The 288,358-nt window shown below is 36.8% G+C and overlaps 16 protein-coding genes and 1 pseudogene across 35 annotated transcripts; 10 read left to right on the top strand and 7 right to left on the bottom strand.

Moving 5' to 3' along the window:
* The first annotated feature begins 11,446 nt into the window (after positions 1-11,446).
* On the top strand, positions 11,447-18,557 carry gpn1 (GPN-loop GTPase 1). Of its 2 annotated transcripts, none has more exons than XM_059519980.1 (14): positions 11,447-11,651; positions 11,869-11,962; positions 12,436-12,475; positions 12,882-12,948; positions 13,048-13,085; positions 13,172-13,250; positions 13,347-13,441; positions 13,646-13,691; positions 13,901-14,047; positions 14,207-14,289; positions 17,057-17,096; positions 17,300-17,390; positions 17,860-17,964; positions 18,053-18,557. In XM_059519980.1, the coding sequence occupies exons 1-14, from the start codon at positions 11,469-11,471 to the stop codon at positions 18,142-18,144; spliced, it is 1,200 nt and encodes a 399-aa protein (XP_059375963.1). In that variant the 5' UTR covers positions 11,447-11,468; the 3' UTR covers positions 18,145-18,557. The 2 variants fall into 2 exon arrangements, with proteins under 2 accessions (XP_059375963.1, XP_059375964.1); XM_059519981.1 differs by having other exon boundaries at positions 17,869-17,964.
* Positions 18,558-27,932: 9,375 nt separating this feature from the next.
* On the top strand, positions 27,933-31,185 carry stmn4l (stathmin-like 4, like). Of its 3 annotated transcripts, XM_059519984.1 has the most exons (7): positions 27,933-28,014; positions 28,914-28,972; positions 29,103-29,198; positions 29,387-29,592; positions 29,791-29,982; positions 30,270-30,287; positions 30,961-31,185. In XM_059519984.1, exons 2-7 carry the CDS (start codon positions 28,960-28,962, stop codon positions 30,967-30,969), a joined length of 534 nt encoding a protein of 177 aa, XP_059375967.1. In that variant the 5' UTR covers positions 27,933-28,014; positions 28,914-28,959; the 3' UTR covers positions 30,970-31,185. The 3 variants fall into 3 exon arrangements, with proteins under 3 accessions (XP_059375967.1, XP_059375966.1, XP_059375965.1); XM_059519983.1 differs by lacking the exon at positions 30,961-31,185 and having other exon boundaries at positions 27,935-28,024; positions 28,925-28,972; positions 30,270-30,893; XM_059519982.1 differs by lacking the exon at positions 30,961-31,185 and having other exon boundaries at positions 27,942-28,024; positions 30,270-30,893.
* A 597-nt stretch (positions 31,186-31,782) lies between these two features.
* il17a/f1 (interleukin 17a/f1) lies at positions 31,783-32,672 on the bottom strand. Its single transcript, XM_059520993.1, has 2 exons — positions 32,477-32,672; positions 31,783-32,177 (listed from the first exon to the last, which is right to left on the bottom strand). Exons 1-2 carry the CDS (start codon positions 32,668-32,670, stop codon positions 31,949-31,951), a joined length of 423 nt encoding a protein of 140 aa, XP_059376976.1. The 5' UTR covers positions 32,671-32,672; the 3' UTR covers positions 31,783-31,948.
* A 6,130-nt stretch (positions 32,673-38,802) lies between these two features.
* On the top strand, positions 38,803-39,867 carry il17a/f2 (interleukin 17a/f2). Its single transcript, XM_059519989.1, has 3 exons — positions 38,803-38,854; positions 39,037-39,203; positions 39,548-39,867. The coding sequence occupies exons 1-3, from the start codon at positions 38,822-38,824 to the stop codon at positions 39,768-39,770; spliced, it is 423 nt and encodes a 140-aa protein (XP_059375972.1). The 5' UTR covers positions 38,803-38,821; the 3' UTR covers positions 39,771-39,867.
* A 2,263-nt stretch (positions 39,868-42,130) lies between these two features.
* LOC132112492 (leucine-rich repeat-containing protein 57-like) lies at positions 42,131-46,042 on the top strand. Of its 3 annotated transcripts, XM_059519986.1 has the most exons (7): positions 42,131-42,395; positions 42,858-42,944; positions 43,115-43,258; positions 43,346-43,481; positions 44,420-44,688; positions 44,776-44,961; positions 45,627-46,042. In XM_059519986.1, exons 3-7 carry the CDS (start codon positions 43,175-43,177, stop codon positions 45,666-45,668), a joined length of 717 nt encoding a protein of 238 aa, XP_059375969.1. In that variant the 5' UTR covers positions 42,131-42,395; positions 42,858-42,944; positions 43,115-43,174; the 3' UTR covers positions 45,669-46,042. The 3 variants fall into 3 exon arrangements, with proteins under 3 accessions (XP_059375969.1, XP_059375968.1, XP_059375970.1); XM_059519985.1 differs by lacking the exon at positions 42,858-42,944; XM_059519987.1 differs by lacking the exon at positions 42,858-42,944 and having other exon boundaries at positions 43,159-43,258.
* A 1,707-nt stretch (positions 46,043-47,749) lies between these two features.
* On the bottom strand, positions 47,750-51,309 carry LOC132113173 (breast cancer metastasis-suppressor 1-like protein-A). The gene is made up of 10 exons (XM_059520994.1): positions 50,853-51,309; positions 50,306-50,396; positions 50,072-50,199; positions 49,900-49,979; positions 49,568-49,664; positions 49,396-49,485; positions 49,244-49,308; positions 49,134-49,173; positions 48,795-48,921; positions 47,750-48,709 (listed from the first exon to the last, which is right to left on the bottom strand). Exons 1-10 carry the CDS (start codon positions 50,986-50,988, stop codon positions 48,583-48,585), a joined length of 981 nt encoding a protein of 326 aa, XP_059376977.1. The 5' UTR covers positions 50,989-51,309; the 3' UTR covers positions 47,750-48,582.
* Positions 51,310-52,467: 1,158 nt separating this feature from the next.
* ralgapa1 (Ral GTPase activating protein catalytic subunit alpha 1) lies at positions 52,468-118,622 on the top strand. Of its 9 annotated transcripts, XR_009424965.1 has the most exons (43): positions 52,468-52,801; positions 57,391-57,501; positions 58,662-58,711; positions 59,245-59,302; positions 60,705-60,748; positions 61,014-61,197; positions 61,655-61,770; positions 62,089-62,227; positions 62,367-62,575; positions 63,499-63,744; positions 64,071-64,241; positions 64,542-64,670; positions 64,820-64,968; positions 65,060-65,183; positions 65,308-65,545; positions 65,694-65,858; positions 68,783-68,923; positions 70,169-71,407; positions 75,543-75,667; positions 75,867-76,080; positions 76,168-76,344; positions 77,493-77,645; positions 77,749-77,942; positions 78,065-78,163; positions 78,333-78,488; positions 78,570-78,698; positions 78,832-78,957; positions 82,828-82,886; positions 83,773-83,881; positions 84,557-84,667; positions 84,750-84,818; positions 86,725-86,856; positions 87,036-87,219; positions 89,000-89,981; positions 92,556-92,627; positions 94,674-94,797; positions 94,930-95,085; positions 101,043-101,201; positions 103,122-103,249; positions 113,774-113,898; positions 114,851-114,881; positions 116,175-116,289; positions 116,794-116,930. XR_009424965.1 is itself a non-coding variant. In XM_059519993.1 (42 exons), the coding sequence occupies exons 1-41, from the start codon at positions 52,663-52,665 to the stop codon at positions 114,877-114,879; spliced, it is 7,464 nt and encodes a 2,487-aa protein (XP_059375976.1). In that variant the 5' UTR covers positions 52,468-52,662; the 3' UTR covers positions 114,880-114,881; positions 116,175-116,937. The 9 variants fall into 9 exon arrangements, 8 of the variants coding, with proteins under 8 accessions (XP_059375976.1, XP_059375975.1, XP_059375973.1 ...); XM_059519993.1 differs by having other exon boundaries at positions 116,175-116,937; XM_059519992.1 differs by lacking the exon at positions 116,175-116,289 and having other exon boundaries at positions 52,469-52,801; positions 116,794-116,931.
* Positions 118,623-119,688: 1,066 nt separating this feature from the next.
* On the bottom strand, positions 119,689-121,570 carry LOC132113174 (insulinoma-associated protein 2). Its single transcript, XM_059520996.1, has one exon. The coding sequence runs from the start codon at positions 121,484-121,486 to the stop codon at positions 119,954-119,956; it is 1,533 nt and encodes a 510-aa protein (XP_059376979.1). The 5' UTR covers positions 121,487-121,570; the 3' UTR covers positions 119,689-119,953.
* Positions 121,571-128,818: 7,248 nt separating this feature from the next.
* Positions 128,819-131,294, top strand: nfkbiab (nuclear factor of kappa light polypeptide gene enhancer in B-cells inhibitor, alpha b). Of its 2 annotated transcripts, XM_059519999.1 has the most exons (6): positions 128,819-129,086; positions 129,807-129,912; positions 130,018-130,225; positions 130,317-130,405; positions 130,497-130,764; positions 130,869-131,294. In XM_059519999.1, the coding sequence occupies exons 1-6, from the start codon at positions 128,866-128,868 to the stop codon at positions 130,901-130,903; spliced, it is 927 nt and encodes a 308-aa protein (XP_059375982.1). In that variant the 5' UTR covers positions 128,819-128,865; the 3' UTR covers positions 130,904-131,294. The 2 variants fall into 2 exon arrangements, with proteins under 2 accessions (XP_059375982.1, XP_059375981.1); XM_059519998.1 differs by lacking the exon at positions 130,869-131,294 and having other exon boundaries at positions 130,497-130,819.
* Positions 131,295-132,775: 1,481 nt separating this feature from the next.
* Positions 132,776-139,055, bottom strand: psma6a (proteasome 20S subunit alpha 6a). The gene is made up of 7 exons (XM_059520000.1): positions 138,896-139,055; positions 137,692-137,786; positions 137,449-137,530; positions 137,163-137,318; positions 133,824-134,002; positions 133,634-133,728; positions 132,776-132,974 (listed from the first exon to the last, which is right to left on the bottom strand). Exons 1-7 carry the CDS (start codon positions 138,969-138,971, stop codon positions 132,917-132,919), a joined length of 741 nt encoding a protein of 246 aa, XP_059375983.1. The 5' UTR covers positions 138,972-139,055; the 3' UTR covers positions 132,776-132,916.
* A 741-nt stretch (positions 139,056-139,796) lies between these two features.
* prorp (protein only RNase P catalytic subunit) lies at positions 139,797-154,505 on the bottom strand. Of its 2 annotated transcripts, XM_059520009.1 has the most exons (7): positions 153,337-154,505; positions 153,216-153,263; positions 152,984-153,116; positions 145,256-145,363; positions 141,503-141,651; positions 140,041-140,236; positions 139,797-139,966 (listed from the first exon to the last, which is right to left on the bottom strand). In XM_059520009.1, exons 1-7 carry the CDS (start codon positions 154,332-154,334, stop codon positions 139,835-139,837), a joined length of 1,764 nt encoding a protein of 587 aa, XP_059375992.1. In that variant the 5' UTR covers positions 154,335-154,505; the 3' UTR covers positions 139,797-139,834. The 2 variants fall into 2 exon arrangements, with proteins under 2 accessions (XP_059375992.1, XP_059375993.1); XM_059520010.1 differs by lacking the exon at positions 145,256-145,363.
* Positions 154,506-158,231: 3,726 nt separating this feature from the next.
* LOC132113367 (serine/threonine-protein phosphatase 2A regulatory subunit B'' subunit gamma-like) lies at positions 158,232-159,250 on the top strand (annotated as a pseudogene).
* Positions 159,251-163,214: 3,964 nt separating this feature from the next.
* Positions 163,215-165,853, bottom strand: fam177a1 (family with sequence similarity 177 member A1). Its single transcript, XM_059520012.1, has 5 exons — positions 165,730-165,853; positions 165,211-165,390; positions 165,050-165,116; positions 164,883-164,980; positions 163,215-164,581 (listed from the first exon to the last, which is right to left on the bottom strand). The coding sequence occupies exons 1-5, from the start codon at positions 165,796-165,798 to the stop codon at positions 164,390-164,392; spliced, it is 606 nt and encodes a 201-aa protein (XP_059375995.1). The 5' UTR covers positions 165,799-165,853; the 3' UTR covers positions 163,215-164,389.
* Positions 165,854-168,643: 2,790 nt separating this feature from the next.
* LOC132112504 (F-box only protein 33) lies at positions 168,644-174,572 on the top strand. Its single transcript, XM_059520011.1, has 4 exons — positions 168,644-169,188; positions 170,789-170,899; positions 171,978-172,645; positions 173,520-174,572. The coding sequence occupies exons 1-4, from the start codon at positions 168,779-168,781 to the stop codon at positions 173,783-173,785; spliced, it is 1,455 nt and encodes a 484-aa protein (XP_059375994.1). The 5' UTR covers positions 168,644-168,778; the 3' UTR covers positions 173,786-174,572.
* Positions 174,573-179,858: 5,286 nt separating this feature from the next.
* On the bottom strand, positions 179,859-204,308 carry mia2 (MIA SH3 domain ER export factor 2). 5 transcript variants are annotated; one of them, XM_059520001.1, is made up of 29 exons: positions 204,038-204,306; positions 203,740-203,873; positions 203,494-203,586; positions 198,957-203,142; positions 198,493-198,798; positions 198,275-198,348; positions 188,968-189,099; positions 188,845-188,866; positions 188,647-188,735; positions 188,469-188,540; positions 188,239-188,349; positions 188,050-188,121; positions 187,860-187,964; positions 187,600-187,722; positions 186,673-186,778; positions 186,534-186,580; positions 186,251-186,341; positions 185,759-185,897; positions 185,545-185,646; positions 185,316-185,376; positions 184,716-184,751; positions 184,560-184,627; positions 184,398-184,468; positions 184,181-184,309; positions 183,308-183,433; positions 182,049-182,168; positions 181,656-181,708; positions 181,390-181,582; positions 179,859-180,599 (listed from the first exon to the last, which is right to left on the bottom strand). In XM_059520001.1, exons 1-29 carry the CDS (start codon positions 204,144-204,146, stop codon positions 180,418-180,420), a joined length of 7,152 nt encoding a protein of 2,383 aa, XP_059375984.1. In that variant the 5' UTR covers positions 204,147-204,306; the 3' UTR covers positions 179,859-180,417. The 5 variants fall into 5 exon arrangements, with proteins under 5 accessions (XP_059375984.1, XP_059375986.1, XP_059375987.1 ...); XM_059520003.1 differs by having other exon boundaries at positions 201,816-203,142; positions 204,038-204,292; XM_059520004.1 differs by having other exon boundaries at positions 202,944-203,142; positions 204,038-204,288.
* Positions 204,309-205,405: 1,097 nt separating this feature from the next.
* Positions 205,406-208,271, top strand: gemin2 (gem (nuclear organelle) associated protein 2). Its single transcript, XM_059520997.1, has 10 exons — positions 205,406-205,672; positions 206,170-206,254; positions 206,342-206,431; positions 206,552-206,611; positions 206,961-207,074; positions 207,231-207,275; positions 207,369-207,437; positions 207,623-207,733; positions 207,865-207,923; positions 208,019-208,271. Exons 1-10 carry the CDS (start codon positions 205,554-205,556, stop codon positions 208,053-208,055), a joined length of 789 nt encoding a protein of 262 aa, XP_059376980.1. The 5' UTR covers positions 205,406-205,553; the 3' UTR covers positions 208,056-208,271.
* A 1,214-nt stretch (positions 208,272-209,485) lies between these two features.
* pnn (pinin, desmosome associated protein) lies at positions 209,486-215,085 on the top strand. Its single transcript, XM_059520006.1, has 9 exons — positions 209,486-209,645; positions 210,667-210,738; positions 210,821-210,889; positions 210,998-211,073; positions 211,152-211,246; positions 211,369-211,444; positions 211,706-211,861; positions 211,980-212,118; positions 213,395-215,085. The coding sequence occupies exons 1-9, from the start codon at positions 209,533-209,535 to the stop codon at positions 214,594-214,596; spliced, it is 1,998 nt and encodes a 665-aa protein (XP_059375989.1). The 5' UTR covers positions 209,486-209,532; the 3' UTR covers positions 214,597-215,085.
* Positions 215,086-288,358: the final 73,273 nt, after the last annotated feature.

Below are 288,358 nucleotides of genomic sequence, written 5' to 3' on the forward strand. Positions count from 1 at the left end.
ACACACACACACACACACTAAATGGAAATTATAAGCAATGATATTTTCTTGAAAATTCTGGTTTGTCCACTGCAACGAATATTTGTATGCACTCCAAGTTTTGCATGGAGATGGATTTGTTGAACACTACTAAGGCCAGCTATCAAACGTTTGAATTGCAACATCACCTTTTCCACATATGGCTGCCGGGAGACAAGGCATCACTCTTTAATATCCCAGCGGGCACCGCCGTATTTTTGTGAGTGACTTCCATGCTTCTTGAGAAGATGTGGAGTGGCTGACTGGAAGGAAAATAAACAGAGCCTGTCCTTTATTTGACCTTCATCAATGGGCAGCATAGGATTTCCACCACTCATAAACAATGAGGCAATCAGGGAGGTCTGCTGACATCATCAATCCAGAAAGGAAGTCTAGGGGAAATCGATAGTGTGCAGAAATAATAAAAAAAAAGGACTTTGTAAGGGTGTTTCCATTCATAGTTTGATTACTGCTATTGTGCTTACTTATGTTTTCAGTCCATACAGTACATTTTCTGCTACTGTATTGATCTGGAGCGACCCGAAATTAAATACCTTGCTCAAGGGCATAACAGTGGCAGCTAATGAATCACCTCTTTGGAGTTTGAACCTACAACCTTTGGGTCGCCGACCCACATTTTTTAACCACCAAACTATCTATCCTTCATCCACTTTGTGTAAGGTTTGGAATTATTGACTAAAAAGTGAAAGATCAGGAACAAGTTCAGCTAAAAATTAAATTCTGTCATCATTTACAACCCTTGTGAACTTTCAAACCCCTTCTTTCTGCCATAAAAAAGAGAGCTGTTAGGAATAATATAAAATGTAATCATATTTAGTTATTTCAACACTGTAAAGATTCAGAAATGACAAAAAAGCAACATAAAAACAGTTGATGCAACTTGTTAGTTCTTTCATATATTTGTAAATATATATTATTAAACATATTTCAAGATATATATACACACACGCACAAACAGATTTTTTTAAATTGTATTACTGCTAATATTTATTTAAAAATATATTTATATTAATATAATTAATACGTTTATACATTTTAGTTAGTTGTATTTAGTCAATCATTTTTTAAATGTCAATCTAAATATATTTATACTGTCCAAATATATATTTAAAAAGAACATTTAGCATTTATTATTGCATTTGTTCTTGCCCATTTAAGTACGTTTTGTAATTTTAATGTTTAAAATGAATATACTGTGAATAATAATAAAAAAAACTGTATGTTTCATTACCTGCAATCGCTATATTTCACTTGACAACTTATTTTAAACATATATCTGAAATATGTTTTCACCAGATTTTTACTTTTTATATTTGGGGGGGACCTGAAATGAAATGCTATAGCTATCAAATTTTCTGCATTACAGTTGCTCGCAACATTAAAGTTTTAACAACATTAAACATTTTGGTTTCTTTAGCTATTGTTTTGCTTTAGAAGACAATGGCAATATGATGTATTAGGCATGAGAATTTTTGTGGAGATTTTATGATGCTTTTATATTTTTACAGTCTTTTATGGAACTTTGAAAAGAAGCTACTGAAAAGAGCAACATGGTATATTCTATCTCCTTATTTATTTATTTATTGAAGGCAGAAAGTCATTTGATGCGTAAATGATAACATCTTTTTTTTAATTCTTTTTTTTTTTTTTTTACTTTTCCTTCAATAATATAACTCTAATAAAAAGAGACTTCAAAATTTCATAAACAACCATGACTGTCTCAAACTCAGATGATGCTATTGAATAAGGCAGGGGAATATATGAAATTATGCCCATAGCATTTTGCAATGAATGGGAATCACAAAATTGTCAATGAATAGAGTCATATGAGATCAATTTGGGTTCATGTGTCAAGAACGATTCCAGAACAACAGGAAGTGCTACACAATAAAAAAATAAAAAACACCAGATGGAGGTTAATTGCTTCATATTTTGTTATCAAAGCCTGTTGCACAAAATGGAAGAAACTCCCAAGATCTCTGGTTTGCATGAGGACATCCGTTGACGTGTTCCACAACCTTTGTGACTTAAGTATTTTTATCCAAGGACGTGTTAGATCCTGACTGGTTTGACTGGTGAATGTGTGTGAGCACTGCTTACATGCATCTTTCCCAGCAGAGGTGTGGTGCTGCTGCTTTTTTTTTTTTTTTTTTTTTTTTTTTGCAGTGGAGGATGTCTTACATTTCATCAACTATTGTTCTCGGACTCCTCCTTTAGTCATCCCTCTCTCGCTTCCACACATACACACATATCACTTCCTACAACTTGTCGACTTGATATGTGAATCTGAATCACTGGTTCTCAGTTCACAGAGAGTTCTGTCTAGTCTTCTTCTTTCTTTTTTAATCCAGGGGGAAAAAAACAGACTTTAACCTTTTAAAACGGTACTGACATAAATGAGATAAAAAAGCATAGATTCATTAATTAAATCATAAATTATGATTTAAATTATTATTTTTTTATTTTCCTTATTAAAAATACATATTTATATATAAATATTTTTTACAGGTTTTAAACACATTAGATAGAGTATTTTGGCAATTATTGATGCAGTCTATAGTTCGCAGTGTCCTCCAGAGATTTTTGTTTACTTTTATCCTTTAAAATTAAGTAAAAAAAAATAAAGGAATTTTATTTTATTTTTATTTTATTATGGTAAACGCAAAAAAAAAAGAAAAAGAAAAGAAAAAAAAACTTCAGAATTGTATAAATCACAAAATTATGATTGGAATTGCATATCTTGAAAATGGATATTTAAATATTAAATATAAAGTTTATTTTTAGTTATTTAATGGAATATTAAATGGTTTGGAAATGCATTAGGTAAAGTTTTGTTTTTCTGTGAAATATTTTGATAAAACTTCAGTCATTAGTTCACTATAAAACCAGTTAAAATGACTTTGTGCTATAATCAAAGTCTTCTCTGAGGGACCATCTAAAATGATTTTTTAATTTAGTGCATTAAACCCACTAAGAACTGTTGAATTTTCATATTTTAGATGGACTATGCCTTTAATTGCCATTAGAAAGTCTTAAATAACCAAGCACAAACTCCTACCACCATCTGATGGTAAAGTAAAAAACACGATTGAATCTGAAGTTTCCTTGATGTCAGATATGTTCGGACTAAAATAATTACATTTTATGGAACATGGTCTGGTGTAAAAGTGAGGAAACCTTTGGAAATAACATCCATACGCAGGTTAGGATACAGTCAAATTTTCCAGCCCTCTCAAGCTCAGAAAATGAGATCCGAAAAACCCTTGAGACAAAAAAACGAGGGAAATCTCAGTCAAAACATTTCTATTTAACATTAAACACAAAAAAAACCTTGCAGACCAAAGTGAGGTGAGTGTCGTGTTTTTCTTTTGCTAAAGTTCAGAGAAAGTCCCTCTCTAGGTCTGCATCATCACTCCATCTGTTTGGATAGCTTGAGAGCTTCCTGTCTGTCATTGTAGAGGTTGTGAAGGTGCAGTAACAGGGGAAGAGAGAGAGGCCATGTTGAAAAGCATGCAGCTTCTCTACAACATGCCTTTTCCCATCCGATCATCAAGTGAGGGCAATAGTTTCATTGAATATCCTGTTTGATCAAAGTTTAAGTGTGTGAAGAGAAGGAATTATGGTTTCCTATGCTTTACAGGAATTTAAAAATCATGCTACATGCTGAAACTGATATCGAGGATACTAAAGCAGATGGCAACAAATGTGTCATCATTACAGGAGGGGTTTTTTTTAGCCGTTTCCGACAAAAATGCTTACTTCAAAACAAAGGAACTGAGTCAGCCTGAAAGCGATCTGGCACATGCAGCCTGGCTGCGGTTTCTATCTCTCATTGTACAATGAGATGTTGTCAACACACATACAAGCCTGTGACATTTCATGGTGACCAAGACAGTTCACAGACCACCACTGTCAAGATCCAGACAGCACACCATAAGAGCACCATAAATGTTCTAGTTGTGCAGATTTCCAAGACTTTGTGTGAAAAACATAAAGTCAAAATTTAATTCAACGCACACCTATTATCCTCACTTTTGGCTGTTAAATATCATTCTCTATTCCACATATACAAATGCTGAGCTATGACACATTTCAGAACCAATGCCTTTTGCTGTCAGTGATTATTGTTATATGTAAATGTGGAAGTGAATGAGATTCTAGGGCTTCAGTGAAGGAAAATGCACAGTATGCACACATACTGTTAAGTGTAGTTGTGATATTTCACAATATTGTCCTATATCTGTCTATTTGTTCAAAAAAATAAAATAAAAAAAAAACGCAAAAAGCAAAAGGTTAATAAAAGTTTTTTTTTTGTATGATGACCTGTAGGATTTGGGCAATTTCTTGGTAGATAAATTGTTTTCAACCTAACTTAATTAAGAAATAGATAATGCAGTTTTGTGTATAACAATGGTATACTGTTTAATTAAAAACATTTTTTTTAAGATTTATCCTGATTTATGTGATTTGTATTTTTGTGTGTGTGTGTGTGTGTGTTCATGGTGCATACCAATAGCAAATACTGTGGAATTTATAATTGGGATTCATCTTGATTTATGTCATTTATCTACAATATATATCTGTATATATTTTTTATAAATGAATAAATATTTATTTAGTTAGTTAGTATTTAAAGAAATAAAAATAATTTTGTAGAGAGAGTATTGCACTTTTTTTCTATATTTGAAGTGTAAGATGTTTAGCAGAAATATATACGTCTATTATAAATATAATATATAATGTCAGATAATTAAAAATTATTAAAAATTATTACTTTTTTTCTGATAATATATAATTTATGTTTGAAATATTAATTACATTATCAGCTCTTACTAGTGCCCCTTCAAAAAAATAAAATAAAGATGCATAACACACACACACACACACACACACACACACACACACACACACACACACACACACACATATATATATATATATATATATATATATATATATAATTTTTTTTTTTAAGAAGTATACAGTTATTCAAATAATTCTTGAGCTTTGCCAAATGTATAGTGTAATATTTACAGTATAACCTAAATTGTTCATTTTTTTCCGTGGAGCAACTTGTGGTCATCATCCGCTGAATTAAGACAAAGACTTGTAATGCTTTCAGATCCATTAGCATAAAGAGAAAAAAAAATGTAACAGCTGCTCTGAAATGTGAAAACAACATTTTAGAAAAACAAATGGAGCAGGTTTCTCATGAATCTGACACCTACTGTTCCATGGACGAGTGCCTCTCGCCATTAAGAGGAAATTACGTGTTTACACGTAAGGATATGTAACTAGGGGAGTCCAGTATCAAATAGCACCTCTTAAGGAAGCAATTAGACATATTTTATGCTGTGATTTCTCAAAATGCTCAGGGTCAAACAAAATGAGTGCACACTATACACCAAATAAGGGTTGCTATGAAGAGAAATGCATTATATACAGTGCATGAACCTCCCTATGCAATGATGGCATATTTCTTTTCATTGCAGTCCTATTACAGTTGCATTTGGATGTTTGCCGACTATGACTTCAGTGCTTCCATCATAGCTGGGAAAGTTTGGAAACCCCTGCCTCAGACATAAATATGAACTTGTTTCAATATGGCATATTTGAGGTTATAATGATGGGTGTTTTTTGTACCTTCTTTTGGTGTCGCTCCTCTGACATCATTATCGAATGATACCCAGTGGTGTAACAATTTAAAAATCACACACGGATTTGAATATATCAATGTTTCTGAATGCACTCGTGTGGCGAACCAATAGCTTTAGGTGTTTTCCAGGTGGTTTTAGGTTTATTTATACTTACTAGAGCCAAACGAATCCACCCTCGAGTATATTAAGATATTTCCTTCAATATAATGAAATAATGTTATGTAATATTTTTACAAAAAAAAAGAGAATTGAGCATCTAAATACTTTTTTTTAAGTACTGCAGGGTTATTAAAAATATATATAAAAATATCCATTGTTTTAATTGAGTTTTAACTAAAAACGAATTAAAAACTATATGAAAAATACATAAAATTACAATAAATTAAATAAAAATACAATGAAAAAATAAAAACGGCTTCAAATTATAAAAAAAATATGTATTTTGTAATGCAATAGTATAACATAGTACCTCAAGGATTATACAATTGCACTGCTGTACTGTGTTTGTGGAAAGTGTAAAATATTCTCTGAAAGCATGTTTTAAGGACATGGCCTGTATTAGATATTTTCATTGCACTGGATAACTCGGTGTAGGATTTACTTGAAACAATTTTCCCTTAAACAATTGCTAGTAAATTGCACAAATAATTACAAATATACTTTTGAAGTAGAAAGACTTCAAAATAGTATTTTCTTGTAAAATGTACTCCAGCAATCTTTGTTTTATTTACAACTATGAAAACAAATTGAAAATCATATTACAATATGCTTGAGTCTATGACATTTTGCGGACTCATGTTGATATACGTCTGTTGTCTTTGAAGGTCTTTTTGAGGTCTCTCTTTGATCGCGGATTAAAGGTCACCGGCAGAAGCCTTTTATTTTCCCTTAGATTCTTCACTAGACAACATGTTTGCTTTCACTGTCTCCAAAATCTGATTAAACCGACAAGACCTTTGAGCACTGAGAAGAGTCCCGTAGAGGCCATAAGTCTGAGATCAAACGGAAACTGACATCACCTAAACGGGGTTTAAGTTCATGACCTGTAACCACAAAGTCAACCCTGCACGAGTGCTATGCCAGCCACAAACCAATACTGACATCCAACACTAGATTTATCACCGAGGCAAGCATCACTATTGTGCACACTTAGGTTTATGGGTTTCTAAAGCACATTGTGTTGGTGCTATAATATTTGCAATGACAATTATCACTATTAATATTTCTCATATTTGTATTGAACATAAATAAAACAACTCTCAGTATCCTCCATGCTTTATAAGGAATATTAGATCTACATGCAGCAGACTCAACTGAAAAAAATGATAAGCAACAAAGGAATACAACATTCAGTCTCGGATTTCCTCAAGAAGTATCTTCTTCTCCACTCTGGATTGCTCATAATGAATTTAAACCACATGCACATTTCATTTTCCATTACTCAGAGCATTACTGAAGAGGCTGGAGACCAGAGGGGGTCTCTGAAAGAAGCCATCAGTACAGTATCTGTCTCGCTGTAATCATATGCATCTGCAAAGCACATTTAGAGTGCAAATGATCTTTTAAACAAAGCTACAGATGCATTACATCCAAAAGAAATCATTTATTTAATGTATTCATGATTTTCAGTGTTTAGAGAGGAGAAACTGCCAATATTGGATGGAACGTGGATCAGGTTTGTGTCTAAGGGAAAGGAAATTTATCTCAGTGTGTTAAACAAATTAAATATGCTCTCCATGAGAAAACAAACCAAATTTGCTATCGAAAAAACTAAAATATTGTAATGTTTAATGTTTAAAACAAGAAGAAAACAATTCGCCAGTGGGCTAAATAAAATAAACAACATTCAAGATGTAGCACAAAATTGGCCTAAAACTATTAAAAAATTATTTATACAATTTTAAAAAATTGCATAGTTTTTTTCCCCCAGAAATTGCTAGTAAACCCACAACAGAAAATGTTGATTATCAACCTCAGGATGTCAAATTAATATTATATAAATATTAATAAATACTAGAGCCCGACCGATATATCGGCCGGCCGATATAAGCTAATTGCATTTAAATCGGTATCGGCATTTATAACTGCCGATGAAACATGAGAAACAGAGTCTCATGCTTCACTCATGTTATGAGTGTTGCATAGTGTGCCCACCAGAGGGAGCTCTGCAGCTCCAGAGTTAACAACAGCGCCAGAAGTCCACTACAGAAGAAAGCGATCAGCCAAGCCACGGAGATGTAACTTACTGTTTTGACGGTGAGTCTGTCGTTCGTCATGTGAAATGATTGTAGATTTAGTTCATACCCTGTGTATAAAAACTGTGTGGTAGTTCTAGCTAGCGGTCCTATCATTATCACTTCTAAATATTCTGTAACATCACTTACAGCCGCTAATGCATTGCTATATTAGATTAGCCACAAAGCTAATACCATGTTTATCAGTGGAAGACAGCGAACGTTAATAGGAGGTCAAACTATAACGTTAGCGTTTCACTTATTCTTATTCTATTGCGGTGTGTTTCCCACATAATGACCGCATAATTGGGCCTTTCACACAGGACGCGGTATGCACGGCGCTTGCCGCTGGGTTCAGCGTTGCCCTTCAGATACAACGCGATTTGCGCTGCGCTATGGCGTAGGCGGGGTTCTAAAAACGTTTAGCGGGAGCTCTTTCATAGTCTGTTCCTCCTCCTTTCGGTCAGCAGCAAACATGTATCTGTCCCGTTGTAAGAAGCGAGCAATAGCGCTAGTCCTGCTGATGAGAATTAAGAGAGAAGCAAGGAAGAAGAGGCTACCCTCAGGTCCAGAGAACAATTTGGTGAATTCAGGCTGGTTACGTTACTCTAACGCTAATAGCTTCCTTTTTAGCAGGCCCCTTAAATGCTTGCTATTAACTTGTTTGAAGGTGGTTCTTCTCAAAATTGACAGCGGTGTGTTCATGACACTAACGTTAACCATTCAACTTCGAATTGATTCCGTAATCTTCCGGTAATAGTAGGCAAGACGATGTTCTGTGAGAGCAAATATAGTGTAGTTACAGTAACTACAGTAGGTGCGTCAGAAATGATTAAACCAGAGGGGACATGTAAATAAATGTGAGCTGAACAAGCGCTTTTTTTTTTTTACATATTGTTTCAAAGCAGCTTTACAGACATAACAGGAAAATGTTGAAATAATATTGTTAAATATAAGTAGGTAATACCTATTGCTTGACAAATAAAAAAATATATATATTTCTCATTTTTGCCTATGTAGGAGATCCCAGTTTATTATTATTATAATTCTAATGATGACATGAGTAATGATACATGGTGATATTATTAATACACATGCTTATTCTTTCTCTGTCTCTCTTTCTGCCTACAGATGGCTGAAAAAGGTGAATGCTGTAGCAGCAAAGTGTGGGACTACTTCTGCAAATACTTTAACTTTAGTATTATAATTTATTTACAGTACACACACAGACTGTTAAAACCAGCTTCAACTGGAAGAAAGTAAAAGTGTTAAATGTTTAAAACCAGACTGTTTTTTGATCATTAAAAAATATATACTTTTGATGTGCAATTGTTTAGTCATTGAGACTGTAATCTAAGGCTTTTTTTTTTTAACATAGTCCATTCTGGAAAATGGTTTATACAGCCCACATACATAGAACAGGCAGATATTTTGCTATTGAATGTTGTGTAAGTGCAGTTTATAGGAAATGGGTCTAATATCCAGATTATTTTTAAAATCAAAATATCGGCTTATAAATCGGCTCTTTTCGAGTTAATATCGGCATCGGCCCCCAAAAATCCATATCGGTCGGGCTCTAATAAATACTAACTATAAAACCATAAAGATAAAAACATTTAATTTTAAGAAGAAAGAAAGAAAGAAAAAAGAATTGGGTTGCCAATTTAGCCTGAATAAATTTGCTGTTTATATTTAGATATTTTAACTGGAAAACAAGACAAAAGTTCAAGGTAACTGTATCTTGTTTGAACAATGTCCTTTATCTGAAATGTCCTATATGAACAATGCATTTTATTTTGAAAAATGATATCTAAAGATATTGTGCAAAAAACATGGTTATTTATGGAAGAAAGTAGATAATGGCAGGTCATGTTCTTGACATTTCAAATGAATACCGGCCAAAAGAGACAGAGTTCTCAATACAGACAGAATGCATCCAGTAACAATGGTTACAAAAGCTGTCACTGGGACAAACCCTTTCAAAAGATATATCTTTGTACCTTCTTTACCTTAAAGGATACATTTTAGTTCCAATGCTACATACCTAAAGTGTATATATTAGTATCTAAATGGTACATATTAGTACCTTTTGAAAAGGTACCGCCCCAGCCTTTGTACCGTTTTTTTTTCTGAGAGTATATGAACAACTCTTGCCATCACTCTTTAAGAGATCAGTAAACAATAATAAATCTGTCATCAGACTCACCATGAAAAGACTAGTAAGGAATTTTGTTGGTCAGTTGTTGATGGAGAAAGTGTGAACAATTCTAAACACTGGAATATTTTTCACTCCGTTTCACTGACAGTACTTCTGACTGGTTGGCAGTTAGTTGCTCTAAAAGTGTAGCATATAAAATGTCTGCAAGCATACCATGTCTGATCTCATGTAGTCCATCTACTCTAAGAATATGAGGCAAGCTTACATAGTGTCTTGTAGCTTATCTAGAGCCACCAGCCCTGACACCTTCATGTAAAGAGCCTGTCGTACAGACACGGCTGAATAAATCTGTTAAATAATACACACAGAGCACACTAACCTAGCTCTCTACAGTGATGTTCTACTAGGAATGCCCAGAGTAAACCATCTGAAGGCCCTGTGCACACTAGCTGTTTGCCCTCACAAGACTCAGTCTGTGTTAATGCAGCACTGACATGAGGAAGAGCAGAGCCGTATGGAAAAAACACCAAGGGTTCATGTTTGTGTTGATACAGACAAGATATATAGAGGCTATTTTTAGCATATACAAACGGTGCCAGCAAATGCTTTGATAATGGGAAAAACAGTAACAGGGAAAATGCATATGTCACGTTTACATATGGAAATAATACTTAGGTGAATCTCAGTCGAGTCATATTCCAACCCCAAATCAAGATAATAAACAAAACATTAAATGTAGATATTTTCTTGACTTAAGACATGCAGACTCCCATTAGTGTAATGTGAATGGAAAAAAAATCTCACAGTAATGGAAATCATCCTGTCGAGAATCTTTTTTCAAAGAAATTGATACTAAAATCAGTACAACAAATACTCCTAATTTAATTCCACTTATATTTATCCACATAACGGTAGACTGCAGACACTTGGGAGGGAGGTTAATTGTTATAAAAAAAAATTTAAAATATATATATATATACATATATTTTTTTTTATATAACAATTAACCTCTGAATAACAGTAATTAATAATTTTATTTTTATTATTATTATTATTATTATCATCCTCATCATCATCCTCATCATCATTATTATTGTTATTATTATTATTATTATTATTATGTAATTCAAATACTAATAATTTAATTTTTATTTATTTTGGGAAATAAAATTATCCAAATAATAATAATAATAAAAAAATAAATTAAAAAAAACTATTTGAATGTCTCTCATCCTATTCATAGTCAGTCACGTTTTATAAAATCAAAGAAAATCCTATTGAATCTGCTTCCATCTAGTGGTCGTGTGTAATAATGACAGGAAGGTTTTCGTCATTTTACGCCAGTATACTTTACGGTTAGTTTCCAGTAGTAGAAACAGCATGGCGACTGCAGCAGCAGATATTAGCGACGGAGCTTCAAATGAAAGTGATAACTATAAAGAAGATGGAGATAATAACCCAACACCGAGCCAGAGTTCATCTAACGAACAGAGCACAGAACCGAAACCGGTGTGTCTCATAGTTTTAGGCATGGCAGGGTCAGGAAAAACAACGTTTGTGCAGGTAAGGCTTTTTATTATTATTATTATTATTATGTAACGTTAACATTTACTCGATTATAATAAGATTCTGTCAGTTAAATACGATAAGTAATTCTGATAATAATATCTAATTATAACTGATCATGGAGAAATCCAAAACACATTAACTTGAATTTCTGATGGGCTATAATTATTTACAAATCAACGTAGCTTATATATAGTGTTTCTTGTTTTGTCAGAGGCTCACAGCTTACCTGCACTCCAAGAAAAGTCCTCCATATGTGATCAATCTAGATCCTGCAGTTCACGAGGTCCCTTTTCCAGCCAACATCGGTATGTTATTGTCAACAACTTAACGTTACTCGTTTTCTGTGATGCTTCTCGTACCTGAGCGAAAAAAGTACAAATCCAAACGACTCCAAATCATTATTTTAGTGATTTTACAAGTCGCTTATGACACTTAACTCATGTTTTTGTGGTTGTTAGCATATCATATTTTTTTAATTCAAAATAGAAGGAAAAAGGAAATTTTAAAAGCCAAATGAGTTGCCAAATAGATTTAGAAAATAATCTTGACGTTTTGAGAACATATTAAAAAAACAGAAATATTTGAGAGCAGTGCTTTAATATAACAGAATGGCACTGGAACCAGCACCATATCACAGCAGTGGAGTTACGCTCAGGGTTCATTTATTGATTAAACGCTGAAAAATAAGACGCTTTTGGTTTTTATTGTGGATAAATGTTCATGATTGGTTGATTAGATTAATGTCAAAGATTATGTCTGATTGTGTTTTTCCTTACAGACATCAGAGATACTGTCAATTACAAAGAAGTCATGAAACAGTATCCTTTCGGTTTGAAATGAAGTGCCTTGTGCTGTGAATCATAATTTTCATGCATCATTTCACTGAAATTTGGATAGTTTTACTAAACATTTAAACCTTCACTTTACATCTTTACACAGCCCACAGTCATGGAAAACTTGAAATATCAGGGAATTGTAAGATTACGATTTCCAGACCTGGACAAATTGCATATATTAAAATAAAATAAAAATTAACATGGAAATATCTATAGTCGTTTTCTAAATATTTTTTTTTAATAATGTAATTATGCTCAGCTTTTAGTGAGTGCATTCTCTATGAAATCATTAAAAAAAATCCTTATCCAGTGAATCACAAATGACTGGAAAAGTTATGGAAATTCAGCTTCATGTCATCCGAGTAGATTGTCTTTGACTCTAGTACAGATATGGTTTAGGGCCGAATGGAGGAATCGTCACATCTTTAAATCTGTTTGCAACACGATTTGATCAGGTAGAATTGCATTTGAAGAATCCAGTAGATGGCACTTTGTACACATTTATATCCACATACTTCTGTTTTAGCTTACCATTTCTGTCTCTCCTCTGTTAGGTCATGAAGTTTATTGAAAAAAAGCAAAGTAACCACCAGTAAGTTTGTGTTTAGTAGATTTAGGTGATATCCTTGTATATTTCTTATTGCTACAGTCTCATGCATGGAATATTCTTCTTTGCAGATATGTTTTGATTGACACTCCTGGACAGATAGAAGTGTTCACATGGTCTGCATCTGGAACCATCATAACCGAAGCACTGGTCTGTGACTCTCCGTCTTAGTCGGGTTTATTGTTACTTAGATATTTTTGCATTGCTTAATTTGGAGTATTAAACAGTATAAAGTTTCCTTTCTAGGCCTCTTCTTTTCCCTGTGTGGTTATTTATGTGATGGACACGTCTCGAAGTGTAAATCCGGTCACCTTTATGTCCAACATGCTCTACGCCTGCAGGTCAGTGTCTCAGATTAGTTTTTTTATTTCTTGTTTATGCACTATTTTTGCAATATAAACTTCACTAAACATTTTCATGTTGTTTTCGAGTTCAGTGCACTTCTTAGTGTTACATTCGACTGTATAATTCAGTGGTGACGGCAGGATGAAAGTTGTCATGATTTCTGTAGATCTTACCAAAATATCTTGTTTTTTTTTCTCTAGCATTCTCTACAAGACCAAGCTACCTTTCATAGTTGCCATGAACAAGGTAATGTTATAATAAAATGGTTATGTTTAATGGTTTTTTCTCAATGGCTTTTGCTGATAACTGATATCTAGAAAGCAAGATGACCAATTTATATATATTGGATGCATACAAACAGTTTCTGTTCAAAGATTAAACAGCAGGTTTTATCCATTGACAAGGCTGTTGGTGGATAACACAGGTATACATGTATTCCTCTGCATCTTTTTCAGACTGACATCATTGATCACAGTTTTGCGGTGGAGTGGATGCAGGACTTTGAGGTGTTCCAGGATGCTTTGAATCAGGAAACGTCCTACGTCAGTAATCTGACCCGCTCTATGAGTCTTGTCCTGGATGAGTTCTACACCAACCTGAGGGTGACTTAAGTATTCATGATATTCTCCACTCTAGATTTGTAAATCTAATTGCTTAGAAAAACATTCAGTAATTTAGTTATTATAAGCTAGCACCATCAGAGTTGCAAGAGTCTTTTGTGCCTTTGCAAGAGCGTAACAGACTCTCTTTGTGTCCTGCAGGTTGTTGGTGTGTCTGCAGTCACGGGATCTGGGCTTGATGAACTGTTCGTACATGTTGCTGATGCTGCTAAAGAGTATGAAACGTATGTATCCCAACACAAAATTCAAACTTAGACTATAGACTAAAATGTTTGTAAACACTATAATGGAATATAAATGCTACTAAAATAGCACTGTTTTCTACACTGAAAACACCTAGCAGGGCCCAAGAAGCTGCACTTCAGAAAGAATAAAAATAAAAATAGTCTTGGTCTTTTTAATTGGTGTCAAATTGAATTTGAACGGATATTGAATTAATTTTACCACTATAAATATTTTTTTTTATCTAGCTAGATTTGATCAAAAGACATCTATTTTAATAGCACTTTCAGTTTGGTATAATATAATGGAAATAGGAGCCGATTCATTGAAATGTGTATTATAATGATGTATGGGTTGTTAACCTGCACCTGTTTTCTTACTGCACTGGTCACAGGACTTTACATACATGTATTTGCACTACTCATATTTTGCACGGACTACACATTGTTCAAGCTATCACACTGTAAACCATTGAACGTTGTTACTATACTATATATATATATATATATATATATATATATATATATATATATATATATACACAGAGGTGGAAAGTAACGAATTACATTTACTCGCGTTACTGTAATTGAGTAGCTTTTTTGTGTACTAATACTTTTTAAAGTAATTTTTTAAATCTGTAATTTTACTTTTACTTAAGTATATTTTGTTTGAAGTATTGTACTTCGCTACATTTTAAAACACATTAATTACTGAGTAAAAAAAATAAATAAAAATAAATAAATAAATCGCTCCCTGGAAACTACGGCATAATGGGCAGGAGGGCAAACTGGCGCTAAAATCACAAGAAAGATGCAGACGGACAAAACAGGCGTTAGTGGTGCAGACACCGCTGAAAACGAAACCCCGTCATATTCTGAAGTTGAACTCGAAGGAAATGAAGTGAACCCCTGGCCATATGTATGCTCTATTATGCAGTGTAAGCTGTACTTGCCTAGGAAGACCAAACTAGCAGCTTATAAAATCTCGACAAGACATCAACCCTTCGCAAGAATGTAGAGGTAAGCTAAGTAATTGCATCGTTGCATTGGTGGTTAAAATGAAGCTTTGACATTTTAGCAAGAGGCTTTGCACAAATTAGCCAAAAAGACCGTGGTGAGGAGTGTGCTATTTTTGTTTTAATGATGTGCGCGCGCATTTATAGTGCGTTCTTTCACTGTGTGATTCAGTCTCCTAATATGCATTTAGAATGATCACAAAATTGAAGATATAGGGGCAGAAAATTCACATATTTATATAATTTCATATATTAAATCAAAATCACACAAAGAATGCCATCGTTTCCTCCAAAAATCATCATGAATATATACATACATACATATATATATAACAGTTCAGTAAACAAGTTAATTAAGAGACTTGCGTTTTAGACGCCATATTGCCTTTTTAGCTCTATTTCTACAACAGAAAATAATTCCAAACACAGCCACCAAAGCACAGTTTTGCGTCTCTGAGCAACGTGACAGTGTTTCGTTCCTGAATGAATCAATCGTTTAAATGATTCGGTTCAATCGCAATGACTCACTTATTAACAGTGACTTGCTGACACATACTGGCCATTTTAATTTCACATTTAAAGTATCTTTTGATTTTTTTAAATAATTAATTTCTTATCATTTCAAATGAGTATTCAACATTTTATGTCTTGTATATCAAAACATTATTCATGCATTTGTAACTGCAGGTTAAATGCATTCTTGTCCTGCACTAAACAGTGTAATACATCTAAATGCCACTTCCAATGAATCTTCTGCATTTCCTCTGCATTAAAAGATGAGTTTGTTGATACTGATTTGCCTGGTAACAGCCCAAATGTTTTATTATTCTAAATAACCGATTCCTTTAATTAAAAACAACTAGTTTGAGAGTAATAGACCTATCCCAGGGGTGTCAAACTCAGTTCCTGGAGGGCCATAGCCCTGCAGAGTTTAGTTCTAACCCTGCTCCAGCACACATATCATGTAGTTTTCAAATAAACATAAATGATTAGATTAGCTGGATCAGGTGTGTTTAATTAGGGTTAAATCTAAACTGTGCAGGACTGTGGCCTGGAACTGAGTTTGACACTCTTGGCCTGTCCCATTTTGACTCCCTCCCACTGTTAAAATGTAACTAAGTAATTTTTACTCTGAGTAAAGTTTAAATGAGCTACTTTTTACTTTTACTTGAGTAGATTTTTAGACTGGTACTTTTACTTGTACTTAAGTAAAATTTCATTAATGTAATGGTACTTTTACTTGAGTAGAATATTTTTGTACTCTTTCCACCTCTGTATATATATATATATATACATACATACATATGTATAAATATATTATTGCACTGCTGATTACTTACATAGAATACATTGTTCAACACTACTATTGTACACTCAACCAACTATAATTATTACCACTGTTCTTACATTGCTGCTGTTCATAATGTACATAAAACCCTACATGCTTCTGTTCATATAATTCCTACATTGCATTCTTATTTATATTTTGTACATACTCTGCTCAATTCTGTGTATAGCAACTCCACTGTACATTCTGTAAACCATAGCTTCACTTACTCTGCACTTATATGTATATAAAACACTATATTCTTTCACTTCTGGTTAGATGCTAACTGCTTTTCATTAGCTCTGTACTTGTACTCTGCATAATAACAATAAAGTTGATTCTAATCTAAGGACAATATAGATTTATGTTTAAAGATGAATGATTGCTTTTTTTTTGCAAACAGTTGATGTGTTTTAATGTCTTGCAGCGAGTATCGTCCTGAATATGAACGTCTGCACAGAGAGTTGGTGAGTAATCACTGATGTAGGCTGATGTACTAGTCATAAATCAACCGCCCATTCCACAAATATCCTTCCAGCACTTATTAAACTATATATATTTTTGAAACTATATAGATGTTATTTCAAAGGCAAGTAAAAATTTCTTTTTTTTTTGTTCGATGTGAAAAGGTCAAGTCCGACTGTTATTAATGCTTTCATCTCACATTCAGGCTGAAGCTCAGAATCAGAAACAACAGGAGCAGTTGGAACGCCTTCGGAAGGACATGGGAGCAGTTTCCATGGAAACTGCAGTTCCTACCGGTACATTCATTCAGAACAGTCACGTCTCTGTTCATTCAGAAAAAGACATTTGAAAGTCATTAATCAACTTTGATCTCTTCACATATAACGTAAGATCTGATATTTAGATGAGAACACAAAGGTGTTTTAAATTTGTTTAGAAAAGAGAGTGGGCTGAAGTTTAGGGTTGGCAAGATTTTTTTCAAAAATACAGTAAAAACAGTAATATTGTAAAATATCACTGTTTACTGTCACTCGTGATCAGTTAAATGCATCCTTGCAGAATAGAATAAATATCTTAAAAACAAATCTTACCACTTCCAAATTTTGAACGGTAAATCACATTTTACATTAACTGCTTTTTAGAACCGATCCATATCCTGTGTCAGCATTCATCTGGTCTTTGAGAGTGATTTTTCATTAGCATTGTCTTCAAAATTGATACATGTATCCTTTATACACTGGCACATCTGGTTATTTTATTCTTCAGAAGCCACAGATCTTGGTGGACCCAGTGACCTCATCTTTAATCGCGGGAACCCTGATGAAGATGAGGAAGACGTTGACAGTGATACCGATGATATCGATCACACAGGTGAGGATGCTTCAGATGGTTCTTGAAGAACCATAATTGCTGTCACACCATGGAACACACGTTTATGATGTCACTTTTCCCCCAACAGTCACAGAAGAAAGTAAAGAGGCCGGTGCTTTCAGCACTTTTCTGAAGGAGAGAAAGGATATAGTGCAGGTGCGCAACAGGAAGTCAAATTAAAGGCAGGAAATGGTCACTATGTATGTATACTGTTCCCCATCGTTGACCTTTCCACATTGAAAGACTCTAAAATAAGTTGTTATTGCTCACTTTTGGTTACTTGCACATCCTTGTCTGCGCTGAGATTTCAGAACTGCAAATAAAGACATTTGTATTAGAATATAAAAACAGGTTAAGGATGTATAAGCATGTTTTCAAACAAATACCCAATGAAAAATGTCAGAACATAACTTATCTTTTGCGTAATATATTTATGTACACTCTACAGTCTTAATTGGCTGTTAATAAAATGTAGTATTGCCTAACAACCTGGAACAGAACAAAATCTGCAGTTTCTCTTTTGACTTCCTGTACCTTTAAAGTTCACGTTTCTATGATGGGAAATAAAATATTTTTTATATATATACATACAAGATCTGCTTTGCTGTGAACTTTCTGCTGTGTCTTTTCATAATGCTCTTTGAGTAAGAAGTGTTGTTCAGCATGTTCTTATTGAATAGCCGAGCCTGTGCTGAGAAGACGGGTGGGCAGTAGTGGATTTGAAGCCATATGGCAGAAGAATCCTGTGGGTGTAGTGAGACCGTGGGATACAGCTTCATGCCTTCATGAATTAAGATCTTGTAGAACTTCACATGTGTGAAATACCACTCGGCCAGACCTTCAGCTTTCAATAGGGGAAGTCGTGGCCTAATGGTTAGAGAGTCGGACTCCCAATCGAAAGGTTGTGAGTTCGAGTCCCGGGCCGGCAGGAATTGTGGGTGGGGGGAGTGCATGTACAGTTCTCTCTCCACCTTCAATACCACGACTTGGGTGCCCTTGAGCAAGGCATCGAACCCCCAACTGCTCCCCGGGCGCCGCAGCATAAATGGCTGCCCACTGCTCCGGGTGTGTGCTCACAGTGTGTGTGTGTGTTCACTGCTCTGTGTGTGTGCACTTTGGATGGGTTAAACGCAGAGCACAAATTCCGAGTATGGGTCACCATACTTGGCTGAATGTCACTTCACTCAATATCTTTGAATGAGAGTACTGGAGAGGTAATGGAAAGTCAACTTTTAGAGGAAACAACTTAAACATTTATTTACTGTTCTTTTGTTCACAGTATAGATGCTAGAATGACCTTGATTTAATAATTTGCTAAGTGCTGCTTTAAGATTGGCTTATAGATATATACAGTCATGGCCAAAAGTTTTGAGAATTACATAAATATTAGTTTTCAAAAAGTTTGCTGCTAAACTGCTTTTAGATCTTTGTTTCAGTTGTTTCTGTGATGTACTGAAATATAATTACAAGCACTTCATACGTTTCAAAGGCTTTTCTCGACAATTACATGACATTTATGCAAAGAGTCAGTATTTGCAGTGTTGGCCCTTCTTTTTCAGGACCTCTGCAATTCGACTGGGCATGCTCTCAATCAACTTCTGGGCCAAATCCTGACTGATAGCAACCCATTCTTACATAATCACTTCTTGGAGTTTGTCAGAATTAGTGGGTTTTTGTTTGTCCACCCGCCTCTTGAGGATTGACCACAAGTTCTCAATGGGATTAAGATCTGGGGAGTTTCCAGGCCATGGACCCAAAATTTCAACATTCTGGTCCCCGAGCCACTTAGTTATCACTTTTGCCTTATGGCACGGTTCTCCATCGTGCTGGAAAATGCATTGTTCTTCACCAAACTGTTGTTGGATTGTTGGAAGAAGTTGCTGTTGGAGGGTGTTTTGGTACCATTCTTTATTCATGGCTGTGTTTTTGGGCAGAATTGTGAGTGAGCCCACTCCCTTGGATGAGAAGCAACCCCACACATGAATGGTGTCAGGATGCTTTACTGTTGGCATGACACAGGACTGATGGTAGCGCTCACCTTTTCTTCTCCGGACAAGCCTTTTTCCAGATGCCCCAAACAATCTGAAAGGGGCTTCATCGGAGAATATGACATTGCCCCAGTCCTCAGCAGTCCATTCACTATACTTTCTGCAGAAGATCAATCTGTCCCTGATGTTTTTTTTGGAGAGAAGTGGCTTCTTTGCTGCCCTTCTTGTCACCAGGCCATCTTCCAAAAGTCTTCACCTCACTGTGCGTGTAGATGCGCTCACACCTGCCTGCTGCCATTCCTGAGCAAGCTCTGCACTGGTGACACATCCCGCAGTTGAATCCTCTTTAGGAGACGATCCTGGCACTTGCTGGACTTTCTTGGACGCCCTGAAGCCTTCTTTACAAGAATTGAACCTCTTTCCTTGAAGTTCTTGATGATCCTATAAATTGTTGATTTAGGTGCAATCTTAGTAGCCACAATATCCTTGCCTGTGAAGCCATTTTTATGCAATGCAATGATGGCTGCACGCGTTTCTTTGCAGGTCACCTTGGTTAACAATGGAAGAACAATGATTTCAAGCATCACCCTCCTTTTAACATGTCAAGTCTGCCATTCTAACCCAATCAGCCTGACATAATGATCTCCAGCCTTGTGCTCGTCAACATTCTCACCTGAGTTAACAAGACGATTACTGAAATGATCTCAGCAGGTCCTTTAATGACAGCAATGAAATGCAGTGGAAAGGTTTTTTTGGGATTAAGTTAATTTTCATGGCAAAGAAGGACTATTCATCTGATCACTCTTCATAACATTCTGGAGTATATGCAAATTGCTATTATGAAAACTTAAGCAGCAACTTTTCCAATTTCCAATATTTATGTAATTCTCAAAACTTTTGGCCATGACTGTAGATGGATAGATCTTTTTGGGCCAGTTGTTTCAGAAAAATATCACTGCTTAATTCACCTTTCCACAAATCAAGGCCTTAAAACAGGTGCAGAAATTGTAAATTCATAAAGGCATAATGACACTAATGTTGAATGCACTGCAAAAATGAATATCTTGCATAGTGTTTTGGTGCATTTACTGGAGATGCAAAATTAAGATATGAAGTCTAAAACGGAACAAAATTAGGTTTTCTGAGCTATTTGGTAAAAATGTATTCTTGTTTTAATCAGTAAATTGATCTTTATTTATGAATCTTTTACACATTTACATTTGCAAACAAGACAAAATAACTGAGGATGGACTACCTTGTGTGATCAAAATGTAATTTCCATATTCTAGTGGTTAGGAGCAAAAGTATTCAAACCTTAACCTGTTTATTTTAATAAGATTATATGAAAAGATCTGTTGGCAGCTGTATTTTCAAACTTTGTACATTTAGAGGACATTGTTGTATTATGTGCCCTTCAATTTATTAATTAAATTATTAATGTATTTTAATAAAACCTCCAAAAACCCTGCACACATATAAGGATCTTTTTTAGATTGTGGTGATTGATTGTCACTATAGGCTACTTCAAGACTCTGCATCATTGATTTGTATTTTCTCAGAGGATTGCATTAATAGTAGTCGTCTGTACTTTTGAAGACATTGAAAGGTCATGTTCTCACTGTCAAAAGCTACATTCGGTGCAACTGCAGACTCTTAACTTCAATCTGTAAGTTTCTAGAATAGAGTAGTCGTGAACAGATGTGAGCACGCTTTGGCTGTGGGGTGACTCATCACAATCTGAGGCATGTAGGTTGTGTGGCAAACCTAACAATGGCAGATGCCTTTGGATTTTCACAGAACGTGAGTCACTATGTGGTTGAGTTTACCAGCGCTCAATCTTAACACCCTTGCATGCTGCCACCACACACATACACATACAAATTCTCGTTAGCCAAACATAAAAGGAGAAAGGATGAGTTGAATGGAAGCGGGAAGTGTCAAGACGCCTACTATAATTGCATGCCTGGGAGGAAGAACATTGCCTGGTGAAATGCAAAAGTCAGTCATAACTGGTTTCTACCGGTCCAATGTTAACGGTCAAAGAGGTACAGTATTTCATAATTGTTCATTCATAGACACCACTGCACTGCTTGGATGGCAGTAATACTGTATACTGTGCATGCACTTGATAGCCAACAAATGCTTTCCAAGAGAGGAAAGAATAGAATCTGTTACTATTGCATATTGGACCATCGGAATGACATACTATTATTATTTATGTGTATACTGCATTCATGTGCATATTCATGTGTATAGTGTGGTATTCAAGGAATACTGAATAATATTATGCACCCATTCACTAGGATCCATTGGTGAGCAAGTGATGTAATGCTACATTTTTCCAAAACTGTTCTGATGAAGAAACAAATGCATCTATATCTTGGATGTCCTAAATAAAACTTCAGCAAATTTTTATATTAGGGTGAACTAGTCCTTTATTAATGCATGCCATTGTGGACCATTTTAAGACCAAACTACAAAATCAATGCCAAGAAAAAATATAAGCATTTATTCAAGTGCTACACTTAATATTAAGTGTAATACTTCACTGTATTGAAATATCAGGTGCTACACTTAATAGTAAGTATGGTAGTATGCTATTCCAAACTTACGGATTATGTGATGAAAACATATTAATTTACAAGTAAATAAATGGATGCCATTCACTGAATTAAACACACTGAGGTCAAGTGGCAACAATAATAGCATGTTGCTGTTAAAAACACTCATCATGATATTGCATTGCTGCTTCACATTCTATTTTTAAGAAATAGCAGGTGCTGTTCAGAACACCATATTCCATTTTCAACATACCTGAAGTCTTTATCTTTTTATGACTGTATGTGATGTCATCATCTTTTGTTCTCTGTTTATTTCTAGTAAACAGCATGTTCATGCAGATTTTGTTGACCGTAAGTCTAGGCCTGAGAGATACTGACATCTAGAGTTAAAAGCCATGAGTCATGCAGCACGCGACCATTAGAGTGATGTCATGTCCTGAGTTTAGAGCCTGCAGATATGACCTACTCTCCCATCGCACCTAGAATAAAGAATCAATCATGTAGAGCTTTGACTTATACGTTTAAATTCTAAATGCTTTACAGCTGATGATTCTGATTACTGATGATACATAATGGATTGTAACATTTGGACATGTGGATTGAATGTCAAGGCTGCAGAAGAAAAGTAGTGGTATTTAGAAAAAAAACACTTGTCCTAAGAATGTAATTTAGCGAAAAATCGACATTATTTAGTTGACCTTGATATATACCACTGTAGACAGTTTTGAAACCAAAATACAACATCACTGCCAGGAAAAAGACAAGCATTTGTGCATTTTTGACTCAAAACAAAGCAGGACTGTGAATTATTCATTGTTTTGGTCTGTATTATTCAAGAGGGGTGTGTCAGCATGAGCTCATCACAATATGTTCTAATATAATTTAGCTGGAACACCGTAATATTCCTCTTAAGCAAAGTGTGCCCATCAGTCATTCCGCCACAAGCCATTAGACTGATGTGTTACTGATGTCAGTGATGATGTACTGCAGCTGTGCTTTACTGTGTATGTACAAAATGATTTAAAAAAATAAAAAGGTTTAATACAGCAGAAAAGTATTCTGTATAAATCTCTTATGCTCCATTATCACCAAATCTTGAACTCAGCCTATTTGTTTTGTTCTTCTACTTGTTTTTGAACAGTAAAAAAGCATTATTTGTGGATAATTTACACAGTTTTCAGATAAAAACTATGATCCGTTCCAAAAAGAAATGCAAAACCTGTGATAATTGAACAAAAATAAGTTGACAAAAAGACTGCATCCAATATTTGGCAATAATATACAATATTGAGAATTAAAAAGACATCTTTTTTGTAGGCCAGGAAAAAAGAAATCCCAAAACGTACAAAAAAAACAAAAAAACAATTGAGTTGCATTAAAGGTGCCATCTGTAATATCTGGCAAAAAAAAATCAAGTCATACTCCACATTCCATACCAGATGGGGGCAGTATGCCTCAAAGTGAATTGGTCTACTCTAGAGTAACAAACGAGAAACAGCATAGTCTCTATGCTCCGCCCCTACCTTCACAACAACACAAGAGCATAGCCGAAGCCTATAAGACAGCGGTTCTCAATTGCAGACCTCGCGCCCCACTGCTCTGCACATTTTGAACGTTTCTCTTAGAGCTTCAGACATTTGTTCTATTCGAACATAAGTGCCCTGCGAAGTGGTCATCACAGGATATTCAGCCATGATTCCAGTTCGAAGTGAACGTAGCTATATGTTCCAATCAAAGTGCATTGAAGTGTGCAAGACGTGAATTTAAATTGTATTGATTTACAGAGGTATATGATGTCACAGTTGTCCATGTTTAAAGACGCTGCACAGCACAAATCAGTGAATGAATGTTTCGATGTGAGGTAAACTTCAACAGATTTCCCCTGCTCAGAGAGTAGGGAGAAATGAACATTTGAAAAACAGTTCATGCACGGAGTTCATTTCTAACGAGCTGATTATCTGAATCAGGTGTGTTAACAAAGACAAACATGCAAAATATGCAGAGCAGTGGGGCGCGAGGACTGGAATTGAGAACCGCTGCCATAAGAGGATGTTTGGTTATGTCAAGTGATTTTGAAACATGACATCTTCAAGCTACTCCCCTTCACCTTTACCAGTGAATATGTTCATATTCGTTTTGTTCATATTACATTGAGTTGTATATACACATTATTGGAATTAAATTAATTTGACAGACAGCATTCTGTCAACATCATTGGTCAACATCAGACAGCTGATGTTGACCAAGCTAGCGCAAACCAACGTAACCAGAGCTGCCAACTCTCAAGCATTCACCGTGAGACACACGCAATTGACTCTTTTCACACGCTTTCACACCACAAATCAATTTTCTCATGTACAGAAAAACCACGAAGCAAAGAGGACACGGAGACCAACAGACTAGACAGAGCAGGTTACTTATGGTATAAAAATATGGGTAAGTTATAGCTAGCTAATTATCAAACGCAGCTACGGTTAGCCATCGCTAACATTAGCACGTTTATAGAACAGCCTTCGATACATTTCTATGTCATAACTTCCCGAAAAAAAATACACAAACATATAAAACAAACTTCTAGCGAAATACTAACAGCATCTAACTTACCAATCCAAAAGAAATGTTGCAAGTTCGGTGTCGAACCTCATTTCTTTCAGGTCCATCAGTTGTCTCCAGCGAATGAAAGCAGTGCCGATGTTTACTCTGGTTCGGCTCCTTTTCTTATCGGATTTGATTTGTGTTTCCGAGTGCGGTTGTTTCCCTGTAGCGGGTGGTGGTCTCTTGCCAAGGGCTTCAACCATCCTTCCGCTTGATTGACATCAGGTTAGATTACGCCCACAAGCCGTGCGAGTTATTCGTGTATTGCAGGTTGGCTGGTGGTTATGTTGCCCGCATACCGCCTCCCATGGCCGAAACTGGTATTACGACACCTGTCGGGCCGGGGCTAGTAATGCTACTGCTAATTAAGTTTGATATCTCTGCAGCACTATAACTTTACATTTTTTTAATGACATCATCGCCCTTATTTCTTCTCATACTTTTGATGCGTGTTGGTAATTTTTTGAATATTTTTAGCTCAATTTTTGTACATGGCACCTTTAAGTCCAAACAAGTTTTTATTTTTATTTTTTATGTAGTTATGTGAAGCAAAATTACAATTAAAACACCTGTATGGCTTGTGCCTGTATGCATGATTTGCTTCATCATCGTCATCATCCTCACTGCTGTCAGGTCAGATGTGAACTGGAAACTGCATCATTCTGACTTGAGAATCCAGCGCACCGCTCCTGATTGGCTGGAAATGACATCATAGCAGGGTTACCAGTGATGATCAGGCTTTCCTTGCGGACACATTGTTTTCTTTCACTACATCCCCCACCCTTATTTTTCAGTCCCTCGTTGTCACTCAGCAAAAGGATTTTGATGCACCTTTTGCATACAATTCCCAGTATGCGTTCTTTTTTGTCCTTCATGTCTGTGTGAATCAGTGCAGGACCTCGTTTGCTGCATTCTTTTCTCTGTTGCCATGTGAAAAGGAAAAATCCTGTATCCTTGCACACGACTCTCAACCTAGCAGACAGCTGGATGACATCATCGCTAGAGCACTGCCGTCTCCCCTCCCCCTGCGGCCCCCTTCAGTGATCACAGCCAGCATATACGAAACCCAACACTCCCCTCCAGTTTATATGGGTGGCACATACATGTGCTTATATATCATTTTAATGTATTATTAACTGCAACAAAATAAAATGAAAAAAATAATTATGCAATCTTTTATTTTGCATTTATCCATGTGCATTGAGTTCCATTGTTCTATTCACTTACATCTTGGTTGGAGATGTATGGCAGGTAATTTAGTTTCGTTTGATAGGGTAAGTGCCTGATGTAAGTGTTCTTGAAGCCACTGGGAAGTAAAGTAGGTACAGTATGTTCTGTTCCGCCATATTCAACATCCATATCAGACTGCTGGGAATATTTCCACCTCACCTGAGAGACCTCGAAACTGCAAACAGGTTCAGATAAGGGCCTTATATGAATGCTGAAATCATCAAAGAGTACCCTGCATATTACTGGCCACATTCACACAGCAACAGAATTACAGTTGCCAGTCTTGTATTTGAGTCATTAAAGGGAAAGTTAAGCCCAAAATGTAAATTTTTGTCATCATTTACTTAGCCTCATGTTGTTCAAAACCTGTATGAGTTTCTTCCTTCTCTTGAATGCAAAAGAAGATATTTTGAAGACTGTAGATAACCAGTTGCTTGTATGGCTACCACATTCTCAGAACAACACGCTTCTGTGCATTTAAGTTCTCCATTCTTTACCGAGGTATAAAAGCTTCCGACAGTTAATTAAGATTTTATAGATGAAGCTGCGCCTCAACTGAACTTTTGTATTTTCAGATGTGATACAGTTCATACAGATTGTATTCAAGCCTATAGAATACAGCAAAGTGCAAAACTGCGAAGTCTTATCACATTTGAAAATACAAAAGTTCAGTTGAGGCGCAACTTCATCTATCAAATCTTAACACACATAAAGGTATGTCTGTGAACAGGAAATTTTGAGACTCAAAATTGGAATGGCGGTTGTCAATCTCAAAAAAATTGGCATTGTGAATGGAGCCTTTTACAAATCCCATACTAAAATGTCATAAAATTCATGAGGAAACTATGAACTCTTGAAATTAGAGATGCAACAGGCATATATTAAATATAATTTTGGTTGTAAAATAAGTTTTTTCTTCATAAAAGGAATGCAATGTTCTACGAGCTGTTTTTGAAATTGTTAAAACACCAGTAATTGATTTGGCACAGGACCAGAGCAACAGATGGGCCATTGACAGACTGTTCAAACAGGCCCGTTGTGCCCGTATCCAGACGAGCATGTTGGCAAGGTTACTGTGTCATAGTCATCAACAAGACTCCAGCCATGAGTGAGTGAGAAGATGACACATAAATCCCTGTCCTCCTCCGTTTTTAGACATGACATTTCGAAGAGCTCCCCAAACCAGACAGAACTGGATTAGCACATGATGCTGCACGTAATTAAATTCAAAACTGAAATGAACTAAAAAATTAATGAATGTATTCCAAGTCTTTATTTGCTAAGGAATGACATGTAGGAAAGCAAATGAAATAATCTTTGTGCTATTTTTGATAGCTCCAAATAGCCAGTTTTCCATAAAAAAAAGATGTTTTACCACATTTAATAATTTAAGAAGAAATAATGTTTTCTCTGCATAAAGCTGCAGATTCTATGCTCTTTCTTTCTCTGAAACCAGCTTTCAACAAAGAGTTAACCACCCCCTATCTGCACTCCCAGGCATTCTGGCCCATCAGGAGCCTGCATCCCTCTCGACCAATCAGAGTGCTAGGAGGTGATGTCATGCTTTATCTAGCAGAGGTGGTGCTGATGCTGCTAGGTTGAGCATCCAAACAGCAGCAGACTGTCAGACTGAACGTCAGGGAAAGACTCTGACAGCAGATCACAGCACACAGTCAGTGAGTTAAGGTAATATTGTATATCATAATCTGTTTTTTACTGTACTATTCTTTTGCAGGACAAAAGGAGACTGGCGATCTGTTGGACTAAAGTTTTATTCACTATAGAAAGATACAATAATTCTATTTTTGCTCTGTTTTTAATAGCGCAGTAATCTAGCTTGGCATTTCCTTAGATTATGTTGCATTGGAGATTTGCATGCTTGCAAGATTTAGAGCATGCAGTCGAGTTTATTAGACTTATATATGTGCATAAATGAGCATGATTTTTTGGGGGATTTGCGACTGTTAAGTGTCTTAATAGCATATCAGAATCAATTTAGAAATTGGTCTCATGATATTGTGCATGAAATTACATTAGTCTAAAGAAAAGATGTGCATTGCATAGTGTAAAGTGCATATTTGTGCAAGGTGAAAAATAGCTTTGTGGAAAAAGTGCATTGCTAAATTTAAAAAGGCGATGTAGGGCAAAGTGTGTATTTTAACACACAATGGTCTTGCAGGTCCTGTAGTGAGCGTGCTAGTCTGCGCTGTGGGTGGTACTGAGAGGTGAGATTATATAGTATGTTGGTGTGCAAAGGCCACGGCCCCTTCATAGAGCAGCACTTCCTTTGCTTTCAAAACAGCAAGCGTTTATTCCGATCAGAAAGCAGTGGGAGGTTAAAAAATGACTTGCTTTGTGAGCTACAAACAAATGCATGTGAATTTTTAATTTGTCTAATGTAAATGACAATGCTAACAGGGTTGTCTACCAAAGCGTGTATTATTTATTATATCCGCTGTGTTGATGGCATCAATAAAATAGAAGGGTTTTCACTTTGTGTGCATACAGTGTGTTAGAGAAAATGATGCATTCTGGCCTACAGAATCAACAGTTTTGCATTTTCTCTCTCCTGTAGGATCAGCTGAGTTTGAAACGCCTCAGAGGACTCAGAAGAAGGGAAAATGACTCTTGCAGGTGCGTGTACATCCAGCTGCTTGTTCGTATGTGAACTTGGGAGTGTTTAATGGAGCTGAAGGAATGATGTGTGAGCACATGGCATCAGTGATGATGTTACCTCAAAATAACTCTGTCTCTCTTTTTGCAGCATACAGAGAGAAGATGAAGGAGCTCCCTCTAGTGTCTCTCTTCTGCTCCTGCTTCCTACCAGAGCCTCGGGAAAAGGCCACCAAGAAAACACAAGGTACCTTAAGTCACCTTTAAAGGTCTTAATCTTGCATAGTTTCAGATAGATTTCCTTGTTTTTACATATTCCAGTGAGCTAAATGGAGCATTTTACTGTATTTACAATCAGTTCTCAATTAAGTAGTTTAAAATTAGTTGCATTAACATATATCCTTCAAATCAGTCATTGTTGATTTTATTTTGTAGATGTTGTGGACCTCAACCTGTGCATTATTAAAGACATGGAGGTGATCGAGCTAAACAAGAGGTCATCGGGCCAGGCTTTTGAGGTCATCCTCAGACCTCCATCTTTTGACGGTCAGAGGGAATTCCATCCCACTTTCCCACCTCGCAGAGACCCCTCACTGGAGGAGATCCAGAAGAAACTGGATGCAGCCGAAGAGAGAAGAAAGGTAAGGAACAGAGATGTTTTTGTGGAGGATACTCTCAGTATCAATTAGTTAGCTGATGTCAGTAATTAGTAATTATTCAGTTTTAATAACTTTAGATTAAAAGATCTAATATTTATATTTTATTTTAATATAATGCAACAGTAACGATAATGGATATGCTTCTATTTGAGTCTTTTATAAAATGCATTGTCTCTGCAGTGTCAGGAAGCTGAACTTCTGAAGCACTTGGCTGAGAAGAGAGAGCATGAACGAGAGGTGGCCCAGAAAGCCATAGAGGAACACAACAACTTCATCAAGATGGCCAAAGAAAAGCTGGAGCAAAGAATGGAGATTAACAAAGAGAACCGGGAGGCCCACATCGCTGCCATGCTGGAACGTCTTCAGGAGAAGGTACAGTGGATTTTGACATCCAAATCCAGTTCCATTTTTAAAGGTGCAGTGTGTTATTTCTGCACAACTAGTGGGACAAAATGGAATTGTTATATGTTTGTTTGAGCAGCCCAACATAGTAATAAAAAGCTCAGTTGATGGCATGAGTTTAGGGCGAGATCATCTGAATCAGTTTTGCAATTTCATTTGGTGCCACTAGGTAGATCTTTTCAAATCTTAAACACTTTAGAGTTAATTGAGCTATTATTTAATAGTTGTTCTTCTACTTTTTTCTTGTGTTTTTCCAGGACAAGCATGCTGAGGAGGTGAGAAAAACAAGGAACAGATGGAGCTGGAATGGCAGTAGAATGATATGAATCAAGAGCATTTCTTGTCCAGAATTTTCAAGAAAATCAACAAAACAAGGCCTAGCTAAGAAAGGCTGTTTTTTGGAATTGGAAATGATTCGAAGGCCTATCATATGACATTTGAAGAGAAAGATTCTTCTTGTCTGCTGCCAGGCGAAGTAATGGATGATGAATTGGGAATCAATTAGAAAATGCGAAAAATTCGTTTGATTTGTTTGCCGCCAAACTGTGTTCATGAGTAAATATCTATCCCTATAGTCTTTAATAATGGCTTTGCATGTAATGATGGGATATATCAATAACGAACAACAAAACAGATGTGTATTTGTGTTGTACTGCTGTGAATTAGCTGTTTGTAACAATGTCATTCAGTGTGGTCGTTTGTACTTAGTACTGTAGCTTGGCTTTGTATTTATGTGTCTTAGTGTTGGTTTCTTGAAAGGATCATTAGCAAAATATTTGTTAGCTACCTGACAACAAATAGTGTATTCAATAAAAGTGGCCGATATCAACGTTTTAATGCTTGCATGCCGTGATACACTTGATAAAACTTGTGAAAAGCCATTTGGTGTGTGACCGTGTGGTTTTTGTCCTGTTATTAATTGCTATATCTCTGAACTTTATGTTCCAGGTGCCTTGAGATCTTCTCACAACACATGCTGTTCATATCGGAGACCATTCACCAAAGGACTGACTATCACGCTGAGCTTATTAGCTTGGATCATAAGAGATTAGGACTCTGAAACCCGATTATGATATCGCTATATCATTGTAAGGTACGATGGCCATGTTGTCAGATGAACAGAACTGGCCGGCCAGCAAAGATTGTGATGGAATCTTTACTACCTTAATCTGAGAAATGAGCTTGTATGCCATTAGTGCCAAAAAAGAGTGAATGTGAGTGGTAACTTTGTGTGTTTCTGACTATTTGGATGACGTTTGGACGGTTTCATGTACTTTGCCCCTGTGGATGCAGTCAGTTTGTCTTCTGTCCTGTCTTTAAGGCTCTATTTTTGGTCAACTGCTCAAGCTTTTGCCGCTGTACATATGTTCACTTGCCTCATGATCAGCTGGAGTCTGATTTGGCTATATAATTCTGTACAGAAATTGTGATATATTTTAGAGGCCGAGGGAATTAAAGGACTGCTGGTATAGTTTTATCCTGGTGACTTTCTCATTATTGATTTTTAGCTTTTTCCGAAATATAAAAAAATAGACCATCAGAGTAATATATATTTGTTCTTATTTATTGCATCAATCCTAACATTAAAAATCAATAAATAAATAGTACAAAATAATCAAAAAATAAAAATCCAGTGAAAATAAATATCCTACATTTGAAAGCACATGACATAAATACATTAGATTATTAGATGGATCAAGTCGGGTGAAGGGTTTAACTTGAATTCTACTATTGGCAAAATACAGTATAATATCAAATATACAGTATAATCCATAAAATATCATGAACAAATATACATCCTACATTTTGCAAACATGTATACAAGATAATAAATAAATTATAAAGTCACAAGTCTTCAGCCTTACGTTCTGGATTCGTATTACACTAATGATAAAAAAAAAATCTATAGTATTCTAACTCCATCAGGTCCCACATTTTAAACTTGTTGTACATATGGACGCACGCAGGTGCATCCCACTGCAATGGTTTTGTACTCAAGTTTTAAGGAGTAGTTCTGCTTTTCTCCTCGAATTTTCCTCAAGACCATGATTTGGGTGTAAATGGGTTTGGAATGGAAATCCTCAGCGCCTCCTACCAAACATCCAGTCAGTGAACATTTCGCCTCTGCGATGCTAGGAGGGTACAGGCTGTCATCATGTGTAAACCTATGAAACAATATGAATCATGTGAAATTTTAGGAAAGCGGGTTGCAAAAGTCATATTCTACACATAAAAACAAAAACAAGTGTATGTGGATGTGATACTGAAATGACCATTTCGGGTTCCTCAAAAAAACTTTTTTTAATGAATGGTTCTTAGTGTGAAGAATATTTTAATAATCAAAAGAACCTTTTTCCACAATAAAGAATATTTTTGTGGAATGGAAAGGTTCCATGGATCATGAAGTTTCTTCAATGAAAATAAAGAATCTTTATTTTTAAGGGTTTATAAGTCAAGGTCTTACGTGTAGGTCCATGGAGAGATGGAGTCGTTGTTGATTGGATGGATCGGGTTGGCCGAGGATTTGAACTCAGGATCCAAGATCAACCGGTATGATGAGGATGGAAGGGATTCTTCTGATGACTTGTGGTTTGCTTTCTTCTGAAGATGTTTTGAAGGTGCCCCCTCAGCTCCAAGTGATATTAGAACGAGCCCCATCATACAAGCCACCTGTGAAACACAGACACTGTCATTTCAGACTCAATCATAGTAGCATTGCGACTTGAGCAGCAAAAATCCTTAGGAGATAGTTAGCAGGTCGTCTTCGAACATTTCAGCAATACTCACCATGAAGAACTGGATGTTTAGCGCTGATGACATAGTTGCATTCATTTGACCTCTGATGTCTTCTGTCAGTCTTAAGTCTCGCTGCTCTACATTTGAAGTGGTATGTGCAGTTTATATAGAGAGGCCTGTTCGCGGCGGTGTAGGTGTACTTCCTGTGATGAATTCTACCCTTTGATGGTATTTTTATGTTGTCAATTTCAACGTGTCAGCAAAAACCACTTTGAGTGCATTGTCACTACAATCACAGTGCTATTTTCTTTTCCCAATATGTGGCTGACAAATGGGTTTTATACACAATATTTAAACTCATTGTATAATAAATAAATAAATGCATATTGGTAGAGATTTTCTCAGAACTAACGTCATTTTACCGCCCCATGGAGCTTGATTCAACCACAGGATAAACAATTAAAAAGATAATCTCCATTTTTTAACCCACAATTCTGACTTTTTTTACTCACAATTCCGGTTTTTATATTTGCATGCATTTCTTAGAAAAAAAAGTCAGAATTGTGAGATTTAATCTCAGAAATCTACAAAAAAAATCTGAATTGCAAGATTTACAGTAAACTCAGAATTCTGACTTTTTTCTTGCAATTTTGAGTTCATATCTCACAATGATATAGAAGCTTGATTCTGCAATGGAATAAAAAAAGTGATTTAAACTTTTCGCCTGAAATCTTCTTGCAATATTTAGTTTAAATCTCACAATTCTCACAATACTTTACTTCTCAGAATTGAGGCTTCTTCAGATTTTTTCTTCCCAGAAGAGATATCAATATATGTATATCTCACAGTTCCAACCTTTATCTGACAATTCAATTCATTTCTGACAGTTGTGAGGGAAAAAAGTCTGAATTGTCAGACAAGAAATTCACAATTACAGTTCTTATTTATTGTTTCATGGGTGAAACGTCCTTCCACACTTTTCTAAGCCTGCTATTAAATATAACCAACGGGACATATTTAGTGGATGTATGAAGTCATTGATGTCATACACATTCCATTAACATTTTACAAACAGAAAATACTTTTTGAATAGATTTTGGTCAAATATTTAGTAACTCTTTTTATTTCGCAGAAATGCCATTTGGTTTGATAGTTTGTTAATGCAAATAAATTCATACATTTTGTGTTTTTGAAGTGTCTAAATACATTTTGTATCCACATATGATTGTGTTTATTGCATCTTAGCATAGCAACCATTATATACCAACATAACCTACTTTCATTGACCGCCTTCTCATAATCACTCAGATCAGAAGGCATATATTAGTATGATGAAATAAATTCTTGCTGGGTATGATTCTGTCCACTATACGTCAGCTCCCACATTGCCTTCTGTTAATGCCAGCAACCTCAATTGACATAGTTTGCAAAAAATATATCGACTTGAAGACTTCCGCCCCAGTGTCTGTAATGGCTTGCATCTCTCCGATGCAGAGTTTCCCACCGGTGCTGGTTTACGATTGCGTCAGTTGCTCAGCAATTGCGGTTTTACCCTTTACTACTCTGAAATTTCTAAGGATTGTGGGGAAAAACAATGCCGCATGTTCATGACTCAGAACTGAGGGCGATGGACATGCAAGTGACAGTAATATAATAAAAGTAATCCCCTAAAACAGCATGACAGCATTAAATACATGCCTTTCAATAGTGTTTTTGTTGTGAAGATCAAAAATGAGTGTTGTTTGTACTTTATTCAACATGTACTGTGTATTATGATTTAACTTAAAGGGACAGTGCCACCAAAATGAAAATTCTGTCATGTCATTTCAAACCAGTGTGATTTTATTTAATATGGAACAGGAAAAAAAGAAATAAAAATTTGATGAATGCTCGGGTCTAAAAAACATTGGACCCCACTGACATTCATTTTATTGACAAAAAAAATATGTTCCACTAAAATTTGTAAAAAAAAAAAAAAAAATTATAAATAAATAAAAAGCCGGTGACAGATCTTTCATTTTTAAATGAAATAGTATGCCTTTAAAAGAAAAAAAACATGATTCATCATCTTAGATCATTAAACTCCCAATGTTACCTAAAAACCATTGGAAATGTGACTCAGGCCTCTGACCTACTTCTTGGCGTTTCAAAGGGTCCAGGAATCTTAGATCTCCTACTTTATTACTCATGAATATGGTTTCCGTTACTTAACGTCCAGGAATAGGGGCTTTTATAGTGACCCACATAAGACCACAAATTTGGAGAATCTTTAAAAGAGCTGAAATCAATGACCTAAATTTCCACGCTACATATTAGTTGCATCATTTGCATCATTTTCATCACTTGTGAGATTATTTCCACATGCTACTCTAGATTTTTACTAATGAAGGCATATTGTAATTATTTGATTCCGCATTGCCAGCTGATTAATCACAAACTTGGGAGAACCTTAAAGTTTCATATTTCTTTGAATAAGACAGCGATGAAGTTCAACTAAAAAGCATAAGCAGCTCAAAGCATAAGAAGCCTTTATTATTATTATTATTATTATTATTAAAGCAATTAATACTATTATATTGTCAATGGTTTTCTTTTGGCTAATGTATTTTATTGGGGTGAAATTACACAATACAAGGCCGACTGATATGTTTTAAAAGATCTTTGCTATATTTTCCTTTAACCAAAAGCAGAATGGTAAAATGAGGTCAGCGATTTGCTGAGTAGCTTCCGCTCATGTAAATTGTTCGTCATCAGTCAATTTGAAAGCAAGTTGGAAAAAAAAAAAACCTACACAGAGAGGATTCCCGCATTGGGAGCTGCCACATCAAAGAAAGGCATGACGGTGGCATAACTCTTGGTTAAGCCACAGGGTGCCCATGATAAAACTGCCCATTAATGGACGTCACACACTCAAACCCATTAACAGTCAACTTTGCAAAATGTGGTTTTATACCTTTTTGAATGGCTGCTTAATTATTCCTAAATGAAGCATTTATAAATCTTAGTTTTAAGACACACTTTTCCAAACAAACTCACATTATACTTAATCAAAATATTTCAAAACAAATACACCAAATTCAGAATACTGACCAAAAAAAGGAGCTGTCTTTGCAAATGTGAATGGTTATGTGGGTGGTGAAAATAGGCCGGTTCACACTGTAGTGCTCAGATGCTATAGATCTCACCGCATAGAAAGACTGTATCAGTGAAAACAATCTATCAAGAGCACTTCTCACTTTGATGCTGGGATAAGCTCCCATGCATATGCACATACCAGCCACAGCGTCTATATAAGAATAAGCATGATTTACATTTTGCATTTATGCTTTTGCATGACGGAATTTCCAGAAAGACTGATGAGATGGCAAATAGCTTAATGATCACTTTGGATATTTGGTTTTGATATTTGGCATGTATTTGATAAAAGAGAGCATTGCATTGTTTTTTCATTGTTTTTGCTCATTCATATAGTTACAAATATTTGTTGATACACTGGCATAGCCTGTTCATTCATCCATTGTATTGGTTCAGTACTGATCTGAATCAAATGAGAACAATGCAAAGACAGTGAGTAAAAGTAATGTTGTAACATCATTTTACAGATTTATACAATTACATTCTGTTCTTCTCCATATAAAACGTTTAATTTGTGGAAAGAACAAACATAGCTTCAACAATGTGCATTTAATTTGACCAATATGCAATGGTTAAATATTCTAACCAGCATAAATCCCCTCCTCAAGGTTTCCAGCTAACAAAAATATGCTCTATGAATGTTTTGTTAAGATAACAATTAAAGGGTTACTCCACCCCAAAATTACAATTTTGTCATTAATCACTTACCCCCATGTCTTTCCAAACCTGTAAAAGCTTCGTTCATCTTCAGAACACAATTTAAGATATTTTGGATGAAAACCAGGAGGCTTGTGAAATAACACTGTCAAGGTCCAGAAAAGTATGAAAAGCATCGTCAGAATAGTCCATCTGCCATCAGTGGTTCAACCGTAATGTTATGAAACAACGACAATATTTTTTTGTATGAGAAATAAAACAAAAATAATGATTTTATTCAACAATTTGTCTCTTCTGTGTCACTTCACATCAGCGTAGCAGCATTTAAGCGAATCTGAACTGTACGCAAGCAGCGTACGCTCTCCTGTGTCAGCCGCGACACAGGATGCGCTGTTTTCTTTCAAATCAAAGCATAAATATGTGTAGAAAATTTATGCTTGTGTCGCGGCTGACACAGAAGAGAGTACGCTGCCTTCATACAGCTCAGATTCACTAAAATGGCATTACGCTGATGCTTTCCTGGACCTTGACAGTGTATTTTACTAGGTAGTCTATTGGACAGTCACAAGCATCCCGGTTTTCATCCAAAATATCATAAATTATGTTCAGAAGACAAGCTTAGCTTTTATGGGTTCGGAACGACATGGGGGTAAGTGATTAATGACCAAATTTTCACTTTGGGATGGAATATCCCTTTAAGCAATAAAATAGTTATTTCTGAATATTCTCTGAATGTCCACAACCTCCAGTTTTATATGTGTAAAGAAAAATTTTTCTTGGTTACGTGAACGTTACAGACAACATTAAAGGAGACGTTTCATTTCATTATTAATTATTATTAATAAGGTTTCTTTTTAATGTTCTCTAAACCATCTTAGATGAACATCCAACTAAAATGATTCAGAAAAAAATATTCCATAAATGATGTATAATAATGTTTTGTTTTGTTGTAACATTTTGAGAAATTAAAGACCAGATAACTTAGAATGAACATTCTATTATTGTTATTAGAAGAATGTTTGTCCATAACTTTGAGAGAACCTTGCCATCATGTAAAGTATATTTCCCTGTTAGCTGAGTTAGTGGCTGTCTAGTTGGTGAAAGAATAGACAAGCTATCCAGTTAAATTAAAGGGGTAGCTCACTTAAAAATGAAACTTCTGTCATCATTTACTCACTCTCGTCTTGTTTCAAATCTGTATGACTTTCTTTCTTCTATGGAACATAAAAGAATATCATTTGAGAAGTATCTTTTTAATGGACATCACTGGTAACCAAAACAGTTTGGTTACCAACTTTCTTCAAAATAGCTTCTTTTTTGTTTTTGTTGTTGTTGTTCCACGAAAGAAAGTTATACAACATTAGGGTGTGTAAATTATGAAAGATTTTCTTCTTTGGTTGAACTATCCCTTTAAATAACATCCAACAGTCTTTAAGGTGGTCTTAATTGTCTCATGGGTGCAAACCAACCAACTGTGATAGAATACAAGCATTCAGTGCTTGTCATTTGTGCTTTCTCAATAAGTCAGAAAGCAGGAAATGTATGTTTATTTTTAATAGGAAAATATATTCATCTATTTGGTTGATCCATTAGGCTGACTGTAGAAACCCATCATCACAAAGACCAGATAAAAACCTTAATTCATCATTTAAGAACTTTTAATAATTGCAAAAGTGTCACTATAAAAAAGGGGGAAAAATGTTTTTCATAGTTGTAAATAAGACAAACACAATTGTATGTTTTTAAAGAAATTTTTATATCACTGTGACTATATTCATTGTGTTAATTTCTTTGTAATTATTAGTGACATTCAAATCCATTTTTTCAGTGTATTAAACTGGCATGAAATTAACGCAAGTTGCGTTTAATAAAAATTTCTAAATGATTCTCCATGTGTAAAACCTAATCAGACAAGACACAACCAAATAAAGTTCTGAAGCGTGACTAAAAGATTGATCAGAATCCCAAATCTTGATAACTCACCCCAAAAGCCTGATTATTATGATTCAGCATTTTTTGTTTCCCACTGAAATTCGGTAAAATGGATCCGCAACAATGCCAACATAGACTGATCTTTAATCCGTAGGTCAGATTACTGGCAGTGAGAGGAAAAATGTAGGTCTAAACGTAGCATCAATCACCTATCAATTGATCTGATGAGGGAATCCAGGTCAGAGGTAGGCCATATTATCTATGCAATCACGATCAAGCATTGCATAAATAGATGAGGTGAAAGAGAATCATTTTCACATCACAAGAGAATAAGAAGAGGGCATTAAAGATGTTTCTGAGCTTCTTCAACGCTAAATACATGGTGAGATGATAACTTAACTCTGTTAGCGATGCTAATATGCTAGCACTATATGCTTGCTTTACTAGAGATTAATCTTTTTAGAATGAAGTTTAAATGTAATATGTGGTGAAGAAAAGAGTCCTCCGCTCAGAAATGGTTTGATTTAAATGAAATATAAGAACAGATAATGATTTTTCTTTTAGGTCCTGCTGAGCTGTGTGTTGGCGAACCTCACATTGGCCAAACAAGGGCAGAAAAAAATATGTGACACTAGTTTGACGATTTCCAATGAGATTCATGCCTCTCTGGATGCAGACTCAAAGGGAAATGGCAACATCCACAACCGCTCACTATCTGCATGGACCTGGATGTGAGTTAAAAAGTCACAGAAATAAATGATACATTCGCCAAACTCAAAAGTGAATCAAAAAGTACTAGGATTTATAATTACAGAGGTAGAACGATGTTTAAATCTGTTTTTTGTCTACGCAAATCATATACATTTCATGGCATACGGAAAGTTTGATGATGTAGCAGGAATCAGATGTATTATTTGGGAGGTTAACATCAAGCTAGCTCTCATGGCTACTATGTAAGCATTTTTAAGATACAACGGGCCATGTGACATCAGTGCGAAATCAAAAGACAGGTCTTGGTTAGTTCTGTGGGTTTTATCTCAGAGCAATTATAGCTTCTTGTTTTCTCTGCTTTCAGACCGAAGTATTCACCACGCAGAATACCACAGGTCATCTTTGAAGCCCAGTGCAGTTCAGAACATTGCACCCTTCCCAATGGCGTGGATATGAGACTGAACTCATTGCCCATTTATCAGGAGATTCTGGTGCTAAACCAGGATACGGAGGACAGGAAGTGCTTCAGGGCCACTTTTGAGAGAGTAATAGTGGGCTGTACGTGTGTGTGGGCCAAAACCTCCTAAAATTACTCGATTGTTTCCATATTAGAACTCATTTATTTGTTCCAAAGAAACTGCGACATTTAATATAGTTCCTGAATTAAAATTGTATTAAATTTTGCATTTATTGATTTGGCAGGCACTTGGCAGATATTTATTTATTTAGTATTATTATAAAATATCTAAACATATTTTTCATAGTTTTATAGTAATCATAACATTTATCTATTACTGTCATAATCTTTATTGTAAACTCTCTGAAGTCTTGAGGTAGTTAAACATTGTAACACTTTATTTACATTTTTGGATGTAAATGGTTTTGCTGAAAAAACATAAAATAAAAGAAATGCAAAAAAAAAAAAAAACCATGCTGTCCAGCTAATAAAATTATGTGTGAATATTTTCTAATTTTTCCTTCTAAACGTTCTCTGATAGTTTAAAAATACTTTTCTTGGTTATGTGCATGTGAAGGGAGCATTCCATTTTATGATTTTGCAAACATACAGGGACGTTACTTTTGAATTTTCTCTGAACATTTTGCAACAAATTTAAAAACCACAACAAAACAAAGAAAAGTTTGCATTTTGTAACATTTAAAAAAATGTTAGACGAGCATCCAACTAAACATTTTTTGGGGGGAAAAAGTTCTATGAATGATGCATAAATCATTTTCATGTTATGTTTTGTTAAAATTTTTAAAGACCAGATAGCTTACAGTACTGGAAGAATGTTTGTTCAAAACTTTGATGCTGATGATACATGGGGTATCATTTTGAGCAATTTTGCTGGGCAACTTTTTCGAGCAATGTTTCTTGGACACTTTAGACATCCTGAAAGAACCTCGCCAGAGCATTAGCCAATCTTCTGAGAACATTCTGCATTAACTGGGTAGACTCTGCTCTATACTATACTTCTATCAAATATAGAAGTTGCATTAAACACAGATTATAATACACCAGTATTGTCTCTTAAGTGTTTATCAGAATACCCGGTTGCTGAAACAGGATATGGAAGACAAAAAATGCTTAAGTGCAGCTTTTGCGAGAGTAATAGTGTGTGCAGACCGAAACCTCCTAAAATTTCTTGTTTGTTTCAATGTTACAATATACTTTATTACTTGTTTCAGACTTGTGCTTTTACTTGTGTATTAATGTGCACTATAATTGTAATATTTTAAGTTATTACTCACATTTCACTGCTGGTTATATATGCTCTATATCTAATCGTGTATGTGATGAATAAAAATCTTGAATCTTGAATCTTTTGTAAACAAAATAGTTCCTGAATTACAGTTTTATTATATATTTGCGTTTATTAATTTAGCATAAACTTATGTTACAAAAAAAGAAAGGAAAAAAAGAGTAATAAAACATAAAAAAAACTTTTTGATATTTGTATATGACCAATTAATAATAGACAATTAACATTTTATGAATTTATGAATATGTGTACAATAGCTTGTCACTGGAGAAAAACTGGGGAACAGTTTTACCTTATGTATGCCTAAAAGCTGCATTAATATCTTAAAATAGTAACTTAAAAATGTACCTATAAAGTACTACTATAAACCGTTTTTTAACCTTAGATTAAAAAAGTTGTACATCTATGGGTACTGCCCCAATGAAGCTGTGGTACCCTTAAAATTTTATTTTATTAACTGATGCTTTAGTTAGAAGAGAGAAACTAGTTGTTATATAATAAAGTAACTAAATAGCAACAATTACATCTTTTACCACATGTCAGGACGTGGATGTGGTCTCTGACACTCAACACTGTACAGCCCTGACAAACATTCACTATGGTTACCATAGTATCTGTTATAGACAATATTAGTTGTTGTTACTACAACAATCATTGCCACCAATGTCATCCAAAAAGAACATAACTGAATCAAAGCTATTCTGAATGTTTCATACAGTTGAAGTGTTTTCTATAGCTTATTGTTGTAGACTTTGTTTCAATATATGATGTGCAAATTCCATGTTTTTTTTTATTGTGAGTATATAATTTTGATGAAATATCATCTAACATAAGTAGCTGATAAATAATTGTCTGACAACTTAATTTAGTCTAAATTGCAATCCTGTTATCTTATTTATGAATAACAGAGCAGTGAATGAGATGATTTATTATTATTTTAACGTATTAATAATAGCTGGAGTACACTTAAATATGGTAACCCCAAATCTGTGTACGTTTTATAAGGGAGACCAGTTATTTATAATGCATTGCATGAATGCATGGCAAATTTAGATGTAACGTTAATGTAACAGTGACTGTACAAATCATTGAGGCCGTGTCACAGCCGAGCCACTAAGTGGCGATATACACGAAATGGAGGATACATTGTCTTTTACCGCCGCTTAGCGGACGGGAGGTGCAATTACACACAAGAGCCTCAATCATCTGTCTGTTTCTACATAAGCAAACATCATCCTGGGGATGGACAAAGTTCCTTAGATCACCATTTGATCACCGCCTTGGATCACCATCCGATAATATTTTATTACTGTTTTAAACATTTATTAAGCGCTCAATGAAGGTTCTTTAGCTCTAGCCAACGGGATTCTGTAAACTTTTCCTGCTGTAACGTTACACATATTGTCATACTGTGGATTCACAGATAGCCAGTCAAGCTAGCTGGCTAAGGTAAATATTAAGTTACTCTGAAATAACACACAAATGGTTTTCAGTCGCGCATGTTCAGATTTAGACTTCGCGCTAAAGTGCTGAAAGATTATATTTGCCTCTCCAAAGCTGTTCAATCTTCCATGTGTTTGTTTGTTTTTAGCTCAGAAATGATTAACGTTACGTCAGCTGGATTAGATGATCTACTACTATGTTTTTACTATGGGCACTATATATAACTATACGATTTTATCTTAAATGTTCAAGTAGTGTTGTACGAAATAATTTGTGAATGAATGAGTCGGTGATGAATCTAATACATGTGTATTACTACTGGAACCTTGCTAAAGTTGCTAATTTTTTTATAACTCATTCTATTATATTTTCTAAACGGTAAGAGTTGAAGAATTAGTTCACCCAAAAGTTAATATTTTGTTATCATTTACTCGTCCTAAATTTGTTTCAACCTTACAATTCTTGAAGTCAGTGGCTACCAGCAACTGTTCGGTTACCAACATTCTGTCAGTTATTTCTATTATGTTCAACAAAAGAAAGAAACTCACAACTTGGGTGAGTAAATTACCAAATTTTTATTTTTGGGTGAACTATTCCTTTAAATAATGATCACTACACAATAACCTTGGTAACTAACTAACTTTATATATATATATATATATATATATATATATATATATATATATATATATATATATATATATATTATTTTTTTATCTAACTAGTCTTCCAGTGGATTTACTGATATCAAATTTAGCAGCATCTGCAGCATCCAGATCCTGTAAATGGGGAACAGTGCGCTCAAAGCTCATTTGGAAACATCTGAGAAGACTGGAGTCTTTCAGCTGACTGGAAAGGGTTTGATAGAGGTGCTAATAGGCTTATCATAATCATATTCACCACTCTGATGCACTTAGCAGCGATGTCCTCATGGACTGATGTCTTTGTTCATGTAGTTCCCAGAGGAGCTGCAGAAACTCACCGGAAACCTGCGGACTGTCGATCTGTCCAACAACAAAATCGAGGTGCTTCCAGCATTCATAGGAGTCTTCCAGCAGCTCAAGAGTCTCACCATAAGCAGCAATAAACTGAGTAAGTGTACACAAATAGCTAAATATGGCCAACATAAAGATCAACTTATCATTCTACACTTTCATTTATTCTTTTTTTTTTTGCAATCGAAACATAGTTTTATATAATTATTTGCTCATTTTTTGTCATTTTTTAGAATTAAATATTCTCATTTTGCTTCTGTACTTTTAAGGCTTTTTTATGTAGATTACCTCTGTTGTGATTGGCTAACATCTTTGCATGTGAAAGTAGTGATCCCCTGTCAAACTGATGAATAGTGAACTATTTTTGGGTAGTTAACGACAGACATTTTCATAATAGCTAATAAGAATTTATAATAATTTTTGATGAGTATTGGGGGAAGATTTATACTGGCCAATATTTCTTTGAAGTTTTCCCCATTTTTAAAATTAGTTTTTGGCCTTCACTAATTCATTTGTGTACATCGTTCTTATTTAATTGTAATTTTAATATAAACATTAAATATTATTATTTGAAAAAAAATAGAAAAAATGTAATTATAAATTTATAATTTTAATTAAAAAACACAAACACTTAAAATTGATCACAGATTTATATATATATATATATATATATATATATATATGCTGTGTTTATTTTATCAAAGATACAGTAAAAACAGTAATATTGTGAAATATTATTACAATTTAAAATAATTTTTCTAATTGAATATATATTAAAAATATTTATAAATAATATTTAAAAATAAAAAAATTTATTCCTGTGATGCAAAGCTGAATTTCATTCTAACATTCTGATTCACTGCTCATTAAACATGTCTTACTGTAGTGTCTACATAGTAAATCGTACTATGTAGTGTCATTTACTATGTAGTGTCTACATAGTAAAGTAAGTCATATTATTGCACAGGATCCTGTATTCTATGATATGAACCCTTAAACACTCCATTAGAATATGATTTTTTTTTATGTGTGCAGCCAGTCTACCAAATGACATCGGGAAACTCAAGAAGCTGGAGACTCTTATTTTAAATGGGAACCAGTTGAATCAGCTTCCTTCATCGGTGGGTCAGCTGAAGTCCTTGCGCACCCTAAGCCTGTCTGGGAATTACTTCAAGGAGGTTCCTAGTGGACTCGGCACCCTTCGCCAGCTCGATGTGCTGGACCTGTCCAAGAATAAGATCCAGGTGGTTCCTGCAGAAGTGGCCGAACTGCAAGCCATTGAAATCAACCTCAATCAGAACCAGGTGAGTTTTTTTTGTTTTTATGTTCAGGAAATGTGGTGGTATAGATGTGTCAGGGTGAATTTTTGCACTGTGTTTGTTCTGTTTCAGATTTCGAACCTTTCTCCAGAGGTGTCTCGTGCTCCCAGACTGAAGGTCTTACGGCTGGAGGAGAACTGTCTGGAGCTCTCCTCTATCCCATCCTCCATCCTCTCAGACTCCCAGGTGTCCCTGCTGTCCGTGGAGGGCAACTTATTTGAAGTTAAAATGTTGCGTGACCTAGAAGGATATGATAAAGTAAGTTTGTGTCTACTCCTATAGCTCTTAAACCTTCTATAAGAATGCATAAAAGTTGATTTTTTTTCTTTTTAGTTTAGATTCCAGGTCCAGTGTTAATAGTCAGTTTTGTGTGTCTCATCCTCTTATATAAATATCACGTTTTTCCAAGTTGGAAAATACCACAGTTTAAGTTTGAATGTAAAACAAAACTGGTCCAATTATTTGTTTTTGAAACAAATTCAAATTTAATGACTAACCAGTCATTTCAGTAAGGTGTAATAGGATTTTAGAAGCGGCAAAAATCCAGGAAGACATAATACTATAATTTCCCCCAAATATAATCACTTATTAATCTAAGAGCAATTTTAATGTTTCAAGCAGTGCTGTTTACACTGTAGATGTTATTTTGTGTGTGTGGTGTTGATTCTGAATGAAGTTTGATTTGACATCTAGTTAGTCCACTTGTTATTATTTCGCCCAAAACAGATCTTACTTCCAGATGTCAACAGGGCATCAATTGAAAGCTTTATGAGTTTGATTTTCACTATGAGATTTTTATTACAATCAAGTTATAAGCAAACGTTTAATTTTCCAAAATGAGCAGATTTGTTTATAATTACACTAAATGGTAGTGTAAGTCAGTAGAAAATAAATAATGACTTGCTTTAATCTTTGTTTTTCAGTACATGGAACGTTTCACTGCAACCAAAAAGAAATTTGCGTGAACAGTCAGAGGCTTGCTGCAGCTGTCCTCGGCTCTGGGCTTATCGTAGAAAGGTTTCAGCTGAGACTGCTTGTGAAAACAGCAAGATGAGAATGGAAAAATGGTTAAGAGTGCTTCACAACTCGGTAGAATGATGGCTCAAAAACCCCAGCCCTGCTGCTCATCACATTACAATACAGACAGCAGTGTATGGACCTTGCATCATTCTTTCTTTAGCAAAGATTTTATTAACCGAAATATAATGCAGACTCGGCTTCATGAGGACATTTATACTGGAGAACAGTTTTTTCTCTATATTCAGGTGCACTAATGCCACGTCTGTTTATAGAACATCTTTCTTTCAGAGAACTAACTAAAATATTATACGTCATGTAACCTTGTTTCTATTGCTGAGCATTTATTGATTCATTTATTTTGATTGAACTGTGGTCTCAAAACTTCCATCAAGTGATATTTATGAAGCAGCCATTTTTTTATGACAACAAAGGCTGCATATGAGTTTCAGCGTTGATTACTGTCCATGAAATGCCAGTCGATATTTATATTTATAACACAACATTCAGTTTTAATTCAGTGCACTTTGCTTTTATACATTTATACATTCTGCAAGTTTTCTTACCATAAAAGTGTGTAACTCATTCTGCAAGTTTTCTTACCATAAAAGTGTGTAACTCAAAAAGCATTTTAGTGAAGGATTATGTATTTTCATGCAGTTTTTTGAGATCTAAATCTATTGTTCTTTATGGTCATGTCTATGTATGCATCTATCATTTGCACACTTGAATGGCATCTCGTCTGTTTAAAGGGATAGTTTATTCAAAAATGAAAATTCTGTGAACATTTACTCAGCCTAAAGTTGTTCCAAACCTGTATGACTTTCTTTTACTGAACACAAAGATATTTTGAAGAACAGGTTCTGGTCCCTATTGACTTCCATAGAATTTGGAATGTTGACAGTTTTCATTTTTGGGTGAACTATCTCTTTAACAGAGTGTTTCTTTCAGTGAATGAATGCATGCACACTAATGGGAATTTTATAATCAGAAATGTAACATATTCCCCAAAAGCAGCAATGAGTGACTCTAATGCAGCATTTGTAAAATACATGTTCCTTCTTCTCAATATACTATGCCACTACATTGTTTTTATGCTGCAATGCTGCAACATTCAGCCACAGAATAAAGCTTGCACTGTATTAAAATTACAACATCTTCAAGCTAATTGTACCTTAATGTTCCTCTCAGGATGAATAAAGTACATCTATCTGTCTACCTTCTGTACAGTATTATTACACTCATGACTTTTGATGCAAGCAAATAGTGTGCTCCATAAGAAGACAACTCAGGACATATCAGTGATTCAAATGATTGCTTTTAAAGAAGTTATTTCAGTTATTATGAATTGTTTTTATCAGCTTTTTGATTTTTCAGACGAGGAAACAAACTCATATACATCTTGGACGACCTGAGGGTGAGTAAATTTTCATTTCCAGATGAACTAACTATTCCTTTAATGCTATGGCAAACATGAGTCAGTTTTAATATAATCACTCCACTAACTAAATTAGTTGTGCAAAGATAATAACATTACACACCTTTCCATTACAGAACTACTGTATTTTTCGGACTATAAGTCGCACCTGAGTATAAGTCGCATCAGTCCAAAAATAGGTCATGATGAGGAAAAAAACATATACCGGTAAGTCGCATTGGACTTTATGTCGCATTTATTTAGAGCCAAGAACCAATAGAAAACATTACCGTCTACAGCCGCGAGAGGGCGCTCTATGTCTTCAGTGTAGGCTACAGGAGCACTGAGCAGCATAGAGCGCCCTCTCGCGGCTGGAGACGGTAATGTTTTCTCTTGGTTCATGTCTCTTAGTTCATTTCTCTTAGTTCATGTCAAATTAATTTTGATAAATAAGTCGCACCTGACTATAAGTCGCAGGACCAGCCAAACTATGAAAAAAAGTGTGACTTATAATACGGAAAATACGGTACTTCCCTGTCTCATCTAAAACCCATTCTATTCTAAGAGGATATACAATATCTATATCAATATAAATAAAAGACAACAAAGGTCTGATACTGAATTCTGTATTTGTAATTTTGTTCAATGTGAATTCATAATAACTCAAAAATACATTCAGAACAGACCTTTCAGAAATATGTATGAATCAGGAAAATCAAGAAATAAAAAACAACAGGCACAGTACAACAAAAACCAAAGGGTGGTGCTATAACCCAACATAGAAAAGAACACTGAACTAATGACCAGAGCTGAAATGCACATTACAATCCAATTCTCCATATATAAATGACTCTTTAGACTGTAAATAGAGCAGCAAGATCACATCTTCCTAGAACACAATGAACAGTAAACAGCTGTTCAAAGAGCTGAGACTCGGAAAAAGTGTGATAACGTCTTGTTTATTCACTCCTAAAATACTTCAAATATCTGTATTTTATATAAGATGTTGCACAAGCAAGACCCTTTCAATATAAGCCACCAAAAATGGCAAACACAAACTGTTCCATATCATTAGTTTCTGAACACAGTGATGAGGCAGAAATGTAAAAAAACATGTAGGAAACCATTTGCTAGCCAGATATGGCATTACAAATAACTACACATCAGAACTGAAATGGAAAATTTCAGTATTTTCAACAAAATACAAAAGTCCCACATTTCATGGTAATAACTACACCAGTAATCATATTACTTTTTTTTTACCTGTTTGGTGTAATAATCTTTCAGATGGCGTTGCATTGAATATATACAATAAAACAACATCAACTTTCCTCACATTACACATATTCACAAACATGTCTGTTTTTAAACATCAAAAAAGGTATTTAAATCATGATATACTGTACAGAAAATGACACTATTAAACATATCCGACTGGTCAGACCTCAGGTAGATGAGGCATGTTTTATGGTGTATTTGCCTTTCTGAAGCTGTGAGATGTAGAGTTTTGACTTGCTCCCATCGACTCGTTTGAACCAGACTTCATCGTGATTGATTGTAGTTATTACAGCGCTGTTTGAAACAGAAGACGGGAAAAATAACTGACAAATGTGCTGCAAAATAATCAATATGAGCTTGGTAATTCAGGATCCCTCACCTCGTAGGATACTCGTCTTTCTTGTCAATACATATGGCTTGTCCACGACTGTACCATTCTCCGTCGTAAAACAAGCGTCCATCCTCCGAACGGGCATTGTGCTGGTGTTTTTCACTCTTTGAAGAGACTAGAGCAAATTTTGCAAGTTCTATTGTTACTAAAGACACAAAAAACAACTTAAACATTACATAATAAAGAACCTATAGGATAAGCTGAAGAGAGCTTAAAAGACCAACTGTAGTAATTAGTATTTAACTAATAAATAATGTAATATTATATTAGAAAAATAATATACTTCAATATAGTTATGAAAATAGTAGCACATAGAAATGATCTTACCATCAGTCTTTACTCTGTGAGGTCCTAATGTTGCCATGGCCTACAAGATATTAACATAAAACATCATTTCTTTTACAATAATAATTTCGTTATGTTTTTGACAGTCTAACCTTTCTAATAGCAGTCCAGTCTTCCAGTATATCCAGGTCTTGCAGCATGTAAACTATATATGGCCGTGCACATGTTAAGAAATGTACAAATGACAGACTTTAAGCAAATTCTGATTATAGGTATATGTACAACAGGTTGAAGTAAAGGATATCGGACACAACGACAGGCTTTTTCTTTTTCTCTGGACTGAAGGGATCTTTCTTCTTATTTTTTCTTGATTGTAACTCATCGTTCCAGAGCTCTGTAAAGGGAAATATGACAAAGATTGTATAAACAACTCAATAAAAAACTAAATTATTTGTGACTATTCACAATTTCAATACCTGAGGTAATATCTATACTGTGCCGGTCTTCCTCTAAACGTCTGATCTTCTCTTCTAATTCACTTTGCACCGTATCAAATAATAACAGTTTTTCACTCTAGAAGAGATCAAGTGAAACAAATTAGAATTGTATTTAATTTAGAAAGTTTGTTTAAATAGATGCATATATTAATGTGGTAACTGGCAGGCTTTTAGTGCTGTTAAGAGTATAAAACAGCTTGAAGTAATATAAATACTCCTGTATGGCTATGTTATGAAGACTCAACAAGACATTTCAGACATGCACCGTTGTTTAGGTGATATTTGTGATAGAAGACATCTGTAAAGCTCACCTCCCAGTGCTGGAACGCTGCTTGGGTTTCACAGTTGTATTTATTCTTCACGGATTCCAAGCACAATTCTCTGTAGATACCTACGCATGAATGTATTATTGCAACAATGAGACAATGCAAAATCAAAATCAAAGAACAATAATCCAATGTTCAGTTTGGACATCAGACCGACCAGCAACTTTAGTTCTAATCTGCATGTTCTCCTGAAGATTTGCAAGGGGTTCCAGGTACTCTGGTGCCTTTCCTGACATCACTTCCTGAAGTTTGGCATCAACTTGATTCAGTCTCTCTTTATATAACCTAAAGAAATTATGACCACTTAGTGACCAGTGTGGAAAAGTTTGTATATACTTGTAAATAACATATTCATAGACAGATTAAACACAAACAAGAGGATGGTACATACTGGTCTTTGAGGTCAGTGAACTGTTTTTCTAGATTAGTCATTTCGTCAATGCATTCCATCCTTCTTCTTTCACAGTCCTCATCGTCCATTTCTGTGAGTAAAAAATTGTTTCTTTTTTTATTCAAAGTAACAGTTTACCCAAAAATGAAGATTTGATGAATATTCGTTGATGAGTTTGTTTCTTCATCAAACCACATATGGAGAAACTTTGCATCACTTGCTTACCAATGGATCCTCTGCAGTGAATGGGTGCCGTCAGCATGAGAGTCAAGTCACAATTAATTAATAGTCTTGGGTCATATGGAAGATTTGTGAAAGACTTAGCAGCTGTTTGGATTCTCATTCTGACGGCACCCATTCACTGCATAGCAAATTATGTAATGAGAAATTTTCGCTCAAATGAAGAAACAAACCCTTCTACATACTGAATGGAATTTTTTTTTTCTAATTTGCATGGTTCTTGTATTGCAATTTTAAGTGCAATGCATATTAACATGTATCCATCTATTCCCATATATCTAACTAGTGAAAACCAAACGTCTCGCACCTGAACTTTCCCCATCTTCAGAGACAGACGAGCTCTCAGTATCCTCATCTTCTGAGCTGCTCCCCTCTTGCTCTGGGAAATCCACCTCCATCTCTTCATGGTTGCTCTCCTTCTTTTCTCTCGAATGCACTGGCATCCCTTCTTTTTTTAAACTTAGACTACCGACAAATCTACTTAACTAATTCTCACAAATCAATCTTTTATGCGAGCAGATGTGTTTACACGTCTAACGTTAGGTGTATCATGCTAACAAACGTTCAAATCCTGCAAATTACCAGTAACGTCAGTTGTCGATTAGTGTAGATATGATGGAAAGAAAACAGGCAGCTCTTGCTTATTAAATCGCTTGACCTATTTTATTACTTTAGCAAACTACAAAAAAACCCTATGTTTTGCTTTTTTAAACCCATGCCACCCTCTGAAAAGATGGGACGCTGGCGCGTAATGTGCGCTGTTGTAGCACTCTGGGGCTTGTAGTTTTTATGTTGACACCGATCCTTCCGGTACTATTGTTCTTAGTGGACTAAAGAACTACAGTTCCCCTTTGTCAGTCGTCCTGTGGAGAGCGTGTTTACGGCTGCAATTACAGGCTGTATAAACCGATGGACGACTGGATGAAATGATTGTGTTGTTTTAAATGTTGTATCAAGTAAACTTATAAAATCGAATTTATTATTAACCAGTTTTAACCAATTTCATTTTCAGACAATTTCACAATGCAACAATAATTCAGAATCTCCAAACATTATCATAATCTTATTTTTTATATTTTGCTTTATTAATTTATTCTCAAAAGTAATTATGTAACTCAAAATAAAATTTATAATATATAAAGAACACAAATACTTTTTCCTCCCTGTTTTGTAAAAATTAAACAATTAAGATAAAGTTGAAAGATTTATTGTGTTTTCATTGATTCATCAATTCATTAATTCATTATATAATATATCAATATACTAACTAATACAGAACAGTATCAGGGCAGGAAAACAGCTTACAATTATATCACTATTATCTTAAGATTATTAAAAACCTGGAACTTGTGTAGCATGCAAATGCAAATGCTTTTCCTCATGAACCAACAAAAATTAAAAAGAGGTTAAATTCAGAGGTTATTTCATTAAATAATTTATTTCACTCTGAAGTATATGTTATATTTAAGTTATACATGTAAGTATATGTTTAGATTTTTAAATATGTAATAAAACACCACAAAAAGAAAATGCTTATTTAGTATTTTATGCATTTTTTTTGGTCAACCTCTGTCTAGTCGGCAAGGTTTTTTTCAGTCTTGAAGAAATGAGCACAATAAATTTATACACTTTATGACATACAATGACAAACAGAAAATGGTATATTAATTAAAACAGCTTACATAAAAGAAATACATAATAAAACATGAATGCAAAAAACACATAGGCCAATAAACATATCTCATTACAATCGTATAGAAATGTCTTATACATTTTTATAATCATACTTAAAAATGAATTAATAGATATAGTTTATGATTGTATAATGTTTCTCTTGTGCTGTGGATTCGATGACGTCTGAGCGTTGAATGACTCTGGCCTCGATTAAGCTGTTTTTCATATCGCGTCGTCCGCCATGTTTTCAGATCTTCTTCAGAGAGGTGTGTGTAGTTCACAAGACACACACACAGAGGAGGGCTGGCTGCTCTTTTCTTTTGTCTGACCTCCTCTGCAAAAATGCACGCCTCACTTCTATTTCCTCTAGTTTCTTCACAACCCATAACACCTTTCGAGCCGTAAATCTGACAACCCCTTCCATGTTTGAGGGAAATTAACGGATGATTATCATCAGCTCTTCAAAACATCTCGGAATGTTCTCTAAAAAACCTCATGGAGATGTCAGGAAATCGACACAGAAAGTGCTGGACCCCAAGAAGGACGTGCTGACAAGATTGAAACATCTGAGAATCGTTATTGGTGAGAAATAACATTATTTGTACGTTACTCGTGTTATGGTCCCAGTATTGCCCTGCAGGGAGCTAACACGCTATACACAGGAGAATGAAGGCACCATCAGCAATGGGGTGTTTACCAGTATTTTATGTTTGAAAACATTTGACAATTTTTGACAGGGTTACCTTTAGAAGCGTGGCCAGGTATGCAGTGGTTTTATAGTATTTTGAGTTGATCTTTTGTATGGTTAAGTGTTTTTATGTCTTTGCTGTGGGTGTTGTTTTGATATGACACATGGATTGGTTTGTCAGTGAATCTGTTGAGAAGATGTTCTGCATGCACTTTTCACTTTTTTTTTTCTTTTTTTTATACTAACTAACTAACTATAGTTATTCAAATAAATAATTGTCATTCTCATGTTAGGTTTGTGTGTATGTATATATATGTTCTGCATGCACTTTTTTTACTTTTTTTTTTTTTACTAACTTTAATGGTTATTCAATTAAATAATTGACATTCCCTTGTTAGGCTTATTAACGTGTGTGTGTGTGTGTGTATATATATATATATATATATATATATATATATATATATATATATATATATATATATATATATATATATATATATATATATATATATATATATATATATATTAGTAATTAGTATTTTTTTTATTTAACTTACCCAATCGAAATTGAATAATTCACTCAGATTCACTGAGAATCAAATAATCATGATCAGAATGCAATGTGCATTCTGCAAATTGTAAACAATTATATTTACTCTTTTACACACATTTGCCCAAACATGCAATATGCCTAAATTAATAAGAAATTCAAATCTGGTATGAACAACGACTAATTGTTCAGAGATCTGAACTTATTGTTTTGAGAAATATAAAACAAAAAACCATTGTAGAACTGAGTCAGAGCAATTGGGAAAAACTGGAAATGTAGATTTGCAATCTCTCAATATCAACAAGAACTGTCAGGTTTGTGGTCTGTCATTCTTAAAACAATAAAGGTCAAATTGGCTGGAGATTAGAGATTAGTAGTCATGTTTTGGGTGGGGACAGCAAAGATACTGTTCTTCAGGACTGGGTGGGACGTCACAGAATAACAGAAATAAACCAGCACTTCCTTTGGGATTTGTCAAGGAAGTCAGAGAAGGAGTCTGTCTTAGGCCGGTTCCCTCAGATTCATGAGTTGTTTAGCTTTAAAGCTGCACTGACTTCCTGAATGTTGGACATGAGAATGGTTTATGTAACAAGGCAGATTCTTCAGTGAAGGTGTAGTGTCTGTGGTTAAAGAGTCCTGTTTGAGATGTTGGCCGACCCTGGAGTGGCTACTGTCCAATCACGACCCCATTTCCTGAATTGCTTTCTGTGGTGTTATCTGGCTTCCTGGTGCCATTGTGTAATGCTGATGATGGTTTAGAAATGAAAAACTATGTGATGTTGCTACGAACGGCAAGGAAAAGGTAAAAAGGGGAATTGTTAAAATGTCTGTGATTGTTTCATATAGTAACACTTGTGTAACATCAAATACTATGCGTTGATGTTGTAATGTGACTGATTAATTATTTTTAGAGGTGTATTATGTACATTATGGTAACATGATCCAGATATCGGTTTAATGTTGTATCACCATGTCCCAGCTGATTGATTCCACCCTGAATTTACAGCAATGGTGCATTTTTTATTATGTTTGGTCCATTTATTTTTTTCACTATAAAATGATAGACTCAACATTCATATATGAAACGCTATTCATTTCATGCATCCACTTATTGTGGCCTAAATAAGAGCCTGTGCACAACAGTTTTTGTGCATTTGGGGACCTGAGGAAGTGAAATGTAGCCTAAATAAATGGATTGGTGTGTTGGAAACACACTGTTTGAGATTTTAAGAACTACCTTTAACTTAATACAAGTGGGACTGTTTGAACTTGTGAATATAATGTGTATTTATGTGTGAAGTTCTGCATCTGTACATTAGCTTTTCTGTACAACAGATCAATCGGCATCCTTAGCATGCTGTCATTGAGAATTGCTGATGTGAACAACAGTGATATTTTATGTGAAGTCAGTCATTAAATGGGCTCTCAAAGGATTGCTGCACACTCAATAAGTTGTGAACTACCACAGATCTTAAGGTTGATTGATATAGATATTGAAATGAATGCATCACTGTTACTACGACGCATACTTGGGGTTAGAGATTTGAACAAACTAAAAAAGTACATGTAATTTGACCTGCACCATTTGTACAATGGATATTAAAGGTTTCTCATTAAGAAGAGTAATGTTATTGCTTTTCTAAGCAATTCAAATAATGATAAAAAAAATTCCATAGACTTCCATTCTTTTTACTTAGCATCCTGACATCAGAAGGATTGTATTTAGTTCTGCACCCTCATACATTGTGCGTACTTTGAAATTGACAGTTTGGGAACGTCTGTGGCGTCGTTCTTTTCATGGTGTTCAGTTCATCTTTAAAGATGAGGGCCATTATCTTTGAGTGATTCTAATACACCGTCAGGCACTTGGGCTCGCTGCTGTGTTCTATTTTAGACCACAAATATTTCCGACAGCCAGTGTAGCACCATCCGTTGGTCTGTTCTCTCTCATGTTGTGTAGTTTAAGCCAAAATTCCCCTCCGTCTGTCTGTTCTCAAAGATTATTGAAATACATCACAATCTGTAAAATTCGTAGGGCTCTGGTTCACTACAGCACTGTTAATCATTGTCAGTTTGAATAAGGGAAGGACATTGTGAGGATTTTTGTAACCGAGTACCCGAAGAGATCAAATTATTAATAAATCAAAGTTCAAATGGTTTCTAAAAAATAACTATTAATATATTATTAATAATGTTCATTTAGAAATATTATATTTTATTATAGCATTATTATTTTTGACATCCCTATATAATGCTGTTGTCAATTACTATAAAACAAACCAAAAACTAAAATAATTAATTATTTTATTAATGTGCATGTAAAAAAAAAAAAAATTTTGTTTTATTTGCACATCATTAATAATGCCCTTATAAATAGGGTGTTTTTGAAAGTGACATGAAAGAAATGCATTAGTAAAAACATCAGGTTTTGACAATGGCAAAAAAAAGTGCAATTCTGCATGCTTTCTTGTACAGTATGTTTCTCATGTTTCTGTTTTCTTTGTAATCTCTTTATAAAAGACAATCCTCATTCTGTGGGTTGCAGGCAAGAGTGAATCATTTTGTGAAGTTCAAACAGTATTTTTACTCTCTCAGTATTTCTAGCATGCCCAAAGTGATTTGCTGAACAAGTATGACTCCTCAACTGCTAATGCTGACTCCGTAATGGCATAAGTAACCCTTGGTCTGAATATTTATCAGAGTTTATCTGCACCAGGTCTCTGCATTGGCTCTGGTGTTCATGTTGGCTCCCAGATCTATAAACAGACTGGAGCGGGCACTTGACTGAGGTCTGAGCGTGCGACCAGAACCAGCTGCATTAGGGGTGATGAGTCGAGCTGGACTGCGTGGAGGAGCTTTAAAGTACAAATATTGACTTGTGTTGCTGGGCTGCGGCTTGCAATAGACATCAGCATCAGTAAAGAGACCTGCACACATCCTGATTTCTGAAAGAGACCAATCTGAAGCTGTTCGTGAAAAAGAGAGACAAAGCATAAAGGGGCATTTTACACTGTACACAATGACATCACGGGCCTAAAATTTGTTTCTCGAGATCTTGGGGATCTTTTGATCTATAATTTCACGCATAAATACAAGAAATTTGGTTTTTAGATTAATATAAAGTATGCATTTATTTTGCATGCTTCTCTTTATAAAACTAACATTTTAATTAAGCCACGCTTAAGATATTAAGCATGAGTTGGATCAGATAGTGAAGGAATGGCAGCAACAAGTGGGCATTTGAGTACGTTTGTAGTACAGATGATTTTCCCTTGCCACTGTTGTCTTTATCTTGTTTATTGGAGTTTGTAGGACATGTTTCTCTGCAAAACCACTGAGAGTCATATTTATTGTGAAAAGTGCTGCACAAATAAAATTGATATGAATCGAAATATTTATATCCATATGTATACATTAAAGATCACTCAGTCAACTAGACAATAAAAAATTCCAGATAATATTTTCATCATTTGCTTTATACAATGGAAGTATAAAAGCCAATTATTGTATTTTTAAACAACATGTTGGCTTATTATCTCTCTTAATAATATTTTTCTCACACACAGTATAATGGGCTGTTAAGTTATACATTAAAATATGTTTCTAGCTGCCTTTACATTTATTCAGTGGCTTCCACAGCAATGGGATTATCATATTTGGGGGTTCTTGGCATCCAAACATTTGTAAAGAAAAATAATGTATCAGAGAGTGTTTGTCAGTGCTGACTGACTGCACACTGAAATATTAGCAAAATAAAGTGCTTTCCAAGAAGTTTACATCTTACATTAATTATTTGAGACATGTTTTTTCCTTTTAAAACACCACCAAGAAAATCATTCAGTTTTAAATTGTACAACTCTACAAAAATGATTTCACAAAGAAAAAAAACATGTCCTAAAATCATTAGTTGATTCATTGTTTTTTGTTTTTTAGAAAATGCGGAGCCTGCTGAACTCAAACACCTCTTCGAGCAGAATTACTCCCACATCTACTATGTGTTCTTTGAAAACTTCGTCACCATCGAGGTTAACCTGAAACAGAAAGGTTTGTATCTATCACCCATCTCGTGAGAATGTTCTCTGCTCTGTTGTTTGATAGTTTAATGTTTTTCAGGTTTCGATTGTCTTGTTTTTCAGCTCACCTACACATTGTGTGCTCTCAGCAAACACGCAGTCAGAAGTCACAGTTTTAGTGAGCAAGTTTCCATGAAATGGCTTGTGATGAAAATTAGCCAGCCCCCAGTTAGCCATGTCCGGTCACACGGTCTCATTATAGTGCACAGAGAGTGCTATACACTGCACAGTTGCTCATTGAGTATTCAGAGAGCTGCTCACTGTCTTTGACCTCTCGTTTGATGTCTTAACATTTTGCCTTGTTCTGTTGCAGCTATGGTTCAGGTTGTTCAGATTGCTTGCTACAAGCATTTGTCCCAGTTTTTTCCCCCCATGTACTTTCTTTATAATTTCATTTTTTAGGTAGTTTGCCTTATTTTTGTAGGACACTCAAACAGGACAGGACAGAAAAGGTGAGAGAGGTGGAATGGGTTTCGTGCTTTGACTTTTGCCACTTACTTAATATGCGTTCTTGTCTTACTCTTTTTGTAAAAAGTAAAAACAGATATGTTATTATTCAGATAGTCGGCTAAAAACCTTGAGGGTTTAAGTTTAACCAACTTGTTCAGCAAGACTTTATTCAGACTGTTAGATAACTGTAGGAGGACCTAGCCTGCATTGAAAACATTTGCAATGAATTATGTTTTTGTTTTGTTTTTTTCATAGAGTAGGTTTTTAAAGTTGCAATGAAACGAAAGTAATGTCAGAAATGTTCTTCCCTTTTGTGATGACTATCTGAGTTAAATTGATTATTGTATTTATATACAATACTTTCTCTCTCTCTCTCTCTCTCTCTCTCTCTCTCTATATATATATATATATATATGAATGAATTGTGAAGACATGTAACTTGCATTTTGCCTCTTGTTTTTAATAATAATATAATTAAACACACACACACACATCTTTCAATAAAATTGATTAAAAATATTGTTTTGATCTCCTGGTCTTGATGCCACATGTTGAGTGTCCCATGTTTCCTGCAGAGATGCGTATTCCTTGTTTGTTGAACTATTAATAGCAGCCCTGTGGGTTTCTGTGATCCCTTGATGACGTTCAGTATGTTTTGTGTTCGTTTTACTTTTCCTACAGGTCACAAATCGCAAAGAGAAGAGCTTGATTCTATCCTTTTTATTTTTGAGGTAAGAAATATACATAATCATTGATGGCTATTTAAAAGCATTAGTTCAAGCTCATCAGCTTTGACTCCCATCTGGTGCAATATGAATGTTCGCACTGTTACGAGATCCACTAAGATCATGTTTACTGAGGAATCAGTAATGAGATCATTGATAAGAGAGATTGACGTGCACCTGACAGATAACTGTGAGTCTCTCACACAGAAAACAGGTGTTCATTACCACACCCTAAATGCTTCTTATGAGTCACGCTGTAACTTTTTCTTACCTGGTATGCCCCTATGGGCTGTTTGTAATGGTGAATGATGAGACAGGTGTGATTACCGTGTGGAGAGGAGCTATTGCAACATCCCAGCCTGTTGTCACAAGGAAGTCCAGTAATGCATGTTTGCACAAATCTGTTCATCTGTTATAAAATGTAAAAATATGCTACACTCACAACATTTTTTCTTCTCTTGTTACTACATTGATTGAGTTGTTTAAATGCATGTGCTAACATGATTACATATAGTCAAATTCATGTGCTTACCTTGTAGAAAATCCTACAGCTGTTACCAGAACGAATACAAGGAAGATGGCAGTTCCACAGCATAGGTGAACATTTCTACTTTTGTAAATGCTGCTGTTTAACAGTTATGGGTAGATACGGTTTTTAAAAGAAGTATCTTACTCTCACCAAGGGCCAAGGCTGCATTTATTTGATTGAAAATACTGTAGAAACTGTAATATTGTGAAACTTTTTTCTATTAGCAGCCATTACTCCACTTTTCAGTTTCACAAGATCATTCAGAGATCATTACAATATACTGATTTGACGCATAAGAAACATTTCTTATTATTATCAATGTTGAATATAGTTGTGCTGCTTAAATATATTTGTGGAACTGTTTTTTTTTTTTTATAATTCTTTGATAAATAGAAAGTTCAAAAGAAAAACATTTATTTGAGATCAAAATTTTTTTATAACATTATAAATGTCCTTACCGTCACTTTTGTCAATTCAATGCTTCCTTGCTGAAGTAAAAGTGCTAATTTAAAAAGAAATATATATATTAGTCTTCCTGACCCCAAACTTTTGAACGGTAGTGTAAATGGAGTGTAGCTTTGGACTAATGAGCTTTCACTATAAAAAAAAAAAAAAACCTGAAACCAAGTCACATAAAGATAGGGCAAAAATCTTATTTTCACATGGAAGAGATCTGATGGTGATACTTTGTGCCTGGTTGGGGTGGTCTTCATATCATACCGTATTTTTCGGACTATAAGTCACACCTGAGTATAAGTCGCACCAGTCCAAAAATACGTCATGATGAGGATAAAAACATATATAAGTCGCACTGGACTATAAGTCGCATTTATTTAAAACCAAGAACCAAGAGAAAACATTACCGCTTACAGCCACAAGGGGGCGCCCTATGCTGCTCAGTGGTAGACTACAGGAGCAGTGAGGAGCATATAGCGCCATCTGGTGGCTGTAGACAGTAATGTTTTCTCTTGGTTCATTTCTCTCAGTTCATGTCAAATTAATTTTGATAAATAAGTCGCACCTGACTATAAGTCGCAGGACCAGCCAAACTATGAAAAAAAGTGCGACTTATAGTCCGGAAAATACGGTATATTGTCCGGTGGTCTCTCCTTTTCCTCTGCTCTAAAGTCTTTTAGCAGAAGGATACACAGACCACCAAGATAAACACAGAGAATGCCAAGGACCTGGTGCTCAGAAACACCCAGATCTGACCGAGAACTCTGACATTACAGTCCTTCATCAGTGAGATAAACAATATGTGACCATAACAATAACATGAAGGATTTTCAGATTTATTTTACTTTGCTCTTTTCTTAATAAACCCACATTCCATACAATCAGATAAACATCACTGACAGATTATAAGCAAAGAGACCAGAGCAAACATGTTTTCCAGAATGATCTAGTAAGCCAGCTCATTTATAAACTATAAATTTGTTCCTCAGATTAAACTACTGTGTTGCTTCATAGGTCTCATTCTGAAGAAACTGCTACACACTGGAAACTCCCTAAAGGTATTAAATGTCTAAATAATTACATAACTTACATTATATAAAAGGTCAAAATCTCAGTAAACATGGTCATTGTATGAGTGATTATTCTTTTGTTTTTAATTTTAAATAAATATTTTGAAGTCCTTATTTTCTTAAATGGTTTTGTCTTAGAGTGTATAATTATTCAGTAAATGTTAAGTTTATTTATTTTGCCCACATAACCAAGGTTGTGAAGGCTGCCAAAAATCATTTTAACCAATAATGTGGTTGTATGTGTGGTGTATAGATCCGGAGGGAAGGGGTGCGTCTCTTCCTTCTGTGGATGCAGGCTCTGCAGCACAACGCTCTGAGAGAGCAGCTCTGGATCTTCGCCTGTCTAATCCCAGGATTCCCTGCACCACAGTCCGAGCTAGGCCCTCGAACACTGGATAATCTGATCAGCCCTCCTCTTAACCTTCAGGAGCGTGAGGGTTTGTTTGCAGTCTCTTTTTGCAGTCTTATTGTGTGCTTTTGTCTTTTTTTTCTAGTTTTAATTTTTTTGTTGTTGTTGTTATTTAATTATGAATTTAGTTTTATGTTTGCATGTAGAGGAGCTGTTTCAACATCCCAGATGTTGTTATTTAATTATAATTTTAGTACTTATTGTCTGTTAGTTGCCAAAGCAATGTTTCTAATATTCATTTATATTTTTAACAACAGGTTGATTTACATCAGATTGATAGCAATTAACAAATTATTTGTAATTGTTTTAGTTGTTTAGTTGTTAATAAATAACAAAACTGTCTCATTGTTGTGATACCATAACCGCAACTACTTCTGAATTACTCAGTTGTGCAGTTTAGCTTCAGTTAATGTTTTGTGTGGACTGTGCAGGAAGATTTGTATTAAGTATTTTCAAGGTAAACATATTGTTGTCCATTTCTGCAGCTCAAGTGACCCCGGAGGAGATCAGTCCCCTGGTGCCGCCCCAGTCAGGAGACAAATCCCAGGAAGATCTAACTGGCTACTTCCTGGAGGCTCTACTAAAATACATGGTAAACCAGGTACTCCCCTCCTCCTACTAACACTGCTGATGCTAACAAGGCTGGCGCAGACCCAATGCTACAGCTGCGGAAACCAAACTTACATGCCACTGACCCCAGATCTGCATGCATTTGATGCCAGATACCTCTGCTGCAGCGATGTGTTTCCCTGGCGCTGTAACGGCTGCTCTGCTTCACACCCTCCCTATCATAAACAACAGCACCATGCACTGCCTGCCATCACCAACCCCAGTGTCCTCCACCAAACACAAACAGGCTCTTTTGTCCCAGCTGCTATGTATGTGCTCAGCTTTCCATGTGTGTTCTGTCTCCCTACAGGCCAAAAGTCTAGAATGGAAGTGCAAGGAGAACCACGAGAAGGGGTTTGCCTTCTTGTTCGCCAATTTCAAAAAGTATTACCTGCCCCATATCTTCCCCAACTTCTCCAAGGAGACCAGTTTGTACAATCCAATCCTGGGTAAGAGATAATGATCATTCGTTTTTGTCAAAGCAAACCTAATTTTTATTTCTCCTTGTTTTGAGGAAATATTTATCCAGTTATAACTCCTCAGGATGATAAGGTGTCTCATTTGGATTTGTGTCCTGTTTTATAAAAGAGGTTCCACCCATGAGACCAAAGCCTTACTACATAGTTGTAAAAAGAGACCCAGAGACCAATGAAGCCCTGTACTGCACTAAAGAGAACTTCCTCAATGCCAGAGTCATATTTATCCGCTGGCTGGTCTCCTTCTGGCTGGAGCCGCGGTCAAACACAGGAACACACATCCCTGGCATGGAAGGAGAAAACGTGCCAAAGAACATCCAGGTAGCAACACACAGATCTTCACATGTATGATGCTGTAATGGTTTTAATGTAGTTTTAGGGTTGGTGGTACTTTCAAAAGGGATAGTTAATCCAAAAATGAAAATCTACAGGTTATCAAAGCTTCCATAAGGTCCATAAAGGCATTGTAAAACAAATCCTAATGAATCAAGCACTTTAGTCCAAGACTTGTGAAGAGATACATTTACTTCATGTGATGAATAGATTTAAAGGGATCGTTCATCCAAAATTCTGTTATTAATTACTCAACCTCATGTTGTTCCAAACCTGTAAGACCTTCGGAACACAAATGAAGATATTTTGATGAATTCTGAGAGCTCTCTGTCCCTCCCATAGACAGCATTGTAATTAACACGAACAAGAAACATAGCAAGAACATTGTTAAAATAATCCATGTGACATCAGTGGTTCAACCATAATTGTACGAAGCTACGAAAATACTTGTTGTGCACAAAGAAAACAAAATAATGACTTTATTCAACAGTTCGTCCAATCCATGTCAACCTATAGCACCATTTTGGAGAGTATCACATACATAAACAACGTATGCTGTTCTGTGTCAGCAGCACTGTAAGCAGATACACTGTTTACGTTGTTTAAACTTTGATCTGAATGTAAACAACTTATTAACATACATACGTTGCATATGTTGTTTACGTATGTGATACTCTCACGATAGGGTGATGCAGAGGAAGAGTCTTATTGTTTGAAATGACATGAGGGTGAGTAAATGATGAAAGAATTTTCATTTTTGGATGAACCAACCCCTCTAAGGTCTGGACTGGTAACAAGAGGTTTTAGTTTAAAGTCTTGCTACACAGTTACAGATTTAACCCCAGGTAGCTCCTAGTGTCTCAACACCATTGAATAAGCTGAATGTTTTTACAATGCTGCTTCTGTTTCAGAGAGCGGCGGCAGGCCTGGCTGCCCGAGGTGAGGATGGCGGCCCCAGACAAGATGGTCTGGATGGAGGTGGAACTGGCGAACCGGAGCAGTCCCACTCTAACACCAGCACCCTGACGGAGAGAGAGCCCAGCTCCTCCAGCCTCTGCAGCATGGACGAAGAACACCTCACCGACATTGAGGTGGTGCGCCGGGTCCTGTGCTCCTCTAGAACCAATGTCAACTTTATCACTGAAATCTTTCGACAGGTAATTCTATATCATTGAAAGAGGAAGAAGTCTGGCACATTTTGAAGAAGTTGCATTGAGAGACGTTGATTGTTCTGATCAGGGACTTCTTTGTCCTAAGGTGATTGGAGTTCACAAAGAGGAAATGCTGTGTGAGAATTGTTAAACATGAATAAGGATAGTAATGGCCCATATTATGAAGATCTCAAAGTCCCTATTCAGAATGGTGCACTTGATGTGTACAAAGGTTTTTTAGTGCGACCTCTTTAGTCACTGATACCTCTAAGTATATACTATCTGTACACTGATTCTGTCTGTGAATATAAGACTGTATTATATTTTTGCAGGCGTTTCTGCTCCCCATGTGTGAGGCCGCAGCCATGCGTAAGGTGGTGCGAGTGTATCAAGAGTGGATCTCTCTGCAGGATAAGCCTGTGTTTATGAGAGAGCCAGAGGAAGACCGATTCACAGGCCAGCCGGACTCCACCCACGAGCAGAGAACTGATAAAGAAGAGGAGGTAGGTGTCTCTGAAGTTGACAACAGAGGAACGCCAAGGTGGTTATTACACACTGAGTCAGCCTGCACAACAGCTTGGACCCTGTTTTTTTGCATCAGGCATAACAGTGGTGGTATTGGCTGTATTGGTGGTATTGGTATAAAATTATAATAATAATATTTGTAAGAATATTTTTTTTTTATAAAACAGATAAAACAGCAAATGTTTCTATATTGACTATCTAAGCAATTGTCTGTTATTAATTCGGTACTGCTGTTGTTTAAACACCAGTCATCAATGTCTGTTCTGTTTTGTGTGTAGGATATTGGGCTCACGGTGTCCGTTCACAATCGAAACCCTAATTGGTGTAGTAGGAATTCTTGGAGTAAATCCTCTGATTCTGTGGAATTGGAGTATAATGTCCATGCTGGTGTCCAGGCCACACTACAGGTAAGTTTAGGTGTTGGTGCTGCTGATTTACGATCTAGACTGGAAACCAAATGATTGTTGGTTGTAGATTGTAGGTTCAAACCCTGTGAAAATAGTTGACTCCTTCCATCTCAGTTCACCACTACAGTCTTTTTTTATTTTTTATACAGGTTTTCATCACCAACTCCTCCAACGTCTTCCTTCTGGAGGCAGCCAATGAGCTGAAGTCACTTTTGGAAGAGCAGGTTGACATGTGCAAACGTGTGCTCAATATATACCGCAGTCTGGTCATGCATGAAACCATGAACCAGAAGACCTGGTATGACCATGACACTGCACTTCATTACTTGGGTATCCGTTGTCTGCTTGTAATATCTGCTCAAACCTGATTGTATTTGTGTCTGTCACAGGGAGCAGATCTTGCTGGTGTTGCTGAGGGTAACTGAGTGTGTGATGAAGAGGCCTCCATCTATTATGCCTTATGGGAAGAAGAGTAACACTTTATCGGGCCGTTTGGCTGGGGCCGTTTTTCAGGTACCACCCCACTACAATACCACAGCAGTTAGCTTAAAAATAAAAATTATAAATATTAAAACTTAATTAACTATGAACTTTCTGGTTCATATGTTGAAGTGTCTGATGTAGTCTTCCTGTTCAGACTCTGATTGTGGCCTGGATCAAAGGGAATCTGAATGTGTACATCTCTCGGGAGCTGTGGGACGACCTGCTGTCTGTACTCTCATCTCTCACCTGCTGGGAGGAGCTGGTCACTGAGTGGTCCCTCACCATGGAGACACTTACCAAGGTACTAGCACGCAACCTTTACAGCCTGGACCTGAACGAGCTGCCCCTGGACAAGCTCAGTGAGCAGAAACAGAAAAAACACAAAGGCAAAGGTGAGTTTCTACAAAAATACAAAATCACAATGAATACTTTTAATGCTTGCACACAGACGAAGGTAGTTGCACAACATGCCAACTTAAGCTCTCATACCAGCTTCACTATCATACGTATACATGATATAGTTGTCCCTGCTACCTCTAGGTGGCGCCCACGAGTGCCAGAAAATCACTGTGGATAGGTCGTTCTCCAAAGGCTGGAGTCGAGACCCACCAGGCCAGGCTGCTGTCATGAGACAGCGCAGCGCTACCACTGCTGGCTCACCAGGCATCGAGAAGGCCAGAAGCATCGTCAGACAGAAGACAGTGGGTGAGTGTGCTTCAAACACTTCTTGTCCTCTCTTCCTGTCAGTTTAAACTTATTTTAGGTTGTTTCAAATGGTGCAACCTTTGCTTATGTTTTTATCTGCATTACTCTGTGAGCCTGGTTCAGAAAGACAAAGATGAGCAAAGATGTAGATATTTACAAGGAGAGAGCATGATTGTGTTAAACAATGTCCTTTGAGGTGTAGTCACATTAGTGTAATTTCGGCAAAAGTTTGTGGGCAAAAATGTCTGTTGTCAATAGTATCGAGATGTATGAAGCACCTCATAAGCAGAAATCACTTTTAAACCAAGAAGCTTTTCAACATGATCCGAATAGTTCTTTCACGTAACCAACTTGAACCTAGTGCGAAAATATTTCATCCTAAAACGATATTCCAGATCGAGTGGATTTCTATTGAAATGACTGGATTTCGCAAAGTATGATAAATGTGACTGCACAGATTGCATCATACTTGGCATGCATTTTTTTTTTGTCAGTATTACACTTGTTTTAGTGTATTATGATAGTGTAATGTAATACAATTGCTTTTGATACCCTATACTCTATTGCATACTTTGTCCGTTAGCTTCTAGTTAAACTCCTTACTGTAAAATTCACTATTACTACTGCTATTATGGCTATACTTACAACATTGTGAAGCTGAATAACTCACAAACTCCTTTTTTATAGTACAAGGACTGTGGGTAATATTAACCTATAAAGCATGGACTGATGTACAATAAAGCACTACTGCTCAAAGGTTTGGGGTTACTAAGATTTTAAAATGTTTTTGAAAGAAGTCTCTTATTTTCCAGTATAATACATTTTAAAATGTAATTTATTCCTGTGATGGCAAAGCTGAAATTAACAGTGTCACATGATCCGTCAGAAATCATTTTAATATGCTGATTTGCTGCTTAAGAAAGATTTCTTATTATTCTCAATGTTAAACACAGTTGTGCTGCTTAATATTTTTGTAATAAATTTTTTCAGGCTGATAAAGACAAAGTCCAAAAAAACAGCATTTGTTTGAAATAGAAATATTTTGTTATAATAACAGTGTCTTTAACGTTCTGATTAACTTGATGAGCCCTTACTGAATCAAAGTATTTTATTCAGTTAATTTTTAATTTTTTTTTTTACTGATCCCAGACTTTTGAACAGTTGTGTGTACTGCATTGCATCTTGGTGCTTTTACATACTATTTTCAACACCGTGTGATGATATAAATTCATATTTTGTAATATTAATACCTTAATACAGTGGTTTTCAACCTGTGGGCCGGTGGTATTGCTGGTGGGCCGCCAGTTACTCAATTACTATTACAAGAAATAATAATATTGTTTTATATATATATATATATATATATATATATATATGTAAAAATGTCTAAGTCATAACATAATAACATCATTTCATATATATATATATATATATATATATATATATATATATATATATATATAATTAAATAACAAAACACTGACCTCCCGCAGTAGCCTATGCTATCCGATCCAATCAGACTGAACCGACTGGGCATATGCCTTACTCCAGGTTCACACACTGTCTGTGATGCGTATTTTTTCCGAGCCCATGTTGAGGGATCAGAGCGTTCACAATGCACACGGTAAAAGGCTAGAAATAAAAACGTGCGAAAATAATTAATATCTAGCACATGAGCATAGAGAGAGTTGTCAGTGCACAGGACGCAGTTTAAGTGAGAGGAGACAGTTTTAAGTGCACGCACTCTCTCCGGGCAGAGCAGCGTGTATCTGAGCAAGCACGTCTGGTTTTGTGACAGAGCAAAGGAAATCTGCGTGTGAACAGAGAGATTCGCGCTCGTGCATTATTTTAATGTGCTTTCACGTTACAATAATGCGCTCTCGCTGCTGCTTCTGCATCGCATACACGTACTGTATACTCACTGCAAACAGAGTACGTGTGAACCTGTATAATGTAAAACAAATCTATTTCAACACCTGAGGCACCGCTACAATTACTGAGCTCCATGAAAAATGCATGGCAAAAAAAGAAAAAAAAAAGTCCCTGGACATGGGATTTATTTATTTATTTTTTTTGCCATAAGTCTAGAAATTTTATTACACCATTACTATAGTGATTATTTTGACTTATGTCTGTTCTAGAGACGTCACAACTTTTTGATAAAGCTCTAATTGGTTTTCTTTTTGGAAATATGTTTCAAATTCATCCTGAATGCATTAATGACTGTAAAGCATATCTGTGTGTCAAAATCGTTATTTAAAAACGAAATCGCAAAATTGATCAAAGAAATCACGATAGTTTTTTTTTTTTTGTCCATAATGCACAGCCCTAGTTCATTCAACAAAGACAGTTAACAATCTAGCTTCTGAGTACTAAGTTATTAACAAACCATAGCGGGGTCAGTTCATTTTTTTGCAGTGGGCCGCGCAAACGTGTGTGGTTGTGTGGGCCGCGAGTTGAAAAAGGTTGGGAACCACTGCCTTAATATATGTCACCTAACACCTAATCTAGCTGACTACATAGTGCACATAGTTTGTAAATGGGAGTGCAGACTTAGGCTAAAAAAAAACACTGTCATGTGACTTATCCAAAACAAGATGGAATGATTTTAACATGTCATGTTTCTCCCATACACTTCACAATCTAGATATACCAGTGACATGATGTTCATGTGTATGTCAGTGCTGATCTGATATGCACAGATAAGGTCACTTCTTTACCTCTTGTTTGCAATGCTCACTGCTTTCTGCCATCACTTTCTCTTTTTCTCTCTCTCTCCATCATGTCTTTCTCTTCCCTAACTTCTCCCGTGTCCCTCCATCACTTCTTATCTCTCTTTGTCCCATTTCCCTTTCTCCCTCACACTCTCCATCTTCTTGTCGTTCTTCTCTTTTTCTCTTCCCGGGTGTGTGCGCGGTCTGTAGCTCTGCGTAGTTGCTCTACGGGGGACAGTCTGCTGTCCTCAGCCTTTATCCGCAGTGCTAAAAGCGCACCTGTCCTGATCCACCCCGTACACCCTCTTCTGCCTGATTCTGTCCTCACTCCCCTAGCTGACGAGCTGTCAGGTAGAGCCCTCTACGCCTGTATCGGCACTCTCGCCTCTGACTGCGTCCCGGCCTATGGATGTGCATGTATATGTATGTGTGCTACACTTCCTCTAGTTAGCGCCCCCTGCCTGTCTGTTTTATGTGTAGTATAGTCATTTTAATTTAATAGAACTGAATGAGTGTTTTGTGTGTTTAATGTGCAATATTTCCTTCTCATTCATCGTTGCTTTAAAGCCTCATGCATTGATGCAAATGCTTTCTGACAGGATGAATGTTTTGGTCACATTTATCCACAAATTCATATTTTGACGAAATAAAAAAATAAATGTAATACTACTTTTACCATTATATTTTCCCATCTGGATTCATTTTATTTTTTTATTATTAGTTTTTTGGCTAGAAAATACAATAAAAAAAATTAAGTTTTACTATACGGTACAATTTGTTTAAAAATAGTTAATTTAGTAGTCATCAAACTTAACAATAAATATATATATTTATTTTTTTACATATATTAGTCTAGTTTAATGGTCATTTCTTAATATACCCTTTTAATTGTTCAGAGTACATGAATGTTAATTCATTAGTTAAACTTAAATTAAACACCTATTAATAGGTGTGGAAATTAGCATTTACAGCTTATAATAATGCAAGTTAAGGGTTGTTCTTTGTTAGTTTGGGGTGGAACATGACCCAGACATTTCTTTGTGTGCACTTCACCCAACAGAACTATTGAGTCCTGCATGTGTGTGTTTGTGTCTGTACTGGTTTCTTTTCCTCGTCTTGAAAATCTACAGTATTATCCTTCTTGCATCACCATTCATCCAGTATAATCCCTCTTCACACCCAGAACGTTTGAGAAAAATACCCTCTACAGCATTTACCTTTTTCTGCATTTCATGATCATAATATATATCTAGAACAACTGAGAGAATGTCAAAATAGAAGCATTCATTTATGTTTCTTTTAAAGAGATTTGCTTTATTTTTGCTTGTGATCTTATATGTTTAATTTACCCTTTGAGGTTAATTTAAAAATTTCAGTAGATTTAATTGTATGTAATGTATGCATGTGGTTTTGCATGTAAAATGTAGCCACTGTGGATCATTTAATATGATAACACTTTCTAGGTCTTTTCATCACCTCTTAGGTATCTGAAATTTTAAAACTTGTGTCTTTAAGATAATATTACTCACCATATTGCTGAATAAACACACTTGCATCTTTAAACGTGCTGATCAATATATATCTGTTCGTGTACAGACCTGGAGGAACCTCCCATTGTCCAGCGCGGGTCACGGATCCGCCACTGCTCTCAAAGTGAGGAGACCCCATCATCCGAGGTGTTTTCCGCTTCCGGTGAGCTGGAGCAGCCTCCGCTCCCCCGCAGTAGCAGCGCCTCTGACATCATGGAGCCCTTCATCGCAGAACGGGTCAAAGGTGCACTTCCTGTCTCTGACAGTCCCTCTCTCTCCTCCCACTTTACCACCACCACCACTGAGTCCCCCCACAGTTCCCCCGTCCCACACCAGCTTACTGACCCACACCAACTCCCTGACAGCCAGGCATCCCTGGAGGTGGGCGAAAGCATCTATGACCATCTCTGCCAGATGCCAGGGCAGCAACCCCCCTTTATCCCTGATTGGTCCTGTCCAGCAGCAGCCTCGACCAATCAGATCGAGGGAGAAGGGGAGGAGGACGTCTTCAGCGCTTTAGGGGAGATTTGTAGCAAAGAGGACAAAGTGGAAGCAGGTGTAGATAACAGGCAGATGCAGTTTTGGGGCAGTGGGGATTGGGCGCTAGAATGGGATAAAGAGATGGAGCAGAGTGAGAAAAGTTTGTACGAGTGTTTAGAAGAATGTGATTGGGATATAAGTGTTAGTACGCAGCCAGCAGAGGGCAGCAAAGTCACACAGTTACACCGGCAGAATGCCACTGACAGGGCTAGCGAGAGCGAGCTTAGTCCGCAGGCTTGCCAGGTTGTACCGAGGCCCAAGCTATCCCATCCTGACCCCAAAAAGCACCACAGCGGTGGTGTCCACGTCAGCTTCCGCCCATCCACAGAGTCTGTGCAGTTTCACAACCCTCTGGACCCCAAAGAGGCACCCTGGAAGACCCGTCTCCGCCGTCTTGGCCACTTCAGCAGCCACTCGGTTGGGGCAAGCGGGGCAGCGGCGAAGGGTGTGGGGGAGGGGGTCACCTGTTGCGAGTCGGTCGAGCGGGATAGAGGCTCCATCAGCGGGGCTAGACGCGGCCGACTCGGTCGCCCGACTCTCCGCCCACGGGGGTCCCGTTCTAGGTCTCAGGAGTCAGGGTGCAGCCCATCACGGCAGCAGCAGGCGGCGCTGTTGGGCGGGGTGTATAAGTCTATGGTCCACGCTCTCTCCAAACCCAAGGCCCAGGCGGCGTCGCCCCAGCGTCACAGCAAAGCGCCTCCCTCTGAGGCCCACCTGAAGGACCTGTACACTCACGTTATGGGCTATTTTGGAAGAAAAACATCAGGTGAGGACTCGGTCGGCTCGATGTCAACATGGAAGACATGCAAAATGTGAACAAAGCGCCTGTGCGTTTTCCCTTTTTTTCTCTCTTTTCTTGTGACTGTTTGATTTTTGCTGAATGTGGATTGAATTGAAGCCTTTTTTTGTATTTTCGTTCAAAGTAGCTCAATTCCAAAAAAAAAAAAGACTCCCAAAAGACCAACGGTCCCCTACCTGTGGGACGGCTTCCCCTCCTCCTCAAGCTTCTGGGACCTAATCTCTGCTGCCCCTATTCCCCTGGATGCTGCATGCGGCCTCGTGCCTACCTCCCCGCCCTCTGTCAATCTCTCACACATGTACATGCACACACATGCTCACTGACACATTCATAAAACACAGTGATCTTTAAAACAACCTAATGTTATGTGTTTTAATTTGTACAAATCTTAATAACATAATTTTACTGAATAGTGCACCCAAAAATGATAATTCCTTCATCTTTTATAACCTCGGAATTTCCTGAGTGTTCATTTTTATAATTGTGACTAGGGCTTCAAAAATGACAAAAAAACACCTTAAAAGTAAGCTTTCCTAGTCGTACGATTGGGGTGTCCAATAGTATGATTGCGCAGACTGTATATATGTATGTGTAGAGACCTATTAGATAAAAAAAAAAACATACTGAAAAGTTAAGTAAAATGAAATGAAATGACACTTTAAATATGAAGAGATGGCATTGAATACGTTTACACTGCAATTACAATTGTATGTGTATAGTTTTTTTTTTTTAAATTTCATTATGAAATTATTGAAAGTTTTAATGATGCTTGTGAAGTCAGTGAATTAAAAAAAAATGTCATTAAGTCAGTCATTCGAATGACTCATTCATAAGCATAATTAAGAAACCATTGCAAAACAATTCTGCTCCAACTTTGTTTGGAACTGTTTTCATTGGCATTCTATCTGCATTCTAATAATGCTGTGAATGCATATTCTTAAGGTATGTTTTGATTTTATTTTTAAAGTGAGTGAAACACTTGATAGTTTTAGCTTGCACTTTGTTAAAATGATATTATTCTTGAAAATGTATATTGCACACCACTACTTTTGTGATGCTATTTTGTCATTTTTGAAGCTCAGTAGTTTCCTGTTTTGAGACACAGCACTTTGATCCCTCTGCAATATATAAACTTTTTAGTTATCCAGGGTTTGGAACAACAATGCATAAATGATGACAGAATTTTCATCTAAGAGTGATTAAAAACTTGTAACCATACGCAGTTGTTGTAGTTGCCATAGGTGCAATGTTTTGTATGACCAGTAGAGAGCAGCACTATCATTCTCAGAGTGAAGTCTTGTGGTACTGTGTGTTAAAAGCTTGCCTATAGTGTAGTAGCAGGCATCACAATAGAACGGCTCCTGTGGACAGTTCAGTTACACAAGCTGTTAGTTAATCAGGGCCCTTGTGACTTAAACACAGCTTGTTGTCTAAACTAACCAGTCTTCTAGAAGCATCCATATGCCCAAAGTCAGCACCCTGCCGTATTGGTATGATTTGTTGTTAACCAATGGTTCCCTAACCCTTTGCTTTTGGGATGAAGGCTGCCTCGTCTTGCTGTGGGTGGCTCCTCTAACATACTCACTGCTGTCTCACTTTAACCACAGTCAGCATAAGGCTCACTTAGGGGTGGGCGATATCTCGATATTTAAAATATATCGAGATATTTTTTAAACACGATATGGATTTTGACATATCGTAAATATCGATATATTGTTTATATTTAATTCTGATTCCGCCACTTTCCTTGTTTGCCTTCTCTGTGCTGTGCTCGCCCCCGCTCGCTCGCCCCCCGCCTCCTTGCTTTTGTCCCCCCTCCCCTCGCGTGTATAGAACTAGTCTCAAAAAAAAGGACAACTGGCTCCATTATATGGAGATACTTCGGTTTTCGGAATCGGGCGAACAGCAGGCAGATGTCTACTGTATGGCCCAATGATTTCCACGATGCAGAAAACGCGAAGGGAATCGCAGAATCCAGTCATAAAAACAGAATTTACAGTTTAACGCGGAATGGCACGGCATTTGTCAAATTTTGAATTAATTAATCAAAAGTAGGTCATTGCACTTATATCATATCACGATATGGACTAATATATGCAAATATTAAGCTGTAAAGGTCGATTTAAATATGAATCCTGCATGTCTGTGTTGGCGCAGAAGCGCGTCTTCATTCATTAAACACACAGAAGCGTGCGTGACGCTCGCGGTGATTTCAGCTTCTGTCATCTCACTAAATCAGGACGTAAACACATCCAGAACTGCTCTGACAGTCACTTCATGAGCATCTGACCGTTTGATTTGAGTAAAACTAGCGTCATATATCACATCATAGACTGTAGTATCACATACACAGAACTGTAACGGTTCGTCAAAATAAAAGTATTTGCCAGAAGTCTAGTACTATTGTTCAGCAGAATGTACATAGCCCACTACTATTACTATTAAAAAGAAACGAACATAATTTTTAAAGGAATAATCACACAACATTTCTTCCATGTTTTATTTTTAATAGTAAATCCCCTTTGTTTACCAAAAAATAAAGTTTGCTTAATTTTAAATAATTAAAAGATAAATTAAATTAATGTTTTATGCCTTCATTTGATAACCAGAAAAATGTAAATACACAGAATTTCTGAAGGGAAAAAACATTTCACATAAGGCTATTGTAAGAATTAGTGTAGAATTTTTTAAGAACTAATGAAGTTGTTTTTATGCATTTAAATAATTACACATGCTAAAACACAGAATTAGGTAACAATAAAACATATGGTGAAGAAAAAATAAAAAGTTTCATAGGGCCCTAAACATGTAATATTTGGCATATTTGTTTTTGCAGTAGTTTTTGGGGGGTTATTTTTCCTGTAAAGATATCGAGATATATATCGTATATCGAGATATAGCAAAATATATCGAGATATATTTTTTGCTCCATATCGCCCAGCCCTAGGCTCACTAACTCTTAGGTTTGGACTTCCAGGGTTTGCTCTGTCTCTCTCTCTGTTTGTCTCTGTTTGGGGACTGCATGAACTGTGAGTAACTGCATCGCTTCAAAGCTGAAATCAGTTTTGTGGTTGGCTTCCATTTAAGAATTTGTTTTTCTGTATGTGTTCTGGTTTAGTGTTTTATGAGTTTAATGTCAAAGGATTTTGGTTGTGTTTAAAGGGCAATAGTGCTTAGTTTCATTTGCTCAGTTTTTCACCACAAACTATTTTACAGTATTGTTTAACGTAGATTCAAGCATCACATCCATGATTAATTGGTTTCATGCTAATTTAAGCTGATTTTACAAGATTAAAAAAGAAAACAGTCCCTCCTCTTTAACTGTTTGGGGTCAGTATGATGTATTTATATGTTTATTTTTGAAAGACTTACAATAAGGATGTATTAAATCAATAAAAAAAGTTGTTTATATTTAACAAAGGTTTCTATATATATATATAGAATATATTCTATATATTATATATATATATAATAAATGGTGTTCTTTTGAACTTTCTATTAATTAAAGAGTCCTATACAAGAAATTTATCACAGTTTTCACAAAAATATGAAAAATATCAGTTTTCCAAAAACTAATTTTATCATTGAAATTTAGAAATATTTCTTGAGCAAATCAACATATTAAAATTATTTCTGAAGGATCATGTGACACTGAAGACTGGAGTAATTACTGATGAAAATTCACCGGGATAAATTGCTTTTTTAAATAAATGATTAAATTAAAGTAATTTTAAATTGCAATAATTTACGATATTATTTTTTTAATATTAACTTAAAAACACCATACCCACCCCAAAACTAAGTAAAATATCAATTTAAAAATAAATCTATAAAAGATATGGAAAAAGGCGAATCTAAAACACGAGCAAAAAACTAAATGGCGCTGTTGTCCTTTAAGAAAAATGTGTTTATTTACTCACTGTCCCCAAACTCAAATAAACAAATGTATAATTATATTCAAGTGCTGTAGAGAGAGTCAGACACCGCTACAAAGAGAGAGAGTCAGTTAGTACATGTCATTCTGCTAGGTCATCTGTTTTTGCACCCTTTTTGGGAGGTACCTGTAAAATACCGATGTGTCTTTCTGTGCCTGTTGACTCAGCCAATAAAGATGAGCTGACACCGAAGATGAGGCCCATGTCCAACGATGCTGGCAGCAGCAACCCTAATGTCAGTGACCTCATGGACGAGTTCATCCAGGAGAGACTGAGGGCCAGAAGCACTACTGTATGTCCATGCAAACATTCAGTATGCCTAGTTTCTAAAACTACATCTCATTAAAGCATAGTTCTATCTAAACTTGAACTGCTTAGATATAGGATCACATGTCTGCTAAATGCTGCATAATGCTTAACTAATTATATATATCATTATATCATTATATATCATTGTACTGTATATTATGGTTTTCCTATGTTCTTTTTAGGGTATGACGAGGCGTGGCAGTAGCCCAGGAAGTTTGGAAATCCCCAAAGATCTACCAGAGCTCCTGAACCGTCAGAACGCCACGCGTCCTGCAGACGACCCCGGTGTGCCCTCTGAATGGACCTCCCCAGCCAGCGCCAGTGGAAGTGACCTCATAAGCTCCGACAGCCAATCAGATTCTTTCAATGCTTTTCAGTATGACAGCAAATTTGAAAGTAAGTCGTTCTGGTGGAATTTAAAGGGACAAGCCAGTATTGGGTTTTAAAAGAAGTTGATAATGAAACTCGTGTGTTTGTCTGCAGATTTCATCTTCCCCCCTGAAACATCTGCTCTGGCTTATGTGGATCAGGATAGTTTGGGAGGAGCAGGTCAGACCGCAGAGGAACAGGAGCTTTCCAGTCTCACAACACTCCACATTGACTCCGAGACCAGCAGCCTCAGTCAGCACGGCCTGTCAGCTGACACTGTCACCATTACTGGTACACACTCACACTCATATACAACACGGTGTAGAGGACAGATAACTGAATGTTTGTAGGTTCTGAACTGCTATCATCACTGTGAGAAACATAGATAACAAAAGTCATCATTTTAAGAAGTCTATAATTTTAGGGGATGGAAAGATTGTATGTAGTTATTTGCATATAAGTAAATAAAAAAGGAAATTAAATGAATAGATAAAATAAATAAATGTACAGACTATATATTAAACTCTATCTGGCATTTAATTCAGTGTAAGCTCTTGTGGTTTGAAATTTGAATTTAAAAACTTGCTAATACATAATATTTGTAAATGCATATTTGATGATTTCAAGAGTATTGTATTATTTGATTTCAAACCATTCACAAGATTTCTTTAGGTTTACGTTTCAATTTTAACATGCACAGAACAACACATATGTTGTAGTTGCATTGCATGTAATGCAAAGAATGTAAACTGCTCACCGAATGTAGTTTCTGCAGAAACCAGCAGCAATGAGAAACACATTATACTGTAAAAGGCAAATAATTCATCATAAGTAGTGGTTCCCTTGGGCAGTTATCCCAGATTGCTTTCATTCCGATTGCATACCATACTTAAGTCCACACAAACGGCATAAATTCTAACCCTTATTTTCAAGAGCACTAGGGTGTTTCCAAACTTAACATAACCAACAAACATTCCCCATGTTAAAGGGATAGTTCACCCAGAAATGAAAAGTTTATCATTTACTCACCCTCATGTCATTCCAAACCTGTATGAGTTTCTTTCTTATGTTGAACACAAAAGAAGATATTTTTAAGAATGCTGGTAATCAAACAGTTGATTGACTTCAGTGGGAACCAACAACTGTTTGGTTCTTCAGAATTCTTCAAAATATCTTCTTTTGTGTTCAACATAAGAGATAAACTCATACAGATTCGGAACAACATGAGAGTGAGTAAATGATGACAAAAAGAACTATTCCTTTAAGTGTACAGAAAGTTTCTTTGGGTAAAAGCATCTCCTGCTTGATTCCTTGCTTCAGAACACTCTGGTATCGGTCACCGTGTTCTCATAACCTGTATTACTGTCAGTGACACATTGCAACACATTTCTGTGTCATGTTTAGAGATATAAGTGTTGATGTTCTTGATATTTCCTCAGGTTCTGAGAGTGCGTCTCCAATGCACTCTCTGGGAGGCTCACGATCACAGACGCCATCCCCCGCCACGCTGACTGCTGAACACGTCCAGCATAAAGATCTACAGCTGGATGAGAAAATGCACCACTCTGTGCTGCAGACCCCTGATGACCTTGGTAACATATAGATCGATAGATAAACATATTTAGCTATGAATATGCAAACTAGTACTCTATCTGTTGCATTTTTGTAATGAGCCTGCTTGATTGTACTTTTCAGAAACCAGTGAGTTTCCAACAGAGGACTGTAGTGTGATGGCTGGCGGCACTCTCTCCGGCTGGCATGCTGATGTCGCCACAGTGATGTGGAGGAGAATGCTAGGAATTCTGGGAGATGTCAACTCCATCAAGGACCCTGAGATCCATGCACAGGTCTTTGACTACCTCTGTGAACTCTGGCAGAACCTGGCCAAGGTGAACACACCCACATTCAGAATTCTTCAGAGTGCTCCGAAAAGATGATTTAGAGTGCCGTTACTAATCAAAATCCACTTGAAAAATTCCCATGTGTTTCTGTGTTTTTTCTGTCTCTCTAGATCCGAGACAATCTTGGGATCTCTCTTGACAACCAGTCGTCTCCACCTCCGCCAGATCTGATTCCACCTCTGCGGATTCTGACTCCCTGGCTTTTCAAAGTGAGTTTATCAATATTTTGAGCAAATCCACTTTACTGTTTATCATAGTTGACTATTACTTTATTATTTTTTTAGTTTATTACCATACTTTATTAGATCTGTACGTCTGTCTTTCCGTCTGTTGATTATATAAATTGTTTATAAAGGTTTTGCGCTGTCTTATGTGCAGGCCACTATGTTGGGCGAACGCTATAAGCAGGGGAAACTCCATGCCTATAAGCTCATCTGTAAGATAATGAAGAGAAGACAGGATGTTTCACCTAACTCTGACTTCCTTACGCACTTCTACAACATCATGCACTGCGGCTTGCTTCACCAAGACCAGGTGTGTTTGTGTGTACCTGGTCAACATGTGGCTTGACAACTTTGCACAAAACTTTTGTTGACCTCTTGCTCTAACTCCCAGGACATTGTGAACACCATCATTAAGCACTGCTCTCCACGTTTCTTCTCTATTGGACTTCCTGGTGCCACTATGCTCATCCTGGACTTCATCGTGGCAGCGAGTCGTGTAACTGCCTGCTCGTCCCTCAATGTGAGAAACCACCAAACTGCTTTCAGATATCACTGCCCCTGCGTGCGTTAACATCTATGCACATGTGTTTGCAAATGTTACATCCAATGTGCCTTTAACTTGCTGTTGTTAATTGCTTTTGTCTTTCTCCCAGGCTCCACGGGTGGAGGCTCAGATCTTGTTGGGCTCCTTGGTGTGCCTCCCAAACTTGTACAATGAACTTCCTGCCCTGCACCCCACAACTGCTGACATCCTCATGACGAAATTCACAGATGTCAAGGTATCACATCCTACCCCAGGAAATGTTTGTATAAATGATACTTAAAAATATAAAAGCAAAAAATTATGGATGTGTCAATATCCTCTGCATTTTAATCACGATCCAAACAAACATGTGGCATAAAAAGTTTTTGATGTAAATTAGATTGCATAATTTCAAAATTTTAAGCAAAAATACAATGGTCTAAACATAGCTTTGTGAAATGATGCTACTTAAAACATCTGTACCAATCAAAAACAGCAGATGGGCTGAATGAGACGCAAATTCACTCTCTGACAGCAGGTGGCGCTTATGGACCAGCAGTGATGCGGTGTTTCCTTGGTTACTGCTTTAAACAAAGCACCCTTTTTAAAATGCTACATTAATATGCATTATATGGAGGTAAGATGAATAGAAAATACCATCTAAGCTTTTCTGAAGATGGTCAGTTCCTCTCAGAGATACATTCATATAAAGCCCTACCCACAATTCAGTATTTAAGATTTTCTTCCAGTATTTTGCGCATGATGAAGTGAGTTTGCTCTACCTTCTACAATAGTTGTTTCGTTATTCCATCTACTAAACAGTTTGGAAAATATGCAGTTTTGTGCATCTTTGCTACAAGTAATATCTGATTTCATTCAACTACATTTTGACCACTGACTTCCTCATGTGCTTTTATCCTTCATCTGAGTTTAACCTCTGATCCACCGTCTGCCCTTATGCAAATCCAAGTGGCTGAATGTATGCCACTCCAACGGTTGTTTAGAGTGCAGGGAAATCTGCTGTAATTGTTCCTGCCCACACTAATGTGCTAATGAGCGATCAGCAATGCAGGGTGCATTGAGCCAAGCTCCATAGAGCTGTTGTTATTGTGTTGCCGTGTTGTTCTGAGCAACGATAAGGAGCTAATGCCATGCGTGGAGGCGTCCATCACTCGCATGCAGAAATTCACATGATGGCATCTGATAACCAGGAGCAGGCCATGAATGACAAGATCGTGGTTAACATGATCCTTTTTCTGTGCATGTGTGTGCACGTGGACAGATGCTTCTTTTCCAGATGGTTGGATATGTCATGTTCCGAGTTGCCAGATTGCTGGTTTTATGTCAGATTTTGTGTCTGTTGTGAATGGTCCTGATCATTATCTGTTTGTCTGTCTGAATTATCTCGCTCTGTGCATCTGTTTCTCTGGTGGGAGTGTGTGGGGTATTGTGTACAGTCGTGGCCAAAAGTTTTGAGAATTACATAAATATTGGAAATTGGAAAAGTTGCTGCTTAAGTTTTTATAATAGCAATTTGCATATCCTCCAAATGTTATGAAGAATGATCAGATGAATTGCATAGTCCTTCTTTGCCATGAAAATTAACTTAATCCCAAAAAAACCTTTCCACTGCATTTCATTGCTGTCATTAAAGGACCTGCTGAGATCATTTCAGTAATCGTCTTGTTAACTCAGGTGAGAATGTTGACGAGCACAAGGCTGGAGATCAATATGTCAGGCTGATTGGGTTAGAATGGCAGACTTGACATGTTAAAAGGAGGGTAATGCTTGAAATCATTGTTCTTCCATTGTTAACCATGGGGACCTGCAAAGAAACGCGTGCAGCCATCATTGCATTGCATAAAAATGGCTTCACAGGCAAGGATATTGTGGCTACATAGATTGCACCTAAATCAACAATTTATAGGATCATCAAGAACTTCAAGGAAAGAGGTTCAATTCTTGTAAAGAAGGCTTCAGGGTGTCCAAGAAAGTCCAGCAAGTGCCAGGATAGTCTCCTAAAGAGGATTCAGCTGCGGGATCGGAGTGCCACCAGTGCAGAGCTTGCTCAGGAATGGCAGCAGGCAGGTGTGAGCGCATCTGCACGCACAGTGAGGCCAAGACTTTTGGAAGATGGCCTGGTGTCAAGAAGGGCAGCAAAGAAGCCACTTCTCTCCAAAAAAAACATCAGGGACAGATTGATCTTCTGCAGAAAGTATAGTGAATGGACTGCTGAGGACTGGGGCAATGTCATATTCTCCGATGAAGCCCCTTTCCGATTGTTTGGGGCATCTGGAAAAAGGCTTGTCCGGAGAAGAAAAGGTGAGCGCTACCATCAGTCCTGTGTCATGCCAACAGTAAAGCATCCTGACACCATTCATGTGTGGGGTTGCTTCTCATCCAAGGGAGTGGGCTCACTCACAATTCTACCCAAAAACACAGCCATGAATAAAGAATGGTACCAAAACACCCTCCAACAGCAACTTCTTCCAACAATCCAACAACAGTTTGGTGAAGAACAATACATTTTCCAACACGATGGAGGACCGTGCCATAAGGCAAAAGTGATAACTAAGTGGCTCGGGGACCAGAATGTTGAAATTTTGGGTCCATGGCCTGGAAACTCCCCAGATCTTAATCCCATTGAGAACTTGTGGTCAATCCTCAAGAGGCGGGTGGACAAACAAAAACCCACTAATTCTGACAAACTCCAAGAAGTGATTATGAAAGAATGGGTTGCTATCAGTCAGGATTTGGCCCAGAAGTTGATTGAGAGCATGCCCAGTCGAATTGCAGAGGTCCTGAAAAAGAAGGGCCAACACTGCAAATACTGACTCTTTGCATAAATGTCATGTAATTGTCGATAAAAGCCTTTGAAACGTATGAAGTGCTTGTAATTATATTTCAGTACATCACACAAACAACTGAAACTAAGATCTAAAAACAGTTTCGCAGCAAAGTTTTTGAAAACTAATATTTATGTAATTCTCAAAACTTTTGGCCACGACTGTATGTTTCTGTGAGCGAATGTGCTGTGTGGCTTGGTGCATATTATCTGACACGCTCTAGATGGAATGAAATTGATCAGTATCAGGATGTCGCCAGATCCTTGAACAGGATTCTATGCACCCTGTATTTTCATTGACTGTCATTCAGAATTGTTTATTTGTTCTGACGCAAGGGTATATTAAATTGATCACAAGTACCAATAAAAATATTTATAATGTTGCACATTTACATTTAATCATTTAGCAGATGCTTTTATCCAAAGCGACTTTTAAATGAAAACAATAGAAGCAATCAGACCAACAAGAGAACAACAACCATATACAAGTGCCATGACGAGTCTCAGTTAGTCAGTTAGTTAGTTGCAAAATATTTCTATTTCAAATAAATGCTGTTCTTTTGTTTTGATTTCAGCATTGATAATAAGAAATGTTTGTGATCATGTAAAGATTGTAGTAGTGTTTGCTTAAAATTCTGTGTTGTTATTACTGGAATAAATTACACTTTCAAATCATTTAAAACTGAAAGATATGGAATAAAAAGGTTATTGCAACATCTCACAATTCAGACTTTTTTTTTTTTTTTTTTTGCAATTTTGAGAAAAACAACTTTCTTTGATGGGGAAAAAAAATCTAAATTGCAAGATATAAACAAGCTTTCATAGAAAACCGCTACTTTAAATTGTAATATCATTTCACAATATTAGTATTTATTAGTTACTGTACTTTTGAAAAATAAATTTGGCCTTGGTGAGCATAATAGACTCCAAACTTTTGGATAATAGACTCCGATGGACTCCATAATAGACTCCAAACTTTTGGTGATGTGCATCTCTTATATTTAATATTATATTACACATTTTAATATTATGTAATTGTTTAAATTATATACAGTATATATTAATAAATGTTTATATATATATATGTATATAGTTTTAAAAATATACTGTATATAATTACAAAAAGTGATAATATATATAAATGATATGTGTGTGTGTGTGTGTGTGTGTGTGTGTGTTTGTGTATAATTTCATTTACATTTTTAGGGCACTTAAATGTGTGAAAAATAAAAAAATAAAATATGATCCCATTAATAGTGATTGTTTTGTCTTCTGTTTCAGGAGCATATAATCAAGCACATCCTGACCTCTGCCAGAGATGAGCCTTCTGCACCAGCAAGGTACAAGCCCTGAACACAAAAACTTCATCCTAGTCAAAGCTGACTTAGAAGTTACCACATTCACTCTGGCATGTTGTGCTGTAGTGCTTAGGTAAATGCTCGCATCAAATGTAGCAAGTTCCAGGTCAGTGCATCCTCCTTGTTAGATTTGGATTTTTAAAATAAAGCAAGTAACACCCCATGGCAGACAGATTAATAACTCTGTACATTACGGTCAGTGTTAGACTGGTGTGGGGCTATGTGTCTGGTCATATCTAGACAGATTAGGAGCAGTGTCATTTAAAGTAATCCAGGACTCAGTAGGATTAGAGTGGATTCTGATGAGGCTCACGCCATTAGAAGCCCCCATAACTCCCGGTGGAAAAAGTTTGGGTGTTTTTCAGTGAAAAGCTAAGGAAGCCTTAGATCATAGAAGGAGCAGACAGGAGGCAGGATTAAATATCTATATGGTCTAGTGGTTCGTACACGTGCCCCAACACATTGAGCTGTAGGCTTCATTCAAGCCATGCACATTTGAGTCACATTTGGTTTTTTGTTGTTGTTTTTTTTTTTATGTGCAAAATGTATGTATAGATGCAGAAGAAAAAAAACTTTTATTTAGCAAGGATACTTTGAGTTGATAAGAAGTGATAGTTAAGGCAAATAATGAAAATAAATGTAAATAAAGTTAAATATATATATATATTTATATACACACACAAATTTTTACTTTTTTTCATGTTAATAAATGTTTTAGCTTGAAGTAAATTATTTACAATGCAGATGTAAACATTTCCATTTCCATATCTAAAGCACAAATATTATTAAAGAGATTGTGCATTTGTAAATTGTTTAGATGTTTATTTTAAAGTTGAAATTAAAGTTATGTCTTTGTTTCTTCTTGCAGGTGTGTGGCTCTCTGTAGTCTGGGTATTTGGCTCTGTGAAGAACTGGTTCATGGCACTCAGCATCCGCAGATCAAAGAAGCTCTTAATGTCATCTGTGTCACTCTCAAGGTAATGGATGCTTGATTATACAACAAAATGTACATATATTCTGCTGTTAAAGATTGATTATAAATGGAATAGTAGCATCTGTGTTGTAAAAGAACCTTCACTGGCAACATAAGTGAGCACAGCAGAGAAATGATGGCATTGCCCTTGGCCTGAGTCTTCTGAATCCGTTCCTGATGCCTGGGCTCACTGCACTGGCACAAGTGTGTTCTGTTCATCCAGAAGAAGATTATTCCATACTCCCTGCACCCACCCCTACCAGCCTTCCTAAATCTGGACCGTCAACATGTTTGGCTTCTCTGCTTCTCACAGACAGAAGGCTAATCCACTGAAGAATGCACGCTTCAGAGACTTCAAGGAATTATTGCATTTCTGTCTGAAATGAAGGCTAGGGCCAACAGACACACACACATACTCAAACTCTGGACCAATCAGAAAAGTCTGTTTGAGATCAGCTCAATTCTATTGGCTTTTCAGAGAATCTGGTGTCAGTGGAGGGTTAGACATGAGGGTCTCTCTCCTTTGGGTGCGTTCCATGAAGCAGAATTAGGCAAAGACTCTTTGTCTTAATCAGCTCAAATGAGGCCCACGACACAGTTTTTCTGTTTTACTCCACACGTCTGAGCACATTAAAGTTGCTGATTGCATCCATTTTAACCATTAATACCTTTCTTCCAGTTCTCAAATAAAACCGTTGCTCTGGTGGCCTCAGACATTTTGCACCTGCTCATCAATTATGTGGACGAACTCCAGAAATTCCCGCCTGACACTCCAAAGAAAATAGTGGAGGTAAAGTCAGTAACACAACAAGTGAGCTGAATTTTAAGTTAAGCATGGTTTGGATGTGTGATGTTTATTTTCTGCTTTTTAGGTCCTTATTGCAACCATCACTTACCTTCTTCCAGCCACAGAGTCCTCCCCTCATGAGCTGGACAAGAGGGTATGTCTTATTAACAAATGCACCCCAACACAATGAAAGAACACACTCATGTTCATGTGAAATAAATGCTTTTTTTCAATCAACAACTCATGATGGTTTTTATTAAAAAGAAAGTACACTTAAAAACAGAACAGTTTGTCCTGTCTAGATGAAGTGCATCAAGTAATTTTCCTGTACTTACTAAAAAAGAAATGCTTTATAAAGCAACTAAACAACGTGTTTGCAACATAATGAAGAAATGTGATGGTTTTGTGTGAGGAAGAGGCTTAAATCGCCATGACTGTTTTAGTTGACATGAGGGTGATGCAGAGCTTCCATTTTTGGGTGAACTGTTACTTTAAATGGGTCACCAGATTGACTGACTTTCGTCATATATATATATATATATATATATATATATATATATATATATATATATATATATATATATATATATATATATATATATATATATATATATATAATATATTAGGGGTGTAACGGTACGTTTATTCGTACCGGACCGTTTCGGTACGGTGCACGTGTGTACCGAATGACCGAATGCAATATTTTGTTTGCGGAACATAGGTACATTTTCGTGTTTCCAAACGAACATATTAAGTGGCGGAGTTCGTGTCCGCGTTCAGCGCAAATCCCGCCCTGCAGCTGATTCTAAGGCCGGTAAGACACTGGCTGTGTGGCGTGAGCGTGGCATTTCTGCTGCGTGTCAGTTGCGTGACGGCTGCTTTGCGTTTTCGGTCTTTACACACCAGAATCGTGCCTGACGCGGCGCTGGCACGCTGTTCCTTTTGTAGGTGACATAGAGGGAGGCCGCCAACAGACCAGGATCTTGTCTTCACGACAACAATATCTATACTTCATGTTGAGCTTAAATATAAAGCCTACTGATAAAGGACACCGTCAACAGTATTGACGGCAAAATAGACTATGTTTGACAGGTGCAATATGCCAGTGTGTCACCGGCCTAAGGTTTTCAAAAGGCATCACGAGAGTGTGAACATCACTACAACTAGGAAAAAAACGATTGTAATTCAAACGCAGCTCCCGTCGGCCTTTAAACAGACCTTTGCTCTTAATTCCGATTCCAGTCCAACGCAATAATGAAATCTGAGCAGGTCTAAAAACTGAAACTGTTGATGCTGCACTTTACACTTTGGAAAAGTTATATTTTTAAAATATGAGCAGGCCTACAAGCTGGGATTGGTAATGCTTCACTGTAATCATAGTTATTTATTTATATTTTTCATTACAGTATATTTTATTATATGATATTGGTTTGAGAGAGTATTTTATTTAGTGGAGAACTTTGCACCAGTATTTTATTTCCTATTCTTTTTTTATTTTATATATAATTTATTAAAAAGTATTTAAAAAAGTGTATAGTAATAAACAACCTGCAGTTTAATGTTTGCATTTCTTTTCCTTACTGTACCGAAAATGAACCGAACCATGACTTTAAAACCGAGGTACGTACCGAACCGTGTTTTTGCGTACCGTTACACCCCTAATATATATATATATATATATATATATATATATATATATATATATATATATATATATATATACATATACAGTTAGTGGCATATATAAAAAAGTGGCAATAAAGACTACATTTTTATTAAATTTTTAATAAAAAATGTTTAGTTGAAAAATGTACCACTGTTTCTACAAAAGATATTAAGCAGCACTGTTTTTAAGACTGATAATAAGCAATGTTTCTTGAGCAGTAAATCTGCATATTAGAATGATTTCTAAAATGGTTTAGAAGGATCATGTGACACTTAAAACTGGAGTGATGGCTGCTGAAGAAATTTTATTTTTAAATATATATAAAAATAGAAAGCATTTATTTGGAATCATATTTGTAGTCATTTATTGATTTATTTCCTTTGACTCTTTCCAGCTGGTCGTGTCTCTGCTGCTATGCTTGCTGGACTGGGTGATGGCTCTACCTCCAACAACTCTCCTGCAGCCAGTCCAAGGAGCCTCAGACAAGGAAAAAACTGACAAGTCCATCCTCAGCTGCATCTATAAAGTATGAGGACAGCACACACATCTGCTATTAAACAGAATTTTTATATCTCAATATGCATCATTTTATTTTGTATCGCTCTTTGATTTTTATCTTTCCCCTTTCAGAACAACTCGACACATAAACAAGTGCACCCCACTCTTTATTTCGTTGTATTTCTAACCCATTTGTTCGACCCTCAGGTCCTCCATGGCTGTGTATATGGGGCTCAGAGCTTCAGTAACCCCAGTTACTTCCCCATTCCCCTGTCAGACTTGAGCAGCCCAGACTACGACCCCTTCCTGCTACTGGAGAACCTGAAGGAGCCAGAGCCACTTCATTCACCCGACTCTGAACGCTCCTCTAAACTGCAGCCCGTCACTGAAGGTGAGCGCATGTCTTCTGACTCTCTCTTGTTCTTGTTTTGACCTCTCCAGTTTCTATTTCCTATACGCTGTCCTAACCAGTTGTGACATGGCAAGTTTTGAGCATCAACTAATTTTTCTGTCCTCACAGAAAACCATTGAGAATGATGGACTGTTTAATATGCAGCTATGCAAAGCACAGTTTTGGACCAGTGATTCATTACTGTGGGTCAAAATGACCTAAACTTATTTTGTCATGTAATTTTATTAAATAACAACTTTTTACTTGGACTTTTTAACATATAACAAAATGTATAATTTCTTACTGTTGCTGCAGGATAAGACAAATACATGGGGAAGAACAGCTTGTTGCACAGTATTAACCATAACCACATTTCTCCTATCTTTATTACCTTCTGTAGTTAAAACAAGCAGAACAAATCAGAAGAAGCAGGAATGAAGTAGTTAAATGTCTTCATCACCGAATCTGTTTGCTCCCTCATGCTAGTTTCATTGTGTATCAGGGAGAGCACGGGTTTGAGATTGACAGCAGGGGGCTGGTTTCCTGTGCTGCCTTTGCTGTGTCTCTCTCCATCAGGCGAAAATAACTAATCATTACAACCCTGAGTGAGACATGTATCCAGCACTTTCCTACCTCCATTACTCTTGAAATTACCCCTAGCACTGGATTCTTGCTAGATCAGAGGGCACTCGGCGGCTGAGGTGGTCCGTACAGAAGACTGCTACATCAGGATAAAATCCCCCCCCCCTCAATGTTTTGGCTCATTAAGGCAGTGGAGAGTGTCGCTGAATGTGATTGGTGTGGTGTGTTGATTGGGGGGAGTGGGCCTCTGGCACGTCGAGTGTACTGGTATTGGGCTGCTCTCTGCATGGTTTCTTTGTGAGTTCTGGCAGTGTGTGAAGAAGGAGTGTCTCCATCGGGAGCTTCTTACCAGCAACTAGGCATCTGCACCTCTCCCCAGGCATCCTGCATTCTTCATCACACCCTAATGTTCCTGTATTGACACGAGCCGTCTGCACCTTCACTCATCTCGGCTCCGCAGGAGTTTAACACTGATAGATCTGAAAACCACTACATCCCTGATGAAACGAGTGCCTAAACTCTATTGCTTTACTTGTTTCTAACACCTTTTCATCATCCCTGCAGTCCCTCCATCTCTCTCACTTTCTGATATATGATTAAATTCTGCACAATAGATTTAGGGATGGATCACCGCGATTAGTCGATAGTGAGGTCAGCTACCTAAATGTAAATTTCGTTTTTATTTTTTTACTCTTTCTTAATTTGTTCGATTTTTTTTTTATTCCAATATGTTTAATGTTCCTAATGTTCCTGTTATCTTGCACAGTAAAATTTCTCTAAAAAGTTACATTTATCAATGGTTAAGAAAATTAATTTGCAGGAAAATAACTGGCCATTGCCATGTGTGTTGTGCATTTTTTATTTTTTTATTTTTTGCAACATGTCATGTTAAAACAGTCTTAAGTACTTCTAAAATGTTCAAATTGTACCATTATGCTTGTTCTTTTTGCTCCATCTTGTTGATCAGATGAAACATGCCATTTTATGCAATCTGTATTATATCTCATAAGATTGGTCAATAAGATCAAGTTAATCTAATTCCAAGAGAAAATGTTTAAACTGAGCTTGCACACCGAATTAGTAAGGGATATGTGGAACCTTATGAATGATGGGCACTCTAATTGTCTTTGAAAATCTCTAGAAATGTCTGCACATACAACTTCCTTAAATACATCTTTGTCTTTCTTTCTGTTTGTAGTGAGGAGTCGTATTCAGCAAGGCCTGATTTCAATTGCGGCACGCACGGTCATATCCCACCTGGTCAACCACCTGGGTCACTATCCGATGAGTGGTGGTCCAGCCACTCTGACCAGCCAGGTATGCGAGAACCAGGATAACCCGTACAGCGAGAGCGCAGACCTGACCCCTGAACTCTTCGACGCACCCAACTTACAGTTCTTTGTGCTCAATGGCACCACCCTGCTGTCCTATCTACAGATTCGGGCAGAGGACGGCCTGCCCGGTGGCGGGATGTCAGCTGGCCTCACCACCACCAGTGCCTGCGTTCGAGTGATCGTGAGGGACATTTCCGGAAAACACTCCTGGGACTCTGCTGTACTGTATGGCCCACCTCATTGCATCACTCCTAGTCAAACTTTGCACCTCTACTCATCCTCCAATCAAGCAGGGGGCGATAGAGAACGTGGCCAAGATGAGGACAGTCTAGATAGAAGCAATCAAGAAGAACCAGATGATGGTACTTTTCAGGAGAACGAGGAGGACCTGGATGAACACGTGGAGGATGTGAAAGAAGACCGGGAGGAGGAAGAACTTGAGGATGAGGAGGAAGAGGCAGGGCTGGAACTGATGGCCCCACAGGCCAAACGGCAGTGCAGAGAGGTGATCCCAAGCTGGGACTCTCTGCAGGATGGAGAGGACTCCCTGGATGAAATGTTGCAGTACCTGGGATACTCCAGCCCAGAGTGCCTGCAACGTACTGGCGCACTGCTCAACATTCCAGCCCCGCCGCCCACCTGTGTGTCCGAGAAGCAGGAGAACGAAGTCATCAATGCCATCCTGAAGCAGTGTGCCGAAGAGCGGGACTTTACGCTGCATCGTGGGAATGACCTGAACATGAGGGCCGTAGTACAGCAAGAGCCAAGCCCACAGAGACCACAGTCAGCCTTTTACTACTGCAAACTGCTCCTCAACATACTAGGCATGAACTCCTGGGAGAAGAGGTAAGACTCTGAACTGAACTGAACTAAGTCTGAACACACATTCCAGTTGCAAATGCTTGGGAATCCTTAAGGGCAGGGGTTCTGAAGGCCCCCCAAAACTAGGTCTACATTAAAAGACACACCCAATTCAGATCTTTCAGTGTCTCTTCTAGCTAAGCTGATGAGTTGAATCAGGCCTGTTAGATGAGGCAGGCATGTAAAATATGCAGTGCTGAGTGGCCTCCAGAACAGGTTTGAAAGCCCCTGATATAGAGTATCCATAACTACAAGTCGTATTTGTAACAAACGTGTTATGGGATGGTAACTCAAAATTGCAATGTCAAACATTTATAGGAGGGATCCTTCAAAAAATCCAAACACCAGGAATCATGTTGTGCCATTGTGGTTCCCCATGCTAGATTTGTTATTTAAAAAAATAAAATAAATTTACTACTTTGCGATTTTAATCCTGTCCGAATCTGCCACAATTTCTTACACAACCTCTGTAATAATTCTATAGCTAAATTTTCTGTTTTTGCTTCTGTTTTTCCGATCCTTACAAATTACTGCATATATATACTTAGAATAATCATCATAAATGTGCACACTACTTGAGTTGCAACTGGCTTGACAGGAGTTCAGTACCCGAAGTCACATTTTTTTTTAAGCAGTGTATTTTTAATTGTTCATTATATTTAAAAAGCCTGTCTCAAAAATCAGTTATCATATAATGAAATCCAAGTTTTTAATTTCATCATGTTCATGTCAAATCAACAGAAAAGTATATTGTGTTGTCTGTTGTTAGAGTGTGTTACCAAAGCTTGTCACTTTTTTTTTTGTCAATATTGAGTTTTTGGGCAGTTTATTAATAATAACAATTTTACCATAATTCTGCCAATTCTGTTGTGTCTTTATTTTAGCATTTTTAACCACCATATTAGAGAGTTTAATAATTTGGTCTAGGAATGAAGTTATCAGCAACTATTCATCAAACCATTCTGCCATTTTTTCCCAAAAGAATCACACATTTTTTTTTTTAGCTTGAGTTTGTTAGCACAATCTGTGAGACGCTGTTGTTGAAGGCCGATAATTCATGTAAACATCCTGTTTGCTCGCACCTCTCCCTGATTGTGCAGAGCCATGTTAATCTTCTTTAAACAGTCAACATTTTTCTGATTAGCTTATCAACCAATAGAGACTACAGTGGTGCTCACTCACTGCCCAAACCTCATTTTCCTTCCCAATCCAAAATGCCTAATGGTTCCGCTCAATCCCCATTCCATTTTGTGGTATTACAGAGAATGGTTAAATATTTCCAGATGACAAATAATTGGAAAATTGGGGTTATTTTTCACATTGAATGTAATGGCATTAATTTTAATGATATACATGCTCTGTGTTATGTGATTTAATGAAGGAAAATTGTTTTTTCACCATTCCCTCATAGAGTTTTCAGGAGGGAAAAAGCTTTTCTTTTCCAGCTCTGGGTGAATGGTGTGTGTGTGTGTGTGTGTGAGTGTGTGTGTGTACACGCAGCTTTTATGGGGGGATTAATTCTTGAGGGGTCTGTTATCTACTCAGCAGCAGCAGTACTTTTCATTCTTGCCTGATACGTCAGGTGAAAATAAAAGGCTGCTACCTTTTGAATGTGGCTGAAGGGTTATTATGAGTTGGAGAGCTGGGAGAAAATGCATAGGGGCTGTTTAATGAGGAATTGTCCTGCTGCCGCTCTCCAGGCATTCATGTGTCATTTATCCGTGGTCAGAGACTAAGGCATTGCAATTCGCCGGGCCATTGTGTGTGTGAGCGCGCACCTAATGTCGGCCTTTTATGCCGTTTGTGCATTCGCCTCCTGTAATGGCTCACTTTCAATGGAGAAAATGAAGACCATTACATTGCAACAAGCTAATAATGAGACTCCTGCTCAAAGAAAAGGAGAACAAAACAAAAAGTCCTTTTAGAGAGCATCGTGTGGCCACTTGGAGGGAGTGAAAGATAAAGAGGGGGAGAGGGAGAAAGGAACTGAACTCTGAACTATAAAAGCTGCAGACAGAAAGAAGTCGCATTATTTTAGATTTATTATCTTATTTGTATTTTTTTCACGACGTGTAGGTTTTTGTTTTACGGCTCATCGTGTCATAAGATGTTTTTCACCGCAGGATCTACTGTTGTTTGTTTTCATTTGCGTTTCTGTCGTGGGGTCAGATCTTCCGGGAGACTGTGAGAAAAACAAAGAAGACTGTAATTAAGCAGACGGCCGCTTAATGAAAGAGATCTAACACACAGACTAGAGCAGCGCTTCTCTCGCTTAATGAAAGAGATCTAACACAGTCTAGAGTAGCGTTTCTCTAAATAGGGTCTGTGAATAATAGCTAGTGTCTATCTGTCATTCTATCTATCGTTCTGTCTATAGTTCTATTATTGTTCTTCTCTGTCTGTCATATATGTCCATCTATATATCTTTTTTTATTACATTAATGTTATTGTTGATCGCCTGTCTATGTGTAAGCTAATTAACCTGAAGTGATCGAAGATGCGTCATCTGATAGAATATTTCTCTTCATTAGCTCTTACGATTAAATGTCCTGTCTCCAGGAACAGTTTCCACCTGCTGAAGAAGAACGAAAAACTACTGAGAGAGCTGAAGAATCTGGATTCAAGGCAGTGGTATGTTATGCCACTTTTTATTAAGTTGGCTTGAGAAAGCCAACTTACTGAAATCCTATTTAAACTTGTTATTATTCTTTTTCTTATTCTTCTGACCCAAAATTGTGCAACTCTAACTCCTCCTAGAACTTTAACTCTACAAAGTCCAAACTCGGGTCAGACTGTTTTGACTTGGTGTGCTATATCTTTTCAGACTGATTTGACTTTCAGTTTTCTTAAAAATTAATATTAAAAATCATAAAAACCCCATAGACTTGCATTGCAGAGAGCTCAAATTGAGCCAAGACTACGGTGGCCCATTAGTGCACAAGCCAAAAATTCAAATCTAAACTCCCTGAAGCCCTAGACTCAATAAAACTACCATTCTATATCTATCTATCTATCTATCTATCTATCTATCTATCTATCTATCTATCTATCTATCTATCTATCTATCTATCTATCTATCTATCTATCTATCTATCTATCTATCTATCTGTCTGTCTGTCTGTCTGTCTGTCTGTCTGTCTGTCTGTCTGTCTGTCTGTCTGTCTGTCTGACTGTCTATCTGACTGTTTCTATCTATCTGACTGTTTCTGTCTGTCTGTCTGTCTGTCTGTCTGTCTGTCTGTCTGTCTGTCTCTGTCTGTCTATCTGACTGTCTATCTGACTGTTTCTATTTATCTATCTGACTGTTTCTATCTATCTATCTATCTATCTATCTATCTATCTATCTATCTATCTATCTGTCTATCTATCCTAGCAACATGCTAATGTTAGAAACATGCTAGTCGAATGCTAATCATGCTAGAAAACATGTTAACGACATGCTAGTCGCATGTAAGTCATGCTAGAAACATGCTAGCAACATGCTAATCATGCTAGAAACATGCTAGTCACACAATAATCATGCTAGAAACAAACTAGCAACATGTTAATCATGCTAGAAACATGCTAGTCGAATGCTAATCATGCTAGAAATATACTAGCAACATGGTAGCCATGGTAACAACATGCTAGAAACTTGCTTATCATGCAGGAAACATGCTATTCACATGCTAATCATGCTAGAAACATGTTAGCAACATGCTAGTCGCATGTTAGTCATGCTAGAAACATGGTAGCGACATGCTAGTAATGCTAACAACATGCTAGAAACATGCTAGCAACATGCTAGCTGCATGTTTATCATGCTAGATTCATGCTAGCGACATGCTAGTCATGCTAACAACATACTAGTAACTTGATAATCATGCTAGAAACATGCCAGCAACATGCTAGCAGGATGTTATGCTAACGACATGCTAGCAACATGCTAATTATGCTAGCAACAGGCTAATCATGCTAGAAACATGCTAGCGACATGCTTATCATGCTAGAAACATGGTAGCAACATTCTAATCATGCTAGCAACATGCTAGTTGCATGCTAATCATGCTATAATCATGCTAGTGACATGCTAGTCACTTGCTTATAATGCTAGTGACATGCTAGATACCTTGCTAATCATGTTAAGTACATGCTCATCACCTGTTAATCATGCTAGAAACATGCTAGCAACATGCTAGGAACATGCTAGTCACTTGCTAATCATGCTATAAACATGCTAGCGACATGCTAGTAATTTGTTGATCATGCTAGTGACATGCTAGATACCTTGCTAATCATGTTAAGTACATGCTCGTCACTTGCTAATCATGCTAGCAACATGCTAGCAACTTTGTTAATCATGCTAATGACATGGTAGTCACTTGCTTTTAATGCTAGCAATATGTTAATCACTTTCTTTTTTTAAACTTCTTAACTTTTTAACCTTTAAATCTTTTTAAACTTTTCAAACTTTTCAAACTTTCTGATTTTTTCCAACTTTCTGGCCAGGCTTTTTCAAGCCAACTTAAAGTTTGACCACAAACTTAAATCTAGTTCAGTGTTGTTTCTTTTAAAGCTATTAGGAATGATCTTGTCAGGGCAAAGGGATGTGATTTTCTAAAGTCTGTGAGACCACCTAACAAAAGTGCATACCTGTTTTGCTTCTAAATGTACTTTCTTCTCTATTTACTTTTTCAGTCGTGAAACGCACAAGATTGCTGTGTTTTACGTGGCAGAGGGGCAGGAAGACAAGCACTCAATTCTATCCAACACGGCCGGGAGTCAGGCCTATGAGGACTTTGTGTCAGGCCTGGGCTGGGAGGTAACATCTTGATAATTAATTGCTGGGTGGCAATTCATTAATAAATGTCATAATTATATATTCAAATATGACTCACAATATTCATATGATATTAAGGCATGGGCCCTAACAAACTCTTTCCTCATTGTTCAGGTGAACTTAACGAGTCATTGTGGTTTCATGGGCGGCCTGCAGAGGAACAAGAGCACGGGTTTGACCATGCCTTACTTCGCCACCTCTACAGTCGAAGTGATGTTTCACGTTTCCACACGCATGCCTCCGGACTCAGACGACTCGCTCACTAAAAAGGTAAACTCGTAGAAGTCGCCATTTCGAAACCAACTTACGATTTTAGTCAGGTAACAGGTTACATGACAAATTTCCACCGGAGTTTTGTATTATTTAGATACTATTTTAGCATTTTGAATATGCTTTTGTTTTTATGTTCTCAGGTTTCCTTTGTTTGTTAAAGTGTCTTTAATTTTGTTATGTGCTTATGCCATTTTATTAGTTGTTTTTTTGTATTTCTATTTAGTTAAAATTTATTTGTATTTCATTTATTAGTAAATCATCACTTTTTTTTCAAGAAAGTATTTTGAAGGTTAACATTTTTAATATATATTTATTTAATATTGATTTCATTCAATTATAGTTCTAGTTTTAATTAACAGTAACAAAACAGGTTTGTATTCTGTATGACATACTATCTTCTGCTAAACACGAAGAAAGTATTTCTGAACAGTAGGTAGGTCTACATGGACACTTTTTGCTTCCAACGGAATGAATTCATTCTGATCGACGAATCCGAACGTAGCGTTTACATGAACGTTGAATAAAGTGACAGTTGTTGATATGCGTGTTTATATCTTACAAGCTTCTGATTTGGATTTACTCTTTGACATGCGCACACTGTTTGAATATACAGAGTTTCCCCACTGTTGTCGCATGCTGTTTTAAAAAGCACACGTGATATTTACCTACATTGGTTTCTAATTAAGTGACGACCAGCACATGAACTGTTGTGCAGTACTGTTTACTTTTTTTTTTATACTGTTTACTGTAGTCTGTTGATGAGTCTTAAACAAGGACTGGTTGGATGTTGTCCTGCTCCACTTCACAGACGCTGAGTGAAAGGGGAGTTTTATGATGATTAAACACTCATTTATTACACTTTATTCACCAGGAAGAACAGCTCCTTCCTAGCGTCATATGTCATTACGCTATTTTTACGTCACTGCACATGCGCAGTACTTACCAGTTTCGGTTTTCAATCCGATCAAGTGTTTACATGTCCTCTCGCTCAAAAGGAAAGGACAAAAGGAATAAACCACCCCTTACAGTCCAATCGAATTTTAGTTGGATCGGGCTGATTCAATCTAATTGACGTGTTTACATGTGATTTTTTTTATTCTGATTGTGCTTATATTCCAATTACGATCGGATTAGTACGGTCCATGTAAACACAGCTAGTGTTATTTTTTACGTCTACGGGTTGAAAACAGCTAAATAACCCATTTTGCAGCTTGGCCAACTAGACTGAAGCTTTGCCTCATGAACACTTGTCTGCATAGTGCCCCAGTCTAAAAGGAACAAGGAGAAATCTTGTTTTCCAAAAGTGGATGATTCTCTAAAGAGTTAAACTCTCCCCCTGCCAGCTCACCTTTGGCAGGCTTTTTAGATTGTGGTCTGTGTCATTCTTTCATAGCTTTTCTATCTAGAGTTGTCTCCAGCAGTGCGGCTCTGCTCCTCCTGTGTGGTGGATGAAGTGGGACACAGAACCTCAGTGACCTGTGTGTTCACACCTCATCATTAAACCTAACCCAGGCTAATCTGAGGGGTTGGACACTTATACCTGCAGAGAGCTGGGTTTTTGTGTTTCTGGGTTCCCCGTGGAGAGAAAAGGTCCTATCAGCTATCAGAACAGAGAAAAGGAGAAAGTAATGACTCCTAACAGCCGTACTTTATTCTCTCATTCTGCCTCTTCTACTGGCTTTTATCTTGTCTCTCTTTTACTTAAAGAGGGATGTCGCACCCTTTCTTTTTCTCACTCTTCCTCGCAGTCGATGTGACCTTATGGAGAAACATTGCTCTCTACTTTTTCTCTTTGTAAGGGTGTTTAGACACTTTTTTTCCCAGTGGGGTTTTATAAATTAAACTCTCTTTAAACATACTTTTTACATTCTAACTAGTTTATGTGTACTAATAAAATCCAACAGTGTACACACATCTCAATTGATGAACTGTTTAACGGTATTCAATGGTGGAAATGACGATTGCAAAAAGATTACTTTGTCTTGCTAAGGCTAATTCAGGTGCAAACTTGTATCCTAAATATGCACAGTTAATATTTTTATATTGTCTTCCATAAATCGACACAATCAGATTTGGACTGGAAATGATGCAAGTAAAATATTTTGTTCAAGTTATATTTACTTTTCTCTTTACATATGATGGTAAACAGGTATAACTTTTGAGGAAAAAATCGTCCAAATCATTATTAATATTATGATTTAATGGCAAAATTGTTAATGATAATGAGAAACAGTTTTTATATATATATATATATATATATATATATATATATATATATTGCTTGATAAATTTTAAAATGTGTTATGATTATTTCTTTAAGATAATCATAGTATTAAAAAATGCTAATGTTTATTGTGGATTTTCATGTTTTAAGATTGAAGTTCTGGATCTAGGACAAAGGTAGAATCCCTTTATCCATTAAGCATGTTTTATTAGGTTGTGCTGGTGTTAACCCTTTGAGAAAACTTGAATTCAGTTAACTCTTTTAGCTGTTTTGGAATTTCGAACAAAAATAAATGATAAAAACATGATATAATTTAGCCATAATTTTTCTCACTGTGGAAATAGCCACAGAAGCTGGAATGGCGTTAAACACAAACAAACAAGCAAACAAACTTAGACAAAGGTAAGCAATAAAATAGAGTAGCAAAAATAAAGGCATGGTAAAAAGTTGCCATGCCAAGTCAGACAAATATATAACAAAAAGAACTGTTACAAGCTGTTAGTTTTAATAAAAATCAACCCCTGGGACATTAAAGTGTCCATACTTGAAGAAACACCCGCAAATGTAAGTCTGCATGGGTATTTTTTTCCATTCACATTGGCAGCACAAATCTAATAATGTGCAGCATTATCCTTAATGAGCTTGGCTGGAAGGCTGTGATATGGGGCTGTTTGTGGTGCGGCCAGCCCTATGCCAAATGACCAATCGCTTGTCATTAGAGCTGTCCCCTCACTTCCTCACTCATACGTCTTCTGGGTCAGAGACGAGGCGATAAGGTGCTAATGCGCCCCAAAGACTTAATGAACGCAGATAGAAATGTAATATTGCAGCGAGGGACAGTGGGGAGGTAGGGAGGGCTACAGTGGACCGTAAGAGGGACATTTCATGGGGCGCTTATTGGGTAGTAAAGGGGGGCTCTAAATAGATTACCACGTTTAGTCTGAAATGGTCTTGCCTACAGCTTATTGTATCTTCTCTGTTTTTATGAGCTGGGCAGGTATGCTGAAAGGGGGGTTGTGTGATATTGTCGGGAAGATGTTGGACTGTAATTAGCTTTAAGCAGAAGGATGACAAGATGTTAGGTCCGTTTTTGTGGCCCACTTTTATAAACCAATATTTGTCCCTGTTGAGAGAAATGGAGGATTACGAATGACATGCACATTAAAGTCAACATGATTTTACTTCTGTGCCATATTTCTGACTTAAACTCAGAAAATACTTAATCAGAAAGAAATGTAGAACTGTAGATTTGCAGATCAGTATTAGATTGATCTTCATTAAGAAGTAAAAACAGACCAGCGAGAGGGTGGAAAGTGAACTTAAATGAGCGAAATTCAGAGACAAAAATAAAAAGCAACATAGATGTACCATGTTGCTCCTGTAACAAAATTTCTCATTACGGACACTTTTTCTGTTCATTTTTTCTTCTTTTTTTCTTGTTCAGTTCATCACTTTTTTTTCTGTACATTTGTACAAATTTGAGCTCAAATGATTGTAAAATGTACATATGCACCAAACAGTGTTTACAAGAAACTATCTTTTTAACACTATAAATGCAATTACTGTCTTTTTTGATCAATTTAATGCAGCCTTACTGAATAAAAGTATACTTTTTTTATCTTACTGACCCTAATCTTCTGAACAGTAGCAAAATTGTTAAAGGGTTAAAGTCATCTAAAATATGAAATATATACATGAGATTTTTAGGAGGAAAATAAAATGCAAAACTGTACAAAACGTATCTTTTTAACACCGTAAAATCAAGGATTTATTCATTCATTACCATAACTGTAGTAAGCCAAATCACTTGTCTTCTATAATTCAAACTTTTCTTTTTTCTCTGTTTTTGTGTCATTGAAGTGACTGAGCACATCTTGCAATAATAAATTTACTTCAGATCTGTATATCTTCTCATCACAATGAGGAAGGGCCTTTTGAAGTTCTACCAGAATGTTGCCATGATTTCCACTACGGGCCGCCAATCGAATGTGGCATTTCTCAGAATGATATTACATGATTAAACAAAGATGGCTGAGAGATGAAAGAAATCTCTCAGTCCAGACCACCTTATCGTCCAATAAAACTCCAATCATTTTGTCACACGGACACACACCCTGGAACGAAATGGCAGTCCCTGGTCTGCGGCAGTGCAGCTGAAGGCTGGATGTAATTCATGGCTGTAATCTGAGCACGAGGCATGAGGTGAAGTGGCGTGTGGGGCGGTTGAGCCAGTGAAGGGGTTTTGGACTGCCGTCCCTGCCCTGCAGGGGAGCTGAGGGGACTTCCACGCCATACACGGCTATAGTCCACCCAAATTAGATTGGGTCTGTCCCTGTGCTTCATTGCCTATCATGACTTCTCAGAGGCAAATTGGATTTGCAAGGGCTGCTGGAGAGGCTATCCAGAGCATGATCTTCCGATAGCAACTCTAAACCATGTTAACTAGACACTAAAGCGTGTCAGCGCAGCCGCTGGTGCCACAGCGCGCACACATTGATTTCTCTGCTTTTTTTTTTTCTTCTACTTACAGCTGCTGTTTATGCTCTCTGAAGGATTAAATAAAAATTTACTTGCCAATTGAAAGTGAATTGAGAAAATTTGTCAGCCGTTATTGTCCATGAAAATTATAATGAAAAGAAAATTCAAAAATATATTTATTAAGTATGATTTAATTATAATTATTTTAATATAGTATTTCATTATAAAATTAAAAAATCTGTGAAATTATTAAATATTATTTTTAAATATATTTATTTTTATTATATATTTATTGTCTTTCTGGCACACAATTGTGACTAAATTCAGAGAATTTATTATATAAAAAACATTTACACTTGCCAATTGCAAGTGATTTGAGAAAATGTTGTGGCCATACATTTTGTTTGTACTTTATCAAAATAAATCAGTACATATGTTTTTAAATATTTGTATTAAATATATTATTTATCATAATGTTACATAGTTATGGGTTTTTTTGTACTTTTATCTACTTATTATTTGTTATTTATATATTATTATTATTTTGTTACCTTATGGCAGTTATGGCAATTATTTTGCTGCTTTGATTTTTTTTGTTGAATCATATAAAAACTAGTCACTCACTGCTATATACATATGAAGGTTGTAGAGTATTAATTTTGGACCTGTTCAGCTTCACGTTCCTATGATCCTTGCTGTTTTAAGTAACTTGAGCCATAATTCCAAAGCTGTTAAAGAAATAAACCATTGCTGTCCATTGCTGAGTCCAAAGGACAGAGTTTGTCATTGACTGCATAAAGGTTGCAGCCGTCGCCCGGGACAGTTGACGGGTCGCTGCGCCCATGGCCCTGGCAGTGATTGAGCGGGTCCCGGGAAGATGGAGTGATCGGTGGAAGATAGATTAGAGGAGGAGAGACGGACCGAGTGTCACGGCACAAGGTTAATAACGCTGGAGTGGATAGCACTGTACCACGGTTACATGCAGTCAAGATTCAGTTCACACCAGTTCAGTTTTTTATTTGTTTTGGAGAACATGACGGTCATAAAATATGACCAGCATAGAAAACTCAAGGCTTCTTGTATTGTTGCAGAGTAAACAATGAATACAAGTGTACTGACCCAACAATGAAAGTGAGGTATCACCATTCAGCTACTATAGAGGAACCATATCTTTGATAAGTATGCTTTAAATCTGTTTTGACAAAACCATAATCTAAATTACATCTTTTATGTATTCTCTCTCTCCATACAGCTGAGACACTTGGGTAACGATGAAGTGCACATCGTTTGGTCCGAGCACTCGCGGGACTACCGGAGAGGCATCATTCCTACTGAGTTTGGAGACGTGCTCATCATCATCTACCCCATGAAGAACCACATGTACAGCATCCAGATCATCAAAAAACCAGAGGTGAGCTCTACAGTGAACCAATAAGGACAAAACTGTCATTGAATTATTTCTGATTCCTGTCTGTAACTGTACATGTCACAAACAAATAATTGTATGAATTAAATAATCTTTTAAATTCTTTTTAATTCATTCAAATAGATTTGTAAAACATATTGACTCTAGTAGACTCATATTGACTCTAGTAGACGTGACTCTAGTAGAAAACTTTATCATTTATGAGTAAATCTGCAGGATGGGGATAAAATGTTGGCTATACACTACTGTTCAAAAATGTAATTTAGTAATTAATATGTAGTAATTAAAGTAATTAATATTTTTATTTAACAATAAGGCATTTAATTATCAATAAATAATACTTATAGTCTTGATCATATGAGACTATTGCAAAAAAAAAAAAATTCTGACCTCAAAATTTTGAACAGTAGTGTAAAACCCCTTATAATGAACAGTGTTATATAAATATTTATTTTATAACCTAAAGAACGTGACACCTTGGACCCTTTGTAAGACTTTTTGACACTTGGGAATTACTTTTTTTAACCATTTTTTTGAAGCAAATTGTCTGAATGGGCCTATGGGCTAAATGCATTCATATTCCCTGAAACCCTCGTCCATACTTTAAACAGGAAAAAATGATTTTAACGGCTGCTGAACAGAGAGATCAGTATACAGTAAATCAGAGATATTTGTTTGTGCATCACATCCATTTGTTTTTCTGTAAACGAGCTCAATGTTTCGTACAGGAGACAGTGGAAGCATATTTGTCTTTGGGCACTACCAGCCATTGCTTCCTGCTCAGTTATGTCAGGGCTAATTGAATGAATGGGGTTCTCAGAATCGAATTCCGCTGTGGAGATGGATCCGAGATGAGAAAGATGGAGAGAAAGATGGAATGTAATGTAGAAAGATGGAGAGATTAAAAAAAGACGAGGTCTGGCTTTTATGAAAGTCCATTTAGACCCCATTTCACTGCATGAGGGCTATTCACGGTGTCTTTTCTGCTTAATGTCAGGGATTTTTTTATGTAACAGGCTGAAATATGTTTTGACATTTCCATGCCTCCTTTTATTTGAAGGATAAAGCTGCTAGCTTATAGGATCAGTAAAGTCCTGTTCACAAAAAGATGATGAAACTAAGTATTTGCAAACAATGTTTTAGACCCAAACTATTCATTCTGAAAACAAAAGTTTACCTGAATATAATGTTCTTTAACTGATTCACTTTCATTCACTATCATTCTTGAGTTTGGATTCGATAAGATTGTTATTTTGAAAAAAATTAATACTTTTATTCAGGAAAGACACATTCTGTTTATAGAAGTATAAATCATTGTTTTTATAATGTTACAAAAAAAGTCAAATAATTGCTGTTCTTTTTTGACTTCCTGTTCATCACCGAATCCTTTCCACAAAAATATTATGCAGCAATGATTTCAGCATTGAATTAAAAGAAATGTTCCTTGAGCATCAAATCAGCTTATTAGAATTTTCAGTTTTCAGAAGTTATTTTCAATTGTACTGACATTTCGCTATATTTTTTTTTTTGTATTTTGATTTAATAAATGTAGCTTTGATCAGCATAATAATAAAACTTCACAACTTCAATAAAAGCATGAAAAATATCTTAAAGAAAAAAAAATCCCAAACTGTATAAAATAAATTGGATCAGAAAACAAACCATCACAATGCAATATTTTAGACTCATTGTGAAGGAGTTTATACAGATTAATTGTGAAGGAGTCTATACAGATTAATTGTTTCATTTTATAATCTTGTCATGGACATTTTTCATGCTGAAAATGTGAACTTCTGTGAGTGTGGATAGGCCTTAATACTAATTGAAATGTGTGTTTTGCTCTTCACATTTTGCTCCTCATGGGCCATTAAGTGTTCATATATCATGTCATCTCACTTTCCACAGGTGCCGTTCTTTGGTCCCTTATTTGATGGAGCCATAGTGGATGGAAATATCTTACCCACAGTGGTGCGAGCCACAGCCATCAACGCCAGCAGAGCTCTGAAATCCCTCATCCCTCTTTACCAAAATTTGTATCCTTTTCCAGACTTTAACGAGTGCACATGATAGCTTTTGTCTTGTTTAAGGTGGCAGAAGCCTATTATGATTGGCCTGCCATACAGACCTGGCTCACGTGTGACTTGAGAGCTGTCAGGTTGATTCTGATGGGAGCAGGTAGAGCCGCTCGATAATTATTGATGTCTTATTTCTCAGCTCTGAACATGTAGAGCACTGCTTTCTGCTCACCCAGTCATGCGGGTGATGGAATCAATCTGATCACTCTTCAGTGTCTGCTAACCGTGATGCACAGCCATTTGCTTTTGAAATTCTTCTCTGGCAATTTAGTGTTTTTTTTTTTTTTTCTGTCTCACTTTTTCTCTGTCACACGATCTAAACCTCTGCTGTTGTAAGTTATTATTATTTACCATTACATAATATTAGGGCTGTCAGCTTTAATGTGAAAAAAGTTAACTGAAATCTGTTTTTATAAATGAAACCTAAATTAAACTTTTCTGCACATAAAGACAGCAGTTTGATCAAAAATACAATAAAAAAAACACAAAACCGTAATATTGTGAAACATTATTGCAAATTAAAATAACTGTTTTCTATTTGTAATATATTGGTATTAAAGAAACATTTCTTTTATATTATTAATATTTTTGTGGAAATTGTGAATATTTTTCTGTGTATATATATATATATATATATATATATATATATATACACACATACATACACACATACATACATGCATACACATGTTGTACATATATTGTAAAAAAAGATTTAGATATATATATATATAAGATATATATATATATATATATATATATATATATATATATATATATATATATATATATATATATATATAGAACAATATACATTTATTTACTGTCAGTTTTGATTAAGTTAATGCGTCCTTTACTGACCCAAACTTTTGAACAATAATGTTTATTACGTATTATAGTTTTGGGAATCTGTGGTTCCTATTTTGATTTAATTTTGATCCTGAACACTGCATTTTACTATGAGATTAATGGCAATGTCTAGATCTAATGAATTGTCAGCCTTAATAATTAGTGGTGCTTACCGAGGTTGTTAGTGTGTTTTAGTGTTAGTAGTATATTTTAAGGTTAGTGATTTGAATCTTTAGTATTAAACTTTAGCTATTGCTTTAAGTGATTTGGACTGGCGAGTGGGAAAAATCCCATAGTTTTACATTGAAGGAAGAACCTGAGCCATAGCTATAGACCAGAATATTATTGATGGTTGGCTCTTTTGACTCTTAAAGGATCATCATTTTGATAAAAAAAATTTTTTAAGAAAGGTTGAAGGTATTTGGTCAGAATGAGACAAGCAGCATGGATTTGAACTTGTTAGCAACCGACCACCCATCATAATTTTTGCATGGTCAAGTGCTACTATAAAAATCTAGTTTCTTTTAGTTTCACAGTCTACTTTCTTTTGTCCAAAAACAGTTATTGCTAACTTATTACAGCCACTGTATGCTTTAGATAATGTTCAGTCCAAACATTTCCAAGTCCAAGCCTCTCTGGTCTCCTTTTTTTTAAGAGCGCTCTTTTTTTTTTCAAAGAGATGCTACTTCCAGAAAACAAAGCAAAGTCGGAGAGGAGGGGAGAAAAAGGGAGAGAGAAAAGGGGGGGGAAGCAATTCTCATCTGCCATGTCCTCCAAGCCAGAGAGATTGTTTGGCTCAGCTTGAGTCTTTCGCTCGCAGCAATCTCGCCCATCTGTGTGCCTGCGCGGAGCTCGATAGTGAACTGAGCTATTGATTGGCGTGAGCCGCACAGGTCGATGCTCCTGACAGCCTGAATTACAGTAATCTGTCATTATCGACGGATGTCTCTCCAAACCTTTTCTCTCTCTCCATCTTTCTCTTTTCTCTCTCGTGGTCTGTTTTTCTGTTCAGTCTGATTCCCTTTATTTCGAAACTGTCCCTAGCTCTTTTTTTCTCTTTCTTTTGAGCGCCCCTCGCACCTTCTTTTCATTCTGTCCAGTGCGAATAATTGATGACTGCGAGGGATGGATGGCAGGCTAGTAGTGATTAGAAGGTCTATGTGCCAGACAAGCTGCTCTCCTGCAATGAAAACCGGCCGTGAGACTGAGAGGACCCCAGGGTTGGAAGGAAGGAAGTCACAGTATCTCCTGCTTACCTGTTGATGGTGCCGCCACATGCAGTCAGTGCCAAGAGAAAGAAAGCCTAATTGTCCCTCTAACATCCTCATATCTCTGAATCAATCTCTAACGGGAGGTGTGGTGTAGTAGTGCAGAGCTTGTAAAGTTGCTGGTTCAGTCCCCATTAAGAACTAGTCGTATAATAGAATGTATGTTAAGTCACTAAAAGATTTGGATCAATAGAATATTTTGTTTTGGGATTTAGGCTACATTGGTCATTCTGTATGCTTTTGAATCACTTAAAGAATTAAACCTTAAGAGTCAGTGATTGGATGAATCGGACTTCACTGGATGCACTCACATTGTTTCGGGTGATTTGTGTAATTTGAAAGATGTGGAGGTAGTTCAAATAAGTACACTTGGGAAAAAATGAGTTGGATTTCAAGTGTTTTTCCATCCGTATAATCATACTCATTTTCTTTCACTTGAATTGCCTTGCACACTGAGCCTCAGTTTACCACTTTTAGTTTCACAGAAAAACTAAATTAGATTTGGTCTTGATGCAAATGTCAGGTGCTGTTCTTGCTGAAGAGGTCCTTATTTAGAAATGTTCAAATGATGCACCAGCTGACGCATGATCACAATAGCCCCTCTTTAGCTCAACAGAGACATGTGTTGTGAGGTAAATGATCTAGATTTAAGATAGACAGACCAGCATTTTCTTTTTATAAAAAGTCTGCAGTATGCTTTTTTCAACCAATGTCAAAACATCTTTTTTTCCAAAATTTTTGCCCTGAAACAAACTTTTTAATTAAGTGTTCCCCCTTTTTTTTCCTCCTTCATCTCTTCTCTTTTCTCATTCTGCAAGCCAACACGCCTCAACCTCTCTTGTGCCTGACTCTAAGTTCCAGTTCCTTCTCTTGGCCCTGGGCTGCGTCCATCTGCCTCCCCGCGCACTGATCCCTCATTCGGCATGACTGTGAAATTAGGGCCTGGAATGGATAGAAAGGCGCCTCTTTGGTCTTAATGTCTGTTGGAGGGAAAGGGGAAAAAAACTGCAGATAGCAGGTAGCTGGCGTGGGTCAGTGTTATGAATGCTGGGCAAACAAAATAACAGGGTTCACCACAGATAGCACAGGAGTAATCCAAAGGTCCATGTGTGGAAAAAGAGCCTGAGCTTGGGGCCTTCCAAGCAGCCTTAGTCTCTGAGGGCACCATGTTGGGTCTGAGTGCTAAAATGTTCTGGGCTGCCATATGTGGAAGTGTGTGTGCGTTTTAAACACCCCACTTTGATTAGAGCTAGTTGACCTGTCCCGCCCCCAGGCTACCGGATTGCTACAACTGCTAGTCTTCTTGTAACGCATCCTGGAATGAAGTGGATCTAGATCTGGTCCTTCAAGCCCTGATTGAACGGTGAGAGAAACCCACATTATCTGATCCGTCTGGCTCACGGCTGCGAGTTGGCCGGGGGGAGATTGGGTGTTGTTGGCTTGGACTCTGCGAGAAAAAAAAACACGTAAGTCTAAGAGTCACGGCCATCTTCCATCTGTCAGTGGTCGATTGGGACACAGGGGGAGAGAAGGGGACATGCTAAGCAGCTTCCCAATTGGACGTGCCAGTCCAGTGGTGTGTGTGGGACCGTTCCAGCTCCGGCATGACAGCGGGGGCAGGCCCACTGGCTGCTGATTGGCAGCGATAAGTGCCGGGCTGCTGGGGTCAGCATATGGCAGGGCGTGATAGCAGAGAGAGTGGAAGAGCTTTGGGTCATAGCCTCCTTCCTTATGACTCTGGCTTGTCCAAAGACAACCGAGCTGATGGAAGCAGCAGGCCAGCGCTTCCCCTTTTGTCCCCATGCTTGAGCGACCCGCGCGCACACACACATACACACACACACTCGACATAGCCACAGCCAAACGCCTAACGGGCAGCGCTGCCACACACTGCCAGCTCTCACAATGGGCCTATTGTGTCCCAGTAACAACGTGGCTTGCTGGTGTGTGTGTGTGAAGGGGGATGGAAGGTTGCACTATTCACTAATTGTCCCATCAGTGCGATTAAAGGGGGTGGAACAGATTAAGGGGGGTTTGGGGTAATGGTGGGGTCAGTGCTTAATTGCTTTTTCCATTTTCTTTCTCTTTCTGTCTATGTCTTTATTTTGTTCATTAGTCATTACTGTAACTGCACAAGTGGCACCCGTCGCTGTTGTTTTTTTCCAGCACAGTTCACCTCAGTGGCATTAACATGTCTGTCAATCACTGAGCCAGCCACTCCTCCTAACTTCTCTCCTGTTTTGACCTGTTAGCACCGACAGCTTCATCCCCAGACTTTCCAGTCAGTCAAACACAGACCGTGTGTGAATGAGTGAGGTGCAGGGTGTGTTGTTGTGTGGCCCCCTCCGGCATCGGGATAGATTGGTAAACAACAAGCTCCCTGGGGGTGCATGGCAATGGGGAATGTGGCTCTGACTCTTACAAAGTGTTTAGGATGTGCTGCAGGCTTCTCTCGTGGAGTTTGTGGTTAGTGCAGCACAAACGCATGTCTGTCTCTATCTGTCTGTCTGTCATTTTATCTATCTGTCGCTCTGTCATTCGTTCTACCGTTATATCTGTTGTTCTATCTTCCTATCTATCTGTCACTCTATCGTTCTTTTTTCTGTACTTTCTTCTGTTCTTTCTATTGTTCTGTCTGTCTGTCTTTCTTTCTTTGAAAGTTTGTCTTAACAGCTTTTTGCATGTATTTCTAAATGAATTCTATTAATTTTTTTATTAGTTTTATGAAAGTTTTACTTTACTTTTTTAACGACTTGTTGGGGATGAATCCAGAATGAATTCTGAATCTTATCTTTTGTTCTATCATTCTGTCTGTCGTTCTAACATTCTGTTGTTCTGTCTATCTGTTTGTACGTCTTTCATTCTGACTGTCTGTCATTCTACCTAATTTTATCTGTCTGTCATTCTATCATTTTATCAGTCATTCTGTCATTTGTTCTACTATTACATGTTGTTCTGTCTCCCTGTCTTTCTATCTTACTGTATGTCTTTCTGTCTATCGTCTATATTTTGTCTGTCTTTTGTCTTGTCTTGTCTTTCATTTATTCTATTGTCATTCTGTCTGTCTATCTGTCTGTCTGTCTGTCTGTCCATCCATGTTTCAAAGTTTGACTTAAAAACTGCTTTTTGTATGTATTTTCTAATTAGTTCTATAATTTTTTGTTTTGTTTTATGAAAGTTTTGCTTTACCTTTTTGATGACTTATAAGGGATGAATCCAGAATGAAGTACCCCAGAACATTCCTGCAGCCTTTGTTTATAGGAAGCATAAAGAGAAATCACATCTTCAGTGTCTTGAATTAGCAAATTCTACATGAATAAGTGCCTAAATAAAAGGAAAAGAGTAATAAAAATATCTGATATCATCTGATATTGTTTTAACTGGTAGAGCTGTGAAGATAACCCACAAAATTGGATAAAAATATATTTTATTTAAATGTTGCAAGTTTGTCCAGTGGCACATCAGAACCTGCTGAAACTTGTTCGAAGATAAACACTCCTCGTGCGAATTCAGACCTTTACTGTTTCTGCGAAACTAAATGTGATTAAAAGAATTAATAGCCATGGCATTTGAAAGCCATGGTGAAAAATCTCCACTCTCAGTAAAACCACAAAATCAGGTTACTGTTTAAAAAAGACATGCACAGGAGGCAGATGGCAAGCCCACCTTCACTCATTCATACTAATCAGGCCCACCACGTACATGTAGCTCGGCATTAGCGCTGACTTGCTCATCGTGAATGTTAAATAAATGTTACATTTGCAACAGCAGCACGCACATCACTTTCCCCATGGGGCGCGGGGACAGGACACAGGGCGATAAATCGGGACGGCCGCTCTCAGGGCTGTATTTCACAAGCCCTTCAATTTGGTTTCAGCAGAGATTAATAGGAGAGGCTGTGATGCTGGAGCCCAGGCCCAGATCAGTGTCTCGGAGCCCCAGGCAACGGTGCATTAGCCTCTCCTCTCTCCTCTCATCTGCTTGTGCCACGCGGAGACATTGGCCGTAATGACGGGACTATGGCAGCCAGCCGCTGCACCGTGCCTCGCTAATAAAATCACTGTTAGTGCCACGATATCAGCAGGCATTAGATGGAAAAATAAACCGATTAGCCTGCACTTCAGGGCACACATAGATTTCTGTAATTATACTCTGTAAAACTCCTCAAATTTGATTATTTGTGTGATTTTTTTTTTTTTTCTCTGTCACTTTTCTGATCTCGTTCTCTTTCTCTCTGCCTCTCCAGCATTGGTGAGGATGTATTTGTATTTGCGGATTTTGGCTGCTCATATCTTCATTTTTAAGGTTTCTTTTCTAAGTTGGTTTAATCAACATTTTAATATTTGCTGCAGAATTTTTTTCATGTGTATAAGTGGGTAGATCTGATTAGATTTCTTTATCGATGGCAGATCTTTACAGCAAAGTTAGGTTGAAGAAACTTGGAAAAACACTGTTTAAAATAAATAGTTCACATAAAAATTGTAATTGCTGGACAATTACTCTTTCTCAGAGTAATTGTCCAGCTCATCTCCAAGCTCATCTCATCCAAGATGTAGATGAGCTTGTTTCTTCATTGGAACAGGTTCTTGAGAAATTTAGCATTACATCACTTGAGATGACAATGAGATGATAAAAACATCCCAATAATCTGCAAGTAATCTGCAATAAAATACAAGTCCTCTATTAATACCATTGCATTCTTCATTGGAAGTCATCTTATCTGAATCAAAAATAAAATAAAATGAACACATCAAGCATAGTTTACAAGTGAAAACAACAGTCTAAAACTTTCCTAAACAAATATTTTGGTGGATTTTGATTTTAGAAGACAACAGGGGAGGAACTTGAGAAAGCGTTATTGTGGATTATAGACTGACTAAAAGTAATGCTTTTAAGTTTAAAGTGCCTTAATTAGATTTTTTCCTTACAAACATGTAGCTTTTTGCATCACAAGAGGCTAATTGAAAGACTAAATTGGATTGCTTGTTGATTATTGTGATGTTCTTATCAGATATTTGGACTTTATTCTGACGGCACATTGGTGAGCAAGTGATGTAATGTCTTATTTTTCCAAATCTGTTCTGATAAAGAACATCTTTGATGTTCTGAGGGTGAGTAAATGTTCAGCAAATTTCATAATTGGGTGAACTATTCCTTTAAGCAGCGTTAAGTGATTTCTCACAGGGTTTGACAGACGTGTCCTGACAAAAGCACCTGTGGAGACCCTGCGGTTTGTGGTTTGAGTGAGCGGACTCCTATGTGCGTGTCCCATTGTGTGTGTTGTGTGTGAAGACACGAGAGCCGTTCAGCAGCCGGACAGTGTCTCTCTCTGTGGGGCTGTGGATCCTGTTCTGGGTTTCTTTTGTAAGGTGCCAATGCTGTCCTACAGAGGAATTCTCAGCACAGATAATAACAAGCGCACACCATGTGGAGAAAATGACTGATCATGTGTGCGTGCGTGCGTGCGTGCGTGCGTGCGTGCGTGCGTGAGTGATTTGGGACAGTGTTCTCACTGGAGCTCGTCAGTTACTGTGCTGTGTTAATTTGCAAGGCGAGAGCAGGGAATAGCTGTGCTCTCAGAGAGTGGAGATATTGGCCGTGTGTCATCCTTTTACTGTCACACATTCGATCGTCCCAGAACTCTCGGATGAACTGCTGTTTCCAGGAACAAATGTCCTTTGAGATGCCCTGTTTTTATTGTTCATATTGTATTTTATTATTCGGTTAGAAATTAGTTCCGTATAATGAATATGTTGTAGATGAAATTGAAAATTGGATTTTAATTGAGGTGACAAACTGGATGCAGAATTAACTTAAATTAAAAAATGTGTATATAAAGAAAGTGAATTGAAATTCAAGTTCATGTAACTAACTTTTAAATAGAAAACAGATTTAAAAACTTTGAATTTTGAAAAGTTTGGGGTCAGTAAGGTTTTAATTTTTTTAATGTTTTTGAAGTCTCTTAACAAGGCTGCATTTTTATGGAAAATAGAGTTAAAACAGTAATATTGTGAAATATTATCACAGTTTAAAATAATATATATTTTGAAATGCATTTAACATTTTTTTTGTGATGGCATTGGCAATGCTGAATTTTCAGCAAGATTACCCCAGTACAAAAGATTTCTATTTCAGGTAAATGCTGTACTTCTGAACTTTCTATTCATCAAAGAAACCTGGAAACATTCTACTGTTTTGAACATAATAATAATAATAATAATATTAATATTAATAAAAAAATCTTACTGTTCAAAAATGTTTGACTAGTGTATTTCTGTGAAAACAGTAATGTCAAACAGCAAGAAAAAGAAAAAATCCTGCTGACCCCAAATTTTGCAAACTGTTATTCCAAGTAAATTTTTGTTGTCCGGGGTGGAATAAAACTTCATTTCACAGAATTATCTGTGTTAATTATTTGAATTACAGTCAGTAAATTCCTCTCTTGTCATTCCACTTCATATTCCAATTCCAGTTTCCTGTGGAGTGTGGCCAATTCACAATCATAGCCAGTGGTTCTGACGTCTCTCAGAGGTCATTGGCGTCTGCCTAAAAGTGTTCGCCAGACACCCTGTTGTCTTAGAGGAGTTGTTGGGGTCTAAGTGGCTGACATGACTTTAACATCATGAAAAGCTTCTCCTCCTTTCCAGAGGTGTGCTTCTGTTCTCCAGCGCTGCCACCGGCTTCGAGAGGAGGAGGGAACAAAATCGAGGGTAGCAGGAGTGATCAATTTGGGGGCTATCAGCACCAGCATGTTCAGTGTGCTGAATTAACACACCACCAGGGACTGTTCCTGGTGCCCACCACGAGCCCTTCACTCCTAATGTGCTAACAAGCTCACTTTTGCTGTCTCTTCAGTGGCAATTTCTCTCTTTCCTTCCAGAGCCCAGGAGTTCAGCGCGGTGACAATGAAAAGCTCCGTAGGAGGGGGGGAAGAGGCCAGGAGTATTTTCCCCCCTTCTGCCTTTCATCCACAAGGAAAATTAGTTTCTGGTAATGCACAAAAGGCTCTTTTTTATCCTCCTCTCCTCTTCTAGCATGTGATGCTAGAGAGGGCGCAAGAACCCGTCCCACACTCTCTTAAAAGGACTTTCTCCTTTTTAACAAGCCGTCATAAAAAAAACACCACCCATCAAAAATTCAATTACAGTGAATGCAAGGTCTGGGTTATTTGGGTGAATACATGGTGCAAAAAAGAGAGAAGGGAAAAAAAAGAACTGTTTTTCCCTTTACCATCTGAAGTCAAGAGCGGAGAGGATTTGTTGTCTTGGTGACGGTGCCATTTGAGGCTCATCTCAGGTTCAGGATGGTGACCACATGTTGGGCGGCTCTGAGAGAGCTATTAAGAAGCACAGCAGCGGTAGTTATAACATTACATTTATGTTGTGTATATACAAGTCTAATTAATTTCTTATGTATATATGATTTTTTGTATGTATTTTTCCTGGCAAGTTTTGTGGAATATATAAATTAGTCAGTGTCTGCTGAATTATCTGCTAGTGGTTCATGAGACAGAGGCACTGTGCAGAACAGGGAGGCCACAGCTGAAGTCTTAAATTCATTTGTAGCAGTTGTGACTGAATATTTCAATCAGTGAGACCGTATGAATGCTATTCTGAGCTGTTAACACGGCTCTCAAAGCTCAGTCACGTTCTGCTTACGGTTGTAGTACAGCATGTGTCTAATTAAGTCGCACCCACAGACACTTTCTCTAGCTGCTTTCTCTTCTCCTCTGTGGGAACCTCTCACCCACTCGCGCTAGGGTTCGATCTCAAGCAGCAGGACCCGTTGGAAGGAAACAGGTCTGCTGGAGACAGGAAAAGGCAAACGACAGATCCGCGTGAGTGTTGCGTTTCCTAATGGAGATGCTTCCTACGTGTTCCTCTTCACTGGCAGAAACACCTAAAGAACTAGAGCTGAGAATATCTTCCTCCTGTTCGTCCCAGCAGGACTCCTCCATCAAGTTTCTCCAGTGACACAGCATCCGTCGTTATCCGAACCATGTGCTCTTGTCTTACTAAGTTATGAATGCAGCATAGACCATATGCCACCGGTCTACTTAATCAAATCGTCCCCATTAACAGAATCCCTCTGTTTTTAAACCCATACAGCGACATAATCCAATCCCTTCCATTTACTCAATACTATCATTTTTCTTAACCGAATAACACAGACAGTAAGATGTCCATTGATACCCAATGTCACCATACATAAAGCAATGACAGCTTCGTAATACGTTTTACAGTATGATGGGAGAATTATTAACCCATGGCATCCTGGCTAACCCTTTAACCCCTATTGATGTGTTTTTGTCGCTTATGAAATCGATGCACCAATCTTGTTTGACTTTAACTCGTATGATTATCAGCTATGAAGAGAGAGCGAGATATCTGGAGACGATAGTCCAGCACCACTTGGAACCGACAACGTTTGAGGACTACGCGGCTCGTGTTTTCTGCCCTGCACCTTTCCACCATCTTTCCTCTGAAGCAGGTGTGCATTGACTAAATTAACTGATTCTAAATTCATCTTTCATTTTACACCACTCACTGCTCACCTTCACTCACAATTTCATTCAGTTATAGGCTTATAGAATCACAAGCACACTTAATTTCTGTCAAGTCATTATATTAAAATTTTCATGCATTTTGCAGATGCTTATCCGAAGCAACACTGCATTCGATATATATGAAAACACTACCATTCAAAAGTGGTGGTGTTATTATTTTGTTTTTAATTTTTTTGGAAAGAAGTCTGTTATTCTCACAACGTCTGCATTTATTTGGTCAAAAATGCAATAAAAAAAAAAACAGTAATATTGTGATATTACATTTCAAACACCAACTGGAGTTGATAACTGTCATGCATCTTAATATTGTTGCAGAAACCGTGATGCATAGAAAACAGAAAAACAGCATTTATTTTCATTGATAAATGTCTTTAAAACTACTTTTGACCAATTTAATGCATCCTTGCTGACCTCAAATATTCGAACATAAACTTTTGTTTTCTGGGAGTCAAAGCCATGGTCTTGTCATTGCTGAACTTGAAGCAAAGGCAGTCCAGAAGTAGCCGTAAGCCATTTTTTAGGAAAACATTTCTGAGAAAACAAGAATTTTTTTAAAGAGAATTAATTGATAATTTCCCCCAATCACTCACTGAGAATGTAATACACAAATAGAGTTGTTATGCAAGACTTTCATTTATATGCATGACTTTACACAAATTCATTTGTTTTAGTTCAGTCATTGCAACACAATTTGCTTTTGGGCTGAGTTGTATATTTTATGCAAATCGAGTTGTTTTTCAAACCAAAAGATTTTATTCTGGCTTTTTCCTGGTACCTTCTAAACCCAAATGATCATTTTTCTTTTCTTTTCTTTTTCATTCCCATTTAATTTTTGTATTCTTTTTTTATTTTATTTATTTTATGTTTCCCCTTCAGATCATAATCTTTCACTTGTGTGTAACTAAAGGTAAGATTCCTGAAGATGCCGCACACTGAGGCTGCCTGATTGTCTTTTGCGTTTGTTTGGCTTGTAACAATGTTATGAGCTCCTTCTCTTTTCGCTTCATCTTGTTTGTTGGATTCCTTTCTAGACTGAAACGTGTTCCCTTCTTTTTCAATGTTTTCTGTGTTTCGTACAGTGGGAAGTCTGGAGCATTCACTGCATGGCATGTTCACACAAGATTCACCCTAATACTGGCCAACATTTAGACTCCTCTTCACCTCTTTCTAGGTTCTTAGCATTCAAGTGTGTGTCCAGCATGATCTCACAGCTTCACTCACCTCATCTTCTATTCTCTATATCACACATATGTCTGTCTATCTGTGTAAATGTTGAATGGAATCACCAGAATGGTACAGTATAACCTTTGTTCCCGAAGTATTTTTCCTTTTTTTTTTTTCCTTTTCCTATTTTTAAGCGTTTTTGAAGATTCTTAATAAAGAGTTCTTCAAACATCTCTTGATCATAATAACACAACATCACAGCATAACATGACCCTTAAGACTGGAGTAATGATGTTGAAAAACTTTGCATCACAGAATAAATGTAATTACTGCTAATTTTAAATTATATTCAAACAAAGAAGTGTTATTTTCATTGTAGTGATATTTCACAATATTATTACTGTTTGATTGTATTTTTGATCAAACAAAGCATTAAAAATCGTATCGAGACGATATTTTTGAATGGTAGTGTACTTTTCTCTTTTTCAACAACCACAAAGCTCATGTGAAGGTATTTTTTGCAATGTTTCTATAAATAATGTTGCATTATGTGAATGGCATTTTACTTCCGGAACCCTACTGCTGAGCACGATTGCTTTACAGAAGTCATTCAGGTCCGGCTTTTTGCAGATGATTTCCTTGTATTATTCAAAACCATTGAGTATTACATGAGGTGTTGCAGTATCGTTTCAGTAATGTGGTGTCACTGCATTTGTTTTTAGACTTAAACTACTAGTGGGTGGTAATCCTGACATCTTTTTGCATTGTGTGTGTAAGTCGAGTGTGTGTATGAATAATAAACCTTCATGAGCGTGTGGAGAGATCAGCTCTTGCATTTTATGTGCACCTGCTACTGTTTTCCCTCTCAGCCTACTCACACCTTTATCTTTTATCTCCTCTTCTCTTTTTCTTCCTCCTGTCTTTTTTGTATTCTTTCTCTACTTTCTCTTACATTCCACATCACTTTGCATCTTTCCCGCCCCTCTCTCTTGACGTCCTCTCTTTTTGCTGCTTCTGTCCATTCTCGCACCCTAAGAGAGAAATGCTGTGATTTTTCTGCTCCTTCCCAAACCTCAACTAGAAAACATTGGGCCCATCAAGGTAAAGGGAAAAGGCTTGAAACGGAAGGTCTTTCACGCTAGCTGTGAATGGTATGCTGGAACTGAAAACGGCAAAGTACCTTCTCTGTTTTTTTCCTCCCCATTCCTCTTTTACTATGTAGTTTGTGTATTGTAACTGCACCCCTGTTGGTCTCATCGAGTCACAAGGCGTTGATTAGTCCCAGCATCCCCTGTGAACTTCACCCACAATGCACTGGTGCATAAACCTCTCACGCCCCTCAGAAAGGGGTTTTCACACTTATTTTGCTCTCTATAGGTTACTTCTGCTCTTTATGTACCATTTGCCAAAATTAGTCTAACCGAGAGGTTTTTCCCATTCCAATCTGAGTGAAATTCACAATGATCACTTTAATATAGACATTTATTTCCCCCATTTCAACCCAATATGTATTTCATATTCTAATTCACAAACCCGAGCTACATGTTACCCTGTAATGAGATGTCATATTCAAGGTGTAGATGAGTTTAGCGTTTGAATGTGACCTCTGTGATCTCTGTCTTTTCTTTTTCCTCCACCCCATCCCTCCCCGACAGGCTCATGCATCGAGAGTCAGCTGGCCGAAAGTCCAGCAATACAGGTAGACGGGAGCGACTTAGCCTCGCCAATGTCACCGCGTGCTAGCAAGAGCCGGATGTCGATGAAGCTTCGCCGTTCCTCGGGCTCTGCCAACAAGACTTGACCTGAGTGAGCAAACACGCACACTTCACTCCGGAACTCCGCCCACTGCACTGTTAGATACAAACCATGCCCTCTTGTCTGCAGTAACCACGCCCCCAATGCTGTCTGACTCCTCCCATTCAGAGCCAGAGTGATCAAAGATGACTGAAATGTTTATTTTTGTCAATCGCTGATGGATATTGCGTTGCGTTTTACTTCAATAACTTCCTCTGCTGTTGTCGTGGCTGGTGCCACTGAAGCTGCCCACTACTCAGAGTGCCAGTGATCATTTAAAAAAAAAAAAAGAATCATATTAAAATGTTTTTTTTTTTTTTGATTGCCATTGTATCAACCACAACTTTTTATATTTGTACAGAAGACGCGACAAATTGATGGTGAGAAAAGTGTTCGAAAACATGTTTGTTGAGCAGATTTGCGTTTAAACTGAAGCACTTTTTGCTGTTACGCATTTCAGTTTGTTTTCACTCCTATTGTGGAACATGTTTTTATATAACATTGGCACTCACATTTGTTTGTTTATTTGCTAGTTTTCTTTATGGATCAAGGTTTATTGCAATTTGTATATTCCGTTTTCTCTTCATTAGAATGTTACTGATTTTTTCTTTCATGATAATGTTATACTGCCCCTTTGTCATTTGTAACGGTTATTTGTGCGTGTATATATCTATAAATATAAAATATATACATATTTAATGTATGTGTATAGTGTATGAACAGTATCTGATCTGTGTACATATTTAACAGTATTTAAATCAACCAAAAAAAAAAAAAAAAGTCAAAAGGCCACAAAGAACAAGTCAAAAAACAAGTCTTCAGCTTGATTGTCTGTCTGTATGGCTAGATTTTTGCTGGACTCGTGTCTCGTTGTTTTGTTTTGTTGCACAGCAGCCTTAGAGACGAGCCCATGCAGGTTTATCAGCATAAATCATTTGACTGAAACTCTTTTTTCGATTCATCTTATCTTAGATGGGATTTTTAAGGAAAGTGTGAATGAGTTGCCACATTAACAGGTCTAGCAGGGAGACATCAACGTTGCCAAATTTAACCGAATTACCCGCTTCAGGACTAGTTCAGCTGTGGATGGCATGTTTTGAGACAGTTGAACAGCCTTTTTTTCCCCTAAATGTGTAGATGTGGAAGTATACAAAAAAGTTCTTTGGTCTCCACTTTTCCGGTTAATTTTGAACGTTTAAGGGATATAAGGGTATGTGGCCCTGTAGATGACGGATGCAAGTTATAACCGTTACCGTGTTTAAGATAAAATCCAGTTTGTATATTTTCTTGAAAGCTATGTGAGACTTCATGAGGGTCAGATTTTATTATTTTAATTTTTAAATCATTTAGAAATTTATCAGAAAAAAATATATATGTGGAGTTGAAATCATGCAGCACCCTTCTGGATGTGTATTAAAGGCCTGCACACAAGCAACTGAGAACTGTGCGTGATTTAAAGAGGAAAAAAAAAAAACATCCTCATGGATAGATTTTGTGTATGTTACTACTGACCAAATGCTGCATGATTCCAGTACTAACTGCATGTGTTGATATAACAGCTGCACAACACACACGCACAGACCCACAATATTGTCATATGCTAGTATCTCTATAGATTTGTATCGGATGTCGAAGGAGAGTGGATGTGCAACTACACTTAAGAATAAAAGTATTCTTACAACATAGCAAATCCTGTGCAGTTACTGGGTGCATCAAATGTTTTACCAGTTGTGATTTCTTTTTTTCTTTTTAGGTGTATTGATTTAGCTCCAGTGGATTTGTGCAAATAACGCATATGCTACATTCAAAAGGATATTTGAAGACTAGATTTATTGACCTCTTGATTCCCCCTTAACAGCTGAAAATGACTACATATGAAAATATAAATATGACACTTGTGGTTTATTACATGTAGGCCTCTAATAGTCTTAATGTATGCTATGGCATTTCCTGGCAGTTATGATATAAATACATTTTTTGCAGCTATTGTTGAAATGCACAATGCCTTCATGATCTAGAAATCAAAGCACCTTCTAAGACAATTGAGAATATGCATGAGCTTTCCATGGGAGCTACTTTTACAATGAGACACAAAATATATTAATACACTTTTCCCATAATATAAAGACATATTAAAGAAAAACCTGCTGTGAGCCTTGAGTTTCAAGCCTGATAGATTTGGTGTTTTCCCACTATGAACATTTATTACATTTAATCCGGCAACATTAAGTACCTTTAAGGAGTAACAGTTTATTTCTTCAGTAATAATTTATATAGATGTGAAGAAAACCTGAAAGGGGTTATAATAATCAGATTTGAATGTATATGAGCAAAGTATTATATACAGGGTTCACATAGTCATGGAAATGTCTGAAAAATTCTAAGAATTGAGATTTTCGGGCCGGAAAAGTTAGAAATATTAAGAAATTATGAAAATAACTTTGAAAATGTAAAAAAAAAAAAAGCCATGTATTTTTTTACATTTTAACATCTATTTTTCTTGGTTTTCTCAGTTGGGATACATTTAGTTGACAAGAAAAAAAAATTCAATATTTAACATCTAGATTTCTTGTTATTCTCAGTACTGATAGAGTTGCTTGAATTTATTTTCATTTTTTATTTTTTTGTAATTAATCTTTAAAATAATAAAAACCATGAGAAATTTCTATAATATAATTTTTATTTATATTATATTTATTTTTGTGTGTGTGTGTGTGTGTGTGTGTGTGTATATATATATATATATATATATATATACACATACACGTATATAGAGAGAGTATCAACTGGGAAATTCATGCTCAAAAGTGAAGGAACCCTGCATATAATGTCTGTTAATAACTTGGTGTACTAATAGAGGGGATAAAGTGACACCCAAGATTATCAAAGGTTACATTAACTATTTCTGCTGTCGACAAAGAAACCCTGCAAATTCGATATTCCCACATAAAGACACTGGACCTATTATTAGTGATAATATCAACAACAAGTCGTTCGACATAATCTGAAGTGTCCGTGAGATCAGCATCCCGGCCTGACGGCCATCTGTAAGAGCATCACCTGTCTGCTCTCTGTGGGATGAGTCTTGTTGATGTGTCTGGTCAAACCCGGAGAACTGAAGAACGTGGAGGGACAGTGTTTGCATGAGAATATCTGCTGTTCTCCAGGACTCAGATCAGGTCTGAGGAGTAAGTCGTCTCTGACCGCGTGCCAGAGTCGGTGTTTGTCCCTGATCTCCGCGGAGGGGAAGTGCGCTCCGCACAGGTGACACGGGTAAGTGATCTGTCCGCTTTCAATGTGAACGTATGTGGATGCTTTGATCGTCTCGTGCGCGGCCAGGTGTTTCCTCAGGTAGGCTTGCCTGCGGAACTTCTTGCTGCAGTAGTGGCACTCAAACACTTCTTCCGGAACAGACGAGGGCAGATAGGGGGTGCTTGACCTGTCGGGCTCCTCGAGGCAGTGATCGAACATCCTCGAGCTGTCCGCGGAGCCGATACGCATCTCAAAGCACTTCTCCGAGGACGGTAACCTTTGGTCCAGAGGAGGGTCTTGGGATCCCCTGTGCATCATGTTGCTGTCCGGTGCTGATCTGTGCTGTTGGGAGCTGTCCGGACTCAGCTGGTGCTGACTGTTCAGTCTCAGCTTGCTGGCGTTCTCTTTCCCCTCCACTGAGGTCTTCTCGTGGTTGCGCGCCTCCAGAGGAGACTTCTTCGCGTCTCCGGTGCTCAGGTTGCGAGGTTTGTGCCATCTGCGATGGGACGCGAGGTTGGCAGGACAGCTGAAAACTTTGTCGCACTCCGGACAGCGGTACTCAACCCGAATGATCCTTGAGCACTTGTGTTGGGCTAGAGAAAACGGATCAGGGTATTCTTCCTTACAAAGCTGGCAGATGAACTCACCTAGCGGTTTTTTTCTACCACTTTGCGGTGCTAGTTTTGACTCGGGGCTTTCTTTTTTTATTTTAAGCCCTAGAACTGGTGAGGTGGTGACTTCGTCTTCAAAACTGAGCTTTCTGATGACTTTAGGCTTTTTGGGTGGTTTGCTTTTGCGCTCTGAGTCCATGAACGTGCGTTTTACGCACTGGTGAAAGGCAGGGTAGGTGGGCACCGATGAGGGCACCGGTGTGCCAAACTTCATGTCAGAGTGGTTCATTAGCAGACGCTCGATTGAAGACACCGGGGTGGCCAAGGGGAACGACTCAGCCGTGGCTGGTGAGCTGAGACACCTGTCCCAAAGCTCCGTGCTGATGGGTTTGATGGGGCTGTAGGAGTCGGTGCTGTTGCGCGGAGATGACGCGCTCTGCTCCGGATGGCTGAAGTAGCTCTGTGCGTAATCGAAGCTCTCTCCAACAACCCCTCCAGAGTCCTCCAGAAGATGTTTAGGACTTACATCACTTGTCCATGATTCTGTAATAGGTTCCAGCACATCCTGCACACTTGCATTTGGAGTTTGGGTTGGCAAGTCCTCTTTGCGCGGCTCTTCTTCTTGCGCTCTCACCTTGTAGGATGCAGATGAGGCACGTTTACTCCGTTTCACTAAAAATCCTCGTGGCATCTTCACCCAAAGTCCAGATGAAAGTACTAAGGAGAAGATGCAGGCTGGATACTGTCGTCGTGATGCGCCCCGCGCGCGTTTTATCCTTTGGGTCGCCTTCAGGTTCTGTGTGAGGTCACTCTCAGTGACGCAGTTGTGCCCAATCAGTGCTGACAATCACGGGGAGGGGGCGAGCATTAATGAGCTGTTCCAGTTACGGATTCATTTCTAATGGGCAGCAGATTGTTATCTCAAAGGTCTCAAGGGATCGATGGGCTCTTTAACCTTCCCATGTTTTACAGTTTACTGTTCAATAATGTGTGATTAGTCCACCAAACAAGTTTAAAATTAAATCATTTTTAAATATTCTACCCTGTCCCGAGACAAAATACTATTTACTAATACTAGTAATCGTAATATTAATAATTACTTGTATTATTATATTAATATTATAATTTAATATTAATAATAATATTTAATAAAATCTATTTTTTGCCAATTTTAAAACTAGTATTATAATTATATATTAATAAATATATATATGTTTGTCAGTTTTAAATAAAACGTTTAGAAATCATGTTCCTAATTTCTATTTATTTATTAATACTTATTTGTAGATTTGTTATATAAAATAATTCATATTTCATTGTGTTCATTGTTATTAGCTTTAACTTTGTTGCTTTGATTTTGTTTTTATAATTTTCTTTATTTCATTATTTTTTTAATAAATGTATAATAATGTTATTAATCCTTAATAAGCTTATTCAAATAGCCTATGCAAATTAATAATTTCCCCTAAATATAAATTTAAATATGTATTTTTTTCTTCATCTCTTTTTTAAGTGAAATGTCCATACAGAAATCGCTTTCTATTAAATTAAATGTGTTGTCTTTAAGGTACTTTACATGTTCTCTTACACGCTCTATTACTATCGCAGTGTTTTCTAAAACAACAGTACAGGCTACAATACAAGAATAGATCATATTGGCCATTAGATCAAGTGTGCAGTGAACGCTGGGAATCCGCGCCGCTGGTTTTCTCATGTTGGGGTGTTTGGGGTCAGTCAGGCTGCTGATAACCTGCAGAAGCTGCGGACGCTGATAACAGACGCAGCTCTTTATTCTGTGGAGCAGGGGGCGGATCGAATGGATGCTGAAGCCACAAACCTGTTACCATCGCATTGTGCTGAGCTGGGATTCTCCTCCCAGGACACTCATCTGGACGGCAAACGAGCGTGAGAAAGCGCCGATGGAGACGCCTGCATGGCCGGTTCATTGAGGTGACGATCATTTACACACTGGTTAAAGAGAGTTTACTGATTAAGAACATAGTAGCATACAAATTACAGACAGACAGACAGACAGACAGACAGACAGATATACAGATGGATAGATGATCAGCTCCAGCATCAGACTCTGGCAGCTCCATACAGACAGATTGTTGAATAATTCATGTTTAATCAACTATAACGAGGGCTCGTGTTGTATTTATCACTAACACAGTTATGGTCCATTAGCTTCAAATTACCACATGCACGTCACATCGATCAAATAAATAAATAAAATATAGTTAGAAAAAAAAATAGTTTAAAAAGAAGACAAAAAAAGGAATGGTTCACTCCATTAATGCACAGTATCCATCACTTTAACAAAAATCAGTTTACCAGTTTACCAGAGTGCGTGCTTTTGAAAGAACTTTTGCATTGATAGACTAATTAGAATCTTAAATGTTTCAGTTATTAATATATATATAATATGCATATGTATACATCTATATTATTCAAAGGTGATGGCTGCGTGTGATTTATGTGTGAACTAATCGCGCGCACTGAATCTACTGTTTATTACAATATGTCGCTCTCTTGTGGAATATTCGAGTAATTGCTGTTTTACTGTTTATGCCAAGACCTTTCCTTCTTTTATTCATTCACCATCTCCCTCTCTATCCTCCATTCTTTTGCTCTCTCTCTCTCTCTCTCTCTCTCTCTCTCTCTCTCTCTCTCTCGTTATTTTACTGTGTCTCTTTCTTTCTTTCTTTGCAATTTTTATACAAAAAAAAACATACAAAATGTAAAAAAAAATGTTTAACACTGTAATAGATAGATAGATAGATAGATAGATAGATAGATAGATTTAAAATAAATAGATAAAACAAACAAAATGAACCTAAGCATTTAAAGAACGTGGAAAGTTCAACAAATAAAGACTATCTAGCACTAGTTTATATTTTTGCCTTCTCAATGTACCAAATATGATCATTTCGATAATATTCAATAATAAATCGAAAATAAGTCATAAATCAATTATTCTTGACTGGCAGCAAATTACTAATACTGACCTGTTCAGGGCTTCAAGTGCAGGTCAGTTTCATGTGTAAATACCAAACACTGAATAGTAAATACGCTAGATAGTTTTGTCTTAACGTAGTTGAGTGTTAAACTGCTAGTATCTGCCCCATTATAATCATCATTCAGAATAATGTGCTAAAGGACATCAATATCGATTGTAGAGTTAGATCAAAAACATTTAGCAGACACAGATATTCACATGGATTTATTGTAACGTACAGGGAGGGAGCGAAAGCAGACAGCAGCACACAAATAATATGATTCACAGCCATTTACAATTATTAGAATTAGTATTAGAATTTTGCATTAAATATATTGTACTAATTTTGACATTTAGGCACTTTAGAAAATGTTTTAATACACAGCCAAAAGGTTTTGATCAGTAACATTTTAATGCCTATAGGGGTAAAAAGATGTCCTTTTAAGAGTACTGCTCCAGTGACAAGCTGTTGTACCCCATAAGGTACAGTTTTGGCCCTTTTTTCTGTGTGGCCTGGATAAGTGTGATATTTCCCGGCCTGAAATTGCGTCCCACTGTCTAGTTTTGAAGACACTAAAAAATGCATGGTCAGTGGTCACTGTGGTGTCTGTAAATGTACCGAAGGAACAGGTTTGTCCATCAGAGGGCGCTAATGTGTGGAAAATCCCTCACAGATTCCGTCTGTGTCAGATAAACGTTGTTACGCTCCTATATATTTTCAGTGGATAAGCTGCTTATTTTATTTTACTTTTGCGTCACTATTTTACAGAAAACGTCACAAATTCCATGAGTTTTCACGTTTCTGTTGCGTCTACAAGACATTGTGTCTGCATGGATAAAAGTATCTGCTAAATGAACAAGTGTAATTTGCAAAAAATGCTTGTCACTGTATTCAGTTCTACAACTGAATTGTCTCACTAGACAAAAAAGGGGAAATACCACATACACTACATGCATAAACTTTGTCTGGGCAACATTTGCATTTGAGGGAGAGAGAAACCTGTAAGTGAAGTATGTAGGGAATGCACTGGCCCTTTAAAATCAATACAGTCTCTACAGCATAAAGGTTACAAAACTACTCAAAACCATTGCATAACTTGTTGGACTGCTGCTCCCTTTCAGGTGAGATTGGTGTGGAATCCCATTCCATTCATACTGTTTAATCAGTTTGAGCTTCAGGATTCCCCCTGTGTAAAATCTGCTCTGCTTGAAACTGGGAAAACTGTGATGACTTGTTTAAAAGTCCTTTGCATTGACACACACTGCAGAATCCCCATTCACACCTCTGGGACTTTAAACATCATGTCTGGTGATGGAAAGATGGGGGAAACCTGAAGGTAAAAGGTTAGTGATTTACCCTATTTTCATGTTGAAAAAGTGTCATTAATGTCAAATATATATAAGAAAATGTAAGTGACACTAGAGGACTGTGGAAGAAAAAGGAAATTCCAGTGGTGTTTGGAGAGGGTGGGTCACATGTCCTAAACCTTCAGTGTCATTCAGTGTGAGTCAGCAGGCGGTGTGTCAGAACATGCCATTTCATGTGAGCAAGTTTCATATAAAATTACATTGTATTTACACATTAATGATATGATATGATATTAATTAATTTTTTTAAGCCTGACAAACTACTGAAAAAGACACCATCATAGGACACCGGGTGACTTGTTTAATCAGGTTCTGGAAATAGTATTTTTTACAGGAATTTACATATATTACCATTCAAAAGTCCCTTGTAGTCACCAAGCCTGCATTTATTTGATCAAAAATACAGTAATATAGTGAAATACTATTATTAAAATAACTATTTGAATATATTTTAAAATGTAATTTGTTCCTGTGATGCATATTTGGATTTTCAGTGTCACATGATCCTTGTGTTGAAAACTGCTGAGCTGCTAAATATTTTTAATGGAAACTGTGATACACTTTTGACGTTTTTTGATGCATAGGAAGATAAAAAGAAAAGCATTATAATTAATTTATATTATTTGTCACATTTTAAATGTATTTACTGTCACCTTTGATCAGTTTAATGCTTGCTGAATAAAACTATTTATTTCTTTTTTTTTAAACTGACTGACTAAAATATATACAAAAAATATATATCAATATTTAACATTTTAAATTATATATTAATATATAAAATATTTCAATCACACAAGAGGTTTGTATCTTGTATCTAGCCTATATTAAATACTGCAGCACTGCATAAAAACAAAAGTGCAACACTTAATGACAAATGCATATGCATATGCATATGAAACGTATAGATATAATTCATTCCTTCGCCTTCGTCCTGTCCCAAGGAAGTCCATATGGCTTCCATGGAAAAGAAACTGTTAGATTCAGCAAAATGTTCACACAACTCTTTTCAACTGTACTGAAAGTAAATGCTGAATGACGCCATCAAGCTCCAAAAATGATAACAAGCATCATAAATGCACCATAAAATCTGAATATTTCAAGCTTTCTGAAGCCATGTGATTGCTATTACAAGGAAATTATTGAAATATAAGTCACTCTTCATCCATAATCAAAGGATTATATTAAAATATGGTCACATGTTACACAAAAATCCAATGATTCAACGTCGGTGAATTATTCCTTAAGCATCACATCCAGATATGTTATTGTGTTATTTGACATGGCAACAATGCTACACATTCTTAAGTATATGAGATGGTACGTGATGAGTCAGTGATCATGTTTAAATGTGATGGATGGGTTCTTGTTCCTAATGTTTAGCGTCTGAACTCAGAGGAAGTGTGTGTGTTTATGCTGGTGTCAGAACTGCCTCAGCAAAGAGTCTCCCACCAAACATGCTGATCACAGCCTTCATCACCTATCAGTGTAAGAACCCAGAGCTGGACAGGACGTCCTATCCACACTGATCACATGATACCGGAAAGGAACATTTTCAGAGTTTCCAGTATTTGATCAGGTTAAATGAGTTGGGACTTCCTGATAGCACTGCAAAGCAATTGCATTGTGCCGATTTGTAAGTCACTTCCCTACTTTTCCACTCATCATCATCTTATCTTACTTGAATTAATTCATCAGAGACCAGTTACTGAACCTGTTTTTAGGTCACAGTGATATAAGTTTACAGTAGTAGAAGCATTCCCTCCTGGGAGTTCGCTTTCTGTTGTGCTTGTGCACGATGTGCATTGCAAATGGAGTTGCGTTTTAGTGGAACACCCTCTGCCCTCGGGGTTGGTTACTGTTACTATGGTAGTTGTGTTTGAGGACAGACTGTCTTGGATTGTACACATGCGTCTTGAGCAAAAACGACGCATTCTCTGCTTCCTTTGTGTGAATGCCTTTGTGGGCAAATGCTGACTGCAGAAATACACACAGGAGTTTCCCAATCTTCACATTATAAGGAAGCACTACTATGTTGGCACCAAACTTTACATTAATGTATATTAACTTACTATATTAAAAATAAAAAAGTAATTAATTTTTACTTAATTTTTTAATTGTTAATAATTAAAAGATAATAATAATACAAAAAGAATACAAAAAGTCAGCCCCACCTTGACGTCCTGTACTTCACATTAATGTACATTAAGTTACTCTCTATATATTTATCTATATATACTAATGCTAGGAAATTCATTTAGATTTTACATGTAATATTTCAAATTGGTAATAGAAAAAAAAAGAGTCAGTCTCACTTTGACTTCCTGGACTTCACATTAATGTACATTAAGTTACTATATATATATATTATATAGTAATATATACATACATATATACATATATATACATATATATATACATATATATATACATATATATATATATATATATATATATATATATATATATATATATATATATATATATACATATATATATACATATATACACTTTTGTATCCATGTGTATATATCATGTGTATATATATATATACATACATATATATACATACATATATACATATATATACATATATACACTTTTGTATCCATGTGTATATATCTGTTTGAAATGAAACATATTTTACATATTCAATTATTTTTATATTATAAATTATATGTACCACCATATTTTAAGAGTTATTTATTTTGTTTTGTTCACGTGTTCCAACGTCAGTATTATAAACCATCTGAAATCTATATTTGATTCAATATCTTTCTTCAAACATTATTTAAAAACTAAATAATTACAAAATTAGCAAAATTATAATTTTAGAATTAATAAGAATAATTTTTACATAGTTTGATAAAATAGTTTATAATTAAAATTATAAATGTAATTGTTAAAATATAGAATGATGAAAGTAATTTTAAATGGTACAAATTTAAAAAGATTTTGAAGGTTGCAATGTCTGAATCATAGACACCATTTGAAATCTATATGCATCATTTGATATCTTTTCAAATAAAATAATTATTTTTTTTACCTTTATTCAAAAATTATAATTATAAAATTAATACAATCATAATATAATTGTACAATTATATTAGTAATAATTACTATAATTAGAGCTTTTAATAATATAATTTAATAATTAGATTTTTAAATGATTAAAAATATAATAAAATATTATAAGTATAAATATTTTAGGATTTTTTATATTATACATTATATGCATCATCATATTTTATGCATCATTTTGTTCCAATTATGCAATATCAGAATTATGGAAACCATTTGAAATCTATATGCATGATTCAATATCTTTCAGCAAAAATTCTGAGGTGTTTAAACATGGGATTTTTTGCAAACCACTGAAGTACACTTTGAGATGTTGTGCACTAAATATTTTCTTTCCTGACACACAGTGTTTATTCTTGTTTATTTTATTTTGTTTTTGTTTTAGCCGGCCCCTGCTGGATTCTGGAATATTTTGCAAGTGGAAAAGACAGGCTTTCAGTACTGATCTGATAGTGTGTTTAATGATCAGAGAAAATTTCCCCAAACTCCTAGCTGCAGAAACAATTCAGACGTCAATCACACTGGAAATCCCCCACCCTCACTCAAGCTCCGCCCCTTTTCTCTGTCTCTTTTAACTGTGCTCAAACTCTCACAGTCCACAAGAGCTACACAGACTTCTGACAAACATGGAGCTTTACCGAGCAAGCAACATCAACCAAATGGATTATAACGAGGATGGCCGCGGTCCCAAATCTGGGAAAGTGCTTGCGAGCATCGACGACCGTTTAGACAGCGGTTTGGATTCGCTTAAAGAGGAAGAATGCACGGACGTAGAGTCTGCTTTCGAGCGGTTGAAAGTGGACGGGGACGAGCCGTGGAAGAAAGAGCTCACCGAAGACGGAGACACGTAAGTGCACTGAGGTTTCTAAAACAGTTTTATGCAGCTCATGCAAAGCGTTTACGTGCATCGGATTTTTAAAGCGATACATATAATGTATAATGCATGAAAAATAAACAATTCTTAAGTTGCGGAGAACTATTTGTTTAGACCCCATTGTTGTTGTTGTTTGTTTGTTGTTGTTATCAAGTTATTAATGTAATGCAAAAAGCCATTCGTCACAGTTATTTTAATCATAGACTAAAAAAACAACTTTTAGTTTTGTAAAAAAAAACAAATTAGTTTAATTTTATTTAGCTATTTATATATTCTTTTTTTAAGTACTTATTGCACTGCAAAAATAAATAAATAATAATAATCTTCAAAGGTTATGAATGTTCTTGAGCACATTTAAAGTCCTGCTCATTCCATTCACAAATCGTAGTGCGCATGCGCAGGCGCCATACAGTCATAATGGGCTTTATGTAAACAGAAACGCTTCATCAGTACGGACTGTTCTCTGGCACCGCGTTAATATGGGCAGGGCTTCTGCAGGTCTCTGGCCTGGCGTCAATGTGGGCGGGGCCTCTCGAGCTCGGAAAGTCCCGGGCTGCGCGCCAGACTGTCAGACGCGCGAGAGCTACGCATGTCCCTACTAGGAAAAATACAGTTCTCTGCACACCAGAAAAAGTTGTTTCATAAATACAAATGTTTTACAGTTGCATAACAATGTTATTCCTTTTTTTAAAGGTATCTACATCTTGCCATCATTCACGAGGCCACAGAGGCTGCAATACAAATGATTAATTTGTCCTATGGTGACCCTTTCCTCAACATACAAAACAACCAGAGACAGGTACATCAAGATTACTTTTACAAACGTGTATATAATAACAATATTACCTATATATTAGTTATATTTATGACTATATTATACTAAACCACTCTCCTCTCATTTCAGACTGCATTGCATTTGGCCGTCGTCACAGAGCAGCCGCTTATAGTGGAGCAGTTACTGAAATCCGACTGTGATGCATCTCTGGTGGATGACAGTGGAAATACAGCCCTCCATATCGCCTGCAGAAAAGGTTCTCTGGCCTGCTTCAGCCTCCTAACGCAGGGCTGTCCGCAGCAACTCCCAGCCATCCTCCAGACACCAAACTATAATGGTAAGATGGTGTGTTTTTCATGTGTGTTTACTTGCGATGATCAGCTATCTGGACATTATTGATCTGATTTGAATTTCATTTTACTCTCCAGGTCAGAAATGCATTCACATGGTCGCCATCCAAGGCTACCTGTCGCTGCTAGAAAGCCTCATCCAGCTTGGTGCAGACATTAATGCACAGGTAAAAATGAGTTTTTCTTATTTATTTATCTTTTTGTATCTTAGCTGCATTGTGAAACCAAATGGCTAAAAATACTTGTTTTTGTCTTTAGGAGCAGTGTAATGGACGTACTGCTCTCCACTTAGCAGTTGACCTCCAGAACTTTGAGCTGGTTAAACTTCTAATCAACAAAGGTGCTGATGTTCACAGCTTCACATATGGCGGTCACACGCCTTATCACCTGACCTATGGCCGAGCCAACACAGACATTCAAAAAGTCCTGTATGAGCTCACGGCGCCACACCTAAGGGAACTTCCGGATAGTGAGTCAGAAGATAGCGATGGGGATTATGAAGACCAATGTATATCTGATGATGATGATGATGATGATGATGTAAGCATTCCCTGTCTGGTGTTCAGTTGATTATTTTCAAAAAAAAAAAAGTTTATGCAGTTCTAATGTCTTTTTTTCTTGTTTCACAGATTTATGATGATATTAAAATGATGGGGCAAGTGTAAGAAGGACTCCTGGTGAATGGAGAAAGAGATTGATGTTCTCACTCATGGATCCAGGAGCAAGTCCGCAGAGGAGCTCGCAGGGTCTCTGGTGGCTCACGGCTCATTAGCGGCGCAAGTACAAGACAGATGGAAAAGGAGGCCCGGAAACGAAAGGTGTATTAGAGCAACACTGGAGAGAGGCCGACTAAAGCGCACTGTTGGCTCTCGATGATGGACTGTACTGTTTCAGCTGTGTACAGCTGTGTTTCTGTTGTACTGTGATGTAAAATATTGTTCATATAGACAGATTTATTTTTATATTAACATGTACATGTGTATATATATATAAAAGATTGAAACTTTTTTGTTTTGTGGAAAGATATAACATTTTAAATTAAAACCTTCAACTCAACTTTGTGTCCTTCCTTGGAAATGCGTGAGAACCGTTCTACAAGAGAAACGAGGAAGTTAAGTATCGCTTTATGTCACTGAGGAGAAGTGTTTTTTTTTTTTTACCCTGTTTTCCGTCAGCCGGGTTCACTGGAATTTCCTGACCGGGAAGGGCCATTCAGATTAAATTGGCAATGTTGAAAGTTCCCCGATTTCCTGAATTCCCAAAATAAGAAACATTGTGGAATTGCACAATGCTGCTTTATGAAGAATTCATCAGGATGGTAGATTAGTCAACTTTTTGCCATTTACATTCCTAGAAAGTGCCGCCAACATTAATGATCTTGGAAAAGGGTGTAGCATGTTATTTGAACATTGTCTACAACTCTGATCTTAAACTAATATTAACACAGAACCTAAATTTCCTCATCCTTCATTAGCATGGTTTAAATCTTACATTTAAAATCACATTTAAACCAACAAAGAGAAGTGAAACTCATTGAAAATTTCCTCAAACTTTCATATTCACAAGTCATGCAGTTCAACTCACTGTCACACTTTGCTTTCATCTTGCCCTTTACAGTAAAGTGGAGTCAAGAAGTTTATGTGGTTTTCTTGATTTGAATACAAACCTGAGATCTCTAAAGGGAATCCACCTTCATCTTAACCCTGCTTATTTCCAAACTTAAATCCGGACTGCATGCCTTTTGATTTTGAGATACCGTTGTGCATCTTCAGTCCCTGAGACACCTCTTGAAAAGTTCCATGCAAATGATATAGTCATAGCGCTCGCTTTCCGAGCTCTGAGGAGTCGGGTTAGGACACGTAGGGCCCTTGACAGCTGTAACGGCAGGAGAATACTTATATGATTCAGCCAGATCCGAGAAATGACATCAGGACGGCTATCTGGAAAATCCGACTTTTTTTTGAAGTGCCACAGCACTTACAGCTATGCAAATGCTATGTCTGGAGGGGTTTCTTAAGTGAGAGTTTAGGAAATGCTATTTACATAGAGTGTGAGAAAAGCAGACAAATGCTTCCCATAAATGAAGGAGACTGTGAGACCCTTCCTGATGGTTGAAAAGATAAGTTACTGATAATGTATTGGCGCCAAATGAAATGTATTGGAAAAAGCAGGAAACTGATTCATGCAGCATAGAAGTTGATAATCTGCAAAATAATATGGTGACTCATAAGTTCAAGTTTAACTTAAATGTTAAAATGTTATTTAAATGTATTTAAAGAGATATATATATACACACACACACACCCCCAAATATACTTAAAAGTTAAGATATTGAAAAAAGTGAAAGACATTAAGTTAATAAAGATAATGGTATTGATGTAAAATTAAAAATAATTATTGAGAATAAACTAATATTGAAGATCCAACACTTTCTTATAATGCAATTTGTAAATAAATAAATAATTACATTTATACAAAAATACCAGAGAGAAGCATTTTAAATCTGACTTGCCTAAAAAAAAGAAAGAATTAAACAGTTTTCCAAAACATTTTTTTTATTATACCGTTGCAAGAAAAAGCTACATAAACAACAAAAAACATCAGTTGACCTGAATATTGATGACGTGATTGTAATTCTCAGACTTTTTTGTCACATGGGTAGTCTCGTGCAGATCTTCTCAATCCCGTTCGGTAAGGGCCATGAGGTGGGTGTCGATCTCCGACTCGGACAAAATTCTGAAAAACAGAAATATACATAAATGGACATCAGAAATGTACTCAATCATTTAACAAAACAAATGACAACAGAAAGTTACATGACCTAGTGTTTTGGAACACAGACTACTGTTGAAAAGTTTGGGGTTTGGAAGATTTTTTTCAAAATGTTTTTGAAGGAAGTATCTTATGATCACTAATTTTAAAATGGTATTTCTGTGATTTCAAAGCTGTATTTTCAGCATCCATTACTCCAGTCTTCAGTGTCACATGATCATTGAGAAATCATTTAAATATGCTGATTTAGTACTTATAAAACATTCCTCATTATTATCAATGTTGAAAACCTTTGTGCTGCTTAATATTTTTTCTTATTAATAAAAAGATTAATAACAGCATTTATTTAAAATGCAAATATTTGACAACATTATAAATACCTTTACTGTCACTTATGATCAATTTAATTTGCCCTTGCTTATAAATTTCCAAAAGTTGAACCTCTACTGTAGATGGTACGTAAGTGCCAAGCTAGTAGTATTAGTAACTGTGTGTGCCTAGTGGGGATTTTTTTCCGTTTATAAAGAATGGTTTGGTGGTTGACATACAGCAGGACATATGTAAATGCTATGTAGTGATATGAAAATATTACATCCTGTTCTATTTGAAACATACAAACACACCTGAACTTGGGCTCTTCTGTGGTAACAACCCCGATCTCCAGCTCTGAAGGCTTGAAGTCGATGGCCAGAACGGTAGACAGGCAACTTATTGCAGTCTGTGTAGATGAAAAGTGCACACAAAAGAACTCAATGTAGGAGGATACAACCACAACTAAGGGTATTCATTCCATTTGGGGTGAATGTATCATACCTCTACTGTTTGGTCAAAGGTCCAATCCCACTTCTTCTTCACTTTTTTCTCCAGGAAGCTGGTGGCTTCTGTTTGTTTCACCCCTGCAGCAGTGGCCTTGAAGCCGCAGTAGTAACCTGCAGGATCGCATTTATAGACCTGCGGCCCCAGCTCCTCATCCACGCCAACCACAATCATACCTGACAGATTAGAACAATGCACAATATTGACAAGCATGCCTTTACATTGATGCCACATACACATATAACAATAACATCCCTTACTATGGAATTCTGATATGTACAGAATGATCTACTACTATGTCTTTTCTTATTGGTAATGCAGTATTATAATGTGTGCATCATTTTTGCATGCCTAAAATACATGGATTTCATACAAAATGTCCACATACACAACTGGAGAACACAATGTAATGTTTTAGACCTGATATTAGATATGAACAACAACTAGCCTCAGGAAACACATCTTATTATTATAAATCCTAAAAACAGTTGTGCTGCTTAATATTTTTTGTGGAAACCATGTTATCTTTTTTAGAAATCTTTGATGAATAGAAAGATCAAAGAATACTTATTTGAAAGAAATCTTTTGTAATATTCTTAATGTCTTTACTGTCACTTTTGATCAATTGAATGCATTCTTGCTGAATGAAATGACAAATTAAAAAAACATTTGCACGGTAGTGTATGTAGATAGTCTAAAAGTACTAGCCTAGTACTTTTTACAGTTAGTTTTTACAGTTTACCGAGTATGGTTTGGTGGTTTACACACAGTACATATGCAAATACATGTACGTAAATGCCATGTAATGTTATGCAAATGTTATATCACACAGTGCAAGGTGTTGGACTCGATATTACATACTATCTATTTATAGGCTCATTATTCATTGGGCTATTAAAACCTTATGTGTTTGGAAGATTATCTCTCTGAGGTCTCATGATAACATTTGAACAATACTACACTTTAAATATTTACTGTTGCATAACCAGATTGTTTCACAAGCTACAGTATTTACAGTATTGCATAATATGTAGTTAATGAATTGAAACAGCTGACTTGAGCTGAATATTTAAATTTTATTTATGCATTTTTCAAGCTTGACCCTGTTACTGAACTAACCTGAATCAGCGCTGAACTAAATTGAGCTAAAACAATGTTTGTCATCTGAAGAGCTGAATCAAATTCATTCACCTTTGCAATATTACCATTCACTTAACTAAACTGAATTAACAGAGAACTAACTTTAAACTGAATATTACAACCCGAATTCCGGAAAAGTTGGAACGTTTTTTAAATTTGAATAAAATGAAAACTAAAAGACTTTCAAATCACATGAGCCAATATTTTATTCACAATACAACACAGATAACATAGCAAATGTTTAAACTGAGAAAGTTTACAATTTTTTGCACAAAATGAGCTCATTTCAATTTTGATTTCTGCTACAGGTCTCAAAATAGTTGGGACGGGGCATGTTTACCATGGTGTAGCATCTCCTTTTCTTTTCAAAACAGTTTGAAGACGTCTGGGCATTGAGGCTATGAGTTGCTGGAGTTTTGCTGTTGGAATTTGGTCCCATTCTTGCCTTATATAGATTTCCAGCTGCTGAAGAGTTCGTGGTCGTCTTTGACGTATTTTTCGTTTAATGATGCGCCAAATGTTCTCTATAGGTGAAAGATCTGGACTGCAGGCAGGCCAGGTTAGCACCCGGACTCTTCTACGACGAAGCCATGCTGTTGTTATAGCTGCAGTATGTGGTTTTGCATTGTCCTGCTGAAATAAACTAGGCCTTCCCTGAAATAGACGTTGTTTGGAGGGAAGCATATGTTGCTCTTAAACCTTTATATACCTTTCAGCATTCACAGAGCCTTCCAAAACATGCAAGCTGCCCATACCGTATGCACTTATGCACCCCCATACCATCAGAGATGCTGGCTTTTGAACTGAACGCTGATAACATGCTGGAAGGTCTCCCTCCTCTTTAGCCCGGAGGACACGGCGTCCGTGATTTCCAACAAGAATGTCAAATTTGGACTCGCCTGACCATAAAACACTATTCCACTTTGAAATAGTCCATTTTAAATGAGCCTTGGCCCACAGGACACGACGGCGCTTCTGGACCATTTTCACATATGGCTTCCTTTTTGCATGATAGAGCTTTAGTTGGCATCTGCTGATGGCACGGCGGATTGTGTTTACCGACAGTGATTTCTGAAAGTATTCCTGGGCCCATTTAGTAATGTCATTGACACAATCATGCCGATGAGTGATGCAGTGTCGTCTGAGAGCCCGAAGACCACGGGCATCCAATAAAGGTCTCCGGCCTTTTCCCTTACGCACAGAGATTTCTCCAGTTTCTCTGAATCTTTTGATGATGTTATGCACTGTAGATGATGAGATTTGCAAAGCCTTTGCAATTTGACGTTGAGGAACATTGTTTTTAAAGTTTTCCACAATTTTTTTACGCAGTCTTTCACAGATTGGAGAGCCTCTGCCCATCTTTACTTCTGAGAGACTCTGCTTCTCTAAGACAAAGCTTTTATAGCTAATCATGTTACAGACCTGATATCAATTAACTTAATTAATCACTAGATGTTCTCCCAGCTGAATCTTTTCAAAACTGCTTGCTTTTTTAGCCATTTGTTGCCCCCGTGCCAAGTTTTTTGAGACCTGTAGCAGGCATTAAATTTTAAATGAGCTAATTAAGTGGATAAAAGTGTAAAATTTCTCAGTTTAAACATTTGCTACGTTATCTATGTTCTATTGTGAATAAAATATTGGCTCATGTGATTTGAAATTCCTTAAGTTTTCATTTTATTAAAATTTAAAAAACGTCCCAACTTTTCCGGAATTCGGGTTGTAATACTAGTTGTAGAACTGCTTATGAAATACATTCAGTTCAGCTATAATTCATAAACTTTGAAGCTGCTTTAAAACTAAAATGAATCAACACTGAACTATATTCAGCTGAAACTTCTGTACAGCTGGTTTTTAGCTGAATCAAATTCATTCATAGTTGATGAACTTTGGAAAATGAACAGTCATTAACTGACCTGAATCAACATTGACTCGCTGAATATTGATACTACTTATAGCTAAATTAAAATAAAAATAAAAATTGATTAACTCTGCCACCTTGATACTGTTATTTACCAAAACTGAGATAAATTATAACTCTTTTCTTCTGTGTAGCTGCGATGAGCTGAAATTGAATTCATTCTTTTGATGACACTTTCAAGTTATTTTTCCTGTTTATTTCTGTGTAGCTGTACAATGTGTACAAATAAATGTGACTTGATTCCATTGGTACCATCCTGAATCAGACTGTATACTTACAGCAGCCCAGTGGCCTCATCTCTGCGTTCTGTGTGTACACCTGTGAGATGTCTGCAATGCGCTTGCACAGCATGTCTACTGGGATCTCATAACCGTATTTATACTTCCAGTTAGCAGCTTCGTATCGCGCCCTCTGCACCTGTGACCTGCTGTCAGCTTCACAGAGAAACATAATACATCACATGTGGTGTAAAATAATCCAAAGATTTACATTTCACCACGCAAAAGAGCCGAATGAGATATTCTAAAATTCACTTAAGCTGAACATTTGCTGAGATGAGTTTACCTGTCATGCCAGACATCACACAGCCAATGTTTTCTGTTATTCTGAATAAATGAGTGACAGTGGACTCATCGAGAAGCTTATCCTGGGTATTATAAAGAGACAAACTTAATAAGAGCATGCAGAGACATTGCTCATACAACTGCCATCAAGCCACCGAAACATTTTTCCATAGGTGATATGGAACAGGTTGCAGTTAAATTGAAATCAAACTGAGTTTATATTAAACAGCAAAAACAAACTTACTGGGACTTTCTTTTGAGTAATAACAACTGCACAGTCATTCCCTCGAACAGCTACTGATGTAAGACCTCCCTGATTAATGGCCTTGAATGCATATTCTGTGGAAAATAAAATGAACATGTTAACTATGATCATAAATTGTTCAAAAGAAAATGCAAAAATTGTAAGCTACTCAAATTTGATATATATATATATATATATATATATATATATATATATATATATATACACACACACACAGTACAGACCAAAAGTTTGGACACACCTTCTCATTCAAAGAGTTTTCTTTATTTTCATGACTATGAAAATTGTAGAGTCACACTGAAGGCATCAAGGGCTATTTGACCAAGAAGGAGAGTGATGGGGTGCTGCGCCAGATGACCTGGCCTCCACAGTCACCGGACCTGAACCCAATCGAGATGGTTTATGGGTGAGCTGGACCGCAGACAGAAGGCAAAAGGGCCAACAAGTGCTAAGCATCTCTCGGGGAACTCCTTCAAGACTGTTGGAAGACCATTTCAGGTGACTACCTCTTGAAGCTCATCAAGAGAATGCCAAGAGTGTGCAAAGCAGTAATCAAAGCAAAAGGTGGCTACTTTGAAGAACCTAGAATATGACATATTTTCAGTTGTTTCACACTTTTTTGTTATGTATATAATTCCACATGTGTTAATTCATAGTTTTGATGCCTTCAGTGTGAATCTACAATTTTCATAGTCATGAAAATAAAGAAAACTCTTTGAATGAGAAGGTGTGTCGAAACTTTTGGTCTGTACTGTATGTATCTATATATATATATATATATATATATATATATATATATATATATATATATATACACACACACGAGTTGCTCAAGTGAAACGTGAACAAAACTGAATAAAACTCTGCATGCATAATATTAATAATTATAAACATGAAACCCAAACCGCATTTATCATGTTATAAACAATGAATTCAGATGGATCTGTCGTGTAACCTTAAACTGAAAATTACGAGAACAAATGAATCAGTCAAAACGCTAACTAATTTTATCAAAATATTCCGCTCGTGCTTTTTTGCATCTGTTTTAATCAAATTAATGTTTAATGCTGCCATAAACACATAAGTCTGAGCAAGAAATCCTTGCTGCATAATGATCCTGGTGCAAAATGACTGGGCATTTATTCTTTCGGTTTAATAAAGACACACTTTCATCGATACGCACCGACTTGATAGAGCCTCCCCTCAGGAGAAAAGATGGTGATGTGTCGATCAAACCCCGCGCTCGAGCCTCGGGACATAATGCGAGAGATTTACTGTTTAATATTGAAGTTTGTAAACAGATCTAGCCACAGCTCTGCTGTACACAGGAAATGATAACACCGGCTCAAGCATTCATATCCGGGTGAGACGGCATAACGCGTCGCAATCAAATGGTTAAACGGACCAAGAAGTTACCAAGAACAGTTTTATTTGGGATATAGTTTATGTTTGTATAATACGAACATGTTCATTGCATTGTGTTTTAGTATGTAGTGTAAAAATGTATTGTGTAATAGTAATACACAATGCATATATTTCATTGTATAAGTAATTCATTCTAATTCTAATTATTTACATAGAAAATTAGTGTTAATTAACTGAATAAATTTAAGTATTTGACGCAAGGTAAAAATGTCTAAATCCAAATGTTGCTCCTCAATGAAGTAGTTAATTTCTGTCAAAACAAGCATTTGTGCTATGATCTTTGGTCCAAAGAAGAAACTCCCAATTTGTGCTGCTACCTAGCAATAATTCATGTAAACACTTTACATAATGGGAATGTTCTTTATGAGTGTTTGATGTGGGCAAGGTAAACAGGTGTTTTGGAATTCAAGTGTTGTACATATTTTGTTGTTTCCACGACTAGAATAAGTAAAGAGCACCAAATATATGTTTTATTAATATTTATAATTTGCCTAATGAAAAACGCCTTAAAACGCAGAGATGTATATAAAAATACAAACACATTTTATTTATATTTTATATTCTGAAAATATACAAACACATTTATATGTGTGTGTGTGTGTGTTTATATATAAAAGCATTAGAGGAAACACAATTGGACATTTTATTGGGCATTGTTTAATATTTCTCAGCAATTACACGAGTAGTAACTCCAGCCTCAATGTTCCTGAGTGAGGCAGAGCCATTTCTGAGGAACTTCATATGTGGCTCTATCTCCTCTATTCTCATCATAAGGAATGTGCCAGGAGCTGCCAGACCTCTGAATGATGGTGTCATAAGCTGAGATCCTCTAGAACACAGAGCAAAGCCAACGGTCATCCTCTTAATCCTGATTATAGAAGATCTCTCCATTCATACACCTACCTGAAATCGAACTCTGTTTCCTGGGACGTAATGACTGATCACCAACTGATGGCCACGTTGCCACTTGAAGAAGAGGCGTCTGGTTGCAATGTCTGGCAAGCAGGCTTTGTGATCTCTCATCAGATCACGACTAAGAAAGTTACAGTGAACGCCAGAGTGCAAAGCAGCATACAGCAGGAACGGGTCATCCTCAGATCTGTGGCAGCCATCCAAGAAAATCAGAGTACTCTATCAAAAATACCTTTCATACTTGGTGAATGAAATCATTATGGGTTTATATTGACTTGCGCAGAGAGGGGAAGGGATTGGTACATGCGTTACTATACACATTACAAAACTGTTACAAAACACACACACATACACAACTGTTCATATGTTAGGATTTTTTTCTTTATGTTTCTGAAATAAGTCTCTTATGCTCACCAAGATACAATAAAAATACAGTAAAAGCAACAGTGTGAAACTTTACAATTTATAAGAATTGTTTTCAGTTTGAAGGTAATTGATTTTATTTTAATTTATTCCTTCAGAAATCATTCTAATATGCTGAATTGGTGTTCAGTTATTATAAATTGTTATTTGTGCTCAATTATTAATTGTGGAAACCTTATTTAAGGATTCTCTGATGAATGCAAAGTTCAAAAGAACAGCATTTGTTTAAAATAGAAATATTTTGTATCATTATAAATGTCTTTACGGTCACTTTTGATCAATGCATCCATACTAAACAAAAGTATTTATTTATTTATTTTCTTTTAATTCTTTCTTACTCAAAACATTTGATTGGTAGTATATCATGATTTCCACAAAATATTAAGCAGCAAAAAAAAATTCAAAAATGTATTATACATGTGTCCTAAGCAGCAAATTTGAATGATTTCTGAAGCATCATGTGACACAGAAGACTGGAGTAATGATGATGAAAAGTCAGCTTTGTCATTACAGGAATAAATAATATTTTAAAATATATTCAAACAGAAAACAGTTCTTTTATTTTTCAATAATATTAACAGTATTTTTATCAAAGAAAAGCAGCATTAGTGACCATAAGCGAGTTCTTTAAAAAAAACATATTCCCTTAATTATTCCAGACCTCTGTCCAGTAGCTAACAAATGCAAAATTGATAGAGTGGGATCTTAGTGTGTTGCTTAACTTATATTATGATACTCCAATTAGCATAAAAGTCAGAAATATTTTCCAGATTAAACTATTTTCATCAATACCAATCTTGCATGAATTGTTTCAGTGAACTGGCCACAATGCATTATGGGAATGTTGTCTCCATAAAGCGCCTAATTTTACCATAAAAGACAGTATAATCAAGTCACCAATGTTTTAGAACAACCTTCGTGTTTTAATGGGGATCCTGTGATCCCTTAAAATGCAGCCTATGTAAGCAGCTCACTAGGTTTTGGAAAAGCTTGTGCATTACATGATTGAGGAAAGTGGGGTCATACTTACATGTTCTCGGTGAAGAAGCAGTGGGCTTTCTGCTTGATCTTGTTCATGTTTTGTCTGTCCCAATTCCGGGAAGGTTGTAGCATGTGCTTCCTGCCAAGGACCAGGATGTTCAGTCCCTGCTGTTCCAGCTCCGACACAACTGCCAGCAACTGTGGAGATAATTCACACTCTCGGTGACCTTTTTACCATTTCTGTTTAGATATTAGACATGAATGAGGTCATTCATGATTTCTTTAATGAATGAGAGACCTCAGTTCATTCAGATGGTTCTCTATGAAATGAGCTGCAACTCATGACTTTTTTGGAGGAATTTCCCTTGGCATTACAGATGAATTTGGGACCTTTAGCAGGTCAGCTGTAGGGAAATTATTCTTGCTCACATTGTTTTAACCTACTTCTGTACCACCCACTTACGCACAAAACAGGAGGGGGAGTTTCCTGATTACACAGGAAGTTGTTTTTCCGATACCCCCCATACAAAGTACAGGCATTAAAGGTTACAACTGCTTGCTAAAAATATCCAAGGGTCTTTGTATGTAGATTTTCATATTTAACACTGCAGTGCATACTTGCATGAACTATTCATAAGACAGGTCTAATTATTTTTAATATATATATTTTTTCTTAATTTTACTTCCAGCAGTAACAAAAGTCTAGCACCAGGAAGTTGTGGCTAATTAACGTTTCATTTTTAGATGGATTTGTTTTATTTTTATATTGACAATATGTAAATGAGTAGACAATCTAGAAGTCGTGCAAATAAATTATAATTACATTTTAAGTCATTATATTTTTTAATATTACATATTACATGAAATAATATAAAATTATTAAAATAAAAAATACAATAATATAATGAAATACTATTTTTTAAAGATTACTTTTCCAGCTAATCTAGCAAAACATTCATTTTGAACCAGTTGGTTAGAAAACAATGCAATTATAATGAAAGGTTAAATCTGAAAAATAGTTAAACTGTATATTTATATATTTTAGTTGCAATAACAGTATATATACATTGCACATACAAAAAAAATCAGTTGTAAAAATAAATGCTCTCTCTCTATACATACATATATATATATATATATGTATGTATGTGTGTGTACATATGCATGCATAACACCATTGCATAAACCAGCTGCATTGTAATAACTTTCTAAAAATATTCCTCACGAAAATTTAGATAACTGTAATGATATCTACAGTTTGTATATGCAAAGTGAGTCCCAATGAATTCCAGTTTCTCTTGTATCCTTTCTTTTGCTATTTCAGACATGAGGAAGTGCTAAATGTGGAATTGTAGGTGTGATCATTTTCTGCTAATTCATGATAAGGAAGTGGACGGTGAGCCACAGATGGGCTGTTCCACTCTGGAAAGCACCGTACACACATACAGTACAGTAGCACACTGTTTTACAATCCACCCTTGACCTCTGTTTATAGTCACCTTTACTTTAGAATTTCTAGAGTAATAACAGATGCACTTCCTTCCAGCATGTTAGTCTTGTAAATTTACAATCACTTTCTTGCATACAGCCTGTAAACAAATCATATAGGCCTACTTTGGCCACAGATTCACTTCATTTCCTTTTCACACCCTGCTCAAACTGTGTGCAGAAAAATCCGGTTAATTCTAGCATGTCAATGAATGCGCCAGTTAGCGTGGACGTAGGGTAAATGTTACCACCAAAAATAAACTTGACCACAAAAGGCACATGTCAGACTTAAAATACAGGGTTAGTCATAGCAAAATGAATGTAAAATCCCCTGCCTCCGTGTACAATTGCTATGGGGAGCGTCCGTGTTAATAATGTGTGACTGTGTGACGTTCAAATGGAAGCCATTGATGAGTGGGCAGAAAGCAAAAGGATCTGGTCGAAGGCGAAGGGACTTTGTTACATCAGAATTTGTAGCTTAATGTCAAGTGAACAAGTGTTATCATATCTGTTGAAGCAAGACACTACAGGAATAAAAATAAATATATAAATAATGCACTGGTCTATTCTTTTATTTTGGGCTATTTTGCTTCCTTTATTTGTCCTCTTTCAGTTTAGTGGAAAGAAAATGTGTTAAATACACATTTAAGTGTTAATTTTATTACACTTTCATTACAATTACAATACTGTATTGTGTTTAAAGGCCGTTTCTTTAAATGAGTTTCTTCTCATGCACCAAGCCAAAAATCTCCACTTCTGTAACACTTATTTACAGCAAACATACTCGTTTTATTCCTATCAACAGTATATTTTTAAGGATTTTACAGAGGAAATAGTTTGTGTGTCATGAGTTCTAATATACATTTTATTTCTTAAAAACAGGGTGATTTTTATTCTAGTTGTTGACAAGGCCCTGAATAAAAAATAAAAAAAGTTACTTCAAATTATCATCACACAATTCAGATTTTTTTTTCTCAGAATTGCGTAATACAAACTTGCAATTCTAACTTTTTTTCTCAGAATTGAGAGATCGCAATTGCGTGTTATAAAGTCAGAATTGTGAGATATAAAATCACAATTCTGACTTTTCTCAGAACTGCGATTTTATATCTTGCTATTTTGACTTTTTTTTCCTCAGAATTGCGAGTTTGAATTATGCAACACGGTATTAAAATGTAAACTCGCAATTGCGCAAAAAAGTTAGAATTGTGAGATAAAATCTTGCAATTACCTTTTCTATTTTTAAAATCACTGGTGGAAAGAGGCTTCCATCATTTTCTGATTTACAAAATTATAAAAATAGATATCCAAAATTCCCTCTGTAAAAAATACAATATGTCAACAAAATGACACAAAGAGTTTGAAAAAGTTTCAAGAAGCTTGTAATACAAAGCCACTGTCTTAATGTACTGTGATTACATAACTGGGGAAATAAGGGGATTTATGCTCTTAAAGATTAAGGTTTTCAAATGGTTCTTTTGGAGAACCTTCCCATTGCACAAAATTCTCTTTGTAGTCTATAAAGTTTATTTAGGCTATAAAATGTTAGTTAAAATTTTTACTCTCTTTACATGTGGTATCTTGCCTTAAAGGGATAGTTCATCCAAAAATGAAAACTCAGTCATTATCTATTCAAAAGAAGATATTTTGAACAATTTTGGTAACCAAAGAGTTTCTGATATCCACTGAGTAAATGAAGACAGAATGAGTTGTCTCTTTAATGTTGCTCAATGGTCCTAGGCCATTGAAAGTCACTGGTTGTCGGTTAATGGATGGTGGGTGTGGGTACTAATCTAAAAATATTAGCCTATTTGTTGGCAAAAAATCCCTTAGGTATTATTATAATGGAGCATAACCAATTTTAAAGCCACTTCTGTCTGGGACTGACACTACCTTGTAGGAGGGAGGGTGTGTAACACATTCTGTTTAACATTACATGGACACTGAATTTCCCTAATTTTTAATATGAGTAACTGTGGGTTTCATGGGTTTTGTTAAACTGTTTTTGGGGTCTTTCGGGTTGGAAACTATGAGAAATTGGCACTGTTCTCTAAACCTGTTCTGCTGCATTAAAACCATGCTTAGCATTGCTCCCTAGTGGAACATATGGCACTTACTTCTGGTTTTATGTGTTTTTCTTTTTAATTCTGACAAGTTGAACACTATATCATTAAGGTAAACAAACATATTTTTGGCTGCTTTAAAGCTTTAAATCAGAGTAGGTTGACTGTCTAGACAAATAAGTGATTTAAAAGGTCACAGACAAACCAGCCCTGTCTTGGAACGTCCAATCAGTGAAGTTACCATCACTTACCGTCTCAGAGTGGGTGGCTTTGGGTGTTGTGTTAGCCACATTAAGACCGTCAATGACAATATCAAAGGGTGGTCTCTGCTTCACGAAACTCTTAAAGCTTTTAAGCTCCTGTACAGAACACAAACAAGTGTGTTATTCTCAAATGGTGATACAGTTATTATATTGTCAAATGGGTGCTATATATATTGGGTTATAGACCATATGCATTTTTGTAAAAATGACAATTTTGCAGTGCAATGTAGATATATATAGTCAAACATTGCAGTATTTCCATGGTGTTCTGATGCTAAAACTAGTCAGAGATTAAAACTCCATGCAAAAAAAACAACAACATAAGGCAGCGAAGACGTGCACTCAAGTAACCGTCCTTCAGTTTTTTTTCAACTAAAGGAACAGACGGTTACCTGGATGTATGGGGGTTTTCTATGTAAATTTCCTCACTTTGGTGCTTGTGCAGCACATTGCACAAGAGAAAAGCAACCAGTGTTGCACAAGACAGGAAGGACAGCTGAAAACATTAGTTAGTTCTTAGAATGGACAGAATTAATATCAAACCAGTGTTGTTACAGTTAACTACAACTATTAAAAAACATTCAAATATCTGAAATACAACAAATATTAGATGACAGACTTACACTTAAAGTGCCCCTATAATATGGTTAATGAAAGGTTAATATTTTGGTTTTGGGAGTCCCCAGCTGCAGGCTTACATGAATGCAAGGTCAAAAAATTTCATTGTCTTTTAATGTGCATTTATTTTTACCTTACTTTCTCAAAGACTTCCAAATGATTCGCTCAATGATTCCGTTTTTCCAAACCCCTCCTTTGCATGACGCTAATCTGCAGCGATTGGTCCGATTGGTCTCATTTTTAATTCATATTGCCTATACTGTAATGCCTGATAAACAGTGTTGGGGAAAGTTACTTTTAAAAGTAATGCATTACAATATTGCTTTACTCCATAAAAAAGTAACTAATTTTGCTATTTGGTAAATAAACGCATTATGGAAAATAATGCGTTACGGTACTTTTGCATTTCTTTTTAAATCTGGACAGGGCTTGCTCGTTTGTTTTTAAAATAAAAATAAGTTTTTGGCAAATATAAAAGCCTTTTCACACCAAAAGTGAAATGAATATGCCTCAGGCTGAAGAGAAAATTACATTTAAATTTATGTACAGTAGAATGCAGAAGAAGAAATTTCAACTACAAATGTTTGTCATGTTTCTCTAATTTTTTATTATTAGTATGGTTCAACTGGATCATCCAAGATCAGAAGCAAAGACATTGGTTTACAGAATGGGATTAAATCCATAAAATATATTTGTGTTGTTTAACATTTAATTATTGCAGGTTTGTGTCATATTCTGAGTTGCATTGTTTTTTAGTAATTTTGAGGAATATTGAATCTGTGTGTAGTGAGATGAACTAACGCATATTCATATTTATTTTAGAACTACAGTAACAGATTTCTCTCAACATGGGGACAGGAGAGATGTCAATCAATAAATTGGAAAAGAAAAAAAGTAACTTGCGTTACTTATTTGAAAAAGAAACTTTATATATTCTCTTGTAAATTAAAAAGTAATGCATTACTTTACTAGTTACTTGAAAAAAGTAATCTGATTACATAACTCACGTTACTTGTAATGCGTTACCCCCAACAATGCTGATAAATCACTTGTGACAAAGTCCTTTTAGGCAAGCCATGCCACTCGGCCGCCATCTTGGCAAAGCCTCCGGGCAGCTATTTGAGACTAACAAGACCAGGCTCCTATCTAAATGAATGGGCAGAGAGTCAGAACTGCACTTCCACTGGTCACCGGGACATAAAAACTGCATGTATAGAAACAGCAGTAAAATATGAATGCCTTTTTCCCCACAGCTTATACTTTTACTACGCATGCGCAAGGGTTCCTCAACTGTGCGCATCACTGGAACCAGACGATAGGCATAAATGTTTCCCGGCTTGACTGTTAAAAGCAGACGATTGGCTTTCCAGTGGGAGGGGCGGGACATGTGCATACAACCGCCATCTTTGCTGTTATGGGTTTTCCTTATATAGTTGCATTCAGGATTGTGGAAGTGGCACGTCTCTTATAAATCTTATAAATCTAATAAATTAATTTTAAAAATGACTCTTTTCAATGATTCAGTCAACTCTTTCTTTAGAGAGACAATAACTTTATACACAGTGCACTTTCAGATTAAAAAATTGCAGGATGTTTTCATTCACTTAGAGCTGTGTTACACTGCATGAAAGGTAATAAAAAAAAAATCAATAATAGGGGCACGTTAAATGATTATTAGAAATGCTGTGTGGGGAAAAACAAATGTAAGCACATTCAATAACATTTAAACAAGTAAATTTGAGTTGCAGTAATTAATATCAGTTTTAAAATGAATAAGATAGAAGAAAATATAAAATTAAAAACGAATAAAAATTAAAAGCACAAAAATTACTCTAAAAAAGTATAAGAATAAAGATTTATTCAAAATATTAATAAATGTCATAATAGTATATAAAAAATATTATATATATATATATATATATATATATATATATATATATATATATATATATATATTAAAATACTATCAAAGCAAGCAAAGGAGGATAACATTCATTAAATTAGGATTTTAGCTTCCTGGAACAGCTGAGGAAACAATCTTTATTTTTGCATTTCCGTTCGGTGATGCTAGTACACAGAAATTACACATTTTACCTTTAAACAAGATTATTGTTTTTAAAAACATCACGAGGCCCGGCGGGTGACTTTTACAGCAAACAGATGTGTCCTTGTAAGTGATCCTGGCTGAAACTTTACATATCTGATTAAGTAAAGAGCTGAGATATGTGCAGACAAGAATGTACAGGAAGTATAAGAGCAAAACATTCAACAGAGAGATAAAGCAGTGTCTTCACAGATAGTCCGACAAGTACTGGCCAAGAACTGAACATACTACGTTCTTTTTGGCAAAGCATTGTATAAAAACAACTTTTGTTGAACAATGTTTGACTTTTCCTATCTGTCTTAAGGGATATTTAAGCATTCATTACTGGCATACAAAGGAGCTTCAAACAGAACTTGACCACACCTGGCTCAACTTCAAAAACGTGATCAGGTTGTGTTTCGCTGAATAACACAAGAGCATATATGGGCCCCTTGAATAGCAGGGCCAAAAAAAAAGCTAGAACTTCCTCCTTCTTTGTTGTTGTTTAAGAAGAGGTTGAAATACCTCCCGAATTGTCCTTGGGACAACATATAAACAAAACAAGGGAATTTCCAGCTGGATTGGGGCCATGTCACTCCCTCACCTGTCTGTCCTCGAGCCTCAGCAGCAAACGGCTGTTGATTCATTAACTTTAGCTTCATAGCAAAGTGTGATAGCAAAGTCATGCACACTCATGCCTAGAGTTCATCAGTGTCAAAGTACACAAATACTGAGTTAATATACATTTACTCTGATGAAATATTACATAAGTAATAGTACTAACCAGACATTAATTTAGTTCAAAAAAATTTTTTTTGTAGATGCATACATATAATCCACAATTAAGCAAGCAATAATGTTAATAATGCTGCATATTAATTTATTTAATCAGCTGAGTGAATTTAAGTGAATTCTTAACTTAAGATTTGCTCTGATAGAATCACTGAATCAGCTGGCAACTCACTGAAATAAAATAAGTTTAAGTACTAAAATTTCTTAAATTATAACAAAGATAAATAGTAGCTAGTTGATTTCACAAATAATTGCAAAAATGTCAAGTAACACTAAATTGAACATCAAATTGTGAGGTAAAAAAACTGAAATAGCATTTAAAACGTATTAGTAATTGTGTTTTAAGGAATAATTTGCAGTGTATAAATAACTCTTAAATAACACTGAATCAGATTCATCGAATTCACAAATGAATCATTCTGTGGAATCTGTAAACCAGTTCAACAGGCACATTGATTCATCTCAAATCACATGTCGTTTTCATTTTCCTAACGAACAATAGTACATTTCTTCTGAAATGTAGAAGACGGAAAAATAATTATTCATTGAAATGCAGTCAAGCTGAGTTTCCAAAATGACCATTCTCCAATAGATTAAAGATATTTGTAAATGAAGTTTCGTAATAGAGGAAAAAATATCTGTATCACTGTTCTGAGCAAACTGCAAACTGTGCAAGTTCTTCCTCAAAGCTGAGGAAACAACAATGTGGTCAAGTCCAACAGCTAATACACAAGCTTCTGTTTAATACACACAGAGCGATGTTTGTCAAAACCACAGGTATTCCTGGACTGCCAGGTGGCTGGAAACCAGTGCTTTCAGTTCTGCCTGAAGCGTGAGAATTCTTTCTTCTAAAATTCCAATTTCCGCTGCTCCAAAGCACTAATATGCAAAAACAGAAGATTGCAACCCACGTGTGAAAACAAGACACCAAAAACAAATAAGTGCAACTACTTTGCATTCTAAAAATCCTGTTAAGTGTGTGTTAAGTAGCTAGTGTGTGAGAGGATGCATGACTGGAGGAGGGGTGAGCGCCACAGACAGAGAGGGGGAAGGGGAGCTGGATATTTGGGGAATTCCTTTTTGGTTTTGGTGGGGGTTAGCAGTTGGAGATCAGTTGTTCAACTCTTAAAAAATCCTGCAGCATTGCGTAGTTAGTAATTTCAGCACTTTGATGAATTTAATCCAAACCTGCATTTTCACCTGGTTTTAACTATGTGCAATGCAATGAGATGTTGAACACAAATATCTAGCATTGTAAGTGTGTTTTATTGTGTTTTGGTTTCGCTCCGCATCGTCTCGTGGCCATAGAAAGGTTATATTGAATGGGAATAGAAACACAGGGGATTCCCTGATGGTGTCGAGAGGTCACGTGCATATGGTACCAGCTCGTCCTGCAGAACTCTGGGTGTGTGTCGGGAATACGCAAATAAATTTAATCCAGATTTCATAGTGATCACAATCTAATTTTTTTGGGGGGGGAATACACAATAGCCCATGACAATTAAAACATGCACCTTCAGCTTCGAGTGATTATTAACACAATGTACACTTGCATGATTTAGCTTGAATCATTTCAAACAAATGAACAGCATTTCATAAATCCTCAGAAGTACCTGTTCTGTTTTGTTCAAAGCACGCATGAAATTCCAATAAAATTAAAGGCAGCCACACACAAAATTGCCAAGAGAACAAAGAAATTAGATGAATTAGAGTACATGTAACCCACACCGTGCCCCACGGCAGACATTAATGAAAAGGCATCTGCATGTCCTGTACTTTTCCTCATTATAAGCTTGGTGCTTTTGAAACGGGAAAAACAGGCTCCCCCAAGCTCACACTTGACCTGAAAAACTGCAGGCCACTGAATGTAAGGAAACTAAAAAAGGGCCTTTTTAGCAAATGGTTGATATGCTTATCTGATATTATACTTACTTGCTGATTTCTGAACCTATTAATAACCATATAGTGCATTAACAGAACACATTGACCACATTTAAAATCCACTGACAATTAAAAATGTAAAGGTTTAGATTTTTTTTTTACACCAATGATTTATATTTAACACAAACATTGAATATTTGTACTGAAAAATTTTTTTTTTTACTCTAAATACAGTACCATCCAAATGTTTATAGTCAGTAATTTTTTTTTTTTTTGAAAAATGTATTTATTTATTTTTACTCCGCAATTATGCACAAAATTAATAAAGAATGGCAGTCCATTTCAAATAAATGCTGTTCTTTTGAACTTTGTATTCATCAAAGCAAATCAGGATATTAGAATGATTTCAGAAGTGAAAATTCATCTTTGGAATAAACTACTTTCAAAATATAATAAAAAATAAATAAATAAATATTATATATATATATATATATATATATATATATATATATATATATATATATATATATATATATATATATATATATATATATATATATATATTTTATAATAATTAAATTTCATTTTTCTCTTGTTTAAAAGCACAAATATTCCATGCAATCTCACAGTTACTATTAGGTCATGTCAAATAAATATGCAATATTTTAAAGGTTTATTAATTTGTCACACAGTAGGACACAGTTCACGTCAACCACTCAAAAGCACCAAATTGTTTTCCCTTTAAAGGCAAAATGATTGTCTAGGGGTTTTTAAATGCTTCTGCAGAGTTTTGACTGGGGGTGTTTTAACTGTCTTGCACTGGTTTCACTTCATAAGGCGGTGCTGCAGCGATGGCGGGGGGCTGGAGTCCATGCAGCGCTGCAGACATGCAGGCAGGGACTTTCCAGGGTCACTCATGTGAGAGGCTTTTGAGGGCTGAAATGTGAAAGCCCATTGTGTTGCATTTAACAACAGCAAAAAGCACATAGGCAGTACACATGTCTCAGCATCAATAATGTGCACGACCAAATTAGATTTATGGCTATGGCTATACTGAGTATTTTGTTTTTCAAGATGTACTTTATAAAAATGTCACTTTCTGAGACATTGCTTGGAAATTGAATGCGTTTCCTAACCGTGAGAATGGTGTTTGCAAACAAACACGACTGTTCTCTCTGGGGAATGGAATTTCAGAGGAGTTGCACGCCTTGTGACCTTGTGTCTTCGGTTGGACTGCATTCATGGGCTTTCTAAACGGGGACCGGACAGACACATGAAGGAACATGTGTTGGAAAGCCCCTGCATCATATCTAAATGTGGAACTAGACAGGATCACATGCTTATGACATCTATAGACCCCAAGGCCTGAAAAAAGCAGCCCACCGGACAACACCATCATCTAATTCAGGGGCAGACTCCATTTAAGACGGAGCTCAAAACTGCATGGAACATCTTCTAATTCGGGACGGTTACCAAACTTGTCTGTCCTGAAGTTGCAGCCTATTTGGTGCAACACAGAAAATAGCTTTAGTATTTAGTCCGTCTCTATATTGTTTTATTATTTTTAAGGAGAACATGATCTAAAAGCATTTGAAGATTAGGTAATATACAACGTGTAACATGTATATAACATGTTTAATCAGTCATGTAGAAATGTGAATACAGGTTGTATAGGACGCTTTCGCCATCTAGTGGAGTGAAACAGAACTACATAATAAAACCTTTACTAAACTAAACTTCAAACTTCAAAAGGTAAATTTCATAAAACGCACCCAGGTCACAGTTCACCAGAAATTCAAAAAGATAAAACATATTTTGCATAAAGATTCAAGTTTTAAGACCTTTAAGATTATTTAGAACATGTATATTATTATGCTAATACATTCTTCTAACAGATGAATAATACATTTATATTTATTAAAACATATTATACAATTGTTTAACAATACAAATAATATATTGTATTAGTATAGTATCTATTAATATTTTTAATTGCCTTTTATTTTTATATTTCCCGTTATCATTGTCATTTTAGTTCAAGATTTAGTCATTCTATTATGTGCTTTTAAAATTGCTGTTCTTTTAAAAAAATATTTCTATTTAGCTATAATTTATTTTTATTTCAGCTTTAGTTTTAGACATTTAAGCACTTAAATTTATATTTTTCGTATAGTATTTATATTACATTTCCAGCTTCATTAACAGAGAAAATGACTATTATAAGTTTTAGTGTAGTTTTAACTAAATACTGATATAACAACACTGGTTTAATGTTCCGATCTATCTATCTATCTATCTATCTATCTATCTATCTATCAACTAATGATAATGTTGGAACAGACCTCTGGGGTGGTTTTCTTGAAGACGTCACTTCCTTCTATCACTTTCTTCATCACTTTGTCCTTCAGCTCAGCATACTCTTCCTCAGTCAGCTGAATGGATTCAAGTGATGCCTTACAATTTTTGCACTCTCCACTAAAGCACAAGATATTTCCACACCAAATAATCAGTTAATAATAGTTTACTGTATATTGACAATATTTTTTACCTGAAACTGAAAACTGAAATTAGTACCTGGGGGCTACGTATGAGAACTTCCCACTCCATTTCTGATCCGGGAAACTGTTCAGATGGAGAAAATAAAACAGTTAAATCAATGTTTAGATGATATACATATATATTATATATATTTTACCTCTCAAACCAAGCTTTGATAGTTTGAATCAGCGGCTCCTCTGGGTAGATCTGATTATCTCTCATATATGAGAGAACAGAAAAGAGCTTGTCCTCCTGTCCTCGCTGGGTGATGCCGCTCTGAAACAGACACTGCCAGGTGTCCTGATTAGGGACAAGACCCAGTTCCAGGAGCTCATCGTACAGCATCCAGCTCGTCTCAGTGTCACTATGAAGCGCCGCCCCCGCGATGGCATCACTATAGTTACGAGTAGATGGCAGGAGGGCCTTCTTCATCCCCTCCAACACCACAAGCGCCTCCCTCCAGCGTTCAGTTTGACCGAAACCTTTAATAAACAGGGACGAAGCTCCCGTGTCGAGAGTTTTAAAGCAAGTTTTCATGATGTCATAAGTGTCAAACACCTCCAAGTGGTGGCCACCCGTGACACACAGCGTGAGATATCTCAAAAGGAGTTCATAGGTAAGGGTGCCCTTGTCCTGAACCACGTAGACCAAGAGAGATTTGGCAATGTTGATGTCTGCATTAGCGGCCAGCAGTCCTTCCATCATTTGCATCTCGAAGCGTTCAGGTTTGGAGGAACTCTCTTTGAACTTTGCCCATTCGGATGCGGTCAGCGGATGATCAGGAAGGGCAACTTTTACAGATCCTCTTCCTCTCGTGGGTGTATTATTTGACAGCTCTTCTGTATCCGCCCCAGCTCTCTTTTTCATATATTCAGCAGTTCTTCTAGCCGTTCCAGCAGTGAATACTGAATTGGGGAATGCAGGTCTCGTTCTGGGAGTGAACCCTTTTTCTTTGGAAACCCGGCTGTGTGCTTGTTTGTCTCCTTTTGTGCAGTAATATTGTGTGTGTGGATTTATGATAAACCTGACAGCATGCACAATGTTTTGTTGTGGTAAACAAGCCAAAGCAGGCCTGAAATACAAGGGGTTGACAACCCATGATGTGCAGAGATGCTTTATGCAAGTCCTTGATTTTGACACAACTAGAGATCCCATTTCTCTAGCAGTCTACTTGCTACTTTAAAGGTGCTTTATGTAATAAAATATATTTAATAGCTAATTCTTTGCGAATTAAGGTTCGTTTTACAGTTCAACCCAAATACAATAATACACACTAACTTTAAAGAGTTATATTTAATAGTATTTATATCTACAATTACTAGATATAAATAACAATTTTGTCAATACAATCACCGGTAATTTAAACAAGAACATCTGACTTACAAGATCTGGTCAAAAGTTCGTGAATTCTAACCAGAAGGCAAGTGCATGCAGTGCGAGCAGCCATCTCTTCCGTAGTCGCTCTTTAATTACGTCACTCGTGCGCCTTTAGGTCAGAGATGTAAACAGTTAATCAATCACCTGGGCTAGTCAAACATACTACAATTGCTCAATAGTTAGTCTATATTTTTTTAGTTTTAAATATATTATGATTAAATAAAGTTAATAATGGCAAACAATTAATAAAACCGCACAGTGGGAAGATTTACAGCGCAAAAGAATAGCCTCTGCGAAACAAGGTAAAATGATGACTGTTAGCTAACTTACTCAGTCATTATAGTGATTTTTAACAAGATCAAGGAGCTATTGTTTTAAATAAAATAAAATGTGTATATTTGTGTTTAAATCAACTGGTATAATAACGCTAGATAGCATTAAAAGTCGCTTAAAAAATACAATGTTTTTACTATAGTAACGTTAACTTACCTGTGGTTAACATTACATTTAGTGGAAATGTTGTGGATTTAGACTATACTAAATATTTTGTATTAGGAGACTAAGAGATTAGGGATTAGGTACCCATCGTGTGTAACATTCGTTCCTGTAATACAAAATCTTATGAAAAATTAATATGATTGAGCTGTAATTTATAGAAGTACTTCTGAAGGGTATATTAATAATAATATATTATATTATTTTTTAATTGTAATATTGTAATAAATGATTACTTGGCTAATATGATTTCCATGTAAAATCGTTGTAAAACATTTGAAGCATTAGTATTTTATCTAATATATAACGACCGCAAATAATGGAGACATGAAAAGTACTGCATAAAGTAGGAATGGTAATGAGGAGCCATCCATGGTTTTGCTAATGATTACTATAATTTACTATGGATATGAAAATACGGAGGTCTGAACAGTGTGAATAATCATAATGTGTGGAAAATCTTTCTTTGTATTGAGAAACTGGCCGAACAGAGGAGGAGAGGAAAGCAGAGGAAACTGAATTGTTCACAAAGTATTATAGCGAATGAAAAGGAGGCAAAAAAAGAGAAGATGACTCATTTAAACACATCCCATGATTCTACTACTGGGTGAGCTGAAAACAATCTTAAAATGATTTGATACAAATTAAAGATACATTTCAGTTATCACTGTCACATTATCCTTCAGAAATCATTTTAATATGCTGATTTGCTGCTCGAGAAACATTTCTTATCATCACTTTTGAAAACAGTTGTGCTGCTTAATATTTTTTGGAAACTTTTTTTAGGATTCTGTGATGAATGGAAAGTTAAAATGAACAGCTTTTTTAAAAATGCCTTTACTGTCACTTTTGATCACTTTAATGCATCCTTGCTTAACAGAAGTACAAACCTGATTCCAAAAAAGTTGGGACACTGTTCAAATTGTGAGTAAAAAGGGAATGGAATAATTTACAAATCTCATAAACATATATTTTATTTACAGTGGAATATAGATAACATATCAAATGTTGAAAGTGAGACATTTTGAAATGTCATGCAAAATATTGGCTCATTTTGGATTTCATGAGGGCTACACATTCCAAAAAAGTTGGGACAGGTAGCAATAAGAGGCCAGTAAAGTTAAATGTACATATAAGGAACAGCTGGTGGACCAATTTGCAACTTATTAGGTCAATTGGCAACATGATTGGGTATAAAAAGAGCCTCTCAAAGTGGCAGTGTCTCTCAGAGGTCAAGATGGGCAGAGGATCACCAGTTCCCCCAATGCTGCGGCGAAAAATAGTGGAGCAATATCAGAAAGGAGTTTCTCAGAGAAAAATTGCAAAGAGTTTGAAGTTATCATCATCTACAGTGAAATTTAAAATGGACTGTGGCAAAGTGGAAAACTGTTCTGTGGTCAGACGAATCAAAATTTGAAGTTTTTTTTTGGAAAACTGGGACGCCATTTCATCTGGACTAAAGAGGATACCATGGAAAACCTTTTTTGAATCACTTACCCTGTATAATTGGTGCAGCACTTCATTTCCAGTAATCCTGTCTGATCCAGAGCGCATGCATAAATATCAATGATGTGTCCATTGGCAGCAGCACGGTTGGCCAAGGCTTCATAGTGCTACAAGGGAATAAAGTACTATTTTAAATGTGTACAGAAACACCAGTTAAACTTTAAACAGAATAGGAATAGCTCAGATAGAAACGCATGGCATTATCAAAGCAAAGGTCATAGGTTTGATTCCTAGGGAAAGTAAGATCTGATAAAACGTCTACCTTGAATGCACTTGGCTAAATGTGTGGTCAAATGCATAAATATAGATGTAAGGATGGTATGAGGTTGCATGAGTGCGTGTGGCATGGGCAGCTTACACATCTGGAAAGGCACCATCAATGCTGAAAGGTATATCCAAGTTCTAGAACAACATATGATCCCATCCAGACGTCGTCTCTTTCAGGGAAGACCTTGCATTTTCCAACATGACAATGCCAGACCACATACTGCATCAATTACAACATCATGGCTGCGTAGAAGAAGGATCAGGGTACTGAAATGGCCAGCCTGCAGTCCAGATCTTTCACCCATAGAAAACATTTGGCGCATCATAAAGAGGAAGATGCGACAAAGAAGACCTAAGACAGTTGAGCAACTAGAAGCCTGTATTAAGCAAGAATGGGACAACATTCCTATTCCTAAACTTGAGCAACTTGTCTCCTCAGTCCCCAGACGTTTGCAAACTGTACCACACAGTGGTAAACATGGCCTTGTCCCAACTTTTTTGAGATGTGTTGATGCCATGAAATTTCAAATCCCTTAAAATGATACATTTTCTCAGTTTAAACTTTTGATATGTCATCTATGTTGTATTATGAATAAAATATTGAAATTTGAAACTTCCACATCATTGCATTTTGTTTTTATTCACAATTTGTACAGTGTCCCAACTTTTTTGGAATCGGGTTTGTATTAGTTTCTTTAAAAATGATCCCAAACTTTTGAACACTGGAGTACGTATTGCCTTTTTAACCTTAACACTCCTATATTATATATCAGCTTCCTGCAGAAGATGAAGTCTTGCTGCAGAAGCTCAGCGAAGAATCAAGGGCAGTGTTTCTCCAGAGGAAAAGCCGGGAACTACTGGACAATGAAGAGTTGCAGGTAAGAGAGCATTTTATTTGGCTGGTCTCCCAAACTAAACATCATCTGCTTTAGTTATGTTATTAAATGTTTTTTTTTTCCTACAGAACCTTTGATTTCTTCTCGATAGCATCTAGTGCTGCCCACGAGTGGTGACGAGGCCATGACCAGTTATAAGAGTTTCCTAAAGGTTGGAGAAAAAGCAGGTGCCAAATGCAAGTGCGTGCATCATAGAAAAGTGTATCAATGATTGTCACTCGAAACCATGACAGGCTGATAACTGTAAGTCACTGTGATTCGTAGGTGGACAGTGCATGACTCATGACTCACTGAGATGTTCGTTTCACAATCATTACACCCCATCAGGCTTTTCTTCACCGCCCAAGTCTACGCCAAACTACTTCATAATGATCCATATGGGAGGATATCAATTATGCAGTTCTTCAATTATGTCATGAGAAAAGGTAAAGCATTCTCATTTTATGATGTAAGTTAATAATGAGTCTTTTAGTTCTTTTAAATGACTAAATGAGATGTGTAGCTGAATCACATGTTGCTCTGCGTTTCTTCTCTGGCAGTGTGGCTGCACCAGACCAGGATTGGTTTGAGTCTTTATGATGTAGCAGGTCAGGTTTATCTTTGTGAGTCTGTAAGTAATCTCATTTTACCTTCAGAAACCATTAAAAATCACAGTATTGATCTTTTTAGGAGTAAATCTGTGTTGTTGTTCTGTAGGATTTGGAGAACTACATTCTAGAGTTAATTCCCACACTCCCCCAATCTTTCTACTCATTTTATGTTTGCACTGCCATTCACAAGTTCTTCTTCTTCCTTGATCCTCTAAATACTGGTAATTCTCCTGTGGTTGTGCTGGTACAATACGCATTTTGATTTACGTCAGAGCACCTGCAGACATTATTTAGATTTTACCCTGCGGATAAACTGGAATGAAAAGAAGAATCATTCTAATGTTTTGTACTTGCTCTGCAGGGAAGATAAAAATTCAGGACATTCTGTCTTGCAGTTTCTTGGATGACCTACTTGAGGTGGCTTATAGATTCTCATTCAAGTGAATCTTTATTACTAATATAAAAATATCTATATACACTAACTTGACTTTTTTTTAAAGATCCTTCAGAAATCATTCAGCTCATTTGCTGCAATGCTGAAAACGTTTGCTTACGTAATATAATTTTTTTTAGATATTTTGGATTAATAGAAAGTTCAAAAGAATAGCATTTGGGGCATTGTGGTAATCTGATTTATTCTATTATAGCTTCGAGACGAGGAGCTGTCAAGAGACAGTCAGGAGTCTATAACTGGTTCTCTGCACCTTCTGCTCTTCGAGTTTATGGTATCCCTGCAAAACACACTTGATCAATGTTATAGAAGTTAAATCTCATATGTTAATCATCATATGTCCTGTTTACAGGTCAGTACCTCAACTTGGATAAGGACCACAATGGGATGCTCAATAAGGAAGAGCTGTCCCGATATGGCACATGGACTAGTGTTTTCCTAGACCGCGTCTACCAGGAATGCTTAGCCTATGATGGCGAAATGGTATAACCCCTCTGTCTTAATTAATCATTTGCATTAGACTAAGAGTTAGATGAGAGAAAATCCCTTAAATATTGTCTTTCAACATAGAAAAATGAATGCTATGATGTTACTCTGGAAAAATACATCCAAGCAGACATTTGCCACTGAAAATAGGCATATAGTATTCTTATATGCATGGAATTTCAGTATCTAAAAACATAACCATGCAATTTGTAATGATTTTTAACCCATTTAAGCCCACCGGCAACTATAGTTGCCGCAGTTTATAGTTGTCATTTTCCTTTTGTAAGTATTTTTTTAGATGTTATCCATGTTATATTTCTCAATGACATGCAAGTAAACAACCAAATAAAGGATTTCAAGAAAAAAAAAGGTATCCACTTCCTTCCTGTCACATGAGGCTGTCAATTTCCTACCCCTACTTCCAGGAAGCATGGCGAAGGCAAACCTTCCCAAAGAAATGTAACTATAGTTGCCGGTGGGCAAATAACTTGTAAGTACATATCATGGGGAAATGGGGTATACTGTGTTAACAGGTTAATAAATCAAGGTTATTGGTCTTGTTTAGTGCTTTTTCCGTTCATAATATCCCACCTAAAACATAACTTAACCCTTTAACTGACATCTTTAACTGTACAGTACACCTTGATTTGATAGGGAATAAATATGTCAAAAGGAGGAGATGAGAGAGCAATCTTTCCACAGCTCTACTGCCGGACTTCTGTGTCTGCTTTTGCCATGGGGGGTGACAGCAGCAGTTTACTAACTTCAGGCAGTCACACAAAAGGAAGAATGGAAAGATAAAGAGCTAACAAATGGGATTAATTGATGTAGATCATGTTTTTCACCCTTTTATGACATTATGTCTCGTAAGGGACAAAATATTGAGGCCCCTTTATCCAGTTTGGATGCGTTTCATTCCAATTTGTCAAGGACCCGAATTAATTTTATGACTAGTAGCTTATGATTCCATTGTAATGCTGAAATTCAAACAAGTAATGAATTTACATTATTATATGAAATCACCTATTAGAGTAAGCCACTGAATACTATGGGCCTAAAAAAATGTAATTTTCTTTCAGGTATACCTTTTTTATTATATAGATGTAATATTTACTTCATTCGATTTACAACCCGAATTCCGGAAAAGTTGGGACGTTTTTTAAATTTTAATAAAATGAAAACTAAAAGACTTTAAAAAATCATATGAGCCAATATTTTATTCACAATAGAACATAGATAACATAGCAAATGTTTAAACTGAGAAAGTTTACAATTTTTTGCACAAAATGAGCTCATTTCAATTTTGATTTCTGCTACAGGTCTCAAAATAGTTGGGACGGGGCATGTTTACCATGGTGTAGCATCTCCTTTTCTTTTCAAAACAGTTTGAAGACGTCTGGGCATTGAGGCTATGAGTTGCTGGAGTTTTGCTGTTGGAATTTGGTCCCATTCTTGCCTTATATAGATTTCCAGCTGCTGAAGAGTTCGTGGTCGTCTTTGACGTATTTTTCGTTTAATGATGCGCCAAATGTTCTCTATAGGTGAAAGATCTGGACTGCAGGCAGGCCAGGTTAGCACCCGGACTCTTCTACGATGAAGCCATGCTGTTGTTATAGCTGCAGTATGTGGTTTTGCATTGTCCTGCTGAAATAAACAAGGCCTTCCCTGAAATAGACGTTGTTTGGAGGGAAGCATATGTTGCTCTAAAACCTTTATATACCTTTCATCATTCACAGAGCCTTCCAAAACATGCAAGCTGCCCATACCGTATGCACTTATGCACCCCCATACCATCAGAGATGCTGGCTTTTGAACTGAACGCTGATAACATGCTGGAAGGTCTCCCTCCTCTTTAGCCCGGAGTACACGGCGTCCGTGATTTCCAACAAGAATGTCAAATTTGGACTCTGACCATAAAACACTATTCCACTTTGAAATAGTCCATTTTAAATGAGCCTTGGCCCACAGGACACGACGGCGCTTCTGGACCATGTTCACATATGGCTTCCTTTTTGCATGATAGAGCTTTAGTTGGCATCTGCTGATGGCACGGCGGATTGTGTTTACCGACAGTGGTTTCTGAAAGTATTCCTGGGCCCATTTAGTAATGTCATTGACACAATCATGCCGATGAGTGATGCAGTGTCGTCTGAGAGCCCGAAGACCACGGGCATCCAATAAAGGTCTCCGGCCTTGTCCCTTACGCACAGAGATTTCTCCAGTTTCTCTGAATCTTTTGATGATGTTATGCACTGTAGATGATGAGATTTGCAAAGCCTTTGCAATTTGACGTTGAGGAACATTGTTTTTAAAGTTTTCCACAATTTTTTTTACGCAGTCTTTCACAGATTGGAGAGCCTCTGCCCATCTTTACTTCTGAGAGACTCTGATTCTCTAAGACAAAGCTTTTATAGCTAATCATGTTACAGACCTGATATCAATTAACTTAATTAATCACTAGATGTTCTCCCAGCTGAATCTTTTCAAAACTGCTTGCTTTTTTAGCCATTTGTTGCCCCGTGCCAACTTTTTTGAGACCTGTAGCAGGCATTAAATTTTAAATGAGCTAATTAAGTGGATAAAAGTGTAAAATTTCTCAGTTTAAACATTTGCTATGTTATCTATGTTCTATTGTGAATAAAATATTGGCTCATGTGATTTGAAATTCCTTTAGTTTTCATTTTATTAAAATAAAAAAAAAAAAACAACTTTTCCGAAATTCGGGTTGTATTTTATTTAATTATTTTAATTTAACACACATTTAATTTAAATGCATAATTTTCTTTCATGTATACCCTTTTTATATATAGATGTAATATTTTCTTCATTCTAATTATTTTTATTTATTTATTTTTAATTAACTTATTGATACACAGTACCCTGTTGGGTCAACTCAATGGCTGCACTTTGTTCTGCACTATGTTCCACCATTTTAAGACAAATGGATTTATTGTGTTTTCATATTCAAGAGATTATAAGATAGAAGCAACTTTTGGAGGGGGGGGGGGTTGCATTGAATGTTCTTCGACTTTTATGTATAATTCATTTGTATTTGAATAAAGATTGATCTTTTGAAAGCAGTTATTTTGAGTTAGATGCCAAATGCTCTCCTCCTATTCAAATTTGACATTGAAGGGGTGAATACAACATATTTGCCCACCGGCAATACTGTATAGTTGCCGCACATTCAAATACGATTTTCAAGAAAATAAACTAAAATCTGGGGAAAATAAATGCAGAACATGTTCACATAGGACAATATTAACATGACTATATGCATGAAACCATTCAGAAAAATTTGGGCACAAATGGGTTAACACTCCTATTTAAGACTACAAGACCTATAGGCTTTGTGCTGGCTCTAGAGAAAAGGAAAGAGCCTGCGGCCCTCCAGTATATATTCTAACTATTGGACATGGAAAACAAAGGCTGTGTCTATGTACTTGCCCTCAACTACTTCTTAAGGGTAAAGAAAGTCAAGCAAAAATATGTTTGCTTTTTATAATTTTTTAAGTTATACATCTGCACTAACTAACCTATTCATCTGTGATTTCAGGCCATTCAGGAACATATGAAAATCCATGGGCAGGAGCCAGTATTCTTCCAGGATGTTAAGGCAAACAGTCATTGTATAAAGCAGTCTATTAACATGTATGGAAGTGGGTGTTTTGGTTCATAAAATGTTGATAAAAATTTTGTGTCTATAGGATGAAATCTTTGATATGGTGAAGCTTAAAAATCTGTGTAAGATCACACTACAGGACCTGGTGAACAGCGCTCAGGGTGAAACTGTCACTAGCATCCTCATCGACCTCAATGGCTTCTGGACTTATGACACAGACAGCAACACAGCTGATTTAGATGACAAGTGACATCATTCCATTACCAAATCAAGTTGTGCTATTGGACCAGTTGAGCTACTCTGAACGAGGAAAAAAAAGCCAAGAGGAATACACAGAATAGCTCATTTGTATATGGAAATGTTTATTAAGTAATATGTACAAAACAAACTGTATTTTTTCACCTACATTATAGAAAGATAGGTGTGTTTTCACCTACATAATACAAAATTATTTTACACAATAAATTACACACTGTCCAAATGAAATGTTTTTTTTTCTGTGCGTGTCAGAGGGGTGGACAAATTGAACTCACATTTGAACTCAAGTTCACATTTACATGCACACCAAAAATAATGAGTTCACATTAAAATAATATTTGGTTAATGAAAGCGGTGACATAAATTCCCATCTGACAGTTTACTCTATTTTTAAAAACTCCTAGCATCACCAGTAACATAGAAATATCTAATATTATAAGTACTTACATAATAGAGCATTGTAAAAGATTGGTAATCCATGCAGTTGTTATAGTGTTTAGCTTAGGCTATTTTACGTAACAATGAATTGTTGTGGTGACTAAGGTTTTATATGGAACATTATTTTCACCTCAGAATAAAAAATATGTACATTTTCTGAAGAAAACGGGAGTGGTGCTCAACGTGGCAAAACTTGGCACTGGGAAGTTACTGCTACTTCTTATAATTTTTTTACAATTAGCCAGAATTTTTATAATGTTTTCACATGACTAATCGCTATTAGCATGTAGCTATTCACTGCTGGCGTTTGTAGCATGTTGGAAGTCCTGCTTGCTAACATGAGTCAAAAGAGCCAAGTCCCATGTCTACACAATGTTCTGATGCAGAGATATAGGTCTTGCTTAACGGCACCCTGATTGCTTGCTAATGGTGACTTTTTTATCTTTAAATTCAGACTTTTTTCTCAGAATTGCGAGTTTTTATCTTGTGAGGTTTTCTTTTTCTTTAAATTTAGGTTAGGTGTCTAAAAAAAAAACAGAACCGCAAGATGTAAACTCAGAATTCAGAGAAAAAGTCTGAATTGTAAGGTAAATTTGCAATTACTTCTTTATTATATATATTTTATTCCATGCCAGAAATTAGCTTCCATAGTTTTATGTATGATTATTAAATCAGTTCTGCATTGTCAGCTATGCATAAACAATGTTACCTTCATGTTTAACTTCACGTAAACTTCCCCTCCAAAAAAAGAAACCAAGCACACCCCATGTCTAAGGTTTATATGGCAAAAACCATCTTATATGCTCAATCAACTAAACAGTATTTTAGGAGGGAATGGGGGAAGGCATTTTATTAGCATCAGATGTAGCATGTGATTCCTGCTCCAGTTCAAAAGTCACGTTCACAAAAGAAGCAGTTCCTTCTGGCTGCTCGATCTTTGGCTGCTGGCCGTGCTGCTCCTCAAAACGACGTTCTGCCTCCTCAGAGAGACGGTTCTCCTCCTCTTCTTCCTCCTCCTGCGGATTACACATTATTAGGGTCTCACAATGTGAATGCCATTCTAAATCTCTCAAAGCATGCACAACAGTAACTGTACATGCTACTACAGTGTTCTTGTAGCTCAATTGGTAGAGCATTGCGCTATGAATCGCAAGGTTGGGGGTTCGATTCCCCGGGAACACATGATAGGTAAAAATTGATAGCCTGAATGCACTGTGGGTCGCTTGTGTCTGCTAAATACATAAATTTAATTTATTTACATTTTAAGAATATCAGTAAATAAATAAGGCAGTAGAATTATAATAGCATTGTGCATACCTCTTTCTTAATCCTGTAGTACTCATCAATTGCATATTGATATTTTGGTGTCGTGATTCCCAGCAGTGAGGCCATTTTCTCTCCAAGATAGTCACAAACTGAAATATTTGGGTTGAAAGGTTAATTTCGTATGATTAAATGTCACAGGCTGGAAAGAGTTTCATTACCTGAGATGGTTGAGGTAGCTACTCTCCACATATGGAACCAGACATATGGACCCCAGGTCAACTTTGACTATAATCATAGATGCAAAGTGACTAAGACATTCAGATTATTAAAAAGAAGCAACTGAAATGACACTTATATATAACGATTTGATGCAACTCACTGTATCCACTGTACTTAAGGTTTTGGCTTTCTCTGGTTCTTCTTCCTCCTCTTCATCTGTACTGTACTCTTCCATGGTTTCACCAGACGCAAAGTAGATTGTTCTGCGAGGAATCTTGGGCTTCTTTTTGCCCAGATCTCCGAGTTCCACATTTTCAAACTCCTTTACCACTGTAGAACTCTAAGCCAGCAGATACATTTAAATTTAATTTACCAAGAGCATTACACACTGTTACAGAGAGGTAGACAGGCCTATATAAACTAAAATCTTAATATTATATTACACTATCTTTGTGTAAATTAAATTAGAAGAATAGACTTCCGTAAATCACATTATTATATATCACTAATATTATATAAATTACATATTTTTATCTTACATTATGTGTATTATTATCAAACTAGTTTAATCGCTAGACTAAAATGTAACTAACAAGGAAGTAGAATCATATAACGTTATCTCGTATAACAAAGTATGTAACTCCATGACCTCACTTATTATATTTAAAATTTACTTGACCTTTTCTGTGTCCATAGTTTGCCCCAGAGACACGCTAACGTTTGTTAGGTACAGCGACAGTTCAACCATGTCTTCTTCAGTTCTTTCTGTTGCTTTCTTTGAGCTCTAACGCAGCGTCAACGAGGAAGTGACGTCACATGTAAACAATTTCTACTTAAATAGATTATTAGAATAGAAAACGTAATTAAATCGTTAAAACGTTGACAATTTTACAGAAGACATATAAATGATCAATACAAATTCATATAGAAAGTTATTTTTTATTCAAGCTGAATTTTATTCATTTGAAAAATTTACATATATTTAATGTACATATCCTGCTTGTTCTGTCCGCTGCTTTTGACACGGTTAACCACCAGATCCTCCTATCAACCCTACTAGCAAAAGGCATCGCAGGAACCACACTTCAATGGTTCGAGTCTTACCTATCAGATAGGTCCTTCAAAGTATCTTGGAGAGGTGAGGTGTCCAAGTCACAACATCTAACTACTGGGGTGCCTCAGGGCTCAGTTCTTGGACCACTTCTCTTCTCTGTCTACATGGCATCATTAGGTTCTGTCATACAGAAACATGGCTTTTCATACCACTGCTATGCTGATGACACTCAACTCTACCTCTCATTCCATCCTGATGATCTGACGGTAGCTATTCGCATCTCAGCTTGTCTAACAGACATTTCTTCCTGGATGATGGACCATCACCTTCAACTCAACCTTGCCAAGACAGAACTGCTTGTGATTCCAGCAAACCCATCGTTTCATCACAATTTCACCATCAAGTTAGGCACATCAACTATAACTCCTTCAAAAACAGCTAGAAGCCTTGGAGTTATGATTGATGATCAGCTGACTTTCTCAGACCACATTGCTAAAACTGTCCGATCCTGCAGATTTGCTTTATTCAACATCAAGATGATCAAGCCCTTTCTTTCGGAACATGCTGCACAACATTTGCCTACAAAACTACCACTGGCTCTGCACCCATTTACCTAAATTTGTTACTTCAGACTTATGTGCCCTCTAGAAGCTTGCATTCTGCAAGTGAACGTCGCTTGATTGTGCCATCCCAAAGAAGCACAAAGTCACTTTTACGGACTTTTAAATTAAATGTTCCGTCCTGGTGGAATGACCTCCCCAACTCAATCCGAGCAGCTGAGTCCTTAGCCATCTTCAAGAATCGGCTTAAAACACATCTCTTCGATCTTTATTTGACCCTCTAACTTTAACACTCACTATTCTAATTCTATTCTTAAAAAAAAAAATCTAACTCCCTTCTAATCCTTTTGTATTCTATTTTCTTTTCATTTATTATGCAATTGTATGTGTGTGTGTGTATGTGTAAAGACCTCTAACACTAGCTTGCTCTATTCTTTTTTTTTATTCTATCTGTTTTCTTTTTATTTATTATATTATTTAAAAGCCCATGCTACGTGTACTGTGTTAACCTAACTGAGACTTGTTATAGCACTGATATATCATTGCTCTTTTTGTTGTTTTTGATTGCTTCCACTGTCCTCATCTGTAAGTCGCTTTGGATAAAAGCGTCTGCTAAATGAATAAATGTAAATGTAAATGTAAATATATTTATATGTATAGTAACGTGACATTCAGCCAAGTATGGTGACCCATACTCAGAATTCGTGCTCTGCATTTAACCCATCCAAAGTGCACACAGCAGTGAACACACACCCGGAGCAGTGGGCTGCCATTTATGCTGCAGCGCCCGGGGAGCAGTTTGGGGTTCCTCAAGGGCACCTCTAACCACTAGGCCACGACTTCCCACAAAGTATATATTTATGTTCATATAATTTATATTATACATAAACATTTCAACATATTTTTCTGAAATACTTACATGCATTACATTTACGTACTTATATATACATAATAAATATACACAGTACACAAATTGTGTAAATTAAAACTTTTAATTTGGATGTGATTAACCCCGATTAATCTTTTGACAGCACTATTTTAGATTTAAACTATTTTCATTATTTCTTTTGTCTTTAAACACAATCACAGCATACAACCAATGCTTTACGTGTTTATTATTATTATTATTATTATTATTATCTCACTTTTTATCACATTGCATAGTCTTAATACTGTAAAAATTATTTAGCAGTCTTTGTATATTAGGAATGGGCAGTGTGTTTCCCAGTGTTTCACAGCTAAAGTTACCTTTGGAGTCCTAACTATGCCAACTATAACTTTTGATTGCTTCCATTGTCCTCGTTTGTAAATTGCTTTGGATAAAAGCGTCTGCTAAATGACTAAATGTACCTGTAAATGTAACTGTATCCTAACTTTTGTATTCCTTTCAGGTCTCTAAAAGTTATTTTCTAATTTTTTTTAAAATGGTAATTCCAACAGTGAAATACATACAAAAAAAAATAAAAAATACAGGTCATTACAATTACAGTATTACTTTTTCATCTTGCATCTAAAAATTAAACAATCATAAAATCAGTGGAAAATAGACTACCATTTGGTACAGCTGACATATGCAATGATTTATGTATATAATATTCCCATTAAGAGTTAGACTATAAATAGTATTATTTTCCCATATCACCATGTGCACACGGCTGGCTATTCGATTGCAATGATAAAAGAGATCAGAAATTGATGTTATGGTTAAAAGAAAAATTATTGCGCCCTCTTTCGGCCACTCATTGTATGGCAAAAATAAGTCATTTTCGGAACGAACCACCGCAACCATCTAATTTACTAAAAATGCATTACACGACATAAACAGTTAAATTAATATCACCAGACACTAGTTGTGTCTACTACTATTTATATTTCATCATAATATAATTACATCTCATTTTGGCTCAGCACGTGCTCATTATTTTCTGATAAATTTCTTGCCGACCCTATTAGGAAAGCGAAAGTGGACTGATCCAGTAGTATTGAAGGAAATGCTCATCGCTCGGTTGTTTGTTTTCACTCAGTGCAGTAGCAGAGCGGGGAGGAGAGGAGAGGCACGGAATTGTGTAACGGTTACGTTTTTAATCTTCATTGCATCTTTCTAGGCTCTTGCCATGGCTCTGTGCAGTAGCGACGGAGCCTTGGCGTTACCCAGCGAGCTTATCGTTCACATATTCTCCTTCCTGTCGGACCGTGACAAGCTCCGGGCCTCGGCCGTGTGCTCTCGCTGGAGGGAGTGTCTCTTCTACCCTGCGCTGTGGACGGAGCTCAAGCTGCGCGTCGGTGGCGGAACCAACGGCGGCGGATCTGGATCGGAACAAACCCCGCGATTAGAGTTCCTCATGCGCAAGTTCGGCTCGTTCGTGCGCGAGCTGCAGCTGGAGTTGGCCCCGCTGGACGGCTGTTTAAGCCCGCTGCAGCACGGAGTGGACGCCGTCGAGAGCGACCCGCAGTTCGCGAAAGATGCGATGGTGACATATTTAGATCAAGTGTTGTGTGTGCTCGGCAGTCTGCGTAATAACAGGTATATGGATCTGGGCACGGTTTCCATGTGTTGGTGTTGACGTTACACCTCATTTCTTGCCGCTTTGCTTTGCTTTGCTTACATTTGTTAAGCACCAGCAGCCATAAACAAACCCTGCGCATTACGTAACGCTCATGTCTGAAGCATCGCATGGCTGTCTGCTTTGTGCATAACTGCTATCATCTCCTATAACAAGCCGAACTAACTAGTACCTTTTTTTGTTACTAGTACTGTATGTTGCTAAAAATCCATTATTTACTAATAATTAATCCAATAATGACTAGCATTTTTCTCAGTCTCACTAGCACTTATATTCATTGGATGCAAGTACTAGTTATTGTTTCTTTAGTTTGAGGGAACTGGTAACAAATTGCATTTTTTTTTATGAAGTACCACTGAATTGTATAAAAATCTGTGTTTTTTCTCTTTTATCTATTCCTGTCAATTATTGAAATTGTTCAGCTTTATCTGATTGACTTCTAAAATGTAATAAGACTATTAAGATATATATTGCTAGTAACCGTACATTATATGTAACAAAAAAACTGATTTGAGTTTAACATGAATTGAAGAAAAATAAATGATAAAAACATATTATTTTAGCTATTTCAGCAACATTTGTGCCATTAAAAATTTACTAAAATAATTAAGATCTGTATCTATCTACATAGTATTTATTTATAATTTTGAGTATAGCATATATTCAATTGCTACTGGGTGAGCTGTAATATATAAGTATTTGATTAGTAAAAAAAATAAAATAAAAAGTGAAATAAAAAAAGTATAATGCATTCTGATCTAAAGCATACATATTGAATTTGATGGCAAAATATGCTATTTGTAATGATTAGCAGTGACAATTGTATTGGGATACAATTGTATTACTCATGGTGGTGACTTGTGACTAGTAACAAACTGTACTTGTATGTAATGATTATTTGCTAGTGAAATGTAAAAAAAAAAACATTCTAGTCACTTTTGTAACTAGGCTCACAAGGAAAGAATAAGCATTTTAACATTAAATAAATGCTAGTTAGTTCTAAGTAGCATGTTAAAACCGCTGTCTAAACTCCCACAAGCCTTACTGCATTATTAACATTCTAACAGAATCTTTAGAATCTTACAAAACAATTCTTAAACAAGACTGGCTTTGTTTTTCGTGATGTTTCCTGATGCTGATTTAAACCTACAATTCTGTTTATGCACAATAGAAAAGCACTAGAAGGACTCATGGCCCAGCACTTCCTTTAAAACAACAGGCTTTAGTTTAAAATGTGCAAACAAAAGAAAAAAGAGCTGAATATAGGTTCTTTGGTGTAGAGTTTGATAGTTTGAGAATTTACTTCAAATCAATTGGTTGATTCTTTGTATCAGGCACTTAAAATATAAGAATAGCTCATGTTGACAATATCTGTCATGATTTATATTTGGTGATCATTTAATATGGTTAATTTTACATTATATACTGTTCTCGTATGATTTCATTCAAGTTACATGTGAATTAAGAATGGAATATCTGATATCTATTAATTAATTTGCTCGAGCTTGCAAATGTAAACAAGACACGAGACTCATACTTCCTCGTTTTTTTTCTCTCCAGAAACCTCCAGAAGCTGAGTCTCTATGGGGACACATGCATTCTTCAGGATGATGGCATTTTGGACAGCTCTTACCTCAGCCAGGTCGACCAAGGGGGCAAGAAAATGAAAGAGTATGTTTTAAAGCTTCCTTCCACTCATGTAAACTGATTGCAATCTTCTACTGAATTGGCACACTCAATGGGGAAAATCTTCTGACTATCTTGTTAGTTCTAGGTATAAAGTAGATCCATGAAGCATGTTTTATTAGATTGTGCTTGTTCAAACATAAAAAAATAATAATAATCTGTTAACACTTTCGAAAGTTAACACTTAACGAAATACAGTTTTTGAATTTTTAGCAAAAATAGACTGTAAAAGCCTGATACATAGTTTTACCATAACATTTTCTTGCCATGGAAATAGCCACAGAAGATAGCATGGCATTAAAAAACAACAAACATTTGTTTTGGGCTGTGTTCAGATTTGAATACTAGCATATTGCACAGTGTATATATCATATACTTCCTACTGTTTAAAAATAGTATTGCTATTGGAAACAATAAATATTTTTTTAAAAACTGTAATATGTTACATGTCAATTCTACATTTAGTTTTCTGATACTAGTAGTGCCATTAAAGCATTTAGCACTTCATCTTTAATTATGCTGTCATTCAAAGGATTGGGATAAGTTTTTTTTTCTTTTTTTTTTCTCATTGTTATTAATTTTTGTTTATGGAAGAAGTCTCTTATGCTCACCAAGGCAGGATTTTTTTTTAGAATAAAAATAAAATAAAGTAATTCTGTAAAATGTTATAACAATTTAAAATGACTGTTTTCTGTTAAAATATTTTTTTCAAATTATTTATTGTATTCCAGCAAAGCAGCCATTTCTAGGCTTCAGTGTCACATGATCCATCAGAAATTATTCAGATATGCCGATTTGATTGTCAGGAGACATCTCAGTGTTGAAAACAGTTTTAATATTTTAGTTTTTTTCAGGATTATTTTATGAACAGTTTATTTTTTTGGGATCAATTTAATGCATCCTTGCTGAATAGAAAAAAAAAGTTTCTTCTTTTTCAAAAAAGACTGCCCCCGTACTCCTGAATGTTAGTGAATGTCATGTCTCGTGCTGCCTTTATTTAACTTTAAAAATGAAATTCTTATTGAAAACATTTTTAACTATTTTTAATGTGTTGTTTTTTTAGGATCCAGCAGCTCTTTGAAGAGATCCTGTCCAACAGCAGGCAGTTGAAGTGGTTGTCGTCTGCGTTCATGCTCGGAGTGGTGACCCCCTGCTCTCTGGCCTCTCTCTCCAACTCCAGCACCAGCTCCCTCGAGCACCTCAGTCTGATCGACAGCCAGCTGCCCAGCCTGATTTCCACCATCGAACTGGAAAGGCTCACTAACCTGCGGTCTCTGTCGCTAGACTTCTGCGACTTCACCTCAGACATGTGCCGTCTCCTCGCCAGCGGTGACCGAGCGCCCCTCCACCGCCTCTCTCTCTTGCTCAACGGTGCTGCTTTGGACGTCAAGCCTTTGGATGGTACCACTACTGAGGACGACTGGAAAGCCCTGGTCCGTCGCAGCACCAACCTGCGCGTCTACATCATGGCGATGGATGTGTGCAGCCAGGACCTTCTGCGTGTGCTGAAGCCTAGCGTGCCCCTGGAGCGGATCCATCTGGACAGTTACAGCACACCGGTGACAGATGGTGTCCTGGAGCTCATCTCGCAGCAGTACCACAAAACCCTGAGCCATTTCATCTTGATGAGAGATGAAGCTGGATTCCCAGACCTCAGCGTCAACCGCAACGAGGACCCGCTGGTTCTCCTCGCCTGGCGCTGTGTGCACCTCACTGTCCTGATCATCCATGGTAAATGGAGATTTTGAACTTCTCACATGATGTTGATAATCCACTGATTTGAGACATGGGACAAAACTGACAATTTTTTTATAAAACTGTCAGAAAACTTTTTTTTTTTTTTTCAGAAACATGTTCAAATTAATATTATTAAAAATGTATATATTACCTTTCAGATATATCTATTTGGGAAGTTGTTGTTGTTGTTAATTATATCATGTGGTTTTTATTTAATGTGTGATTTTGTTTCATTTTTAAATGTATTATTTTCATCCTTTCCAAAGCATTTACAAAAAGCTATATATATATCTATATAAAACAATTTCCCACTACATAAACCTTTAATTATTAAAATATACATATAATAATAATAATAATAATAATAATAACAAAAATAATTCAACAGACTATATATATATATATATATATATATATATATATATATAATGTTACATACGTTTTTATTCATATTTCATTTAATGTTTGTCTGGTAAAAGTGATTGTGAGTTTATATTTAATGGTCTAAAAATGAAAAATCTTAAATATTTTTATTATTATTATGTTTCAGCTCCATAACCTTTTTCATAACTGTTTTTTAGATATTTTTTCTCTCCTTCTAAATCAGTGACATTAGTAGCCGTTAATGGCAGGTAAACACAATGCTCCTGGATTTTAAACGTGCCAAGCAGCATACTAGTATTTTGTCATGACTGCAAGTCATCTACTATGTCAGATTTTCTGTCTTAATTCAATAGAAGCATCTGAAATTTGAAATCTTCCTGTAATCTTAATTTATTCATTCATCAATCTGAATACTAGATTTGCAATATGTTTTTGTATCTGACAGTATTTTACCATACTTGTTCTCGTTTCTCTCGCTCAACAGGCTACACAGTGTGGTCACACAACCTGGTGGCCATCTCTCGCCTGCGTGGGTCCAACCTCAAAGTCCTGGAGGTGTCCGAAGAGAGCATCGACTTTGACCCGGACCAGTCGGTGTACATCGAGGGCGACCCCGTCCACAACCTAGTCAAGGAGGTGTCCCTGGGCTTGGGCCGCGTCTGGCATCCCTCCATGGACCACAGCGTGGTCCTGAACGAACCCACTCAGCACTTCCACCGCGAGATGCAGAGTTTCAGCGCGGGCATGTAGACGCACCAAGGGTCCGTTACCAAACGCCCTCTCTAACCCTGTGCTTGGTGACCTTTACCTAAATGGGCCCTTCTCATTTTACATATTGTTTCTTTTTCTTTCATTGCTTTTTGATTTTGTTTATTCTTGTAGTGTGAATTTAATATGCTTTATATGTGCTGTGTTTAATCAGTATTAGCTCTATATTTATATCTATATCTATATATCCTGCTTATTACTAGGAAAGTATAGTTGGGTATTGGTTTAGTAGCTAATTGAGTGAATGGTAGAGAGGGGCTTTTATACAGCTAGCTTACAAGTTGTACAGTGAGTTGTACATTCTCTCCCTTTGTTTGTTTGTTGGTTTCCCCCTAGAAAGTGTGGAGTTACCTCAAACTTTCAGTTGATCCTTCTTGGCTTCTGCAACGACGAAATCCCACATTCACGTTGACCTTTCTCTAGGGAGATTAGTCTTCCAGCCAAGGGACAGGACTGATCCACAGCAGTTACGACCCTTCCTCTTTGTTCCTCAGTGTGTAATTGTTATTCAGAAATGAGGATTGGTGGAAACGACGTGTTCGGGAGGCAGATCCCTCTGGTTTTTCTCAACCTGGAAGTAGACGCACCTCTGCTGGTGAAACCAATTGTAGAGGTTTTCAGTCTGTTGTTTGAAACCCGCATGCTGACCGCCCTGCAGCACAATATCTGGGCCCAGCCATAGGTGTTTTGTTCCTTTTCTTGTTTTCGTGTGTGTTGTTGTTTTAAGAAAGCCTTCCCATCTGTCTCAGGTAGGCATATATTATACGACGATGAAGATGAAGGTTAAGATATTTTGGTAAGAGTGAAAACAATCAGCTGTTCCGTCAGTTTTAATTGTTCTTCTTGAGTCACAGTTGCCTTGAACACTCCCCCTTACTTCTTCATAATCAATGTGATTTTGGCCTCGGCCTCAGTCGGTTCGGAGTTTACGTCCTTGTAATTCCCTACCGAAGTGCGTCAACTTGATCGAAATAGAGGGTAAATGCGCTCCGAAAAGATTGAATCCAGGCCGTGGTATTTCATCTGTAAAGCATTAAATGGCGGGAGACAGACGTTTGCTTGTTCCATATCTCAGGATTCCTGCACTTGCGGTACTTTTCCAGCCTGAAAGCTTTTTTTGAAGCTTCGTTCGAAGGCTTGGCGTGCTCGATGGACAAGACTTTGTGGTGTTTTTGGAGGAAAGAGAGCTCTTCCAAAAGAATGCGCTTTAGAAGTTGCTGGTTTTATTTTTTCTTCCTAATTGTCCTAGTTTAGCAATTGAAATTCTCAGTGTGTTGTTTGCTTTTACAAATATTGTCTATTTGCGCTTCTTTTTTTCTTTAAGAAAATCATAGTCAAAGGAGGTCATGGTGGCTTGCATAGATGAAAAAGTGAATGTCAAAATGAGCGAAGTACTTTTTAAAACCGTTAAGTTGCCTCGCTAACCCGTTACTCTGTCAAGTCTCAGAACTTCCTGTTATTTGGCGGTATTGACTACCTGAAGCCAAACCAGGTTTGAAGCAATCTCCCCAATTTTCCTGGAAGATCTGCGTTTATGACAAAAACAACGTACAGCCAAAGCAAAACTGTAGAGTAAAAACCATCTTTATATGCAAGCTTATCAAGTGAGGGGTGACCTAACAATTTTCTTGGGATTTGTCATTTGTGGTCCAAAAAAGATTTGAAGCAGTTAACCAATGAGGTCGAACAACTCTTGGCACGTACAAGAAGGGTTGATATAATTTGATGTTTTATAAGTGTGAAGCAGTGATCCAGCTTGACTAAATGTTGACAAGTTTACAACCTATTGCAGTACCCATGTCAACATTGGTGAAAACGGCAGATTTTTGTGGTTGGTGGCACAGAACGCAAAAAGGGTCGCTGTGGTTTAAAATATGTTAAATTCACACCCTTTTTGAATAAACCACAGACTAAAAATGCTGTTTTCAGGTGCGTTGACATAGGTGCCAAACATGCTGTAATGAATATGTCGGAATGCTCTTAAACGTGTGCCAGGGTTCTGTGTGTTTTAGTTAATTTAAAAAAGTTCTACTTAGTACAGCACCAAAAATGATTTCAAAAAGTGTGTTCTTATTCGGAGCTTGTTCGTCATGCATTGATTTTGCAGAGCGACTAGAGTTGGCGGAGAACAACAGCGTACGATAAGTTACAAACCGTGCCTAAAACCCAGAATAGCTTTCATTTCAAACCCACGTCACCGTTTGTTTCCGGTCGACCAAGTCTGCGAAGCATTACAAAGACATAGGATCAGTGTTCTCGTCTCGTTTTTCTTTGCAATCTCTCTATGTGTGAGTGTGTTGTGTAAACATTCAAAAAGTGCATCCATCAGAGAAGGTGTGTGTTCCGTACAAAGCGTACCACTTCCTCAGCAGTGAACAGGAAACAGCCATTCTCAGGGTTACTGTTAGACGTGTGGAGGAAACAAAATGGAGTCAAATAGCTCAGGCCTCTCACCATGAAAGTTTCCATTAATGAAGAATCTTCTCAACAAAGTCACTGGATTTAACTTCTGTCAGCGCAACATCTGCCAAAGATAACAGTGATACGATTCCTTTTTCGAAGTGCCCGCATGCTGGCAGAGGGCAGGGCCAATGGCTGATGGGCAGAGATGTACTACTACTATTGTATTACGACAACTACTATTAGATAAATGTACTAATGGTTGGACTTGGACGGTGGTCCACAGCTGTGCTGTGGCTTTGGTCAACATACATTAGATCTGTCTTACAATGCACCTGTTTCACTGTGAAGAGTGAATGTAATTTAACTATTGAAAATCAAGGTTGGTTCTATCAGACCTATAAGCTGCTATGAGACGTGTTAGGAACATTCCACTGGGGAGTTAAAACAAACTAAAATGGCCAAATGTCTGCATGAAATGATTATTTTTTTTTACTTTTATTCTGTTCTGTTTCGGTTCAGGCAGGGGCGGGATCCTTTAATCAGCTTTCGACTGGTCCTGCTATGAAATTCTTGAGCCATTTGAGAGCGTGCGTAGGTTTTTATTCCCGATCAATGCGACTAGTCGGTTTTTACAACTCAGTTGGATCCCAGTTTTTTTTTCTCTCCTTTCTTTAGGAAACGTTATATGCATTTCACAATCTCGTAGTAAGGAGAAAGAGGGCTGCTATGACCCCATCTGAGACGGTCAGTGTTTTACAGCTTTTTTCCGACAGCTACATTATTGACCTCATGCCAGCCTTTGGTAAAAACGAACAGTCCGAGTTTCCACTGCAGGTCCAATGTAGGCCTCACTTTCTCTTTCTCTCTCTCTCTGGTCGGCTTGCATTAACGGCAAAGTCAAAAACTATGCAAACGGAATGCATACGATTTAATGGCTCTTAACTCGTTTTTCTTTCTTTGGATTTTTATTTTTCTGTCACTCAAATGGAAATAACCTAACTTGCAATGATACTTGGCCTTATTATTGTTATTATTATTGTTTTAAGATCTTGATTCTTCGGAAGCCAACTCAGTTTCAGGGGCGACCGTGGGTTACAGACATGGTCTCTATGAGACTGGCCAGAAGGCCCCAGTTATAAGTGGTACGAATGTTGTGCATTTGTTTAAAATCAGGACAGTTTGCAATAAAGAAGTGGCCATCATGGGGCACCAGCAGTGCTAAGATCACGCTGCTACCTTATAAACTTAACGGGGAGTTAAATAAGATAACATAAACGTGCATATGCGTATATACATATCAACGTATATACTTTTATGCAACATGTCCAGGTTCTATTTATGAACATTGAAAAAGGTTTATAAGCGTTGTTTTGCAAAAATGGTTTTACCATCTTAAATGTTTAATATTTGGGCAGGTGTGTTCTGTCTACTTTTTTGTCTCCGGTGAGCACATAGCATTGGATTTTATATGTACATCTGCAAACAGGAAGTACTCTGGCACAGGTGTGAACATGCCAGGTGGGAAGATTTTAATGAGAAAAAGTGATCTTGAGGTTCCACGATAAAGAATGAAAACCTTTGAAAAACTTAACTGACAGAAATTGGGTAAACCAGCCGAATGTTGATTTAAATTTAATGTTGAACGAATGCATTTTCTTTTAATCGGTAAAATAAAAGCATAGAAAAATCAATGTTGTCTCTTGTTTTGTACAGTTGTAATGTACAGTGCTTTTTTATGTTTCCAAATGCGAGACTGAATGGATTAGTAGTAACTTCTCACTCTTTTTAACCAGAGTTGTAGAATTTATTTATTTTGTGCGGTGATCAAGTTCAAGTCTGCTTTGACAATTTCCACATGTACAGTACATACATACAGAGAATCGAAATTGCGTTACTCTCAGACCCCGGTGCATACAGATAACATTGACATTAAAGCCTAAAAAAATCTAATCAAATATAAAATGTAGATACAACTATACAATAAGGGAATGTAAAAAGAAGACATATAATAAAATTAAAAATAAAGTTAAAGCAGCGCAAGGCAGATATAGTGCAAATCAATGAAGTGAACAACAGTGCAGATAAAAGTTTTTAGTGCAAAAAAAAAATCCCTTATTAAAAATATCTTAAGTCTGATTAAAGTGACAAGTGACAAAGGGCTCAAGAGCAGTTATTTTATTTAACTGACGAGGTGGTGGAATGACGTCAGTTCCATACTGAATGAGGTAGTGAGCAGACCAATGCTGCACAAAGTGACTGGTGCAGTGACTGGTTCGGGAGGGAGTTCAGCTTCCTGACAGCCTGGTAAATGAAACTGTCCTTCAGTCTGCTGGTCCTGGCCTGGAGACTCCGCAGTCTCCTCCCTGATGTAAGCAGGCTGAAGAAGCTGTGTGATGGGTGAGTGGGATCGCCTGTGATGCAGAGGGCTTTGCGGGTGAGACGTGTTCCATAAATGTCCTGGAGGGAGGGGAGAGAGACACCAATGATCTTCTCAGCTGCTCTCACTATGCGTTGCAGAGTCTTTCGGCAGGACGCGTTGCAGGTGCCATACCACACAGTGATGCAACTCGTCAGGATGCTCTCGATGGTGCCTCTGTAGAAGGAGTACATGATGGGGGGTGGGGCTCTGGCTCTCCTCAGTTTGCGGAGGAAGTAAAGACGCTGCTGTGATTTCTTGGCTAGTGCTGCTGTGTTTTCAGTCCAGGAGAGGTCCACTGATGTGCACACCCAGGAACTTGGTGCTGCTCACTCTCTCCACAGTCGCACCGTTGATGGTCAGAGGAACGTGCTGAGTGTGTGCTCTCCTGAAGTCTACAACAATCTCCTTTGTCTTCTCCACGTTCAGAGAGAGATTGTTGTCACTGCACCACTTGGCCAGGCGGCTCACCTCACTCCTGTAGTTTGTCTCATCTTTGTTGCTAATGAGACCCACCACAGTCGTGTCATCTGCAAACTTAATAAAGAGGTTGGAGTTGTGTGATGGTGTGCAGTCATGGGTCAGCAGAGTGAAGAGGAGGGGGCTCAGCACACATCCTTGGGGGGGCCCCAGTGTTCAGTGCGGCCATCTTGTTTTTTTTTTACACTTGTAAAGCTGAATTTCTATGAGTTAAAGCGCTTGGCCTTGCTTTTCCAGGTCTGGGAATTTAGTGATGCATAGTAGGCATGTTCTTACTTCTTAAAAGGTGTAAAATATGTCCCAAAAACTATAACAATGTATCCTCTGTGCTCTGCTATGAAAATTTTTCCTAAGTCATTTCTGAAGCACCATATTACTCGCAAAGATCACTTAATACTATGCAAGTACTAAAAAAAAGCCCTTTTGATTATTGCATAAAACTAATGAATACATAATTCTGCTTATTTGTTAGGGATGCACAATATAATGGTAGCATATTAGTTATCTGATATTAGATTTAATCGTGAAAACTTAAGTCCCCTTTTTAAATTTCGGATAAAATAATATTCATTTTCATACTGTACATTATTTTGTGATGCCTAAATTATTTATTTTTTATATTTTAGTTAATTTTATTCAGTTATCAGGCATAACATGAAAACTTTCATCAACTTTTATTTTAATATTTGTGCACCTCTGCTGTTGTATTTTCGTCCTTCCAAGCATTAGCACCGTCTCAGCAAAAAAAATCAAATATTTTTCAAATGACATCTTTTATTATTAATGTACATAATTTCATCAGACCACCTATTTTAAGGCATGAGTTGTTATTAGAGGAAATTATAAATATATTCGCTACATGGACTTTTCTCTTTGAGTTGTTGGATTTGTCAAGTTACTAAAGTCTTGTTTCAACAGCATCCTATTCACAATATATACTTCGACTTTCTATACATACAGTTTGACAAATATGAGGACCTTTTATCAACTACCTTCAATTAAGAAAAAAAGGATAAGAACATCACAAACCTGAGCACCTATAGTCTTGTTAAAAGGCAGTCTAATTGACTTTTTCCAATTTACCTACAGGTTCACAAAGGCTGCACACTTACACTGTACCTGAAATCAACTTCCTCCTTATAATATTATAACCAGTGGCATGTGCTGCACCCTTTGCCATGCTTGTGCTGTCAGCTAAGACGTAAGTAAGAGGTAACCACAAGGCTACTGTGGTTACATATGAAAGGAAACACCCCCTGAGCACAACAACAGGAAGTTGGAAACAGTTTGCAGCTGAGGAAAAGAGCGTGAGAGATCAGATGACATCATGATGAGAGGGCGACTGGTCGGGGGGTTGCTCGCTGCCCGGTGGGGAGGGTCTGGGTGGCGGTCTGGGGGAGAAGCTGTCAGACAGAGGTCTTGGTGGCAGATAGCCCATATGTTGAGGGAGCGGCATTGGAGCTCTGGGAAACATTCCCGGGGGAAGTGGCCCTCGCACTAATGGAAACAGTCATAAAGATTATCAGTATTATATAATCAGACTGAAAACCCTGATGTGATGAAGCCTATTGATAAAAATATATTTAAATAACCTGAATGCTTTCTAATAATAAATCATATAGAAAAAATTAAGTAAAAAAAAGCATGTAATATTATAAATACTACTTAAATAAAAAATCTATTTGAATTAATACAGTTTTCGAATAATTGGACAGAAAATTCTGAAATGTTACCTTAAATTCCCATGAATAAATCTAGAAATAAATTAATGATTTTATACATTTGTTACTCCTATCTTGTGATAAATTGAATGGAGAAAATGTGTAATAATAAGAATACATTTGATAATGTGTGATTTGATTTCCCTAAATCATGTCCCAGTAAACATGCTTTTTATTTGCAACTATTATCAATATTGACCAAAAATTTTATATTTATTTATACATCACTACTGGAAATAAGGTCATGTTAATGTTGGTGGGAACCATGTTGTTAGCTTTACTTTAATACAATTTGCAAATATAAAAATTTAAGTAGCTGAGTCCCATCTTTTAATAAATCAAACGACAAAATTACAATGTGTAATAATAAATTATATAACAAATATTAAACAAATATCAACTTTACCAATCAAATCACTAAATTAAATCTTTCCCTAAATCATGTCCCAATAAATATGCATTTCATTTGTGAAAATGTCAATTTGCAGAAGTTAAATGTGCTGCACTTTCACTGTTTCTTCAAGCTGTGAGAATACAAACATTTCGAGTGGAAAGAGTTAATTTACTGCCTATGGGGGGACCACCAGGTCCACAAGGGGGAAAGAACTCCGGAGGTCCATAAGGGCCCCTGGGTGGGAAGTGTGGGCCCCTAGGGTCCATCAGTGGGGGCATTCCCATTAATGGGGGGCCAGGAAGAGGTCCCATTCTTAAATCTGGATCAGAGGGCAATCTCATGTCACCAGGCATCGAGTGAGGACCCTGTTAGGAGACACATTTTAGCTATCGGCATGTCAAAAAACAAGTTTTTCTCATCAATCGGAGGTTGACTCACGTCTCTGCTCTCATTCTCACTAATGGATGAACTGTTTCTTAAAAATGATGAATCTGAAGAGAAAAAAAAGAGGAGAAATACTCTTAGGTTCTTTGAGCCAAACTCCAAACATTTTAATTTGAATTTAATTCTAAGGATTGCTGAAAAGAACGCCCATTCATGCCTTGGTAAGGCTATTATATGAGCTACATAAAAAAAAATTAGCTGGGAGTTTCTGCCACATTACGTCTCTATGAGAATACATACCTCTGTTATTCATTATTAGTTACTAAGTTACTATAAGGCTTGTATATGTGAGTCATATTGGCTACTTATAATTCCTCAGGTACAAATGACCTTTAAGAGAAGTCAAAAATATTGTAGAGTCACATGTTGTCACATGGAAAGACTGACCTGATTTATCACCAAAGTATGTCTCAGGAGGAAGTGGAGGTCTAGGAGGCAGCGGACCCATATGATACAGACCTGGAGGAGGCCTCCTAAAGGGCAAACCCGGGTCTGGGAGAGGGTGACCTTTCATAAACACATAAAAAAATATTGATATACAATACATTTACTTGTATAAATGTATTATCAAGATCATAATTCATGTAGTGTAATATTATATATTTTTATTTATTTATTATGAATAAACCCGAGCCTTTACATTTTAATAGGGAATCAGAAACATATATAAAACATTTGAATTATATTATTATACTCAATATTCTAATATTCTCAAGAGCCTTGCAAACACTTTATGTGGGATCCGAAAGATTTATAATTTTTATTCATTACAATTAAAAACTAAAACTTACAAATTAATTAAAAAAAAAAAAATTATAAAATGAAAACAAATTTATATATATATATATATACACACACACACACACACACTATCCAAATTCAAAACACTTTCGAACCATATTATACATATTATAAATATAAACAAAAATAAGCATTTGAAAATGATTGGCCCATGAACACAGAGGATGTAATAGGGATGATGCACTACACATAAAAAAGAATGGTCATGATGATAATGACATTAAAAAAATACAGTGATGCTCTGTGTTATTCACAGCCACAGTGTGAAATAACTACCGGTAATCACTAGCCCACAGCATTCGGCCCAACAGTGAGGAGCAGCAGGGGGCAGTAGGACAAAGCCTGACATACAGGCCAAAAACAAAGAAGGCCCAGTTGTGTGACTATTCAAATAGCTGAGCGGCTGAGTCAGCGCTTCTCAGCCACCTCTGAATAACTGGGTTTGAGCACCAGTAACAGAAACGCCACTCACCTAACACTGCTGGCTAAATTACAGGCACCAGACAGTTAATTAATACTGAATTGAGCTAACAAGCCTCCTAAGGCTGCATATTCTACATATCTTTTTAGCATTTATAATAGTATATTTCTTGCATCATAAAATAGTTTTATGCAACCATTTCCACCCTCTGTGATCATTAGAAATAAACAGCGTTTTTTTGCTTCACTGTACCTTTAAATCTGAAAGACCTCTTATGTTTGGCTAAACTGTAAACATATTATAAAAATGGGCAGTCATGTTAATGTGCTCATAGTTTTTCCATCACTAATTTTTGATCATTGAGAGCTAGAGAAGTATTTCCTCCTGCTACAGGGCAGCTACAGCAGTGGGAACATCACTGTACCTGGAGGTGGGGGAGGGCCCCTGCGTTCCCTGTCCCAGGAGGGAGAGAGTGAGCCACTATCAGAGTGAGGGCCACTCCGATCAAAGTCTGGCCCACCACTAGGGGGCTCTACCACGCCACGGGATGCTGGTTATGTGACAGTGAGGGTGAAGGAAGATGAATGGAGTGGAGAGAGATGGCACATCAAAATGTTTGAGGGAATTAAGAATAGAAAAGAGAGGAAAGGGAGACAACCAACAAAATATTAACGAGGGTAATGAAACACAATATATGCAAATTTAGGGAATAATTCCTACACAAAGTTTAGTAGTATGAATTTAAACTGCACAAATTATTATCTTTTACTCCAGTCTACAGTGTCACATGATCCTTCAGAAATTACTTTGCTGCTCAAGAAACATTGTGATTATTATCAATGCTGAAAAACTTTTAATATTAGGTAATATATATTTTTTTTGAGTATCAACAGAATTGATTTAAAGTAAAAAAAATTGCAGCATTATTAATGTCTTCACTGCCATTTGCCTCCTTGTTAAATAATTTCATATTATATAATATTGTTTTAATTTCTTAAAAAAAAAAACGAACCCCCTAACTTTTGAACAGTAGTGTATAGGTAGCTTTTATTTACCAAACCATATTGAAACTGTCACAAACCAAACAGTGAGAAATCAAACCGGTTATACCCCTAATGCAAACCTTTAACTATATCTTATGGAAGTGAACAGGATTCATGCATGAGCTACACAGACACACACAGAATACTACCATGCTAAACTAAAGACTGACCATGCAAAAAATGGAATCACATTTTTCATACTAGCTAGAAGACTTTCCCCAGATTTAAAAAAGGGAGGGATGTTCGTTTATCACCTCTTCCTGTACCCATAAACTGAGGTGAGAGTCGAAGGGGTCCGTCCATTAGTGTCGGAGGGGACAGGAAGGCCCGTGTTTCTGAGGATGGTCGGCTAAGAGGAGAGGGTCCAAATGGAGATCTTTCACCTGTGAGATGGGGAAATGCATATCTCCAGATTCACACCATTTTAAACATAGACATGTACGAGCCAAAGGAAAGTGAAAAGTATCTGACCTCTAAATAACGGTCTGCCCTCTCGTAAATCCTTTTCAAGTATCTCAAACTTGAATTGGGCATCAGTCAGCCTGCAGTAGTAAACGCATTGATATGTATGGATAAATACAGGTTCTCCCGTTTATAAAACAGTACAGTAAAATACTCTCTAGTCAATCTCACCTCTGGCGGAGATGAGCGTTTTCTCTCTTGACATCAGCCAGGTCTCGATCTGCTGCCCTTGCGGCTAGCTATAACACAGAAAATAGGAAAAAGTGCAAAAATAACGCTACTAATGACTGGTATGGATCAAATATAAGTGGTCTGAAAACAACTTACCCAGTTATCATGAGCCTTTTTCTCATGAGAAGCAAACTGGTAGAAAAAAAGGACAAACATATATAATAAATATTCACATATAAAAATTATATTATATGAATATTTATGAGAAAAAAAATTATCTTTTGTGGTGGTATAAGATTAGTTCACATAATACATATTTAAATAAAATTATTATTTAATTTTTTAAAAATATTTTAATATCATTTTATTTATTATACATCCTCGTATTGGTCATACATACAAGTCTTATCTGTGGTAGGAAAAAAAAATAATTTATATAATAAATATTTAAAGTAATTAATTATTAATTATACATCCTCATATCAGTCACATAGCTCTATATCACAATGATAGACTGAAATAAGGATGTACGTCTCCCCCTAATGTCAGTTCCAAAATCTGCCAACAATCTCATCAACTGACATTTTGTGGTTTCCAATATTTTTATATAAAAGTATTTTGAGAAAATTTGTATTAAAATAATAATAGGCTATAATAAACATATATTCAGTGTGGGCATCATCAGCATGTGTAACTGAAGAACTTTTATCAATATAAATCATGTAGAGATGTTGTAACTCTATATAGCATTACTACCTGATTCTTGTAGGCCTGTGAAGTCCTTTCCAGTTCTTCCTCGAGGTCTTTGGCTCGTTGTCTATATAAACATAGGGAAAGAGACTATAATGTAAACTTCCTGTTTTGGTGAACATTCGTCTTGCATCATGTTTCCTGCCCTTCTCAGAGACAATTTCCTTTGATTTTATCACATGCTATATCATACTTAACTTAACTTCCTCATGTGTGCGATACAAGTTGCTCTGACCTATAAGTGTTGAGCTCCTCTGCAGCAAGACTGATCTTCTTGCCTGCCTTGTTGAGCTTCTCCTCCTTCTGCAAGCGCTCCTTCTCCTCCACTGTCAACATCCTAACAAGAGCACAAGAAATAATTGAATTATAAGCATTAGTATTTGGATTTCCAATAAAAAGAGACTGCGAAGTATAACGAGTGGAAGACGAAGATTCTCCATGGTCCAAACCTGTGTAGTTTGAGTTCATTCTCCTGGTACATCTCAGTCATGATCTGGAGTTTCTGCTGGAGTTTCTGGCTTTCACTAGCATAGTTGGCACTTTCTGATTCCAACACCTCCTTCTGCTCCTCAAGCTGTTTGATCCCCTCTGAGAATACAGAGAAACAAGAAAACGAGTCTTCATTTACAGTCTGAATGATCATGTTTGATATAATCAGGCCAAAGCAAATCAGATCCACTTTTATTGCTCAGAATATTTGCAGAGCAGGTGTTTTCCTATAAAGTCATGAAGGAAAGCAAACACGTTGTGATGTCATGAATAAATCAGTAAGATAAGAGTACAAATCATTTGAAAATAAATCCTTAACATGCCTAAACGTTCCCATTATGGAGGAATAAGTCACATTGTCTTTCTACAATCAATCAAAATGTACTTATTTATGAAATTAAAAGGTTTATGCATCAGCACCTGTTTCGACTCTAGTGGAACCAAAGTTTTACCTTGGAGATCTTCTTTGGCTTTAATTTCATCTGCGAGTTTGGCGAATACTCTGTTCTTGTCCTCCTCCATGGACTTCAAGTCTGCACTCATCTGAGACAAAGAGGAGGACTAGCATCAGATCTGTTAGCAGCATATTCTGGATGTAGACCGATGTTATTCATTTAATCTGACACAGAAGGGCTGTGTTTCAAACCCCAGCGAGCTGCCATTCTTGACAGCATGTTTGGCAGTCATATGTGGTGTCTAGGTGTTTCACTAGGTGTCAGATTTCAGTAGGAATACCTTGGCCGCTTCAATAAGTTTCTGTACTTTTTGCTTCTGATGGAAATCTGCAAGCACAAAAAAAATATATGAAATGATATTTCAAGACCTGACTTCAAATCAAACTAACACTATTCCCAAATGACCCTCGAGTTTGTACCTGAACTGTCTCCATTCTCAGCTCCAGCTGTATTAGTGCTGCCGTCAACGCAGCTCTCGTCCTCAGAATCCCAATCTCGCATCTTCAAAAGGTGCTCCGTCAGTGACTGATATAAGAAACGAAAAATCGCAATATATTGCGTAGTCAATTAATAATTTTCTGTTTTCAAATACTTTTGAGTAAAGTTTAAATAAATAATGTCTATTTAAGAAAATATTTTATTAATTTTTATTATATATTGTTTAATTATATCACATTCACTACCATGAGGGGTCAGTAAACTATTTTTCTTTTTAAAGAAATTATTTGTTATAATTATATGATCAAAATTGACAGTAAAGATATTTACATTGCTATATATATATATATATATATATGACACTGGAGTCCCTGGGGTATATTTGTAGAAATAGCCAAAAAACACTGTATGGGTCAAAATGATTGATTTTTCCTTTATGCCAAAAATCATTAGGATTATGTTAAAAATCATGTTCCATGAAGATATTTAGTAAATTTCCTACCGTTAATATATATAAAACCTAATTTTTAATTAGTAATATGCATTGCTAAGAACTTCATTTGGACAAATTTAAAGGTGTTTTTCTCAGTGTTTAGAATTTTTTTTTTTTGATTATCAGATTCTCAATATTTGTATCTCGGCCAAATATTGTCCGATCCTAACAAACCATACATCAAAGGAAAGTTTATTTATTCAGCTTTCAGATGATGTATAAATCTCAATTTCGAGAAATTGAGACTTATGACTGGTTTTGTGTTCCAGGGTCACACGCACACACATATATATTTATACACACACACACCCACATCCACACAAACAGAAATATTTACTGAATATATACTATATAGATAATGAAAAAATATACTTTTTTTTATAGTCTGGTGTGATTTTTCTGGTGTGTTTTATACCTTGATGCGATCATCTTTATTAGCGCAGTCCTCCAGCATGCTAGTATGTGATCTTTCACACATTTTCATCTCCTCCTCCAGCTCACCGAGACGTTCACCCCAGTCCTCTGCCTCCTGCACCAGCTGTATAAGAGATGAAAACACATAGGTCTTCATGTTACATGTTTGTTTAGGCAGTAAGCCATGAAGCGGCTTGCATTACATTGATTTTATTGATCTGTTCATCTTCTCCAAACTGAGTACCCTAACACTGATCTCACCTGTGCTTTACTCTCGAGCAGCATTGCATGCTCTTCTTTGGCCGCCTGCAGGTTCTTCTGCAGTCGCTCTGTGTTGATCTCATGGATCTTCAGCGTTGTGTTGTCCTACAGGAGAAACAGATAACTTAAAATGTTAAAGTGTTTTAAATGGAAATATGACTGAAACATGTGTCATATACATAGTCAATACCTGTTCTAACTGGGACTTTCGTTCTTTAGCTTCCTCTTCTAAATTTCTTAAAATCTGCTCGAGTTCAGCAAGCTGTAAAACAAATATAACAGCCTTTAGGACAGACACAGACAACATAAAGGGCATCAAGCATGAAGAGGGTATTTTGGATATGTAAAGTGAGTGTATCTGTGTGCATGACAACATCACCTGATCCTCTTGCTGTTTTCTTGCTTTGTTTTGTTGGGATAGCTCTTCTTGCAGCCTCTCTATTTCATTTTTCATCTGTGCATTTGATTGTTCAAGCTTCTGTGATGCCACCTAAAGGTAGTATAATTGGATTAGGTAACTAGTGGTCAGGGAGACACATTTATAAACATCAGTAAGCTAAATAACTGCTTTTTTAACAAGAAGGACTGAGATCATAGTGACCAAATTACCTCTAAATTGTCTTTTTCTGCAGTTTGTGCAGACATGCCATTGTTCTGCAGTTTGGACTCTAGTTTGTCAAACTGTTGAGATGGACAGACATTGTTTAGATGGACTGATTCAGGAGAGTGCATTTATACAAGCATGGGTGTAAATTATGTGTTTAGAGCATATACCAGCATTTCTCACCTTCTGTTTAACCTCACTGAATGTCTCCAGCACTTTGCATTTTTCATCAAGCAGTTCAGCCACTTTCAGCGCCATTTGCTTTTCTTTACCTGCAAACAAATAAACAGACAGGATTGGTTGAGAGCTGACAGTGGAAATCAGATAAAACAGATAATGAGGATAGGTTTAAAGCCGATAAAGAGCTAGAAAAACACTCACTTGCATATAGTCGACTTCTGATCTGCAGAAGAAAAAAAATCAGAAAACGCTTATTTAGTGAAATGATTACACTCATGAAATATCTTTTTTTTTTTTTTTACGTAGCAGTAATACATGACTTACAGAATGAATGAACCTGCAGCTGAACAGAAGCAGTGTGAATAAACCTAAAAATCCAGTGAAAACCACAGCTTCCCATGGCAGTCCATATAAGTCAGGGCCAGGCCGGATATCATCAGGAAGTGAAGACACAACCTAAGACATAGAAGTTAAACTGATATATGAATTCTCAAGAAAAAGAGAAATAAATTAAACAACTGTACAAGCTTTCACATTATAAGGCTTTCCTTAACCCTCTCTCTGTTACACACACATACAAAAGTGGACAGGTGCTTTTACACAGGATGTTCAATAAACCTAAAACCACATTCACGTGATCATACACAGACACAATTTTAAGTAGTTTCACATAAATGTTCATCATTATTTCTTAAAGTATCCTCCTCTGTCAATAACTGACCAAAACCAATGACACTGTAAGATGAAAAAGACTATGTACAGTGTACACACACCAATCAATACACTAAAGCTAACCCGTCATAAACCGGTAAACAAGGCCAGTAAAAGACAGTGGAAGTCATTGTAGATCTATAAATCAATAAGTTTAACACAATCACACAAATCAATGGTTATTTGAGATTAAATGAACAACATGTAACGTACAGTACCAGATGCTTCAATGCTAACCAGCTGCATATGTCTTAATACAAAACGGTTTACATAGTATACATCTAATCTAAACTACTAGATACTGCACTAGAATAAAATCTGTGAACTATGATAGATGACTTAATAGAAATATACATGACACCTGCCATACACACTAAAGTAACGCTTTCATCATCATACTATGCCACATACATCTTTGATTTTCTCCACGGCGAGTGTGTAGTAAATCTTCGCTGCTCCTGTCATGTCAGTCGCTTCTGTGACGACCGACTCGGTCTTAAATTCGTCTGCCATGATTATATTAAAACTGAGCTATTCTATATTCTATAATCTGGTAATTTATCTGTTGTTATGCCATGGTGCCGGATGCTGTTCTCTTCTCTGACTCCTAGTGCGCACTGCGCTGAGATGAAGAGCGCACTCTTGTGTTTTAGGGAGCATTTGTAAATAATATGATCTTTTGTCTCGAAAATTTAAACAGAGTTTACCTGATATTTGTTAAATTTTCATTAAAATATATGAAACTATGTACTGTGCAACATAAAGTAATTAAATTCAGATTTGTTTGCGGAAAATGTTAAATCCACCAAATACAACACCCCTACAATCGTCATGGTTTCTTCCACGCGTCACCAATTGCTGAATGCCACAACGTTAAGTTCGAGTTTTAAAGAGACAGGCGTATCGACATTAAGAAATTAGTCATTAAGTGTACACGCAAAAATATTTGTCATGAGGTAGTTATGAAACGTCATTAGTGGGTGTGTCATTTAAATATATCTCTTTAAACAAAGCTCATTGATCCACAGATCGGTTGAGCAGCTCAAGTCTGTCTGGATTGAACTCAACTCAAAATCATGAACGTTACTAAGTTACTTAACAAACCTTTGCGTCTGCATTAATATATATTTATTTATCACCTATGTTGGTTTTATAGATTATTTAGCTGTAGAGACAGTAAGTATTTTTCTATATCAATCAACTTGACTTGACTGCAAAATACAACACTTTTTGTTGAATACAGTCAATACAGAAAGTAGACTGTAGTCGTCGGCGTTTTCCAAAAATAGGGTACAATATATTGCGTTAAACACTTCAAAAAATATTTTGAACATAAAGTAGCTTCAGAAAATATTGTTATCCTCAGGAGCTAAACTAAATATAATAGGAACTTTCCATGTAAAATTTGGGGAATGTGTATGGTTACTTTAGATTCACTGCACGTGTAGGTAGAAACACCTATATACAGTCATGGCCAAAAGTATTGAGAATTATATAAATATTAGTTTTCAAAAAGTTTGCTGCTAAACTACTTTAAGATATTTGTTTCTGTGATGTACTGAAATATAATTACAAGCACTTCATACGTTTCAAAGGCTTTTATCGACAATTACATGACATTTATGCAAAGAGTCAGTATTTGCAGTGTTGGCCCTTCTTTTTCAGGACCTCTGCAATTCGACTGGGCATGCTCTCAATCAACTTCTGGGCCAAATCCTGACTGATAGCAACCCATTCTTTCATAATCACTTCTTGGAGTTTGTCAGAATGAGTGGGTTTTTGTTTGTCCTCCCGCCTCTTGAGGATTGACCACAAGTTCTCAATGGGATTAAGATCTGGGGAGTTTCCAGGCCATGGACCCAAAATTTCAACATTCTGGTCCCCGAGCCACTTAGTTATCACTTTTGCCTTATGGCACGGTGCTCCATCGTGCTGGAAAATGTATTGTTCTTCACCAAACTGTTGTTGGATTGTTGGAAGAAGTTGCTGTTGGAGGGTGTTTTGGTACCATTCTTTATTCATGGCTGTGTTTTTGGGCAGAATTGTGAGTGAGCCCACTCCCTTGGATGAGAAGCAACCCCACACATGAATGGTGTCAGGATGCTTTACTGTTGGCATGACACAGGACTGATGGTAGCGCTCACCTTTTCTTCTCCGGACAAGCCTTTTTCCAGATGCCCCAAACAATCGGAAAGGGGCTTCATCGGAGAATATGTCTTTGCCCCAGTCCTCAGCAGTCCATTCATTTGGCTTCTTTGCTGCCCTTCTTGACACCAGGCCATCTTCCAAAAGTCTTGCCCTCACTGTGCGTGCAGATGTGCTCACACCTGCCTGCTGCCATTCCTGAGCAAGCTCTGCACTGGTGGCACTCCGATCCCGCAGCTGAATCCTCTTTAGGAGACGATCCTGGCGCTTGCTGGACTTTCTTGGATGCCCTGAAGCCTTCTTTACAATAATTGAACCTCTTTCCTTGAAGTTCTTGATGATCCTATAAATTGTTTATTTTTAGGTGCAATCTTAGTAGCCACAATATCCTTGCCTGTGAAGCCATTTTTATGCAACGCAATGATGGCTGCACGCGTTTCTTTGCAGGTCACCATGGCGAACAATGGAAGAACAATGATTTCTTCTTCTTCTTCTTCTTCTTCTTCTTCTTTGGGATTTTACGGCAGCCGGCATCCAAAAAAGGTGCATTGCTGCCATCTACGGGGCTAATATCTCATCGTACTATATTCGGCTATAAAGCCCAGTGTCTAATAAAAATTTTAAAAAACAATGTTTTCCCCTCCCACTTGACCCTATTTCTAAAATACTTTTCAAAGACACTTCTTTTAAACCAAATTCACACAATTCTCTAATAAGAACTTGTCTTTGGAGATCATAATTTTTACAATATATCAAAACATGTTGTACCGTCTCAGATTCCTTACATGAACACAAGCCACTCTGGTGTTTTCCTAAAATAAATAAAGTGCTGTTTAGCAACGTGTGACCTATCCTCATTCTGGAAAATATCACCTGCTCTTTACATTTCATTCCTTCTCTTTTAAAAACATTAACTGAGTCACTTACCCTACTAGACAATGAAAATAAGTGCCTCCCTTTGTTTTCTTGTTCCCAGATCTGTTGCCATTTTAAAATTGTTACCTGCCACACAATACTTTTACCCTCCCCCTTGGATAAGTATATATTAACATCTATATTTTCCTTTTGAGCAGCTTCTTTGGCCAACTTGTCAACCTTTTCATTTGTTACAATACCTACATGAGCTGGGACCCATATGAATGATATTTCTACCCCTCTAATTTTCACATCTCTAATTGCCAAAAGAATATCATACACAAGATCTTGCCGACTCTTTGATGATCCTTTCTCAATACTATTAATAGCTGACACAGAGTCACTACATATTAACACTTTTTGATTTTGAATCTGTTCAGTCCATTGTACAGCCATTAAGATTGCATATAATTCAACTGTAAATACACTTAGAAAATTTGATGTTCTCTTAAAAGCTTGGACATTCCACCTCTGAACAACAAAAGCTGCTCCTGTAGCACCCGTTTCTTGATCCTTAGACCCATCAGTGAAAATTAATATGTATTCCTGATATCTTTCTATTATATGATGCTGGAACTCATGTACCAAATTTGACTCTGGATTTTCTAACTTAATCCCAAGTATCTCTAAGTCAGTCTTTGGAACCTCCATCTGCCATAAAGGAACTGAAGGCCACAGTACTCCTGGACAAAAATTCTTATCATGTATAGACATTTCCTGTGCCAATGCCTCACCCGTCCATCCAAAACTAGGAAGTCTTGCCACCTCTCTCTCCCAGCTTGACTGAAATGCTATTTTAACTGGATGATCAATCCTTTGACCCATCAAGTTGATCCAATAATTAGCCTGCAGCTGCTTTCTTCTTAAAAAGAGTGGCATTTCTCCTATTTCTACCTGTAATGAACATACTGGAGAAGATCGCACAGCTCCTGTACATATTCTTAATGCTTTAGCTTGGACTATATCGAACTCAGCTAAAACTGACTTGTCTGCAGATCCATAAACCAAACACCCATATTCAATTCTTGCTCTGATTAAATATATATAAATTTGCTTCAAAGAACCTACATCTGCTCCCCATTCTGTTCCAGCCAGACATCTCATTAAATTCATTACCTTTTTACATTTCTCTATTACTTTTGATACATGCTCCCTCCATGTAAGTCTAGTGTCAAAGATCACCCCAAGAAATTTAAAACTTTTAACCCTTTCCAAATTCCTACCATACAACTCCAATTGTATACTTTCATCAACTTTCTTCCTAGTAAAAAACATAACCTTAGTCTTCTCAATAGAAAATCTAAAACCCCATTTCCTTCCCCACTCCTCCACTATGGTTAGAGCTTCCTGTACCTTCTTCACAGTATACTTCACATTTCTCCCCTTTTTCCATATGCTACCATCATCTGCAAATAGTGACTTTCCAATTTCTGGCTGAACATTAGAAAAAACATCATTAATCATTATGTTGAACAATAATGGACTAATGACACTACCTTGAGGTGTCCCATTTTCTACCAAACATCTTCTAGACGTTTCCATCCCAATTTTCACCTGGATACTTCTATTATTTAAAAAGTCCATTACCCAGTTAAACATATTTCCCTTAACTCCAAGCATATGCATTTTGATTAAAAGACCCTCTACCCATAACATGTCATACGCTTTTTCCACATCTAAAAATACTGCCACAACAGTCTCTTTTTTTAACTGTGCTTTTCTTTGTTCATCCTCAAGACATATAATAGAATCAATAGTGCTTCTTCCCTTTCTAAAACCACTCTGACAACTAACCATCAGCCCCCTTTCTTCCATGAAGTGCATTAACCTTTCATTCACCAATCTTTCCATTAACTTACCTAAGTGAGAAGTCAACGCTATTGGTCTATAGCTTACTGGATTACTAGGATCTTTTCCCGGTTTTCTTATTGGAATAATAACTGCCTCCTTCCATCCTACTGGAATCTTTCCTTCCTCCCAAACTTTATTAAATACACTTAAAACCTTCTGAATTCCCTTCTCACTCAACTTTCTTAACATGCTATAACAAATTTCATCTTTACCAGGAGCTGAATTCTTACACTTATCCAACGCATTTCTTAACTCTCTCATTGTGAATGGAACATTATATTTATCCTTTATTTTTCCCTTCTTTTGAATAACCCCAGCATATAAACTCCTTGTTTCTTCCCTACCCCTTCTTTCTTCTTCTGATAAATTACTGGAACTATGTACCTTTCTCAGTGTATTCACCATCATTTCTGCTTTCTCTAGGTTTGTTATAGCCACCTGTTCACCATCTAAAAGGATTGGATAATTCCACTCTCTTCTATTACCATCCATTTTCTTGATCATTTGCCACACATTATTTATACTAATATTACTTCCAACTGAGCTACAATATTCTCTCCAGTATGATCTTTTTCTTTGCCTTATGGTCTTTCTCACCATTGCTTGTGCCTGCTTATATTCAATCAAATGTTGAAAGTTATGAGTTCTTTTTAACCTTCTAAAAGCTCTGTTCCTTTCCCTAACTACCTCATCACATTTAACATTCCACCATGGAACCACTTTTCTAACTAGTTTTCCTGAACTTTTTGGTATTGTATCCACTGCAGCCATATAAATACTTTGTCTCAACTCAATTTCATTCCTTTCAACATTATTTGTTTCTTGGATTAAACTAATATACAAATCACTTGCCTCCGTAAATCTCTCCCAGTCTGCTTTTTAAAAAATCCACTTTCCATGACGATCTTCTGTACTCACCCTTACATCAACAACCAATTTACATATAATTGGGTAGTGATCACTTCCAATAGTGCCTTCTCCACCCACTCACACTTTGATGCCATTCTGCTAGATAAAAATGTGAGATCTAATACTGACTCTTTCCCAGTTCTAACATCAATCCTAGTCCCTCTACCATCATTTACACAAACTAAGTTTCTCTCATTCATTAGTTCTTCAATCACTTTCCCATTATTATCTGTTTTCCCCCCTCCAACCCACAGTGTATTATGAGCATTAAAATCACCACACCATACCACATTATCCCTATCATGGCCTTCTATTTCCTCTAGTTCACTTAATTCTAGCTGTTTACAAGGGTTATAATAATTTATTACTACTATTTTCTTTTTGTCTGCCCATACTTCCATTACCACATATTCTTGCTCCTTTCCTGTACCCAACACCCTACAAGGTACACCCTTCTTTACAAAAGTAGCACAACCCCCACAATTTCCTTGCTCTCTGTCTCGTCTGATAACAATATAATTAGCTAACACAAAATCAAATCTAGGTTTTAACCACGTTTCTTGAATACACATTACATCTGGTTTTACACTTCTACTCTCTATAAACTGTTTAAAATCTTGTCCATTTGCCAACAAACTCCTTGCATTCCATTGTAGAATGAGCATAATAAATAAGATCATCCTTTATCTGCTTCTTGGCTTGAATGTACAATAAGACAGTCCTAATTTCTTCCCATTTTAATTCTATCATACCCAAATGCTGAATTGCTGCCTTTGTAACAATCTGAATCCTTTCGGTTTTAGATTTGACCTCAGCTGTTGCATTAATTACTCCTGCAATAAAGATAACAAAGTCCCTCTTTTCCCTCCATTTTTTTTCTCCTGTTCTCTAAGTTCTTGCCTCTGAATCCATACATTCCCTGTTGTTATTTCTCTTCTATCATTTCCTTTATTAATCCCCTTTGTTTGCTCCACTCTTTTAATTGCTTCTGCGTAAGGAACTCTTTCCTTCCTTTTCACATTCTGAATCTCAGTCTCCCTTCTCATTACTTCACATCCCCAGTAGGCCGCACTGTGTCCTCCTCCACAGTTAAAACATTTAGGTCTAACCCCCTCTCCACATTCCCCATAATCATGCTCCCCACCACATCTAGCACACCTTTTAATCCCTTTACACAGATTAGCAACATGACCAAACTTCTGACACTTGTAACATCTTGTTGGTTTATGAGTGAACTCTCTTACTCTATATCTCAAATACCCAAAGTGTAATTGTGTAGGCAATTCTTTTGAGCTGAATTGTATCAACACTGACTCAGATTCTTTTTTCTCAACCCCCTTGGTTAAACGCTTTGCGCTCTGAACAAAATCATATTTTTCTTTTAGGTTTTTGACCAGTTCCTTCATCTTAACTGCTAAAGGAATCCCATAAATCACTCCTTTACTTCCTTGTTGTTCACCTACTTTCACCACTTTTACTACCACTACTTTCCCAACCGTTTGCAGTTTTAAAGCTCTTCCCACCTGCTCTTCAGAGATACATCCAATTAGTAAATTACCATCATTTAGAACTCTAGCATATTTAACCTCGCCAACCTGATTCTTAATTATTTTCGTCAATTTTAATGGATCCAAATTCTTCACTCCTGGCTCTTCAAACCTCACAACAACATTCCAATTCTCATCACCGTCTTTCAATCCTCTACTCCGCTTTGCTTTATTTCTCCTCCTTGTCTGCCAATTCCCTTTATCTTGTTCCAAATCATCCATACTACAGCAACTATCTTCCTGACTGTTTGCCATGATAGAGAATATAAGCAAGCGTATCGTATACCGGACCTATACAGGCCGTCGGCCGATACTCCCGCTAAATACTCTCTACTCACAAATTAACCTCACTGAACAAACCAATTAAACTGTGAATAAATAGTCAAGAAGACCAACGACACAGCAAAAAAAAAACAGCTAGTCAGCTCGGGTTACCACCCAACTTCACCAGAACAATGATTTCAAGCATCAGCCTCCTTTTAACATGTCAAGTCTGCCATTCTAACCCAATCAGCCTGACATAATGATCTCCAGCCTTGTGCTCGTCAACATTCTCACCTGAGTTAACAAGACGATTACTGAAATGATCTCAGCAGGTCCTTTAATGACAGCAATGAAATTCAGTGGAAAGGTGTACTGTTGTTGTATCTGGAGTATATGCAAATTGCTATTATAAAAACTTAAGGAGCAACTTTTCCAATTTCCAATATTTATGTAATTCTCAAAACTTTTGGCCACGACTGTACATAAAATAAACATCATAATTAAAAGATCAATAATAATAATAAAATAATATTAAGATTGCCTACTAGAATGAATTGAATATCCAATCAATGTTTTAAGTAAAAAATTAGGCCTATACATTATTGACTGATTTTAATTGTCCAAATTACTGATTTTTCATGGTGAATCTCAAATTAGAATATTGTTAAAAAGGTTTTTTTTTTTTGTAATTTATTTCAAAAACTGAAACTCTTTTTCATATATTCTAGATTCAAGTAAAATTTTTCAAAAGTTTATATATATATAATTATAGCTTACAGCTCACGAAAGTAAAAAATCCAGTATAAAAATATTATAATATTTCCTGTGTGTGGCTAATCAAGTCCAGTCAGTATAATCAAACACCGCTGGACTCAAATGAAGGTGTAGATCCATCTCAAGGATGATCAGAAGAAATGGACAGCACCTGAGTTAAATAAAGTGTCACAGCAAAAGGTCTGAATACTTAGGACCATGTGATATTTCATTTTTTCTTTTTTATTAAATCTGCAAAAAGTCAACAATTCTGTGTTTTTCTGTCAATATGGGGTGCCGTGTGTACATTAATGAGGAAAAAAAAGAACTTAAATGATTTTAGCAAATGGCTGCAATATTACAAAGAGTGAACATTTTAAGGGGGCCTGAATACTTTCCGTACCCACTGTGTGTGTGTGTGTATATATATATATATATATATATATATATATATATATATATATATGTGTGTGTGTGTGTGTGTGTGTGTGTGTGTGTGTGTACTTTTAGCAGGCAACTTTTCCTGAGACACTTACATTGTTGACTATAGATGCAATTTCATTAATTGTGACTTCAACAAAAACTGCCATCTGATGAAATTGCCCTTCACCTGTCATACAACAACAACAACAACAAAACACATTTATTTTTTTTACAATGTGTATGCAATGTGTGAAATGGCACACCTCAAAACTTTTTTTGGACCAAAAGGAGGAAAGGCAAATTATGATATAATTTTTAAAAGAGTGATTACCTTTCTGTGATTCAACATGCTCCTCAGAGATAAGACCATGGCTTTGGAAAGTACTTTTCTTGGTTTCAGAAGATGTCCAATCCTCATGCTTTTGTATATCCTGCTCATCAGTCTGAACATCCTCCACATTAGCTCTGTTTGCTGAAAGGTCCTTTTCCCTAGAGACTGGCTCATTCTGAGGATTGCCCAAGTCATTTATATCAGCTCTGTCTTCGGTAACTTGATTATTTTCAGCCTCTATTGTGGAGATTTGTGTATTCTTATGCACTAGACATGCATCATGAACACAGTCATCTTTGCTGATCCCTGTGAGGACAGAGAGGGAACATTACTTTCACATTACCATCACTCAAATAAGATTACAAAGCAGTTTTTGTCCCATGCAGTATTCACCAAAATTTTGAAATCCATTATCTGTCATGCTCTTATTATTTTCGAAAATGTTCAGTACAACTCATCAGTACCTGGGCTTTCTAAACTGTTTTCTGTTATCACTGGTGAATATTTCTTTCTGTGAGAAGATAAGAGGGTTAACAGTTTTTGTAGTGCTGGATATTCTTTAGCATTATCCCTGCCAGGAAAACCTTTATCTTGTTGAATATGTCCCAATTTGGTGTTCATCTTCATATGGTAATCCAACAGCTGTTCAAAGTCACCGAGTTCATCAATGTCATCATTATCTTGACCTTTATCATTAACATTTCCCATTTTGGAATCCAGCCACGACAACTTCTGGTCTCCAAATAAATCTAAAAGGTCTTCAATATTCTTTTTGCTCAGGTGAGGATATAAGTTTGTATATTCTTTAGAGGTTTCTGTAGGTTCATTGACAGTTTTTTTGTCTTGAGTTTCAAGGCTTCCAGGCTGTTCTTCATCACTATGTTCTTCTTTATCTTCTGACTTCACTGCCATCTCACCATCATCACTTTGATCCCAGATGGCACCTGTGCCACTTTCCTCCCTTCGTGTGACACTTTCTGAATCGGTTTGACAATCCTCATTATTTGCTGTGTCAGTCTCCTCTTTGTACTCAACACTTTGATTTTGTTCATGTATGATATTAATATTGCCATCCTGAACTGAGTCATTCTTTGAGAAGAATTCATTTGTCGGTTCAGTTTCTGTGGAAGTTGTAAATCTATCTGGGTCTTCAGCCACAGCGTTAGAAATATTATCAATTTCTGCATTTTCTGGTAAACTTTGATCATGACCTGTATGTTCGGAAACTGTATCTGATTGCTCTTGTTCTTCGAGAACTACAGCCTCATCATCATATTTACCTACTGAATCAATATCCTTAACAATACTTATACCTGAGTTTTCTGTCACCAATGATTCATGATGCGATTCACTGGTATTATCTATCTCATAATCTGTGACATTTAGGGATGAATTTGAATCAAGCTCTGATTGCAATTTTTCTTCACTAGTTACAGTTAATTCATCTGCTACAAGAGTGTGATTAGGAGAAGATCTTTCATCAAGAGGATTTATGTTTGTGCCCAGTTTATCTTCATTGCTCATTTGCGTTGCATGTGCTTCTGAATCTGATAACTTTTCTTGATGAAATGTGATGTCTTTTGGTAGTACTTCATCTAACTGTGCCTCATTTCTTTCCATAACTAATTCATCTTTTCTGTCTATAACTAACTCATCATTTTCTTTCAATATACTTTGATCGCTTTCAGCTAATTGTTTTTCATTATTATATTTTGATAATGCATCCATAATCAGTTCTGCGTTTACATCTGCATTTACACTTTGACCAGCTGTGAGAGTTTCAGTATGAGAGTCAGCGTACAAATCTGCAACATTTGATTCTTGTGTTTTTTCATGATGTAACTGAGTACCTGTTTGAATATCTGACAGTTCAGATGTATTAGCACCAGTTACAGGATCTGCACTAGGTTCATTAGCATCATTTTCTTGCTGTTTGATAATGTCTAAATTGCCTTGATCAGACAGACTTTGTGTCAACTTGCCCTCTGAAATGTAATCAGCTGAATCAGTTAAGTTGTTTGTGCTCTGAATATCGTTTTTATTTGCAGACATAACTTCATCACCATTTTGGGCATTAGATTCTTTAGAAAAGCCATCTATATCTCTAATGCAATCAGATGCAACGCTGTCTTTTAAAGTAATTGTTTCATCAGAGAGAACCTGAGTTTCACTAAGTAATTCAACATCCTTTGTGTTTGATTCTTGCTCGACAACATCAGATATTTCTTCATTATTCACATTCTGTTGTTCAATAAAATCACCCCTGCATGAATTTGCCTCCTTTGCTGTCTTTTCCTTATCACTTTGCACATCTTTCATATTTTTCTCTACAGCTCCTTCTAAAACATCAGCATTATTTTCACTTTTAACCTCTTCAGTTAAATCATTTGCTGACTTGGTTATAAGGATTTGTGAATCTATGTTATCTTCTGTCATTTTAGATTCTACGTCTAGCTGTTCAATGCTATCAGATGCAATGCTATCTTTAAAAGTCATTGTTTTTTCACTTAGCATGTCAGTGTCTGTTGGGTTTGAGTCCTGCTTATAAATATCAGTCAACATTTTATCTTCTTGATCCTTGTAATTATTTTGTTTCTCGTCGAAGTCTTCTTTACCTGGATCTTCTTCCTTTCCTTTCTTTTCCAGATAACTTTGCACATCTCTTGTATTTTGCTCCACATTTCCCTCGAAAAAATCAACATTGTTTTCATGTTTAACCTCTTCAGTTAAATCATTTGCTGACTTGGTTATAAGGATTTGTGAATCTATGTTATCTTCTGTCATTTTAGATTCTATGTCTAGCTGTTCAATGCTATCAGATGCAATGCTATCTTTAAAAGTCATTGTTTTTTCACTTAGCATGTCAGTTTCTGTTGGGTTTGAGTCCTGCTTATAAATATCAGTCAACATTTTATCTTCTTGATCCTTGTAATTATTTTGTTTCTCGTCGAAGTTTTCTTTACCTGGATCTTCTTCCTTTCCTTTCTTTTCCAGATCACTTTGCACATCTCTTGTATTTTGCTCCACATTTCCCTCGAAAAAATCAACATTGTTTTCATGTTTAACTTCTTCATTTAAATGATCTGCTGACTTGGTTTCAAGGACTTGTGAATCGATGCTGTCATCTGTCATATTAGATTCTACATCTAGTTGTTCAGTGCTATTAGATGCAACGCTATCTTTTAAAGTTTTATTAGACAGTGACTGAGTTTCCATAAGTACATCAGTGTCTATTGGGTTTGAGTCCTGTTCATAAATGTCAATCAACACTTTTTCTTCTTGATCCTTGTAATTATTTTGTTCCTCATCAAAGTCTTCCTTACCTGGATCTTCTTCCTTTCCTGTCTGTTCCTCATCACTTTTCAAATCTCTCGTATCTTGCTCCACCTTTCCCTCAAAAAAATCAGTAATGTTTTCATTTTGAACTTCGTCAGTTAAATTATCTGCTGACTTATTCTCAAGGATTTGTGAATATGTGCTGTATTTTGTCATATTCGATACTTCATCTAGTTGTTCCAGGTTATCAGTTGCAACACTAAGTACATCAGTGTCTGTTGGGTTTGAGTCCTGTTCATTAATATCAGTCAACATTTCTTCTTCTTGATCCTCATTATTATTTTGTTCTTCATCAAAGTCTTCCATACCTGGATGTTCTTCCTTTTCTCTCATTTCCTCATCTCTCTTTACTACTGAGTCTGCTTGAAAAGGAAGCTTAAGCATTGATGTCAGGCTGTTGACTGAAAATATGGAATGTGAACTTGATTCAGAATCTTTGGTTTCAGTGGTCTCTATATTTGAAGCAGATCCAGGGCTTTCTAGTTTGTCATTGCCTCCATCATCTTCAACATCTTTAGTTTGCTCTTCTTTGTAAAGGTTTGTGATTCTGTTGTACATATTTCCATACCATCCCGCCTGCTCTTCTTCTTTTCCATTTTCTGTTTTCCTGTCCTCCAAAGGACCATCCTTATTTTCCACACTGCTGTCTAGGTTGTTTTCATCTCTCTGTATGTTGTCAACAACACCCATATTCTGACTTGGGTTAAGAATACTCTCATCCTGGATGTTTAAGTTTTTATCTGTTTTCTCAGCTCCATGTTTAGTCGCAGCTTCAGAATGGTCTTCACTAAGGTCCAAGACATCTCTACCCATACTTTCCAAGGAGCTAGACTGCTGAGATGATGTATCTTCATCATTTGTAGGGTTCTCAATATTGTCCTGAGTATCAGTTTTTAAATCCTTGTTTCCCAACCCAAAAGCATTGGTTAGTTCACCGCTGATCCACCCAAACGTTCCAGAATTCGTCTTCTCCTCCACATGGTTCTCCTCAATATCCATCTCAATTTTTCTGCTTTTGAAGGATACTTCACTGATCTCATCCTGTGGTTCATCATTGCTTTGTTCATTCCTGTCAAACCATCCACTAACAGCAGAGCCTATCCAGGAAGACCCACCTTTTTCTGTCGTCTTGGGGCTGTTTTGATCAGAAACATCTTGAACAGAAATCTGGCTGGGTTCACTCTCTTCTGTTTCCGTAGGTTTATCTTGGACTTCATTGAGATTGGTTTCTTGTGACAAATCTTCCAGATCATCAAATTTACTGCTGGGCTCAATCACTAACCCATTATCATCAAAGCAGATGAAGTCATATTCCTGAGGAGAGAATTAACATTGATAAATATGTATGTTCTTTGTAGTCAATTTTCTTACCAAATCAGCATACATGGCATAATTAATTCTGTCAGATAATTATGATTTCTTTGGAGTTAACATAAGCTATGCCAGTTTATTTGAGTCAGATTCTGTACACTGTAAAAAGTGAAAAATTATAATTTTTACCTGATCCAAGCCTTAAAAGATGTGAATGTAATCTAATGTATTGATTTAATGTATGGATCTAATGTAATGGAAGTTGTAACAGATCTTTTCTTCTGTATTATAACATACATCTGTCAAACAGATTATCAAAACAGGTTTTTGTTGCTGTAACTGAATGTACATTACCTGGGTCGGCACCTGGATTTCCTTTTTTTCATCAATAAACAGTTGATCAACTTTGATGGCATCTTTTGGGAACAATCCAGACAGCTTTTCTATCTGCAAAACGTAAAATATTGTGAATATTATTGAACAAATGAGCAAATAATAGAGTTTATATGTCAGATTAAAGCACAAATGTTGTATATTGACTTTACTTTATTGATTTATACATGCATATTTTTAATCAAGACAAAAAAAAATAGTACTCACACTTCCTGCCCATAGATCATTTCTTTTTCCAGTAAGTTTGTAGTAAACCGTGATGATATCCCCTTTTTTGAAGTTTAGAAAGCGGCAGTCTTTAGCAATATGATCTCTCTGTGCCTGCACCCGACTTATCATGCCTGAAGAAATGGACAAAAACTTAAAGATAAGAAAGCAATAACCTGAACACGAGGCACATAATTTTGCATGAATCCATATAATCATTAGATAAACAGTAATCACACATCGCAATTTGAGTCTAATCTCTTTTTTTTACATATATGAGCATGAATGATGATCTTACTTTCACATTCGGGGTCTCCACATAGTTTGTAGTCTGAAATCAAACCCAAACCCTGGTGTAAAAAACTGATGACAATATGAAACAAAATTAATGCATATACAGCTGCCATGTTTGGATTTATCCAGCAATCCCCTTCATCTCATTAGATCAATTCCTTCATGTGCATTTCCAAATCCATTAGTCAGAGGAAAAGACAGACAAAGTCCCGGCAAAATGTAATTCCCTTGGTCTTGTCAGATAATGAGCCAGTCCAAGGAGATCACAGTCTGACAGGCAGAGACTGGATTAGAGGTTACTGTCAGTAAATCATTAACATCAACACATGCCACATCACAAACTCACATTGGACCAAAGCCACATTCAAACAGATAAGGTTTCACAATATTAGACTACTTGAAGCAGTAGTATTTTTACATTGTTTGGATTTAACCTGAGATATTATAGTGAATAAACCTCATGAAACAGGCATACGAAATATTAGCCTCATTAAATTATAATTGTGTTCAATTATAACTACGAGACCAAAAGAGAAGTCATTTAGAATACATAAAAAATATGAATACAGAAAATATTCTGCACACTCTTAATGGTTCTAAAAGAAGGTTTTCCCAGTGATGCCATAGAAGAACCATTATTTAGTTCCCAAAGTTTCTTTTAGTGAACAAGCTCTTAAAATAACCATTTTTACTTGGTGTGAAGAACATCTTAAAACCCTAAAGCAACTCTTACCACTATATAAATCTAAAGAACATTTTTCCACAACAAAGTAACTTGTGCAGCTGGATGTTAAAGGTTCTTTTTGAATCCATAGATCTTTTTTATTTAATATAACAGTTCAGAAGTGCTCTTTCCAGTACAAGAGTTACTAAATAGGACAAATAAGACGCATATAGGTAACACATCATCAGCTAGCACACTCAGTGCCGTTACAGTGTTGTTAAAGGAGAGATTATTGATAGGAGTGACTGACTGAGCAAAGGTCTGTAGAGTGAAGTTCTGCCAGCGGCACAAACCATATTTGAGATATCAGTCTCAGTAGTAAGATGGATAATTCCAATCTTTATTTCATTTAGCTATTTTAACTGATATAACATGATTGACACAAAGCAGTCTCCTCATGAAAAAATTATTAACGCTACCTTATGAAGTTATCAAGATGTCCCTGAAATCACATCCAGGTGGCAAATGTTGCCCCTTAAAAACCTACTATTCTGACACTAATACTTAAACACTGCATGGTTAAAACTAAAAAATGTTTGACTTTAACTTCTGTATTACTCTGTTTATACTTATTTTCCTTTTCCTCCTAAACAACAGATGTCACTACACATCTTTCCGTCTTTCTATCTGTATCTTTGCGAATGAGTCACTACGGTAACCGTCGCGTCTATTTGTCGTCATCATGGCCAATGTTTTCAAACTAGAGAGGTTGACAAGCATATAGAGAACGTACAGCAGCGACTCAATCAATATTGATTTGTTTTGGATGGTTGCGCATAGAAAATAACGTAAGGACATGAAGTCAGACGTAGAGGAGTTAATGCCCAGAATTCTGCCTGTGGAGTCCTGCGAGACAGAGGAATATAACTCAAACGAACCGCCCAGAAACCCTCAAGAATATCTCAGACAGGTCCAGTAAGTCATTCTTCATCTGTTCTTTTAAATCAGACGTACAATAAGTGCAACTTTATTTAAGCACCATTGTGCTTTACATACGTAACGTTGCAGTACATAAATAAGAAGTTCTAACGTTACTCGTATTGGAAGAGAAAATAATACATTTGAAATTAAAAGTATATTCATGCAAAACCAAGACAAAAGAAAGTTAAATATTGATTTGGGAAGTCTCAGTGATATAGTGAGACTCTTCATGATTAAGATTTTTTAAAAGTGAAAATCAGATTACAAAACTTGGTAATTTATCACTTGGTTTTATATATATATATATATATATATATATATATATATATATATATATATATATATATATATATATATATATATATATATATATATATATATATATTGTTGTTTTCTAACATATTTTAAAAAGACCTGTACTTGTTTATTGTCTAATGATTGTTTAGATGCTCATTGTAAAGATTCATAATGTTGCATTATGTTTTTTACAGGAGGGAAGCATCTCTGTGCCCAGATGTTGTTGTGGCACAAATTGATCCAAAGAAGCTGAAGAAGAGACAATCTGTGAATGTTTCTGTGAGTGTGACAAGTGCACAGTGGCTATTAAATTGTAAAACTTGTTATGTGTGTAATCATTTTGCATATTATTATTTTTCTGAATAGATCACAGGTTGTCTGGCCGCACCTCAGGGTTTCTCTCCCAGCTTGAAATGGCAACAACAACAAGTCAGCAAATTTTCAGAAGTCAGACAGGTTGCAATTTTAACTTTTACTTGTACAAGTACTTTTACAATAGTATCTAGCATTTGTCTGTTTGCTTTTTTAATTAAGAACTATTAATATAACTTTTTTCTTTTATCTTTTTTTTTTCAGAGTGTTAACAAACATCGTCAGCATTGGAAATCTCAGTTTTTGGATGATAATGTCGTCATGGTAAGGCAACTGATATCTGGACAGAATACATATGATATGATGATATGATATTATACTTTATTGTCAGACTGAGTCTAAAATGTTTGGAATTATTCAACAAACAATCAACATACCATTAAACAGTTCCATACACTCAATCCACACCATATATCTTACAATCACAAATTCAAAATTCCACACATTATACAGTAGGCTCACATAAACAGTACATTACACAGACATTAAACATTACACTCACATAAAACATACTTGTACGTTACAGTCCTGTAGTATTCAGTTACTGTACTTATGATTTTTGATTAAATTATGAAAAAGTTGCTTTAAATGCAATGTCTTTCCCTCACTATAGCCCAAAACGGAGAATGAGGATGGATGGAAGAGGTTCTGCTTGGGTGAGAATGTTTGCCTTGACATCCAGCTGAAAGAAGAAGACAAAGTTAACCCGGGTCTTGATTATATCAAGGTAATAATAATAAATCCCCCCTTATAATATTATCAACACACTGAAATGATGGTTGTCAGTATAAGTAGATTATATTGGGTTACAATGAGTAGATTTATTATTACAAAATATAAGCATTCTGCCATTATTTGATGTTCTTAAATCTCTTTATATCAGACAGGTTTCCCACCTTTCCTAAGCATTGTCAGCAAACTAAGCCAGGTAACTGCCATTTGATAGCAGATGTGATTATTATACACATATAAATCTCAGATTTTAATATTTAATTGTCGTTGCATTGCATTCCCTGTTCAGTCAACCATTTCAGCTGTGCTTGAGTATTTAATCAATTGGTTTGAGGAGAGAGACTTTGTACCACAGTTGGTAAGTCCAATTTCTCTAGTGTGTCACATAAAATATACATTGATATATTTAAAGAAAAGTTTAAATATTTATTTCTTTTTTTTTCTCTAATAAATTGTATGTTTTGCATTTTTTCCCTATAAAATGTAAATGTATTATTGAACTGTATTTCAGTTTAGCTGTACATTGCACATTTATCTACACAGGGCAGATGGCTTTATGCATTACTAGCGTGCCTTGAGAAACCGCTGCTTCCTGAAGCACATTCCCTTATCAGACAGTTGGCACGACGGTGCTCTGCAGTGCGTGCCAATCTGGTAAACACCTTTTGGTTTGCTCTGAATTAAAAGCTGGGGTATCATTATTTTCTCCCTGGCTTCTGTCCAGTTGCACAAGTGAAGGCTTGTTTGTAAACAGCCTAAAATAGACTATTGTTTTTCTCTTCCAGGAGAGCATAGATGATGAACGTTTGTCAGCTCTTAACTTGATGATTTGTATTGTTGCCAGGTAACTGACATGGTGCTGTTATAGCCAGATTTAGTGTTCCCTGAAATATGTGCAGGTGTCCTTATGAAGTATAATAACACTCCTGTCTATTAAAGGTATTTTGAGCAAAACGATTTGGCTGACAAAGAATGAGAAGAACATGGAAACAGACGGAAGAGCTTTTGTGAAGAAAATTCATGTGCGGGAAAGGAATCATGAGGTATTATCAGAAGGTTTTGTGAAAGACTATACAATATCTTGCCAATGCATTGAGTTCCATGTAATATTGGAGTACACCTGTTACAACTATGAATTACTGTCAAATAAAGCATTTTTATTGTCAAATAAAATGTAATTTCTGACTTAAAATGCGAAAATCTGTATTGGTATTTCATTGTCAAGGCAGTGTTGTGCTGCATCTGCTAAATAAATCCATGTCAGATTTATTAAAGAACTCACTAAAAATCATCCTTATTTTTATAAACAAATCGGCTGGATTAAACGCTTTATCAACCTTTTTGGAGTAGATTCCTCACCAAAAGTTTATAACTGGGTTATTAATTCTATTTCACCTAAACTTTTGCATATGGTTAGGTCATACTGTAGCTTCAGAGTATCAGTTTGTGAAAAGCCCCAGTTGTCTATTGGAGGTTTGGAGCTTTCCAATGTCAAATGTAACAATTTTTGGATAAGAAGATTTCTTATTAGGAAGAACAGCTGTCATCCCAAAGATTTTTTTTTTTCAAATGGAAATTAAATTATCCTTCTCTTTCTACCATTAATATATCGACTGGCATTAATAAGTTTCTGTTACCTAACAAGTGGAAAGAGCTTCACTTAAAAATTCTACTTAATTACTATCCCTGTAACTCTCATCTATTTATGTTTAAGTTAGACATATCTTCACACTGCACATTCTGTAATTCTAATCTTGAAACAATACCACATATGTTTTTTGAATGTGATTATGCAAAAGAGTTCTGGAAAAAAGTAGCCTGGCATATTTTTTCTGCTTATTACAAACTCTTTACTTTTGAGGTTGTGAATGTGCTGTTTTTGATTTGGGACACCGGATCAAATCAGATGGATGACAGAAAGCTGCTTACTTTATGTGGCGAGTTTTATCTTCATAAGTGTAAAGTAACTTTTTCGAAGCCCAATTTGAGACTTTTTTTGTGTTGATTTAAAATTATTTTATGACTCTCTTTGTTCATCAGCTAATAAGAAAGCTGCTAAAACTTCTTTGTTGCTTAAAGAATTTATGGTTTCATTATAAATTATTTCCTGGTCTTCTGAAGATTCTTATTTATTTATGTATTACCATTGTTATTTATTTCTATTTACTTATATTCATCTTTTGTATTTGTAGTTTCTATGAATCTTTTGTGAATTGTTATTATTTAGTAGACTATCCCTTATCTACTGCCTTGCTTTACTTTGAGTTTACTGTATTAATTTTTTTTGTGCTTGATACTGTATCCCCTGTGCTTTTTATTCAATAAAAATAAATAAATAAATAAATAAATAAATAAATAAATCTTGCGCTGAACCACGTGATCAGTCCTATGCGCCTTCATTGAGCCGAGCGCATGCACGACGCTTCACGATCTACTGGAAGACGAAGAGCAAGATGGCGGTGGCCGTGCGAAGCTTGCAAGACCAGCTGGAAAAAGCCAAGGAAAGCTTAAAGAACGTGGACGAAAATATTCGAAAACTAACCGGCAGAGATCCAAGCGAGTTAAGGTATTACTTAATGAAGCGTTTTAATCCGTAACATTTGTTTTGGGGGGGAAATAGACCGGGGCCTGTTAGCAAGCTTAACGTTAGACTGCGGCTACCGTTAGCTCGCAAGCTAAATAATCACGTGTTTTATTCCAGGTTAAAACAACAAAAATTACACTAATCCGTTTTTATATTTGTGCAGTGATGTCTCGCAGCTATGTTTATCACACAGGCTGCCATAAATAACTATGCTAGCATCAAGTCTGCAGTTTGCGTTTGAAAGCAGAATGACAGGCCTCATAAAACACCGTATTCGCTTTAATTCTTCGTAATGAGGGTTTGTTTTAAATCTAGCCTCTGTATCGTGTTAATTAAATTAAAAACAAGGTTCTCTTAGAATATTGAGTTTTAGAGTTTAACAGTTTGCAAAGGTGATAAGTCATGAGTCCTGCAGGTACTTCCTGCTTTGTTTGAATGGTAAGTGACGTATGTTAGTGGATTTGCTTCGAGAGCTTTGCTTTGGATAGCAGCGACACAAAACAGTTCCGTAATTGTTTGTCTTATGAAAGTAACAATTTTTCTTAAAGATCCCCCATATAGCTTTAGAAGTGCATGTTTATATGCAACATTTAGCTTGGGCATGATTGGAGAGACTTTTACTTTTTTTAATAGCCAATAGGCTTTAAGTACGTCACAGCACTGGACGTGATTTGCTACGTGTCAGCTGGTATGAAGGGGGTGTGTTAGTCTCATTCTAAAGAGGATTTGATTGGGCAAAAATCTATTTTTTTATTTTTATTTTTTAACTTTTGAATGATTATGTAAATATAAGTTGAAATGATACAGGCTTCAACATAAGCAAAAATTGTCAATTAATTGGGTCTGGAATTACTAAATTATGATTTGAGAGATACTAAGTTATGCAATTGAGAAGCTTGTGTACGTAGCTGAGCAAGAAGTCATACAGTCATAGTTGGGTCTGTTTATTTATATAAAGGTATAACTATTAACTCTGCATCTTCCACCCTTTGCCTTTTTGTAGACCGGGTCAGAATAGGAGAAATACCATCACAGGCCCAGGTGGAGGTAGGGGGCGTGGAATCAATTTGCTGAGGTAAGAATCTGTTCTTGTGCTAGCAAGTGCTTGTAGTAATTTCATATTAGATTTACTGTTAATGTCTGTCGATCCTCTACAGGCGTGGACTCTCAGATAGTGGTGGAGGACCCCCAGCCAAACAGAGAGACATCGCAGGGGCACTCTTGAGGTGAGGCATCGCTTACTAGCTACCTGATTTCTAGATATGTTATGATAGAAGTTCATTTCTGTTTAGCATGTTTCCAAATGTATTTACAGTCTGTTTATGCTATACTAGGCTGGCAGGGGATGAGCGAGCCAGGAGAGATTCACGCCATGACAGTGACGCTGAGGACGATGACGATGTCAAAAAAGTATGCAGACGAAATTTTTTAAAATCATTTTCACTTGCGTAGATTTGTCTGCTTATGTTTTTAACATCCTTGCTACAGCCAGCGTTGCAGTCATCTGTGGTTGCTACCTCCAAAGAACGTACGCGCCGAGATCTTATTCAAGATCAGACCATTGATGAGAGAGGAAAGCAGAGGTACTGCTATTGACATGGGCATTTTCTGAAAAGCTTTTTATTATTTGATTTCCTTGTTTTTTTCACCACACATTTGCGTGAATGTCTAATTAAACCTTTAACTGTTTTATCTGCTCATTCAGAAACCGGCGCATGTTTGGCCTATTGATGGGAACATTGCAAAAGTTTAAGCAGGAATCTACTGTGTCCACGGACCGGGTGGGTATATGCTATGAATACAAAAAAAATATATGTATATATTTGTATATTTGTGAGGCAGTGTCTTTTGAGATATTTGTCTAGAATAAATATTATTTTTCTCATCTGCTCCTCAAAGTTGAATTATTCCCCACCCACGCTATTTGTATTCAGTTGAAGTTGAGAATCAAGTCAGCGAATTGCACCGAACACGAAGTCAAACCACGTTTGAAACAAAGTGCTGCTTTTAATTTGAAAACTTCATGTTTTTCCCCCCTTCAGTTAAAAAGACGCCAAGAAATTGAGCAGAAATTGGAAGTGCAGGCAGAACAGGAGCGTAAAAAAGTTGAGAGTGAAAGGAGAGAGCTCTTTGAAGAAAGACGTGCCAAACAAACAGAGCTGCGGCTTCTGGAGCACAAAGTGGAGCTCGCTCAACTGGTATGTCTCAGCTGCAGGGAGACTGCAGCTCTTTTATTTTATACCTGCAGTAGTTTTATTTGTATAGACTGTTCTTAGTCAAAAGTTTTCCATGCATTATGGTGTTCTTGTGTTTCAGCAAGAAGAGTGGAATGCACATAATTCAAAGCTCATCAAGTTCATTCGCACAAAGACCAAGCCCCCGATCTTCTACCTGCCCGGGCGAATGTGCTCCGCTACTCAAAAGCTCCTGGAAGAGTCTCAGAAAAAATTAAATGGTAAGGTGTTTTTTTTTTTTTTTTTTTGGATTGGCTTCTGATGGTTTATTCTTATTGTATAAATTTAGTATAGATTTGTATATATTTTAGACCTTGTTTACACTTGTTATTTACATTTTGTGTGGTCTGGAACATGCATTTATATTGCAATATGCATTCTTGCACTCCTGCATTTACCATGTGGATTTTTAAATGGAAATTTTTCATTTTTTGTTTTGTGGAATTTATTTATAAGTATAGTGTTAGTTGTGTTGATAACTTATTTATTCAGAAGTTTTCATCTTAAAAAAAAATATCAGTAAAAATATTTATTAAAAATTGTATTACCGTATTTATCGGACTAAGTCGCACCTAAGTATGTCACACCTAAGTGTAAGTCGCATCAGTCCAAAAATATGTCATGACGAGGAAAAAAAACAAGTCGCACTGGACTATAAGTCGCATTTATTTAGAACCAAGAGAAAACATTGCTGTCTACAGCTGCGAGGAGGCGCTCTATGCTGCTCAATGTAGGCTACAGGAGTAATGAGCAGAATAGAGCGCCCTCTCGCGGCTGTAGACGGTAATGTTTTCTCTTGGTCCATTTCTCTTGGTTCATGTCAAATTAATTTTCGGGTTTCTCAAGACAGGTGGTGCATTAGACCAGGGGCTTGTCTCCTATTTCCGAAATGCATCACAAACTGCTTGAGAAAGCTGTAAATGAATTCCACATTGCACAAGGTGCAAACAACCTTACGCCTGTTTCACACATTCTCCGTCTGCAGTGCGTATGCATTGCATATTTTTTTTACACACCCATGTTAACCGATTCCAGCATTCACGCGGTTGCGGTCCGTCAGTGCGTTCCAGGAGTGGTGCGTCTGCAGCAGTGCAGCGATTGTTTACGTACCGACTAGCGGACTGCAAACGCGTCCTGTGTGAAAGCACAATGAGTATGAGTCCTATATATTTTTTTTTTATCGCCCAATAAGAGTCTCACGTTAATGCAGCACGTTAACACCGATAACGGCCCACAACTAGTGATAACGTATATCGGTTTAATGTTGTATACCATGCTCTAAGATATTGGCATCAGGCAATAAAAAAAAACCAAAAAAAAAAAAATCTATATTCCATCTTAAATTATTTAAAACAACATTTAGCTAATTCTTGTAAAATTTTCTATGCAATTATGACTTTTTACTAGAAGACTTTGCCTTGTAATCTACACACAATATATCTCTCTTCTACTTTTTTTCACAATTGTTTTTAAATTAAATCTCCCTCAATTTTCAAGGTGTGTTTGATGAGAGACGTGAAGCCTTTGCAGAGCAACTCAACAAAATGGAGGCTCGGCCAAGGCGTCAGTCCCAGAGGACAGGTGACAGAGAAATGGAAGATAGCCGTCGGGCTGAAGAGACGAAGAAAGAAGATCAAGAGGAGGGTAAGGCTGGAGTAGGGCGGACAGGTAACAGGCATGATGTGGAAATGGAGGACGAGGAGGAAGATGTAGTCGAGGAGGAAGGAGAGGAAAGCTCAGAGATTAGGGAGAGGGATGGGGATCAAGAGCAGGAGCAGAGTGAGAAGGATAAACATGAGGAGAGTGAGCAGAAGGCAGAGGAGGAAGATGAGGAGGAGGAGGAGGAGGATGTAGGAACAAGTGAGGCTAAGGAAGAGGGGGAAGAGCAGATGGAGGTTACAGAAGTTGTCAGGGAAGATGAGGCACAGGGTAAGTTGCAGGTTGAGAGTCCAGAAGCCACAGTTGAAGAGGTAGGTAATGTGCAAAAGGAGGAAGAGCAGGAGACAGAGAACGAGACTAAGCAGGAAGTTGTAACAGACTCGCAGCAAGCCCCCGAAAGCCACATGGAAATACAGCCTGAGGAGTGTAAAGAGCCTCAACTGGACGTCCTGGCCCCTAGTGTGATGGAACATGACACCAAACAAGTTGACACGGCGCCTGAGACCCAACAGATACCGCTTGAATCTGACCCAGAAATCCCTCAAGAGCAAAGCCAAGAACCATCAGTCCAACCACAAGAAGCCAAAGCAGACACAAAGGAAGCTAGCAAGGAGACCGATGAGGCTCGTGGACGGGCCAAAGTCAGTGCCAAGAGGAGCAAGAGCCGAAGTAGCAGCAGTTCTTCTTCCAGTTCTTCTTCAAGCTCCTCCAGTGGCTCCAGCTCCTCTTCCAGTGGCTCCAGTAGCAGTTCTTCTGGCTCCTCCTCATCATCTTCCAGTTCACGCTCCCGTAGTCACGGCAGGGATAGAGACGGCCGAGACCACAAACGCCGCCGGAGACCGTCAAACAGGGAGCGCAGAAAGAGCGGCAGCGAGAGAGCGCACAAGTCCTCAAAAGGCAGTGGACGAGAAAGCAAGGGCTCAAAAGACAAGAACCCCAAACCTGACAAGAAAAGGATGAGTTCGGAAGGAAGCAGGTCAGGGAGGAGGTCCTCCAGAAGCGAGAGGGATCGGAAGTCTGATCGGAAAGATCGACGTTGAAAAGATGCCAGTCTTGCATGGTTTCTTCAAGGCAATTGTGTGGTTACCCTAGTTTTTTGAGGTGCAGTTGCCTTGCCATTCTTCTTGAGTGGATTTTACTTTTGAATTCTCCATCTCCCAATCTTTTTTTTCTTCTATTTTTGTCTGGCAACTGGTTGTTCCAGTGTCTCTTGGAATTTTTAAGATTTATAAACTGATTTTTAGAACCATCACTTTAAACGACCTTTAGACCTTCCACGTTATCTAATGAAATGTTTCTTGTGCTGATCCTTCGTCTATTCCACCACGGTGTTCTGTCATACAGTAGCTTAGTCACTGATGTTTTCAGTTATGCGACGCCATACTAATGTGATTCTTAACATTCAGTAAATAGAAAAGTAAAAGCTTCCATTTTGACAGTATCCTACAGTGATGCAGTTCTTTTCTTGAAGCAAAATTGTCTGCTTTCATTAACGGAAAAAAAGACATTAAAGACAATTTCTCCATGTATCTGTTCTTGGTTTTTCATATTTGCATGTTTGAAATGGTTATGCAGTCTTATCACTCGAAATTGTGTATGCAGACAGCACTTTGAATGTTTTCAGTATAATGACAAAACTGAAACATTCATGCTGAATTTAAATTGAGATGAACATGAGAATTTCTCCCATATTTAGCTTCTTAAACCTAATGCATTAAATCAAATTTCAAAACGGCAGAATTCATATTGTTGCATTTAGATGAAACACAATCTAAAGAAAAGAATTAGTTCTTGGTTTGAAATTTATTTTTGGAAACAATATACTCAGGTTTAATTTTTTCTTTATTTTTTGGAAATTGCTTTCTTTGCAACTATTCTAATGAGCAGCTGAGCAATTCTAGACTCTTACGACCCTATTTAAGACCAATTATTAGTCTTATTTAGATAATCGCAACTAAAAATAAAAAAAGAATCCAAAAATCAATGGTTTCTGTTATTATAAACCCTTCATTAATTATTTTCTGATTGGGGGAAAATGGGGAGAAGCTTCAGCTGAGTTAGACATGCTTTACTCTGTGCGCACACAGTATAAAAATCTTCCTAGGATGTAAACGGTTGTTTCCCGATCTGCTTATGATTAACCAAGCATGTTTAGGTGTTCAGCTGAACATGCGAATCAATTTCAGAGTGCATGGGTCATTGAAACCTGTTGTGATGGCTTCGAGGTTACAGTGTTGGATTTGAGATCCAGTGGCTAAATGTACTTGTTGGTTCTGACCCAGTGAGGCAAGATTGTAGCTATTTAGAAGTTAAAAGTAATTGCTTGAATCATGAACTTGTAAAATTCAGCCTTTAGGAAGAGTCAACGTATATATTTATTAATTTTAGTAACATGTTCTGTTCCTCACCTCATGGTGGCAGTAGTGCTTTGCAAAACACCTTGAGAACATACTGTTTCCCCTCCAGGTCTTCTGCAGTGTTTTTGTCAGCTGAATGAGTATCCGATTGTTTCCACACAGTTACACTCAAAATAAATCCAACTGTGCATAACATTTCTACTCCTCTCAAACTTGGCCATATTGAAATGGATGTATAACTATGTTTGTAAATGGATATGCACTCTAGCCTTCCATTTGCAAGAATGGGCCTTCTTTGGCTAAACATATCTAGATAATTAACTTTAAACCAATTACAACTTCTTATTTCTCATAAACGGTTACATTTGAGAACTATTCTCAGCATCAACAATAGTCACCGTAGAAGCTATATATATAAAGTTTGTAGAAATGTACAAAATGTCTTCATCCTAAAGACAACATAAAATCACAGATTACCCTATTTACTTTCTTAATGCACAATCATGACATTATTGTTAGGGATGATTGGATAATGATATCTTTATAAACATATAGGCCTATAAATATGTTCACGAAAATAGTAGTTCATGATGAAGTTGCATGCTTTTTGATGAGTGGTCGTTACAATTTCTTGTATCTCTGTTCCTCTTCCTGACCCTGCGTGCCCCCTATGGTCTTTCCTGCTCTGGAAAGTGAGTAGTCAGCTGCTCTGAGCCTCATTAGTGGTGTCTGTCTCTGATCAGCGGGATGATGAAGCCTTTCTATTGATCCGTCTCCAGATGAAAAAGTGCTGGGTAAACAGGACAGTGTTACAGCTCGGAGGGGACCGGATCGGGCACCGTGCTCACAGAGGTGATGCAGGGGAAAGAGGTAAAAACATATGCTGTCATTTGAACTTATACGTGTCTGGGTGAAAGGTCATGACACCTGCCACAATTCAGATAATCCTTTATAGGATGTTGGAATCTGAAGATTTTCTGGAGTTTGAATGTAAATTTGTTTATAAATTACATGTTTTGTAGTCTGATGCTGAAATGAAACAGTTCCCACGCACATGGAAAACTGGAAAATATCAGGTAATTAGATTTTCAGGACTGGAGGGGTCATGAAAGCCAATAAATCTTTAGAAGTCATGGAGCTTTCCATAATCAGTTAAGTTTTTTTCCCTATACTTATGCTCAGCCCTAAAATACTTAATCAGCTAGAATTGTTTTTCTCTGTGCTATCTCTTTAAAATCCTTATCCAATTATTATTGAGCAATGATGTTGTTGAAGTTCATTGCAGTGAACCTTGTTTTAAAAGTGCTACACGGAAACCTTTTGTTCAGTGGCTCTCTTTTTCTATATCGTATTCATTTTTTCTTTTTGGAAAACCTATGCTGGGATTTGGCACAAAGTAGACACAAATATGTCGATTTCCACTTCCTAAACTAAGAAGTTGAGTGTAAAATGGCATTTAAACTGTAAAAAATTTGTGTTATAAATACACAGTATTTATACAAAATATATAACTGACTTTTATATTGGAATTTATTACACTAAGCCAAAATTAGTTATTCAAATATTATCTGGAGAATGTAAACTCTTGTTTAATGTTTATTTCTACCACTAATGTTAGATGTAATGTTTCAATATATATATATATATATATATATACATACATACAGTACAGACCAAAAGTTTGGAAACATTACCATTTTTAATGTTTTTGAAAGAAGTTTCTTCTGCTCATCAAGCCTGCATTAATTTGATCAAAAATACAGAAAAAACAGTAATATTCTGAAATATTATTACAACTTAAAATAATAGTTTTCTATTTGAATATACTTTAAAAAAATAATTTATTCCTGTGATGCAAAGCTGAATTTTCAGCATCATTACTGCAGCCTTCAGTGTCACATGTAACATCCAGTCTGTCACATGATCATTTAGAAATCATTCTAATATTCTGATTTATTATGAGTGTTGGAAACAGTTCTGCTGTCTAATATATTTGATGAATTAAAGATTAAAAAGAACTGCATTTATTCAAAATAATTTTTTTTTCTAAGAATATATATTCTAATAATATATTTTCTTTACTATCACTTTTTATCAATTTAACACATCCTTGCTGAATAAAAGTATTGATTTTATTTAAAAAAAAGAAAGAAAAAAAATGACTGACCCCAAATTACTGACCAGTAGTGTATATTGTTATTACAAAATATTTATATTTTAAAAACATAGCTTCCTTTTTTTTTTTTTTTTACTTTTTATTCATCAAAGTATCCTAAAAAAGTATCACATGTTCTGAAAAAATATTAAGCAGCAGAACTGTTTCCAACTTTGATAATGAATCATCATATTAGAATAATTTCTAAACGATCATGTGATAATGATCCTAAAAATTCAGCTTTGCATCACAGAAATAAATAATAATTTATAGTATAATACATTTAAAAACAATTATTTTAAATTGTAATAATATATCACAATATTACATTTTTTTCTATATTTTTGATCAAACAAATGTAGGCTTGATGAGCAGAAGAAACTTCTTTCAAAAACATTAAAAATAGTAATGTTTCCAAACTTTTGGTCTGTACTGTACATATATATATATATATATATATAATGCAATGACGTCCAATAAAAGTCACTTATCTAATTTTACAAACATTTCTATAGTAGCCTATATCACACTTTTTTATTTTGAAATGCAAATTAGTAATACAATTTATATATATATATATATATATATATATATATATATATATATATATATATATATATATATATATATATAAATTGTATTACTAATTTGCAGTTCAATGAAATCAGGGTCTTTTAATAAGCGGGTGTTGGAGTCCCTTATAGATGGCTTAACTGACTTGTTCACTGACACTAGTGTGTGTCACTTAGGCTAGTTTATTCTTTCAAAAGTGGAGTTGGTGAGGCTCTCAGGGGATCGGAACAGACTCCAGCCTCAAGAGTGCATCTGTCCGTGACTCTGGTTGTAATGGAGAAATTAAACTCTTCTTAAGTTTGCTTTGGTGAGCTCGGTCAACTGGTGAGTCTCAGTGAGACATCTGCTACTGCATTGATTAAGGCTAATTTTCACTCTTCATGTCAACATCGATTTTACACTGAATCATTTGTACATTAAGTCTGTATTAAAGTTTGTTTGTTTATTATTGTTGCTAATTTTGTATCTTATAAATGATACAACAATCCAACTGACACACTTAGAACAATGCAGTAGTGATATTAGACATTATATTGATTACAGAAATGTTTATAGTTAACCAGGAACATTGGACATTGGACTTAAGACCTAATGGACAAAAGTCCATTATAAATAATGCATAATAAGGACGATAACATTAAAAATGATTAGTACTGTCCTCTAAGCATTTATATCAATACAAGACAACTGCATGAAATCTTATAAAAATGGCCAGCATGACTGTTAAGTTTTTAGACTTAAGAGCCAATACATGCATGTCCTTGTGGGTTCAAACCCCACTCTTGGTAGTAAATGGCATTTCTTGCATGAATTAGTGCAGAAAATCTGCTTCGTCTGAAAGGGATGTTTGAAAATAGGTGCTCGAAATTGTTAGAGGAGTCCAGTTGAGCGAGAGGTGACCAAGAGGTTAAGGCATTGGACTTAAGACCCAATGGGCTGATGTCCTCATGGGATTGAACTCTGCTCCTTTTGATTAAATAGTGATTTATATAATCTAAAAATAAATGCATGTAGAATGACTGCATGAGTTGAAGTATACATACAGCTGTAAAAATAAATATAAGAAGAATATAATTTCTGCCTACAAAGAATCTTCCAAGTCCAACCAGGACGGACAAATAGGCAGATTTTAGATAAAATGGGCAAATATGCTTCTGATTTCAAACCCTACGACTGGTAGCAGGCTTCTGTTGTAGTATGCAGTAGTACAAGAACGGGCTTTCGGCTTATAATTATGAGATAAATTGGACACTTGAAAACATATTATTATATCAACAATACCATGTCAATGAACCCCTGGAAAGCCAAGTGGTTAAGTTGTTGGACTTAAATTCCAGTGGATAAATTCCCTTGTGGGTTCAAACTCCACTCCTGGTAGCAGATGGTTGTTCCATTTTGAATTACTCAAGCAGCTGTCTCGCAGCTACAACCAGGATGGCCGAGTGGTTAAGGTGTTGGATTTAAAATCCAATGGACAAATGTCCTCTTGGCTTTGAACCCCACTCCTGGTATCAAGGCTATCATGGGTTTCCAGTTTGGTGTTTAAGCACAAATTTAGCATTTAAAGTTATGTCATATGAGGGGTAGGAATACATTTTAGTTTCTGTTACAGTGGTAGTATTGTGTCCTGACCAGGATGGCCAAGTGGTTAAGGTGTTGGTCTCAAACACCACTCTTGGTAATTTAGTTGAGGTTTTCTATTTGATGTTTGTGTGCAAATTAAGCTTTTAAAATTACAACATATAAGGGGTTTATTGAATTTGAGGGTCTGTTACACTGGAGCAATATTGTGTCCCAACCTGGCCAAGTAATTGAGGGTTAGAAATTAATATCCAATGAACAAATGTCCCTGTGGTTTCCAACCACACTCTTGGTATGAGAGTGGGTTTAAATGACATTAGAATGACAAATGTCTATGCTTATATAAGTTAGCACAATAAATCTTTTTTCTTATATGTGATATATCTTGATGAGTTAAAACATACACTTTACACTATATTAGAAAAACAATTTCTACAACTACAAACTAACAAGTACTACCCGGATGGCCATGTGGTGTAGGCATTGGGTTTAATATCCAATGGACAAATGTTCTTGTGGGTTTAAATGAAATTTGTGGTTTTCAATGGGATGTTTTTGTGCAAAGTAAACATTTTAACTTACAGCATATGAGGGGTATACAGTACAGTCTGTTACAGTACTATCGCTGTGTCCCAGCCAGTTTGGCAGAGTGGTTAAGGTTTTGGCATTAAGATCCAATAAACAAAAGCCACTCTTGGTAACAAATGTGTATTTTAACTTGAGCTAGCACAGGGAATCTGCTTTATCTTATAATGATGAGATAAAACACACACTTGAAGCCATATTAGAATAGTAAGTTGTACAACTACAGCATGGTGTAAAACACTAGGATGGTTGAGTGGATAAGGTATTGAGCATAAGATCTGCCAGACAAATATCCTTGTGAGTTCAAACTGAACTCCTGGTAACAAATATCTATTCCAGAATCAATACAGGAAATCTGCATTAAAATGATGAGGTAAAACTCATGCCAGTAAAGTTCTGTGATTTTAAATTAAAACATGCTTTGGTCACAAACCAGTTAGGTCTAGTAAGTGCCACACACACTTTATCAAGTGCGCATTTGCATAAAATTGGAGTCTTCGATATAAAGGTATTGCAGTAAGAGTAATATGCTAGTATGCTATTCCAAATGCAGTCAATGAGACCAGAACACATGGCAATTAGTGCAAGTGATACGCTGTTGAACTTAGTATTTACAATCATTTAAGTGTTGAGTGTGGCACTGTGGCAGTTGTGTTCCAGTGGGAGATGACATTCAATCTTTCATTTTTGACGTAGTGTGGAAAGCCCTAAGGCACAGAGCAGAAATCTACACCATGTTTGAACCACCACAGAGCTTTGCGGTTTCTGATCTCAAATGTTCTGAAAGGTCCGGTGTGTTTTCCTCAAAGACTACCCTAAATTGTTAAATAAAATGCAATGCTGAGTCTTCCTCTTAATTGTTATTCTGTAGGGCTCCCTTTATATTTCTTTTAGACTCTGTTTTTTTGGCTTGGTTGGGTTCCTGCACCGCCATCCGGTTGAGATCCTTGAACTGGTTTGGAATGCAGCACACAGATTTAGACGTCATGCGAAGTGCCATGGCAACAGCAAGTCTAGCAATCTGCAGTGCAAGTTACACTTATCAAAGCAAATGCACAGAATTTTGAAAATACCAAAACACTCATGTTGTTTTTCATCGCTTCCTGCATTTTGTTTAAGTGACCCTACATTGAAAACTGTCAGGCATGTGATCTGAGACTTTATCTACGAAGATGAAAACCTCTAGTTTTACCTTGAAATCTTGTGACCGTTTTTCCAAAAATGCGTTTGAAATGGCATCAAGTAAGGCATGAAATGAAATACAGCTTAAACTTTTAATGCCCTCTTTTAATGTTTAACTAGAAGATTTGCAGTACTTCCACATTTATCAAACCACAGTATGTACTAATAATACACAAGCGATTCCATGTATTTATATATATATATATGCTCAAGAGTCATGCACACCCAGATGATGTCCACAGATGCCCACACAAAAAATAAGAGAGTAATATCAGCAAATGCACATCCAGCACACTGAGACCTAAATATCTCAGTGTTTTTCGCCTGAAGTGGGACTGAAACTCTAGCGGTCTCCCACACGGGCCTGCAGAGCAAAGGACAAACTCATGCTTATATTGTTCTTCTGACAAATCCTACTACAAAGCTCTGGCCTGCTCTCCGCGACTCTCTCTAGACTCTGGATTTAACTCCAAAGCCACCGGCTCAAGTAGCCACATTCGGTTGCCGGGTCTCCAGAACCATGTGCACTGACACACATCCCGTAGGAGGCTACTGAAAGGCCAATTCTTTCATCCCAATCTTAAACCTACTAGCCTCCGCAGTCTCTCGAGCCATAAAACAGACAAGCCCGTCATTTGTTCTGAAGTATAGTAATCTCTGTGAAGGGCCGGAGCAAATGTGTTGCAGTTGTTAAATCTTGGAGGAGACTCCAAGTGGACTGCACGTCTTTTTGGGTGGAGGAAAAGCACTCAGAGATGGATGCACTGCTCTTCCACTGAAGCACTCTGAGAGAGATGAAATGAAAATTCAAAAGGTTTTTTATTTACCTGGGCAGTCAGTTTTTAGTACTTTCCCCTAGCGATATGACTTTGATTGTGATTTTTTTAATAATTGAATGGGCAGCTCGTTCCATTTTTTAATGCATATAATTCCATTCATGTAAATTATCATAATATAATTACATTAATATATAATCAGACTGCGGCCAATTTTATGCTAAATACTGCACACTGCATTGAAGCATTTACTTATGTATTTATACATGTAACAGTGACTGAATGGTTGACTGATTGCATGAATGGTGGGTATTTCAAAAAAAAAAAAACCCGCAAATAAGCAGTAATCTCGACTGCACCTTAAAGGTATAGTTCACCCAAAAATGAAATATTCTGTCATTAATTACTCACCCTCATTTCATTGCAATCCCATAAGAACTTTGTTAATCTTGGGAAAAATGAATTGATCCAAGAGCTTTATGGTCCTCCATAGACATTCAATGCAACTACCACATTCAAGGTAGTAAGAACATCATTAAAATAGTCCATGCGTTGTAAGTAGTTCAACCTTAAATTTAGGAAGCAAAGGGCAAATACTTTTTGTGTGCAAAGAAAAAAAAAAGACTTTATTCAACAATTTCTTCTCTTTACTGTCAGTCTTCAATGCATGTTCATGACAGTATCACACATGCGGGTTTGGAATGGAAATTAATTAGTATAGAATAATTAGTGACAGAATTTTCTTTTTGAGTGAATGATCCCTTTAAAATATCCCTTTATTTATGGATAACATTGCCAACATCTGAGTTGAGAGTGAGAATTCCCACAGTGAGTTGGCTGGAGGGGGTTATTTGGGGTTGTTTTATTTATATATATATATATATATATATATATATATATATATATATATATATATGTGTGTGTGTATTTGTCTGACATCTGGACATGCCTAGTTAACATCATGATACTGTGCTTTTATCATAAAATTTTATGTAACTCTTTAACACATCAATAATAGCAATGTACAGTGAGAGAATTGCTCAACGCTACAAAAATATGTAGTAAATAGAAACAGGAGCCATTACCAAATATGTTTTGCCAATATCCTATAATTACATTTTCAACTCAGCGTACTTTTATCTGCGTGGGAAAATGAGTGTTAGAGCGTGAGAAAAGTGTAAACTACGTGAGTGTCAACTGAATGCGCGAGAGTTGGCAACCCTCATCTATCCAATTCAATCCACTTTATTTCTATAGCACAGTTTACAAACACAAAGTTTCCAAAGTGCTGCACAAAAGACTCAGAAAATACAAAGCAATTAAAATATATAGAATACAAAATATAAAAATAAATAAATAAATAATAATAAATACCACAAAGGACCACACAACTCACGTGCAGTTAAAAGCCAAAGAATAAAAATGAGTCTTTAGACGAGCCTTAAAACACTCAACTATAGGTGCAGTTTGGACATGGAGGGGTAGAGCGTTCCATAGTTTAGGTCCAACCACAGAAAATGCCCTGTCCCCCCGAGTTTTAAGTCTTGACTTAGGGACTGCAAGCTGTAGCTGGCCCTCTGACCTTAGTGTCAGTGCTGGCATATAAATTTGGATGAGGTCCGAGATATATGTTGGGTCCAGTCCATTTACACCTTTAAAAACAAACAATAAAATCTTAAAATCAATCCTAAAACGAACAGGAAGCCAGTGCAATGAGGCAAGAATTGGAGTTATATGATATATCTAGGATTTCAGAGAAGCTGTTCAGACAACTTAAAAATTGTCAACCGAAATTATTTAGGCTCAAGGAGATTCAAGGAGAAATTCTTCACAGTAACCTGGTAAGTTGTTACTAGTGTAATCATACATTATTGAGTTTTCCTTTAAAAACAAATTTTAAATATTTCTGTCAATAATGTATTTGTGCAATAATTTATGAAAAAACTATGGTACATTTTTTTAAGGTAAAAATATGTGTTTAAGCCACTGTTGCTATTTTCTTTATAAAATACTTTTTTTTTGTCATGAATCATACAGTAATTGGAGGTTAGAACAGACTAATTGAAATTAAAGTGAGGAGAAATAGAATTTCTAGTTCTTGATTAAGTCGTGTGTCTGGAACTGTGAATATGAACACATACTTACTTTTCAGATGCTACAAAGATATTGTCAGAACAAGACTGCTAATTGTACCTTTTCAAAAACAATCTGTTTTCTCATTTCTCATAATAGGCCTTATTAAGTACACATTTAGTTTTTGACTTTCCTCAAGATAACTTTGCACCCTGACAATTAATTACCTCACGACAAACACTGAAATCACAGTTTCTCACTTATCCAGTAACCTCACCCACGTTAAGATCAGATTCTGCAGCTCTTGTTTTCTGCTCTTCAACAGGTTTCACGTACGGACGCTAATTCGATGGTTTCTATTTTTAAATGCCTCAGATCCTCAGGTGAGGTTTATTCCTGCACAACGAGGTTCCAGTCAGCCAACTCCTATCAAAGAGATAACGCAGGTTGCTATGGAAACCCGCTCTCCGCTCAGGTTATAAATCACAAACACGTGTATACACACTCACACTTGTTTCTTTGTGGAGTGCAGCTTCACAAAAGAGCTTCTTCATGATCTCTCTCCCAGCAGACCTGCGTTTTGGGTATAGTGACTACGAAACAAGCGATCCAGACCGCTCCACGTAATCTTCTGTGGTCCTGCATGGAGAAAATGGTTGCTTGTTTGCAGTTTTCTGTGGTTATAACTCAACAAAACTAGCTTTGCGTTTCTGTTTGCACTTTGTTCCAAGGCTTCCTGGCCCAATATATCAGGTTCTCCATCGCCACCGAGAGAGACGGGGAAACAGGGACTGCTCCATGTGACAAGATTGCAATTCTGGCCTCTAATCACATTACTCTTCCCATTCTTTGCCACTGCTGTTCCAGGGCTGTCATTACAGATACTGCCAGGGGACCAACACTGGCTAAGGCTGTTGGCTTTAATTGCTTGCCTGTCACTAGGTGAAAAATCTACACATTGGATGTAGGCAGTAGGACTGGAGATGTAATGCTGAATCAGTGGGTATAGTATGTTTCCCCTTCCTTCCATAAAAGCGAGATTGTCTCGCAGTGTGGCCACTGCACTTTGTGGTTGAGGCCGTTTTCTTTTAACTGCCGCAATGCTTTGCGTGTTTAACTGGTCAGTGTGCGGTCACTCTCTGTGTTTATGTGTTGCCGCCAAGAACTGTGTGTCCCTTATGTTCTGGGGAAGTACACATTGCACACGTTCAACATTGCGAGTTAAGTACATTTAGCTTGATTCTGCTGTTGTTTATTTAAATTAAATGCTAAACTGTTTAAGCTGTGTAATTGGGTATGTAAAAATGTATTGAAAAAATATTTTGAGATCAAAGATGCAATGTGCAGCAGGATTACACTCCGATGGGACACAAAAATTGCACTCTTCTATAGTGTTTGGAGGAATGAATGTGTTATGTGGCCATAACACTCAAAGGAGTTGCCAACTTATTGCCGGTGTTAAGTGTGGTTTTGTTAAATGAGCTGCACCCCCACCACCTTAAATCAGTGTAGTGTCATACAGCGCAAGTCAGAGAAAGTATTGAATAGAGACCAAAACAACCGTCCACATTTCCGACATCTTATAATCATATTACATTGATATAAATACATTCTGTTCATTGTTGGTTTTCTTAACTGTCAAAAACTAATGGGTAACTAGCATGGATAAGCTGCTGTCGTTAACCAAGGACTGAAACAAACCAACATAACCAGAAATATAATTTCGTAACATTCACAAACAGAATAAACTTTATTGCCTGGTATGTTTACACATAAAAGGAATTTGTTTTCGTGACAGAAGCTCCGCAGTGCAACAGAATGATGGCGACAGAACAAAAAAAAACAAATAATAAAAGAATAAAACAAAAATAAGTAGGTAAGGAATGACACATAATAAAAGCATAAAAAATACAAATAAGTAGGTAAAGAATGACATTATGCAAATTCACAATTGTATGTGCAGGTATATTACAATATATGCAGCACAAAAGTCTGGCATCGTCCATGAATTCGAAGTACAGGCGGAGATAGCAGCGTTACCTAGCTAGCTACTTCCTATGACAAGACCCCTATTCCAAGATGGCGGTGGTTTTGCTACATGCTTAGAACCCCAAGGCGACATCTAGTGTCTATTTGTCATTACAAGATATTCCCCTAATAATAATGTCATGCGGGGAGCAAAATCTGAGGGGCTCGTTTTTTCCATATGCTTGCAGAGAAAGTCTTAACAAAAATGTAAGTTTTTTTTTTTTTTTTCTGGGTTGGTAGATGTACCAGTGATCTGATTATAGCACTTAAACACAGAAAAAAGTTTTCATGATATATTTCCTTAAAGTGATTTATTTTTATCCAGCTTTTTAATTATTATACACTTTTTATTTTATAGCAGGTGGAATTATATTGCAGGTGGGTTAAATGAATGTGTTAAACAGGCCAACAGAAATAGTATTGTTCAGTCCCATTTGGCCTCTTCCCAGCATGCACTTGGGCATGAATATTTAATATGTTTGAACTGACTGTTTGATAGTTTTATTTCTTTTGTTGTTTATTTTTGTTGTCACATTTATTAACTTGTTGTCTTGTGATGTCAGGATGAATTTGTTTCACTACTCAAAAGGATGAGTTACTTTGTTGTTTCACGTTTGCTGTAAGTCTTGAGATCTCTGTGGCGTTTCAAGGTATTTCATCAGTTATTTATGTCTTGTGAGTTTCTTGTGATGTAGTTAATAGTTTGCGACAGCAAGTGTGTTGCTTTTCAAGATGTTTGTCATAGTGAGCATGAGCTGAAGCACATATTGGACAATGGAAATCCATGTAGTGTGAAAATCTTTATACTCTTATACTATACTAAAGTCCCACTTTATATTATGTGTCCCTAATACCTGTGTACTTACATAGTAACTAGATGTGTACACAGTATGTAACAACAGTGCAAGTATTGGTTGGTGCATACTATTAACAGCTCTAATGTTTTTGTAACTACACATTGTGATAAAGTTCTTATGTCAGAGAAGGAAAGAGACCAGGGTCGGTGTTTCTGAGGCTCGTGGGTTTCTTTATTAATCAACAAAAATAAAACAAAGTCGCGCCACCTGCGCATTCGCTTAATTCAAACCACTGCTGGGCAATTCACAGTCTTGCTTTTCACGGTCCTGTTTGTGTTTGCACCCCTAAACCTACCTATCGCCACCCCCTGGATCTCATTTTCACCCCTAAACCTACCCATCTCAACCCCTTGGATCCCATTTGCACACCTAAACCTACTCATCTGCACTCCCTGTATCCAATTTCCACCCTTAAACCTACCCATCACCACCCCCCATTTCCAACCTTAAATCTACCCATCTCCACCCCCTGGATCCCATTTCCAACCCTAAACCTACCCATCTCCACCCCCCGGAACCCATTTCCAACCCTTAACCTACCCATCTCCACCCCTTGGATCCCATTTCCACTGCTAAACCTAACCCATCTCCACCCCTGGATCAAATGGTACCAATTACTCTTATGCATATTGTTGTTACAAAATGTAGTTATATAATTCCTGTTACACGACTTAGTGAAGTTAAATTACACATTTGTACTTAAAGAAACCATCCTGATGGTTGTTACATGTGTGTAGTCATAGAAATGTTACAGCTGTAGATACAATGTACCAATGTGTACTTAAACTGTGGTTACATACTACATACACATTTAGTTACTTAGTACAGTTATTAGGGACACTTCATATAAAGTGGGACCTGAATTGAACTCAGAAAAGCCTGGCAGAGAACAGTCCCTAAAATAAACTTTTTTTCTTGGTGTTACGAGCATTTTACAAGAGTGTATATGACATTCTCATGCTTATACCAAGCAGATGTTTTGGAGATTGGAAATCATCCACCAGGATTGTGTAATTGTGTTCTGCACTAGGGGATCTATTTCTCCCCTATAGCCCCTTCTTCTTTCTCTTCCATCTCTAAATGCTCAGCAAACATTGATTTTCAGCATTGGAGGCAACTCTGAATCAGGCATTAGCCTCTGTCGTGATAATAGATGTGTGTGTGTGTGTGCATGTTCATGCAAGGGTATGATCTGTTTAAATCAAACATACATTTTGGAAGTGAATTGTCTCGTTTCCAAGTAACATTTGAACCAGTTAACTGTAAAAATGACAACCTAGGGAAACACATGCTCTGATGGTTTTCTGGCTGTGGTAAAGGTGCCTATCCATGTGAAAAAATAAAAATGTAAAACAAGAGAAATCAAATTTTGACTCTCTGAAGTGAAAGATCATCATAGTGTTCAGGAACATGAGATAGGAATATGTAAAGTAAGGCCCAGTGTACTTTATATAATGAGGTGTAAAACTACTTCTGGTGTAAGTGTTGAAAGGTAATTATGCAGGGAACTTTGCTCTTTTTTTACTTTTTTTTTTTTTTTAACAGTTTTAAGTACTTGTCACCTTGTCATGTTTCCTTCTTTTTTACCATTCAGATCTTCAGGGGGTGATCATTAATCAAATCATTTTAAACATCATGTCAATTAAGAGGATAGCTAACCCAATAATGAAAATTATGCAATAATTTACTCAACTTCCTGTCACTTCAAACCTGTATGACTTTCTTTGATATGTGGACCACAATCAAAATTTTTTTTAATCTATTTATTTATAATTTTTTTGCTGCTGTTTACTGCCAAGATTGTTTTGTCATTAATGAGATAAATTTTGTCCAGTTCCTTAAACAAAACAATTGCTGAATTATAAATGCATAATATATATTAGGAACATATTGGTTATTGTTATATTTAACAAGTATAAGTCGTGGCCTAATGGTTAGAGAGTCGGACTTGCAATCGAAGGGTTTTGAGTTCGAATCTTGGGCCGGCAGGAATTGTAGGTGGGGGGAGTGCATGTACAGTTCTCTCTCCACCCTCAACACCATGACTGATGTTCCCTTGAGCAAGGCATTGAACCACCAACTGCTCCCCGGGCACCGCAGCATAAATGGCTGCCCACTGCTCCAGGTGTGTGTTCACAGTGTGTGTGTGTGTTCACTGCTCTGTGTGTGTGCACTATGGATGGGTTAAATGCAGAGCACGAATTCTGAGTATGGGTCACCATACTTGGCTTTCACCATACTTTCATATATATATATCAGTCAATATTGTATATTTATTTGTTCATTTTCATTTCCCCTATTTTTGCATTTAGATATCTTTGCCATCACGCCATCACATGCAAGTTAATGATTAAAAACAAAAATAATTTAATAACGCTCTTAAATGTAATCTAGAAAATCTCCAAATGAATATCCATTTTTCGTACATTAAAATATTGTGATGCCTAAATTCACCATCATTAAAATTACTGCTTTTAGTTTTTTAGGATTTTATTTAATATTCTGTTTATTTATTTGCTATCATCATGCTATAATATAAATATTTATTACTGGCTAATTTTATCTATCTACATGTATCATATTCCACTTTCATTTTATACCAAACAGCAACTTAGAGATTCTGCGTAATATTTCATTTTAAATTTCACAGAAGAAAGTCACATAGATTTTGAATGACATGAGGTTTAGTGAATGTGACGGAATATTTTTTTCTTTTTATGATTTCCTTGGCATTTACTATTGTACACACTAAGATGTTGCATCCTTCACATATCTGTGAACTATATATGATATGTAACATGTCTGTGTATCAACAGCACTGTATATGCCAAGCAGACTCTCACGCTCCAGTGAGATTTTCAGCCTGAGGGGAATCGTGTACCTCTATTTCTTGTGAAGTTATTTTTCTGATCATAGCAACATGCCACTCAATTTCGATTCGTGCTAAATTACATGACAGTCATGAAACGAGAGACCATATTATCTTTATAGAGCGTGATTAAGTCACTCTAGACTGAAGAAGTGTGCACTGAATGAAGCTTTAACAATCATGTATGGAGTCTGAAGAGCGGTTTGTGTTCCCTCTGATCAACAGCAGTTCAACAAGGGCAAATTTAATGGTGGATTGAAACCATGCTATTTTTCTTCAGGCAGCAGGTATTGATCGACCCCATTTCTGTTGCTCTATTAATCTTGGTGGCCAGAGGTCATGTGATCTGCCCCGGCCAATCCAGAAACAAGTCTCGCCTCCAAGGCGAGATTCTTTAGCTCCAAATAAGACACTCTTAGAGCACTTGATCCGGCGCTCTCCTCCTCAGTCCTCCAACCTCCGCTTTCATAAAGACGTAAACATCCCTTTGATCAACTGATCTTATCTTACAACCCTGAAAACTCTTCGAGGTTACAGGCGAAAACATAAATCTAAATTGAGATTGAACTATCGCGAGTTATAATCAGAAACATAGTTTTTATCTGCGGTCGTCAAACATTTGAACATCCACAAAAGTTAAAACCGCTGATGCACCTGCTGATAAATTCCACTCATTTTCTCCTCACAAACAAACAATGTGCTGCCAGGAGTTTATCGGAGCACTCGTAACAGAGCCAATCTCATTCGTGATGGCAGTTGTGGGATATGGCAATGGAATCCATATTTTCAAACAAAAGTTTTCCACCACTTGAGGGGAAAAACGCTCACATCGGGTCTCTGTTTAAGAGTCTGCTTCATAATACTCATCGGTTTCAGGCTGTTCAGGAACCTGGTTTAGGCACCAGACATCTGCAGAACTGCCAAGCTTGGCTTTGTGGCTATGGTTAGATCGTTTGAAAACGTGCCATTTGTGGCAGATCAAAACGCTTGATGTTTAAGTCCAACTGGCCGGAGGTTTTCAGGTGCTACCTGAAAGTTGTAGGTGCCAGTTGAAAAGATCAGCATTTTCTTTGTAGTTCTGTTATGTTAAAATACTTGCTTTCTCAACTTCACCTCAAAATGAAAATTCTGTTTCTATTTACTCAGCATCACACCGTTTTAAACCTACATGACTTTCATTCTTCTGCAGAACACAAAGAAGAAGATATTCTGAAAAATGATGAACACCAAATAACATTGGATGCCGTTGAATTTTATTGTATAATTGCATATACATTTTTATTTAAATATATCTTTTATTTTACACAGATTTAAAACAACAGGAGAATTTTAAATTTTTTTGGGTGAACTATGCATTTAACATGTAGAGATGACTAGTCTAGTTTACAAGAGGAAATCTTGTGCTAATATTTTACTGGATAAATCTTTTTCCTTTATGTCTGTTTCTGTCTTTTTGTTTTGTCAAAGCTAGACCAGTCTTGTTATAATCAGTGAAGCCGTCTACACCTAGCACTTGCAGTACAGACAGTTTTGTATATAGCAAGACTGCTCTAGTTTTGTAATGTTGTTTGCTTGCAGATTATATAAGTTTGTCAAGTGTTTTAGTCTGCCTGCTACTCTGTTGGAATTCTCAAATCAATTGCTGTAGCATTCTTAAAGGCTCGCCTAAATAATTGTAGTTTTTCATTGTATGGTTCATCTACAAGACCATATGCTCCCAAGATTTTGGGGTCAGTAAATGTTTTTGACAGAAGTTTGTTATGCTCACCAAAACTGTGTTTTCTTTATCAAAATAGAGGAAATTGTGTGATTTTTTTTCTTTAACATTTTTATATATTTAAAGGTAATATATTTCTTCGATATTAAAGCTGAATTTTCATCAGCCATTACAATGTTTAAAAAAAAAATCTTATAGATCCTAAACTTTTGAAGAGTATGTGTAAATTCAAGCCTATGTTGTGCACAGCACTGAAGGAAGAAACTCTTAACCGTTTCTGTGCAACTCGATCTCTAATAAAAAAATAAAAAAAACTTCGTAGTGAGACTCAGTTGTGTCCTAGATTTCAGGCCTCGTTGCGTGTCCATGAGGCTGTTCAACCTTTTGATTTAGCGTCCAAATGCCGTCTCACAGTCTCTATCCCATACATGCATCTTCCTCATTTCATCTTTTTAAATGTCAAGTTTTGCATAAAGTCCAGAGAGATGGGCAAATTACCGCAGCAGTGTTCAGAGCTCCAAAATATCTCATTGCGATAGAATCTTTTTCAAATGTCTCCCCCTGCCAGCTCGGTTTCTCTCAGGGGATGGGTCATGTCAAGTATAAAGGACTTGAAGAGATGTGGATAACTTCTTGAATTGTTTCACAATTGCAAATCTATTTTTTTTATTTTAAGGAGTGAGGTTGTTAAAACTTAAGGCTGTAACCATAAATTTGCTTATTTAGTCATGAATTATTTGAAAGATTTGCTTATTAAAAATCAAGAACTCAATGATTCAGTAATCAGGTTGTGTATATTTCTCACACACTGGCTTAATAATACAAGAGTCATATGGACAGCATTTCTGGTAATTTTGATGGTGTGTAAAGGATGCTAGAATCTATAGAATATATATATATAGCAACATATATATATATATATAAGCAAATTTTTTTTTTACTTTATCTTTTGTGAAGATCATATAGATCATGACCTGCCATCTAAGACTACTGATTGTCTTTTCTCTTTACATTTTCCATCTGCTCACATTCTGTATGTGTAAAATCACTTGACTATCTGATGTTACAGAGGTCAGATCCATAATAGTTTTATGTGTCTGTTTATATACGGTGTTTTTTCCTGTGTGGGTGTCTATTTGTTGTTTCAATGAAGGAATCTTTAAGGTTAAAAGTGCTGAAGGAACTCTTGAATTTCAGAGTAAGAACCACGGCAGCCAATGGCAATTCATTGATTTGTCCAATGCTGGATACCCATGTACGAAACAGAGGTGCAGTTGCGTTTTCAAGAGCTCAAGGTCAAAAGATTGCTGTAATAACAGTTCTTCAATAGGAAATGATTCTTCTAAGATTGGCCAATACAAAATAATGTAAGCATTTCTATCTATATTATTTTTTATAACTTGCTGTATGTCAACAGTTGTCTCATTTGTGCCTTCTATTTCTCCAAATGGATTTAAGAAGAAACATCTCTGCACACTTTGACACCTAGATGAATCTGAGCCTCCTGAGCAATGAAAACTCAACTCCTGAGCAATTTCTTTTTCTTCGGGGTGGGTCCACAATGCGCAAAACTTTTCTTATGTTTCTTGTTTGAGTTTTTAAAAATTCACCAACTTGCAACGTACATTTAGAGATTTTTCTCAGTGTGACATTCCACCAAAACATCTAACTACAAAGTAGTGAAACTTATCTGGTTAGTTCAGACCTGACACAGAAAGTTCATTTCATTGTCTTACTGCAAGAAAAGCAGTGACTGGAGAATGTCACTCCCACAGATGTCTTTTGAAATGAGGATACATTCATTAGGAAGGGTAATTAAGCTAACAGCGGGATACGCATTCAGGTTTCTGTCCTCTGATGTGGCTGTAATGAGGGAGAGGAGGAACATGCCATGTCCTGTGGTAAACGTTCACACGTCCACCACTAGATTGGGCTCCTGTGATGTTCTCCTTTGTCTCGTCCCGTTCTCTTAAAGCTTAATGGTTCAGAATAGAAGATATAGATGGCAGCCTCTGAATCGGTTGTGCTTTATAAAACTTTACGTTGAGTCTCAAAGTAAGTCAAATTTAGATTCCTCCTAGTTTTATGTAGGTCCTTGTTTTTAGCCTTTGGAAGCAAATGAGAACGAAAGGCATGTGTTGGCAGCCATATAAGAATAGCACACCTTTTTTTATTTTGGGTTATTGTGTTTTTTTCTATCATTGCTATTTTTCAACCTCATCCAGGGGCAGGGTAATAAGAATCTCCCAGTCAAGGCTGCCGAGTGAAAATATTGTGGAGGAGAGAGCAGTAATGATTTCAATAAGGCCTATCATCTCTCATTCCCAGTGTGGCTGAACTCCAAATGGGGACAGCTCTCAGGGGGATGGATATTAGAAAAGATGTGTCAAGGTCTCCTCTGCTGGTTCTCGCTAGCTCTGGAGCAAAGGGTGCCGGAGAGAGGGGAATAGAGGGACCGGCTCAGGGAATTGTGTGTAACCTTTCCTGGCTTTAAAACAATCAAATGCAATATCCATCTGGGCAGGCTATAATAATCAGTTTCAGATCTGAAATGAATCCATCGTTGAAGAATATGGCTTGGAATGGTGGTAACGCAGTTTGGCTAATCTTCAACATTTATTATGGGAAAGTATAGACAGGTTTATAGACTGAATTTTAACTAGTTTACTTGGTGTTTGCACATTTTAATACCAAACATGGCCACTTTTTATGTCTTGGTGGAATTTAAATGTGTAGTTAGTTTCTTCAGGTAAGTAAGATAAAATAAGAAATTAATCTTTTTATTCATTATTCATGTGATCGAAAGTGACAATAAAGACATTAGTGTTACAAAAGGCCTTTTAAACTTTCTATTCATATAAGAATCCTGAAAAGAAATTTCCAGTAAAAATATTAAGCAGCACAACACTGATAATAACAAGAAATGTTTCTTACGCAGCAATTCAGAACATTAAAATTATTTTTGAAAGATCATGTGACATTGAAGACTGGAATAATAAAGCTGAAAATTCAGCTTTACATCACAGGAATAAATTACATTTGAAAATATACCAGTATTCAAATAGAAAACAGTTCTTTTAAATTGTTATTATTCATTTACAGTATTTTTGATCAAATAACTGCAGCAGTACTGAGCATGAGATACAAATATTAAATAACAAAATAACTTAACAAAATATTAATAAACTGTAACTTTACATTGGTAGTTTATAGACGTTAAGGTAAAATACATACAGTAGTGCGATTCCTGCATTTGCTGTTTGAGGTTAACTTAATATGAACACTATTAGACTTTTATGCTCTGTGTGTTGTTCGCTTTGCATTGTACCTTATTCAGTTCATATTTATCAGGGAATATATTCAAATTAGGGGCACTAAATTTGTACATCAGTATGAATTGTCATGATGTAAAGGTCATGCGTATTAACTGCCAGTTTGCTCTGTTTTGTGGTTTATGCTGATATAGCCAATAAAAATCTATGTCACCCAACCTTTTTTTACCCACAGGCTGAACTCAAATGGCTCTCGGAATGAGAATTATGACATAAGCACATTTGGATGCTAATTGTTTGTCAGGGTGATGTCTATAAAAGAACATTTGCATGCCTCATCCATGATAAAACTGCATTCGTTGGGCAATTAATTCACAAGAACGATGGAATTGCATCTTCATTTTTCATTCATATTCATACACTATAGGCCAAGTACATCCTGCCTTCACTACGGTCCAGAGAGAGCATGATATTGAAAATCAGGCAGCTTAAACAGCTTAATTAAAAGAAATCACCTTTGTAATACACATTTGGTCGCTAATATTACTTTAATTAACAATATGTTACATCAAAGAGTTAAACTGTTGCCATTCATGTTTTCTGATTTTCACTCTTTTCAGCCTAAATTTTTTGCTGGTCTTAGCTGGTTTAAGTTACACCAGCAAACTCATTTATTGTGGTATAAGATGTTTTTTCTTTTTTTTCTGCAAGTTTATGTATTTTTTTGCTATTTTTATTAAAGTAAAATTGAAAAAAGTTTTGATAATTGAAATAAAGCTGAAATAAAATAATATAAAATAAAATAAAATGGTAACACAATTTTACAGCACTGTACTTACTGTTATAATAACAATAAATTACGCATAATTACATGCAACTAACCCTAAACATATCAATAGTTAATTGATATTACTAAGTACTAATATGTATAATTACTCTGTAACAAGGACACCTTAAAATAAAGTCTAACAAATAAAATATAAATATTAAATGGAAAACTTTTTAGAATGTTAATATGGAAAACTTGATGCAGAATGTTTCTAATAAAAAAAAAGTAAGAAAAGTAACTTGAATTAAAAGAAAAATATAAAAGGAAAAAATAGAAGAAAATTAGAAAAAAAAATAACTTAAATGGAACAAAACAATAAAAATGACAATTTTTTTTTTTTTTTTAATAAGAAACGACAAATCAAAACTTGAAAATATTTTAAATTCAAATTTAAAATAAAAAGTAGTAGAAAATAAATGTAAAATACTAGTATGTAAATAAGACTAAAATAAAAACTCTGACTAAATACTCTGACTAAAGGGGGATTCAAAACTGCATGTGCCAAACACACAAATTCTCATTATCTGCAGACATATCAGATATCCCCACTTACTGTAGCAGGATTTTCACAGCCACTTTTGTGCCAATTCCGCCTTGTCAACTCCGAGATGATAATAAACTGAATTAACCATACGACCCTGGTGTTTGTCAAAAAACCATTCAGCTGAGAACATTCACCTGGGTAATGCAAGAAAAAACTGATTCAGATTCGGACAGCAATAAAATGGCCTGCTAGCTCATATAAATGCTGAAATTACATCTCCATGTAAAACAGCTTTCATCTAATTATGGCCATAGTAGACACCTACGAATCAATTCGCAGCTCCCTGATGGTGAGACAGAGAGTCAGAGGGGTAGTCTGTGAATTGCAGCCTTACAAATGCTAAATGCTAGTAAGATTTTATGTCATACATTTAGCAATTGTTTAGATTGTTTTGTAGCATTTGGCATTATGCTAATATGCCACCCAGGTCTTTAGCAAGCTTTTAATGGTCAGCACAGTTTCAGTGATGACCTAGATTGCATTCTAGCAGTCTCTCATGTACAATGCTTCTGTGGCTCTGTAGACAAAACATCCTTTGAGACGTGATGATGCAGGTCTTGAGTAGAGAACAAGCTATAGTCTGTAAATATACCTCTGCTCAATCCTAAAAATAAAGGTTCTTTTTTGGCATATATACGATTTTATGAAGAACCTTTAACATCCATGGAAACTTTACATTCCACATAAATCTGTCCTATTTTTGCATTCAGGTCCAGAAATTATTGGATCAAGAATAAACTAAGAGGTCTGATTTACCCGAAGAAAGCTATCCATTAGGATTTCCATTGATAGCAATGGTCCACTCAGCCCTGTACGTTTTATCCTTCTAAGACCCCTTGATAAATGTTACTGGTAAAATATTGACTAATATTGACCTTATGCTAAGAAAACAAATAAACAAACAAAAAAACATAGTTTAATAACTGTCCAAAAAAGGCAGTCCAAAATGGTTATTCTATGCCTATCTATGGCATCACTGTAAAAAAAACTTTATTTTTAAGAGTGTATTGGTGAGTGTATTGGTGAGTATCTGTGAGTACTTTAGTCTAAAGTAATGTTTTAGTAACTGTCCTGTTTTTGCAATGTTTTTGATTGCATAAACAAGAACTGGACTTTCAAAGATACATTTGATAAAGCATTATGTGGCTTTTTGGCCACATAATGTATTTTATGGAATCTACCAGCAGGGGTTAACTCCTGCTGCTAACCAGTCAAAGCTTGACCCCTGAAATAACATTATTTGTTATAATGAAAAAGCACACCTGCTTTGTGTCAGTGGATTGCACATGATGAATTCCCACCTATATCCTTTTAAACTCCAGGGGTCACTGTTGCTCTTCATTATGTTTTTCTCATGCTGGTCTAATGTTCCTGAGCATGAAGCATTTATGACACTCAGCCAAGACAGACAGTTTGATCATTTGATGCATTTTAAAGGTACAGTAGAAAAAAAGTAATTTTGTAATTTTAATGATAGCTGTTTTACACAATCCTGCTATACAGGAAAGGTACAAAGGCCAGACTAACAGTAAATTATGGACTGGCTGGCCACCGAGCCGTCCTGTCTCTCTTTCTCAATAACAAGGAGAACTAGGAAACAGCAACAGAATCCGGAGTGAACGCTTGTTTCCTTGAGGGAGTTTAAAACAGGCACCTTTGTCCGTGCTGTGTTGAGATAACAATACTTTTTAACTCTTTCACATGATGAATCATTGCCGCAAGTTTCATTCAGTGACAGAGGCTGATGAATCTTTAATAAGAGGATGTGTCTTTATCTGATTCTGTAACCCCTGCGGCAACTCAAGCATCTAAAACTAAAAAGATGACATTTTGCCACACTGATTTTATCTGTCAAGATCTTTATCACAGTCAGTGTCTCTCAAACACAAGAAGTTTTGAGAGTTTTGGGTTTTACCTCTGAAAAGCATAAGCATTGCCTTGCTCCATTTGCATATATTCCATAGGTCGGTAATCAGTGGATAGGGGTGCCTTATTGTCTACATGGAAAAATTAGCATCTAAAACAGCACATATGCATAATTTATAAAGACTATTTAATGCACAGATGCTGCATAAATGTATTTATATGTATCACAATTGTGTGAGTAAAGCTTCACGATCACAGCAATAATACCTTGTTAAATAATTAGACAGATAGTCAAAATAGTCTCTCTGGCACTGATAATTCATTATTAAATTAAAGTTAGAAACAATAAAAGACTGTACTGTGTCCTGAATTGAATTATGAATTATTTGTGAGTCAATACTGGATGAATCATAAGTCTCAGTGAGACTATTTTGAATATAGAGCTATTTTTTGAAATCTTTATTAATGCTTACTTTATTAAGGTATGGCTACCAACATCAAATACTTCAAATTAAGTCTGAGAGTTTTTACCTTTTTAATTTTCTTTCCTTTTTCTTTGTTTCTTTTGAGTTCCTGTTGTCAAATGACATTTTGTTCAGTCTTTTTCAATCTAGTCAAATTAGCCAGTTTTAAAGGTTTCTAAGCAATTGATGTGCCGCAAAACAGTGAATTTGCAAGCATTTACTGAAAATGCTTGAAGATGCAGTCCTGCCAATTTTCTTAAAATGTTTGTTTATAATAATGATTTTTTGTATTTTTTTTGTATTTACCACAATAATGACATAGTCCTAAACTCCAGCTGTTTGTTCAGTTCCCTTGCATGTAAAGAAAGCTGAATGAAGTAGATTCGAGAATGGCACTGTCGTGCCGTAATTTGTGCTGTATCCGTTTGAAATTATAAGATTGATTTGAGGGAAAATACACTATCCGAGGAATCATTTAGTAATGCATGTGGCGGTCTGACTTTTTTTGCGAACATACATGGCCTGATCATTGTGTAAACAGCTGTGAGTCTGATGCACAAGCCAGCCATCAGCCTCCCCACAAGCTCCCCCATTAAACTCTTTCGACAGGAAAATACCTCAGACATCATATTGACAATTTATCCCTCCCTTTCAGACTGGAACTGCTATAAATGCTCTCTTCACTCCATGAAAGAGGTTTAGTTTGAGACATCTGAGGTGTACAGGCGGGCAAATCTGACAGTAAAAAAAGAAGAATGCTTTTCAAAGCATTTTCACTTCAATTGACACGTTGCAATGTAGATATTACCATAAACCAGACTTATGGATATCTACTACTTCTTGCATTGTGGCGTGACAATATTGTAACTCAAGCTCTTCATGTACACATAAACTTCTTATGATGTGTGAAATCTTATCAGAATAGCGCAAAATGGCTGCAACGAATCCTAAAAGCCCGACAAGGCTACTATATCCACCCATCTCTATACAAAAGATCACATAATTCACTCTTTACCTTCACAGAGATGCTCTTGTGGCTCTGTATCTGCGTTTTTGGCATAGATTAGTATTCTTTTCCGTCGTAACTGTTGGTGGTCTGACTATGAGTCACTGAACTGCCAGCTACCCGCTGTAGAAACAGGTGTGATGGTGTCACTGCAGCCCTGGCCGGGCTCCATGCTGAATCTATGGGGAGTTAAAGATGAGTAGTTCTGATGATTTTGTAGTTAAGGTCAGTTGCAACGTGCTGCCGGGCAGAAAGAGTGTAAAAGGAGACAGTGAATGGCAAGCATTAGCCTTGGGGGTTTGTTAGAGGTCACTTGTTTTCTGTCTTTTTCTAAGTACTGTTTGTATGTTAAGGTGAAATTAGATTTTTTTCATATTTGTTTAATATGTAGAGAGAACTAAGCAATTTGTACGTTGAAAGGTTTGTGGCTTTGTGGTGGTTAAGTGCTCTTGATGTTTCTGGCTTAAATACGGATGCATGATATTTTAAATTCTGGTAATTATTTTTATAGGTGATTAATAGCTACTATTAAAATATATATCATTTTGACAAAATAAATTAAATATTTTTTATTAAATATTGGGATTAAATGTATTATTATATATAATTTCAAATACAACATTAAAAATGAAAAGCAATAATTTTTAATACAACAAGTGAGTTTATGGAAACTATGGAAAGTATAATGTAAAGTATGAAAAATATAGATATAGTATACATATGGGTTTTTACATTTAACAATGTTATTCAGCTTTTGTTTTTTATTTATTTATCAAAGATTGATGTAAACTTTAAATGATGATCTAAATAGAAAAATAGGGGAAATCAACCAATGTACTGTGCATTTCCAATATTGACCAATATTGATACATTTTATATTGCATTTGATTGTCTTTATGGGGTGCACAGCAACATGCTTCGTAAAAAAAAAAGAAATTATTTTTCACATATTTTATCTTTATTGTACACTGCTTTTCAGCTAGCATAAAAACTGCCGGTTGATTTCCTGGTTCTGTGAAGGCCCTCCCTCAGAAATAATAATAATAATAATTCATTACATTTATATAGCGCTTTTCTAGGCACTCAAAGCGCTTTACACAGTAATGGGGTATCTCCTCATCCACCACCAGTGTGCAGCATCCACCTGGATGATGCGACGGCAGCCATAGTGCGCCAGAACGTCCACCACACACCAGCTTACTGGTGGAGAGGAGACAGAGTGATGAAGCCAATCAGCGGATATGGGGATTGTTAGGAGGCCATGATGGTCCGAGGCCAATGGGCGAATTTAGCCAGGATGCCGAGGTCACACCTCTACTCTTTTCGAAAGACATCCTGGGATTTTTAATGACCACAGAGAGTCAGGACCTATAATTCACAGTGGGCTCTGATTGGTTAGCTGGCCGAGTGTGTTGTGATTCGCTGAACAGCTAGTGCATGTTGTCTGGAAATGTCACGTCTCTTACCATAACGGATAGCTGCATGTGCTCCCATTGTTTTGTAAACAATAATAGCAAAAATATACATTTGACATGTAAACTGAATTAATAGTTAATAATTAGTAATAATATTAATTATTATATGAACATAATGGACATGAGATACATAAATTACATACTTCACCTTTAAGTAGTGTGCTTATGGGGTCATATTGGTGTTTGTTACCATTTGTCTAATTTATTAAGTTTGGCGCTCTAGCGGTTAATAAACAGAACTGCGTGCATCTTGCAGAAGAACAATGTAGTCAGAGCTACTTTTCTCTGTTTATGTCTATGGCGAATCATGCAGGTACTGGGCTACTCTGCAGCAGTACCTACCCAAACTAGTCTAAAAAGTCCTAATATAAACACTTATTACTGTAGTGATTCAGGACAAGCCAAAAACACGGTTTGGAAAATGGATTCATGGCGTCCTCACTTATTATAGAAATTTAGTCAATTTTGAACAAAAAAGTTATGGACTGTAGCTTTAGGTCACATAACATTACTTACAAAACATTACTTAGTTTTGAGACGAAAATGATTAATAGTCTTAGTCACATTTTAGTCATTCGAGTCTTTCATAGTTTTAGTTGACGAAAAGTCATTGCATTTTTGTTTACTTTTTATTTATTTATTTAAAGAAGCACAATTAGACAAATACAATAGAGATACAAATTAAACTTTTTTCAAATACTGTAGGTTTTACTTAACATGTATACATTTATTTAACATCTTTTGTTGGTTAACATTAATGACAGATAGGTATTTAATTTGGAATGCTGTCCTTTTAAGACTGAAGGCATGCATGGAATACTGACACATGTTCAGTTTTCACCCACCTGTTCACCTTCACTTAATCCATAGCTGTATTTACGTGAGATACTAAACACACGATAAACATTTGGACTGTTGTGTGTGTATTTGAGCTCTGAGAACTGATATCGCGCTGTATATGAGAATTGAGGAAGCGTAATTTCGCCTACCCCGCCTTCACTAACTTTAAGTTAATCGACAACTAATTGTGACTCCCAGGAGAAACGGGACATCTGGTTACCCTACCCCAGTGTTGGGAAGGTTACTTTGGAAATGTAATAGGTTACAGATTACAAGTTACCCTGTTTAAAATGTAATAGTAGTGTAACTTTTTCAATTACTTTATTAAAGTAATGTAACTAATTACTTTTGAGTACTTTTTGATTACTTTTCTAAATTTGTGAAAATTAAAGAATAATAAATAAAAGCATATACATCAACTTAAATACAGTTATCTAATAAGCATGTGACGTATTCTGTGTAATAAACTCCTGAAATATTGGTGTTTTTTTTAAACTGCTGTCTCTGTATATGATGATAGTTTTCTCAAAATAAGTAAAATGCACATGAAGTGACACAGAGCAGTTCTAGAAATTATGTTTATGTGCTCGTGTACTCCTATATTGAGGCAGCAGAGGTTGAAAACACTGCGAGCTTCAGTAGGCTTATGTGTAGTAAATGAAACCATGTCTTTGCCATTAATTTACAGGAGGGGCGGACTGGGAAAAAAATTCAGACTGGAAAATTCAAACTCATACAAACAAATTCATGGCCAAAACTATTTTTTGTATGGACCTGACATAAAAAAGGTTTAAATCTTTAATTTGGGGACATGCAAAATAATTAAAAGTTCTCTCCTGAACTGCACCTTCACTTCCATTTTTCTCTTCAGTCTCTTTATTTTGCCCTGTTATCCATCTCTCTCATGACTTTAATACTCAAGATTGAACAAAACTATACTTTACAATACAATACTCTACAATACTACAATATCTTTATAGAAAAATCCCAATACTGTACACGAGTCATGTTTTTCCCTTACAAAAATTGACCATGCTTTTATTAGCCTATATAAAAGTAAAATAACCTTGTTTTTTGTTTAGTTTTTTTGCAAATTAATTTGTATTTAAATTCAAGATGAATGGCATGCTCAATTCCTTTTAGGTTTGATTTGGGTGCTCTTCGGTCCAAGGTAGAACATTTAAAAAGGCAGTGTAGAGAAAAGAAATCTCTGATAGCCGAGGCACTCCTTAATTAAAATGTCTTTAATGAAAAAACACATTTTTTCATTAAAGACATTTTAATTAAGGAGTGCCTCGGCTATCAGAGATTTCTTTTCTCTACACTGCCTTTTTTTTTGAATTTGTATTTATTTTTAAATAAATACATTTGTAAAATAATTTTACATTTTTGGTTACCACAGTTAAACAATAGTAACCATTTTCTCTGGATTTATAGTTAAATATTAAAATGTTAATTTTCGTAAGGGTTGTGTTGTTGTCTGTCGTAGCTCCCCCTAAACCTATAAAAAAAATCGGAATTTTTTTTCAGCTAAATTCCTACTGTAACATCACAACAGATAATAATGATGTCCTTTATATAGTATTTTGAATGATGACTGATGAGCAACGTGCTGCTGCTTGATTAAATAAATAAAAAAACAAAGACAAAAAAAGCATCTTTACAGATGAAACTGACCTGAAACCCTGAACAGGAGTTCTGCTTCTCTGCTCCAGCAGTCTATTTTCTCTCTCTCTCTCTCTCTCTCTCTCTCTCTCTCTTTCTCTCTCTCTCTCTCTCATTGATTACTCGGAGTCTGATTCAAACCGTTTGGCGGAGGCGCGGAGAGCGCGCGAGTCATGACTAACAATTCATGATTTATTAGAGAGATTTAATTATCAAATGGCGGATTCGCAAATGATCGCTTTAGTACATTCGGCAGGCAATTATACAATAATGATATTAAATAGTGGGGCAAAATCGGCTGCCAGGCCACCGGGTATTGTCCCGGTTCTCCCGGTGTCCTGTCCGCGCATGATTTCCACAGACACTATATTGCATTTTTGGGGCTTTATATTCACAGACACTAGTCGATGTCATGTTTTGATTCAAGTGTACTGACCTACTTTTGATTTAGTCATCCAAAATGTGGCATATTCCGTCCGCGTTAGGCATTCCGTTTTTATGACTGGATTCTACGAACCAGACTGTATTTCCGCATCCCGGACATTATTAGGGCGGTATGGCTCAGAATAGTCAGTGCAATTTGGGAAAGAAATTAGTTAAATCTGTATGTGGATGTGGGTAAATATTCAAATGTAATCCCCTTTGTAATCGTAAAATATTTCATAAGTAACTGTAATTTAATTACTCATTTTTTCTTAGTAACTGTAACTAATTACAGTTACAATAATTTTGTAATTAAATTACGTAACGCCGTTACATGTAACTAGTTACTCCCCAACACTGCCTTACCCCTACCACTTTGGGTGCTGAGGCCTTTGTTTCAGATTGCTAGTTCGCATTTTATTAGTCTATCCATCCACTGCGGCTGCCATACAGAGAATAGATATGCGAACGGCCCTTATCCGGTCGCAATCCAATGACAGGGACGCACATTTTGAAAAACAATAGCCTATAGGATGCATTTTGAATGTCCAGTAGTCCTCAAATAACATTATAGTCCAGTCTCGTCTAGTTAACGAAAACGCGGCATAAATTTCGTCATAATTTCGTCATCAGATATTATTTTTAGCTCGTCAACGTCTGGTCTTAGTCACATAAAAATGTTCGTTAACCAATATTTTTCGTTGTCGTCTTCGTTAACGAAATTAACACTGGAATGCAGAACTCAAAAGGTGGTAAAATGAATACAATTCACCCTCAGACATTTAGCAATTTATTCTGAGCTGTCGACGTTTCTCCTTTTTTCTGTCTTGTACTCTTAAACTTGCAAAATGATGTAAACAAAGTATGTGGGTGCAACACCTGTTCTTATCACAGTATAAATTTGGCAGTAAGTGCTTACTAATGCAGGGAAATAAGTGCATTATTGTACTTCACTTTTTGGAGTTCATGTTAAGTTGATTTAATTCAGGGCAGGTTTGTTTACTGTCAAAAAAAGGACTTCTTAAAAGTGTTCTATCCCCCACTGGTCTCAGTATGAACTGTACAAAATGTTTGTGCAGCATAACAAATGGCACCCACTTGCAGAGAGTTTACAGCAGAGAACTCACTAGTACTCCTTTGCAGTTTAGTCACTCAGCTTGCACTTTTTCCAAAGTTTTGCCCAAAGACAGTCCACCTGGAGCGACCTGAGAGGAGGTGTCTTACTCAAGAACACAGTTTTATTTTCATGGATTTCTTTGGGGTTTAAATGCATGCTCCATAACAATCCTATAACAGATAACATTTACCCCAAATTTAAATCGCAAGACTACAAAAACACCTGCTCACATGCCAACTACTGAAAATCAGCATCAGTTTTATGCAACAAGACTGCTTTGAAGGTCTGAATGCTTTCTATGAAATGAGCACTGTTGAAAGTAAGCTGAAGGCATCCAGAGGGGCATTTGATGCAGGTGGATGCCATTTCTTCAGCAATTTCCTGCTGTCAATAATGACATAATTGCATGAGAGTCACTACATGCAATCTGAATACAGTAAGATGCATGATGTCACTGCTTTAAAATGATTCATAGTGTTCATAAAAGTCATACAGTATATGGAAGTGATCCAATTATCCTTTGACAGTGCAGATGCTTTCTGCGAAAATGAAGGTACATAAACACCTACCTTGGATTCCTGAACCACTTTTAAGGTTTATCTAAATTATTATTATTTTTTTAACTGCAAGTGCAAATTACATTGCGCCAGCCTTGCACTGCAATTTGCACTAAAAGTGTTTGTTGGCAGAGATGTTGTTGGCCGCAAGGCAAGAGGGAGAAAAAAATATCTTCTTTAATATCTTCAATGCAACACTTCTCCAGGGATCAGGCCTGTAGCTTCTCATTGAACCCTGACAACTTTTCATTTCCCTGGAAGGAGCTCACAGCAGCATGACATTGTTGTCTTTATTTACACATTTGTCTGGCGCTGCTTCTCTTGTAGAATAGATACATTTTGACTGTGTTGTTACAGAACGTCAATGTTTTTATGCTGAAACACGTATGCAAACATGACTGGGAATTATTTACACGTGATTTTCTTTCTTTCTTTTGTTGTAGCCGTCTAGATGTATTAATGTGCACAAAGCAATTGCGTTTTACTTACAAATGCTAAAACATTTCAAAGGTTACATAACATCGTAAGGTTGAACTGTTCATTTTCCTTTTTTACGTCATTGTCAGGGCTTTTTTCTTGACAAATTGTGTTTTTAACAATTTTAACTATTTAAGCTATTTTGTCATCTTTTTTACTTGGACTCTGTAATAGCATGTCATTTCAGTTTGCTGATATAATATTTGTTGTCAAAAATGTGACCAACCTTAAGCCCAATTTTCAAACATTTAAAAAAAGTAATAATTGATTAATTGATGATTGATCTTTTCTAAGTAACAAAGTATTAATTTTCATGAACAGTGTGCTCATAAAATTCTGATATTGCAAAGCATTTTATCAGCATTTTTTGTCAAAATGTTAAATTGCGCCGTAACGTTGAGCAGGTTCTCACCAATTAAATAAATATGTGGATGTGAAATATAATTTATTTGTACAATTTTTGATCACTTAAGTTTAGGGTCAATTTCTATTAACAAACTATTAGCTGTGAATTTTGCTTCAGTAAACAGGTAGTTGATAAGTTAAGAATTATGGATGTAGAATTTGGTCAGGCAGAATATCTGCTTTGTAAGTACTAATAAACAGCCAAAATGTTATAAACAGGCATGCTAATAAGCAACTTGTTAATAATGAGAATGGGTCCTTATACTAAAGTGTTACCAAATATTTTATCATTTTATCTCAAAGCTTTTGTTCATTAAATTGTGTGATTTAACTGGAACAGAAGCAAGATGAATACTGCAACATTATTAAGAAATATTAATACTGAAGTCCTCTGAGGTCTTTTCATTACATGCGATAACGATTTTATATATAGCGTTGCCATGGTAGACACGAAAATATGGAAATATCAGATAGTTGTCGCAATCAACCAAATCAACCAATTGTGGCTATGTATTGTCACTGTGCATTTTTTTGATCTAATATTTGCTTTTGAAATGAATGACAACAACAATAAAATAAAAAATAAATTTTAAGTAACTTTGTTGACTGGATTGAAATGCTATGACTTTCATGCAGTTTCTGTTAGAGAAGTTGCATCAAAAACAGCTCATGAAACACAGAAGTTTGCCAAAAATAATTCTAACCAGCCCTTAAACAAAGTACACATCGTAGCATGAGAAATGCCCTGGCAGTCAACCCGAAAAAGCACTTTTATTCAGCCCTAAACCCAATTTGTGCATTTTTCCCAGCATTATTTTCTGTTGTGTCTGGCCAGGTAAGATAACACACTTTCCGTTGTCTGACTAATAAGAATATATGAACTCTGTTGCCCAGGTTTAGAGAATTGTCATGGGGTTAGAACAGTACTTGTGTAAATAAAATCGAGGAGACAAAAAAGCTTGCAAATGCCAGGGCACGAGATTCACTTGGGTGGAGTCATCCTCTCATTGTATCCCTGAATACACTGGTTAACATGCAGTACAAACAGATACTCTACGGGATAGATGAGAGAAACCAAAAGAAGAAAATCCTCGCTTCAAAGACACTGTGCAGGCTTTTGACAGCAGTGTTCAAGGTGATTTGGTTAGTGGTTAAACAGGAAGAAAAGATTTATAATGGTATGCACAATAAAAGAACAACATGGTGGATACTTTATATTTTATGCATTATTGCCTCGTTTTAAAATTAAGTATGAGGGCATATTAACTTTAAACACATCTTTATCCTGTTTGTATTGGAAGCGTAAGAGTTGTATTTGCCAACTAATGTGGCATTTTACAGCATCATCCAAACAGAGTTAAAGATATAAGTTTTTCATTGGAACAGATTTGGTGAAATTTAGCATTACATCACTTGCAGTTTACATTTCTCCAAATTAGTTCAAATAAAGAAGCAAAATATCTTGTATGACCTGAGGTTGAGTTCAAGCAAATGTAAATTTTTGGGTGAACTGTTACTTTAAGTATTAAACTTGTGTAGATTGTTCAGAAATGTTTTTCCTATGGAAATGAATAATAAGAATACATAATAAAAATAATAATAAATATTTCTTAGACACCAATCAGCAAAACAATTTCACAGCAACATTCATACATATTTATAATAATAATAAATCATATTCACATTAAGGGCACAGGCATAGTTTTCTATTTAATGGCCATTTTGCAAATATAACCATACAATAGACAGACACAAAAATAAAACCCTCATAGTAATGTTGACATAAAACATTTACACAATTCTGTTTATGTGGTTTAAGTATAAAAGATCAGAAAGAATATCATTACAAAATTAGAAGAAAAAAAAAAGATCATAATGATATCATTTAGACTCTAAATGGGAAAACAAGTTTGATTGAGTTTAATTTTGCATGACAGTAAATGTTGTAAAGAGCGCCGGTCTACTTTTGTAGAGCCAGCATGTTCAGTAACTCCCACCAGGGCCACACAAACAGCTTGTATCGCTCTTAATCAGTAAACAAAAGCATACATCCATAAGCTTTACAAACAGAGTAATAAGTGGCAAATATCACTAAACCACAAAGCTTTTGTCCAGCAGGATGTTTGATGAGGAATCTGCCTTGACCCACACAGCCCTGTGCTGGAAGCACATTTAAATCCACTAGTGCTCTTCAGATTGATGAAAAGGCCTCCAGGTGAATGTGTCGACTGATTTGTCTCCTTTGTTTAGTATGGAAAGGTCCATATGTAGAAAAGCGAGAGGTTTATCATTGTGATTAATGCGTTTTGGCCTGTGACAGTTTCTCTCTGTTTTGTTTTTGCTCACTCTCTGTATTCCCTCTGCACTCATCTCTTATCCTAATGCTAATGAGTTGGGCTGTCAATTTAACATTTTAGTTTAGTGTAATTCATTATATAATTAAAACAAAAACAAAAAAATGTGCCAGAAGTTGGTGTGTCAGAGCACTTAAACGGTCATTGCAATGTTTTAGGAAAGTCACACATTTAAAGACAACCTGGTCTCATAAAAATATGTACATCTGTGCACTTGTTTTGCAAAACCGTTTTTACGTACCTTACTGTACGTTTCGCCGCAGTTTCGAAGATAAATGTCCACTGAGTGGCACTAAAACACTGGTTCAATTCTTGAACCACGGCACGTTTTTATGACGTTGAAATAGCTACGTTTTGCTGTGTTTTTATTATGTTGCTTCTGGTACATATTACAGCGGTTCAGAATTCAAATATCCTCGGACTGTCGCTAAAATGTATTGCTCTATTATGTTGGAAATATACCCTACACCAAACCCAACCCTAAACCTTCTGATTGTGTTAATAAATGCAAAACTGATATAAAAACGCATTTGTTGAAGCAACCGTGCAATTTTAACTTCCTTATACGCAGATTTGAACTGTTTTGTTGAACCATGGTTACACAGGATTTGAAACAGAGCTCCTCACCTCTCAATTACATCTTCTTACTCCGTGAGCAACCGAACAAACCAAACACCTATGAAAACCCATAAATATGAAGCTGAAATGTGCGATACGATTGTTCAAAAGTATCAGTTCTCCAATCTCCAAGCATATTAATATCGTCATTATTATTAAGTCATAACATGATTTTCTTCAAGTTATTGTGCGAAAACTACGCTTTAATAATCAAAACTGTTAATTTGTGTGAAAAGGAATAAAAGGTGTCGGAGTTTCACTGCCTCTAGTGTTCATTTATTTTGGAAAATGCAGTGATGTACTTATTGGTACGTATTTCGCATCTCGCTAAAAGTGCACCCAAGTACATTTATGCCATGAGTCCAGGGCTGCAATTCCCAAGAGCTTCGTAAGCCTAAGAACAGGGGTGGGTAGAGTACCCAAAAACTGTACTCAAGTAAAAGTAAAAGTACTTCTAGAAATATTTACTCAAGTAAAAGTAAAAGTACTAGTCTTGAATAGTTACTTGAGTAAGAGTAAAAGAGTATCGGATAAAAACCTACTCAAGTAGTTAGTTACTAGTTACTTTGGGTCATATATACTGAGCCTATTTTTATTTAGATATATAGATAAAATGTATGTAATGTATGTGTGCGTGTATAAATGTATATATTTCATCAGCCTTTACTCCAATTTATGTAATTTATTATAAAACCCTGTCTGTTTACTTAAGTAACAGATTTAGGTGTCATGCCATAACATATTTTTAATACGACTGACTTCATATTAAATGTGAATTTAACATTGAAAGTTAATGTGATATAAATATTGCTACTAATCTTTCATTGTTCTGAAAGAGAGCAAATAACATTTACATTATTAAAGATCATTTTCACTGACAGTCTAGATTTCAATCACTCTCAGAAACTCCCATTAAAATCACTGAAACTGTTAACACTGTGAAATCAATATCTTAATTAAAGATTCGTACACACATCTGCACTTTGTTGTTTCTGACGAGAGAATTCGCCATTTCGCCAGAAAGAGGTATTCAGTCAGGAGCGAGTGAAGGAAGCACCGGCATTTTAGCGATGACTCATCGGAACACCTCTGATTGGCCAATGCTTTAATAAGCTCAAAAGAATCATGTGTGATTTGTTATAATGCTTAGCGCTGTATAAACGCATCTAGCTCTGGCTCAGCGCCAGCAAGCAATCACAGATCTGAATTTAGCAGCTGGACTTGCTGATCGTACTCGCAGCGGTGTGACTGTATTACAATTAATAAAATCTTAATCGGCTATTTTTTGTCTTTTGGAAGCTGCATTCAACATGACTCCCCTCTGTTATAAGCCACACACATACAACAAACTAATGTCACAGTGGTATCGTGTAATGTAATCGAATGTAGCTCAAGTTATTACCTGTTGAACAGTAGACAGCACACGCGGTGTTCATCTAATAAGGATCTCCATCGCTAGCAAATAATAGCCTTTGCAGATTTGCTTTCAATTCAGTGCAGTTCCAGCCACGTTTTCAACGCTGCTGATGTTCTTAAACGTTACAACTCCGAGTGAACCACTTCAGACACTCAGCGCGCGCGGCAGGGAACTGAACGACTCATTCAAACTGATTCATGAACCAATTCACTCGTTTGCCAATTGGTTTGATCAAGCCTTTGAACAGAATTGACTCAAAAGAATGAATCATTCGCGAATGGGCATCGTTCATTGCCCAGAGAAAAGTAGACGGCGCGTTTGGAATAAACTGAAGCATTTATAACATTTATTGCATTAAGATAAAGTAACGAGAGGAGCCTCGCCCACAGTAACGAAGTAAAAGTACAGATATTTCCCCCAATATTTACTCAAGTAAGAGTATAAAGTACCCATCTTTAAATGTACTCCGAAAAGTATTAGTTACCCCAAAAAATTACTCAAGTAAATGTAATGAAGTAAATGTAACTCGTTACTACCCACCTCTGCCTAAGAAGTTCATAAAAACAATTGTATGACTGATCTTAATATTATGGCCTGTTTCCCAAAAGCATCTTAACTTAAGTAGCACTTGAAAATCATTGTAGATGTGTGTCCTCTGGAGTAATCATAAAGCCGATCAGCAGATTGCACCTTTAACTTTATTCAAGTGCAATGTGATTATAATATAAGTATTTGATTATGCTTTATTGTACACTTTATTACTAATTTTCTTTTTTATTATTAATTTATAAATGAAATAATTATTAACAATTAATAATTATTATTAATAATAATTAAAAATAGAAATACACATCTAAATTAAATGACTGAACAAAAAAAAATTGCGAAAAAGAAGTAATGTAGGAAATTACACTTTATAATATAATATAATATAATATAATATAATATAATATAATATAATATAATATAATATAATAGTTATTATATCCAAGTTGTCTGGAACGCAGCATTAGGTTAACATTTCAATAAACAACTGTGTACTACAATTATGAGCCATTCTATCAGGTGACTTATAGAATGGCTCACACACATAAGGCTACGTGCGATTGCTTTAAGTGCATTTTTTGTAAATGCACGTGAAACAATAACGAATGATCATAAAAGGAAAATGCTCTTAAGCGCTAAGATCAATCGTTATCGGGAAACCTGGCTCAGGTAGTTTAAAGAATGAATGAAATGAATGTAAATGAATGTAAATGAAATGTGTCAGACACTTCACTATCTTGAGGCCACGAGTTACTATCTTGAGGCCACGAGTTACTTATCTTGAGGCCACGAGTTAGTATCTTGAGGCCACGAGTTAGTATCTTGAGACCACGAGTTAGTATCTTGAGGCCATGAGTTACTTATCTTGAGGCCACGAGTTACTTATCTTGAGGCCACGAGTTAGTATCTTGAGGCGACGAGTTAGTATCTTGAGGCCACGAGTTAGTATCTTGAGGCCACGAGTTACTTATCTTGAGGCCACGAGTTAGTATCTTGAGGCCATTAGTTACTTTCTTGAGGCCACGAGTTAGTATCTTGAAGCCACGAGTTACTTTCTTGAGGCCACGAGTTACTTATCCTGAGGCCACGAGTTACTTATCCTGAGGCCACGAGTTACTTATCTTGAGGCCACGAGTTAGTATCTTGAGGCAACGAGTTAGTATCTTGAGGCCACGAGTTACTTATCTTGAGGCCACGAGTTACTTATCTTGAGGCCACGAGTTAGTATCTTGAGGCCACGAGTTAGTATCTTGAGGCCACGAGTTACTTATCTTGAGGCCACGAGTTACTTATCTTGAGGTCACGAGTTAGTATCTTGAGGCCACGAGTTACTTATCTTGAGGCCACGAGTTTGTATCTTGAGGCCACGAGTTACTATCGTGAGGCCACGAGTTTGTATCTTGAGGCCACGAGATAGTTATAATTTTTTTTTACAAAGTGGGACCAGAGGGGCTCCGTAGGTATGGGCTTTTCCCTGGAGGAAGATTTATTATGGACTTGTATTTTGGCCAGAATGGACTGTATAAAGTTAAAAATGCCTCTATTTCTTGCAAACACGCAGCTTTTCACTTCACAAGATGTTAATTGATGGACTGGAGTAATGTGTATTATTGTGACATTTTTGACAGCTGTTTAGAATCCTTAATAAGGAAGTAGTTTGAAGAAAGTCTTGCATTGGTCCATGTTTATATTGCATCTCGGATGCTATGAAGGTGTTTTACTCCACTGCCTAATGAGATAATAGCCTGACTACGTCAGACTTCATACTTCCGCTCAATTTCAGTTCGCTTCTGTACTCAGTCAGAGATAGCGAACTATTTGCCAGTTTTCCTCTGGCTCCAAAACAGCCTGCCAATCAACAAACAGAGGGTGGGCTGAGAGGCGTGACGTAGACGCTAAGCGCCGAATTTAGGATCCTAGTTCAGGTTAGGGAAATCGAAAACGACAGCGGACACGGAGACATGGGATTCTATTCGCTCTGTTGTGGAGAATATTCCCGTCGTTTGCCAACTGAAGCCCGAATATGAAGAGTGTTTGTTTCACATTTTGAATGGAGGTGAAGTTGTGGCCCTACTCCCGAGTCCCGACAGGTTTTGGGAAAAGTTTAATTTATAAACTGTTGCCGATCGTCAGCGAGAAACTGGGGAGGCCAAAGTCCGGCAAGGCGATAATTGTGATTGTGAACTGCCATGTTTCCTCTGGTATTTCGCCCGATGGTTTGTTTTCGCAGCATTCCTGTATTTACAGCATGGACTGGTTTACAGTGGAAGTTCGAGCCAATGATTTTAAACTTAAGACAAGCACTCCCCTCCACCAGAAAGAAAACGCTTGTCAATTATGCCCTTCCAGACTCTGTCTATGAAGCAAAGCGAAGTAGCAGAGTTTGGTATTACCAGGCTAATGAGATAATGGCACAGGGAAGAATCATTTGAGTTAGTATCTTGAGGCCACGAGTTAGTATCTTGAGGCCACGAGTTACTTATCTTGAGGCCACGAGTTACTTATCTTGAGGCCACGAGTTAGTATCTTGAGGCCACGAGTTAGTATCTTGAGGCCACGAGTTACTTATCTTGAGGCCACGAGTTACTTATCTTGAGGTCACGAGTTAGTATCTTGAGGCCACGAGTTACTTATCTTGAGGCCACGAGTTTGTATCTTGAGGCCACGAGTTACTATCGTGAGGCCACGAGTTAGTATCTTGAGGCCACGAGATAGTTATAATTTTTTTTTACAAAGTGGGACCAGAGGGGCTCCGTAGGTATGGGCTTTTCCCTGGAGGAAGATTTATTATGGACTTGTATTTTGGCCAGAATGGACTGTATAAAGTTAAAAATGCCTCTATTTCTTGCAAACACGCAGCTTTTCACTTCACAAGATGTTAATTGATGGACTGGAGTAATGTGTATTATTGTGACATTTTTGACAGCTGTTTAGAATCCTTAATAAGGAAGTAGTTTGAAGAAAGTCTTGCATTGGTCCATGTTTATATTGCATCTCGGATGCTATGAAGGTGTTTTACTCCACTGCCTAATGAGATAATAGCCTGACTACGTCAGACTTCATACTTCCGCTCAATTTCAGTTCGCTTCTGTACTCAGTCAGAGATAGCGAACTATTTGCCAGTTTTCCTCTGGCACCAAAACAGCCTGCCAATCAACAAACAGAGGGTGGGCTGAGAGGCGTGACGTAGACGCTAAGCGCCGAATTTAGGATCCTAGTTCAGGTTAGGGAAATCGAAAACGACAGCGGACACGGAGACATGGGATTCTATTCGCTCTGTTGTGGAGAATATTCCCGTCGTTTGCCAACTGAAGCCCGAATATGAAGAGTGTTTGTTTCACATTTTGAATGGAGGTGAAGTTGTGGCCCTACTCCCGAGTCCCGACAGGTTTTGGGAAAAGTTTAATTTATAAACTGTTGCCGATCGTCAGCGAGAAACTGGGGAGGCCAAAGTCCGGCAAGGCGATAATTGTGATTGTGAACTGCCATGTTTCCTCTGGTATTTCGCCCGATGGTTTTTTTTCGCAGCATTCCTGTATTTACAGCATGGACTGGTTTACAGTGGAAGTTCGAGCCAATGATTTTAAACTTAAGACAAGCACTCCCCTCCACCAGAAAGAAAACGCTTGTCAATTATGCCCTTCCAGACTCTGTCTATGAAGCAAAGCGAAGTAGCAGAGTTTGGTATTACCAGGCTAATAAGATAATGGCACAGGGAAGAATCATTTGAGTATTGGGACTGTTGCACTTTCTGTTTCATTGCTTTTACTCTGGTACTCTATACTCACTGTACTGTACTGCTGACAGCACTGCTTTCTAACGAAAACACCCTCATTTTCTACAACGCTAATATATCCCACTGGGGCCCCTCTTTCCAAAAGGGCTTTGGAGACAGAACACCAAAGCAAGTCAAATATCCATAAGCAACAATGGCGTTAAAACTTCGAGGGGCACACATTGTTGTTTATCTGTGTTTGGCTGAATAAATGACCTAGCAGGTGTTTGGAGGCTTTGTGAGGTACAACCAATGAAGATACACAAAGAGACTTGCTGTAGTCAAACAGCAACTGATTCATGGTAGGTATATGTGAAAATTATTTAGACAGAAATTACTTGAGCTCTAAGTAGATAGTGTGCTTCCTTTTTTGCCCCTTACATTGTGTTATGTTTTAGAATTAAAGGAAATTTCTGTGAACTGAATGGATAATGTCCTGACAGAAAATTACTAGTAATTTTCTATTTTTCTGTGCATTGTTGTCTTACAATATATGCAAACACATGCAGATAGACAGACATTTTTGACAGTTGTACTGATTTTTATGTAAAAAAAATGCACCTCGAGACCTTGTGTTTTTTCCATTCCACTAACCTGCAAAAACATGATTTGTATAAACGACCTTCCAAAAAATTATTTCTATCTATCTATCTATCTATCTATCTATCTATCTATCTATCTATCTATCTATCTATCTATCTATCTATCTATCTATCTATTCTATACATATATTATAAAATATTATATATATTTTGTTATATTATGCAAACTATTTTATTTTATTTATTTAATTATTATTTGAAAAGTATAGTACTACATTATGTTAATATATTTTTATTTTCAAACATCAAGATCAGATTTTCACACTTAAAATCAAACTATAGATTGTTTTTATAAGTGTAAACCAAAAACAATCCATACATTTGATGAATGATAAGTGTGAAAACATCACCTTGATTATATCATTATAAAATTATACCGGCTGTTTTAGCAGCACTGCAGTAATGTGGACTAATGCTCTGTAGTGGTTGATGAACATTAATTTAAACAATTTTTACGGGGTTTTAAATCACAATGCATTAATTTTCAAGGCCTCAGAAAGCCAGACAGCGAAAGCACTCTGGCAAGGGGAGAGATCTGGCACCGTCTGAGCATTTGAAGTGAACTCACAGCACTGAAAATAGAGTGGCGCCTCCTGTGTGAGAGGAGAATTAGACTCCCTGCCTAATTGAGTGAGGTGTTTATTGCAAATTAATTACAAAACAACCTCGTAATTAGATTTAGAATCATCCTCCTCTGAGACAAAGAGACACACACAAGGAGACTTGTGGTACAGAGGCTGAGGGAAAATGGTGCAGACAACATGGTCAGAGGTAGCCAACATGGTGCCCGTGGGATCAGAGTGGTGCCTGAAGAGGAGAGCCGTCAAGGCATTTATTCCTGTTATTTTGTAATTCCAAAGAAATAGGGCACATCCCTTCATCCAATTCTGGATCTTTGTGTGTTAAAACAAAAACCTAAGTAAGTATTCATTCAGATTGTTAACACACAAAGCACTTTGTTGATGAATTCATCCGAACAATTGGTTTGTGACAATCGATCTGTCAGACGCTTATTTTCACATAGACATTTACCACTCTCACAGGAAATTCCTCAGATTTGCATAATGAGGCACAGCTTATGAGTTTCAAACTACTCAGTTTGGGCTATCTTTAGCTCCAAGGATTTTTTCCAAATGTGTGGAAGCAGCCCTGTTCCTGTTAAGGAACAAGGGAATAAGAATATTGTCATACATTATTATTATTTGCTCATCATCGAAAGAGCTAGCAGTGAAACACGTAGGGATGGTGTTAAATCATCTCAGCAGCTTGGGGTTCAGGATTAACATGAAAAAGAGCCGTTAGGAGCCCTCTCAACAAGTAGAATATCCAGGGCTCAGCATAGACTCTCTCTCTTATCAAGTCACACTGACAAGTCTTTCACACAATGCATTGCCTGCTTTCAGATGGGGAAAGTGGATCCGTATAGACTGTGCTTACGAATACTGGGTCTAATGGCTTCTGTGATTTTTTTTGTACATTTGGTGTTGCTTAAAATTAGGTATTTTCAGCGCTTGATTCGCACAGTTACATCTGTGCTCTCAGTGTAATCTCTGCCGGCCAGTGAGAATTACTCATGCGTGCGTCAGAGCACTTAGGAATTGGAAAAGTCCAGTGATTCTCAGAATGGGGATTCCCTTGGGGGCGATGTCATCGAGAGTCACTATGACGACGGACGCATTCTTAAAAGACTGGGGAGCGACTCTAAAGGGCAGAGCTGTGAACGGCATGTGGCCTCCGCAGCTGAATCACAAACATATAAATTATTTAGAGTTGCTAGCAGTGGTTAGTGCTGAAACATTTTCTGAGCTTCATCAAAGGACAGTACGTGGAAAACAGACAATTGCCCAGAGCAACTCACATCCCAGGGATTTTAAACAGAGGGGCAGATCTACTGTCCAGAGAAAACCCCTTTTATGGGGAGTGGAAACTCCATGCCCAGATGGTGAACCAGATATGGCAGAGGTACGGTCTGGCAGCCATAGATCTCTTCGCCTCACAAGAATTCCCCCCACTCTAGCCAGTGTGAGGGAACAAGATCTGTCATTAATACTGATAGCTCCATGCTGGCCATCCAGACATTGGGTGGCTGAGATAGTTCAAGGGTATTCAACTGCTTAAGGGCATGAGAGCCCACTCCACTCAGGGGATGGCAACATTATGGGCCTTACTCATAGGTGTTTCTGTTTAAGATATTTGTTCAGCAGCAAGTTGGGCTATGCCACATACTTTTGTGCAGTTTTATAGACTTGACGTGTCTAAGGCATCCTTAGTACATGCAGTGCTGGGACCCGGCAGGTCTGTGCCCATTTAATTGTTTTATAGAACAGCAGTAATATGGGTGCAATAAGGGGAGTGGTCTATATCTCTCATAGTGAATAACCGCGCAAAGTTAGAAAAAGAACGATGTTTACTTAACATAAACCCAGGATCTTTGATAACAGATGTTTCACCAGCACTTCCCTCCTTGCATGGGTATTTGAAGAAATCTCTCTATAATGATAATCGCAGGGGTTTGTCATAGAAAAACGTGGTGTCTTAGGAGCTTTGGAGTCTGCAATTTCCATAGTGAAACACCTCACTCTGTTATCAAAGATACAACCCCACCCCCCAAAAAAAGAAAAACCTGGCAGAAAAGAAAAAGAAAGAAAGAAAGAAAGAAAAATTACTATTTTCAAAACGTGTTTATGTCTCATTTGCGGGGTGACTGTGGCGACGAAGTGATCATTAGTACAAGAATTTGCAGATGTTTAACAAAATTAAAAAAAACTATCAAGAAAGTTATTTGCAAAAATATCAGAGATGTAATAACTGTGCATTTCAAATGCTGAAACAGGCTGAGAAATAAATAATGTCGCATATTAAAATATATCTGTGTTTTTTACCATAGTTAATAATTTTTTATAATTATTGGGAGGGATTATTAACATTAACATGTCATCAGGGAGTCTCTTAACATATATGAAAATGTATTATTAAAGTCCAACTGAAATCAAAATTGACCATATTTACTTTGTTTGCCTAAATTGATCGTTTTGTGGTGAACAATTCATCCATGCAAGTCAATCCACAAAAAATTTTTTTTGGCTTCGTAATCTTTAATCAAAATCTCAAAATGCCCCTCCCCTCGGCATTGGAGGATCTTCCCTGATGATGTAGGTTTGACGGTTTGGGTGTCTGCTTAGCATCTGTGACCACGCCCCTCCAACTGACAGTAGGAGGCTGCCTGTGTGTTTGCGAGCATTGACAGCGCGTGAAAGGAGAGATGGCGAGGAGGTGCATTTTTGGTTGTGGCACTCACAAAACACTTTTCCCATTCCCTAAAATTCCCTCGTAACGGTCCAGATGGCTCGAATTTTTACATTTCGAGGGAGGAGGGATAACAGAGAGGTCACAGATGTGCTCGAAGCACATGAATGCTTCAAAAATTGGACAGAACACGAAATGGGGTTTGTGAGATATCTGCCATTAACTACTTTTCTAGATCCAATCAGGTTCTAGTTGGAAAATAAATCCATGCACACTATTTTTCCTCATTTAGTATTCTGTTTCTCTTGGAAATACGTCACAACACTGGAGAAAAGTCATTTGCAATTTCCGGTTCACGCGGACTTTAATAATAATATTATCATTTAAGTTGAACCATGCAACTTTGTTATTCCTGAAGTTTGTATTAAACAAGTAGCCCTTCATATCACTCAGTAACCTTGAAGTAGCTCTCCGTTTCAAAAAGGTTTGTGACCCCTGGTGTAGATCACAGTAAGAGTTGTGCCGTGCAGTGATCCTTTGCAGAGGTGCCAGTAAAAGGGGTGAAAACACAGGGAGTAGATCTGTAGGCGGTGTGTTTTCTGTAAGGACCGGGGCCATCCTTCAAGGTTTGGGTGGCCCCCACCCTAAACACGCTCTCACACACACACATTGACAAACTCAACACTTATTTGCCTCCTGCATCTGACAGCATGGGGCCATTGTTCTCTCTCGCTCGCTCTCTCTTATTATCACCCTCATGGGTGCCGATGACAGAGTGCAAATTTAGAATGGAGGAATGTTAGCAACTGTCAGCCTACTGCACACAACCACCCATAACTAATGTCCTACAACAACAAGTTCTCATTGGAAACACATAGCTTTTTATAGAAAAAATATGTTTTAACACAGAGAGAGAACATCGGCTGAACATCGTAGGTCATCTAATAGAGTTCTAGCAGGTTTGATGCTATGTGTGTGTGTGTGTGTATACATTTATTTTAAGTACATCTATAAATGTCTTTACAGCCACTATTGATCTATTTAATGCATCCTTGCTGGTTAAAAGTGATAATCTTTTCTGTAAATATATATGGTTAAAACGTAAGCCTTTTTCATTCATTTTGTCATTTTTTTCAAACAATAATATTTTTTACCATGTATCATGTTTAAATAAATAGTTTAAAGAGAAGCAGCTGAGAAGAATAACGTGGCTCCAAATTCATCTCCATTTTCCCCCTTTGGAGTTCATAAGGAGAAATTTATTTTCACAAACCCTTAATATATTAAAATATCAATCTTTTATTTCCTAAAAAGCCCACAAACACCATAAGTCTCACTTTAAGTTATCTGAAGTCATACATGAATATTCTGAGTGAGATTTAGAATTGTTTTCTGATAATCTTACTTTTTTCCCTCTAGACTACTTTTATGTTCTTTTAAAGTGCTTTTTGTAGCAACAAACATGATCACTGTAATTTTATGCATGAAGATCTAATTTTTTTTCTTCCATGCTCCACAGGAAAACAACAGCTTAAAAAAAAAAAAAAAAAAAAAACATGAGGAAGAGTAAATAACTTAAAATTTTGGATTTTTTTGTGTGACCTGTACCTTTAAATGTCAGGTTTATAAGATTGGGAATAGAGTTTACTGCCTCATTGTAGGTAATGTAGCTCTGATATGTTTTTGATTGCTTGCATGCCTCGCTGCACAGACTATGCCTTTCTTAAAACTGTCCATAAAAATAAAAACAAACATATACACAAAGGTATGGATTAGCAGTGAGACAGGCCTTATTACAAAGGTAAGAAACCAAACCATTAATTCCCAAACCAATTTACAAGAACATATCCGAAAGAAGAGCAAATGAGGGTCTGAAAATATGCAATATGAACATCAAAGAAAACTAATAAGAGGGAGTATTTTAGCATTTTTCTCAAAACTTTGTGATTGAGAGCAGGAGGAGGGCCGCTAGCTTCATTAGCACTAGTGCACTGCTCTTTCACTGCTTTGCTTCTGTTAAAGAGCATTTTTGAGTAGTTAATCCTCTTGATTAAAAACGCAACATGCTAGAGATGGTCTGTGTGAGCAATTTGTGTTAATTAGCCCTTCCAGCCCTCGTATTCTTTTAGATTTTACTATGAGTATTTACTGGCAAAGGTGCTTGCCCAACAGAAAATAATTTCTGAACCAAGGTTAAAAACATTGTAATTGAGCCTCTATGGACTCTTGACTATAAGACGAAGGTTTTATAATGTTTGTTAGCAAATGTATCAGACTTGAATCCATTTAGTTGTTTGTAGTCTGAACAGAGGTGGTCTATTATACCAGGAAATGCTATCTGTTAGCATTCCAGTTCATCTCAATAGCAGGAGATGTGATTTGAAAATGCCAGCTTTGCTCATGAGACCTTAACAGTTCTTTTAAATTGTAATACTATTTCACAATATTCCTGTTTTTACTGTATTTTTTTTTTATCAAATAAGCTCTGGTCAGCAAAATAAATTTCTTACCAATATTACATTTTTTTTACATTTAAGCTTTGCTCTTAAGTCATTACTGTTGCAACTCATTACATGTCCTGCAGTTCAATATAGCACATGGCACTAGCACCACCAAGATCATTGGTACAAACTGATAAAATGTATACCAGTACTATGTAGTAAATAAATGCATCTTACAAATGAATGTAAATATACTGAAAATTGCCTACACTGTCTGAACAAACAGATCCAAATTCATTACTTGCAAAATCATCAGGGTGACCAGTCAGTCGGACCTAAAAATCAGATTTGAAAAACAAATTGGGTGCAAAGTTGTCGAGGTAAATTTGTTCTGAAAGGTTCTGAAATGTAAAAGATATTAATAAAAACAACAGAACCTGAATATGATCCATTTGAGCAGGTGTAAAATGCTGATGTGTTGCATTCAGGAACAGCCCAATTTCCTCCCCTGAGTAGCTCACCTGCTAAATTGTGACACAGATGTCTGGGCAGCTAAGTGCTTAGAAAAAGAGCTGTAGGTCTGTCAGCCCCAGACGTCCGTGCCTGGAATCTCATGAGTTCTGATTTTAGACGGCCACCTGTGACTGTGCTAGGTGCGACTAGCAGATGCTTCTGGATGTTAGTGGTTGAAAAAGAGTCACCGCTCTCTGTGTCACTCTCAGGCTTTTTAGGTGTGGGAACGGTAGTGGTTCTAACACCACAGAAGCTGTACAGTTTTCTTAACATACTTTCAGGATTATTTCAAGTCATTTTTCACTGTCATGTATCATTCTGCAATCTCTAGAGAAGCAGGCAGATGGTGAACCAGCTCCAAGGTAAGGCTAAAAGTAGCCTAGTGTTAGTGCAATTAGCACTTCATAAAGAACAAGATATGGGTGATATAAATTGATTTTAATATGACTGAATTTGTATTTAACATGATTACAATTTAATAAAAATGTACTTACTAATTATAACACTTTAATTTTTAGGGTTATTCAAACAGCAAATTCATTATATACAAAAAGCGAGCAAAGAACATTTAGATGATCAAATTAGCATCTAGCGCGAGTTTAAGCACTCTCAAAAAACTCCCGTTATAATCAATGAAGCTATCTACACTATAAAACATATATCTTGCTTACATTGTACCTGCATCTGCAATTTGTTATTTATGATGAGAGAATTCGCGAGAGTGTGAAAAAAAAAGCATGTCTTAAAGCAGCCAGTAATTTGGTTGCTCTTAGTAGATTGTGCTGATCATTATAAAAATGATCTGGCTGTGCCTGTGTTCTTTAATGTGCGCATTGTTATTAAATCGCCAGCAGAATTTTCCCCAGCCCATAAGCGCTCTAAGACTAATTTTTCGTTTAGTTAAGCTGGCCCTTAGTAAAATTTTTCTGTACACAAAATGTTTTGTGCGGCACCATTCCAACTCCTCCCCCTCCCTTAGTATTCAAGACCTGCAGTCTTTGACTCTGGTGACTGGGCTCAGAAGCTCCAGCCAACCTTCTGGCAAACTCTGATGACAGGAGAGAACTTCTAGAGAGAAACACTAACTCTGCTCTAGCATTTCTGGTGGGGATATCTTTCAAAGTTGACGGGAGCATACTAATATTTTTCAGATGCACCAAGTAGATTTCAATCTACTTCAATTTTTTAAAGTGTAGAAACCTATTTACTTCATTCATGCTTGGAGAGCGGCGGGCGGCTTCTGCAGCTCCCACAAGTGTCTGATTGTTAACCAAGTGAAAAGATTCATTTGATATAATTACCTGTGCAGTCTCTCCAACATTCTGCAATTCATTTTGACCTAACAGTTCTCAGAAGAAGACGATTAAACCCAGCATGCTCTTCCTACTTTCCAGGTTAGTGCAGCCGATGCAGGAAATTTTGCCATTTCAGCATGGAAAGTCAATCAGGATATTAGGAGAGACTTCCATAGTAGACTGATGATTAGCATTTGGTACTGTGCTGAGACTAGTAAATCTTAGTAATTGTGTGCACTTCTTCATGTAGGGCAGAGAGGAGAGAAGATGCAGTCGAATAATTTTAAGTCTCTTTTGAAGACAACAGGCCCATGTGCACAGCTTGTGTAAATGCTGTTCTGTTCAACTTTCTATTCATCAAAGGTCCTGAAAGAATCTAGTAAGCACAACTATTTTCATCATTGACAGTAATAAGACATGTTTCTTGAGCAGCAAATTAGCATTTAAGAATGTGCATGAAGGATCATGTGACACTGAAGAATGGAGCAGTGATGCTAAATTAAATCAGCTTTGCCATCACATTGTAACAATATTTGCAATATGATAGTTTTACTGAGATTTTAATTAAATCTATCCAGACTATTTTCAAAAGCTTTGTAAAATTGAACGAAACCCAAACTGTAAATGGTTATACTTCATGTATATGGAAACTTATTTCCATAATGGTATAAAAAATACATGGAATGTCAGGTTTGAAATTTCATGATCATTAGTAAATAATGATAGAATTGTAATTTTTCATTTAATATTCTATGCAGTTTTGCTTCTCATGTAAATTTATCTTGTTTTAAGGATAGGAAACAAGGCGCACTTTTAAGACAGAAAAGGGCAGTGGTTAAAAATTATTCAGGATTTCTGTCATAAACCTTAATATCCTGTCTGCACCTCCTGACACTCATTGACAGTGACACGTCAATCTTGTTTTTATTTCCACGTACATAAAGGCCCTATCCATATGTGTCACTCAATACATCCATATTTGTTTTCATTTTCAGTCATGGTCGTGTCTATCAGACCAGATTGTCACCGATTTTTCTTTTTATGTCGGAAATGTTATTAAAATGAAAGAGAAGGTTTCAGCTGATAAGTTAAACCCCTTTCAATAATGACGAAAACCAATAAATGCAATCGCCTTTGAATAATAAGAGCACCAAATGTCCTGTGCACTAATTCAAAAAGTAACCCTTAAAAAGGGATCTAAGCCAATTAATACAGAGTAGACAAAACATTGTTAATTGTGTTAGTTAGCTGTTTTTGCAAATGAAATTTTCGTGTTTTTTTATATATATGACAAAATAATGAAAATTATTTTATGTAACAAAAATGTAACTATATATATGTTACATATTTTTGTAAAAAATATATATAATTAATAATAGTTTGTAATTTATAAATACAGATATTGTTATAATTATAATTAATTATTCTTATTATTTGTAATATTGATTATAAATCTGTGGGATTTTTAAGATGTTGCATGGCTCTACTAGAAAAAACATTAATAAATAATTATAAATATTAATAAATATTTCAAATTATCTGGGCCAGACTGCTCTAGAGTTTGATAATGTCTAACTTCCAAAAAGTTTAAGTTGATATTGAAATATACAAATTTTCTCATCCCAGCTGCAAAAACAATAGTGTGTTGCAATCCATATAGCAGATCTCAGGTGTCAGCCAATGATAGCTTGTCGGCTGCTTAAAGGGGTTATATGATGCTTTTTTTAAAGATCATTATTTGGTGTATGTTAAAAAAAACACAGAAATTGTACATTAACTGTACATTAGGTCCTCTATTCCCCACCTCTCTCAAACGCGTCGTTTTCTACAAAGTCCCACTTTCCGACGAGCGCAATCTGCTCTGATTGGCCAACTCAACTAACCAGTTGCAGTGCATTGTGATTGGCCAAACACCACAAGCTCTTGTTGGAAATGTAATGCCCCTTTCAATAATCGCGAGCTTCATCTTTCAAAATAAATGTAAAGACAGTTAATAATGTCCTTAGTTTTACCATCAATTCAAGCCTGAAAGAGGAACAGAATCGCGTAATGATGTTTGAATGAGCCGTTTTAGGAGGAGTGGCAGAGTCTTAACTTTGATAAAGAATATCTCTTTGGATTTGAGACTTTAGTCATTGCAACTTTACAGATCTTCTTCATGCACCAAGAGCTTGTAACACTCCAAAGAGAAAGGAACATTTTAAATAGCATCATATGACCCCTTTAATCAAAGTGTTTTATGAAGCTTTCGTCTTCGGCAGATGTGAACACGATGGTGTAAAGAAACCCAAATTAAAGTCTGCCTTTAATTTTCATGAACTAAACAACCAGAGGAAAACTGCAGTCACAAAAGAGCCTGAATCAGTTAAGTTTTTTTGTGTGGAGACATCAAGGATAACATCTCCAGCAAACAGCGCTTGATATTTGGCTCTGCTATAAGATGGAGCGATGCCCCTGAGATCAGTCAACCTGATAGTGGAAAGACAGCCCGTCAGACTGAGATGTCCATATGCAGACAATCCCTTATCCCACTTAAAAAAAAGAAAAATGAGAAAAGACTGGCTCAGTGTCCCAATATGCTCTTCACTGCAAATTGCTGTCCATCTGTCTTGGCAACCTCCCACATCTGGTATGATTGAAGCCATCTGCGGCCAGTGTGGGTCTGTGCATGCAAGTATTGGTCTGCGTGCATGCGTTCATGTCTGTGTCTTTGTGTTTGTCAAGACAGATGTCTCCACGTCACTTCGTGTTTCCTCACTCTGTCTTGTTGTGGACTCAGAGAGCTGTAAAGATGATAGGTTTGACTGGCTCTCAGTTTCCTCTGTGGAACAAGAGATGTTCGTCTCTTCACTGAGTCATGGACACATGGATGGTTTGCTTGCTTCCAGGTTTGACCACAGGTTAGGAAGGCATTTGAGGATTCACATGACGCACGGTTGTCAAACCTCACAAGACCTTGATCTCATTCTGAATGCTCAGGAGACTTCATGGAGTTCACAGTTATATTTTTTTGAAGAATTTGTTTTGTCCCAGATCTTTCCTCTGGGAGGAGAAATAAAAATGAATAGTATTTTTGGCAGTAAGATTACAGATCTTTAAAATGTATATTCTTTATCTTTATTGGCATCTCAAACATCCAACCATTCTGAAAATAAAGATTATAAAAGGAGGTTTGCGCAAAAGATTCCATAGAATAACTATTTTTGGTTCCATAAAAACCTTCTAGTTAATAGTTCTTAAAATAACTATTATTTTATTTGTGTGAAAGACATTTTAGAAATTTAAAGAAACTTTCCCCACTATAAAGAACCACTTGTAAGTAAAGGTTATTTATATAGCACATTTATCACAGTAAAGCTGACCAAATTGCTGAAGAAAATCAAAGATAAACATAAAATAAACAAAACAGATGATACAGTAAAACAATGGAACATAGATAAAATCCAATTCAAATGCCTGGGAATAAAGATATGTTTTCAACTTCATTCTAAAAGTTGTAATAGAAGGTGCAAGGTGGATGTCCAGTGGCAATTGGTTCCAAAGATGGGGGGCTGCATATAAAGCCCTATAGTTTTTAAGCGTGAATGAGGAACAACTAAGAAACTTAGTTTCTTCTGTGGAATTCAGAAGTTCCATAGATGTTAAAGGTTCTTCATGGAACCATTAATGCCAATAAAAAAACCTTTATTTTAAAGAGTGTAGAACTTTGTTAAAAAGTTTCTTCAGATTGTTAAAATGTTCTTCATACTAAGAAAAATAGCTCTTTTAAAAACTGTTAAAGGAGCTATGTGGAGGTTTTTACTTAAAAAAAATCTTTAAGATAGAGTTTTCATTTGTACATGTATGAGCCAACCATGATGTAAAAAAAAGAATGACACCTCAACTGTCCACCACGGTTGCCTCTATCAGCCTGTAGGCTCAATTGTGTGTGGAGGAGTCGGGCCCAAATTAGCACAAAAATTCACAAAATGTGACGTCATGCACGTTCTCGTCTACTTGGGCTTACAACCGTACGGCATGCCAGCCATTATAGTAAGCAGCGGCAATAGTGTTTTCAAATGGACTCTGCGGATGGAAAGAAGCGACCAGCCTCCAGCAAAATTCAGACACCCACGGACACTCCTCGTAAGTAAAAAAAAAAAAGAGCGTGCACACTGAAAACGAGCATGAGACTGGCTGCAGTTCCTCTAATGGCCACTGGTGTCAGTAATGGTTAGAAATTTCAAAAACCTACGCAATGCTCCTTTAACTGAAAGGTTCTTTGCAGAACCCAATTTTTTTTTAATAGCACCACTGTGAAAAATAAAAACATTTTGAAAACTTCATTTTTAAGAGCATAGTTAGGAAGAATATGATGAGAAAAATGTTATATTGACTCTTGTGAAACTTCAGTGGAGAAATATGTGAGAGAAAAATAAAGGCACACAGAAGTCCCCTTTTAATTGCCTTGTGGTCTTTCAATTCAATTTTCAATTCAAGTTTATTTGTATAGCGCTTTTTACAATACAAATCGTTACAAAGCAACTTTACAGAAAATTAAAAATAATAATAATAATACAAGACGTAGTCAGCTAGATGATGAACTATCAATATTATTAATTAATAGTAATTATATGATGCAGTCACACATGTAGCAATAATTGTTAGTTCTGTTTGTTGATTCAAGGTTAGGATCATCTGGGGTCCTCTGAGGGTCAGCATCATCTCTTCTCAGGTGTTCTGGATCCAGACTGGAGCTTGTGTAAATCCTAGTTACCACGGGATGTAAATCCCGTGGCAAAACATAGAAACAAGATAGAGACATCATTAGCATAGCTGCTGATCCAACAAAGTAAAATTAGTTTAACCCAAGCTAAAGAATAAAAATGCAGATGCAACTACACTCACAATTTAAGAGATACATTATTCTAGGAGATTATTAGTCTAGGAGAAATATTGAAGATCATACAACCTGAAAAGACCTATAGTAGAATGCAGTCTGATGCATGAAAGGGAACTTGAGTCTAGAACATTCTACTCCTGGAGCGTATATGCACGTCACTGTTGATTTGAAGGGCAAACACTGATTTAATGTCGCCCACGCTGTCCTGTCCGCTTAAATTTAGTGAGTCCACAAAGGATGTCAATTTGTCAACATTGTTTTGTAATGAATTTGCTTAATTTTCTTGTTAGCTTGTGCCTTGTATGTAAGAATAAGTAAGTCAACAGATGGTAAAAAGTTAAATGATATTGATTATTTGAATAAACTGTTATAATTACATTTTAAGGTTTTAAAACCTTTCAGGATTATAATCAAATAACAGGTTTAATAATAAATAAATTTATCATTAAACAAACACCAATGAAATTAAAATGAGATGGTTTCTATACCTCTTGTTCTGGGAGGTAAAAATATTCTTCTAAATGGCTAAAATTCGCCTGAAGGCTTGTGTCAAGATTATTTTCAGCAATAAAGCTGTATGAAGACTGTCAAGGATGCATCATGGATTGACAAGTGACCCAAAAGTCACACAGCATGAGATGAAGTGTGCTGAACACCAAGGCCCTTTGTGCACAAGTACCATGATCTGGACCTGGAACCTGTGCCAGTGAGATATGCATCTTTGACTTTAGGAGATACTGTGAGATGGAGGGGATATGATCTCTCTTTGTCCAGCCTTTTCCAATTACTGCCCTTCAGAAGCACTAATGCGGTAAGATAAGAAGGTCAGCAAACAACCTGTATCATGTAATTGACTGATGGACAGTTTAATTAACAGGAATCAAATCTAATCCCTCCTATACCATACAGCCGCTATCTGAGTAGGTACAAAATGACAGGACATTTCTCTCCTAATTCATTTTAGGCCATCCAAAATATTCTTGTGTGATGTAAATGAGATACGTGCTTTGCATGTGAAATAAACTTCTTTAATAGGAAAACTAGTTCCAACTCTTTTAAAATAATGCTTAATTTTGTGCAAATAAGTAGGTTTGTCCAAATAATGATTCAAGCTGAATTTACTTAAATTTGTTTTTATAATAATGTATGGTCATATTACCATGAATATGCAGACAAAATAGGAATATTTTTAAAAGTTAGAGGTGTGAAATATGTGCCCATACACTCACACAACCACATAGTGACATGTGAATGTGACTTTTATTCACATAAATCATCTGATAAATATCAGAGTAGCAGAGTTCATTTGCTTGTTAACAAATTAATAACTGTCATAATGGTTTGACATAAAGTCACTGTGCTTTTATTCACAGCTGGTCAGGTTTGTGGTTATGTAAGGCTTCCATCTAGATTTGATCCAACTTTAATCATCAACTTATTTATCCAAATGAGGGTTGTTTTTCACGAATGAATGAACAGTTTATGGATCTTAGGAGAAATGCTAATATTTGCTGAATTTCTGAGTGCTACTTTTAAAAACTGTGGTGTTAATCTTTTAAGAGGAACACAGAATAAAACTGTCATGAAAGGTAGCCTTCATAGACTATGGCTTACTTCACAAAAACTGCTAACCAGTACTCAATCAAAGAGGTTGAATCCCACATCTGAATGGATCAATAAATAGTGAAGCAAAAAGCTATATTTCTAAAACATACTGATGCTAAGTTGTACTTATGGATTCAAACCCCCCTCCTGAAAGCAAATTAGCAATTTATATCTCATAAATACATTTCTGACTTTACAGGTTCTTAAAAGCAACAAGAGTGGTTATGGCATTGGACTTGCATGGGTTCAACACCCACTCCCTATGGTGGCCGAGACAGCTCAACACGCTGCAACTTAAGAAAACACATGCAAATTGAAAAAACATCAGCAAATTAAGAAAACATCTTCATCAGTTTGACAACACAAGTGTTACAAATCATCACAACACATGCATATAGCGAAACGCGCTTCAAATCTTCACAACACATGCATATAGCGAAACGCGCTGCAGATCATCACAACACATGCATATAACGAAACGCACTGCAAATCATAACAACACATGCATATAGCGAAACGTGCTGCAATTCTTCACAACACATGCATATAGCGAAACGCGCTGCAAATACTTCACAACACATGCAAATTAAGAATCAATTTATGAGGCATTGCAAATTTATTTTCATTAACCTTGAAATTATATTTAGCTGAGGATATTAAAGTTGGCCATCTTAAGTAAAGTTTTACATTTAATCATGTAATTATTCAGCTTATTCAGGCTAATAATATCCCAAAGATAAAGGAATCATGGTGTTTAAAAAAACACCATGAAAAAAAACCTCACCTTTCAGTTCACCAACAACTCCACTGAGCAGTAGCCACTGCACGATAAGCAAATCCCAGCCGGGTCCGACACTTTTTGAGGTTTCCTCGAAACATTTCCATTGTGGTCAGTGCTATTTGCAGTGCTTTTGTTAATTGCATGTGTTGTCAAGGATTTGCAGCGCGTCTCGTTATATGCATGTGTTGTGATGATTTGCAGCGCGTTTCGCTATATGCATGTGTTGTGATGATTTGCAGTGCGTTTCGTTATATGCATGTGTTGTGATGATTTGCAGCGCGTTTCGCTATATGCATGTGTTGTGATGATTTGCAGCGCGTTTCGTTATATGCATGTGTTGTGATGATTTGCAGAGCGTTTCGTTATATGAATGTGTTGTGAAGGATTTGCAGCGCGTTTCGTTATATGCATGTGTTGTGATGATTTGCAGCGTGTTTCGTTATATTCATGTGTTGTGAAGGATTTGCAGCGCGTTTCGTTATATGCATGTGTTGTGATAATTTGCAGCGCATTTCCTTATATGCATGTGTTGTAAGGATTTGCAGCACTTGTGTTGTCAAACTGATGAAGATGTTTTTTTATTTGCTGGTGTTTTTTCAATTTGTATGTGTTTTCTTAAATTGCAGCGCATTGAGCTATCTCGGCCACCGTACACTCCTGGTAATTAAACAGATTTCTTCAGTTTGATGTTTGTGTGCAAATTAAGCATTTAAAATCACAGCATATGAGTAGTAGGTGAGCTCTGAAAATCCTTGGTCTGTTACAGTAAAATACTTTGTCTTGACTAGGATGGCCGAGTGGTTAAAGAGTTAGTTCACCCAAAAATGAAAATGTCGTTCCAAACCCGTAAGACCTTTGTTCATATTTGAAACACAAATTAATATATTTTTATGAAATCCGAGAGCTCTCAGACCCTCAGTAGACAGCAACACAACTTAAATGTTCCCAGGTCCAGAAGTGTAGCAAGGATATTGGTGAAATAGACCATGTGACATCAGGGGTTCAACTGTAATTCTTCTTCTATTCCTGTCAGTTGAGGCGTGCCACCATTGTGGAGAGAGTATTATGACACATGCACTTGCTTCTGCTTCATGTAAACAATGCATTTGCATGATGCTGCTGTGTACCTTGAACATGCGCATGCATCGTTTACATGATGCGGAAGCAAGTACATGCTTTGCAATACTCTCTTCACAACGGCTGAACTGACACAATGAGGAGAAGAATTGTTGAATAAAGTCATTATTATAAATGTTTTTTTGCACAAAAAAATATTCTCGCAGCTTCGTAAAATTACAGTTGAACCCTTGATGTCACATGGACTGTTTTATCAATGTCCTTGCTATGTTTCTGGACCTGGGGACATTTCAGTTGTGTTGCTGTCTATTAAGGGTCTGAGAGCTCTTGGATTCCATTAAAAACATCTTAATTTGAGTTCCGAAGATGGAAGAAGGTCTTACGGGTTTGGAACAACATGAGGGTGAGTAATTAATGACAGAATTTCAGCCAACAGATTTCAGCAGAATATCAGTAGAGTTCTAGTGTATTCAACCATCATAATAGTGCTGTAATTTACATTGTAGGATGACCATATACATTTATTTACATATGTAGAAGAATGTAAACATCTTCCTGCAGGGGATTACAATTTTCTTAATAAAACAGACAGAGTATGTTATTTCTAATCTAATCTGTTCTCATAAGGTATCCCACCACTTGACCTGATCATGTGACTTGCCAAGAGGTTTGTATCTTGGTTGACAAATTTATACTGTTGGCAACTGCACCAGTGGTTTGAATATGGGTGAAATATAAAGAAAAATGTAAGAGAAAATAGTATGAGTATTAGAGTATTATACTATTTCAAATTCAGAGTATCATTTGCACTATTGATGGACATTTGCAACATTCTGTAAAAGGATAGTTCTGGTTTACTCCCATAAACGAGAACATGGGTTTACTCCCATGAGTGAGACTCAATTCTGAAGAATTTTTGGACGCAAGACTTGCTTTCACACCTTATTGGCCAATAAAATTCGAGTGCGGGCTGTGAAAGTGCAATTTATTGGTTCGACAAACTGAAGACCACGCCCCCTTCACTGAACAAGAGACTCGGCTCAGCTAATCAACTAAATAAATGAATCAGTTTCATAACTGAGCAAAACAAATCGGGCATTGTTTGTTCATCCAGTATGTCATGTGAGCGAATCTTCAAGGGACATAGAATTATGAATGCATTAAAACAAAATGTAGTCTTTTTAGTCTTCGTTGATAAGTTATGCCAAGCAGTTGAAAGATGAAAGGAATGTAGGGAAATTATATCTGCTTGGCGTCATTTGTGAGGTAAAAAATATATATTTAGTTTGAACACTTCTTCCGGAGTCTCTTAATACGTTTTTAGATGTTTTTTTTAATTTATAGGATTATTTCTGTTCTGAACTAACGAACCCATTACAATGACTCACTCATAAGAATCCAAAAGACTCGCCATAAGCTTCTGCAGAATGTCACTCAATGATCTCGCAAAAGATTTGAGTCATTAGATGACTCGAAACACAGAAAATAAGACATGTTGGAAAGTGTCCTCAAATATTGCAATGTCTAAGTAAAACAACGAATAGCACAAATGTTTTGAATTCAAGTCAGTGGCTGTAGGTTTGATCCTAAGTATGAATGACACAGAGACTGGACAGTAACGTACTTGGTTACTAAACGTAACCTCGGTTCTCTCTAGAAGAGCGAACGAGTACTGCGTCTTAGCTAAGACGCTACGGGAAAAGTCTCTTTTCACGAAATACTGAAGCAAAAAATTATCCTTAATTTTGTAATTTTGAAAAGCGCATTTGCAGCAGTACACAGCCATAGGCGAGACGGCTCGTTCGCTCATTGGCTTGTTCTGCGGCAACTGCACAGCCTATCGAGCGCGGGCTGATGCAACATCAGGGCTTCGCGCCCTTCTTGCCACTTCCCGCCGAAACGGGTGTGGCCCAACCTATAAAAGGAGCTCGAAAAGGCTGACTCACCTGATTTATTTCATCGCCGAAGCGAACCAGAGTGAATCGTGCACACGGCAGAGAACGCAGTACTCGTTCGCTCTTCTAGAGAGAACCGAGGTTACGTTTAGTAACCGAATACGTTCTCTTACGAGAGCTCTCTCGTACTGCGTCTTAGCTAAGACGCTACGGGAACCCAATGTAAAACGCCGTGCGCGCAGGGATCACACACCAATAAACCTGAAGCAACGCCCAGGATTTACAGTGCACAGTCACCTGAGGGACTCACAGAGAGTCCAGGACAGAAAAGGGAAAAAGCCCTCCGTCCTATATCTAGCAGCATCCGTAGATGCGGCAATATGACATCACACAGCCGAGGCAAGGCCTGACCAATGTGGCAATGCGGGTCTTACGCAATACTGCCCATATAACAGTCGGCAGCGCATAGCGCCTGTGAACTCAGAATTCTCCTCAGGGCCCTGATTCGACTATACCGACAACAGCCTTGCTTGCAAGGCGGGGACCTCCAGGTTATAGAACCTGATAAATGTAGACGGCGAGGCCCAACCTGCCGCCATACATATATCCTGCAAGGAGATCCCAGTAGACCACACCCACGACGAGGCGACGCCTCTTGTGGAGTGTGCTCTGACGCCCAACGGGCACTGAAGGCCCCTGGAAGCATAAGCTAACGCTATGGCGTCAACTATCCATCTGGATAGAGTCTGTCTCGAAACAGCCATTCCCTTGGAACGTCCACCGAACGAGACAAACAGCTGCTCCGTCTGCCGAAAGGCAGCAGAGCGAGACACATAAGCTTTTAAAACCCTGACAGGGCAAAGAAGACTCGAGTCTCCATCCTCCCCTGACACCGGCAGGGCAGACAGGGCAATAACCTGAGCCCGAAACGGTGTGTTGAGGGATTTCGGCACATAACCGTGCCTAGGTTTGAGTATGACCCTTGAGTCATTGGGCCCAAACTCCAAGCACGACTGGCTCACCGAGAGCGCGTGCAAATCACCCACACACTTCACAGAAGCGAGAGCCAACAAGAATACTGTCTTGAACGACAGATGCTGAAGGCTAACCGATTGGATAGGCTCAAAAGGGGGACCCTTCAAGGCCTCCAAAACCGCCGCGAGGTCCCACATAGGGACTGACAGAGGTCTGGGAGGATTCAGCCTCCTAGCTCCTCTGAGGAACCGGATGACTAAATCGTTCCTTCCTATTGACTGACCGGACGCCGTTTCAGAAAACGCCGCGATGGCCGCCACATAAACTTTGAGCGTGGATGGGGCTCTGCCCTTATCCAACAGCTCCTGTAGGAAGGAGAGGACCTCCGACACCTCACAACTAAGGGGTGAATAACCTCGAGCTGTGCACCAGCTGGAGAACACCGACCACTTCAAGGCATACAGACGTCGTGTCGACGGAGCTCTAGCCTGAGTGATGGGATTTAGCACTCCCACTGCGAGATCAGCGGGTAACCGTTGAGCGCCCACACATGGAGGGACCACAACTCCGGTTGAGGGTGCCAAATCGAGCCCCTGGCCTGCGAGAGGAGGTCCCTCCTCAACGGTACCGGCCACGGGGCAACATCTGCTAACTGCATCAAATCTGGGAACCATGGTTGGTTCTTCCAAAGAGGTGCTACAAGCAGTATTGAACATCTCGTTTCTCTCACCCGTTCTATCACCTGCGGAAGGAGGGAGACGGGAGGGAACGCATAAAGCGGGCAGCACGGCCATCTCCGTGACAGCGCGCTTTCGTTCTTGGAAAAGAACGCGGGGCAGTGAGTGTTTTCGTGGGACGCAAAGAGGTCCACCTCCACCATGCCAAATCCCTCCCACAACGGACTGTTTGCGGGTGTAGAGACCATTCGCCCATAGGAACATTGCCTCTGGACAGCCTGTCTGGACCCAGATTCTGCAGTCCAGGCACATGCACTGCTCTCAGCGAGCGCACGTTGCGCTGAGCCCAAACCAGGAGGCGTTCCGTCAGCCTGCACAGGTTTCGGGACCCGAGACTGCCCTGGCGATTTATGTAGGATACCACGGACATGTTGTCCGCACGGACTACGACGTGGTGATCCTTGATATGGGGACAAAAGCGCGTCAGCGCGTTCTCCACTGCCAGCATTTCCAGGCAGTTGATATGATGGAGCTTTTCCCATTCTGACCAGAGGCCAAAGGACGGTCTGCCTTCGAGCAGCGCTCCCCATCCCGAAGTGGAGGCGTCCGTCGACACCATTTTCACACTCAGGGAAGTCCCCAGGCTTACACCTGATCGGTACCAGCCGTTCGCTTTCCAAGGTGCTAGAGCCGCAACACAGCTCTGATCGACCTTGAAATGCAGCCGGCCAGACGCCCACGCTCTGTGCGGCACCCGAGCCTTCAGCCAGAACTGCAGGGGGCGCATGCGGAGCAGGCCCAGCCACAGAACCGGAGATGCTGAGGCCATGAGACCCAGCATCTTTTGACAGTGTTTTAGCGACACGGTCGCGCCGCAGCGGAAAGAACTCGCTGCGCGCTGAATGCCCATCGCGCGCTGTGATGACAGCCGCGCCATCATGGAATACGAGTTCAGAACTATATCCAGAAACAGGATCGTCTGACTGTGGTTCAGCCAACTCTTCGCCCAATTGACACTGAGGCCGAGCTTCTCGAGGTGATCGAGTAAAAAGGCCCTGTGGTCCACGAGCTCCGCTCGTGATTGGGCCAGAACCAGCCAGTCGTCCAAATAATTCAGCACTCGTATGCCTCTGAGTCTGAGAGGAGCGAGCGCTGCATCCATGCACCTCGTAAACGTAAGAGGAGCCACGGAGGACTGTAAACTGGTATGCCTGGCCCTCGAAGGCGAATCTCAAATATCGCCTGTGGTTTGACGCTATCTGTATTTGAAAATACGCGTCCCTCAGATCTATTGACATGAACCAGTCCCCTCTGCGAATCTGCGCGAGGAGTTTCCTGGTCGTAAGCATTTTGAAACTGCGTTTCATCAATGCCTTGTTCAGCTGTCTTAGATCCAGTATGGGCCTGAGACCCCCGTCTCTCTTGGGCACCAGAGAGTATCTGCTGTACAGCCCCCCCCCTAGCTTTGAGCTTGAGACACAGGCTCTACAGCCCCTTTGCTCAACAGTTTTGATATTTCAGCCCGTAGTATGTGTGCTACTTCTGTTTTGACCATAGTTTCGACGCGCGCTGAAAAGCGCGGAGGGCGTCGAAAAAAACTGTAGCGAGTAGCCTCTCTTTATAATGCCTAGCACCCAATCCGATACCCCTAGAAGCGCTGACCATGCATCTGCATGAATGGCTAAGGGCTGGATGCGAAGCGCGCTCTGTTGACCGGGCAACGGCGGCGCTCAGGTGTGCTGCGCATTTGAGGCGGGGAGTGCGCTGATCACAGCGGGCAGATCGCTCCTCCTCGACCCCGTCCCGGTGCTTAACCGACTGGGGGAAGGCTGAGCAGGTCCCGTGGGACTCGATATGTCTGCGAGTGACTGTGGGCTGCATATGCCACTTTCAACTCGCTGTCTGCCTGTGCAGAGCGTACATGCATGGGCCTCGTTTTTACAGAAGCCACGCGCCGTATGTGACATAGTGTATGTGGGCACTGGGGAGTGGGCACGTTTACTATGCGGCGCGCTCGACCGATCTGTGTCGATCTTATTTGCGCGAGCCCTGTGTGCAGGGCTGTGCTTACATGTGGAGATGGGCACTGAGGAGTGGGCATCGTCACTGCATCTATAGCACCATTGGCCGTGGCCGGACGAGCGTGCACGGTTTTTTTTTTATTTTTTAATTTTTTTTACAGAAACCACATGACGCGTGTGACATAGTAATTGTGGGCACTGAGGGGTGGGCACGCTTACTATGCAGTGTGCGCGATCGACTTGAGTCGCTTTTATGGGCGCAGGCCCTGTGTGCAGGGCTGTGCTTACATGTGGAGATGGGCACTGAGGAGTGGGCATCGTCACTACATTTATAGCACCATCGGCCGTGGCCGGACGAACGTGCACGGGTTTCGTTTTTACAGAAACCACATGACGCGTGTGACATAGTGATTGTGGGCACTGAGGAGTGGGCACGTCTACTATGTAGTGCGCGTGATCGACTTGAGTCGCTTTTATGGGCGCGAGCCCTGTGTGAAGGGCTGTGCTTATATGTGGAGATGGGCACTGAGCAGTGGGCATCGTCACTACATTTATAGCACCATCGGCCGTGGCCGGGACACCAGAAATTACATCTTTTTCGGGAAATATCTGGGTAGCCGTGATAACGGCTTTTGTGTGCAGGCAAGCGGGCAACTGTGCAGGCTTGCGCATTGCAGAAAACGCTGAGACAGGTCACAATTCCTGGAACTGAAACAGCGGCGCACTTGGGTGAGAGCTCGGCCACAGCGGAAACCGTACACCAGCGCTTCGATGAAGCAGCCATCATTAGTAGTTCCGACGCCGCGTCACACAGCAGGCTTTAGATGGCAACACCGCTTTTGCCGCCGTCTAGCAGAGGGCGGACAAAGGTGCGTCGCTATCGCCTGTTCCACCGGCGGAAGTGAGTGGTAGTTCCTGTTTTTAGCATCATCAGTGTGGAGAATGCTAGTGAGACAGACGAACGAGTTCGCGCTGAATATGGAGCGTTCCAAGCCTTCGCCACCTCTTCGTGAAGCTCAGGAAGAAATGAGGCGGGCTTTGAGAAGTACGCTCAACCGAAAGGGAAATACCATCCAGCCGGGAAAGAGAGGGGGGGCGCTGGTGCAAACCACTCGCGGCCGAGACTCGTCGCGGCCAACACGAGCATTCGCCCCGGCTCCTTCTCGATGTCAGCTCGTCTGCTGGGCTTCTGAGCAGAAGGCGCGAGATCCTCGGAGCTCGCCCAGCCCTCACTGCCCGAAGCTAGCAGAGAGCGCGTGTCCTCTTCCTCCGACGCGGCCCTGAGATCGATTTCCTCGGACGACGCGCCGGCAAACAGCGGGCGCTGCCCACCGGGAAGCGATGCAGGGGGGGGGGGCGGTGAAGCAGGGCGAACCGGCGAGCTCGGTTGAGCTGAAGACGGTTCCGGAATCCGCTGGAAGCGACGCTTTTACGGCGCCTCAGCGCAGCGGAGAATGCAGGCTCAGAGAAAAAGGCCAGGCGAGTCCTCAGAGTCACCATGGCAACAGCTCGCAGTGGGGGCATCCGCCGTCAGCGAGCGCGAGGGCGAGCGCTGCATGATCTTCACCCAGGCAGGAGACACAGATGACGTACCTGTCTCCCTCGCTGAGTGGGCTTCCAGCAGCTTCAGAATGGCTCGTCCTGCTGATGTGCTTTCTCAGACGGCGCTTGCTTCCTCCGTGATCCAGCGATGCGTGAGCTTCGCTGAAGAGATGAAAAATCAGGTGAGTCAGCCTTTTCGAGCTCCTTTTATAGGTTGGGCCACACCCGTTTCGGCGGGAAGTGGCAAGAAGGGCGCGAAGCGCCCTTATTGGTCTGATGTTGCATCAACCCGCGCTCAATAAGCTGTGCAGTTGCCGCAGAACAAGCCAATGAGCGAACGAGCCATCTCGCCTATGGCTGTGTACTGCTGCAAATGCGCTTTACAAAAATACAAAATTAAGGATAATTTTTTGCTTCAGTATTTCGTGAAAAGAGACTTTTCCCGTAGCGTCTTAGCTAAGACGCAGAACGAGAGAGCTCTCGTAAGAGAACCAAGGATTTTCTTCTCCAATGCCCTTTAGCAAGACACTGAACACTAGCCAGCTTCATGTTGACTGTCCTTTAAATTATTGTTCTGTGGGTTGATACAGATAGGCAATAAATGTGTGCTAACTATCAAGGAGAAGAGCTAAGTAGAAAATAGCATCGTGAATTGTACTGGATCCTTTATGGTTGTTATCAAATAAACATATTGGATAATATGGCATTTAGACTTTCTTCACAACTCTTATTCAGCATGTGTTATTTTAGTATCATTTTAATAATATTATAGTTTTTATAAATATTTTTTTTAATAATGTTTTATACATTTTATTTATATTTTTATTTACGTTTAAGCTTTAGATATTTTATTTTATATCAAGTTAAACTAAGTTAAACTGTTTTGACAGCTAGCTGATTTTTAAAATATATTTATTTCAAATGTTAAAATAAATGTTAAATGTTATTTTTAAAGTAACTTTTTTTTAAAGATAATTCTAATAATATCCCAGTAACCTTCCCTCTCTGATTGGGAGTACTATGGTTTAACATCTTAAAACATTATCAACTTTGGTTGGGTATTGATGCTTTAGTTTAGCACATACACATATTTTAAAATTTAAAAAGTCATTTTTGTTATTATATATATATTATAAATCTTTTTATTAAAAGATTGTTATTTTACATTTTTTGAGCTGCCATTTGGTCAATATATATAAAGTATATATTTAAATAATTAAACTCATTTACAATATTATTTCTTTGTTTTTACTTGTTGAATCCTGCTTATCACATGGTCAGATGCTCAATGATATTAGTAATCTTATTTAGATAATATAATTTTTTAAATAGTAACATTTTGACTACTTGTATTAAATTCAAAATTAGGTTATAATTTATTCAGTTGTAAATAAATGAACGGTATTGTAGGTGCATATATATTCTCGTACTTAAAGGCATGACGATTTGGAAAATATGAAAAATGTGTCCTGTGCTTAAGCTTCATCTCAGGCTGTTTCTTTAAACTGCATCTATAGTTTAGACTCAAACTCTCCCTCTGTCTCTTTCAAACAGCGAAACATCAAGATAAAGTGAAGTGGAAGCAGGCATGTGTGGCCAAAAAATGTACAATAACTCCATGAAATTCTCCAAGGAATGTTTCCAGCATCTTGTTGAATTTATGCCTTGTTGAACTCACAAAAATCAGGAGATAAAGATATCCGCTTGTTTCCGTCTAGCTGTAGTAAACTGCAGAATGTACGTGCACATATAGGATGTGGATTGTACCAATGTAAGTGTATTGCACAGGAAAAATGCTGAGGTTTAAAAAAGGTTCTATATTACCTTCTGACAGTCTGTTTCATGAGTGTGTAATAGCAGCTCTGGATATGTCTTCTCGAGATGTGATATCTGCTGTATCATCACCTGTCCTCCTCTACTCTGCCCATTGAAGTGGCTAAACGTTGAAGATCCTTGAAAAGTCTTTGGCAGCAAAAGCAGAACAAGGCGATTCTCAAATGGTTTTCTGCACGGCGTAACAATTGATCGGATGAGTTTGTAAAGGCTTTTAGTGAGAGAGTTGGTGGTTTACATTGGTTTATGTTGAGTGGAGATGGTGACATGTGCAGTGGACCTGTACTGAAGGAGGTCAAAAGCAGTTCAAAGTTGGTGGATGTTGTTTCCACTGGCCCATTCACATTTCCGTCTCACTGGATCCAGTAGGGCTAAACAAATCATGTGATTATTTTGACATTGCAGTTGTCTGACATTGCAATATTGCTGCTGATATCAAGGTTAAAAAGAAAAAAGGTATACGTTGATTGCTTTTTTCTTCAAAATTAAGTCATGTTTTGCACATGCTTTACTGCAGGAAACATTTAGTCTCTTTAGGAGTGTGCACACTTCTCTCAAATTTAGACTTCTTGCAACTAAAAACCAACTAAAAATGAACAAATTGAAAAAGTACCTTTTTATATAAACATTGAAAATTTTACTTGAAAGTGGATTTTTAGGCAGCATATTTTACTTGTTTTGAACCTAGATTAAATATCATTTTTCTCATTTGTTGTTGTTTCTGTTGTGTGTGTATGTATATATATTTTCTGTCCTCGTTTCTTGTGGCAAAATTTTATCTTTTTTAACTTTGAATGGTCTAATCCTCTAAATTAACAAATCTGAAAAATGTAATATTACATTAAAAGAAATACTAACAATTTCAGTATAACATTTTTACAAAAATAATTCCCTATGAATTTCGCCAACCCCCCTCGTCCCTTCTATGCTGTCTGCTTTATTTTTTTTATTAATGATTTAATGGCAATGGGCATAAAATATTAACAGTTTAATGAATCTTTTTAAAATTTAATTCCTTTTGGCCAGTAATGCAAAACAGAGGTTTACTGTTAAAATTAAAAGAGTGAATAATTGCATAGTATTCCTTAGAAAGTAAAGTTTTTATTATTACTACATTCACATTTAGTAGACACTTTTTATCCAAAGCAACTTATAATGCATTAAGGCTAACATTTTTTTACCTAACATGTGTTCCCCTGGGAATCAATCACACAACCTTTTGCGGTGCTAACACAATTCTCTACCACTGAGCCATAGGAACATTATTAGTAATACTTTGCTCCGAAGATGAAGTTCATGTGATGGCAAATATAGTGAGGAGGAAAATGCACTTTTTGCATCCATATTGTGCTTTGATTAAGTGTACAGCCCTACATTTAATTTATTCTAAAATGCTATGCTAAATTTTGAAACATTCTGTGTTATACTGTAAATTACATTTTGGAAAATTGGATTCTGTCATTCAGGTAGTATTTTCTGCATTGCATAAATCTTAGAGGGCAAGGTAAGATGGCCTCTTAGAATATATTTACATTTTGCTCTATATAAATTAACAAATATTAGCAACCTATCCCATCTAGAATAAGACAGAATGGAGTGTATCACCTTCACTGTAAAGTTTGCAGTGCTTGCTAAACAGTATTTAATCGCAGCCTTTTGCAGTTTAATAATCACACACAGCCATATCACGATTTAGATTTTTTTAATTTATCTGTTCTGAACCCACTTCCTGCCCACATGAACTAGCATTGCTATCATCTACCAGGAAGCTGCAAATCTTAATTGAGAGTGATGGATACAGCTTGGGACACTGTCTTTTTAGGCCAGTCTTTCCTGTACAGACCAGTTTCTTATTTTATATGGGAAGAAGCTGGGAGGAATCAGGTGCTTCCAGTTTAAGTTTGGTATAGTAAACTTCCTTAGACAGGAAATAAAACCATTAGACACAATGCCCTGGGGTGTAAGATCCTGTTTCTGACATTTGAATACAGCATAAGAAGCTTCAAATTTGAGTTTAAAGCTCAGAGACTTCCCAAAAAAGATATAGGGAAGTGAAAATACATGTTTGAAGTTCATGAAGTTCACCTTCTCTTCAACTTCAACTTGTTGTTCCTGATTTAACGGGAATAAGCCAGCAAGGTTGCTTATGTAAGCTTGTACTGACCAGCAGTACAGTCTCTGGATATGATTGACGTTTTATAATTGAAGATAATGCGCGAGTCGCCATTAAAAGCCAGTGCAGTTTTCTTCTGTGTCAGCAGTGATAGAGATAATTCCCCCAGCCCAAGAAGCTCTTGAGAATCCTCAGGTTACATTCATTAGAAATGCTGAGCAGAAGAGAGCTAAAGGATTTCACTGGGTTCAATTCTCCCACGTCCGGATCATGTCTCTCCCCAGAGAACCAACTCGTACATGGCCCTGAACACGCTTCGCAACCCTGTCTCTCAATATAACATTCTGCATAATCGATATTAGCGCTCTCAATGTCGATGCTGAGATTCTCAAGGCCATGATAATTATTTAAATACCACCATTTTATTGATTGATTCATGTGGGCACCTGCAGAAATGGACAGCTTCCTGCTCGTATGATTATTATAGTTTAGCACTGAGATTTAATGCATTTGGACATGCATGGAGGTTTTACCATTCCTTTATTTATACATTTCCTTTTAAACACAGGTTGCACTTCAGGTTATTATTGTTTTGAATTTCAATAATTAACTTTTAATACCTTTTAGATTTAATTGACAGCAATAGCTTTGTCCATCCAGGTTAGTTTATTTAATGCACATATTTTTATTTCAATTAGTTAAGATTTACTGAAATATATTTTAGGTCATCAGTTCTGATTATCAATTATTTTAATATTAGAATATTTGAAAAATTAAGAAATGACACTAACTTCCTTCAGATGCAGCTCAAAAACATAAGCTCAATAGACAGTATAATATTATAAAAAATGTTAAAAAATGTTTAGTGACTGGAATTTCAGTGCTTCCCTATATGATAATGATATTTGTTGATAATTATTTTATTGCAGTTAGCTTTTTAACTATTATTTTCTCACTTACTTGAATTAATGATTTCAGTCTGCAAAAATGTTTTTAGTATGTCTTTAGTTTTAGTATGGAATAATAACCCCTAGTTGTGCTTTAGATTTCTTGCTGCTGTAGTTTTGGCAAAAATTAGCATGTCAGGCAATGTAAAACCTTCACACAATATGAAAGACAGTTAATCTCAGACTGAGCATGTATGAGCTTCCATAAGCTAGTGAGTTCCCAAGACTCACAGTTGTCGGGGAGAAATTGTACAAGCTGTAACTGTGTAAGGATTGGCGTGTCCATGTAAATCCATTTTTATCACCAAGGCTCTCATTCTCCCTGTTCAACACCAGCAGCTCATGAAATTCAAAATGGAGTTAGTCATCAAGGAGGTTTTGTATTTGCACAGATTGTACATTATACAGTCACAACCAGGATCCCGTTTTTTTATGTGCAAATTCTATTTTAAAATCAGGTGCAATCCACTTACAATGTTAGTCAAGAATTTAACTTTTTCCATTTTCTGCACTTTGCATGACCTTTTTTTTTTTCAGCTGTACCTTTAAGACTTATGCAAATTACATTATTTGTGGCTTGCAAAATACTCTCTTAAGGGCCCTCAGCTTTCACTGCATGCACTTGACAATAACCACAACAAGAAAATCAGCTTTGAGTTCTTAACAAATCTAAAGTTTGCACTCAGATGTTAGGCTCAAGTGTTGTTCTGGTGAAATATTCACCCAGCTTGAACAAACCATAAGCTCTTGCTACAGGGATGTGAGGCTCCTTCTGAGCTTACTGGAATAAGCTTGACTCTATCCTGCCTGTACAACCGAATTTCTACAGAAATTCATCTTCTCAGTCCTTCTGCCGAGCTTCTGCCCACCTGTGCTGTATCAAAGATGTAGACTGTGGACTACATTTATGTCATATTGTAAGAATTTACAAGAGTTGTTCATAAGGCTTTTATTACACAGGTATGTTAGTAATATGAAATAGTGATCAAAAGTTATTTTACTTAAAGTGAATCAAATATAGGATTTATTTTAAGATAATATTCTTCATAGTTTTAAATATAACATCATTGAAATAAGTTTTACAAGTATATACTATTTAAGTCTTTCTACTTCAAAAGCTCACATTTAATTCCATGCTACTTGCCATTTCTGAAGTTTACTAGTAATTTCTGAGTGATATTTTTTTCAACGATGACATTTTTTAAAGACAATTATAGAATATAAAGTAAATTTATGTTAGATTAACTATAATAAATTTAACTTTGTTCTTATGTAGAATACAATAACTTAGGTCACTTGTGCTATTGTAATATTACTTATTAATTTTTAATGAGAAACTTTTAATTTGTGCACATTTTAAAACAAATCTTGGTTTAGATAAACTAAGAGAACATTTCATCTCTTAGCAATAAAAGTTTGACACCTTTATTTTCTTCTTTACATTTTTATATAAATGTTTTTAATGCAGGTTTCTAATGTGAATCTGGATTATTTATTAAATGCAGTGTTATAATTTATTTAATGATCCTGACAAATCATCTTGATGGTACAAAGTATGCAAGAAGATTTATGAATCAATTTATATGTTGCATTTAGCCCTGTCAGTTTAGCGTGGTGACATTTAATAATTAAAAATAAAACCAATTAGAAATGCCTTTGGAGCAATAGTGTACTGCTTTCAAATGATCATAAAACATTAATATACAGACAGTATGCGATTAAACTGTTGAATTTTATTTATTTATTGGCAGATCATCAATTAGATCATCATATTTATTTACAACCCGAATTCCGGAAAAGTTGGGACGTTTTTTAAATTTTAATAAAAAAAAAAAAAAAGAAATTTCAAATCACATGAGCCAATATTTTATTCACAATAGAACATAGATAACGTAGCAAATGTTTAAACTGAGAAATTTTACACTTTTATCCACTTAATTAGCTCATTTAAAATTTAATGCCTGCTACAGGTCTCAAAAAAGTTGGCACGGGGGCAACAAATGGCTAAAAAAGCAAGCAGTTTTGAAAAGATTCAGCTGGGAGAACATCTAGTGATTAATTAAGTGAATTGATATCAGGTCTGTAACATGATTAGCTATAAAAGCTTTGTCTTAGAGAAGCAGAGTCTCTCAGAAGTAAAGATGGGCAGAGGCTCTCCAATCTGTGAAAGACTGCGTAAAAAAATTGTGGAAAACTTTAAAAACAATGTTCCTCAACGTCAAATTGCAAAGGCTTTGCAAATCTCATCATCTACAGTGCATAAGATCATCAAAAGATTCAGAGAAACTGGAGAAAGCTCTGTGCTTAAGGGACAAGGCCGGAGACCTTTATTGGATGTCTGTGGTCTTCGGGCTCTCAGACGACACTGCATCACTCATCGGCATGATTGTGTCAATGACATTACTAAATGGGCCCAGGAATACTTTCAGAAACCACTGTCGGTAAACACAATCCGCCGTGCCATCAGCAGATGCCAACTAAAGCTCTATCATGCAAAAAGGAAGCCATATGTGAACATGGTCCAGAAGCGCCGTCGTGTCCTGTGGGCCAAGGCTCATTTAAAATGGACTATTTCAAAGTGGAATAGTGTTTTATGGTCAGACGAGTCCAAATTTGACATTCTTGTTGGAAATCACGGACGCCGTATCCTCCGGGCTAAAGAGGAGGGAGACCTTCCAGCATGTTATCAGCGTTCAGTTCAAAAGCCAGCATCTCTGATGGTATGGGGGTGCATAAGTGCATACGGTATGGGCAGCTTGCATGTTTTGGAAGGCTCTGTGAATGCTGAAAGGTATATAAAGGTTTTAGAGCAACATATGCTTCCCTCCAAACAACGTCTATTTCAGGGAAGGCCTTGTTTATTTCAGCAGGACAATGCAAAACCACATACTGCAGCTATAACAACAGCATGGCTTCGTCGTAGAAGAGTGCGGGTGCTAACCTGGCCTGCCTGCAGTCCAGATCTTTCACCTATAGAGAACATTTGGCGCATCATTAAACGAAAAATATGTCAAAGACGACCACGAACTCTTCAGCAGCTGGAAATCTATATAAGGCAAGAATGGGACCAAATTCCAACAGCAAAACTCCAGCAACTCATAGCCTCAATGCTCAGACGTCTTCAAACTGTTTTGAAAAGAAAAGGAGATGCTACACCATGGTAAACATGCCCCGTCCCAACTATTTTGAGACCTGTAGCAGAAATCAAAATTGAAATGAGCTCATTTTGTGCATAAAATTGTAAACTTTCTTAGTTTAAACATTTGCTATGTTATCTGTGTTCTATTGTGAATAAAATATTGGCTCATGTGATTTGAAAGTCTTTTAGTTTTCATTTTATTAAATTTTAAAAAACGTCCCAACTTTTCCGGAATTCGGGTTGTAACTGACAGCCCCTAGCCCTGTATTTTTATCACAACAAATACTAAAACCTAAGACTTGGCTCTGTTGAAAGTTTTACATTGAGTTCATTGCTCCATTTGCATCTGTACTACAGCTTTTTACTGTTTATCCACATATCAGTGCTGAAAAATGCTCATGCCTGATGATCGGTTGTGGGGGATGGAGTACACGCAAGCGTATCTAGACCTCTAGCTCACAATTTAAGTTTTGCGAATCGGATCTACCTCATTATGAAAGGTAACACTTCCAGTCTATTTTCTAACCTTTCTCCTGGTGGCAGCCATAAATCACATTCTAATCCCAATGCAGGTAATGTGCAGTCATGATTAAAGAAAATGCTGCCCATAATGGCCATGTGCCGCCACACACGGAGAGGAAGCCCGTCGACGACCAGGGCCATGCCAGTCTTGGGGATAATGATAATACGAGATGAAATAATGACTTTTTCCACCTTGTCCGTCCCTGGCAGGTAATTTTCTGGAGATTAACTCCCACCCTGAGCACAATTACTGGGACAGAGGAGACAAAGTCCGCACAGTAAAAATTTAATTA

This window comes from Carassius carassius, chromosome 32 (assembly GCF_963082965.1).
Source record: "Carassius carassius chromosome 32, fCarCar2.1, whole genome shotgun sequence".
Classification (NCBI taxonomy): domain Eukaryota; kingdom Metazoa; phylum Chordata; class Actinopteri; order Cypriniformes; family Cyprinidae; genus Carassius; species Carassius carassius.

Bases quoted from the DNA above. Each gene is read 5' to 3' on its own strand.
- gpn1 (XM_059519980.1), top strand. From the start codon at position 11,469: ATGGCGACTGCAGCAGCAGATATTAGCGACGGAGCTTCAAATGAAAGT. The intron at 11,652-11,868 runs GTAAGGCTTTTT...TTGTTTTGTCAG, and splicing joins GAAAAACAACGTTTGTGCAG to AGGCTCACAGCTTACCTGCA. The intron at 12,476-12,881 runs GTATCCTTTCGG...ACTCTAGTACAG, and splicing joins TACAAAGAAGTCATGAAACA to ATATGGTTTAGGGCCGAATG.
- stmn4l (XM_059519983.1), top strand. The intron at 29,199-29,386 runs GTACCTTAAGTC...TTTATTTTGTAG, and splicing joins GGCCACCAAGAAAACACAAG to ATGTTGTGGACCTCAACCTG. The intron at 29,593-29,790 runs GTAAGGAACAGA...TTGTCTCTGCAG, and splicing joins CAGCCGAAGAGAGAAGAAAG to TGTCAGGAAGCTGAACTTCT.
- il17a/f1 (XM_059520993.1), bottom strand. From the start codon at position 32,670: ATGGGGCTCGTTCTAATATCACTTGGAGCTGAGGGGGCACCTTCAAAA. The intron at 32,178-32,476 runs GTAAGACCTTGA...ATTGTTTCATAG, and splicing joins ATCTCTCCATGGACCTACAC to GTTTACACATGATGACAGCC.
- il17a/f2 (XM_059519989.1), top strand. From the start codon at position 38,822: ATGTTTCTGAGCTTCTTCAACGCTAAATACATG. The intron at 38,855-39,036 runs GTGAGATGATAA...TTTTTCTTTTAG, and splicing joins TCTTCAACGCTAAATACATG to GTCCTGCTGAGCTGTGTGTT. The intron at 39,204-39,547 runs GTGAGTTAAAAA...CTCTGCTTTCAG, and splicing joins CTATCTGCATGGACCTGGAT to ACCGAAGTATTCACCACGCA.
- LOC132112492 (XM_059519986.1), top strand. From the start codon at position 43,175: ATGGGGAACAGTGCGCTCAAAGCTCATTTGGAAACATCTGAGAAGACT. The intron at 43,259-43,345 runs GTGCTAATAGGC...TTGTTCATGTAG, and splicing joins CTGGAAAGGGTTTGATAGAG to TTCCCAGAGGAGCTGCAGAA. The intron at 44,962-45,626 runs GTAAGTTTGTGT...TTTGTTTTTCAG, and splicing joins ACCTAGAAGGATATGATAAA to TACATGGAACGTTTCACTGC.
- LOC132113173 (XM_059520994.1), bottom strand. From the start codon at position 50,988: ATGCCAGTGCATTCGAGAGAAAAGAAGGAGAGCAACCATGAAGAGATG. The intron at 50,397-50,852 runs GTGCGAGACGTT...TTTTACTCACAG, and splicing joins TGAAGATGGGGAAAGTTCAG to AAATGGACGATGAGGACTGT. The intron at 48,922-49,133 runs GTAAGATCATTT...AATTTGCTCTAG, and splicing joins TCACAGAGTAAAGACTGATG to TCTCTTCAAAGAGTGAAAAA.
- ralgapa1 (XM_059519990.1), top strand. From the start codon at position 52,663: ATGATTATCATCAGCTCTTCAAAACATCTCGGAATGTTCTCTAAAAAA. The intron at 75,668-75,866 runs GTATGTCCATGC...TGTTCTTTTTAG, and splicing joins TGAGGGCCAGAAGCACTACT to GGTATGACGAGGCGTGGCAG. The intron at 78,699-78,831 runs GTGAGAAACCAC...TCTTTCTCCCAG, and splicing joins CTGCCTGCTCGTCCCTCAAT to GCTCCACGGGTGGAGGCTCA.
- LOC132113174 (XM_059520996.1), bottom strand. From the start codon at position 121,486: ATGCCACGAGGATTTTTAGTGAAACGGAGTAAACGTGCCTCATCTGCA.
- nfkbiab (XM_059519998.1), top strand. From the start codon at position 128,866: ATGGAGCTTTACCGAGCAAGCAACATCAACCAAATGGATTATAACGAG. The intron at 129,913-130,017 runs GTACATCAAGAT...CTCTCATTTCAG, and splicing joins TACAAAACAACCAGAGACAG to ACTGCATTGCATTTGGCCGT. The intron at 130,226-130,316 runs GTAAGATGGTGT...TTTACTCTCCAG, and splicing joins CCAGACACCAAACTATAATG to GTCAGAAATGCATTCACATG.
- psma6a (XM_059520000.1), bottom strand. From the start codon at position 138,971: ATGTCCCGAGGCTCGAGCGCGGGGTTTGATCGACACATCACCATCTTT. The intron at 137,787-138,895 runs GTGCGTATCGAT...TATTTTCCACAG, and splicing joins GGGGAGGCTCTATCAAGTCG to AATATGCATTCAAGGCCATT. The intron at 134,003-137,162 runs GTAAGTATACAG...CTAATCTGTCAG, and splicing joins GATGAGGCCACTGGGCTGCT to GTATGATTGTGGTTGGCGTG.
- prorp (XM_059520009.1), bottom strand. From the start codon at position 154,334: ATGGGATCTCTAGTTGTGTCAAAATCAAGGACTTGCATAAAGCATCTC. The intron at 145,364-152,983 runs GTCTGTTCCAAC...TGTTCTGTACAG, and splicing joins TCAAGAAAACCACCCCAGAG to GAGCTTAAAAGCTTTAAGAG. The intron at 141,652-145,255 runs GTAAGTGATGGT...TTATCTCCACAG, and splicing joins AAGCCACCCACTCTGAGACG to TTGCTGGCAGTTGTGTCGGA.
- fam177a1 (XM_059520012.1), bottom strand. From the start codon at position 165,798: ATGGTTGAACTGTCGCTGTACCTAACAAACGTTAGCGTGTCTCTGGGG. The intron at 165,391-165,729 runs GTCAAGTAAATT...CTGCTGGCTTAG, and splicing joins AAACTATGGACACAGAAAAG to AGTTCTACAGTGGTAAAGGA. The intron at 164,582-164,882 runs GTATGCACAATG...TGTAATCCGCAG, and splicing joins ACTACAGGATTAAGAAAGAG to GAGGAGGAAGAAGAGGAGGA.
- LOC132112504 (XM_059520011.1), top strand. From the start codon at position 168,779: ATGGCTCTGTGCAGTAGCGACGGAGCCTTGGCGTTACCCAGCGAGCTT. The intron at 169,189-170,788 runs GTATATGGATCT...TTTTCTCTCCAG, and splicing joins GGCAGTCTGCGTAATAACAG to AAACCTCCAGAAGCTGAGTC. The intron at 172,646-173,519 runs GTAAATGGAGAT...CTCGCTCAACAG, and splicing joins CACTGTCCTGATCATCCATG to GCTACACAGTGTGGTCACAC.
- mia2 (XM_059520001.1), bottom strand. From the start codon at position 204,146: ATGGCAGCTGTATATGCATTAATTTTGTTTCATATTGTCATCAGTTTT. The intron at 188,867-188,967 runs GTAAGTCATGTA...TTTCTTCTGCAG, and splicing joins GCTGCAGGTTCATTCATTCT to ATCAGAAGTCGACTATATGC. The intron at 184,752-185,315 runs GTAGTAATGCTA...TTTTTCTACCAG, and splicing joins CACAGGCCTACAAGAATCAG to TTTGCTTCTCATGAGAAAAA.
- gemin2 (XM_059520997.1), top strand. From the start codon at position 205,554: ATGAAGTCAGACGTAGAGGAGTTAATGCCCAGAATTCTGCCTGTGGAG. The intron at 205,673-206,169 runs GTAAGTCATTCT...TGTTTTTTACAG, and splicing joins GAATATCTCAGACAGGTCCA to GAGGGAAGCATCTCTGTGCC. The intron at 207,075-207,230 runs GTAATAATAATA...TCTTTATATCAG, and splicing joins CGGGTCTTGATTATATCAAG to ACAGGTTTCCCACCTTTCCT.
- pnn (XM_059520006.1), top strand. From the start codon at position 209,533: ATGGCGGTGGCCGTGCGAAGCTTGCAAGACCAGCTGGAAAAAGCCAAG. The intron at 210,739-210,820 runs GTAAGAATCTGT...GATCCTCTACAG, and splicing joins CGTGGAATCAATTTGCTGAG to GCGTGGACTCTCAGATAGTG. The intron at 212,119-213,394 runs GTAAGGTGTTTT...TCAATTTTCAAG, and splicing joins GTCTCAGAAAAAATTAAATG to GTGTGTTTGATGAGAGACGT.